Source organism: Gorilla gorilla, chromosome 17, assembly GCF_029281585.2.
Source record: "Gorilla gorilla gorilla isolate KB3781 chromosome 17, NHGRI_mGorGor1-v2.1_pri, whole genome shotgun sequence".
Classification (NCBI taxonomy): domain Eukaryota; kingdom Metazoa; phylum Chordata; class Mammalia; order Primates; family Hominidae; genus Gorilla; species Gorilla gorilla.
The window spans coordinates 102,042,423-102,330,780 of NC_073241.2; the positions used below are offsets into that span (position 1 = coordinate 102,042,423).

At 37.3% G+C, this 288,358-nt stretch overlaps 2 protein-coding genes across 14 annotated transcripts; one reads left to right on the forward strand and one right to left on the reverse strand.

Moving 5' to 3' along the window:
* Window positions 1-54,208: 54,208 nt before the first annotated feature.
* Window positions 54,209-179,632, reverse strand: NETO1 (neuropilin and tolloid like 1). Of its 13 annotated transcripts, none has more exons than XR_008673399.2 (12): window positions 179,498-179,632; window positions 177,418-177,471; window positions 177,036-177,173; window positions 171,049-171,297; window positions 106,514-106,555; window positions 106,268-106,395; window positions 95,832-96,060; window positions 68,204-68,317; window positions 62,227-62,785; window positions 61,177-61,251; window positions 60,430-60,476; window positions 54,209-54,926 (listed from the first exon to the last, which is right to left on the reverse strand). XR_008673399.2 is itself a non-coding variant. In XM_031003802.3 (11 exons), exons 1-10 carry the CDS (start codon window positions 179,523-179,525, stop codon window positions 61,191-61,193), a joined length of 1,602 nt encoding a protein of 533 aa, XP_030859662.1. In that variant the 5' UTR covers window positions 179,526-179,632; the 3' UTR covers window positions 54,443-54,926; window positions 61,177-61,190. The 13 variants fall into 13 exon arrangements, 9 of the variants coding, with proteins under 9 accessions (XP_030859662.1, XP_030859663.1, XP_030859661.1 ...); XR_004067946.3 differs by lacking the exon at window positions 54,209-54,926 and adding an exon at window positions 55,917-60,331; XR_004067947.3 differs by lacking the exons at window positions 54,209-54,926; window positions 179,498-179,632 and adding exons at window positions 55,917-60,331; window positions 178,980-179,291.
* LOC129528180 (collagen, type I, alpha 1a) lies at window positions 179,340-193,663 on the forward strand. The gene is made up of 2 exons (XM_055367988.1): window positions 179,340-180,234; window positions 193,454-193,663. The coding sequence occupies exons 1-2, from the start codon at window positions 179,340-179,342 to the stop codon at window positions 193,501-193,503; spliced, it is 945 nt and encodes a 314-aa protein (XP_055223963.1). The 3' UTR covers window positions 193,504-193,663.
* Window positions 193,664-288,358: the final 94,695 nt, after the last annotated feature.

The window sequence follows — 288,358 nt, forward strand, 5'->3', positions numbered from 1 at the left end:
ATACATAAAAGCCAAATATGCAATTACTATTTATGAAACAAACAACCCCCTAATATATAATAATATTGAGGGTACTATATTGAGGGTCTGTTCTTGCAACATGATAAAGAAATGCCTGAAGCTGGGTAATTTGTAAAGAAAAAAGGTTTATTGGCTTATGGTTGCGAGGGTTGTACAAGTGTGGCACCTGCATCTGTTTGGCTTCTGGTGCAGGCCTCAGGAAGCCTATGATCATGGTGGAAAGAGAAGCAAGAGCAGGTGCATCACACGGCAAGAGAGAGCAAGGGCAGTGGGGAGGTGCCGTGCACTTTTAAACAACTGAATCTCAAAAGAACTCAGAGTGGGAACTCACTCACAAGAGGAGGGCACTAAAACATTCACGAGGGATTAACCTCCTTGACTCAAATACCTCTGACCAGACCCCACCTCTAACACTGGGGATTACATTTCAACATGAGATGTGGAGAGAACAAACGTCCAGACCACATCAGGTACTTATTTTAATGTTGATGGTTCCAAATTATATTCAATTTTCTTCAGCAAAGGAAATGACATAAAATTGTTATGCTAAACAAATTGTGCAAATCTGATTTAAAGTATGAAACAACATGTTTTAAATTGTTAAATTCAATTGTAAACATTGAATGCATCATATATAGATGATATTTTCTTTGGTGCTGATATTTAAGTTATAAGAAATAATTTCAGAGATAGGTGAGAAAAATTCATAGTAGTAATAGTAATATCTTGGCCAAAAATGTATTATCTTCTGTTCATACTTCTCAATTTTTACTTCGGTCATGTATAACTTCATGAAATATTAAAGTGGGGAGATTTGTACAGGCAACATGAGTTATTATTCGACATGCAAACTGCTGTCAACTCAATTCCTTTGTGATGTGATCCCTGTAAACTCTTGTTACTATCTGAAAACCTATTACTTAGCAACAATACAATGCCAGGCTCTGAAGAGGTTTAATACTCCTTCTCTACTATTGGCTGTGAGAAGAATGACTTCATGATTTGTTTGAATTGGTCAATAAATAGGACATTGTGGCCTTATTAATTCTAATAAATTAATAGGAATACTACACCTTAAAGATTAAAAAAATATAGAAAACTGCTACTTATGGTTAACATGAAGTAGAAGTACTTTTCCCCTTTTCCTTCTGCTAAGCACTAACAAAACTCTGAACATTATGTACAAAGAAAACATAAAAAGACTCTGAAATGTAGTCAGAAGAAAACAGACCAGGTAGTAAATATGAGACCCAAGGAAGGAATAAATGATGAGTTCTTGGTCTGCTTTGGCCTTATATATCCCAGACTTGAAACTGAAGAATTCTGTCAGCAACCTGGAAACATCAACGGACACAGTCAAAATAAGTCCCAACAAAAGCCTGCTTTCTCTGGCCAAAGCATCAGAAAAGGTGCAACATAGGAAAACAGAACATTTCAGACAATACGTTCTCTACTTCAGCAAACAGCACAGGAGCAAATGAGGCCCTATCCCCACCACCGCCATCAAAGGGAGTAGGGAGCTCAGATTTCCACCTTTGCTAGACTGTAGCAAGGAAGGTGTCGCCCTGGCTGAGCAGTAACAAGACACCCCCACACTGCAGTGCCAGCGCAGACCATGTAGGGAGCCTGGACTTCATCTCCGTTCAGCAGCAATGAGACACCCCTGCTGGAGAAGGGGCTAGGACAGATTCAAGACATTCACTAGTAGCCAACTGCCTGAACTAGTCAAGCCCCCTCCCTCATTGTCAGAGCAGGTCAACTGGGGAGCAGTACAAGACCCCTACTCCTCCAAGCCAGGGCAGTGTTAGTTGAGGCCAACTGAGGAGCCAAATTCTCACCCCACCAACAGCAAGGAACAGCCCTTATCCCCTCCTTTCCTGTCAACATAGACTGAGTGGGGTACCTGGACCTCCAACCCCACCTGACACTAATAAGGTGCTGCCTCCTCCCCCAGTCTGACAAGTGTGAGAGGTAGCCCGCTGAACCAGAAAACTAAATATAATCCAGGGGGTCATATTATATCCTGGTTTCAGCTGAAAGTCACTTGTCATGCTAAGAAGCAGGAAAAACAAAATTTTTCTCATTTAAGAAAAAGTGAACCAACAGACTGCAAACACCAAGAAGATACAGATACTAGAATTGTCTGATGAGGAGCTTAAAGTAGCCACAATAAAATGCTTCAACGTTACCAGCACACTTGAAACAAATAAAGAAGGTATTTATTTCTCAGGAAAGAAATAAAAGACACAAAAGGGAACCAATTGAAAATTGGAGGACCGAATTTAGAACTGTGAAATCAAACTAGAACACAAAACTCAATGGACAGGCTCAATTATAGATTGGAGAATCAAAAGAATCAGTAAACTTGAAGACAGAAGAATAAATATTACACAGCAGGTAAAAACGAGAGAAGTTGACCAAAAACAATTGCATAGAGCCACAAGGGCCCGTGTGATTATACCCCAAGATGTAAAATATGTATCATCTCCATCCTAAATGGAGAGAAGAAAGAAGGCAGGATTGAAAACATAGTTGGAAAATTAATGGCTAAATAGTTCCCAAATTTGGCAAAAACACATAAACCTACAGATTCAAGAAGCTGTGTAAACTAAAAACTGTATAAAACCAAGGAAATCTATAAGACACCTCATAGTCAAATTTATGAAAGCCTTGGATAGAGAAAAAAAAATGAAAGCAGAGAACAATACCTCACCTTTCGGGAAAATAACAGTTCTAACAACAGGGGATGTCTCATCAAAAATCATGAGGTGAGAAGAGGAAGTGTCACAGAGTTTTGTTTGTTTGTTTTTTGTTTGTTTGTTTGTATTTCTTTTTTTTTCTTTTTTAAGTGCTAAAGGAAAAGGACTATCAATCCTCAATTCTATGTTCAGCAAAAAGATCCCTCAGCAATGAAGGGAGAGTCAAGGCATTCTCAGATGGAGGAAATTTAAGATTATGTTTCTGGCACACCTACTCAAAGAAATGCTAAAGGAATTTCTCTAAACAGAAAGGAAGAGCTAAAGGAAGGAGCTTGGAACATCATAAAGAAGGAAGAACACAATAAGGAAAAATGTGGGCAAATACAATAGTTTTTTTCTTCTCCTTTTGAGTTTTATAAACTATGCTTGATGGTAGAAGAAAAATATAACACTGCTCTGGGTTTCAATGCAGGTAAATGAAAAATTTAAGACATATAAACAGAGAGAGGTAAGGTTACATAAAAGTGGTAAAGTATCTACACTTCACTGAAGCTGGTAAAATGTTGGCACCAGTAAAATGTAATGTGAGGTCTATATAATCTTAAAGTAATCACTAAAAGAGACTACACAAGAGAACTACTAGATGGAAAATCAGGAGATCCACTGATTCCAGGAATCACAGAGATCCACTCAAAACTTTACAGATAAATAAAAATAATCTAAAACAAAACTTTAACCCACAGGGAGGCAAAGGAATGAAGAACAGAATACAAAAAATAAAAATAAAAAAATAGCAGACTTAAGCCCTAACATCAATAACTACATTATAGTTAAAGGGTCTAAAGACACCAATGAAAATTCAGAGATATGAAGAACGGACAAAAAGAAAATAAAACTCAATCCAACTTTAAGCCACTTATAAAAGAAAGTCATTTCAAATATAATGAATAGGTTGAAAATAAAAGGATGGAAAAGATCTAGCATGCAAACATTAATCAAAAGAAAGCAGAAGCAGCTTACTAAAATTAGTTAGAGTGGACTTTGAAGCAAAGAAAAATACCAGGTACAAAGACAGTCAACACATCATGATCCACCAGGAAGCAGTCACAGCAATCCTAAATGTGTAAGTGCCAAACTATAGATCTGCAAAACATGTGAAACAAAAACTGATAGAAATGGAAGGAGAAATAGACAAACTCATCATTATAGCTGGAGACTTCAGTATCCCTTTCTCAAAAAGTAGTTGAACAACTAGACGGAAAATCGGCAAGGATAGAGAGGAATTCAACAACACTACCAACCAACAGATTCTAATCAATAATCATAGAACATTTCAAACAAGAGCCAAGTATGCATTTTTTTAAAGTGCTCGTGGAAGACTTACCAAGAAAGTCCATATTCTAGGTCATGAAACAAACCTCAATAAATTCAAAACAACCGAAATTATGCAGAATATGTTCCTTGATCACAGTGGACTCAAACTAGAAATCAGTAGCAGAAAGATAAGTGAAAATTCTCAAAACACATGGAAACTAAACAATATACTTCTGAATAATCCCTTGAAAGTATCTCAAAGGAAACAAAAGAAAAAAATTGAATCAAGTAAAACTTCATTGAACTAAATAGATTTATAGGAATTTACAGAATGGTTCCTAGAAGATGTTAAAAAGGGCAACAAACCAAGATTTATAACAGGAAATTAAGGCTGGATCAATATTTGTATCATAGAATATCAGTTTCTTACAATTATTAGGTTGGCACAATTGTCCTTGTGGTATTTGCCATTGAAAGTAATGGCAACACTGCAATTACTTTTGCACCAACCTAAAACAATGTGATTATCCAATATTTTAAATTATTTTTTCAGTAATTTGTAATAAAAATTGCCATTGGCTGTTAGGTATGTTGTGGTTTACATTTTTAAAAAATATATATGTTATGGCCGTGTGCAGCGGCTCACGCCTGTAATCCCAGCACTTTGGGTGGGTGAGGCGGGCGGATCACGAGGTCAGGAGATCGAGACCATCTTGGCTAACACAGTGAAACCCCGTCTCTACTAAAAATACAAAAAATTAGCCGGGCGTGGTGGTGGGCGCCTGTAGTGCCAGCTACTCGGGAGGCCGAGGCAGGAGAATGGCGTGAACCCGGGAGGCGGAGCTTGCAGTGAGCCGAGATCGAGCCACTGCACTCCAGCCTGGGAGACAGAGCAAGACTCCGGCTCAAAAAACAAAAAATTATATATATATATATACACACACACATATATATAGATAGATAGATATATAATTTGCATAAAGACTTTAAATGGAAAGTCACCAAAACATGACTGTACTTGAGAAAAGTCCTTCAACAGGTAAGTCTCTGGTTGGCAATGTAGGTAACTAAGCCACAGCCCAACATGTGCTTACCTTTATGTAGCATCAGAAATGGCTTCCTTTTGTGAAAGGATTTATTCTTTAGAGAAACAACAGAGATTTAATTCCATATCTCTGATTACAATAAGGACAATTTAACGTCAAAGAAGAAACAAAGGCTGTTGATGTACTTTCTAAACATCTGGCAAAACATTTTAAAACACTGAGTTAACGTGTTTAGAAGGATTTATAGAAGGTGTCTTTTTGGCATGTAGTATCCGAGGGAACAATTATGAAGTTGTTTCCTTACACAAACAAACTTCTGGCAAATTGATGTGCTGACGTGCTGTGAATTAGCATCCTGACCCACTGTCATTTGTTAGTTAGTGTGATGGGTACCTTAAAATCCAGCTAGAAGTTGTTATATAAGAAAAAGATACAATAACAGGCCATCTGTTATTCCTATTGGTAAATGAACACCATGAGCTTTAGTTAATGCTGTTGACATAAAATGTAAGGGAGGTGTTATAAAACTGCTCACTGACAGGTATAAACACACTTCAAATTACATGTTGGATCAATCAACAAAATGTGTGGCTCTCATCAACCAGCTGCTCCATGTAGACAAGACAAGTGCCATGCCCCAGCAGAAGAGAGGCCAATCAAAGTCCCTGCTTCCCTCACCTATGTCCACAGTGTGCAGGCGAAAGCTCACGTGAATTCAGATAAGAATATGGGGCAAGGGGAGAATGATTTTGAGCTATGTGACAGAAGTCAGTGCAACAGATAGAATAATTCGTATATCATTAGTATATCATTAACACTACAATAATTAGTATATCATGAATATAAAATGAGAGAAAGACTATTATTTAAGCTGTTACCTTAGGCAGTTCATTTATTGGAAAGTAGTTATTGGAAAAACAAACAATGTATTAACACCTTTAGGCAGATATTTTCAATTTGAAATATAAACTGAATATTTTGCCCTTGGGGAAATCACAAAATTAAGTGATTTACTCAAGGTCATGGCAAGTCAGTAGCAGAGCTGATGATAGAAACTGCTTCTATTTCTGATCAGACTATTTATCCCTCTTCCCAAAATGCTACTGTCAAACAGAACTCAGATATTTTTTAAAATTTAATGCACAGGAACATACTTTGTAGAGTTGACACCCAAGTCATGACATTCTGAGACATGGAAGCTGTCCATCTGCCCATGAGGAGCACTAGTGTCCCTGACTATAGAGACCTGCAGAGTCTCTTTGGCCATGGGAAAAATGTATTGTTGTGTTGGAGACAGAATGTGCATGGGGCCTTTGCTTTGCAACAGGCATGACAAGAAAACAAGGAAGTAGGTAGGCACTAAAATCTAAACAAACAACATTTTGGCTTCCTTTTTTTCTGCACATACTGTGAATCTCATGAGATGTAAGTCGTAGACTTGGTATGGTCAGTAATTTGTTAGGCAAGTTATTTCACCACTTAAAGTCTTAGTCTCTTAGTTCTTAAAATGAGAAGACTGATTACATGTGCTTCTGTTTCCATGACTGATTCCCAAATCTGTGAAATCAGGGTATAATTTGCTTTTATAGAGCTATGGATGTGAAATAATAATGTACTGCATAGAAAGTATCTGATAGAATAGAGCAATGGCAGCGAGTAAGAAAAAAACAAACAAACAAAAACACGTGCAGCCTCCACAGAGAACATGAACCGCATTTCATTCATGCAGGTTTTCCAGTGGCACACAGCAAGGACCTCATGATGTCCTCTTAGTGCACTCTGTCCATATCCAGAGTAAAGCTTAGCATGTTGGATGTGATGTTTCTGTTAGTAAGAAAGATTTTGAAAAGGACGAATCTCCATCATGCTACACATAGCTATTTCAAAGTGAGCCATCAGTATTACAGTCTTGAGGAAGGGCAAGCTGGAGTGCACTAGTTGGTGACTGCATTACAGAATTGGTAGGATCTAGACAGGTGTATGTCATATGCACATAGGCATGTGAAGTTCTAACCAGAGAAGCTCAATAGAATGTTGGTTTTTTTAATGGACAGTTCAGTTCTTGCGAATTAGGGTAGTTCAGAATTGCCTCTCTTTAGCTTCAATAAGCTCTTTACAATTTTGTTTCTATATTCTGCCATTAAATCAAATGAAAGTGCTCAGCAGGGTTTAGGGTGCCCTCACCTTAACAACAATAATCTAGCAAAAAATCAAACTACTGAGTATAATTCGGTGCTCTGATTCTCAGGCCTATATTCTAATCCCAGCACAGTTGATTACTATCCCTGAAGCCTCTTACAAGCGTTTTAAAACTTCTGGCCCTCTGTTTTCTCAGTGGCAAAATGCTATAAGAATTTAACTTTATAACATGTGAAAATATATAAGCAATTAAGCATGAAAATACACAGCTGGTATTATTCTCATGGCACTTTCTAATTGTTTCCCACACATCCAGGCTCATCTACACATCCACACATCAGTTCAAAGCAATATTACACATATTTTGAAGGAGAATCCTCTTAAATCATAGCTTTGATTCTCTGATCTCCTGTTCCTACTACTTCTCTGGCACCATACTTCCTCTATTCTAGTTGCCTACACATAAAGTCTAAATCCCCTGCCGTGGCTGTGGAGACCCTTCCCAGTCTGGCCCATGCACAGCATGTTCCAGGTACAGTGGCCTGAATACAGCCCTCACCTTATCACCTTTCTACACATCCCCCTCATCAGATCACCCTTTCCTTCTCTGTTCAGCTGCAGAAGGCCTCCAGCTCCCTAAGTGCTGACTGAAACACATACTCGTGAATCTTTACTGGGCCTCACTGCACTCCCAACACTGAACATTGATGTAGAAGTACCAAGGTAACATTTGGTGCCTCATTTGAAAATAATTTTATCATTAAAGTGACTTTTCACCATTTATTTTAATAAATATATGTATATACTAGGTAGTATATTTATATACCAGCATAGTTTTTCAATACAGTAGCATTGTATCGACTATATTTGGGGGCTGGAAACAACCAGCTTCCAAAATAATATCATAGATTCTTTTGAGATACTCTGACAGCAAACTCAAGATATAGCAAAATTTTAATTCGAGAGAGGACATAACTTAGAGAGCACTTAGTCACATTAAAAGAAAGTTCATCATTTGGTTCTTGCAAACAGTGATTTCCCTGAGTACCTTTAAAATACTATTTGATATATACTGAATATTTCAGGGGCATGGTGTTGCATAAATCAAGGTACAGACTCTTGGTTTAATTATTTTGAAAGAAGGGCTCAGTTGTGAGAGCTGTCATGGCAGAATTAAAGTTCTCAGAAACTAGAGTGGTCATAATAAGTTGATGTTTCAGGAAAAAATTACATATTCCCAAAAGTTTAGTACAGCTTTTCTTTTAAAACCTGATCAGGGAGACAGAGGAATGTCTTATTTTTCTTTGTGGGTAATTCAACTAAGTTAAGATAAACCAATCATTCTCTTAAGTATTGCAGTAGCACTTGTACTTAAAGAACAAAATAAAATAATTAGTAAATATACCTGAGAAACTGGCTCCAGATTTTATTGGTAATAAAGAATACAGATAGACAGATAGATGATAGATTGGTAGATACATAGATATATCACAATGTCTTCAGTGTACAGTACCATTCTAGGGAAAATTTAAAGGCCTAGACAGTCTAGCACACACTATTGTTTATTGTTAGTTGGTGTTTTATGTGGTAAAGGCAGAACTTCCCCATGCCCATTGGAAGTCAATAATTAATTAATCAATTAGCATTTGCAATAACAATAGCATACTGTATTTATAAACTGAGTTATAATACACAATACCAATATAGCTTTCTTAAATATCCACTAGAATCTCTCAAATAGCTTGTGCAATATGCAAGGCAGTTGCACACAAACAAAAGCAGTCTAGGCCACCAGGAAAATAGAAAATATATTAAATATATCAAAAACAAACCAGTGAATGGCTAGCTATACTTAGAATAGCTATGAGAGAGAGTATTACTGAGCAGGAACAAATACCACTTTGGGGAGCGTGCATTTGCTGAAGGACATGTGGTTCTCGAAAATTAATGACTGAAGAGTATGATACGTATGGTAAGCTGCCTGCCCCTCAGCTGTCCAAGACCATGAAGTTAGGTGGGTTATTACTGCTGCAAGACAAGGATGTTAATGCTACCCACATGCTGGAAAGGGTGGGCAATCCATGCTGCAAATTTTCCACACTAAATTGTAAGGTGCTGTATTAGTCCATTTTCACGCAGCTGATAAAGACATATCTGAGACTGGGATGAAAAAGAAGTTTAGTGGACTTACAGTTCCACATGCCTGGGGAGGCCTCACAATCATGGCAGAAGGCAAGGAGGAGCAAGTCTCTAGAAAGTTCTGAAATATCTCACATTTCCCTGTCTTCTTCTGAGCCCTCCAAACTGTTCCAACCCCCACCTGTTACCCAGTTCCAAAGTTGCTTCCACATTTTTGGGTATCTACAGCGGCACCCCATTCCTGGTATCAGTTTACTAGTCAGTTTTCACACTGCTGAAAAAGATATACCCAAGACTGGGAAGAAAGAGGTTTAATGGACTTGCAGTTCCACATGGATGGGGAGGCCTCACAATCATGGCGGAAGGCAAGGAGAAGCAAGTCATGTCTTACATGGATGGCGGCAGGCAAAAAGAGAGGCAAAGAGGGCAGGAAAACTCCCCTTTATAGAAACATCAGATCTAGTGAGACTTATTCACTATCATGAGAACAGCACAGGAAAGACCTGCCCCCATGATTTAATTACTCCCACCTCGTCCCTCCCACAACACATGGGAATTCACGATGAGATTTGAGTGGGGATACAGCCAAACCATATCAGGTGCATTATTTTCTCCAACCTCAGAAACATTTGCTATCAAATATGTTTTGCAATTTCTATTTTATATTGGCTATAGTAATAGAGAACAAGAAAAATGAAAGTGATATGAAATTGGCTCAGAGACAAAAAATTTACAGAAAAATAATTCATCTAATGGTAAATACATTTATTGCTTTTAACTTATTATCATTATTAATTATTTTCTTTTGAAACAGGCTCTGTTGCCTATGGTGGTGTGCAGTGGCAGGATCATGGCTGTAGTCTTGAACTCCTGGGCTTAAGGAATCCTCCAATCTCAGCCTCCCAAGTAGCCAGGACTATAGGCACACACCACCACACCTGGCTATATTTTTTAAAAATTTTTGTAGAGATAGGGTCTCACTGTGTTGCCCAGGCTGGCCTCCACCTCCTGGCCTCAAACAATCCTCCTGTCTTGGCTTCCCAAAGTGCTGATATTACAGGTATGAGCCATGGTACCCAGGCTTAACTTATTATTTGTTAAGACTAAATAATTCTTAAACTATAGATAACACTTAAAAGATAGAAATATGATATACTAGGTAGATATAAATTATGGTTTTATAATTTTACTTCTTAATGTTTATTTTACATTCATTTATAATATTTATAATATTATCCTTATATTTATTCTCCTTTTGTAAGTCATGACATGTAAGTAAAATATAAATCTCACATATTTCAAAAAGGAAAATATTTTATCCCTATAAGGGTCACCATCCAGAGACGACGGGTCTTAACATTTGGTTTATACATTCCTTCTTGACTATTCAGTTTCACACACACACACACACACACGAAAATGCTTACATATATAAGGTAAATTATATACACTTATTTAACAAAAGCATGATCTTTTACTATATGTCATTTTCTGACAATGCAACAAGAATATCTTTTCATGTAACTAAAATACAAACGTGTCATAATTTTTATTGGCAGCACTGTATTTCAATATATGGAAGTAACAATTAGCAAATTAATTAATTGATTTGGAATTAATGCCTTAAAAGAGGAAACCTTTGTTTTTTACCCACTGTCTTCACAATGTCTACTCTCCTTTCCCTATTCACTAAGACACCATAACTTTTTACTTAATTGCCATTTTAGAACTATTGTGCTTTCAGTTAAACTTTTTAAAATTCAGCCTGATTATAATAGACAATTCCAATTGTCACTCAGTTCAAAACCTGCCCCTCCTCTCTGCTCCAAGCTCATGTCTAACGGAGGAAGAAGAGGAACTCTTACTATCCTTATTTTTGTTTCTTTCCCCATCCCCAGCTTCCCATACTGATTCTGGGTATTCTAGGTCCTAGCGGTCACCTAGAGGGGGAGGACAAGGTGGTGGCAGAGACTGGGTAGTGGTTCACCAACCCCCATGCTCTCTCTCTCTTTTTTTTTTTTTTTTGAGACGGAGTCTTGCTCTGTCTCGCAGGCTGGAGTGCAGTGGCTCCATCTCAGCTCACTGCAAGCTCTGCCTCCCGGGTTCAAGCCATTCTCCTGCCTCAGCCTCCCGAGTAGCTGGGACTACAGGCACCTGCCACCATGCCTGGCTAATTTTTTGTATTTTTAGTAGAGATGGGGTTTCATGGCATCTTTCTAGATGGCTTTACTAGCCCTCATAGAGGTCGATCATGTGACTCAGACAGCTAATGGAGTGGGAGTAGAAGTGACACCTACCAAGGAGATGGGACCACGTGATTGAGGGCATCCAATGGGGTGCAAGTAGAAGTGATGTCTGCCTTCCACTAGTCCCTCCAAGCTGGAAGCAAAAAATCCAGAAAAGATCTCTAGATCCTAAAAGATGGAGAACGCACAAGATGGAAAGAACTTGGATCATGAATGACTGTTTTGAGTGGAGTACCTTCCCTTAGACCTGCACAAGACTGAGTGTGTTATGCCAATGAGACTGGAAGTGTCTGTTAGAGGAGTCATCTTATTACCAGCACGCACACACACACACACACACACACACACACACACACACACACACACACACACAAAGGCAAAGTGCTAAAGGCCAACTGCTTGCCTGATCTTCTTCTAACTTTTGAAAAGCAAATATAATTTGTCTTCACTGATGCCCAAATACTTGTTTTCATTTTCCTTCTTTTTTTTAATTTTTGGGGGAGTTATCATCTCTGTGTGGCATTTTTACATTTTTCCCCCAAAACACCACAGCCTACCCAATCACTAGGAACTTTCAAGATAATACCTTCTGTAGGATCTGCTTGATCCATGTTGACCATCTTTGCACAGCAAGCTCTAGTGTGTGGGTCACTTGAAAAGAATGATTTCCTGCAGCTCAGTAAACATCTTACTTGGGGGGCAGAATGTTTAACCTGTATTTTTGTGTTTTTGTATTTTTAATTGATAGATCATAGTTGTACATATTTTGGGAGTACATGTGATATTTTGATACTTCTATACAAAGTGTAATGATCATATCAGGTTAATTGGGATATCATCATCCAAAATATTTATCTTATCTTCGTATTAGTGCATCATAATTCTTCTTTTCTAGATATTTTGAAATATACACTAAATTATTTTGAACTATAATTTCTCTGCTGTACTTTCAAATACTAGAACTTATTCCTTCTATCTAAATTTGTTTCGGGTTTGTTGTTTGTTTTTCCAGAAATTTTCATGTCTATGTATGGTTTACTTGACTTGGAGAAGTAGAGAGAGGGAATCTCCCTCTTTTTTTCCCGGATTATTATGTGACTTTAACATTCACTGCAATACTTCATGGGGTAATAACTCTCTTAAAAAAAACAAAAAAAGCAACTAATGAATTTGGTGGTTCCCTTTCAGTATCTCATCCTCGGCTAGGGGAAGGCAGATGGTGAGAGTAGTGGTCTCAGAGCCAGATTTTATATTAACACTCTGGAAACTCCAGAAAAAAGAACATCTCCACCTGCTAATTGCAAATTAATTTTCCATTATTTCGATATTTAGAATAATTTATTGGATATTCAGTATTCATATCTATATTAGATAAACATCTCTGCAGCTCAATATTTGTTCACACCTTTAGTAGTTTCATTTAGGCAGCTTTACAAAAGTAGAATTGTTTTTTCAATAAGTATAAATTATTGATGCATATTATATCTATATTTTGTCTCCCAAAAGACTTTCCCAATTTACCTGTTTATCATTAGTCTAAAAAGAAGCTGCTTCTGTACACAAAACATCAATAGAAGACATCAAAATTGAAAGAAACAGGTTTTATCTAATAGCTATTAATAAACATTGTCTTAATGTTTTACCTATATTTTGAATAGTAATGAAGTTGAATATTAAATCCATGTTTACTGACTGCTGAATTTTTAATTTAACAAATTGCCTATTCATAATGAAATGAGAATTCTGGATTTTTGCTCCCCAAATTGCTCAGCACCTTCTCCATATAAGTGATGTCACTAAGCTATTGCTCAAGTTAAAATTTAAAATCTTGTGAGTCATTCTTGAACTCTTTTTCCTCACTCTCCACATGAAATTTTTCAACTCATGCTGTCCATTCTATCTCCAAAACATATCTGGAAGTCAAGGTCTTTTAAGTCTTTCATGACCTATTTTGTAGACAGCTGCTATAGCTTTCTATTTGGTCTCTGCTTCCCAGAGACTCCCTATGTATGGTCATCTACTTTGAGAACGTGACCCAGATCAATGCCAACCTGGAGGATGGGCTGCCATTTTATAATTCATCATCCCAGAGGGAACCCTAATTGCAATTCTTTTCAGTGGGTTCCAGGAGCGCTACGATCCTTCCACTCTCCCACACCACAAATATATTCTCCACAGAGAAGTCAAATTGACCTTTCAAAGATAAGAACCTAAGCACATTGATATACAACTTATATCCTATAATGGCTTTCTCTAGCATGTAGAAACATTTTTAAATTTTTTAGAAGTTTTTTTAATTTTGAAACAATCTAACTTATAGAAAAATGGCAAGCAAGTGCAGTATAAAGAATGTTTTTCCCCTAAACCATTTCAGGAAAAGTTTTCAACATGTTGCTCATCATCCCAAACGTTATAGTACATTTTCTATAAACAAAAGACCTCTTCTATGTAATAAGAAAATGATAGGCAACTTGAGAAATAAAGGCTGAAGGACGTGTCATGAGGAAATATATTTCACTTATTTATCTATTTATTCAACATGTATTTAGCAAATACCTATAATGTGGTAAGTACCATACTGATGTTGAGAATACAGCAATGAGCAAAACATTCCCTGGTCTCACAGAGCTTACCTTTATAGATTGTGAAGATCGATAGAAAACAACCAAATACAATGTGCTAAGGGATCTCGATCCACATGAAATTAAAAGGTAAGAAAAAGGGCTGAAGAGCGATGGTCGGGAGACAGAAGAGGATGGAATGCCGCTCATTTAGATAGAGAGATCATGGAATTCTTCTCTGTTAGGGTGACAACTGAGCGGGGGCCTGAAGACAGGAGTCAATTATAAGGGTAATGTGGGAAGGGGCAGGCCAGGTGAAAAATAAAAGAAAAAAAATAGATTGCTTTGCTGTTTGAGTAACATAAGGAGCCCATCCTGGCTGAAGATGGTTGAAGAGGAGTACATGAGAGATGGAGTGACAGTAATCTAGTAAAGATCATGTAGGGGCTATGGTCATGATGACATAATAGAAATAAATGGTACTCAATAGTCAATGTCCTGTTTTGAACCAACCATCCTTTTACAGTTTTATAACATGTTTCATTCTTCTTGATTTCTACGAACAAGTACCTTCTACTGCTGATGTTCAAACTCTTTAAATACCATGTGCTTAGGATGAAAGAGGCCCATTAGCTCATTGCCTCCATCCCTCTGGCAATGAAACGCAGAGGTTAAAATGATCCCTAGCTATTATCTGTAGGTGCAATGGCCTAACTTTTTTTTTTTTTTTGAGATGGAGTTTCACTCTTGTTGCCCAGGCTGGAGTGCAATTGCTTGATCTCAGCTCACTGCAACCTCCACCTCCTGGGTTCAAGCAATTCTCCTGCTTCAGCCTCCCAAGTAGCTGGGATTACAGGCATGCACCACAAAGCTTGGCTAATTTTTTTTTTGTATTTTTAGTAGAGATGGTGGTTCACCATGTTGGTCAGGTTGGTCTTGAACTCATAACCTCAAGTGATCCACCTGCCTCAGCCACCCAAAGTACTGGGATTACAGGTGTGAGCCACTGTGCCCAGCCAGTCTCTCTGTAATTGATCATTTACAACATCCCACTGTGGTATATCTAAGTATTACAATTTCCATCTCCAGGCAGAGATCTTGAGTCGGTATTCGAGTGAAAGGCTCCTGAGGAAGTTGTTTTCAAGCCTAGCTTAAATTTTAGGCTGACTAGGTTTGTGATAAATTATTAGACTGAAAAATCCCAAATCACCAATTGGAATAGATATAAAAACCACACGTCTCATATGCACAAAGGCAGTAACGGCTTATAAGTCAGAGGAGAAGAGTTACAATCCACAGACGCTGTATCATGGGATTTTCTGTTCAACCAGATGAATATGCATGGATTTAGGGCAGAAAAGCCAGAGCTTCCTGTAAACCAAAAATCAAATTCTAAGGCCCACCAAACTGTCTGAATGGACCCCTCTTCAGCCAGGGCTCTTTTAAATAACCTGGAAGACTGCTTCAGGCCATGATGGGAAGTGGGGGTCGGTCATGTCTCGTAATACCCCTCCAGCATTAACATCAACACAGACTTTAAGTCTGATAAGAAACATTTTACAAACTATTTGGTCTGTCTCCACAACCTCTTATCTTAACCCAGACATTTCCTTTCTGCAGATCCCAGGTCTCTAGACAAACTCAACCAGTTGTCAAACAGAAAATGTTTAAATTTACCTGTAGCCTGGAAGCCCCCACTTTGAGTTGTCCCACCTTTCTGGACCAAACCAATGTATTTTTTAAATGTATTTGATTGATGTCTCATGCCTCCCTAAAATGTATAAAACCAAGCTGCACCCCAACCACCTTGGGCACATGTTCTCAGGACCTCCTGAGGGCTGTGTCACAGGCCATGGTCACTTATACTTGGGTCAGTATTCTGTAAAATATTTGAAAAATATTGACTCTTTTCATTGACCTGTGTCTGTTAGGATTTCATTATATGAATCAAGGAGAAGTACTTTAAAATGTCATGTTCTTATCCTATAAATTTCAGAAACCATTTTGAAAAGCATAAAGAATTGCATTAGTCAGATGCACAGAAAAAAGGTTTTTACTTAAAAAAAAAATGATCCGGGTATTTCAGGGAGCATCAATGTTGTTAAAATATGAGCTTTGGCGTTTAGCAGATGTGGGTGTAATCACAGCTGAATAACCCTTGGCAAACGTTGGCAATCATTCTAATCCTCAGAACACTTATCTTTAAAATGGGCAAAAAATATTTCATAGGGTTGTTGTGGGTGTTAAATTGTGCCTGTAACTTGTTGAACAGAATCTCCTGCATATAGTAAGCACCAAATAAATAGTATCTATTTAGAAAAAAATTAAATAATTTCACTACATTGTACATTTAAGTAACAATATGCATTAGGTTCAATTTCAACCCTCTTTAAAATATGGCTGTTTTTAAGATCTATGACTGAATGTCATACCTAATTCTTTAAAGAGATCAATAAAATCTTTCAGTGTATTTTTGAAATTTATGGTTTTATACAATATAGATTTTATATACTAAAAATCCTTCTATAAAATAAAAGTATTTTTAGTAAAACTTTCATAAGTAATTGCTTCTTCCATAAAATATTGGTAATAATCTGTACAATGTTGAAATATATTTCCACATACTGTTTCACCATAAACTATACCTTTTAAGAAATAAGTTATAAAGTAGTAAATGGCTTTCCTATTTCAAGCTATTTTTTGCTATATTTCATTTCAGCAATTGTTATTGGAATGAGAAAGACACATACTGAATGGTTAGGAGAATACTGATACGATAATGGAAATATGTGTTGTTTATATTAAGAACACTTTAAATCCAAAATTGTTTCCTAAAACAATATGCACCCCTCAAATATAAATAAACTTTATAACTCATGCCAAAATAACTTTGAAAAAGGGAAAAAATTAACTTACCTTATCAAAGAAACATGAAAATTTCAAGATGAAATTCAAGTTTTCTTTCTTGCACAAATTAACAAGCTTGAGGAAAGTTTATCAGTTTTTATCTATTAATTTAGTTGCCTGTTCTTTCTGAAATAAACAAAATAAATCAAATACATTTCTCTACTTAGGATAATAAGTAGAATGTTGACACTAATACTAAACTACAAAGTTCAGCCCTTCGAGAGGGATCAATTAATAGGTATTCATACCACAAGACTGTATATACTCTAAAACGTAAATAAGAAACCCTTCTGGTTTTATTCTGCTTGGTGTCTCTGCGGACTGGCGAGTGCTAATTTAGATTAATGGTATCAGCTGTATCCTATACTCACTAACCACCTCTTTGCATTTGTTATCTCTCACAGCTGATTTCTCTTGCAGAGAGAAAGGAGTACTTTAAAGTGAGTCATCATGAAGCCACAGTACAGGTGGTGCTGGTAATAGTGATGAGTTTGCCTATAGAAACACTTTTTTGGGGTATTTATTGAAGAGTAATTGCTGCCATTTGTGTTATGTTGTAGCTGTCACGATAATGTAGTAACATGCTAGTTAATGGTGTAATGTTAATGGAGTAATGTACCACTATCTGGGATAACAAACTTATTTCCTGAATTAACACTCAATAGGGCCAGGTGTGGTGGCTCATGCCTGTCATCCCAGCATTTTGGAAGGCCGGGGGGGAGGGGGGGGCGGGGGTGGATCACTGAGGTCAGGAGTTTGAGACCAGCCTGGCCAACATGGCAAAACACTGTCTCTACTAAAAATATAAAAATTAGCTGGGCGAGTGGCACATGCCTGTAATCCCAGCTACTAGGGAGGCTGAGGCAGGGGAATCACTTGAACCCGGGAGGGGGAGGTTGCAGCGTTGCAAGATCGTGCCGCTGCACTCCAGCCTGGGAAACAGAGTGAGACTCCATCTCAGAAAAAAGAAAAGAAAAGAAAATATAAAGCCTGCATATTTATAAACTAAGACATGTCATCTTTTGCAATATAAAATCATCATCAACAATAAATTTATAATTTTCCAGCATTTCTCTGCGATCTCAGGTGGTCTCAGGTAACTTATATTTATAGCCTCATTAATCTTCAAAGCCACCGTGTTATTTCTGTTCAGGAGATGAAAAATCATGAGATTCAGTGCTATGAAGTGATTGCACAACAAGTGAATGGCCTTCCCTGGCTGGCTGATTTTCCCCCTGTGCAACGCTTTACTGACTCTTCAAAGTCTGCTGAGATTCTGTGGATATTTTATAAGCCATTATATATAAAGAAAAAGCAGCCCTTTGAAGTACAAATGTAATTACTAAGGCCCATGTAGCCAGATGCTTCATACAAATACATACATATTAATATGTATACATAAATTGTTCCTTTACTTAAAATTAATGTTTATGTCTTAGTAACTGATATTTCTCTTAGCAAAACAATAATAAAATTTTAAAAATAAACAAAACAAGCAAAAAAAAACCCTTAATACATAGTTGAGGTAGAAAGCCAGACTTTGTATTGTTACAATGGCTTTTTTTTTTTTTTTTTAAACAAAAAAGAAACAGTCAAGCTGTTCCTCAGGAGACAGAGAAGCGTTTGTTTTGCAGCTTGCAAAGTGCAGTTACATCAGAACAGGAGTGAGAATGAGGGAAAGAGAGAAGATCCAGGGGAGGGTTGGACCCTATTTGTTGCCTGGAAAGTTGATGGGAAAATTGATGAGAAAATTACCATCTCATGGGGCCCAAGAACAAACAAAATTAAACATCCCTGTTCCATGATCCTGAATATGTGTTGGCTGCAATAATATGAGGCCCTTCCTGTGATCTTCTGTTCTTCCTTAGTCTCCTTCACCTATGAATACTTTGTAGAGGGTAGATTGTGGGCATACTGAGGGGAAAGCAAGAGCCTCGATTTTTTCAACTGTAATTTCGTGACGATGGCAAATATTATCACAGGTAAGCAAAGGTGACCGATAAAATAAGACTTTGTTGACAAAACAGACAAAAATATTCCAAGGAAGGCCTTAGATACACTTAGATATTGGACTGTCAATGAGGAGCTGCCAAGCCATATAGGACTCTGAGTTAGTTATACTGGATGGCCCAGAGGGGTCCATAGATGCAGGAGGCTGTCCCGTCTCAGACTCTGTCCAATTCTCTGCTGTGCCATCCTTATCAGTGGACTTTGCTTTTATGAAATGAAAATAATGACTCCCACTTTAGGCTCCATGTCTATAGTCCAAGTAGGAAGAAGAACAGGCAACAATTATGAGCCAGCAAGTCCTATTCTTTTAGGTCAAAAACAATAGCATTCCCAGGATTCCCCCTCCACTGACTTTTCCTCACACATCGGTGATGGGAACTGGTTCAGGTGTCTGTGACAGGCTGGGCAAGTGATTACCTAAGGAGACAGACTGATATTCTGAACAAAATTGAGATTCTGTCCTTAACATGGTGAAATATTAGTACCAGGCTAAAGGCTGGGAGACTCTAAGTGAAACCTAGGATATCATTTCTCTTTTAAAAAACAATTCTTTTTTTTTATTTTTCATTTTTTTATTTTTTTATTATACTTTAAGTTTTAGGGTACATGTGCACAACGTGCAGGTTAGTTACATATGTATACATGTGCCATGTTGGTGTGCTGCACCCATTAACTCGTCATTTAACATTAGGTATATCTCCTAATGCTATCCCTCCCCCCTCCCCCCACCCCACAACAGGCCCCGGTGTATGATGTTCCTCTTCCTGTGTCCACGTGCTCTCATTGTTCAATTCCCATCTATGAGTGAGAACACGCAGTGTTTGGTTTTTTGTTCTTGCGATAGTTTGCTGAGAATGATGGTTTCCAGCTTCATCCATGTCCCTCCAAAGACATGAACTCATCATTTTTTATGGCTGCATAGTATTCCATGGTGTATATGTACCACATTTTCTTAATCCAGTCTATCGTTGTTGGACATTTGGGTTGGTTCCAAGTCTTTGCTATTGTGAATAGTGCCACAATAAACATACGTGTGATGTGTCTTTATAACAGCATGATTTATAATTCTTTGGGTATATACCCAGTAATGGGATGGCTGGGTCAAATGGTATTTCTAGTTCTAGATCCCTGAGGAATTGCCACACTGACTTCTGCAATGGTTGAAAACAATTCTTAATTTTGAAGAGCCCAAAGGTGCAGATAACTCTCCTAAACTTTAACAACCTTCTAAATGCTCATGCTAGTCCTACCATAGAGTTAATGTAAATGGTAGTTTTCTGGATTAGACTCATTAAGGAAATCCCAGTTGGGTCTCAAGCTGCCAGTTAGGAATAACCAGAAGAAGGCTTGCATACAGCCACTGCACTAATTAGAATCTCCACAAGGCAGAGGATGTGTGTCATCTGCTGTGGCAATGGCAACACCTAGGGATTCGTGTCAATCATCACATTAGAACACTAACGTGGCTGTACCTTTCCTCTGGGTTTTCCAAGGCTGCCCACCTCCGGCATGTTTCAAAAAATCATTACATTCCATAACATGGTGACCAAAGAGACCTAGTATTTTCTTTTCAATAAAGAGGCAATGTTTTCCCCTTTTAGATTTTGATAGCCTTGAAGAATATCATCTTGAAACTGAATTCAACTTTGCAGATCCACTGTGATCTGTATTGTTTTTCCTGATAGAGTTGACTTTTTAGACTATTTGGGAAATTATGCAAGCAGCCCCAGTCTAACAATTAGAAGAATGAAACTGTATTCTGTGATCTATTTAAAGACTTTGGGGAAGTAGTTTAACTTGCCTGGCTTTCAATTTTTTATTTATAAAACCAGCAGTTTGGAATAGATGACTCTGAGATTACTTCAGTTAACACACACTCTCCTCCATTCGGTAAGAGCTTGATTATACATTCTTTAATAGTCTTTAAAAAATGCCCACATTGGCTGGGTGAGGTGGTGCATGCCTGTAATCCCAGCATTTTAGGAGGCTGAGGCGGGCAGATCATGAGGTCAGGAGATCAAGACCATCTTGGCCAACATGGTGAAATCCTGTCTCTACTAAAATACAAAAAATTAGCCGGGCATGGTGGCACGTGCCTATAATCCAGGCTACTTGGGAGGCTGAGGCAGGGCAATCACTTGAACCCAGGAGGCAGAGGTTGCGGTGAGTTGAAATCGCACCACTGCACTCCAGCCTGGAGACAGAACAAGACTCTGTCTCAAAAAAAAAAAAAAAATGCCCACATTATGCTATGTAGATCATTTGTTATATTTTCTTTTCATTATAAAGCAAAGATGTGTTCACCTTCACCTCCACTCATTCCCAAAGAAGACTGAGAAGACAGTGACATCTCAGCAATAGCCTAAAATCAAAAGTAATGTGTAAATGTTGGCTTATGTCTGGACTTGACCCTCAGTAAGACCTTGATGGTAATTAATTAGAGTCACTCACTGACAGTTTTCAATTTCAGCAATTAAATCACCCCAAATACCTATAAATGTATATAAGCAATTAAATACTTCTTTCTAATAAGGGACAAAAACTACACTGTATAAAAATGCCTTATAAATGTAATTTTATACAGAAAATATTTGCAACAATAAATGTGGTAATCCTGATGAGGTAGCAAGGGAGTGCCTGGAGCATAGGAGTGGAGAGGAGAAGAGTGGGTAGCAGTGATGGAGTAGAAATAAAAAATTATTGAAAATATATGATAATAAATGATCAATAAGGTACACTATGTTTAGTAAGGTAAATTAATTAAAAGAATAATCACTGCCTTTCTTTCTGAAATAAATTCAAAGTATGCTTTGAATCTATCACTGTTCCATTCATTCCAAGAATAAATTCCCACAAAAAACTAAAAATTAATCATGTTAATAACCCAGATCATTGAAAAAAATTATTTAATAGAAGAATATGACTTAAATAGGTTGATTTTCACATTAAAGTTTTGTTTCTTTGCTACGTCACGTCTCTTGTGATTTTAAAAAATCACATATTTTTATTATTACCTAGCATATCCTAATCACCTTTAAATAAAGGAATACTATTATTACTAGTATTGACATTAGTTAACAATTTAGTAATTTAGAGAAGTATGTTTAATTTAAATTCACTCTGCTATTCTTGCTGACAGCTATTGCTTCAATTTCCAGGTCCCAAAAGAGATAAAAACCTCATCACATCCATCTCATTCTTGGAATACTTATGACAGAAAAATAAATGGACCTGACCACTCTCTCCCTCACAGTAATGCAGTTCATTGGGTTAATTGATTTTAAAGAAAGTCTACTCATACGTGATGCCTATTAATTGTTAATAAAGAGTCATTTTTAAGGAAAAATATAGGAAATCATGACTGGAATACTTAGTAAAATTGTGATATAAGACTGAGGTGGAAGAAGTTTATTCTCCTAATGTATAATAATTTACTTAATCTAGAATATCAGATTAGAAAACACATATGTCACAATGTCAGTAATGGGACAGATGGAAATTACATACACAATGATACAGAAAGGTAGGGCCTGAAAAACGTCAAAGATACTTAGAATAAAGAGGAATTTATTTTGTTGACAGTTGGCGACTGTAGTCCAAACTGACTGAAGCTACAAGAAGCATTGGGAAACTTTTGAAGGTTGCAGAACAAGAGATGGTAGAGAAGAGGTAGGGGTTAGCAAAGATAGTATATATGTAATTTTAAAATGAATTCAACAAAAGAAAGAGAAAATGAGGCTATTTCTGGATTTCAAAGCCAAGGGTAGGACTGATATTTAACTGGTTCAGACTTCTGCTTTCTGAGTTTAGTAAACGGTTTAACTTATATTAGTCCTTTGTCAGATGTATAGATTGTGAAGATTTCCTCCCACTCTGTGGGTTGTCTGTTTACTCTGCTGATTTTTCCTTTTGCCATACAAAAGTTCTTTAGTTTAATTGAGTCCCAGTTATTCATCTTTATTTTTATTGCATTTGCTTTTATGTTCTTGGTCATGAAATTCTTGCCTAAGCCAATGGCTAGAAGGGTTTTTCCAATGTTGTCTTCTAGAATTTTATAGTTTCAGGTCTTGGATTTAAGTTCTTAATTCATCTTGAGTTGATTTTTGTGTAAGATAAGAGATGAGGATTCAGTTTCATTCGCCTACTTGTGGCTAGCCAATTATACCAGCACCATTTGTTGAAAAGGGTGTCCTTTCTCCACGTTATGTTTTTGTTTGCTTTGTCAAAGATCAGTTGGCTGTAAGTATTTCGATTTATTTCTGGGTTCTCTATTCTGTTCCATTGGTCTGTGTGCCTATTTTTATACCAGTACCATGCTGTTTTGGTGACTATGGCTTTATAGTATAGTTCAAAATCAGGTAGTGTGATGCCTCCAGATTTGTTCTCTTTGCTTAGTCTTGTTTTGGCTATGCAGGCTTTTTTTGGGTTACATAAGCATTTTAGAATTGTTTTCATGGCAGATGAGAGGCAGGACTAGATTGCAGCTCTGACTCAGATGGACAGAGCAGCGTGCCGAGGCTTGCATACTGAATTTAGCTCCAGAACAACTGCAGGAATAAATTAGGAATCCTGAGAGAACCCACAGACCTTCTGAAGGAAGTGGACTGCTCCTGTAGGACCCAGCAGACATCCTAAATACTGTGAATGCCCAAACTGCAGAAGTGGGAAAGGGAGATCCTCCACCCTCGAACACACACCCCCACTGGGGAAACTGAAGTTCTAGTATGTGGGAGATGATTCCAACCTTACCTGGAGCTGAGTTAATTTAAAAAGCTGAGAGAAATACAGGGCTAGAGGAAGCACCAGGAAAGGCCCTGGGAGCTTGCTGGGTTACCCCAAGCAGGCCATTCCTGCCTGGCATCACAGGGATTTTTCAAGAGGGCAGCCAGAGGTGTGGGAAAAACGCCACAGGGAGAAGGAAGTCTCTAGCTGAACTTTGTAACAGTTTGAACTGGTCAAAAAGCCTCCTGTCCAGAACCTGGGGGGAGGGCACGAATCTGGCTTGCAGACTGCACAAGTGGCAGAAGAACTAAAGCCCCTTTCTCTTGCAGCTGGGAGGCGGGTAGCCTGGGGCAAGTTCTCAGCTCTGCTTGCCCACTGCCTGGAAACAGACTTGGTGCTATTGGTGGGGACACGATGGGAGTGAGAACAGCTCTTCAGATTGTGTGGGACAAAAAGGCCTGTGACTGCCGGCTTTTCCCTACTTCCCTGACAACCTGCATGACTCAGCAGAGGTTGCCATAATCCTCCTAGGTTCACAGCTCCATTGACCTGGGAAACTCACCTCCATCCCCGACAGCAGCCACAAAAAGACCCGCCCAAGGAGAGTCTGAGATCAGACACGCCTAGCCCTGCCCAATCTGATGGTTCTTTCCTACCCACCCTGGTAGCTGAAGGCAAAGGGCATATACTCTTGGGAAGTCTAGGGCCCCACCCACCACCAGTTCTTCTCCATACTACTACAGCTGATGCTCTCTGGAAAGCACCACCTCCTGGCAGGAGGCCAACCCACACAAAAATAGAACATTAAATCACCAAAGCCAAGAACACTCACAGAGTCCATTTCACATCCCTGCCACCTCCACAGAAACAGGTGCTGGTATCCAAGTCTGAGACCCATAGATGGTTCACATCACAGGACTCTGTGTAGACAACCCCCAGTACCAGTCCAGAGCCTGGTAGACTTCCTGGGTGGCTAGACCCATAAAAGAAATAACAATCATTACAGCTCAGCTCTCAGGAAGCCACATCCATAGGAAAAGGGGGAGAGTACTACATCAAAGAAACACCCTGTGGGACAACAGAATCTGAACAACAGCCTTCAGCCCTAGACCTTCTCTCTGATAGCGCCTACTCAAATGAGAAGGAACAAGAAAACCAACTCTGGTAATATGACGAACAAGGCTCTTTTCTGATAGTTCTTATCATCAGTCATTAGTATATGTGAACTCTCCCTTTATGGCCTTCCCTGGCTCTGTTTGTCAGGCATTTTGATTCTGACAGCTTTCCCAGCCCCACATGCCTTTTCCCTTTGCTGATGATACTAATTCGTATTAAGCTACCACTGTGAGTATAACAACCCTATCTGAGTCAGGCATGAGCCACCGCACCCTGCCTTATTAACTTATTTAATACTCATCACACAGTGAAGAGCCACAGTCTCTGGCATCACACAGAGACTGTCAACCCCTCATTCAATGGAAATTAGAAGGGGACACAGCTCATAATTGACCGATACGGAAATCTGGCTCAAGGGGCTTTGGGTATAAAAGCTTTGCTACTGTCAATTTACTTGCTTATCTTTTGGAAATAATTTGTTTTTTGTTTGTTTGTTTTTCTCTCTAGCTCCTTTTAAAATGTTTATTTTTGAAAATCTGAAATTTTATCAAAACATATCTAGATATGTGTATATTTTTCCTTACCCTGCACAGAACATTCTGTTGCTTCAATCTATTCATTTTGAATTTTCTAGAAATTTCTCCACAATTAGATCATCTAATATTTTTGTTTCTGCATCATTTATTTTTTCTATCTTTACCTCTTAATATAAGTATGTTGGGCAGTTTCCTGTGTCCTTCATGTCTTTTTACTCCATTTTCATATTTTCTCATTTCTTTCTCCTTTTCATCCCACCTCTTTTCCCCCTAAGCCAAATTCTAGTAAATTTCTTCAGATCTATTATTCAGTTAATAAATGTATTCTGCAGAAAATATTTAACACAACCAACACACATATTTTTTAAATGTATTATTATTATTATTTAAAGTTACTTGGCCTTATTGTGATTTCTGTTGAATATTTATACTTTTTTTTATTTCCTTTCAAATTATTCTTTTCTTATGTCCTTTACCTTCTTATTAATTGTGTCTCTTCACCAGTCCTTATGTAATGGATATTTCATTGATTTTAATTTATAGTTGTTTGCGCTTTCTTTTCTAGGTATTTTTGCCCGACTTGCAGCAGCACATCCCATTTACCTTGAGTTATGAAAGTGTTCCCCTGAGAGGTAACGTATTTTCTTCTTCCTTGTAAACAAGGGGTTTCATGCATTTGGGAAAAATTTTTTTCATTAACATCTATTTAGATTTCACACTATAATCATACATTTTGATCTCATACCGTGAATAGCATAATTCTTGGGTTTAGATTTTTCAAAGAAGACTTTTTTTTTTAAAGAGCCCTAAAAGGCAAGTGATCAACCCATCTAACTTGCTGCTTTTTGTGTGTGCTGGTAGGTGAAATATTTCTAACCTAATATCCTAATACCCTAATAATGGTGCCTATCAGTACATTTATAGTCCTAGCTTTATATTGGGGCCTCAGTTCCAGTTTTTCACATTTTACAGATTCAAGACAACATATTTTGCTCCAATTAGAATATTAAAAACACCGATTAGGGCCTAATTTTGGATGGAATACACACCTGAGTTTGAGCTCACACACAATATTTTACCACGTATTTCTTCATTTCCAACATAAGAAGTTTTGTTTCTTGTTTATGAAGACATGCTTTAAACAATTTAAAACAATTTTTGTTTAAATCATTGATTTTTTAAATGTATTTTTAAGCAAGGACATTTAAATTTCTTTATCTTAAATGAGATGGCTGTATGACTTTTCTAATTCATAAACTGCTAATAAATTGCTATTCTTTTTTGAAGGAAGTGGTTTTTTATTGAAGAAATTTTTTGGTAGAATGTTAAAATACAAATTCATAATACACTTGAGTTGTAAAACCGCAGTAAAATAAATGGTTAGGTATCTACTCACTCAAATTAAGAAATATACCATTTCTATTACAGAGACTCCAGTAACACCCCTCTTCCTCCCAAAGATAACTACTGTCATGACTTTGGGCATATCATTCTCTTGCTTTTCTAAAAAATGTTTTATTTATACATAGGATTATTTTCATGAATCAATATGAGGTGTTTAAACATAGCCAATCAATATAGTGTTTCACTTCAATTTTAACTTGAATGCCCCATGTATTGTTGAGATGCTTATACATCTTTATAACGTTTGGAGAGGGAAGAAATTGATTTATATACTTGTGAGTTTTTTTGTCTTTTGAGGTTTTTGATTTTTCATTGATTTCTCATTTATCATTTTGTCTCTGGGGGAAAAAAGTCATATCATTATTAAATTTGAGCTCTTGTTCTAAGAGCCTGCTCCCCACATTCCCCTCCAATCACCTCACATTCTTCTCACTGAATCCTCTCTCCTAGCTTACTCCTGCACCTGCCTCCACGGGATGGCAAACTAGACCGGAGGCTAACCCCTAAGGAGGCCCGCTCCCCATCACCTCACAAGCTAAGCATCCCAGCTGAGAGGCCAGCTGAGAGAAATGATCTGGTTGGTAAATACGGTTCCTCAAAACCGGGTCCTACGCTTTGGCCTTCTCCTTTGTTCTGTGGCCTCTTAAAAGGGGGGACATCCAAATCTTTGCACTCAGTGGTGACCTATGAATTACAAATTTCTATTTCCAGCTCAACTTTCCTCTGGCTCCAGAGACCCTTTGTATCCGTCCACCTATCTACACCTCGTTTTCAATATCTTAAAAACATTCAAGCCAAAACCCAAGGATACCCAAATACATAGAATCTGAACGTGTTCTCCCTACACTCTTGCATTGGTTTGTGTGAGAAGTGAAGGACTTCTCTTCCACTGGTCTCTAGACCATAACTTTTTCGAAGTCAGAGAAGCATTCTTCTTTTGTTCACAATTGTCTCTCTACCATGTGCATGGCAAAGTTTGAACTGAAGCAGTGAATGTTTAGTGAATATATTAATTTACAAGAGGGTCGGTTAAGCAAGACCATCACGATTGAAGTGAGATAGCCTGGCCTCTACGCACCTTCCTGTGTCACGTCCTAGGCAGAACATCTAGAATTCCCTATTCCTTTTTACAACAAGCAGCAGCCATCTTTCCGCTTGGAAGACCCTCAGTAAGCTTCCTTGCCTGGAAAAATCTTATTGTTTTTCTTTGACTCGCAGTTTAAGAGTCATGGAAATAGGACAGGCTTTGTACCCACGTAAACCGCACTTGAATCCTGCCTCTGGCACCTCCAGGCTGTGGGATTATGATGGATTGCAGCTTCTCGCCTGAGCCTGTATTTTCCATTTCTAAATAAAAAGATAGTTGTGCCAGTGAGGTTAGAAAAAGACATTGCATATAAAACAATTAACTCAATGGCAGGCAAGTATGAAAATATCTTCTTGATTTTCTTCGGGAGAATTCTCTGTTTCACAATACTGATGTTGTACTTACAGAATGCGGTATGTGGCCGGGCGCGGTGGCTCACGCCTATAATCCCAGCACTTTGGGAGGCCGAGGTGGGCGGATCACCTGAGATCGGGAGTTCCAGACCAGACTGACCAAAATGGAGAAACCCCGTCTCTACTACAAATACAAAATTAGCCGGGTGTGGTGGCACATGCCTGTAATCCTAGCTACTTGGGAGGGTGAGGCAGGAGAATCGCTTGAACCCGGGAGGCAGAGGTTGCCATGAGCTGAGATGGCGCCACTGCACTGCAGCCTGGGCAAGAAGAGCGAAACTCCATCTCAAAAAAAAAAAAAAGTGGTATAAATGCAAGTACATTTATCCTTCAATATAGCTTGTAATTATACCATAATTATCTATTTAATGTGCTCCTTATGGGATCATGAATGTTAATATTTACGTTCCTTTATCCTAGCGTAAGTGTCTCACCCACTCATAACTATTTAATGTAGGAAGCTATGATTGCAGGATTAACTGGACACACTGTAAATATTTTTGAAATATAAAAATGATCATGCTTTTACATGAGCACAAAGTAATATATTATAAAACTTCATTTTATGTATATAAAATATGTACACATATAACCATATGTACCATAACACTTTAAATATTTACCATAAATATATCTATTTTCTGCTACTGTAAGTCAAATGTCAAACTAATAAACAATTTTGATTTTTTACTAGAAGCCTAAGAATTAGTGCAACAAAGTGTCAAATTGTCATGAAACTAGGTAAAATTTATATTGCAACGTTACCTACATTTGTGAATTTTAAAGTTTATGTTTTAAGTTTAGATTCATTTCAGGAGAAATCTGTCAAATTATTTAAGCTCAGGAGATAGTACAAGCAGTCGCTTTATTCTGAGATGTTTTGAAAGAGCATGGGTGGGAGAAAAGAGAGGTTCTTCTTTAAGAATGGAATTGAAAAGCTGAGATTTCTTGCTGCTGGTAACTATGCTCTCATGTAAGTCTTTCAACACTTTCCTTGTGAAGAAGGACACAGGAAAAGACTCGAGGAATGACAGTGACCTGGTAGATCTCTAGAGTTAAAATGGGAAAAACAAAACCACTCTTTAAATTATATCTAATACTGTAGGTTGGGAAATTATATTACCTGAGGGAAGATACAGAAAGCAACCTGAAGCCTCAAAACCTACAGATAGATACCAAATCTCCGGCTTTAGGTATCAAATCCAGTTGGTGGTAAGTTAGCTAAGTTTTTTACTTCTTAAAATTGCTAAGAGAAAAATGATTTGAGAAAGCCAAAGGTCACTGAACAAAGCAATAAAACTAAATGTTTATTCCAAAAGAGAGAGATTTCAGAGAAAGTGAGAGAGAGAAAGAGCCTTGGCTCCACTGCAAGCCTGAAACTGTCCTTGGAACTTTTTTTTTACATGCTATCATTATATAATTTGCACAAAAGTCCTACAAGGTAGGTATTAATTCAATTTTTTCCCATACTAATGTTAAGATTCAGAAAGGCCAGAAAACCATGAAAGTTATAGAAGTCACAAATATTTTAGTTGCAAATCTCAAATTTAGTGTGTTCAATGGCAAAGACCTTTCTTATTTTCATAATTTTAGGTAATCACTTCGAATAACTAATTCTGGTCCTTGAAATCCGTACTTAAAATGGGTATATTTTTATAAAACGTACCTGCTTCACAGGATCAATTTTATAGAGAGGTGAGGTAGATTTATGTTTTCATCTCAACTATTTGCTCCCTTCTCCTTTATAAGATGATTTTCCACCCCTCCCCACTGATTCTGGGCTTGGCCATGTTACATATGTGGCTAATGGAAGGTCAGCAAATGTGATATAAGCCAAGAGCCAGCCGAAGTTTCAGAAACATCACTAGAATTTCCTCCAACTCTCTTTCCTTCTCAGATGAGAATGGCGTATCTTTAATAAAGCCTCCTCTTTCAGAATAGATTCAGATGAGGAATCTGGAGGGAGAGCCACAGGCGCAGAACTGCAGCCTCTGATATGTAAGGACAGTGAGAAATCAATGCTTGTTTGCACAAGCCATTGAGTTCATGGGTCCTATCTTAGTGTTGCCAAGCTATTAGTCTTGGTGCTTGAAACCACACGGCTAAAGTAAATAATCATTGATGTCATTTTAGAATATTCAAAATGTTGATTGACTCCTTGATATAAAAAAACTAAATATAAATTAAGATTTTTCAAAATCTCTTATCTATATAATACATTCTATATCATACATATCTATATCATTCATTCATCAAATATATATTACTAGTCTGCTATGTGCCTGGGCCTGTTTTAGACACTATACAAAGAGTGGTTATTAAGACATTCAATACATGGTGCCTTCCTTACATGGAGTTTGCACTCTAGAGGGATAATTGTTTTCATACTATTTGTTGGTGCATTGAAGTAGTGGTCATCCTAGGCGGGAGGTGGATTGAAGAGCCAGGGAAGTGAGCATCACTCAATAGGTATACAGTCATTTCGTGGGTTAAGCGGGAGATTGGTTCTAGGACCTCCACGTATAACAAAATCCATTCACATTCAGTCATTCCAGCTGTACTCGCTTACATGAGAAGTTGGCCCTCCATATACAATGTGTCCAACCCCACAAATACTGTATTTCAATCTGCATTTGGTTGAAAAGATTTGGCTTATGAGTGCGCCTGTGTGGTTCAAACTCATGTTATTCAAGGGTCACCCATACTAGTAATGCAGGCACTGTTCATTCGAATAAGATTTGACTGAAGATCCGTGACAGATAAAAAGTTTTTGCCAAAATGAAAGTTAAGCAACAAGGATCATCAGCAGGAAAACTGGATCTTACAGAAGCTATAAAATTAACCAAGACAGAAGGCTCCCAAGAATACAATAACATTTTTTTTCCAGAGGCAATTGATTTATTATTTAGTTTTCTAGATTAAAACTTGGCCTTATCATGTAATACATATGTGAAAGGAAACACCATCGGGTAGATTTCCCCTGAGGAGGTGGTGATAGTTATCATCAATCATTGTGATCATTGCAACAGATTCCAGTTGTGGATGCAGAAAGAAATGGTTTTCTTGTCACCATAAGTGACGTTCTTAATCGGGAATGGGATCCAGATACATTCTTCATAACATTGTTCAGGAAGAGTTCACTAAACATTCACCATATTATAGAACTATTTTTCATCCTATTATTAAAAACATTAAACTCAATGCATTTTATTTTAATTTCACACATCATTATTTACTCATGTGTAGAGAAGCATTATTTACAACTGTTTCATTCACAGAGTTGTATGTAACTGTTTTTATCATATTATCATGAGCCCAATAATATATTTGTGCATACATTGATAATTAATTCCATTCAATAATATATTCCCAGCAGTATTAGGCATAACCATTCTCTTATTTGCCAGAGACATTGATAGACTAAGAATAAGTAACATCCATAATACAGAGAAGGCTGTTAATCTTTATTTAGTGAACACTAATGAATGGGACTGAATTTTATAATGGTAATTGAATAAAATATTTGATAGCAAGTTTCATTTTCAAAGGACTTCCTTTGCATTCATCTTTATAATAGCATTGATGACATTACTATTATTTTATATGTTTAGGTTGTATAGTCTGCACACAGAAGCTATATTTTTGCCACATATATAGTTTTATATGCTGTCACTTAACACCTGGCAAAATTTTATCTTCACAATTTATGATTTTAAAAAATCCAAGGTTTTTCAATGTGTGCTTACCTGAATGTGTTATTTTTTATTTTTTGCACCGAAATACCTATTGCAAAAAATATAATTTCTTATAAATTCAGTGGCCTCAAACTTTTTACACACTCAATAAATAGTAGCCATATTAATAAACAGTAAAGTACATACTTTAGAGTACAGATTTTTCAAAATACAGTTAATAAATAATACAGTCAATATCATCAATGTATTTAAATCCTTAGACTCATTCCTAGATATTGATAAAAATACTGTTGCTATTTCTATTTTTATAATGTAAAAATCCTTTTGCATATGATTGTATAATCCACCTCATTTAAAAACCAATGCATGTAATTATGTCTCCCCGAAGCACTACTTGACCAATAAAAGTAATCTGGTTAGAGCATTCACCTTATTATTTCTACAGGATTCTTTGTATGTGTTAATTATTTCTCTGATGTCTTTTACCATTTTTTAATTCACAATCAACTGGGTGGAATTAAGTTTACTTATTGCTATGTAATAAATATACATTAGTATCTATATCTATATATCTATATATATCTCTATCTATCTATCTATCTATCTATCTATCTATCTATCTATCTATCTATCTATCTATAGTATGTTCTGCCCAAGGACCACTCTCTTTCTTTTAGAAAAGAATTACTGTACCTATATTGATAATATCAGAGTTTGGATCAGGTCACAGGACAAATCTACTACCTTTGTTAGTCTTAGTTTAGTGAGGAAAACAGAATTTTCTCAGCATTACAAGAATAAGAAACTTAATATAGGAATTAGGGCTTTCGCAGATACGGGAGGAGAGGTGTCACCAAAGGTCTGGAAGGTGGCAGCTGAAGGAAAAGGAGAAATGGTCAGTAAGTACTGGGACTAGGGCAAAGCCAGAGCTCTCTGAGAGGCTGAAGCCTCCACTTCTAGTCACTGCAATTAAAAACCAGAAGTTTGGGGCCGGGTGTGGTGGCTGTCACCTGTAATCCCAGTACTTTGGGAGGCCAAGGCAGGAGGATCACCTGAGGTCAGGAGTTAGAGACCAGTGTGGCCAAACGGTGAAACCCTGTCTCCACTAAAAATACACACACACACACACACACACACACACACACACACACACACACACACAAATTAGCTGGGTGTGGTGGCAGGCACCTGTAATCCCAGCTACTCGAGAGGCTGAGGCAAGATAATTGCTTGAACCTGGGAGGTAGAGGTTGTAATGAGCCGAGATCGCGCCTGCACTCCAGCCTGGGTGACAGAGTGAGACTCTGTTTTAAAAAAAATCTAAAAAACAAACAACAACAACAAAACAAACAAACCAAAAAAAAAAAAAAACCCAGAAGTTTGCAGACATGTCTAGGAAGCTGCTGCATCTTGTCACCAAGGCGTTCTGAGAAAGATGACTTCCACTCCAATTATCCTTCCAAATCCTGTGTGAGTTCTTTTCATTGACATGCTCTCACTCATAGCCAGAGAGGGAAGTCAAACTGTGGAGACGAGTTTCCAGTCCTAGTAGAGTGTTGGCAGTGCTTTTTAAAAAAACAGACACTGCAACACAATACTTATAAAGAGAAACCCAATAAATAATGCAGGGCTAACAAGAAAAATCATTTTCATAGAGATGAAGACACGCGTGTATTATAATTTTTTTTGCCCATTTAAATGATTTTACATCCTGTGCTGGTTAATTTTAGGTGTCACCTTGACTGGATGATGGAATACCCAGGTAGCTGATAAAGCATTAGTTCTGGGTGTCTTTGAGGAGTTGTCCAGAAGAGACTGGCATTTGAATCAGTGGACTGAGTAAGGAAGACCCTCCCCCATCCCATGTGGATGTTTGGCATTAATCCTGGAGTGAACAAAAAGGTAGAAGAGAGGTGAATTATCTCTTTCTTCTGGACCTGGGACACCCATCTTCTCATGCCTTTGGACATCAGAACTCCAGGCTCTCTGGCCTCTTTGGACTCTGGAATTTGTATCAGCAGCACCTGAAGTTCGTAGGCCTCCAGACTGAGGTTGAGATTTGCACCATCTGGTCCCCTGGACCTCATGCCTTTGGTCCTGGATGGAGCCACGCCACTGGCTTCCCTGTTTCTCCAGCTTCCAGACGGCCTATTGTGGGATTTCTCAGCCTCCATCATTGTGTGAGTTTCCATAATAAGTCCTCTCTTATCTATCTGTGTATCTCCTATTGATTCTGTTCTGGAGAACTCACACTTATAAAGATCCATTTTACAATTACTCATATAATGTCACTGAGCTTCAATTCCCTTGGGAAAATCATGGGCTATTTTTATCCACTTTGTAATGTGGTTGATCGAATGAGGTAATGTATAACAAACATAAGCACATTTCAGGTACTCTGTACAGGAAGTCATCATTTTGTTGGAAAATGAGTTTGTCATTAGGAAACCCAGTGACTGAATCCCTAGTTGACTCTGTAAACTGAATGAATCAGCAGACTTCTTTGACACTCAGTTTACTTAGTTGTAAAATTGTGTATGTAATAATACCTTTCTCTAAAATTATAATCAGGATATAATTAAACAAACCAATATGTGCCCAAGAATCTTCTTCACAATTAAACTTATGTTACTTTGCAGCAACTAGTCATTTTCTCTATGCATGCTTACTTCTAGACATTATAGATTTGAGATGTCTCTTGCTGAAAACCTGGCCCTCCTAACAGATGCATGACCTGTTTGCATTTGCTGTGACTGAGCTGCTTCAGAGCTCCAGCCTCTGTGCTATGCCGCCTGCCTGACAGTCAGGTATAGTAAGAATGGTCTATAAAAAGCAATGGCAGCGAATTGGATTCTAAAAGGGATTTGTTGTGATTGCATTGTGGTTTTTAATAAGCTTTCAAAATATTTTCTTGGATAGTCTTTAGATGTATTTTTTCAGAACTTGCCAAAAAGACTGAGCCATCAATTTACGATTTGATAAAGTATTGCACTAAGAAATGTAATGACATCTGAAAAAAATATAAATTCAATTTTACTCGACAAACTTTGAGGAGAATATAAATCTCTAACCTCTTTTTCCCTTTAATTCCATCATGAATAGTTGAAAGATTTCCCTGTTTTATTAGAAAAAAATAGAAAGAATGAAATGATATATTAGAAAGGTGTTGCAGCTGTTTGAAACCTGGCTGTGCCTTATATACAGTGGTTTCTTGTTTGTTTGTTTTAATTCCATTTCTTATATATTTTTATGCTCGTCACACCAGCCCTTCTGTCCAATACATCCTTCACTAACTGTCTCAAATTCTAATCATTTCATGTTGATAGTTGCTCTCAGTGTGGATCATTTTTATATACATCTCTCTACTCACTCACTTTGATTCTCTTAGCACATTAGCATTCAATTTGCCCATAATGATTCCCTTTATTATGATATACTTTTTCATTCAACCAAAAACTATTTACAGTGCATTCAGTATATCCCAGGAATAATGCTATATTCTGGAGATACAAAAATGAAAAGGATCTCTATTTTTTATCAATGAGCTAGTACTCTAGTAGGAAAGATATATGCTAAAATAAATGATTTAGTTTGTTATTTTAATTACCCTGGAGTAGATTTCTACTTCCAGATGACAGAATAAGACCATACATTTAGCTTCTCTCCCTACCAAGTCACCGAATCATTAAAGACATATAAAAAGGTTACATTGAAAACAATGCTAGAAATCAGATAATAACCGCCATTTAAGGAATGGTAGAAAGCACAAATTAATGATAGAATTTGTCAGTGATAGCAGTCATGATTTGAAGGAGGAAGAGTTAGAGAGCGTGGTATTCTCCAAAGGCACAGATAGCCAGAAGCTTGAACCAGGTGCATGGACGTGTGATATTCCCATGTGTGCAAGCATGTTTTTCAGAACCACCCTCTCTGTTGTACTTCCGTAGACTCACATAAGTTTTTGTAGTTTTCCAGGGAATCTTGAACATTGCAGAATCTTTCAGGCATCAGACCTGCTGTATTAGTTCATTTTCATACTGCTGTGAGAAAATACCGAAGACTTGGTAATCTATAAAGAAAAAGAGGTTTAATGGACTCACAGTTCCACATGGGTGGAGAGGCCTCACAATCATGGCAGAAGGCGAAGGAGGAGCAAATGCACATCTTACATGGTGGCAGGCAAGAGAAATGTGTGCAGAGGAACTGCCCTTTATCAAACCATCAGATCTCATGAGGCTTATTCACTATCAAAAGAATGGCACACGAAAACTCACCCCCATGATTTCATTACTTCCCATGGGTCCCTCTAGGGACACATGGGTATTATGGGAGCTACAATTCAAGATAAGATTTGGGTGGGGACACAGCCAAACCATATCACTTGCTTTGGCACTTCAGGCTGAGATCTTTGGCAACGTCTCACTACCTTTGCTTCTCCACATTTCCCAAAGCTTATTTAAGTACTTCATTCCTATGCATGGCTTTAAAGCCTTACATATTTATGTCAGCTTTAATTTTTCCTGACTGCAGGATGCACACCTCTATCATTTCTCACTGGACTATTGCAATAGTTTTCCAATTGTTCTTGCTGAATTAACTCTTACTCCTTCATGGATTATTCTCTGCAAGGGAGACAGAGGATAGCAGCTAAAACACAGCCATATCACACCACTGCTCTGTTAAAAACCTCCACTGCCTACTCATTTCAGTCAGTATGAAATCTACTTTTTAAGCCATGCTTGACCATCCCTATCTGATCTCATTATCATATGCTTCTGCCTTTATCTCCTACCACAATCTATTGCTCTGCTCCCATCACATCATCCTCTTCTCAAGCACATGAAGCATGCCCCCTATGGCAGGCAATCTCTCACCTCAGATGTTGACATAACTCAGTGTTCTACTTCTTTATTGTTTTATTATTATTATTTTATTAAATAAAACTTTATTGTTTTATTATTCAAACATCACACCATCAGAAAGGCCACTCATGTCTCTTCCACATAAAAACCCAATTTCATACCTCCAAACTCTCTATTCCTTTCATATGCCTTAATTTTTGTTGTTAAGGCACAACCACAACATGACATTTTTCTTGTTACTGTTATGTTTTTGTTCATTCCTGTTTCCTTTAACTAGATTCCGTGACAGCAATTTTTTTTTCAGGTTTGTGACTCAAACAGCTCTATGCACTTCATATGCATGCAATGAATAGTTATTGAATGAGTTGCTGGTGCTTGTGATGTGTTTGCCGGATAAAATAATAATGCCCAAACTAACTATCAAGAGAAACCAAGAGATCATACAACTTCAGCATTGAACTTCTTGGAATTTCAAGAGCTTCAGTATAGGCTACTCCTTAATAAAACAATGAGTCAAACTCTCTAATCAGACTTATAAGAATCACATATCTTACACGGAACTCACATTTACCAATAATTCAAAGGACACAGGTGATTGTGACATGCAGGTGAAGCATGTGGAAGTATAATATCGCAAACACAACTTTCCAAGTCCTTTATTGTTTTATTATAGTACTGCTCTGACACTGATTTAGCATGGGAGCTCTCTAAGTGGTACATGCCAGGCGTAACTTATACAAGAGGTGGTATTTCAGTTACAAAATATTATTATTTTTACTGAGATAATCACATGTTGATTCTCACATTTTCTCAGCAGATCTTGTATGCAAATCCATGAATTAAAATTTTATTTACCATAAGTAACCCGGACAGACCAGGTAGATCATGTAGATAAAGATTCTCCATTATTTTTCTCCAGTAACTATTACCAGGAATCTCTAGTAGCAAGTATTTAGGAGAGATGAGTGTGCTTCTTCTTTTGTTCCTGGTCTCTCCTCTCTCTCTAGGCTTGCTGGGGTACGAAGGTTGGGTTTCCAGCAGTGGCTAGCACTTGGCTTCTTCCCACCTACTTACATTAATGAGTGGATAATCAATGAGAAGCATTATGACATATGGTTAAGAGTATAGATTCTGTATCCATACTTCCCAGGCTCGAATACAGGCCTTGCCATTTACTAGCTACGTGATCTTAGGATGATTGTTTAATTTCTTTGGGTCTCATTTCCTCATTTGTAAAATAAATCTGATAATAACTACCTAAATACCTGTAAAGTACTTGAAGCTATGTCTCATGCAAACTGAACATTCAATAATGGTTACTTATAGTTAATACTTCAATGCAAGACTGATTGTTTTGCTGGTTATCTTTTGCAATGAGATTCATTCTTCTTGTACCTTCAGAATTTGATAAATGTGATTTACAAGGAAAACTGGAATACTTACATGTCAGTGTTCTGTAATAATACAAATTTGAGAAGTGTCAGTAATATTTTGTATGAAATAAGCTTAATTATAACAAGCTATGGCTTCTTCTAATTAAGCTAGAAAAATGAATCCTTTCCCTTTGTATAATCACATACTGTAGGAAGTCACGATTTAAACAGAACGCAGGCTGAGTCAAAATTACTCAATTCTCTTGTCAGACACATCTGGTTATCTCTCTGTTCTCTTAAAAGTTTGGTGATAGTTCACTTTAAATAGATTAAAATTCTTATCTCCTGGTGATTAGATTTAAAGTGATAGCCTGTGGAAAATTGAGGTTATATATTTTTAACTTTCCAAGCTCTGTGGCTGATTAGTTGGAATTTTTTTCTTTTTTCTTTTTTTATTTAAGTTCTAGGGTACATGTGCACAATGCGCAGGTTTGTTACATATGTGTACATGTGCCATGTTGGTGTCCTGCCCCCATTAACTCGTCATTGACATTAGGTATTTCTCCTAATGCTATCCTTTCCCCCTCCCCCCATCCCACCACAGGCCTGGTGTGTGATGTTCCCCACCCTGTGTCCAAGTATTCTTATTGGTCAATTCCCACCTATGATTGGAGTACATGGAGTGTTTGGTTTTCTGTCCTTGTGATAGTTTGCTCAGAATGATGGTTTCCAGCTTCATCCATGTCCCTACAAAGGACACGAACTATCTTTTTTATGGCTGCATAGTATTCCATGGTGTATATGTGCCACATTTTCTTAATCCAGTCTATCATCGACGGACATTTGGGTTGGTTCCAAGCCTTTGCTATCGTGAGTAGTGCTGCAATAAACATACATATGCATGTGTCTTTATAGCAGCATGATTTATAATCCTTTGGGGATATACCCAGTAATGGGATGGCTGGGTCAAATGGTATTTCTAGTTCTAGATCCTTGAGGAATCACCACACTGACTTCCACAATGGTTGAATGAGTTTACAGTCCCACCACAGTGTAAAAGTGTTCCTGTTTCTCCACATCCTCTCCAGCACCTGTAGTTTCCTGACTTTTTAATGATTGCCATTCTAACTGGTGTGAGATGGTATCTCATTGTGGTTTTGATTTGCATTTCTCTGATGGCCAGTGATGATGAGCATTTTTTCATGTGTCTGTTGGCTGCATAAATGTCTTCTTTTGAGAAGTGTCTTTTCATATGCTTTGCCCACTTTTTGATGAGGTTGCTTGATTTTTTTCTTGTAAATTTGTTTAAGTTCTTTGTAGATTCTGGATATTAGCCCTTTGTCAGATGGGTAGTTTGCAAAAATTTTCTCCCATTCTGTAGGTTGCCTGTTCACTCTGATGGTAGTTTTTTTTTTGTTTGTTTGTTTGTTTGTTTGTTTTGCTGTGCAGAAGCTCTTTAGTTTAATTAGATCCCATTTGTCTATTTTGGCTTTTGTTACCATTGTTTTTGGCATTTTAGACATGAAGTCCTTGCCCATGCCTATGTCCTGAATGGTATTGCCTAGGTTTTCTTCTGGGATTTTTATGGTTTTAGGTCTAACATTTAAGTATTTAATCCATCTTGAATTAATTTTTGTACAAGGTGTAAGGAAGGGATCCAGTTTCAGCTTTCTACATATGGCTAGCCAGTTTCCCCAGCACCATTTATTAAATAGGGAATCCTTTCCCCATTTCTTGTTTTTGTCAGGTTTGTCAAAGATCAGATGGTTGTAGATATGAAGTATTATTTCTGAGGACTCTGTTCTGTTCTATTTGTCTATATCTCTGTTTTGGTACCAGTACCATGCTGTTTTGGTTACTGTAGCCTTGTAGTACAGTTTGAAGTCAGGTAGTTTGATGCCTCCAGTTTTGTTCTTTTGCTTAGGATTGTCTTGGCAATGTAGGCTCTTTTTTGGTTCCATATGAACTTTAAAGTAGTTTTTTCCAATTCTGTGAAGAAAGTCATTGGTAGCTTAATAGGGATGGCATTGAATCTATGAATTACTTTGCGCAGTATGGCCATTTTCACAATATTGATTCTTCCTATCCATGAGCATGGAATGTTCTTCCATTGTTTGTATCCTCTTTTATTTCATTGAGCATTGGTTTGTAGTTCTCCTTGAAAAGGTCCTTCATATCCCTTGTAAGTTGCATTCCTAGGTATTTTATTCTCTTTGAAGCAATTGTAAACTGGAGTTCACTCATGATTTGGCTCTCTGTTTGTCTGTTATTGTGTTATTGGTGTATAAGAATGCTTGTGATTTTTGCACATTGATTTTGTATCCTGAGACTTTGCTGAAGTTGCTTAGCGGCTTAAGTAGATTTTGAGCTGAGATGATGGGGTTTCCTAAATACACAATCATGTCATCTGCAAACAGGGACAATTTGACTTCCTCTTTTCCTGATTGAATGCCCTTTATTTCTTTCTCCCGCCTGATTGCCCTGGCCAGAACTTCCAACGCTACGTTGAATAGGAGTGGTCAGAGAGGGCATCCCTGTCTTGTGCCAGTTTTCAAAGGGAATGCTTCCAGTTTTTGCCCGTTCAGTATGATATTGTCTGTGCATTTGTCATAAATAGGTCTTATTATTTTGAGATATGTCCCATCAATACCTAATTTATTGAGAGTTTTTAGCATGAAGGTTGTTGAATTTTGTCAAAGGCCTTTTCTGCATCTATTGAGATAATTATGTGGTTTTTGTCTTTGGTTCTGTTTATATGATGGATTACATTTATTGATTTGCTTATGTTGAACCAACCTTGCATCCCAGGGATGAAGCCAACTTGATCGTGGTGGATAAGCTTTTGACGTGCTGCTGGATTCGGATTGCCAGTACTTTGTGGAGGATTTTTGCATCGATGTTCATCAGGGATATTGGTCTAAAATTTTCTTTTTTTTGTTGTGTCTCTGCCCGGCTTTGGTATCAGGATGATGCTGGCCTCATAAAATGAGTTCGGGAGGATTCCCTCTTTTTCTATTCATTGGAATAATTTAAGAAGGAATGATACCAGCTCCTCTTTGTACCTATGGTAGAATTCAGCTGTGAATCCATCTGGTCCTGAACTTTTTTTGGTTGGTAGCCTATTAATTATTGCCTCAATTTCAGAGCCTGTTATTGATCTATTCAGGGATTCAACTTCTTCCTGGTTTAGTCTTGGGAGGGTGTATATTTCCAGGAATTTATCCATTTCTTCTAGATTTTCTAGTTTACTTGTGTAGAGGAGTTTATAGTATTCTCTGATGGTAGTTTGTATTTCTGTGGGATTGGTGTGATATCCCGTTTATCATTTTTTATTGTGTCTATTTGATTCTTCTCTCTTTTCTTCTTTATTAGTCTTGCTAGTGGTCTATCAATTTTGTTGATCTTTTCAAAAAACCAGCTCCTGGATTCACTGATATTTTGAAGGGTTTTTTGTGTCTCTATCTCCTTCAGTTCTGCTGTGATCTTACTTATTTCTTGCCTTCTGCTAGCTTTTGAATGTGTTTCTTCTTGCTTCTCTAGTTCTTTTAATTGTGATGTTAGGGTGTCAATTTTAGGTCTTTCCTGCTTTCTCTTATGGGAATTTACTGCTATAAATTTCCCTCTACCCACTGTGTCCCAGAGATTCTGGTATATTGTGTCTTTGTTCTCACTGGTTTCAAAGAACATCTTTATTTCTTCCTTCAGTTTGTTATGTACCCAGTAGTCATTCAGGAGCAGGTTGTTCAGTTTCCATGTAGTTGTGCGGTTTTGAGTGAGTTTCTTAATCCTGAGTTCTAATTTGATTGCACTGTGGTCTGAGAGACAGTTTGTTGTGATTTCTGTTGTTTTACATTTGCTGAGGAGTGCCTTACTTCTAACTATGTGATCAGTTTTGGAATAAGTGTGATGTGGTGCTGAGAAGAATGTATATTCTGTTGATTTGGGGTGGAGAGTTCTGTAGATGTCTATTAGGTCCACTTTGTGCAGAGCTGAGTTCAATTCCTGGATATCCTTGTTAACTTTCTGTCTCGTCGATCTGTCTAATGTTGAGAGTGGGGTATTGAAGTCTCCCATTATTATTGTGTGGGAGTCCAAGTCTCTTTGTAGGTCTCTAAGGACTTGTTTTATGAATCTGGGTGCTCCTCTATTGGGTGCATATAGATTTAGGATAGTTAGCTCTTCTTGTTGAATTGATTCCTTTAACATTATGTAATGTCCTTGTGTCTTTTGATCTTTGTAGGTTTAAAGTCTGTTTTATGAGAGACTAGGATTGCAACTCCTGCTTTTTTTTTTTTGTTTTCCATTTGCTTGGTAGATCTTCCTCCACCACTTTATTTTGAGCCTATGTGTGTCTGGGCACATGAGATAAGTCTCCTTAATGTAGCACACTGATGGGTCTTGACTCTTTATCCAACTTGCCAGTCTGTGTCTTTTAATTGCGGCATTTAGCCCATTTACATTTAAGGTTAATATTGTTATGTGTGAATTTGATCCTGTCATTATGATGTTAGCTGGTTATTTTGCTCGTTAGTTGATGCAGTTTCTTCCTACCATCAACGGTCTTTACAATTTGGCATGTTTTTGCAGTGGCTGGTACCGGTTTTTCCTTTCCATGTTTAGTGCTTCCTTCAGGAGCTCTTGTAAGGCAGGCCTGGTGGTGACAAAATCTCTCAGCATTTGCTTGTCTGTAAAGTATTTTATTTCTCCTTCACTTATGAAGCTTAGTTTGGCTGGATATAAAATTCTGGGTTGAAAATTCTTTTCTTTAAGAATGTTGAATATTGGCCCCCACTCTCTTCTGGCTTGTAGAGTTTCTGCTGAGAGATCTGCTGTTAGTCTGATGGGCTTCCCTTTGTGGGTAACCCAACCTTTCTCTCTGGCTGCCCTTAACATTTTTTCCTTCATTTCAACCTTGGTGAATCTGACAATTATGTGTCTTGGGGTTGCTCTTCTCGAGGAGTATCTTTGTGGTGTTCTCTGTATTTCCTGAATTTGAATGTTGGCCTGCCTTGCTAGGCTGGGGAAGTTCTCCTGGATAATATCCTGCAGAGTGTTTTCCAACTTGGTTCCATTCTCCCCGTCACTTTCAGATACACCAGTCAAACGTAGATTTGTTCTTTTCACATAGTCCCATATTTCTTGGAGGCTTCGTTCATTTCTTTTTACTCTTTTTTCTCTAAACTTCTCTTCTCACTTCATTTCATTCATCTGATCTTCAATCACTGATACCCTTTCTTCCACTTGATTGAATCGGCTACAGAAGCTTGTGCATGTGTCACGTAGTTCTCGTGCCATGGTTTTCAGTTCCATCAGGTCATTTAAGGTCTTCTCTATGCTATGTGTCCTAGTTAGGCATTCTTCTAATCTTTTTTCAAGGTTTTTAGTTTCTTTGCGATGGGTTCGAACATCCTGCTTTTAGCTCGGAGAAGTTTGTTATTATTGATCTTCTGAAGCCTATTTCTGTCAACTTACCAAATTCATTCTCTGTCTAGATTTGTTCCATCGCTGGCGAGGAGCTGCGATCCTTTGGAGAAGAAGAGGTGCTCTGGTTTTTAGAATTTTCCCAGCTTTTCTGTTCTGCTTTGTCCCCGTCTTTGTGGTTTTATCTATCTTTGGTCTTTGATGATGGTGACCTACAGATGGGGTTTTGGCGTGGATGTCCTTTTTGTTGATGTTGATGCTATTCCTTTCTGTTTGTGAGTTTTCCTTCTAACAGTCAGGACCCTCAGCTGCAGGTCTGTTGGAGTTTCCTGGAGGTCCACTCCAGACCCTGTTTGCCTGGGTATCACCAGCGGAGGCTGCAGAACAGCAAATATGGCAGGATAGCAAATGGTGCTACCCAACCCTTCCTCTGGAAGCTTCGTCTCAGAGAGGCACCCGGCTGTATGAGGTGTCAGTTGGCCCCTACTGGGATGTGTCTCCCAGTTAGGCTACTCGGGGGTTGGGGACCCACCTGAGGAGGCAGTCTGTCTGTTCTCAAATCTCAAACTCCATGCTGGGAGAACCACTGCTCTGTTCAAAGCTGTCAGACAGGGAAGTTTAAGTCTGCAGAAGTTTCTGCTGCCTTTTGTTCAGCTATGCTCTGTGCCCAGAGGTGGAGCCTACAGAGACAGGCAGGCCTCATTGAGCTTCAGTGGGCTCCACCCAGTTCGAGCTTCCCCGCGCTTTGTTTACCTAGTCAAGCCTCAGCAATGGCGGACACCCCTCCTTCAGCCTCTCTGCCACCTTGCTGTTCGATCTGAGACTGCTGTGCTAGCAGTGAGCAAGGCTCTGTAGGCGTGGGACCCACCCAGCCACGTGTGGGATATAATCTCCTGGTGTGCCATTTGCTAAGACCATTGGAAAAGCGCAGTATTAGGGTGACAGTGTCCCGATTTTCCAGGTACCGTCAGTCACGGCTTCCCTTGGCTAGGAAAGGGAATTCTCTGACCCCTTGCACTTCCCAGGTGAGGTGATGCCCTGCCCTGCTTCGGCTCACACTCCATGGCCTGCACTCACTGTCCAGCCAGTCCCAATGAGATGAACCCAGTACCTCAGTTGGAAATGTAGAAATCACCAGTCTTCTCAGTTGCTCACACTGGGAGCTGTAGACTGGAGCTGTTCCTATTCAGCCATCTTGGGATTAGTTAGAATTTAAGTTATTTACCCTCTTAGGAGATGCTCTGAAACTTCTAATAGACTGAAAGAATCTCTAGGCTCTCTTTGAAGACGTCAGTAAGACCATACTGGACAATCATTTTGAAAGGAACTTTATTTACACAGAATTAAAGTAAAATTTAGAGGCACACAAGAATGATTATGGTCCACATATGTGAATTAAGAAGTTGCCTAGAGCTGCCTAGGTAAGGAATGTCAATTAGAAAAATGTTCCTCTTTCATTCCAATGTTATTTCAATATAAATTATATGCTCCTATAAAACCCCCATGAGAATTGAGGACTGCCCACTCCATGAAAAGAGAATATCTGCACTCTTGTGTATTATAGCCATATAAAATTTAATATCTCCTGGTATAGAACTAATATTCCAGAAATAACTTAGCCAAATATTCTTTCTAGTGAGAAATTTAAGTAGGCCAAATTGTCGTAAATTAAGCAAAAGTATCTCAAGGAAGAATTTTTAAATGCCTGTAGGAAGAAAAAACTGTCCAATTAAAATTCATGCTAATCCTCCAGTCAGCAAAACAGGAAACATCCTGGATATATCAACAGAGGGGTTTTGACAAATGAATCCTTTACACAGGTTGGAGGGCAAAAAAAAAAAAAAAAAAAAAACAGAAAGGGAATGTGGAGGTAACACAGAGATAATATACTCCAGAAAGCTCTATCAACCCGGGTTGAGGAAACAATAAAAAGAACTTGGGGGGCTGCAGAATCTAGAAGCTTGGAGGAGGTGGCACAGACTTAGCATGCAGAGCTCCGAGATGGGGCACTCCAGGCTGGTGCTGAGGCCTCCAAGGCCCTTGGAAGGTTGGAATGGAAGCATCCAGGAGACGCTGGAGGCTGCCCCTGCCTGGAAATGTCCTTTCTTGGAGCACCATGATAGGAATAGGAAGCAAATAAACAGGCAAGTCCTTTATGTCCTCATCTGCCTTTCAATCTGGCTGCACTACCTCTGCTAGAAGCACCTGACAGTGGTCAGTCAGCTGGTACAGGAAAGAGTTTGTAGATTCTCAGTTCTAGTCATTCAGAGCGAACGGTAGATTGGAAGGTGAAGTGTAATATCTGCCTACCTAACAGGGTCCTTAAAAATATAATACATACAGATGAGCAACTAAAACCATCTGGTCAGAAACATTCTATATATTTGGCAAAAATCTCAATGTAGCTGAGAAAAAAAGCTGGGCTATAGAAAAGGAGTAGAAAGAGACAGTATTTTCTCCTAAGTATATCAACATTTTAAAAAGTGGTTTTATTGTTTTATTTTATTTATTTTTTTAGAGTTTGTGGCTTTTTTTTTTTTTTTTTTGAGATGGTGTCTCTCTTTGTCACCAGGCTGGAGTGCCATGGCACAATCTCAGCTCACTGCAACCTCCGGATCCAGGATTCAAGCGATTCTCCTGCCTCAGCCTCCGGAGTAGCTGGGATTACAGGTGACCACAACCATGCCTGGCTAATTTTTGTATTTTTAGTAGAGATGGGGTTTCACCATGTTGGCCAAGCTAGTCTCAAACTCCTGACCTCAGGTGATCCGCCTGCCTCAGCCTCCTAAATTGCTGGAATTAGAGGTGTAAACCACTCCACCCAGCCAAAAAGTGCTTTTAATATTATCATTTAATACATGTTAATTACTTTCTTAATACATGAAGATTATCCTTACAGAAAGGTGGGCAAACACACTGAATGAAAATGTTCTTATAAGATACACCTAAGCAACGATCTACTTAGAATAACTGCCTTATAAAAAGCCAAAACGTTTAAATTACACTTTCATTCATAAAGTTAGCCCATATGAGGAGCTAAAAATCTATGGTTTCTAAATAATACTGAATTGACATGTACTTCAAGTAATTTATTCTAAATGTTACTCTAAGTTTGTTGTGCTTTAAAGCTTCCCAATTTTTGTATTTTGAGTGTGACGATTTTGTTTAGGAAGCACACCCTGCTAATTAAATTTTTTAAAAAGGAGAAAGACTTCTATATCTTAGGTTTTTTTGTTAAAATGTAATTTACAAATAGTAAAATCCATTTTGGTGTACAGTCTGGTGAGGTTTGACAGATGTGTATAATCATGTAACCACCACTGCCATCAAGATAGTGAATACTGTCAACACTCCTCCCAAATTCATTCATGCTTTTTGAGGTCACCAGCTCCTGACAAATGATCTAGAACTCTTGCCTTATAAAAGGAGCTCAGAAATGTAATCTGCAACTCTACTTTTCAGACATGGTTTTATTTGGTGTTATTTATTTATTAAACCATTTAAATAATTCAGTGAAATTACTGGCGCCTGAAGTTGTTAACATGGCAAAAGTTTTTATTATTAATTCAATTTCTTTAATAGATTAAAACAACTATTTAGATTTTATATTTCTTCTTGTGTAGTTTTGAAAACTTGCATATTTCAAGAAATGTGTTCATTCTACCTAAATTTATTAGCATAAATGTGTTTATTATCTTATTTTAATTACTTATTAGCTCTAAGAAGACACTTATAATAATGTGTATTGTAAGCCATTTAACAATATCTGGAAACAAAAAAGAGGTAAAGCTGAAAATAAGTCTTTAGGATTATTAATGACTTTCCTTTATGTGTTTCTAACAGTTGTTTATATTGTCTTTGTTTTTATCTTCATCAGTCTTACTAGGGATTTATCTATTTTATTAATATTTTAAAATAAACTACTTTGGGTTTGTTGATTTTTCTCCACCATCCCTTGAAATGCAGTAAGATTTTATAATTTCACTTAGCTCATCTTTCGTTTAGCCTGTGACGAAAACTCAGATGACTGACTTTAAGATTTTGTTTGTTACTAATATAACCATTTAAAGCCATCTGTTTCCTTCTAAGGTATAAATTTCCCTCTATTTTTTCTTCAAGTTTCATTCAGTTTTGAACTAATTCGAGTAATTCCTAATATCTCTTTTAATTTCCTATTTAATTCATCCTTTTTTGTTGTTTAGAAATGTAGATGTTAATTTTTCAAGTATTTGGGGATTATTTAGATCTATTTCTGTTATTGATTTCAAATGTAATGCAAAAATGATCAGAAAATACATTGCAAGATTTCAATCTTTTAAAATTTAGGAATCGTTTATGGAACAACCTATACAATACCTTGGTGAACATTTCTTGTGCACTTGAGAAGAGTGAATCTGCTGCGCACACTGCTCTGATTGTGTCAGTTGGGTAAGTCAGTCTGTAGCACCGATCAATATCGAATATTCTTCTTACTGATGTTTTTTGTTTCATTGTTTTGTCAATTATTAAGATTGTTTAAAATCTACCATGATTAAGAATTTATCTATTTCTCCCGTTAGTTCTGTCATTATGCTTCATGGATTTTGAAGTTTATACACTTCATTTATTTTGAAAATCATCCTTATTCTTCCTGCTAATACTCCATAATTTGCAGTCTGCTTTGTATGATGTTCATATAGCCATGAAACTCCTTAAGTTTACCTGCACAATGTTCCCATCTTATCAACCTGAGTCATACATGGTTGTCTCCTGTAGGACACAAATAGTTTGATCATTTTCTAAAAATCTAATCTGTTAATACATACCTTTTAATAAGAGTTTAGTTCATTTAAACTTAATGTGATTGTTTGCTTTTAAGTCCACTGTATTGATTTGTTCTATTTGTACCATTTCTTTCACTGAGTCTGTACTTCTCCTTTCCTTTCTTCATGTGGGTTATCTGAATCGTTTTAAATATTAAATTTGAATTCCTCCACTGGATTTTTAGTTGCACTTCTTTTTATTAAAAAAAAATACCACTCTCATATTTACAGTGTGCATCATTGTCTGACCATAGTCTTCTTAGGGCTAACACTGCACCACTCTGGAAAAATATAAGAACTTGACTAACGATGGAATAAACTTGTCCTGCGCTATGTATTATTGTCATATATTTTACATATCCATATGTATAAGTGATGGAAATGAAGGTAAGGTTCAGATTAGTGCTTCTTAAACTACTAATATTTGTGATGCAAGGCTTATTGCACATGTGTATTTTCTTTATATCTTTTTTCTTTTTTAAAAATTATTATTTTATTTAAAATTTTTAATTTTTATGTCAATAGGTTTTTGGGGAACAGATGGTGTTTGGCTACATAAATAAGTTTCTTGGGTGGTGATTTCTGAGATTTTGGTGCATCCATCTCCCGAGCAGTGTACACTGTACCCAAGGTGCTAAATAATGTAATTAAAATAATTACATTATAAATATGAAGATAATTTCATTAATTTTAATGAAACTTATTCTCCATTTATATATGCAGTCTCAGTAGAAAGAAGCACATATTTAGAATTTTACAAGTTATAAATAGCATGTGCAAAAGAAAAATGCTGATAAAATGATGCTTTTTTTTTTTTTTTTTTTTTTTTTTTTTTTTTTGAGATGGAATCTCACTCTGTCGCCCAGGCTAGAGTGCAGTAGCGCAATCTCGGCTTACTGAAACCTCCGTCTCCTGGGTTCAAGTAATTCTCCCGCCTCAGCCTCCCAAGTAGCTGGGATGGTCTCGATCTCCTGAGTTGCTCTGTATTTTTTAGAGCTGATTTATTTCATTACTTTTTCAATGTTATCTTAATAGGCGCATATATTGGGAGATTTCCTCTTCTTCATGGGGGCAGGCATTGGAAATTTCTGAATCCAACTTTTGCACTTTGCAATTACCTTATTTTCTTCCAATAGTAAAATGAGAGAGACATAATTTAATTTACCCACATATCCAAGGAATTCATTCAGGACAACTGAAACATTTTAGGCCCAATTTATCACAGTTGAAAGTGTCTTACCTGAGAATATTTGAAAGTGGGCATTAAGATATCTTTGCTCTTACCTTGAATACTTACTTGCAAGTGGGTCCAAGCATCTATTAATAAATGGCAGTGGCCGGGAGCAGTGGCTCATGCCTGTAATCCCAGCATTTTGGGAGGCAGAGGCGGGTGGATCACTTGAGGTCAGGAGTTCGAGACCAGCCTGGCCAACATGAAGAAACCCCGCCTCTACTAAAAATAGAAAAAAATTAGCCAGGCGTGGTGGCGGGTGCCTGTAATCCCAGTTACTCGGGGGGCTGAGGCAGGAGAATTGCTTAAACCCCTGGAGATTGAGGTTGCAGTGAGCCGAGACTGCGCCACTGCACTCCGGCCTGGGTGATAGAGCACGACTCCATCTCAAAAATAAATAAATAAACAAAACAATAAATAATAAATAAATAGCAGTGACCATGATATGTATTGATTAGTCATCAACAACTTAGCTGAAAATTCTGCCTGAGGAACTATGGTCTGTGCTCACATAATAAATCCAGAAACAGTATTTTCCCTTTATTTGCCTTTTCCACACATTACTAGAACTTTTATGAGTCTGAAGATGTCATATTCTGTGTCATTTATCAGGCACAGGATACACACTCAAAAGGATGTACATTCATTGAGTATTATGCTAATTATTCTACAGTTAAAACAGCACCAAAGACAATGCTGTAACTTTACTTGGAGTAGATGGCAAGAGTAATCTTTACGCCTCAGGACTCAAAATAGTTAAAAATTAGCCAAACAAAAATGCTTCTGCTGTGGATCAGTGCATACAGTCAGGAATACGATAAAATCATGAACATTTCTTGATACGAAAAAATAATTGACATACCCACGCAAATTAAAGCAAAAAAAAAAACCCACAGGCAATTGTTATTTTAAAGGACTAAAAATAAATGAAAGGGGATACAGGAAGGGAATAAAGGAGGAAAGGAGGATGTGGGGGAAGGAGAGAGATTTTCTTATCTTTAGTTGAACATTATTATCGTAACCTAATTGTGGCAAAGCACGTCACAAAGTAGTCCACTGGAATCCAAAATCTAGTTGAAAATACAGATAAGCAATGATGAACTTTGTTTCCTTAATAAAATCTTTTGAACCAATAAGCTATTTATATATTTAATGGTTTAATTTTTATTCTACTTCAGTTAGACAAGTAATATTTTTCTTATTTGTCCTCCAGTAGCTGGTGATTATGGCTTGTGATTTCCCAAACTCTATGTGTGTATCTACTATGTTTAGCACAAATTCAATATTCTTATTTTGTTATGATGATGTAAGAACAATTTTAATTGTCCCAAGATGTGTTTTGCCTTTAACAGCTGGAATTTTAGAGCTATAAACAGTTATATTATTAAAGAATTTTGATATTAATTAATAATTGGGAACATCCTGAACTTCCTTTCCCCTCCCCACGTTATTTAAATGCTGTTTTCAGTGGTATTTATAAAAAAAGACTCATGGAGGTAATAATACAGAGTAATAGAGATTAAATAAATTCATAATATTTTGGGGTACAGTTTCTTAAAATAATATTCATTGATTTTTTAATAAAAATAAGTAACAAATAAATGATGAATAAAGTATATTTGAAATTGATTAAAGCCAGATTATCAGGCTGATGAGAATATAATGTATATAAATAGATTATCATTCTCATTTTGAGTGAGAATGCAAAAGATGCTAGAAAAGTGCAATTTCCAATTTTCTGTTAAAATTCCCTGGGATTCTGGAGTTTGCCTACCACCCATCATTGTGCATATGGCTAAAAAAGCTGCTTCGGCGGGTTCTCAGAAACTTTTACATTATAATGAGCATGTCTTTATGATTTGAACAACCTACTGACTAAAAAAGTGTATGACCACAATATAAATAAAAATAATAATTATATTATCATGTTAATATGTAATTTGTGAATAGCATTCTAGCTGATGGAACTTCTCAAATTGTAGATATTTTAGGGAAATGTAATTGTATAATTAATTGCTTAGAGTAATAATGCTGATGAGAAAGGAAACTGTTAGTGGTAATGCATCTTTTCTGTGCTTAAATAAACATAAATATTGTGCATCCTTTGTTATTAAATATTATAAATTTCATTTTGAATTATATTTATTACATATATTTAGAAAAATGATTTTTTCCAACCTGATGAACAATAAAACCACATTCACTTTGAGAGCTGAAGATGTTATTGTATGTCTAGAAAATAGTAAAAAAGAAAATAACTAGGAAATAATTGAGATAGTCATACTTTAGGAATTACCTATTTTGTGGCTTATATTTTAATACAAAATGACAAGAGTAACACGCTGAATTTTTTAAATGGGTCTCTTCTCTGTTTTTCTAAGTTAATAGTTAGTGATTTAATATTGCGCTTTTCAGATTCTGTTTTCAAAATATAGATTCATAAGACTGAAAATATGTCTTTGAGGACTTGTAATCCATTAACTTACAGAAAAAGGTGGGAAAGAAATTATTGTAAATGTGAATACCAACTAAAATTACAAAACTTTCTTGGAAATTTCAAAGCTTTTTTATAACTTTATACCTAGGCTTTGGCTAAATAATCTCCAGGAAATACCATATTTTTCCCTACTTATGGCAATTCACGAAAACAAAAATATACATTTATAAAAATATTGAATGAGTGTAGACAGAAAAGGCAACTGAAATTACAACTATGGTCACTATTTCCTTTTTAAAAAACTTTTAAGTTCAGGGTAAATTTGCAGGTTTGTTGTGTCAGGTGTTTGTTTTACAGATTATTTCATCACCCAGGTATTAAGCCTGGCATGCATTCGTCATTTTTCCTGATCCTTTCCCTCCTCCCACCCTCCTCCATCGGAGAGGCCCCAGTGCTGTATGGTTCCCCTCTGTATGTCCATGTGTTCTCATGATATAGAAGAATTGGTCTTCTCTATAATGATAATAGTTTATACATGGATAATAGGCCTTGGTGTCAGGGATGAGCTTCTGTGAGGAATAAAGAAATTTAACGAATGTAATTTTTCCACTCATTTGCGCTCATTTAACAACATGTATTGATTACCAATTACGTATAATGCACCTTGTTATTTTGAAGAATACGTAGCTTGGTCTGTTCTGATGCCTGTCTCTGAGCACATGTTCTAGAAATTAGCAATTCTCAATTACCCGTTACTGATAGCCTGTGTTGGCGCCTCTTCCAGTATGATTATCCTCTCTCTTACAGTGTATGGTAGCACACTAAGAGGTACTAGGCAGTGTCTGACTCTGGTTCCTTCCTGCCTTACTAGCCCCTACATTTTTTTTCCCATTTAGTCGTGTCTTAATAATCTCTCAGAAACTGATATTCACTGATTTGTGTCTTTGAAAGGTGAAGTCTGTTCCTGAACTATCTAGTACTATTGGAATCACTGAGACAGGACAATCATTTTTGTTGGGAATGCCTGAGCTGCAGGTACAGAAAACTGTAACACATGAGGCATTTTTCCTGCTCTGGAGAGCAAACTGCTAGAACACCAGTGTAGGGGCCATGGCCTCCACTGTGGTCCCACTGATGTCATATTGCCTGTGTGTGCACATCAGTTTTTTTTTTTTTTTTTTTTTGAGGCGGAGTCTCACTCTGTGGCCCAGGCTGGAGTGCAATGGTGCGATCTCAGCTCACTGCAACCTCAGCCTCCTGGGTTCAAGCGATTCTTCTGCCTCAGCCTCTCAAGTAGCTGGGATTACAGGCACCCACCACCATGCCCGGCTAATTGTGTGTGTGTGCATTTTTGGTAGCGATGGGGTTTCATCATGTTGGCCAGGCTGGTCTTGAACTCCTGACCTCAGATGATCCACCAGCCTTGGCCTCCCAAAGTGCTGAGACTACAAGTGTGAGCCACCATGTCCAGCCCAGTTCTAATGTTAACAGAAACCTTCTTCACTAGGTGTAGCCTCAATTTTACAAATAAAGAAGGTGAGGGCCAGACACAGTGGCTCATGCCTGTAATTCTGACATTTTGGGAGGCTGAGGTGGGTGGATCACTTGAGGCTAGGAGTTGGGCAACATGGCAAAATGCCATCTCTACTAAAAATACAAAAATTAGCCAGGGGTGATGGTGCAGACTTGTAATCCCAGCTACTCGGGAGGCTGAGGCATGAAAATCGCTTGAGCCTAGGAGGCAGACGTTGCAGTGAGCTGAGATAGCCCCACTGTACTCCAGCCTGGGCGTCAGAGTGAGACTATCTCAAAAAAGAAAAAGAAAAAGAGAAAAAGAAAGAAAGAAAAGAAAAGAAAGGAAAAGAAAAAGAAAGAAAAAGAAAGAAAGAAAAGAAAGAGAAGGAAAGTAAAGGTGAAACTCAGAGGATTCAGATTTTTAAAGAGCACATAAATAGTAAGAAATAAAACTAAATTTGATTTTCACTGCAGTACACCACTTTTATATATTGTAATGTTGCTTATGAAACTGCATTTACCGATACAGCTACTTCCTTGCTTATCTACCAGGATGCTATTACGTGAATTTATGCCAAACAATTATCTGTGACTGAAATACAAGATTTGCTTTCCAGTGTTGCTATTTCTGTGTATACTTCATGATGAGTGCTTTGGGGGTTACTCAGGAGCTCTGGCATTCAATGTTGAATGACAGATGATGAACAACAGCACTTCGACATGACGATGCAACAAAACAGCACTGGAAGAAATATCATCCAGACACAGAGTCATTGGATTTGGAAAGTCATATATTTTACGGTGGACAAGTTCTGAGGGAGGTTACTCTACATTGCTACTCTTTATAGATGATACTTTTGTTCCATGTCGATCATAAAATGAAGTTTACACATGATTTAGGAAAAATGATTTATTTTTATAATGCATTATAGGATATAAAAAATATCTTCCAATGAATGGTCATTTGATCCTCACACGCTGTAAGGTGGAGAGAAGGTGTTATAATACATACTTTTACAGATGAGGAAACACAAAACTACGGGGTTAATATGAATAAGTATCAACTTCTTTCAGCAGTACGTACTATGTTGAATATTAACGTGGTTATATTACACATTGGTGAAGAGTGTTGGTTGATCTTGTGGTTGGTGAGGTTGGCTTCAAAGCTTGATTCATCATTGTTTATTGTGTAATCTTAAAAAAGTTACCAAAACTCTTCAGTTTCCTCATCTGTACAATAAATAACAACAAATATTATTAATTAGTCATAGAATTGCTAAGATGACCAAGGAAATAAATTACATGTAAAACACTCAAAACGGTGTTTGGCATGTGACACTCAGTATGTTCGCTAGTCAACCATCACCTTGAAACAATAAAGTATAGTAGAAGTAAAAAAGCCAGACAAATATTCCTGGACATCTAACAATCTGCCAGTTACTCTTTCTCATGTCTTGTTTCTACACTGTTTTGATTCTACTCTATTTCACTCCCATTCAATTTAGCAAACATACCTGTCAGAGGCTTCTACTGAAAGTAGAACTCTTAAGTTCCATTCTGCTGAGATCTTAAAATATTCTCCCTTGAATAAAGTGTAAATTCCTTTGGATAGTATTCCATGCACTCAGAAATCATGATGTAAACTCAAACCTACTCTGTCAAATATACTTAGTATGTCTCCTGTCTATGTTCCAACCAGCTCAATTAGATGATCTTCTGAGGCTACATCTGCTTTAATTACTCTAGGTGGAAATTTCTCCCTGCACTACTATTTGACCATTGTCTCCATCCTTCAAGACCTGCTTAGAAGGTCAGTTATTCACAAAGCCTCTCTTGATCTTAAGAAGATACCTATATTCTCAGGTTTCTGCTACAAACTTCTTCATTATAAAGCATCATGTCTATTGAATTAACATTTGAATTTATTTTTATCTTCCATGGAAGATGACGAAGGAGGTAACCAGGGCTATGCAATCAGCTTTGCATGATGGCCAACACAGCACATAATGTTGGGCTTAATTTTCCTTATACAGCTCCTGTAAGCTGTCTGCCTTCTACAGGGCTCTGTAATTGTGTTCCTTCCTAGACTGCCTTCTTCATTTTACCCTCAAAGTACTTAGGAAGGAGCTTGGTAGACAGACTGTGCAAGCTCAAAACAGCCTAGCTATATTGATATCACACTTAATGGAAAAGTGAATAAAGAGTACAAATTTGATAATGTGATATAAAAAGAATGTTTTATTTTAAATAATTTATACATTGTTTTCTGGTCATTTTTAAGTTTTGTGTCAGTATCTGTGACTATTAAGAGAGGGCACAAAAACAATTTTTCAAAGAGCAAACCACTATAAAATAGCATGCCTCAGAGGTTGGAAAGATGGCAGAAGTTGGGGACAAAAAAGAACATGTTGGCTGCACAGTACTTACAGATATAAAGGAGTAGTTTAACTACATGATCATACTGTTTCAGGAATAAGGAGATTCTGGAAACCAACCCAAGTAAATACACAAGTCCAAAGCAGGTTGAGTTTATTTTTCCTACCTCTGAGGAACTAGAGGCATTTTAAGAGAGCATTTACCTCTTTAATAATACACAAGAAAGTACAGAATCAGAGGCTACAAGAAAATGATGAGTTGATATGAGTGTCTGACATCAGTCACCCTAATTGTTATTTTTATTACCCTGTTTGATTTATTTTGATGATATAATTCAGTTAAATTTGTAGTACAATTCAAACAAGGTTATTAATAAAATGAATCATGATAATTGTAAATTAACAAAGGGCCTCAGATTTATTTAGGAGGATTATTTATAAAAACATTTCTGGCTATTTTAACAATGTACTTTTATATTTCTACCTTATTACACCTTTAAGATGGGCTTGGGAAATATTAATTAAGTGCATAGAGATTGATAATTAACTCAAGACCTGTTTATTTTGTTGTTGAATCTATTTTACAATTTCTTGGCTGGGTCCTTTATGCTAGAGTGCAACAGATAGAAATGAATCCATGGAGGGAAAAGGGCACAGAGAAAAATGGCACCGAAGCTAGCGCGCCTCAGTGCAATTAGACAAAACCCTAACTCACTTTTCAAACCATATTTATTTAGAATTCAAAGAATTTTAAAAATGTTGTTTATTTAACTTCCCTTCAGAGAGGGAATCTGACATGACTCATTTTCATCAGAGATATACAAACTTCATAAGACGCTATTATTTATTTCACTGACAAAACATCAGTAAATTAATTGCCGTCACTTTAATCAAGGTAATAGGAACCAGGGGGTCATATCTTGTAATTTATTATGATATTCTGAGGTTGAGGAAAACCCATTCATGGAATTTTTTTAAAGCTGTAAAATTTGAGGAAGACCCGAATTAAATTCCTAAGGGAAAAATACAGAAAAAAATGATACAGAAGCTTAAGTGAATATTAAAGTAATGCCAACCGTCTAGTCTAAGTTACTTAACACTGAGGATCATAACTTATGGAGTCATCAGACTCACGGAAATACTTCTAGAGCAAAAGTAAATGTGAAACAGAAAAACCAGCATCACCACAAATGTGATTTGTTCTCCATTAAAAGCCCAAAGACACTGATCTCCAATTATGTGGACAGCCACATTTTAGTTACAAAATCAAATTCAAGTTAATTACGGCAGATCAAACACCACCTATGTCTACTTTGCAAGATAATGCTTAAAATTGGTATGTATATAAAAACATACAAAATAAATCAGATTTCCAAATTAGAACCTTGAAATTAGGCAACTACAATACATTTGGACAGAAGTACGAAGCTTAATATGCGGCTTCATTGGCATTGCATGTGATTATATGCTACCATTATTTTGAAAAGTGAATGAAAACTTGAAAAAATAAAATGAAAAAGAAGAGCTTTATGAAATTAACACAGGCTAACTTAATGCATTATTTGAAATCATCCTGTTAAATCAATAAAGCACTTGGGTTGGTAATATTTGAATTCACTTTATCAAAAAATATAATCATTTATTAAAATAACATGTCTTATAAGTCTTGAGACATCTCATTCCTTATCTATGTGTGTCACCACCTTTAGAATGTGGGCAAAAGGCTGCATTCAGGTGATAAGGTCTGATATAGCTACTAACTCGTTTTTGATATATTGACAAATCTCAATACTGGCTGATAAATAAGCACCGCCAGAGCCCTCCAGAGAACATCTCCCAGCTCTGCCAGAGCCCTGCACTCCCAAGTTTCAGCATCTAGAGTGAATGCCAGGAGAAAAGGCTACCTCCAGACACTGCCCAGCATCGTCATTATCTTCTTTTATGATTAGTCTGTGTCTGTACATTGTTGAGAAATGTTAGAGTTATCACTGAGGAGGCCTGTTCTTCATTTAAAATACAGTTGTTTTCCCATGAAGCTGCTGTGTGTTAAATATATGTGAGCTATTCATTCTTATTATTATACTTCATTTAGTGTTTTTTTCTAAAGTCCCATTGGTAGATTTCTGGTGAAAATACCTTTTAAGCAGGGAATCAGCATTCTGTATATTCAGGAGAAACTGGAGGGGACGGACATCCCGGACAGTTATAGAACAAATTAATAGTAAAGTGTTCACCTAACTTATTTCACTATTTTTATTGCTGTTACAAATAAAAAAATCTTGACAGTTATATCATACTTTTGAGATTATCATTCAAAGGGAAAGGACTCCTCTGAAGATTTCTAAATGGAGAAAGCAATATAAGATATGATTAATCCTTTAAAAAAATCTTTGGTGTATTAATTTTAAATTAAAGGGCAAAAAAGGAACCATGGTAATAAATAAACCAGTCAAGCCAAATAAAAAAGGGTACATTTTATCATAAGCAATGTGTATAAAACTATGTAGCATAACAATGAAAAATAATCTTTGTCATGTTCAAAACCTTTTCTGATTCCCTAGTTTATCAAATTCATTGAAGTGATTCTGTAGCTTGACATTTTTTCAAGATAGAGTGTTTATAATGGCTATGATAACTCTTTGACTTTTCTATTATAAAAATTTATTTTCTATTTACTTATTTTTTAACATATATGACATTGTATTCCTAGTAGGGAAGTATAACAGTAATTCATCTATTTAGTTTGCAAAGCCTGCTTGAATTGCAAAGTCCAAATTTTAGTAGACCAGACTGCTCTGCTAGTGGAAGGACAGAGTTCTTTCAACCTGGAGAATTCAGTAGTTTTGAAAATGTTGGCAAGCATATATACTGATAGTAATTCTTATTTTAAAAATTTATTTTGTAAGATTACACATTGAATATTTTAAAAAATAACCACTCACCAAATCAAACTTTACAGAGTGTGTATATAATTTAATAGCAACAAAATATATTTTAGGATTTTACTTTATGTTAAACACATCATAATCACTAAGCTTTCAGGTGTATTATGTGTACCTGAGAATAAGAATAATTCATAATGGTGGTTTAATTCATAAAAGGGCTTGTGATTTTAAAGCAGTTTTAAAAAGAGTTCCCTATTCTAAAAGAAGAAAATATTCCCCTAAACTTTTAGAAGCCAAATATTTTGGGAAGTAAACCTCAATACTGAAGGACATCCTGTACCCTAAAAGGTGGAAAGAGTTGGTATAAAATGTGTATTTATGTGAGTCAGTTTTTTAATCACTCTAATGGAAGAAAACATTTCTCTTAACTCAAATTAGGAAATTATTATACATTTTATATATATTTATATAAAAAGTCGTAAGTAGCAAGCATATGACATAAAGAAATGGAAGAGTAACAACAGTATTTGACAATGCATGCTTTTCACAATGTGTCTAACAAAAAGGATATTTTCCCAACTCAAATATCCAGTACTGACATGCAGGGTATTTTCTCAAACTGTCAATTTGGTCATATTGCTGAGTGCTTAATCAAAAACATTTCTACTGTAGAGTATGAATGGTAAAATACCTGACTTCAAAAAGGATTTCTGAAACTCAGTACTTTCTTTGATATAAAACAAAAAGGAAATCAGGGGTATACAGGAAAGACCAAAAAATGAATTTTTTTATTGCAATCTAGTAATTTTACTTGTTACTTTTTCCTGTATTTAATCAGAATATAATAATAGGTGTGTATAGTCCATAACCTCTAGCTGGTGATTCCATGGTCCACACTGTGACTTTTCACTGTAGCATGTTCAAAATCATTCAGGAACGCACTATTCTCAAGCTGTCTATATAATGAAAACAATGTACATGTAACACAAGGTTCATCCAAATTCGTGTTTTTTTTTCACATATCACACAATGTACAATTATATAACAAAGACATAAAACAACATAGAAACAAAAGTGAAACTGACAATAAAAATAAAGTTGGGATAGTCTTAATCGGGAACTAATTTCTTCTTCAAGTTTCCAGTTAATCTCAAAATGTATTTAAAAACTAAGGAGCACTTGGTGGCCAGCAACCAAATTACGAAATGAACATATCAGTGTGCAGCGGGGATGTCTTGCCGAAGGAATAACAAATGTCTGTAATTCTTAAGTTTGGATAAAGGCAGTGGAATGAATTTAGAAATATGTCCACTTTTCACAATTCACTATAGAATTTTCTTTTCACAGTCCCCATGTTTGTATAAATAGTTCTTCTCTGAAAATAAAAAACAGTTAAAACATTTTCTCCCAATGAAAAATGCATACAAATACACCAATTTATTAAGGTAATATAGAGCATGGAAATGCATTCACCTAGTTCAAGAATAGTTGAGAGGCTTGAGGAGTTTAGAAGAGATTAGCTGTCAAGCAGATTCAATTGGAGACAAATTAGGCTAATATAGATATAAACGATCAAGAGCAAAAAGTAAAGCCATTGTGATATCTGATGACAAAATCGATGTACACGTAGACAACTGGGATTCATGAAACCTTTTGCATTCAAATTTTATAGTATAAAATTTGACATAACATGCTGCATTTAATTTTGATGAGATGAGCTACATATTCATGCAAAAATAAGAGTCTATAAATTGTGTCAGTACCAAAAATATTTAGTGTATGAATTTTGAGTAGAATTGTTGCCAAATTACATAGAGTAGTTACCAGTTTTAAATATTAACTTCAGCTATACTGAGACTGAATATTCTATTTTCTTAGTTTAAAAACCTTGGTTTTTTTCGAGTATTTCTTTGGAGATAGTTCATTAAAACTTTACCTTAAAACATGTAAAGTTTAGATTATTAATTTGACGTCCTTCTAAATTACATTTTAGTACAATTCTTGATGGTAAGAATACTAAGATTTGTTTTAAAGGTATGTATCCTGAGAATCATCTCTCCTATAAACACTGAACCCATCGTATTTCTAATCATGAAATGTCATGAAACACGTATCTCAAGAAATAATGGATAAATAGCACATTCCCTAAAAAACTACAAGACAGTTGCAACAGAACAGAATACGACAAAGTAGGAAAAGGAACCAAGGGCATCTGCTTACCTTGAATTTTCTTTTTACACCCTAGTTGTGTTGTATTCAGATTCATGTTTGCTTAGAGACCCAATGAGGCAGAACCTGGAACGTTATGGCTATTTCATTCAACAAAGTACTATTTGCACAAAAAAATATATGTACACAAATATTTACTCAAAAGCATTTTTAAAATTCAGAAAACTGTGGAAATAGACTTATGTCAGCATGCAAAACATATCAAATCAACTGAAGTATTTTAGGTTTTGAGAATGTAATGAATGGAGAAAGTATGTCACGATTTATAAAATAAACTAAATGCTAGTAAGCATGCAAAACAAAGTATAAGTTGACAAGATTTCGGAATTTAAAATAATTTTTCCTAAATTTAAATGTTTTTTCTCAAAACTTGTACTCATTTTAAGGCTAATACTACAACACAGATAATACTGCATTTATAGTTGAAGGAAAATAAATCAAATGTTTCTACTATTTCTTACAACATTTAAGTGTAAATGATGAATATACTATACTATCCTATGCAATTCCTAATATAAATATTATGTAATATGTGAAAGAAAAGTATTTTTGTGTTCCTACCAAAAATAAATACATTATATTGAAAAATATGTTATTTTGGGATTAAAATTGTTCATCAAGATGGGTGAGCCATCTTGGTAAGGCAATCGTTTTCAAATATCATTTCATATCTCAAAATATATAAATACTGATGGGAGCAATGGTCACATGGAAGCAAGTTTGCATTATAAATCTGTATTATAAATTAAAAACCATCATTTTATAAAATATATATGTGTATATGTTTAGAAATAAGTAAAGTATCTTTGGTCTCTGTGTGCATGTGTGTTCACACACATACATATCGTGCACATGTATGAGGTTTAGGAAGAATATGGATAGCAGTGAAAAGGAAAAAGAAGAGGGAAACTATTGGAAAACTAGGGTTTAAATCATTAATTAAAGGGAAACTGAAATATGAAGACAAAATAGAAGACAATACTCTGGAAGTATTTCAGTCTTCAGGTTATAGTTGTCATCAAAAAATCTATTGATACTGACCGCTGGACGGCTTTATCGTGTCTGGACAGCCTGTGACTGGTGGTCGGCACCTCTTCGATTTCATCTATGTCACAGGCATCTGCAGCATCTTGCGAGTAGTTGTGTTTCATGACAAGGATATTTCTTCTGTTCATGGGTGGGATGAGGGGTTTTCCTGGCTGTGTGGGCATCTCTGTCAAGATAGAAGCATCTCTTGTGCTGAGGTTACTGCGGCTGCCTTTAGTGCTGGACAGCTGTGATCCACAGTGATGGTCATGAATGCATTTGGAAGATGACCTCCGCAGTTTATGGTAATTTTCAAAGTCATCTGCCACATCTGCAAAGTCAGCTGTAGCTCCTGTCCCTCTGAGAGTGCATAACTCATAATGAGGAGGTTCAAATACCTCCTGGAAAACTGTCTGGTCAAAGTCTGATTTCCTTTGGACATACTTTTTACGAGGCTGTTTGATCTGCACGATGACAGAGATGATAATGAGGATGATCACGATGCAGGAAGTCACGCCAATGACAGTCCCACTGGTGTTGGTCAGCTGGTCCAGCAGGCTGGTTTTCCTCTTCTCTATAGGTTGGAGAGAGTGAAAACAACAAACGGACAAAAGAAGCAATGCAGCAAACATTAATATTATAGTCAAAATGTGTATTAAAAACTTAAAGTAAAGCAGGCTGAGCACAGAATTTTTACAGGCTTATAATAACTTAAGAAAATATTTAAAAATAAATACAAGGTCTCGTTTTTCACAAAATATCCACTGAGCAGCCTTAAAAATAGTCCTCCCTCCCCATTGCCCAGCATCTCAGCTTAAAATACACACACACACACACAAACACACACACACTATCCTCTATCTAGCTAGCTAGCTATCTAATCTATCGTAGGTTAAGAAAATATTTAAAAATAAATACAAAGTCTCTTTTTTCACAAAAAATACACTGACCAGTCTTAAAAATAGCCCCCCTCCCCATTGTCCAGCATCTCATCTTAAAATACACACACACACACACACACACACAATCTATCTATAAAGTAACAACAATATTCTGATACCAAAGGATAATTCAATTTAATCTGAAGACACACACTTTTGGAATGATGGCATGGACTCTTTCCCAAATGAAATAATCACAACTGGTAGAAAATTATTTTAAAAACTCAACCAATTAAAGCCTGGTTTAATGAAACTCAGGAAATTGTCCTAATGATGTACATCAAGTGGAGATATATTTATATAAACCAATCTACTAAATGTCCTTAGGAACAGTGAGAGTCTGTGGCATTTGAGCCATGACTTGCTTGCTCCACTCTTGATTCACCACGATGGGAACCCTACTCAGGGAGGTGTGGACAAGAACGCAGGGCACCCTCTCCCTGCAGCTCCCAGTTAAGTGAGTTATGGAATCTCCTTAGAAGGGGAAAGCTACCAGCATTTCTCAATGCCCAACCAGGTCCATGTTGGACATGCTTCTTTTCTGGCCTGAGTGGCTGAGATGTCTGGGGCTCCCGAGGTTCCTCCTCTCAGCCTTCACTTGGAGGGCAGGAGCTCAACACCAGGTGTCTCCAGTGGAGAATGCCAGGCTTGGATCATGCTTACCCAAGTTTGCTGACACAGGAGAGCTGCCTGGAGTGGCAAGTTGACAACACCACATGTTAGCAACCTCACCCAAGTGCTCTGTGCATAAACAGACCTGCACCACTGTTCCTGCCCCGACCCAGAAGAAGCTGTGCCCAGAAAGAGAGTCAGGCTGCAAGTACAGAAAGCATTATAGCTTTCCCTAAATAAAGTTAGTTTATTTGAAATGGTGTGTGGAGAAACTTAAGCCTAATGATAATTTCAAAAACTATGGAGATTTTGTGGTATGCACAGGCTTTTAGATATTCGAAAGTTTGTCTTATTGCTCTAAAGACACTAACTGCCTCTTAGTGTTTTAAGAGGGCCTGGCTGGTACTTGGATAGGAGACCACCTGGGAATACCGAGTGCTGTATGCACTTAAGAGGCAGTATGCAATTAAGTATGCAATTAAGAGACAGTTAGTGTCTTAAGAGCCATAAGACGAACCTTAGAACATCTAGAAGTTTAACAGAACGAGCTAGGAGAGTAACAGCTAACGAGAGTCCTCCTGGGTTATAACAACTCACAAAGGCTAGAATCAAGGACTACCCTTGCAATTAATTAAATTTAATTGACTAGACTGTAGAAAAATTTATGATCTTGGGCACTGTCAAAAGCAGTAGAGCAATCAGCCGGCAATTGGTGGAGACTAAGAACTGTCTGCAATACCAACAGAGGTGATAGCTAAATAGAGAGAACAGGAAATGAGAGAGGCACAGAGAGCCCTGTTAAAACCGTGTTGCCCAAGGCTGATGGTGTGAAGCCCAAGGCGGTGGCCTCTGTGGTGCAGCATCAGAGGCTTCACTAAAATGGTCCAGCCAAGTCTACATTTAGAAACAAACAAGAAAAACTACAAGTCCTGGGAGGAAGGAGTTAGTATTCAGAGATGCTACTAATCTAACATGTGATTTTCAACAAAACATTACAAGACATGTAAAGAAACAGTAAAGCGAAGTGTATATATAGGAAAAAAAAAGCAGGCAATGAAAAGACCCTTTGGGGAGCCGGATATCGGAGTTGGCAGACAAAGATTTCAAAGCAGCTAAAATCAGTATGTCCAAGGAACTAAAGCAAACTATGACTGAAGAAGCTAAAGAAAATGAGGACAATGCTCATCAAATAGAGAATATTAATGAAGAAATATAAATCATATAAAAATGTAAAGTCCGGAATTGAACAGTACAATTACTAACATGATAACTTCCTGGAGCCTCAACAGTACATTTCAGCTGGAAGAAGAAAGTATCAGCTAACTTTATAAAGACAGAGGCATGCGAATAGCGCAACATGAAAATGAGTTTCAAAACAAGAAGGCAGAACAATAACAAAGCCTCAGAAAAAAAAATGTGGCAAATCAACAAGCACACTAACATACTGTAATGGGAGTGTAAGAAACAAAGGAGAGATGGAAAGTAACAGGAAAGACAACAACAACAACAAAAAACTAGAGGAGCTAAAACTTCGCAAACTTGATTAGAAAACTCACATCCAATTTTAACAAATTCCAAGTAGGATAAACGCAAAGAGATCCACACAAAGGCATATGATATTGAAAACATTAAAAAAATAAATAAATAAAACACCTTGAAAGCAACAGAGGAAAAAAAAACTCATCATAGAAAGGAGCCTCAATCAAATTAACACCTGAGTTATCATCAGTGGAGGCCAGAAGGCAACATGATGACACATGCAGTGCTGCAAGCAAAAGCAACACAAAATAAAACCAAACAACAGCAACAACAAAACCCCAGCAGATACCTGTCAACCAAAAACCCATTATCCAGCAAACCTGCCTTCACAAATGAAAGACATTGTGAGACTGGCAAAAACGAAGATAATTCAATGATAAAAGAGCTTCCTTAAAATAAATATGGAAGAGAGTTCATGTTGAAAACAAGTGAGTTCAGACAGTAACTCAAATCCACATGAAAAAATTGAACAGATACTAAATTAAACAGGGAAGCAAGTAAGGTCTGTAACAGTGAATATGTAAATAATTGCAAAGGACAGTACAGTAGCATCTTTCTTCTGCAGTCTTCACTTAACTTTTTTAAAAAAGCAATGTTCTATGTATATAATCGTAATGTTGGACTATAACTTACATAAATGCAATATATTTGGTGACAATATAGTATAAACAAGGTGGGAGCTAAAATGTTATTGGGTGAGGAAATGACACCAGGGTAATGCAAATCTAGAAAAACAAATGAAGAGAACCAGAAATAGTAAATCAGAAGGATTATATAAAAAGTTACACTAGTATACTTGCTGTCCTTTCTTCTCCCAACCACTTTAAAAGACATACAGTTATATGAAGTAATAATTATTGCAATGTATTGTTGGGTTTGTAACGTTTAAAAATGTAATAGGTACAAATATAATTGGAAAAGGGAAAAGAGAATAGAGCTATATAGGAAGAATGTTTCTATGTCTCACTATAATTAAGTTAGTAAAAATCTAATACATTCTGAGAAGCTAAGCTGTATGTTTTAAGTCCTAAAGCAACTAAGAAAGTAAAACAATGCATTAAAAACTCTAAAATAATTAAAATGTTGGACTAGAATATACTAACTTAATGCAGAAGAAAGCAATAAAGAAGGAAAAGAGAAAAAATGCATGAGACATTTAGAAACAAAAAGTATAATGGAATATATAAGTCCAACTATATCAGTGACAGTACTAAATGTGAATGGATTAAAGAACCCAATGTAAAGGCAAAGATTTTCGGACTGGATAAAAAATAAGATACAAATATAGACTGTCTACAAAAGAAACACTTTATATTCAAACATGCAGATAGACTGAAAGTAAAAACGTGGAAAAGAAGAATGGAAACCAAACCATAAGAAAGATGTAGTGGCTATACTAATTTCAGAAAAAAATATAACTCAAGACAAAAAACTGCACTAAACTCAAGAAGATTGTTTTGTAGTGATAAAAGGTCATGAGGAAGATATAACAATTACACACATATATGAATTTAGCACCCAAGCTTAAAATTACATGAAAGAAAAATTTCACAGAAGTGAAGAGAGAAGTAGACAATTCAACCATGATAGCTGAAAAATTTAACACCCACTTTCAATAATGGATAAAACACAGCAGAAAATCAAAGGCAAACAGAAGACTTGAACAATGCTTTATAGCTTGTTTAAGTTTATAGGCTTATGCCTAGCAGACTTAACAGGCATCTATACAACACTCCACTCAACAACAGCAAATACGTATTCTTTTCAAGTGCACATGGGACAAACTTTAGGCTACACTACATGCTTGCCATAGGCATAAACTCCATAAACTAGAAATGAATGCAATTTTTCCCCTATCACAAGAGAATGAATTAAAGGTTAAAGGAATCATTTTTCTTTCTGAAAAAAATAAATATGGACTTTCATAATGCACATCCATTCACATTTGTTGCATGTCAAATATTTCTTACACACATGGGACCACATTTATATAGGGCAAAATAAAGCCAATGGTGACTACGAATTATTAACAGGTCTGCAATAAGATCACTTAGTAAATTTCTAATCCATTCAGAAGTAATGGATTACGAAAGTAATCAACAACAAAATAGTTGATAGTGTAACTGCCTTTCCTACTGACTGTATGAAACAATGAATACTGTGGTATTACTTCTTTACTTCTATGCACAGAAGGCTTTTAGTAGATAATACTGGACTTCAAGCATGAAAGAGTTATTTGCCTATCTTCTTTTGTCAATTGTTTAATATTGGATCTCAGTAAAATACTTCACATGGCAGTTTCATCTTAACTAAAACATGCAACATCCATAATCCAGCCAATGATCCCTGTTTACATAAACAAGCCTTTGCGTATAGACAAGGGAAGGAGGCAAGGCCTTTGGGAGCTATGTTCATGGGAAAGGAAGAAAAGCATTTTCATAGCAAAACTGAAGTGGAGTGAAGTAGCTGGAAGTAATTGAAAGTACAAATGCTAGTTCAATATATTTTATCTCTAGAGTATGTACACAAAGTCCAGTCAAGACAAACTGGAATGAATGAGACATGTAGCCACAAGCAGACAGTATCACACATGATAGGAAAGTAGTGTGCTCCCCTGAAAGCTCCCGTTTTCATAGCTCTGCAGGCTCTAATAAGGTGATGTCTTTAATGAGAACTCAAGTGCCGAGGATAGTCCACTGTGCACTAATGAATAACGAAACATCTGGACAGAGCATGAGTAAAGGCTAAGAAAAACGCTTACAGATCAATTATAAGACATATGCAGTGGTCATAAAAGGCACTATACACTCTTATTTTAAAGACTGTCTGATTGACACATAAACTTCTACCCCACTCCACAGGGAGGAATTTTTTTTCAGATTTCAGGCACTAATCATTACCTTTACAGTGATTTTCATCCCAAGGATACACACAGTTCTGGAGTCCATTGCAGACCAAAGTATTATTAATACACATGTTACTATGGCAGAAGAATGTGTTGCCTTCACAAGGAGCTAAAAACAAGAAGAACAAGACAAAGGAGGAAAGTTATAACTGACATTCAGTAGTAAATCACTCACATTACAAATCTAAAAATAAAAAGATGAGAATAATTTGCCACAAACTGAGATAAATGATCTGCCGTGCGATTTTCAGAAACGGTGCCGTAGTGGTAATTATTTCTTGTGTTACTAAGAATGCTGGCATTCCTCTAGAGAGGCTCAGCTTATAAAAATGCCATAGGGTATTTTCCATCATTAAAATGAAGTACATTATCCACATTTTTTTAAGTAGGCATATTTATTTAGCAAACCTGAAGCACCCACCATGTGCATAAATTATACTTTATACAGAAAGAATGTATAAATTTAGTTTTACTGTGCAAAAACACCTAACAGAAATTTTTAAATAATTTTGAAAAATATATACTTACCAAGTACTAATGAATAACATACACTAAAGCAAACCCTGTAACATTACTTAAGAATATGAAAAAACAAAATGCCATGGAAATTCAGAATCATGAAAAAATTAATCCTGAACAACATACAAAATATATTATGCTTATTACATTTAATATATATGGTGATAAAATTAGCTTACTACGCATGTATTTCATACATTCTAGTGATTTGATGTACAATGATCATTAGCTCCAGATTACAATGCACATTGAGGGGACTGAGAGGTAAAATATGAACTTCAAGAAGGTATAAAATATGGCTAAATAATGATGAGAAAACATGCAATGTAAAATGTTAGATATGATTTCAATATAAGGAAAAATACATTTCTTTCATTATTGGAGTGACAATATTTTAAGTGATCAGTCTTTATAGTAATATTGCATTGTGGATGGTTGCTTACAGAAAGTGCTTTTAAAACTAACTTTTGTTTTTACCTTTGTATTCACTCCATGTATCAGATAAAATGCAATTTTAGTGTTTCTTTTTTTCAATAAAGGCTCTACAATCCTTTTAAGGGCAGGCATTCTAGCAAAATCTATTGCACATGAAACATATGAATTTCCAATGATTAACAAATGAAGATATATTAATGATCAGTACTATTTAGACACTGCAGTCATGTTACAATGAGTTTATTTTTCACTTTCAAAACTGTATATTACATAAGTTTTAGAGTTAGCTTCTTTACTATATTTGCTACACTAATCACAACTGTCAAAACAATACTTCGCAATTTAATATACTTAAGGCAACTTACTGTATTTTAATGCTCCCAGAGAAATCCTTTAAAAAAAAAAACACTCAAATTCTGAAAACCAAAAGTAAGGCAAAGAAATAGCTAATTCAAGCAACGTGATTCTTCCTGGTTCTTCATCCCTACCTCCTCCCCCAACCCAAACAGTTCCCTCTCTGTTCATTTTGACTTTATGTTCCTGGTTAAAGAGTAAAAAGCATATAATAGTAATTTTGGAAAATGAAAATTAAGAGTAGAAAATATGTAGTAGTCTTTTTGAAAAAAAAAAGTATCACACTTAACACTTTATTTTGCTAATGATTTGTTAAGTACTGTTCTGTATAAACTTTTCATAATGTAAAATTTAACAATCCAGTATATTATTGTAAAGACCTGCTCTTTAGTAAGCAACTAAATTTGAATTTCTGTAGCTAACTATAATGGCTTTTGCAGAATTGATAAGGTCTGTTAATTAGATAGTGAATGTTGTCAAAATTTGTATGCAGCGTATAAAGGAGATTTTGGCAAATTTTATATTAGAATGGTTGTAAAATGCTTTTGTAAAAATGCTTAAAATACTTATTACCTAACAAATTGTAGTATACGTTTTGAAAGTATAATTACCCATCAAGTAGGAAATACCTTTAAAAATTATATATTTACCGACCTTCTATGAGTTGGAAAAATTATTATAATTATTAAATAGGAAGGGGTAGTTTAAAAATTTAAACATATAAATAAAAATAACATTGCATTCTGGTAATCGAGTGAAGTGCATTAGTATGTTGGTAAGAGCACTGAAATTTGAATTCCAAATAATCCAAATGGGATTGTGTCTGTTTCTGCTGCTTGGTAGTTGTGAAACTATCAATGTTCCAGGATCAGTTACTACATATTAGTGGTTTTACCAAGAATGCAATAAGTAATTCAGGAATGTTAATAAATCACATGCTTTTTCGCATTAAATAATTATGCAAATATGCCAGTTAATTAGGAGTTAGCCTCCCTTTTGTTTGTGGTGCTTTTTTTTTCTGTGTGTGTGTGTGTGTGTGTGTGTGTGTGTGTGTGTGTGGAGGAGGGGGGTGGGGTGTTTGTAATATCCTAGGTATTTCTCCATGTATTTTCTTCCTTACTTTTGCTAATAAAGAATTGCTGTAAAAATGAAAAATAAAAACAAGTAAGCAAATCCTGATATAGTTAAGAAGCAATGTAGAGGCTGGGCATGGTGGCTCACGCCTGTAATCCCAGCACTTAGTGACCCTGAGGTGGGCGAATCACCTGAGGCCAGGAGCTCGAGACCAACCTGGCCAACATGGTGAAGCCCCGTCTCTACTAAAAATGTAAAAATTAGCTGAGCATGGTGGCACATGCCTGCAATTCCAGCTACTCGGGAGGCTCAGGCAGGAGAATCACCTGAACCTGGGAGGTGGAGGTTGCAGTGAGCCGAGATTGCGGCACTGTACTCCAGCCTGGGTCTGGGTGACAGAGCAAGACCCTATCTCAAAACAAACAAACAAAAACAAACAAACAAAAAAGTAGCAATGTATAAAATTGTACATACCTTTGGCAAAAATAAATTTTGTTTTATGGACACCCAAAGTATAATATTATATTGAGTTCCGAATTTCCTCGTTGTTGTCTGAATCTCTCTCTCAGAAATGCATATATGCAATGATGCATTAAGGACTCTCATTTCTCTGCTGGTTAAGAACTACAATAGCACCAATAGACCAAATCAAGCCTACATTCTCATTGCTCTTTCGACGACTTGCGTGCACTCGGTGCACCAATGCGTGTAGCCCATTGCTCCTAGCACACTCCTGACCTATCCGGCACCGTGTCCACACACCACTCCCTCCTTCTACCTGCCCCAGATACCCCTTCTCCACTCTGCCATCCAAATCACATCAGAACCCTATAATCTATAAACCTGTCTTAAACAGTCTTACAATATTATTCCAATCTATCAGAAAACTTAGCTGTTCCTTAAGTCCTATTTCACATGTAATTTTTTAAAGTTTTAAGAGTATATTTTATCACCTTTTTTGTATATATTTGAGGCTTGTGACTATGCTTTTTTAAAAATTAATGTTTATGTTTAATCGCTCATAATGGCTTAAGCTTACTAGGCTTGTAGTAAATATTCAATAGATATTTTAACTGATTAATATTACTTAGCAAAAGGTTAACTCTGACTGGGTTGCATACCTTAGTATTCCAGACAGCAGAAGACTCTGACAAATGTGTTTATTGGTTGAGAACTAACCTTCAAGGCCACGGTCTTCCAATCAAGGCCACAGTCTCCAACGCAGCATGTAGTGGCTATGGGCAGCATGTATTCTCAGAAACTAAACTCAGCATCCTGTCTTTGCTTCTTTTACTATTTCTGACAAAGCACATATTCCTCGACCAATTTACATAAAGACTTATTCTACTTACGAGATTCAATATTCATCATTTAAGCTATTGTCTCTTATAAACCAGCTGCTTTATTTCCTAGTGATTTCAAGGAAACTCAAAATTTATTTATAATAAAGTGGCAGCCAAAGAAGTAACAATCCAAATGCCAAGTACCTCACACAGTTTCCAGGGTCACAAGAGGGGACACACAACTTTATACTTGTTTCTATCAGAATAGCAAACAGAGCTTCCCATTGACGTTAAGAACGTAGATGGAACGATTTGCTATTGCTTTTTGTCACTGAACTACTTGAAATTGTATTTAGACATGAGACCCTCCAACTAACTTGATTTCACTTTATTGGGTTTATTGACATCACCATTTTATCATCCAGATCTAATGACCCAAAGAAGATGGAAATTGATTTCTATTAATGAAGCAAAATATTCTAGTCAGCCAAAATAATGTCCTATGTATAAGCCTCTCATTGCTCTTGATTTAAAGCACTCACCTAGAAAGTAGACACTACAACACTTCAAAATGAACCTCTCTTCACTGCTTCCTCCTCCCACATACACCAATACATATGCATTTGTGCAAAGCATTCATTTGTGGCTATGCAATAGACTGTAGATTAAACACAGCTTAGAGAGTACTTCTCCACACACATCAGCCTGGGATTGAAGAGTCCTGCCAACAGGACAGAGAGCCCAGCTGTGATCTGGGCTGTCAGGAGCGATAATCCTTAAGGACAGATTGCTTCCTCATGAGCAAAAGCAGGTTTATAAGAGAGTGTGGTGTGCAGTGATTAAGTCCCTTGCAGCCTGGCCACCTGGTCTCTGACTCCCAGGGTTGCCTCTTTCACACTCTTTGCCCTTGAGCTGATTAACCTGTAAGTTGCTCAGTTACCACATCTGTAAAATGGGGATAAAGATAATACTTACCCAAGCGATTTAATAATGCACAGAATGCCATATAGTGTCAGCAGCATGAATGCAAACATTACAAGACACAACTGTAAACCGTTTTAGGAGAGTGCTGCGCAGAGACTGGAATCAATATGTCTGATTTTCCAACATGAGTTATGTGATCTTGAGCAAATTCACTAACTTTTTCAGTTTCTGTTTATATCTATATAATGGGGATAATTATAACTATTACATAAAATTTAAGAATTAAATGTGATAGATCTTTAAAAACCATAACAGATACTGTCATATGGTGTATGACAAAAGAATGTTACCTGTTCTTGAACTACTACCACAGTTACCAAAACAAAAGCAAATGAAACAAAACAAAACACTTAAAATGTTAAGATGTATGACATTATAAAATGTTAAGATGTATGATATAAAATGTTAAGATGTATGATATAAAATGTTAAGATGTATGATATAAAATGTTAAGATGTATGATATCAACGTGACTTAACTGACATTAAATTTTCTAATTTGTAAAGTGAATAAAATCATTCACAGATCCCTTGTTAAGACTACATGAGAATGCATATTTGAAAGCAGCGTCAAGGACTTCTCTGAAGCTAAGACCTCCTAGTTATCTTTGTACCCTGGAGAATATGCCTTTGCTACAACCACGTCTAATATGAAATACTATGTTTCAATTCTACAAGAAAAGCAGAAAACATAAATTATGCATATTAAATAAAATACAAATACGTATTGGAATGTGTTTGTACTACTTAATAGGAGGGAGGTTTAGCTGTATAAGATATTTAGCTGTGATACTCTTCTTTTAACAGTTTAATGAGACCATCAAGATAACAGGTATTTTCTAACATCCAATTGTTAAGAGAGACATTCAGATCACATCTTGGAAAAGCAAGCCAGGCCATATGTAGAACAGAATAGCTCCCAACCTTGGGCTGCAATCTAAAAGAAATGTTTTTGCAGACATGTAAATGATCCGACAGAATTGAGGCTTGGGTAACAGGGACAGTATCAGCTTATAATTTTAGTAACAAAATTTTCACAGTAATTTAGTAGATACATCCTGATTTTGATGTTATCTATGGGTACCTTAACTCTAATTTAAAAATTCCAATATAAATGATCTTCAGTTAACATTTATTCAAATACTTTATAATAAATTCTTTGGAAACAAAATTTAGTACAATATTTTGCTGAGGAGAGGACCTTTAAGACTAAGAAATATGGTATGTTAGTTTTGGTGATTCTCAGGGCCTTGCACCCACTGAAAGATTCAAATAAGTCATGAGGCAAAATATGCCTGTTTAACTTTGTTTAATCCAAATATTTCCAATCTTACTTGTTTACCACTTAAAATTTTAAAAACTAAAACTTGGCAAAGTGTTCCATTGTGTCCAGAAATCATTATAGTGATGGAATTCTTAATTCTTAAAAGAACATAGAATAGGGTGGGAGATTGTTAACATGTAAAGTTGGGTAAAAAATTAGAATACACTTTTTTTTTTTTGAGGCTGATTTTCGCTCTTGTTGCCCAGGCTGGAGTGCAATGGCGCGATCTCCACTCACCGCGACCTCTGCCTCCTGGGTTCAAGTGATACTCCTGCCTCAGCCTCCAGAGTAGCTGGGATTACAGGCATGCACCACCACGCCTGGCTAAACTGAGAATACACTTTTTAATTTATGAAAACTCACATACCAACGCACTTATGTAAATTATTTCACAAATGCAAAAGCCAAAATGTTGGCAGTGATGATTTCTAGGATTTACTGAAATTATATTTACCTTTTTTGGAGAAATTTTCCATATATACTTTTATGTATAAGTATATGTATATATACATTAAAAACACACAAAAAAGTTTTATAATTAAAGGATAACTCATAAGTTTGCATGAAAAAATACGAAATGTTAATCAAAAAAGTTAATTTTCTCTTTCAGATTTTTTAAATCAGGAAAATAGTTTTTACAGAGCACCTTTACTTTGCTCTATTGCTTCATTACTCTTGAATTCTGTTTTTAAAACCTCATCTATTCCCATTATTACCACAAGGTGGCGAACCTACATCAGACTTCAGTGAAGGAGCGTTTGACTCCCTCACGGGGATGATTAAAATAAACCATGAAAGCATGTGCAGTAACTCCTAAACCTATAAATTACTAATTCTTTAAATAAACAAATTACGTAGCAGGGGATGACAAATCTCTTACATATTTTAGTCATGTAGGAGAAGATAAAATAAAGCCACAACACTCAAAATAAAGGTAGTTTTACATAATGTATTTAATAAAGAATCATAGAACACATTATTTTTTAATGTGAAAGGTCTAGTCATAGATGTACCTCCGATTTTAGTGTTTATCTCATGTGGATTAACACTGTTTCAATTCTGTAACTTAAAGGTTTTTAATTTATAATAGCTACTTTGATGCAGAATCCACTAAGCTTATTCTATTAGAATTATTTCGTTTTTTTTTGAAATCCAGAAATCCGCTAAATAATATTCAAGAAATATTAAAACACATTGAAATAAAAACAGGCAGAGTTGAGACACTGATGTTTCAACTATCCATGATTTATGGTTAATAAAAATATCATTGGTAATTTGTTCAACGTCAAATAAGTCATCATATTACATCACGAAAAATTGGAAAACGAAGTGATCCTTGATCATATTCTCCTAAAGAGTCATTACACCACTGGAACACATGTTCCCTGGACTTGGGGTCTGGCTCTCTTCACCTCCCCTCCCCAGTCCACTCATCTTGTTCTCTTCAGACATTCTTGCTTCTTGCTTTCCTCAAATTATTTTAACTTCTTTAATTTTGAGCTTTGTCTAAAACACCCAGCTCTGTGCTGGCCTGTGTGGGCACAGCCAGAGGCTGTCTCACACACAGAGTCACACAAACTCATACACAACACACACTCACACACAGACACACACATACCATTCACACACACACTCACACATTCAAACACACTCATACACACACCACACAGCCACAGTCACACCTCTAGGTCTCCTACTTCTGCCCTTTATTAATTCTTCATCATTCCCCGATCTTTAATTTGAATGGAAATGCTCACAGACGTGTGGAAAAGCAGCTGGGGGAGGTAACAGCTTGGAGTATGTATTAGTCCGTTGTCAGGCTGCTGTGAAGAAATACCCAAGACTAGCTAATTTATAAAGAAAAGAGGTGTAATTGACTCACAGTTCCACATGACTAGGGAGACCTCAGGAAACTTACAATGTCTTCATGTTGGAAAGCAAAACAGGCACTTCTTACATGGTGGCAGGAGAGAGAAGTGACAATCAGCGAAGGGGGAAACCCCTTATAAAACCTTCAGTTCTCATGAGAACTCACTGTCATGAGAACAGCATGGGAGGAAACTGTCTCCATGATTCAATTATTTCCACCTGGTCCAGCCCTTGACACGTGGGGATTATTAAAATTCAAGGTGAAATTTGGGTGGGGACACAGAGCCAAACCATATCAGAGTACATTTACATCTCCTTGCTTTATTTCTTGGGTTCAACTTTTATCAGCCTTGAATATTTACTAAAACTTACTTTTTTAAATTAAAACTTCTAACCCTTGGGATGGTCTAGAATCTATTACTCTGTTTGGTGAGGGATGGAAGCAAAGCTTAACACTTACATGAATATGTAAATATGACACATATCAACATTCTATAGTTAGGTCATGAATTCACATTGAAGAGCAAAATCTAGCATACTTACTTTTATTCATTACTAATGTTTATCAGTTCAGGTAACTAAGGTGATTTTCCCCCTGCCTTCTCAGGCCGCTATGCTAGTGTCTTACAGACCCCTGTAGCTGAGCCCCCTGAGGCTGTCACAGGTCCCTTATTTCCTCCGTCCTCTCGGCAATTTTCATCAGACACAGAGCCCCCACTAACGAGGGGGCTCATATCCCCAGCTCTGACTACTATGTGAGATCCAGACTTACCCTGAACATTGAAATTCCTACTTAACATCTCCATTTGGAACTGTAATTACCATCGCAAACAGAATATGGCTGATGGGCTTAAGCAAAATGATTATCACCCTCTTCCTCTTATCCACATTTTCCTTTTTAATTCTCACCTCCCACACCTTCCTGACATTAACAAAGGGCACAACCGTCCCCTCAGGTGTTCAGGCGAAAGGCTCAAGACCATCCTTGGGTCCTTTCTTCCCCGGATACCGTTGAGCCAGTGGCCATCTCTTGCGTGGCTCTATCTCAATGCAAAGCTCTTGTTCAGGTCTCCAGTGCTGTGAATGAGCCAGGCCACCATTCACTGACAGCAATCTTACATGGAGTTCAGGGACACAGAAACCATGGGGACCTTGGCCATCCGAAAGTGTAAATCAGGCCACATTTCACTTTGTTGAAGACACCCCAAAACACTTTCCAATAATGTTAATTTCCAAGCTCCTTGTACCCCTTAGTACACAGCAAGTGATTTATATTCTCACAGCCTCTGCTCACCCTAAACATTTATAGAATTCTTCCTAACCTCAGATGTCATCCACCATAACCAACAGGTCACCCTGCCCTCATCCTTCCCACCACATCACCCATGTTGGTTTTCCCACAATACATACTAGGGCTTGGGCTGATCCCTTTGAGTTAACTTATCTGTGCCTTGTTGCTTCCTCTTAAAAAGTCTGGCAACCAGATGTACCACTTTGTAGATGCTTCATAAATACTTGGTGACAGACTATATATCACAATAAAAATTCTTTTTTTTTTAATTGGAGATGAAGTCTCACTCTGTTGTCCAGGCTGGAGTGAAGTGGCATGATCTCAGCTCACTGCAACTTCTGCTGCCCAGGTCCAAGCAATTCTCCTGTCTCAGCCTCCCGAGTAGCTGGGATTACAGGCACCTGTCACTGTGCCTGGCTAATTTTTGTATTTTCCGTAGAGATGGGGTTTCATCATCTTGGCCAGGCTGGTCTTGAACTTCTGGCCTCATGATCCGCCTACCTCGGTCTCCCAAAGTGCTGAGGTTACAGGCGTGAGCCACAGCACCAGGCCAGAATAAAAATTATTTAAGCAACACAATGAATATTAAGTGCCATCTTCTCATTAATGTCTGACAATGATCTTAAATTTTTAAATAACAGCAAAACTTTAAAAAATAAACTTGAAAGAAAATAAAACATTAGAGATATCAATTATGAGTAATCAACTGAAGATGCAAATTTTAAAAAACTTCAAAAATGTCATTAAAAATACATAGCTTGGCTGAGCGCAGTGGATAACATCTGTAATATCAGCACTTCGGGAGGCCGAGGGGGGTGGATCATTTGAGGTCAGGAGTTCAAGACCAGCTTGGTCAACATGGTGAGAACCCATCTCTACTAAAAATACAAAAAGTAGACTGGTGTGGTGGTGCATGTCTGTAATCCCTGTACTCAGGAGGCTGAGGGGGGAGAATCGTTTGAACCCAGGAGGTGGAGGTTGCAGTGAGTCGAGATTGTGCCACTGCCCTTCAGCCTGGGTGACAGAGTGAGACTCAGTCTCAGAAAAAAAAAAAAAAATATATATATATATATATGTGTGTGTGTGTGTGTGTGTGTAGCTTGCTACTATCATTTTTAATTGTGGTACTCTACACAAACAAAAATATAAAAATCATATAAAATATATTTGGCCATCAGAACTTCCCACAAAACAATTTTTTTCCAAAACAAATGGAAAAATTTCCCTTGTCAGCACACTGAAACTTAAAATGGCCCAAAGGCTATGTAATGAGAGGAAATGACATTTTATTTGAAAAATGGTGACCAGACTTGAGGCCAGAAATAGATTTGTGTATCCTTTTTTCATGTCCTTTATCATCTTCATAGTTGTTTTGAAAAATCAATGTTTTCAAAACTCTGTTCCAATATGACTTTTACTTTGAAAATATCCAGTATTATCAAGATGTACATATATTAATCTGTTTTTATACAAGAAATTCTGTTCACAAATTTCAATTTGATCTCGCACATATTTATGAGATTCCTCCCCAATCTTTGTGCAAAAAGTATATATTCTTACTGTTCTGAAAGATATTACATTAAGAAACACATCTTCATTGGAAACTTACATTCCATATATAAAAAATCTTTCCTTTTATGTGGGGTGCATTTATCCGTTATTATCATAATGTATCCATTATTTTATCATCCCTAGAAATTACCACATACTTTTATACTTCCATTATGTCTGCCTTGATTCAGCCCCACAATGATCTCTTCAATGTGTGTAGTTAGACATTACAATTACAATAAGGAGGGTATTAAATATCTTTGGCATCTGCATGCTGATTACTATTAGGCCCTGGACATGTGTGCCAGAGTTGGTTTTCATAATATGTACATGTCAGTAGCAGGTGGCTAGTTTAGACACATTATTCTTTTATAAAGGTGCAATACTTGCTCTCATTGAACATGTCAAGTCCCACAAAGGGGGCCTGCAGTAAATGAAGATTAGAGCCAAGCCTAAACACATCACCATGACCTCAAGCTTAAAAATCTGCTAGTTCAGAGGCTATCAATTAAAAATAATAATTTTCTGTTTCCGTATAACAAACATATGCTGTGTATTTTCAGGGGCAGACATAAACTACAATGGCTGTAAAGCTAGAATCAGACACATTAATATGTATTATTCCCAATGATTCTACTAAAAATTACAGGAAATTTCCTGCCTTTATTCTTGTCCAAGCGATTCCTTGCAGACCCACACACTTTGTTTAAAAAAATTATTCTAAATGGTTCAATGGAAAGTTCTGCAATATTTTCTCAGTAACTCAATGAATAGGCAAAGGAGCACAATTATTTAAGATAACTTGTTTTGGTCAAATTACTTAAGAAAATTAACTTTAAATTTTAAGTATTTCATCAAACTACATGTCTGTACACATAATACTTCTTCAATGGTTTAAGTAACCATATCAGTAATAAAAGTCCATCGATAATTCATTTCAAATATTAGAATACTTTTGACAGTTGTTTTCTTTATGGTGCCATCAAACTCAATCAAAAGCTTTAAAAAAACAGGAAGGAAGGGAGGTGAGAGGAAGGAAGGAAGGAAGGAGAGAAATGAGGGAGGAAAGGAGGGTTGGTTGGCTTCTGGTAGATGATACAATTTTATTTCATTTTCCTTTGCTCAATAGCCTCACTGTATTTGAAAGTGTTACCTACCCAAGTTTCAGTATGTTGTTATCTCACTAACAGATACAATACTAGCCACCTTCTGCTGACCATTTGCTATGTTCCAGACATACATTTAAAACTTTCAGTTGCCCTGTGATGTTTTCTCTGTTTTACAGAAAGGAAATTGAGGATTAAAGTCCAGGCATCACACATAAGAAAGTGGAAGAATTGGCTGACACTGAACATGTGCTCTTACACATTGTAATTCCATTTCAGATCTTTTTCAAAAGCAAAACAATTTTCTGAAATGGCTACTTTGTGATTCTGTTTCTAAAAACGTCTATCTTTTATTTTAAAATTTCAAACACATCTATACTTGCCCAAAGTCATATTTAAATCTTTAGGGCAGATTAACTTTTTTATTTTTTTCTATAGCAATAAAATATTTAAATTAAAAATAAATTCTTTATATAAAAGAACACTTATTCAATAGCAAGGTGTGAAGGCAGACTTGTGTTAAGATATATCTTTATCAGTTGACATTGTATACCTTTGGCCTTAAAGTCAACTTAATTATTGCTTTCAGAATTTCAGTCAAAGACCCCATCAGCTTAATACAAACAAGCAAAAACAACACAGAAATACAAATTCTACTGTGGTCAAATAAATAATGGCTCTCCAAGTTGTCCACATCTTAGTCCCACATCCTGTGAATGTTACTTTAGATGGAAAAAGGGATTTCACAGGTGTGAATAAAGATTTCAAAACGAAGAATTATTCGGGATTATCCAGTTAAGCCCAATGCAATAACAAGTAAAGAGAGATGGAGACTGAAGGCACAGAGGTGATGTAACAGCAAATCATAAAGGCACACAAAGATGCTACTCTGGTGGCTCTGACAAAGTAGAAGGGCTATGAGCCAAGAAATACTGCTCTAGAAACGGGAAAAGGAAGGAAATGTACTCTACACTGGAGCCTCTTATGGGGCAGCAGCCTTGCTGACACCCTGGTCTCAGCCCAGTAAAACCTGTTTTAGGAATCCGCACTCCAGAAGTGTAAGATAATAAAGTTGTGTTATCTGATGCTTCTAAACATATGCTAATTTGCTACAGCAGCAATGGGAAACTAAATGCCAAGTAGCAGATTTCTCAGGCAATCTGACTTTGACTAACCAGCCTTCTGCCAAAGTGGCCGTCGCTGTACAGCGTGGCAAGCAGGGACAGGAGAGAGCAGTTATGAGAAAAATAAAGATGAGACCGCTGATGGAGAGTGGCAGTTTCCAGCCAGGATACCCTGACAACTCGTGTCATAATTAGTCCTGGAATGAATCCAAGGCTACATTTTTTTTCTAATTATTATCTGTCTTTAAGTTACCAAAGTGAATTCAAGGGTGTATGCACTCACATCAAGGGGAGAGAAAGGCCAATACTGTATCTGGTGGGCTTACCATCAGGATCTGTCATGCAGTCAGTCAGTCATCAGTTGAATGTCTCTCGGAAGATAAATGGTGGAGAAATTCTATTACAGAGCAGAGTTATTATTTAGTCTGAATACAACATGTCAGTATACGGCAATGTGGTATCCTCGAAAACTGGCATATTAAAACTCTACTGATGGGTTCTTTTCTGATATTATAGATGAGTCAATTAACCCAACATAGAAAATAATGTACATACTCTTGCTTTCCTAGACTTAATACACCTTTTCAGAACTTCCTATTTGTTGCTTTGTAAAAAAGTGTTTATGAAACCAGTACATATTTATTTTAGAAAAATTAGAAAATACAGGCAAAAAATATCGTCACCCAAATATAACCATTAATATCTTCATCCCACTGTCTTTTACATATATGTATTACATATATAATAGATGGCATGTATTAAATGTTTATCCCATGTAGTTACAAGAGTATAAATGTAATGTACACGTGTTCGCTACTTGCTTCTAACCTCTTGTTTCTTAATACAGTACAATATCAGTATCAATCTACCACATCATCTTAATAAAGAGTATATGTACATTCCCAGAACCTTTTAACCAATCTACTTAAGCATTTTTCCATGCTTATAAATATGGACTCATCAGCAGTATATATTCCTAGAGGTAGTATTTCTGATTCAAAGGTGATATTCTATCTTTGTTCCCTATTTTGGAATTTTGATATATACTGCTAAATTGTCCTTCAGGAAATATTTTGTTTCCTATAAGCAGTGCATATGCTTTTATTTCAAGATTCCATCTCCAACATTATTTCATATTTTTAACATTTTGATAGATGAAAATGTCTCATTAAATTATAAATTTAAGTATTTGTTTACTAATATGTTTACATGTTTGCTTCTTATGCTTACAGGGTATTTATGCTTCTCTTATGAATTAATTATGCACATTTTGGCCCCATTTTCTATTAGAATGCTTATCTTTTTCTTATTTTTGAATATAATCATTATTTTTTTATAAGATACAAATATGTACCTGTTGCCTGCTGTTGTCTTACCAATTATTCTCCAGGTCAACTTTTCCATATTTATTTTGATTATGATGTTTCTGTATTAATAACTATTTGAAATGTACGTATATTTGAATATGGTGATTTTTTTCTTATCAATAGTGTGCTTTATGTATATTTTAGGAAGACCTGCCAATATATAACACACATTCAGCAATTTTCTTAGCATATGTTGTGTATTGTTTATATTTAAATCTGCACCATCTGGTATTTATGCTACTATATGACATACATAAATAAATATTTCCTATATTAGTAAAGTGGTCTTAACCCTTTTAAGATACATCAATCATGGCAATTCACAAGGTGGCGGCATTAAGATTTATAGTAAGACTTCAATTTACACTTTGGCCTAAGTTATGGTTGGTAACACTGCTTTCTCCAGTACATAACATTTTCTTTTCGTGGTGAAATATATAGTGAATAGAATGTCTTTTGATCTTAGTATTTACACCAAACTTGTAAATTGTGTTTGGCCTTGCTTATTCTAGAGGAAAAACTAAACAGTGTTGTGAAATATTAAGAGAGAGGATTTACATTTTTGACTCCCTCTTCTCTTTGATTCTTTAAAATAACTCTAAATTGGAAAATGTGTTAATTTATTTTTCCATAACTAACAAAGTTATTTAAAGTCATCCCATTTAAATCTGAAAGAAGTTAAAAAGGATTAAAGTAAGTTGATTATTTTGAAGATATTTTGGTGTTTAATCTCAGAGTGTTACTGAGTTATAATTTATAAGTTTTTCCCTTAGGACCCATTAAATTTAGTTACCGAGATTATATGACAATTTTACTTAGTTATTACAAAATTAAGAATTTGCATTATCCAAGACAGAATGAAAATTGTGTGAACAAAAGGCAGATGGCAGGCTATATCTTGTTCTAGACAGGAAAAGATAATAAAACTGAACAGTGAAATAGAATCAATCACTGTGTCAGTAGAGCAAATATCCAGCTAACATAAACAAACGCTGCAGAGAAAAACTACACACAAAGAGAATTAGGCTTCTTAGAGTACAACCTTCCGTGGGTAATTTACTAAAATAAATGAGGGAGTATGTAGTGGGAGTGTGGCACAGGATACCAGATATAAATGAACATCTGAAGTGAGTCACACACTTGAGTTGAATCTGAGTTAGTGTGGAAGTGCGGTGCCTTCAGAGAAGCAACCATCATATTCATCTTTGAGCCATCCATGCCTGGAAAGTTTAATGAAGGAATAAAAGCATGAAAGGAGGAATATAAATATGTATCAAAATGAAAAGTTATTAATGATTAGGCTAGTGGAATCTCAACTTTTAGTGTCAATCTGATGCTGGAGTGATTGTTTCCTACAATTACAGTATATCTTGCCCCATCTCCTGAACTACCAAAAATAGGACTAGTACTATATTAATAAATAGCAATATATTAAAAATGTTTTTAAGTAATATGTTAAAATTGATATTTGGATCATCTATTACATTGAAAAAACCCACATCATTGCAAAAGGAATACTACGTATTATTTTCTACTGCTGAGTCACAAATTATCACAAATTTACCCACCAGCTTAAAACAATATCTTTTTATGATCTCACAGTTCTGTATGTCAAAAGTCCAGGCAGGGCTCAATTGGGTTCTTTCCTTTGGGTCTCTGAAGGCTAAAATCAAGAGTCTGTCTGGATTGGGTTGTCATGAAAAATGTGGAGGCCTCTTCTAAGTTTGTTCAGGTTGTTAGAATGTTTCAGTATGCTGGAATAGTAGAACTGAGGCCCCCACTTTCTTGCTGACTGGCAACCTGAGGACATTCTCAGCTTCTAAAGATTGCTCAAAATTCCCCATCACGTCGTTCTCTGTATAATATGGCAGGCTGCTTCTTTACGGCCAGGTGGAGTGTTCACTACAGTTAAAAATCTCTGATTTCTTTCACCTCTAACCATTAGATCTTTATTTAGCTAGGTCAGACCCACTAGGATAGTTTCCTGTTTAATTAACTCAAAGTGAACTGATTGGGGACTGTCATTATAAAGATCCCAAGAGTATAACCCCATGACCCCGTGACATAAAGTTCAAATCTCATCGGTTCAAAGTCCAGAGTCTCCTTGTTTGAATCATCTAAATCTGGTGCAGACCCTGGGGGTACAGTTTCTCTCCGTGTATGGGTTCATGAAACTAGAGACAAGCTGTCTGGCTCCAACATTCCCAACACAGTGGTGGGAGAGGCATAGGATTCTAGTTTAAAAAAGGAAGAATGGAGAATAAACAGGAGTAATGAATTCATAACAGTTCTGAAGTCCATCAGCGTAAACTCAAATTTTTCTTGACTACTCTGTTGCCCTTGGTTCTGTTCTCTGAGACAGCCTTTCTTTCTCATAGAAGGTGGCATATATATATGATATACACATGTGTGTATCATGTACACACACACATCTCTCTCTATATATCTATATATATAGATCTCTATATAGATCTCTCTCTATATATATACACATATATACATATATACATATATATACACATATATATACATATATATATATATATCAGTTTCATCAGATTGATCATGCTGTTAGAATTCTGGCATTCCAGTATTGCTGGTACTCTGTCTCTTCCTGTCCAAGTTCACAGTATTTCTGCTGAGGAAATTAGCCTACACCTATAACATTTAGCTCAGTAATTTACTTAGCTACATAGCCTATATTTAGCCTATATTAGTAACTTACTAATTCTGTTTCCCACATACCTGCAGAACACAATTGTGCTAGGCTTTCTGCTATTACAAAACAGGGATTCCCCCTTCTCCCAGTTTCTAATAACATATTCCTCCTCACTTGCATCTGAGTCATCACCTGTAGTTCTCCAAATCCAGATTTCTACTAACCACCTGTCCAAGGAAGCTTGGGCATTTTTCTCTCAAGTTCTTCAATTTTAGAGAGCTCACCTGATTAGGTCAGGTCCACCCAAGATAATCTCCCTTCTTTTGATTAAATCAAAGTCAATCAAGCTTTAAGAGCCTTTATATACATCTGCAAAATAAGTTTTCACAGAGAAAGAATGTAAGTTAATAACCAAATGATATCCCAGGCTATTCACAGGTTCTGACTGTCTCAAGAGGAGGGGATTACATAAGCGTTCTACACCAAGAGTTGTGATATTGTATGGCTCTGTGTCCCTACCCAAATCCCACTTTGAATTGTAATAATCCCCAGGTGTCAAGCACAGGAACAGGTGGAGGTAAATGAATCATGGGGTCAGTTTCCCCCATACTGTTCTCATGATAGTGAGTGAGTTCTCAGGAGATCTGATGGTTTTATAGGCGTCTCACAATTATTCTACTGGCACGCATTCTCTCTCCTGCTGCCCTGTGAAGAGGTGCCTTTCGCCATGATTGTGAGTTTTCTGAGGCCTCTCCAGCTATGTGTAGCTGTGAGTCAATTTAACCTCTTTTCTTGATAAATTACCCAGTCTTGAGTATTTCTTCGTAGCAGTGTGAGAACAAAGTAATACAAGGTGAGAATGTCTTGGTTCATCTCAGAATCTGCCTTCCACAGAGTATTTCAACTCAGTTTTTGGAACTTAAATGTTACTGTATGTATATTTCTTTATTACAAATAAATCTAATTATTTATTTATAATAATATAGACAAAAGACTTGATAGTCTTTTGTCACGAGTTAACATAAAACTAAATGCATTATCTCATTTTAGCAAATTATTGTAAATAAATTCCATACGACCATAATGTGGACAATTTGTTTTCTCTCTTCTATTTTATATGTCTGTTTTTAACAGAAATATGCTATTCATCAATCAAATATTAAGTGATTCATATTTTATGGTGCAAAAGTTGTAAAGAAGAGCAGAAGAGCAGCTAAATGCAGAACTTCAGAAGTCAAAACTAGTTATAACTCATTCATCCATTCCAGTTACTGCAAATTCATATTCTAAACAAAGGATAAGATTGGCTCACAAAACTTAGCAGGTGATTTATTTGGATGGGCATATTCCACTAAGGTCTCTGTTTATTCATATCGGACAGTTATTCAAATACACAGTCCTATCATAATTGGTTATGAATTATCTATGTGTATTCAAAATTAAAATTATTCTAAGTATAATCATTCCTTTAAAATTAGTAATTCTTTAGAGTCAATAAATTTTCAAAAAAGATGCCAAAGTATAAAGCTGTAATAATATAAGAAATCTTAAATTGAGTCCATAAAGTAAAATACGGCACACTTCTATTAATCAATGTAAGAATTATCCAATGTATGGCATATCTCAAATTGGATGAATTCTTTATCGCAAATATGTTTCTTGGTATTTGTGGCTTCTTCATCTATCAAACTAAATTAATTACTGATTAATTAATTGTTTTTACTGTTTGCCTCAAAATACATTTAAATGTTAAACAAATACTCTTTCTTAAAGAATATATGCTAAAGATAATACTTAAATGTTTTGTCTTCTTTTTTGGATTACTCATGCATGTGCTCTTCTCCACCGGGTAAATTGTAGACTAAACGTTTTGTGTGATTCAAGTGCAAAGTGCCATTTAGCTTATTACTAAGCCTACCATCTAGTCAAGAAGAGAGTTCTCTTTAGGTGATAATATTGATTTTCTTTGTCTTGTCCCTGGGTTTCAAAATTGCTTTATAGGATGAAGTCTGTATATTATTTTTCTGAAGCAAAAAAATGAAGTTTAGCTGGGCAGCCAACAGCCTTGTGATGCCACAAATCAGGGCAGCAATCTTTGACAACACTGAAAGAGGCAGAGGTGAAGAGTTAGCAAAGTCGGTCGAGGCAGCAGTATTATACCTACGGGAGCAAGCTGCAGAGGTGGTACTTCTCAAGCCTAGTAGCAAGTAAATACCTACCCTTTTCAGCGCCCTTATGCTCTCCCCTTTACTGGTATTAGATAAATTTTGTTAGAAATATTGGCATTTAACACAAGCTTTATAAAATGCTTCTAATGTGCACTTGCAAGTTAAACGTCTGCTGAATTTTTTAGTAAGAACTTCATACCTCCTTTATACACTCATTATTTCCTTTTCCTATAATTTATTCAGATACAAATGTAAAAATATGATGGCTAAAAATGCATTCATATAGTCCCCAAAATAGCATGTTTCAGAATAGAAACCTCTCGTTATAGTGTACTTTTGTCTAATACTTGAGAGCCATGTGAACATGGCATGCTCTATGATCACGGTGTGAAAGCACAGTATGTAGGCATAAAATGCAGTGGATAGGACAGAAGAATCAAAATTCAGTCTGTAATCACTCAAAACAATGCCGACATATGAGAATAACCGTTATCTATTTTCATAATCATTATCATCATCATCCTCTTTAGAGCATTCGAGCTCTGTCTCAGAAGTGCCTCAAAAGTAGTAAAGATATTCACAAGAGAAATCATGGATTAGGAGTCAGGTCTTTAATTCTTGCCTCAGTTCTGTTAACAAATCATTAAGCATGGGGTTAAGTATGTGTGGGGAAAGTCAATTAACTTCAATGAACCCTTTTTTTTTTCTGTTTGAATTCAGAAAATGTGAAAAATTGAAATAGATGCTCTCTAAATTCTCTTCTAACCCCTAAAAATATCCTATGGTCCTATCACAAGCAATTTTTAGAGATATTAGGATATTATCAAATATGCTCTGTCTTGTTTCAATTTCTGTTGCTATAAAGGCATACTAGGGTAGTTTATTTTCCAAAAAAAAAAACAAAAAAGAAAAAAAGACGTATTTAGCTCAGAGTTCTACAGGCTGAGAAATTCAAGGGCATGGCCCTGGCTTTGGGCGAGGGATCTCATGCTTTGTTGCAACACAGTGGAGAGTTTCCAAGGGGAAGTGGCTATGTGCAAACAGGAGCTGAAAAACCTGAGGGACGTCCTGGCTCTATCATAACCCATATCGTAGAAACTAATCCATTCCTGAGCAGATAAATTCAGTCTTTTGAGAGTGAGAACTCACTCATTACCAGAACAACATCAAGCCGTTAGGTATTTGTCCCCATCACCTAAATACATCCCACAAGGCTACCCCTCTCAATACCACCACACTGGGGATCAAATTTCAACAGGAGTATTGGTGGAGACAAAGAAACCAAACCATAGCATGCTCTTAGTTCATTTGCGCTGCTCTAAAAATGCCATAAAGGGAGCAGCTTATGACCAACAGAAATTTACTTCTCACTGTTTTGGAGACTGGGAAGTTCATGATTAAGGGACCATCAGATGTGGAGTCTGGTGAGGGTTTGCTTCCTCATGGACAACTATCTTGAACTCTCACATGGCAGAAGAGGTGAAGAGGTGAAGGGTTTCTCTTGGGCCTCCTTCATAAGGGCACTCGTCTCACTTATGAGGGCTCTGCTCCATAATGTAATCATTTCCCAAAGGTCTAAACTCCTAACATCATCACCTTCGGTAGGTGCAGATCTCAACATATATATTTTGAGGTGACATAACCTTTCAGACTAACCCTAACCCTAACTTCTTCCCCAAAATCCTTGACCTTCTCACATACAAAATATATTCATTTTATCCCAATAGCCCTAAAAGTCTTAACTTGTTTCAGTGTCAATTTAAAACTCTAAGTCCAAAATCTCATCTAAAGCAGATATGAGTGAGGCTCCATATACATTCTGAGGCAAATCGTTCTTACGCTGTAAATCTGTGAAGGAAAATGTTATGAACCTTACAAAATAAACGATGGGACAGGCATAGGACAGTCATGCCCAGTCCAACAGGGAGACATAGGAAAGAAGCAGCAGGTCCCCAGCAAGCCCAAAACCTTGAGGCTCAAGAATCATTTTCTTGGCCAGGCACAGTGGCTCATGCCTGTAATCCCAGCACATTGGGAGGCCGAGGCATGTGGATCACCTGGGGTCCGGAGTAAGCAACCAGCCTGACCAACATGGTGAAACCCAGTCTCTACTAAATACAAAAAAATTAGCCTGGTGGAGTGGTGCATGCCTGAAATCTCAGCTACTTGGGAGGCTGAGGCAGGAGAACCGCTTGAACCCGGGAGGGGGGAGGTTGCAGGGAGCTGAGATAGTACCACTGCACTCCAGCCTGGGCAAGAAGAGCGAAACTCCATCTAAAAAAAAAAAAAAAAAAAAGGCCAGGCGCGGTGGCTCACGCCTGTAATCCCAGCACTTTGGGATGCCGAGGGGTTGGATCACGAGGTCAGGAGACCAAGACCGTCCTGGCTAACACGTTGAAACCCCGTCTCCACTAAAAAATACAAAAAAATTAGCGGGGCGTGGTGGCGGGCGCCTGTGGTCCCAGCTACTTCAGAGGCTGAGGCAGGAGAATGGCGTGAACCCGGGAGGCGGAGCTTGCAGTGAGCCGAGATTGCGCCACTGCACTCCAGCCTGGGGGACAGAGCGAGACTCCGTCTCAAATAAACAAATAAATAAGTAAATAAGAATTTTATCTTCGTGTTCTATCCTTTAAACACACTGGGGTAGAGGTCTACCCAACTGCTTTTCTGGGAACAGCCACAGCCTTCATAGGTTGAAGTCACATATCCCTGTCTCTAAAGGTCTTGACCTGGGGTGGCCTCACCCCAAGATTCGGTTTGCCATTGTTAGTGGGGGCTCTCTGCAGTGCGCCCCCTTGCAAATACTCTCTGTCCGGGTTCCAAGCATCCTTTGAAACATAGGTGAAGGCATCCATGCCCCTACAGCTTTGCTGATCAAAACGTGCACCCTCCACTTGGCGCAGTGAGGAAGACTGCTGCCAGAAAGTGCCGGGATAACAGTTTGAGATTCGAGGTAGTGGTGGACAGTGGTTTTTCTCCTTCAACTCATTCTGTCCCCCTAGACACTGGCCCTCTGGAGCTGAGATGAGAGGCAGGCGCACTGATCTCGGACATACCTTCAGTGTCATCCTTCCACTGACTTCAGCAATAGATCCTGATTTCCACCGAGTTGGACAATCCACACTTATCTTATCAGATGCCTGCCTGGCTACACCTTTGGTGTTTTCTTGTAAGCATGTTTTCTCATTCTTTACAATATGAACAGGCAGAGAATTTTCCAAATCTTTAATTTCTGCTTCCATTTTTATTAATAATTGCATCTCTAAATCTCTTCTTTCTTCTTGGATTTTATGACAGGCAGTCAGGAGTCAAACGTTCTTTCAACACTTTGCCTGGACATTTTCTCAGCAAAATATCCAGTTTCATCCCTCACAAGCAATACCTTCCACAAGACACGAGAGCATAAACACAATTCTGCCATATTCTTTGCCAATTTATAACAAGGATGACCTTTCCTCCATTGTCTAAAAACATATTCCTCATTTCCATTTGAAAGCTCATCAAAACGACCTTACTATTTATATTTCTATAAGCATTCTGTTCAGAATAACTTAGGAATTATCTAACAAGATTCTCCTCCTCCCCTACGGAGCCCAGACCAGGATCAGCCTTAATGGTCTGTTCATGGCAACGTAAATGTTTTCGAGCACCTCAGAACTCCTCCAGCCTCTACTCATTACCCAGTTCCAAAGCCATTGCCACCTATTTTGAGGTATTTGTTAGAGCAACCTCCCCACAGATCAGCATAAATTTTCTATGTATGTCCACTTGGGCTGCTAGAACAAAATACCATAGACTAGATGGCTTGTAAACAACATTAAAAATTCCAACCTCTTAGTTTTGAAGGGACATAACATTCAGGCACCAGCGCGCTCTAAGCACTTCACCACTGAACCGGGGATACGATTTCATAAATGTGTAGGCACCAGGAAAAATATCCAGGTACTTTCTTATTACTTGAATAAGACGAAAGCTGATCACTGATTTCATATCTCCAACTTTTACTTCATGGGTGTATGAATGGAGTAAATGTTAGATAATACATATAACTATACATACATCTATAAGGCACATATTGGATGTGTATAATTATATATTAGACATATATAGTTACATATTAAATGTATAATTACATATTAGATTATATATACACTAATATACATTAATGTAATTGTATATATTAGCCATATATAAAAAATATATGAACAGTTTGTATAACTATCACCCTCTACAAGAACCAAAATCATCAGCCACAACAAAAATGTAAGCCAAAATTCTCCCTCAGCCACTAATATTGAATAAAGCAATACCATCGAGGAACTTGAAACTCCCTAAACAAAGTATCTTTGCTTCCTCTTAAGTACCCTTAGAATGATTCCTACCCACCCATTTCCAAGTAGTAGCACTGATCGAAGCCCACTTTCTATTGTTTTGAAGTTTTCATCTCTTACGTGGAATACTTTCACTTCAATGAATAAAGACAGTCTAGACCCGTGTATGTCATCATAGGATGACTTTGATCTTAGGTATAAATAATGGTAGAATTCTGCACAATTTTAGCCAATGCAATAAAAAGTAAAACATTATGACAAATATACACAGGCATCGTCTGAGTCTGTTTGGGTTACTACAGCAAACTACAATAAATTAGGTAGCTTATAAAAAACAGGGTTTTGTTTCCCATGGTTCTGGATGTTAGGAAATCCAAGATCAAGGTGCTGGCAGATTTGGTGTCTGTTTAGGGCCCATCTCCTGGTTCATGGATGAAACTTTCTAGCTGTGTTCTCACCTGGTGGAAAGGGCAAGGCTGCTCTCTGGGCCCTCATTATCATTAGAGGACTAACACCTATGATGAGAGCTGTACTTACGAGCTAATCACCTCTCAAACGCCTCACCTCCTCATCCCCTCACCTTGGCAACTGGATTTTGAACATAGGAATTTTTGACGGGGTGCCACAGAACCATTCAGACCAACATAGGTGGTAACATGACTCAAGGATAAACCTGTTTCCGTGGAAACTTACTGCAAATTTATGAGATGATCACAGAGAATGCTGTTGTAAAACTCATCGTTTGAAGAGAGTGATTATTTGTCCACTGTGAAAGAACATATTGGGATGGGTGCCTCTTTAGGAAGAACACCCTGTGTCTTTTGGATTACTCATTGAAAAGTCAACCCACTTCAATGACTTCCAGAGATAATTTAATCACATGCCTTGAAACTCTATTTTTTATAGTCTCAAATAGACATATTTATAATAATATATGCAACATATACACAGTTCACCATTTCTTATCTATGCAGATTTTTAAAGACTCATAGAACTTAATCTATTTTCTGAGTTGAAAGGGATCTTTGATGTCAGCCAGTCTTTTCACCTAACCAACACAGATGATTCCTCTATACCGTTCATGCCAGATAATAATCCATTTTCAGATCCAATCACCCATCTATCCATATTTCATATCCTTCATAGACATTCTTTCAAATTTTGAATATCACAACTCACAAGATAAACATTTTTCCCCCTAAATTGCACTCAAAAGTTTCCCTATAACTTTCAAACATAAATATTACCTTTGAGACCCATGAGACATAGGTGTGAGGTAGTTATCACATTTTGAACAACAACAATAAATCCTAAAGTAAACATTTCTTCTTATTTGGCATTACATCTTTGTCAGCCTCTTCTAGGTGATTACTCTCCTCACTAATAAGAGTCAGGAAGAACAGACTGTGCCTTTTGCATTTTGATTGGTGCAGCTTCCTATAAGACTAAAATCTGTTTTTGCATTGTTACTCCACTAACTTTAATACAGGCTAATATTGTTTAAGATTATTTTTATCAGTCATAATCAAAGTATTGACTCACATTGAGTTTGAATGAAATAAGACCACAGGACCGTCCTAGGCATCAGGGTTCCTCTATGTTATTGATTTTTGAAATATAATGCTTTTATCATATATCTCTATTATATTTTATGGTATACTTTTGATTAAAAATTACATATTTTTGTTATTTACTAAAATCTGGACTGTATCATTTAATATATTAGCTTGCCCTTCCAAATTTTTATCATTTAAATTAAATACGAGTTCTTGGTATGTTATTCCCGAAGACAGATAAGAATACTGAATAAATATAGAACCCTGAAATTCCCTCACTGAAGGAATGATTCATTGAATTGGGTAGATCACTCAGCAGTGAGCCACCAAGGGTGTTGTCTTGTAGCCTGAGTCTCATATGCTTGTCAATAAAATGAAAAAATTTTCCTCAAGCATTTTGCTGAGATAAAAATGCACTACCTCTAACATTTTAATCAACTACTGAACCAAATACATAACAGCATACTGTTTTAATCCGACATAAAGCTGGGAGAGATGTTTGACACGCTAGATGATGGTATCAAGACTTAGAAAGACTGAGTGACATTCAGTATTTCTGTGTCGTAAAATTCCCCAACTGGGTAATTAAAAGGGAATTTAAAGCCCAAACGATTTATTCATTATACAAAATAACTGTCTAACACACTTAACATTTACGAATTTAAAACAGTATTGGCTCCTCTGCTGCTGACAATAAGAGAAATCACTGAAATTTCAAAAATATTGTATTGTCTGTTCTAAGAATACAAAAATACATAGTTGTGAAATACAAGGTGCTTATTTCTTTTCATTTAAAGTTGTTTTTAACTTTTGTTTCAGATTCAGGCGTACATGTGCAGGTTTACTATGTAGGTAAAATGCGTGTCACGGGAGTTTGGTGTACAAATTATTTCATCACCCATATAATAAGCATAGTACCCAATAGGGGTACTATGGTCCTCACCCTTTTCCCAACCTCCACCCTCAAGTAGGTTCTGGAGTCTGTTGTTCCCTTCTTTCTGTCCATATGGACTCAGTGTTTAGCTCTCACTTATAGGTGAGAACGTGCGGTATTTGATTTTCTGTTACTATATTAGACTTCTAAGGATAATGGCCTCCAGCTCCATCCATGTTGCTGCAAAGTACATGGTATCATTCTTTTTTATGGCTACATAGTATTCCACAATATATATGTACCACATTTTCTTTATGCAGTCTAACATGGAAAGGCATCTCATTTGATTCCATGCCTTTACTATGGGAACAGTTTGGGGACAGTGCTGTGATGAACACACACATGCACGTGTCTTTATGACAGAACGATTTATACTCAGTACTGAGATTGTTGGGTCAAATGGTAGATCTGTTTTGCCAAACTGCTTTCCACAGTGGCTGAACTAATTTACATTCCCACCAGCAGTGCCTAAGTGTTTCCTTTTTTCCCACAATGTCACCAGCATCTGTTATTGTTTGACTTTTAATAACAGCTATTCTGAGGCCAGGCACAGTGGCTCATGCCTCTAATCCCAGCACTTTGGGAGGCCGAGGCAGGCCGATCACCTGAGGTCAGGAGTTTGAGACCAGCCTGACCAACATGGAGAAACCCCATCTCTACTAATAATACAAAATTAGCTGTGCATGGTGGCGCATGCCTGTAATCCCAGCTACTCAGGAGGCCGAGGCAGGAGAATCACTTGAACCCGGGAGGCAAAGGTTGCTGTGAGCTGAGATTGCACCATCGCACTCCAGCCTGGGCAACAAGAGCAAAACTCCATCTCAAAAAATAATAATAATAAATACATAAATAAAATAACAGCATTCTGACTGGTATGAGATGGTATCTCACTGTGGTTTTGACTTGGATTTCTCTAATAATTAGTGATGCTGAACATTTGTATATGCTTGTTGGCCACATGAAGTGTCTGTTCTTCTTTTCAGTGTCTGTTCATGTCACAAGGTACTTATTTCTTAAATTTCTCAGAATCCTTTTTGACTTGCATAAATTTGTAACACATGAAATATTCAGGGTTTCTAACAAATAGTCAGAATATATCTATTAGTATGACTCATTATTTATTAGAACATAACTTTCTAAAGTTTCTGTGATTTGCCCTTGACTCTGGATATCACCCATTGTGCTGTTTTAAATATTTTCTGAAACTTTTCTCATTTACAATCTACCCAAGCAATTCTCTCTCCTTACCTACTTTAATTGGAACTCTGAAGTCAGAAACCTATTTGAAATAAATGGGACTGCAAAAGAAGCTTACTAAAAAGAACCTACCAAATATTTTTATGCAGGTTTTTAAAGATTTAAACCCAAACTTCATCAGAAGCTGCTGCATCAGTTCCACAGGCTTCCTAAGAGCTAAATCGAAGACAGATGAAATTCATCATTTCCCAGTTGAATAGTGTGAACTGTCTTAAGAAAGGCTATGGTGCATATGTCGAAATAAGAAAGCAAAATGTAATATGTAACTCTTCCCTGTCATGGATCAAAATGAAAAAAAGAGGACCTTAGTGGTTTAAACAACATATTAGAGAATAGCCTGCTGTGCTCATTGTGTGAAGAAAACACCATTAACAGCTTATGAAACTGGCATCATATGGCATATATGAAGGAAAAACAGTCAAGTGCAGAGAATCTTACGTTCTTGAAAGGATGTGAAGAGCATCTGAAATCGGCTGTTTCGACTGCCCTCATCTGCCCACATGCGGATCACCCCGAGACCCGTGCGTAGCATGACATCATTAGCCACAGTGCTACAGAACTTAGCTTTCAAATCCTCCACGGAACTGCTTCCATCATACACAGCCACAAAATTCCTCTTGCACTCATTTGAATTCTGCATCTCATAGTCCAAGAATCGTAAGTAAATCTATAAAACAAAAATAAAATAATTTCCACATATCAAAATATGAATGTACATCTCAGTAAGTATCAGAACTCCTTTTCTCTTTTTCAGTCTCACAAGACAATCTTGATTGCAATTAATCTTATTATTTTCCCTTGTGAATAGAAAGAAGATGTACGATAAGAACAAACTGTGTTTAATATTTTTTTCAAATGCTATTATCCTTTCTTTACTTAAATGCGCCATTTTCTAGAGCTGAGTATTTTTACCCAAATTCGCTTTTTGTCTTCTCATAACTTACTGGAAATCAGTTACTAGTTTTGCATACTTACACACTGTTTTACTTTGATTAGCAAAATGTATTTTAAGTATTCCTGATACATTCTTGTTTCAGTTCCATAGTTTCCTTTTACTTCCAAAAATGTACAAAAATATGTGATTTTTATTAATACCAAAGAAAAACAAAAATGATACTGAAAGACAGTCTCTCTGATTTGTTTAATCAAATTATTTAACATAAATACACTGCTTCATTTTTGAGTCGAAGTATAATTTTTTATAAAAGGCTCAAGCTAGTCTCTGTCCATTCATGCCATATATAGACAAGCCGTTTAGCTAAGCTACATAAATAAAAATTATGAGTAAAATGTACTGTGCAACTTGCTTTATATGTTATTTTGTAACACTTCCAACAACTCTATAAAGTGGCCCATTTTATCGTCATATTCAGATGAAGAAGCTCAGACTCAGATGGTATAAACTGAAAATTAGACGTGAGCATCCTCACTTCCTAGTCCATAATTCTTTCACAACATTATGCTGCCTTACGTGTACTGCTTTTCCATCAACAGACATTATTTGACTCTTTACTAATGTGCGTTCAAAATCACAAGGAATTCATTCAACCAAATACAAGTCTATAAAGAAATAATTTGTTCATGCATCCATGGATTCAGTGGCATCCACAGCTTGTCCTGTGATTGTTGCAGACACTGTTCAAGGCGTTGTGGATATCACGGTGAACAAAAGAATGAGGGCCAGTGCTGCAAATGTATGTCAATTAAACCATGACAATAAGATACAATGTCAAAGGGTGGAAATTATATAAAGCCAAAAGACCCATGCACTTTGAGAGGGATACCTTGAATGGTTTCCTAATAAAGACACATCTTTCATACAGATATCTCCTGAATATTTTACATTTTATTTTAATATGAATGCCTATACGCTATTTCCTCTTAAATGCATTTCTCTTAATTTAACATGGATATAAACTAAAGACATGGCATTCAAGCAAACATCCATCTCTTTCATCATTCTGTATGTATTTTTTTCTTATTTCGTAAAATCTGAAACTGATACGACAATTTCTTCCAGATCCAGTATGTCTATCCTAAATATTATGATTTCACTATTTAAATTAGTGAAAATGTATCTCTCGTCCTCCATGTTCTTACTCAACAGGGCACCAGTTCCTGTCAATTTCACCTTAAAACTAGTTGTTTTCCATGTCCATTCACATTTCTATAATATTTCAACACTCTCCTGACCAGCCTGGATGGTTGCAAGGTACAGATTCTCCTTACAGCCCCAAAGTTTACTCTAATAAAAACTAGTTTACTCTAGCCAAAGTTATATTTCTAAGAAACAAATCTAATAATCACAGTCTTTTTTTCATTATACTTTAAGTTTTAGGGTACATGTGCACAATGTGCAGGTTTGTTACATATGTATACATGTGCCATGTTGGTGTGCTGCACCCATTAACTCGTCATTTAACGTTAGGCATAGCTAAAATTTGTAAGTGGTGTATAATTTTTAAAAAGTCTAAAAACATCAACTAGCAAATTTACATCCTTCTTATCTCCCAACATTATAACTATTTTCAAAAAAGCCACCCTTTATGAACATGACATTAGCTTCACATTCTCCATCTTCTGTCTAGGAACCTCTTCCTGATTTGTCAAGACAGTTCAACGGTTGCACGTCCAATGAAAGGTTTTCACTGCTCCCACTCCCCAATCGCAGCAGACTTAATCTCTACAGCCTCCATGTGATTTTGAACATATTTAAAGCCATAGTTATAGGTTATATGTCCCTTCTAATAAACTTGTGTTCTCGAAAAGCTGAATCAGTGGTATATATTTTTGTATTCTAAGCATTAATACATATTTTACACATAGTAAACACTCCAGAAATGTTTGTGAATGATTAACTGGAAGTTTCATTTTCTTTATTGAATTACTTTGTTCAGCATTCATATTTATCATGCACCTATATGACAGACATTTAAGTGTTATAAATAATGATAATTACATAGAATAGTCTTATTTTATTATATACGGCGGAAATTATATGCAATAATTCTCAAAACAAGGTATAGCATAGATCTAAATTATGACATAAAAGGACAAGACGAAATGTTGCAGACTTGTAAGATGCTGAAAATGGAATGTGAAGTTCTAAATGAGGAAATCCAGACACAATTTGATGAGAAAGAACAAAATCAGAGAAATGTGGACAAATGAACCAAACTGAACAACAGTGGAAAGCACTTGAGTTGTAGTATGCTTTGCAAGGTAGGACAATTTTCATACATGAGCAATTTGTAGCACTGAAGTTGGAAGTCATTCTAAAATTTCCAAATACTTTGATGCTGATTTAAATTACCTGCCATTGCTACAGCCTTATGAGAGACATATGCCCCAACGAGGCCTTCATTTTCTGTATGCCCAGGTTATTCCTTTATTTTATCTAAAACTCAGATATTACTCATGCAGTCCATCTGTGATTTCTCCTCCCAACACAATATTTCATTTCTAAAATTATTCAGAGAATTTCAGAAATATCCAGTTTAAGAAGGTATATATGCATCTAAAAATGTTAAATTTCCAAGTTTATACTAACTCGTTTGTTTTTTCAATATTAACATTACTTAAAAAAAAGATCTTTTTTTTCAGATGACCTTTATTACAAAGCTGGAGGTTGCGCCACTGCACTCCAGCCTGGGCGACAGAGCGAGACCCCATCTCCAAAACAAACAAACAAAAAAGGCTGGAGCAAAGAAGAAAAAAAAAAATAACTTGCTCCAGGATCATAAGTGAATTAATGTGGAAACCTTAAAAAGGATTCAAATTTCCCACTCTGGATTTAAATTTCTTTTCATCAGGTCACAACAGTGTTTTCAGTTTGTTTACTTTTGTTTACTTTTTTGACTAAAAGTAAACAAACTGAAAACACTGTAAAAATCAAAGCTAAAATCTAGGTATTATACAAACGTGTTAAGTGGAACAAAAATTCAAATATGTACTTATACTCTAAAAATTCTATGCAATAAATTCAACAAGTTTATCAGCTCTCAAAAAAGATGCAATTATAATTGGAAGTAAACATTGTCACAAGCAGAAGAACACAGATTAGGGTAAGTAAAGAGTGCGTTCCACTCCTTTGACGTGTAATACAAAATGACGCGTCTCTCCCAATAGTCTTACAAAGTTATAAAAACCAAGTACTAAGCCCACGGGAGGAAAAATATTTAAACAATTGTTTGGCTAATACGAAAAAAAGCTATTAGACCATCTGATGTTTTCAAGTTGAAATGTTTCAGTGGCTCAAGGTGTTTCAACAAATATTTAAAATTTCTAACACTGCATGTAGAAGCACACCTTAAAATACTAATTTATTGTTAGGAAAAGAAAATTTGAGTGTTATATTGACGATAGCTTAAGACACTGCTAATGCATTATTTCCTATCTCTCGACAACAATAGATACTTGTTATAATCATTTCAGATGAAGAGAACTGAAGTTTATAAAAATTAAGTAACTTTCTCAGAGTGACACAGTAATGTCACTTAAGTAACTTAAGTAACGGACTGGTACCGAAGTCACATGTGCCTAACACCCGGATACTCATCACACTATGCAGCCTTATGTAATGTTTTTAAATGCTCACAGAGTTATAGCCCAGAAAGAAAGTTATATTCTTAAAGAAAACAATCTAAAACAAAATGAGTAATCAAATAAATAAGCAAAGCAAAACTATCCACTTCTTCTAATGAGCTAGAAAAGATGTTGACTATCAAGTTATAAATAAAATTTATAGAAAATAAACGTGTCCCTCAAAAATAAATGGCTGTTTTAAATTCTTTAAAAATAGAAATATTTTATGTAAGAATATTGCTATAGTTAGAAAGTCAATTTGCATATTGGCCCTATATTTTTTTCATTTGACAGTTCTATATTTTCCACATGAGGTGACTGTCTTGCATTTGTACATGAAGTGCAATCACTGCTACCTAAGTATCTTCTACATTTAAAGGACCTTCTTATTAAATAGAACACTAATTAGAGAGTAAGTGAATCACTGCCGTCACTAGATCCCAGGTAATCACGTCTGAAGCATTCAGTAGTGTTTACCTATGATCTAGTGACGGCAATGATTTTTTATCATATAGAAAAAGAGAATATACTTTACTGGGTCCAGAGCTGTCAGTACAAAAGCCAAATTCCATTATCCAGAAAAAGTGATCACACTTTCCCATACTAACTCTAGTTTATGTCATGTAAAATCTCTCTATATATTATGATTTGAATGACTATCTCATTAGCTTAAATCTTGTACCACAATAATACTAATAGAAAGAATTATTTAATGTAGCAAACTACAGAAAGCTCTTTAGTCACTTACTGAAAAAAAAAGAGAAAATGATAAACAGAGTAATATATAACACTAGTAAAATAGATTATCATCTCTTCTCAGTGAATCATTTTGATGCATTCTTTTTAATCAATCACAAAGAGTTGGAGCTGACAAGATAATTTATTGAGCAGGACATGGAAAACTTCACAACATATAAATAATTTCTAGTAATATCTATTTTTCAAATCACATGGAAAGCAGAACCCCTTTTTATATGCAAAGCAAATAAATCTAGCTAACAATTTACTAAGTAATATATTCACAAACAAAATTTAATACCACCTGCTCAACCAGGTCCCTCCCCTCATATCAAAATGATATACAGAAAATAGACATTACTTGAGGCAATTATTTACCACTTGCCAGAACAGTTTTCTCCTTAATAAGTAAAAATTAAATCTGTCACAGTCTGAGAAACGCTGTACATGGTTTCAATAGTACTAGACACCTTTATAAATAAAATCAAATTCTACCAAGTATGTAGCCCAGGATTTCTGAATTTTCTATTTTATTATTGACCAGACATGTCAGGTTTATAAACTTATGTAGAATATTCCATTTGGACGGTATCAATATTCCCCTTATTTTTGGAGAAGGAACCAGAACATCTTAATGCTTTATAAAATATTAACACACAAGCACACACACACACACACACGCATGTGCACAGCACAACAATTCCTGATATAACAATAAAAAATAATTTTCTGGCATATATAAACAAGTACCAAAATATTTAAAGTCCACCTGAGTAGCTATTGAAAATATGAGAGTACAAAAATGCCATTTTAAAACTTGAACTGTACAATTTTATTCGTATTTACCTACCTATTTAAAATTTTTACTTTGTTTATCAAATTTTATTCTTACTTTTTGGAGATAAAAGCAGGCTCAATCTTCAGAACCCTTGATGCTTATCTTTGTAATCAATTACAGTTACTACACTTGGTTTATTGCATTAATATTCTATTGCTCGGTAACAAATCACCACAATTTTAGCAGCTTTAAATAACACCCATGTACTATCTACTAGTAATAGGTCCGCAGGTAAGAAGTACTGGGTTCTTTGGTGAGGGCAGATGAGGGTGAAAATCCAGTTTCTCACAGTTCTGGGACCAAGGTCTGTATTTTCTTGAGGAATGCTTACTGGGGTCACCCTCACTCCTAGAACACATTTCTTAATCCCCTGATTCTCTTACTTCCCCCTTCATTCACATCTAAAGAATCTGCTCCACTTTTAAAGGGCTCGTGTGCTTAGATTACGCTCACCTGTATAATCCACCTTTTGATTAACCCAAAGTCACCTGACTGGTAACCTTAATCACATAGGCAAATTTATCATATTCACAATCCCAGCAATTGGGGCTGGAAATTTGTGTTCATTAGATAAGTAACTTTAATACTTTTATCACCACTTTACTGTAAGAGACTATATTTGTCAAGTGTTTATATTTTTTATTTTAATTTGACTGAAAATATTTTTGAATTAGTTAACAACAAATTGAGTCAACTTTAAATATGAAATGAGTAAACTGTGTAAGCTAGAGTTTTATTATCCAAAAACATTAAACATTAAATTACCTTCATTTATGTATTTTATACATATTTTGACTCTGTCCCGTATCCCGTCCTAGCAAGTGATGAGAATGTGAAGTGATAGATTTGTTAATTAGCTTGATTTAATCATTCCATGATGGAAACATCACACCATACCCCATAAATATAAACAAGTATTATTTGTCAATTAAAAATAAATTTTAAAAATATTTTAAAATTAATTTTTAAAAACCTTGATCATTTCCTCAAAGAATGTGGTTTTGTGAGAGTGAACTAGGCCACGAATTGGGAGTTGTTAACCTTGCTCCAGCTCTGTTGCTAACTAGCCAAATATTTGGGCAAGTCACAACGTAGATTCATTAAATTTGGTTTTCAGATGACTTTCATGTTATCTGTGCCAAAATATTACTTGACTTTTAACTATTATACAAAATCTCTGCCAGACTCTGCTTGGATTCCTCCGGTGAAATCTCATTCAATCTCTGTTATTAAAATAAAAGGCTTCTCTGTGTTACATTAACAGCTATTTCTCTAGTTTCAAACTTTCAAATAAACCGCAGTACTTAAAAGTCTTACTCCTGAAGATTAAGTCTTAATCCTGTTTCATGTGACAGTCCTTCAAATGTTTGAAGATTGCTACCATGTCCTTTTTTATTTTAAGAAATAATCTGTTTATTTATTCCATGAGTTTTACTTGAGTCACAGACATTGTGCTTGGCACTGGGTATCTGGAGATAAATATGGTCCAGCCTTCATGAAATTAATAGTTACCATGATTTGGTCTCCCATCATTTCATTCTGGTGGCTGTTTTCCAGACCAGATTCTGAATTAGAACCCAGAGTATTTGCTCAGAGAGGCATATGTCTACACTCCTTTGTTAACTCCTATTGAATTGCATTATCCTGACTCTGTTTATTCATCTTTTAAATGATCTAGTCAGTAACAAGGTTCTTTCTGCCTCTGGTTTTCCGAATTCTATGAAATCTAGATTAATCACATTCTAATTAAAGGGGACCATCTAGATTAATATTCTGTAGTAAAGGAGACATCAGATATTATATTTTCTATTTGTCAAAAGCTGGAAAAGCAGTAAATAATGTATATACATTTTAATAGAGCCAAGTAAGCTATTCAGCACTTTCTTTGTGCAATATGGTTCAGTCACCAGTTGTCATTCAAATATTCACCACGAGCCATTTCAAGTTTAACTTGTGCTTTGATAGTCTATTCTCATAAGCTGCTAGGAACTCTATAAAAATAGAAAGTCCACATAGGCAGTAATCTCCAGTCCGTGCTTTTCTCCACAGTATTCAAAGCCACTTCCCATCCTCTAACCTTTAATTTAACAGAGAAAGCCTGTTACAATAGAGCCATCTTTGTCCAGCTCTGCAGGCAGCTTCCCCTTTGGGTCACAGAATGCCAAATTCTGTAACAGACAGGTACATCGGTTATTGTTGCTCTGGGATTGTACAAAAGACAGTCTATTTACCAGCTGGAAGAAAAGGGTGTGCATTTACACTGTCATGAAAACTTTCTCCTTAAGACTGCAGTGACACAGGTACTGGTTATGACGTAAGGTGGGGCACATATAATCCTGTTTTTTTAAAAGTCTTTAAAAATCTTTCTTTCATAGAGTCTAAGAAAAATAAATAGCCCTTGCATGTGAATCCACATCTTATGAAAACAGCATAATAAACTGCAACCTAGCTCTCTTGTAATATAGGTAGTGGGTTTTTATGGTTTCATGTGAGCAACGGCTTTTGACTTAAAAAAATAGAAGAAAAATAACTGTCTTTCTTCATAATGCAATTAACTTTAAGATTTGTTCAGAGGCAAAGAGAAATGCAAGCATCAAAGCTGGAAGCTGGAGAATGATCTCTGAATCTCTGTAACTGAAAGTTGGGGGAAAGGTGCCACATTTCCACTTTATATGCAAGCCCTAGAGACACATTCAAGAAAAAAGTCAAGTGAAGAAAGACCAGTGCCCTCAAAAAAGGTTCTTCACTGGGCGTGGTGATTCATGCCTATAATCCTAGCACTTTGGGAGGCCGAGGTGGGCAGATCACCTGAGATCAAGAGTTGGAGACCAGCCTGGCCAACATGGCGAAACCCCGTCTCTAATAAAAATACAAAAAAAGTTAGCCAAGTGTGGTGGCACACATCTGTAATTCCCGAAGCAAGAAAATCGCTTGAGGTAGGAGGTGGAGGTTGCAGTGAGCGGAGATCGCACCACTGCACTCCAGCCTGGGAGACAGAATGAGACTCCGTTTCAAAAACAAAAAAATAAAAAACAACAAAAACGGTGCGGGGGGGCTCTTCTTTTCCCCTCAGTCTAAATATCCAGTCACCAAATTCTATCTCATCTCTCTCTAATATTTCCCTCATGTTGGACCACCATGGCCTAATTTCCAACACTGGAATTACCACCACAGCTTCCCACTTGACCTTCTGCTTGCAGTGTTGACTCCTCTGTCCCTTCTTTGCAGGAAAAAACAATTTTCCAAATATGCAAATCTGATCATATCACTTTTCTGCTTTGTTTTTCCGTATGTCGCTGAAGCACTCCGGGTGAAGGCTGAGTTCTTTAGAGAGGCCTGAGGAACACTTTAGCTTAAGCAATCACCACCACCTCTCAACCCACGCTTTCATTTGGTCACGTGCAATTACATTATTCCTGAAAAAGCATGCTCTCTTCTCTCCTGTGATTCCATGACCTCATAGATGCTATTCCCTCTGTCTGGAGAGCCTTGTCAACTTGTCTACTTGACAAAATACTTCTCATTAAGAGTCACCAAGATCCTGGCAGCTGTACGATTCTACCATTGACTTACCCTACCTGGTGTAAGGGGTCTTTTCTCTCTCTCTGTTATACCTTACAAATACCCCAATGATCTAACCTTACTGCTTAGGTTATTCTGTTACATATTGGTTTAAGAACTAAACGGAAGCACCTGAGAACAGGGCCTGGCCTGCTTTTTCATGTAGCTGGCAGAGTGCTTGCGACTTTATAGAGTCACAAAATCAGTTAATTAAATAACACACAGTTTCAGCCTCAATAAATAAATGACTACAAATCTAGTAAGTCAATATTTTTTCTTATAACTTTGTAACTGAGGAATAAAAACAAAAACAGGAATATGAACAAATAACACCTTAGCCCTATGGCACCTGCTGGCACAAAATGACTCATCCTCTGTATTTTGGAAAATATTTCCCTAAACAGAATCAACATAGTTGTGCTATGGAAGTGTTTCCAAAATGGGGTCCTGAGTCAAAATCTAGCCCACAATAAATCTAGTTTAATACATGTAATACTTTTAATTTTTATAATGTATTGCCAACTCTCAAAAATCAGGGTGATCAACATAAAATCTAGATTTTTGGCAAGTTATGAGAAATAACGGAGGGTTTGATAATGCTGGACCCACATTTTCTCATAATAGCATCACAAGGAGCTTCATGGGCAGCTAACTCATGCCTGTCTCCTTCAAATGGGCACAGAATCTCCCAGGCCCTGTTACCATTGCTGCCAGCCCTTACCACACTTGTATTTTACATGCCAGATATTCATGATTTTGTAGGCCCCAGAAAAATGTCTACAGATAGAATTTTAGTTTGCAAAATAAACCAACTGCAGATATTGACAATAAGAGCGTTAAGTGTAGTTATGCTAAGAGCCACGGCTCTTGCATACCATTTCAATCCATGTTTCAGAGAGGTCAACTTACCTTAAAGTCTCTGGTCTAAATTATCAAATGATTTCTTCAACTCACTCTCTAGATTGCTATTTATGACATCAAATTTAGATTGGACAAGAGAAGACAAGTTGCATCTCAAAAACCAAAATGAAATCATAACCTATGATGGCTGCACTCTGAAATGTATTAGACACGTCCAGTTGCTTCAAAGCAATGCTTGTTATAGACACTTCTCACGTCAGCTGTCAAGTGTGGGTTTCATCTTAAGACTGACCTTGGACCGTGGAGGTGCTCGGATGTACCACTTGCAATCAACAGCCTCGCTAGCAGTAGCTTTGCCTTCCTTCATAATTTGTATAGACTCCACAATTCCTTCGGAACCGCCCATCTCAAACTCACACGCTAAATAACAAAATGCCAAACAAACACACAAAAACGGAGCTTGAATAATAAACCAAAAGTGTATTTCATAGCAGAAAACAAAGTCTTCTGAACAGTATTAAATATCTATTTTACCAACCTGGTAATGGTTTCAAAGCTCCAAGGTCCTTAAAGTCAGGATCTTAAAAATTGAGAAAAAGACAATTAGTCCCATTCTACATTTATTACTTACAGTGAATTTAAGTTATATATCATTAAATTTTCCAGAAATCTGCCTTAAAAAACACATTAGGGAAAAGTAAATGATTAAATAAAAAGTGCATAATGATGTTGGGACTGAAATGTTAATTTAGTATTACTACAAGGTTTTTCTCAATACAAAAAACACTATTTAAATTTTGTTTCTAATGCCTTTCCTGCCTCTAATTATCAAATAAAAATCTTACTCATTACCTATAACTCCATAGGTAGAATAATTAAATTAGTCATATTATCTATCCTCTATAACAGGAGAACAGACGTTTTTGTAAAAAGTATCAATAGGTAATTCAAGGTTTGAGGCAATTTCCCTTTGTTCTAGATAGTATCCTCTTTTCTGATTCAAAATATTCTGTACAGTGTAGTAACACAGTTTTTAACTAGAATATCTGAAGCACAAATTAAGATGTAAAATCTAGAACTCCTCTCCTTTGGCTGACTGAACAATCCTGTTTTCATCAAATCTTTCTCTGCAACATTTCATCATACTATGCTAACTTTCAAAGCATTCCTCAGTATTCTAGTTTGTCAACTCAACACCCACTCTCCCTGTCTTCCTCGCAGTCAAGCCCAGGCTCAGCCACCTGTCCTCTGCTAATTTATGTATTTCAGGGGAAGCCTGCTGTGTCATGAGTCTAAGATGTTTTCTAATGGTGAAAAGGCAAACTGGGGGTCTCGTTCTTGTTCCTGGAATTGATTTTGAGGTAGGTATGCAGCCAATGAAATATAAAGATGAGCCTTTTAGAGAGCTTCTGAGAAAGTCTTCCTCGTAATAGAGACAAGGTGTATACCATTTTTCTGGCTCTCATTGCAGTCATGCTTGTATCGGACGTCATGGAATCATGCATTAGCCAACTTTCAATGTTGAAGGTGTTAATATAATAAAAGGCTAACTGTGATGAAGAGCATAATGACTATGAGTCATTAATGATGTCACTGAGACATTGTATTATCTTATTTGATGCACATATATTCCTATTTTTAAAAAATTTTGAATTTTTAATTATTACAAGTACATAGTCATTGTATATATTTATGGAGTAACTTATTCTGGAGTTGCATTTCTCCAAGATTTATACTCTTTTTTTTCCATTTGACAAGTAAAAATTGTTTATGTTCATGGTGTACAATGTGATGTTTTGATACGTGACATTTTGATATATGTGTACATTGTCGAATGGCTAAATCAAGATAATTCACATGTCTTACCACATGTATCTATCATTTTCTTGCATAGTGAGAACACTTAAAATCTACATTCTGGCAATTTTCAAGTATATTATAGGATATATTGTTATTAACTACAGCTACCATGGTGATCTCTTGAACTTATTATTCTTCCTGCCTACCTGAAATTGGGCTTTTTTGCTTTTTGAGTAATACACGTCCTTGTAGCCCTTGCCACTTTGAGTTGAGGTTTCTTTGACTTATGAGTGGGTGAAGGCATCAATGACTACATGTTAAAGGAACTGGGCATACAATTTAAAAGATGATTGGGAAATGCATTTGTTCCTACTACCATGGCATCAGCTGTAAGTTACAATCTTTTAGAGTTAGAAATATTTTATGAGACATTGCTCAACAACAATTCAGGAGTGCAATATAAAAAGTAGCATTCTTTCTGGAAGAGATTAGTTTAGGATATTACAACTACGTGTGCTAATATGTATGTGGGTATCTAAGTGCGTTTCTTTGTATGTCTGTGTGCCTGGATATGCAAAACCTGTAACTACAGGCTGATTGTTAGTTTAGTTATCTTCATTAAAGGTTTTGTTGTTGTTGTTGCTTGTTTCTTGCTTTGTCAAACAGTTATGTGAACTGATCTGTTGAAACTGAGAGGCTTGGATTGCTACAATCTGATCATATGAACTATTTAGACTTATTTTACTACAGACACTATTAGAAAGTGTTAATAAATTTTGAAACAAGTTATAGATTCCTTGGCAAAGCTGTTTTTAAAATAGATTTTTTTTGTTTGTTTTTTTGAGACAGAGTCTGGCTCTGTCGCCCAGGCTGGAGCGCAGTGATCTCGGCTCACTGCAAGCTTCACCTCCCAGGTTCACACCATTCTCCTGCCTCAGCCTCCCAAGTAGCTGGGACTACAGGCGCCCACCACCGTGCCCAGCTAATTTTTTGTATTTTTAGTAGAGACAGAGTTTCACCATGGTCTCGATCTCCTGACCTCATGATCCGCCCTCCTTGGCCTCCCAAAGTGCTGGGTTACAGGCGTGAGCCACCGCGCCCGGCCGAAAATAGATTTTAAAAAATCTTTTTAGAAAAAAAGGAAAAGAAAACTGTAAGCAATCTCCATTTAAAAAATAGGGACATCATAGATCATTTAGAACAAGATACTTCCTAGTAGAAATTTGTTTCTTCATCTAAATCAATAGATATATAGTTATTATTTCAATAAATACGTATTTAACACCTACTGTGTAATAAAAGCTATGTTTTGCATAGCACTGCTAAAATTGGTTGTTCTCATCAAGCAGTTCCATTGATATTGACAAGATTCCCTATTCTTCCTTATTTTTCCATCAACCTTGATGACCTGTTATCTGGACTTTTTGTTATTCATTGTATCCTTCTTACTATTAAGAATAATGCTTAATTATATTCATAATTAATACTCATTATCTCCTTCTTGATTAGAATGTTTCAGCCTTATGTGCCTGTTTCTACAATTTTTGTGGAATATAGTTGATACTCTATTTTCTAGTTTGAAGGCTAACATTTATCATTTTTATAACTCATGCCAGGCAATGTAGAGAGAAATGCCAGTTCTGGGAACTGAAAATTTATTTTTGTCTTTGTATTAATAGTGATAGCACTGATAGTTTAAAAAACAAAACTTTATGAAAAAAATGTTTTTGCAATTCCATTTGTATTAATATCACAATAATGGATGGGCCATATGACCTGCAAAAACAAACGAATAAACAATATTCTTTTTTAAAAACAGCCTAAATTGAACTAAGATTATAAAGATTGATTGGCCAAGGTTGTTTGTGGGTGAGGACATGAATTATTAGGCAGACACACGATAACGCTGGACTTGGTAACTAGTCTTCCACTCTGGATCTGTCCCTCAGCCTGTTCTCTACTTAGCAACCTAAATAAACTATTACACATGTAAATCGAATCATGGAACTCTCCTGGTTTTCCACTGCCCTTAGCGTAAGACCATCAATCTTTATAATGCATCTTAACGCCCTGTGAGTTCTTGACCTTGGTCCCTGGCTCCATGCTGCTGGTTCCACTCTCTTCCCTCTGATCACATTCATCTATTTCTCATACACCCCAGGCTGTTCCTATCCTCTGTACCAGGAACTTGTCCTTTTGTCTCTCTGCAATACCTTTCTCCTGGCTTTGGAGAGCTGGATCTTTCTCATTCTTTGGTTTTTGGTTCAAATATTACATTCTCAGAAACACCTTCCTTGACAATCCTCTCTAAAATAGCAACGTCCCTAATTTTACCTCCCTCATGTTATTACAATTTACAATTATTTAACTATTTGTCTGTATATTTTTTTACTAACTGTCTACTTCCACTGCTCCATAATCAAGAACTTCTCTAAGGATGGGTTCCCCAACCAGCTGTGGGCCACACAGCAGGAGATGAGCAGAGGCAGGATAGCAAAGGAAGCATCAACTGTATTTACAGCAGCTTCCCATGGCTCACATCACCACCTGAGCTCCTCCTCCTGTCAAGTCAGCAGCAGCATTAGATTCTCATAGGAGCTTCAACCCTATTGCGAACTGTGCATGCGAGGGATCTAGGGTGCACGCTCCTTATGAGAGTCTAATGCCTGATGATCTGGGGTAGTGATGCTAGCACTGGGGAGCAGCTGGAAATACAGGTGAACATTAGCAAAGAAGTTTGACTGCACAGAGACCATAATAAAGCAATCACTTCCAGATGCATATCAAAACCCTATCAGTGAGTGGCAAGTGTCACAAGCGGCATCTGGTGACAGGCTTTGTAGTGGCAAGTAAGTTAATGTACTTCAGTTGTACAGCTGCATGTGGTGGCGGGCTTTAAGTCAAAATCCGCCACTTATTTTAGTCCGCATGTGGCACACCCATTATTTTATTTACATCCATCAATGCGTCTTTCCCACACTGCACACTTGTCTCAGTCCCAGTTTTGGTAAGCCCACAAGCTAAGCCTAGCCAAAATGAGTAAAAATCAAATGTCATCGGAGAGCTTCTTTGAAAAGGGTTGAAGACCCAATGATGAGACAGCAGAAGACCCTAAGATTGCCAACAAAAAGAAAGCTGCATTTAAAGAGAATACCAAGAGTCCTACTTAAATTACAGGTTCATTGCAACAGATGGTTCACATTCTCCAAGACCACCCTGTACAATGTGTGGTGACCAGTTATCCAAGGAAGCCATGAAACCAACAAAACTGCTTTGCCACATAGTGACCAAGCACCCTTCATTAAAAGACACAACTTCAGAGTTATTTAAAAGAAAACAAAAACATAATGAACAGAAGCAATTGTTGAAAACCATCACTTCATCAAATGTGTCTGCACTGAGAGCATCATTCTTAGTGGCTAACTTCATTGCTAAAGCTAAGAAGCCCTTTATTATTGGTGAAGAGTTGATCCTGCCTGCTGCTAAGGATATCTGTCATGAACTTTTAGGAGAGGCTGCAGTTCAAAAGACAGCTACTTTCAGCTAGCACCATAACTAGATGAACTGATGAAATGGCAGAAGATACTGATGCACAATTGTTAGGATTAATGAGTCACCATGGTACGCAATCTGGGATGATGAGTCTACCAGTACTGACAACGAGTCAACAATATCTGTTTCTGTATGGTGTATTTTTCAAGATGATGTGCATGAGGATATGTTATGTGCACTTTTATTGCCAACCAACATCACAGCTAGAGAACTGTTCAAGTCTTTGAATGATTACATATCAGGAAAACTGAATTAGTCATTTTGTGTCTGTATATGCATGAATGGAGTGGCTGCCATGACTGGACGGCTTTCTTGTTTCCCTACCTTGGTCAAAGGTAGGGAATGTGAGTCTATGCACTGTGTCAGCCATACAGAAATGCTGTGCTGGCTAGCCAAAAAATGTCATGTGTACTTAGCATTTTTCAGGATGTGATTAAAACTATCAACCACATTAAAGTACATGCCCTTAACTCACATCTGCTTGCGCAGCTCTGAGGAGTTGGATGCTGAACACACACGTCTTCTCTTACACACAGAAGTGAGATGGCTTTCCCAATGTAGATCACTGGCCAGAGTTTTTTAGTTAAGAGAGCCACTCCAGAGATTTCTTGTAGACAAATAGTCTCCCTGGCAACACATTTCAGTAGCACAGATTCAGTTGCAAAACTTGCTTACTTGTGTGACATATTCAACCTGCTCAACAAACTCAATCTGTCACTTCAGAGGAGAACAAAAACTGTGTTCAAGTCAGCAAATAAAGTGACTGCATTCAAAGCCAAACTGGAATTATGGGAGTGAACAATGGAATTTCTGACATCTTTCAAACATTAGCAGAGATTTTGAGAGAGATGGAGCCAGGGCCTTCTTTCTCACAGCTGGTGCATGAGCACCCATCTCAGCTTTCAGAAGAGCTTGAGTGTTACTTCCTAACCAAAGAAGGCCCGGGAACTGGGAAGGAATGGATCCGTGACCCATTTGTGAATAAGCCAGGTGAATGGACTTTGGCCATGCTAGAAGAGGATCAAATGCCTGATACTGCAAATGATGGTGACTTTAAACGTGTGTTTGAGACAACTTCAAATCTCCATACGTGCTGGATTAAAGTCAAGGCAGAATATCCTGAGATTGCCACAGAATGCACTGAAAAGCCTGCTTCCACTTCCTACATCCTATCTTTGTGAAGCAGGGTTTTCTGCAGTGACAGGAACCGAAATGAGATCACAGAGTAGACTGGACATAAGCAACACACTTCTGATGCCACTATCTCCCATAACCCCTAGATGAGACCGTCTAGTTGCAGAAAACAGGCTCAGGGCTCCCAATGATTCTACATTATGGTGAGTTGTATAATTATCTCATTATATATTACTATGTAATAATGATAGAAATAAAGTGCACAATAAATGTAATGCACTCGAATCATCTGGAAACCATCCCCCACCCCAGCACATGGAAAAATTGTCTTCCACAAAACTGGTCCCTGGTGCTAAAAATGTGCTATAAGGGACTTTGTGTCTCTTGACCCTCTCTATTCAGGACCTAGAACAGTGCTTGGGCATAATAGGTGATCATACTCAGCACTGAATTTAACATGTCTCTTCCTACAAATAATACAGTTACTTTACCCCAACTTGATTTTATTGTATGTTGATATAATTGCAAGGCTTATACTTAACACTTGTCCAACGCACAGGTTCTCACAGTAAATGTATCACATTAGACACTCTATTAGAGAGCAGCCTCATGTTTACCAAACCTGTCTCCCTTTTTCTTTCTAGTCTCACATCTAGACTATGTTTCCCAGCCTCCCTTGCAATTGTACGTGGCCATGGAAGTGAACTCTGGCAAACAAATGCAGACAAAAGTTAATTTGACTCGCAGGCTGGGTGCTTACAATCTTCTTTAAAAAATTCCTACAGACTCTGTCTTTCTTCCATGGTCTACCTCAAAAGCCATGCATTGGAAATGCGAAACTCCATCAGCTTCATTTTATAAATGAGTATGTGGAGCACAGACAGCATTTTCCTTGACTCTGATTAGACTCTTCCTCAGTAAATAATATACTCCAATTATGTGAAATTACTAAAGTTTTTTAAATGTTATTGCAACTATTATTCTATGAGCCCAGGAGCGTTCCTTTATCCAAAGGTCACTATTTTCATAATAATACTAAAAATCTATTTGTCGTTTTGCATTCTCATTTTCTCAAAAATATATGGAAGAGTTTTCCAGATATTACATGACATGGCGTTAACACTACTATGACTAATAAAGTATGTGAATGTATTTTCAAATATTCTAAGTTTAGGGTGTAAATAACATACATTTTCAGAGATTAGCTTAGTTTGTTCTCCGTGATTTTACTGGACACTTACTGGCTATTTTCAGTTCTTAATACAATCCCAGTAACCCGATTTTTGTTCAATACAATGTTATTCTTAAACTTCAAAATGTTTACTGAAGTTACACAGAAGCACAGCAAGAATTAAGTATGTTTGCTGCTTTATTTTGTCAATCTATTTACTTATCTAATTTGAAATCTTTTGTATTTAACTTTTATCTAGATATATAACAATTATACGGCTTAGTAATATTTCCTCTTAAATAAAAGAAAATATAGTTATACCATATTTTTCTTATGGTGAAGGATGGACATCTGTCTTAGAAAGGGGAGATTAAAAGACTCACTGTCTCCACCACAGTCACACCATCTATTTCTAAATTATGAAAAAAGATGAACCTGACATTTCAAACAGGTTTCTTATGGAAGAATCTATTCCAAATAAAATCAAACAAACCTGTAAATAGAAATGAAAATATGAGAAAATGTACCTTTTCCTCCACTTTATAGATGTTAATAATTTAATAGGACTTAGAAAAATAGGCATTTTTGAATGATTTTATTCTGAAAGTTTGAAGAGTTGAGAAAATAAGAATTCTAAAAAAAAAAAAAAAGTATATTTTAAATGTAGACATCATTAGCTCTCTAAAAGCCAAATGTCACTTTTCAAACTCAAAATAGTGAACTCATTGAAATGTCTCACAGTTATTGTGAGACATTGGTCGAGAAGCTCACAGGAGGCTAATGAAACCATTTACACCTGCCATTGCTGAATGCCTACTGGATGAAAAGTCGGTAAAAGAAACCAGGACACTGCCACTTTCCCATCACACAGTAACTTGCTGATTAAAGTTTCAGCTTAGACAAGAAGATAGAATTAATGCCTTGTCTGGAGAATTTTACTTTTGTCTAAAAAATGAATGGATGTACAAACTTGGCTGGGCTTCCTTAGTTTGCTTGAATTCGCTGAATGTCAGCATGAGCCAATGATGAAGGATCATCTTTTATGTGAATGCTTGACAACAAATGGAAGTAATGTTGAAATATTCAAATTTTTGGTTAACTTTCCAATCCTACGGTTTATACTGGGACACCTGGGTTGACATTTGCACTGATGGTGCAAAAACAATGGTGGAGAGAATTGCTGGTGTCTTAGCAATGAATCAGGACTGTGGCACCAAACCTTAGCAGCTAGTGTTCACTGCATAATTCACTGCCATGCAATTGCACAGCAGGAAAACAAAAAAGAATTTTACTTAAAATCATCATGATGAAGCATTAAAAACAATTATTTAGATTCTGAAGTCTAGAGTAACAGTTTTAATATTCTGTAAGAGGAAATGTTAAGTACAGATAAGGCACTTTTGCTGCAGACTGAATTGTTTCCTGTTTTTCTTAAGAACAAGCACTTTGCAGTTGTTCGAATTGTGTGAGTTACTCATTTTTTTCATGGAGCATCATTTCTGCTTGAAAAGCATATTACAGTTGTTTAGATTTGGATATTTGGCAGACATTTTCTTGAAAATGAACAAAATGAATCTGTTGATTTTTAACAAGAACAACCGACAATATTTGTTGCCAGTGATAAAATTCAAGTTTCAAGGGAAGGAGATGTATTTGCTAGAGTGCACTTGACAGCTTCCCAAGGCTGAGAGAATTTTTAAATGAGATTGTTGTTGATGTGAACAAATGTGATTTTTGATTTGTGTCAACATTTAGCAGTTCTGCATAATAGTAATCCAATAACTGCCAAATAAATAATGCATGAAGTTAAACAAGCATGCATGTGGAACAGAGCCCTTTGAAGAGGAAAATACACTAATGGATGTTAATGTAACAGAATACAAAGAAATTCATCAATACAGTTTGATATTCCCTGTTGCAACTAACCTTTAAGAAGCTATCACTTGTTGAGCTTTGGTGTAGTACAAAAGAATAATCACCACTCCCTGAAAAGGCTCTTAAAATACTCTCCCGGCCAGGAGCGGTGGCTCATGCCTTTAATCCCGCACTCTGGGAGGCCGAGGCAGGCAGATCACCTGAGGCTGGGAGTTCAAGACCAGCCTGACGAACATGGAGAAACCTCATCTTTACTAAAAATACAAAATTAGTCAGGTGTGGTGGCACATGCCTGTAATCCCAGCTACTCGGGAGGCTGCAGCAGGATAATTGCTTGAACCCGGGAGGTTGAGGTTGCAGTCAGCCGAGATCACACCATTGCACTCCAGCCTGGGCAACAAGAGCGGAACTCCGTACCAAAAAAAAAACAAAGATACTCTTTCCTGCTGTTCCAACTACATATATATCTCTGTTAGACCGGGTTCTCTTCACCTACTTCCACCATAACAACACATCATAACAGATTTACTGCATAAGCAGGGGTGATAATCCAGCATAATAAACCTGACACTCGATTTGCAAAAATGTAAATAACGCCATTCTTCTAATTAATATTTTAATATTCATTAATATCTTCATATTAATTTATATTTTAATATAGTCTGCTATTTACTTTAACACATTATTAGTTTATTGGTATAATTTGAATATTACTTAATAAATAGCTATTTAAAATATACTCAGTTTAAATGGCTATGATAATAAATATTGAATGATACAGCCAATAAGCCAAGCATTTTGAGTTCTTCAATAGTTCTTAGGAGAGGAAAGGAGTTTTGAGACTAAAAAGCTGCAGAACGTCTGCCCCGACCAACCTTATCTTTGTATCATGGGTACCTTCTTCTAAAAGAACTCTAAATTACAATTTAATAGCTCAGGCTTGCACGATATATTTATTTCATAATCCAATGAAATTTCACACTGCTAGCCACATTGCAGATGAACTTTCTGGAAACTACTGTTAACTGATTAGATTATAACTGAATCATATCAGAGGCCTCCTCATTTTATAAATGAAAGAAACAGGGAATTGACAACTTTAGAAAAATGCAACTTGTTTTGATCTAAGACCTAAACAGCTTCAGTGCTGTCTCTAGAACATTGAACCAATCATTCCATATTTCTGAGTCTTATTTTCCTTAACTGAAATAAGAATGTTGTTGGTTTAGGTTTTTACAACTCATGTATGCCATTATATCACAGAATACAGTGGTATTCCCAGAACAGGTCATGAGCACACGTCACTTCCTGACCAGGTGACACGACTATGTTTACAAACCTTCTGATTATAAAAATCAGCTTTAATACTGTGATATTTTCAACGCACAGCTCGACTACCTAACAGGATAGTCTTAGAAAACAATAGTTTTCCCCAAATTTCCACAATCTCAGACATCCTGAATTATGTCATTCATCCTTAATATTCTCCTTCTTACTGACAAGTAGACACTGAAAGTGGCATCAAATAAAATCTTTACTAATTTCCTAAGTTACCTAACAATCTCTATTATTTGCATTGGCTTTGAATAACTGGCCAGAATTTTTAAATTGTCTTGACTGTTACATTTTTATCAAATAAATGATAAGTAAAATGTGGAAAAACTAAAGCCATGTTACAGTGTTGTTCATAAACCTCAAAAATTTAATGAGCTAACATGCAGCACCAATATTTAACTGCAAACCATTTATTAATTGGCCATAGAAAAATGAATCCAGTATTTTGATAGAAATTAGTATTTATGCTACAAAAGAGAATGCAGACTTTAGAATCAATTTGTATTTTTAAGCACTCCACTATAATCTTCAAGAATTTTCCTATAATACAAACTAAAATACAAATCAATCAAATTTTTATGGGACAGAGTTCTCAAATATTCTACACAAATGAAAAGAATACAAGTTTGAAATATATCTACGTGACTAAAAGGGTGTTTTTTGGTTTCTCATTTTAATTCTTATTTTCATTTAGTTAGATCCACGAAAATAGCTAATACCATTGCAATAATTAATATGTACCAGATACTATTTTAATTACTTTAAATATAGTAAGTCCTTTATTCCTTAACATTGTATGAAGTAGATAACAGTGCTATGCTTGTTTTATAGCTGAGGAAAACAGGCAGCACAGAGAGATTAAGTAACTAGCCTAAGAATACAGTTGTAAATGGTAGGACTTGAAATCAGAATTAGGCAGTCGACCTCCAGATTTCCATATTGTCACATTCTATTTGAATTCATTACAGACTTGTAAATGCTAAGAATGTCATCTGGTCTACTGGGCCTGTCTGGACTCTCCATGTGGCTGTTCTTCCTTCTCTCTTGAATTGGGAGTGACGTAACCTAAAGCAATTTTATATATAAAACAGATAAAATACAATTTTTTTTTGGCATGGGAAAAATATGTTTGAGTATGATGTTGGAGCTATGGTTAAAAACACAAATATGTTCAAAATGTTTCAAAAATGAATTTCAGAGATCAAGATCCACGTAAGTAAATCTTTTTCATTTGTCCTACAGAGGAATAAATTAGAGCTGTGTGTTGAAAGCTAATGATGAGGTGTGCTAAATGCTGCCCCAGGAAACAAGTATTTGTGTATGCTTCGTGGGGGGTGGGGTGGTAGACGACATTACTTACGACGTCCTTTTCACCCTGAAGCCCAGTAATTCTGTGATTAGTTCTTCCAAGCATATGATTACATTTGGGTTCAAGCAAGTTGATCAAATTTACAAACCCTACTGTTGACCTTCAATGACCAATCACTTTATTTTAGGTTTACTGATGGATTGGGTATGGGAAGTGAAGGAGAAAACAATCAGGGACAATGTTTAGTTTTCTCATTTCCATCAACAAAGACTCCATGAGCTAGGAAGTTATTCAACTTCCCACTCTCAACCTATAAACTCATCCAGATCCACTGTCATTACTGCCTATCTACCAACACTTTCTCTCTCTAAATCTAATTCTCCACCTACAGTATGGATTTTCTAATCACTCCTATGCATAGTAGTTGGCACATCAATTATCTTCCTCCAATTCTGAAAAATTTATCTCTCTAAATCTAATTCTCTACCTATCTTCTGGATTTTCTCATCACTCCTACTCATAGTAGTGAGCACATCAATTATCTTCCTAAAATTTTTAAACTACCTTCTATTATCTACATCCTTTCAGACAATAAATCTGCTCAAGTCCCTTCTTAGCTAATAACACAATGCAAACTCCTCCTTCACCTTGCTTCCCACTGTCCACTCACTCTTCCTTGTTCTCATTCAATTCCCAGATGACTGACTTCCATTTCTTAGACCTGAGATCCATAATCAATCTTCACATCCACATCTCCTACTCACTTTTGAAAGTCCCATCATGTTTGTGTACACATCTTTACTGAAACAATGTTTAATTTGAAACTAACCACACCCTTCAATGGGGACATTCTTATTTCCATCCTTCCATACTTGTCTGCAACAGGTGTTGGACCCCTTGTTTTTTACTCAAGGTTGAAAACCAGAGTGTTTGTAGTTTTTGAAATCATTTCAACAAACTTTAAGTGCCATTTTAAATATCAATGGCAAAAAAATCTTAACAGCAGAGTAAAGAATAGCTTGCATAATCATATTGTTTTAATACTCTGATTTAATTCACTCGTCTAGAAGCAGCATTGCTCTAGTATAAAATTCATATCACCATGTTTTAAACTTCTTTTAAAGGTATACTCTTTTCTCTAAGTATGGAGTTGACAATTATAGCTTCTCTTTTTGAGTCTGTCTACCTAATGGTTTTCATGTGGGCACAGAGTATATATAACCTGACTTTCTTTTCTAGTTTAAAATAAATTTTATTCATATATAAATTTAAGAAACCAAAACTTAAAAGATTTACAGGAAGAAAATTTTCAAGCCCTTTAAAATATTATTGATATGTGCTGGGCTTGTAAAGCTTTTTTGTTCCCTTATTTTATTTATTTAGCTGTAATTTGAAGTTTCCTCATGGTGCTTGTATTCACATTTTTAAGCAAATTGAGAAAACGTAACTCTTATAACACGAGTACACAGAAGTTGGATTTTGTTTGTGTTCACATTAAGTAGGCTTTTACAATGTTTACTTCTGATAGATAGTAACAAGGCAATACTACTGTTCTACAGAGAAAATATGCATTTACTAAACATAATCATAGAAAGATGTGGGGGATAGAGTGAAGAAGAAATCATCAGGCGATCAAAAATGGGCAGAAACAGAACAATGAAGACAAACACACACACACACACACACATACACACACACCTATATTGTCCAAATACTGGAGTTTGCACATTTGAATTAGCTGTCATAGAATACGTTTTGCTGTTCTTGTTGTTGTTGTATGTTGCTGTTGCTGTTGCTGTTGTTTCTGTCCAAGGGCAACCAGGGACGCTCTTGATTGGTTATTAGCAATATCCCTGCCCCTTAGTTCTCTCAGAATGCCGTTATTTGCTCATCCTAAGTCACACAAAGAATACATGAGCCCATCTCCTGAGCCATCTTTTTCACTAGAACTGGTTTAATAGGGCATTTCTTGTTGGCAGAAATGTGGTGCCAGTGCTATAAGTGAATAAAACACCTCCATTATTATCCTCTTTTCTCAATTATGCCACACTCACTGTTTTCCCACTATCAATTCCAGCTTATTGATAAGCACAGAAACCACTGGCGATTAATCAGGAGGAGGGAGAAACGGCAGGCTACAGAAGGTTCTGGAGCTGATGCCAAGGCAGGTGATATTAGACTGGGGCTGAGCTTTTATGCCCAGAAAAGTGAGAAGAAGACATAACTTCTAAGAACTACATGAGTGTCTAGGAATAACGAAGTGCAGTCTTTGGGACCCAGGCTTACAAGCGTGACATAGGTTGCAGAGGAGGAAAATGCTGTCTCTGCTACACATAGGTTGGAAGCAGTGGTGGCACTGCAGATTTGTGTGTGTGTGTGTGTGTGTGTGTGTGTGTGTGTGTGTGGAGTGTGTGTGTGGTGAGGAGATGGCATTAATCTCACGTTGTCCTCTTCCATCCCAATTATGCCACTGTAAACTAAATAAATGGTGTCAATGAAAATCAAGAAGCAAAATATTTTACAAGAAAAGTTATGCTTTCTCAAAATTATTTAAAGATGTACGTTTAAGCTTCATGACGAAGCCTTGTGTGTTACAGCCACATAAATACGTTAAGGACACAATAAAGCTGTACAAGCCATGCTAACGGAGCTTCAAGACAAGACCTTTTGTGCTCCCAGTGAATTTGATGAACATTAGACCCTTCTAAATAGAGCTGGAGCAGCCTCTTACTGGAAACTTTAGCAGTGTTCTCTGTTGGTGCCCCTGGCAAGGACACTGGAGTTTTTATGCCAGGCAGCAGTGGGACACATGGCAAGTGGAGGATCCATCATGGGACCAAGAGAGCAAATGCAGAATGCCAAGTGGTGCCTTGCCAGGAGCCTGGCACGGGTGCATGCATGAGGCACCTCTTGGTCAATCCTGGAGAAGCTGTTTGAACTGCATGAATTTCTGTCAGTCTGGAAAAGAGGTAAAGTTATCATATTCTGTAAAAGTAAATGTGTCCTTTTAAGTTATGATTCTCATTCCTTTACCAAGGGCAGAATCTGTAAGTTCTAGCCATCACTCTGCTCATCACATCTAGAAAACTCAGCCACCCACTTTTTATAAAAGCCACATGTAAGGCATATACTGACGTAGATAGGTAGAAATTAAAAAGGCAAAAAAATATATGCCAGACAAGCAATAAATAAATGATAAAAAGCTTTTGTAATGATATTATGTTAAAACAGACTCAAAACCCAAATGAAAATAATCAAAAGTATGTCAAATACTTAATTTCTTAAAAAGCCACTGATGAGGAAAATTTAATATGCTGAACCTGTATGTAACTAACACTTATTGACAGAATTCTACCTTCTAAGGCATCAATTGCCTCGCTTCTAAAAGACTGGGGTAAAAAATATCAACCAGGCTTGGTACAAAGCAGTAGTATTTGCACGTATCAACTAGTTAATAGAGGGGATATGGATTTGCTAAAGTATAAAATGTTATGTAAAAATAAATTATCCCATGCATGTACAATTCAGATTTTGAACCTCTTTGATACATGAATAAAAATTATCTTAATTCAAAGAATATCTCAAATATGATTACTGCTCTATAAAATTTATTTACAAATCAAATACTGTTGTTGTAGCCTCATTGGCTATTCTGCACACTGCACTTATTTTTATTAGATAGCATTTAATGTTGAGACGAAAGAGAAGTTAACTGTATGTCTTCAAATGCCTGAGATCAGTAGGAAAATATCCTCAGAAAATTTCCTAACATAGTTTTTTCTGCATACTGCAAATATCAAAGTGATGATAGATACTTGCTACATGCCAAGATAGCCACTTTTCCCTTAATATATAGTATCATATGCTATATATGCTATATATATAAGGTGCGCAAGTCCCTTTTATGTCTATTTAGCTTGAAAATAATATCTTCAGAGTAAATAATGGTAAAACCAAGCTAATCTAAATATGTATGAAACTTTTTCTAAAAAAATCAAACATTGTGTCTAATGTCACTATTTGCAATTTAAGAGGTCATCTCCTGGAAGTGTACAACTATCTGAGAGCTTAAAGGATTTATTTGCATTCTACAATATCAAGTAATCCTGGTCCATTTTAAATACAGACTAAGTACACGATTACCAAAATATTCAAATCTTCCCATCTCTATTTCTTGTATTTGTCTCCTTTGTACTTATTTTCCCAATTATTACAGTAATTTAGGTTTGAACGGGCATCTGAAACCAGTAATTTTAATGGGGACTCTACTCGAAAATGGAAGTAATCATGTCAGGTGGCTAGTTTGGGACCACATTCTGCCTCTGAAAGAATTATTTCTAGAAAGCATAGTCTCCATCTTGGGGAATGTGAAGAATGATTATTCCTGGACCTCCAGACCTAACTGCCAGGGTGCATTTGGCATGCAAACCTATCATCTCTTAAGGACTGTAAGAATGGAGACCACTTACAGCCTATATCAAATACAACTGGAAATAGTGCTAAAATGGAAGTCTTAGAATTTTTAACAGTGTTATACCACTTCTTTCCACTGGCATTTAGAAAATCTGTAATTTTGAAAAGGCACTGCATTATAAAAGCACTTTGAAATGGTTCACTTGCTCCTACAATTCTGCTTAAGACACAGCTGTTCTATGAGACACCTGCTAAATCTGTCGTTCCTCGCTCGTTTTTCTGTCATTCAAGAACAAGAGCATGGAAGGTGATTTCATTAAGAGGTGAGAAAAATAATCCGAGGCTTTCCCAGAGTAATGGTCTGCAGCAACATAAATCAATATCATATTTTTTAGGTTCGGTGATGTTAGAAGGAAAGAATGGGTTTCTCTTATTTAGTTAGAGAGGAAGATTTATGGGATGCCTTCTGCTTTACTGCTTTTAGACTTTTCATTTTGTTCTATCATTAACCTAAGCTGGAAACTGCAAAAACAAAATAAATTTGACTACTTCCTCACACTTTCGCTTCACGAGAAAGATACCAAGAGCTTGCAATTATTCTTTGTAAAATCTCTACTACCTCCTTCCCTTTCCATATCCGCCATGGTGTTCTTTGTCACGGCCTTCCTCACCCTCAGGCTTCACAGTGCTCACCGTCTCCATGCCTTTTCCCCTCCATCCTACAGTCTTTGGCACTCACTTTTCTGACGTCCAGATCTGAGTATCTCACTCTGTGCCCACTCACCCTAACAGCACCACCTGTTCTGTAACGTGAAACCCATGACTTATCTCTGCACTCTCATTCTACCAATGATTCTCTTTATTGTCTTTACGGTTCCATTTTACACAGACAGCCTCCCTTCAACTCAGAAACTCTCCAGCTTCCATATTCCAAAAGAAACTCCCATCAGCTATGCTGCTAGCTGGAATAATCTAACTGTTCTCTTCCTTTCCTGAGAGGCTTTCTTCTGGATGTTTTGGAATACAAACTACCTTTCATTGATCTCAATAATTTCAATGAGTGACATTGCTACAAATTAAATGATTAAAAATTTTTACAGACTATTTCAAGAAGTAGGGCCAGGTGGGGTGACTCATGCTTGTCATCCCACCTCTCTGGGAGGCCAGAAAAGGAGGATCTTTTGAGGCCAGGAGTTTGAGACCAGCCTAAGCAACACAGTGAGACCCACATCTCTACAAAATAAAGTAAAATGAGCCGGGTGTGGTGGCATGTGCCCGTAGTCCCAGCTACTTGGGAAGCTAAGGCAGGAGGATGGTTTGAGGCCAACTGTTCGAGGCTGCAGAAAGCTGTGATCATACCACCTTAATCCAGCCTGGGTGACAGAGTGAGACCCTGTCTGAAAGAAAGAAAAAAAAAAGTAACTCATTAATGAATCTATGGATTTGGGGTTCTGAAACCTTCTTTTGGTTCTTGGAGACCTTTCTCTTGGCTCTCTGTCTCGTTTACACCCATGCTTTCAGTACCAGGGAGAGGACTCCTAGTTCAACAGTGTGTGGGAATGAAGCAAGCAGCTCTGAGCACACAAATATCATTAAGAGATCTGGTGTTCCCACAGTGACTGCAGCCTTAAAACCGCAATTGTAAGTGTGATGCTAACATCTTCATTGAGGAACAACTGTGGGTAAAACTTCCCTACATTCACTGTATGGTGTTTAAGTGGTGAAATCACTGCATTATATGAAATAAGTACAATTATTCTCATTGAAGGCAGGAGAAAACGGAAGTTCACGAAAGATTATAAAGTGACTCAAAGGCACTATTTAGTCAGTGGAGAGTCAGTACTTGAACATTGTCTGATTGCACAATTGTTCACAGCTGTGAACCTGGACTTACTAAAGCTCCAAAATAGGCAGCAGCTTCACTGCTAGTTAGTCTTGACATTTGTGCTTGAACATTTATTTACCACTTCAGGACCAACAGGTCCAAAATTTACACAGTTATCTTTCTTCCACTTTTTCCCTGTGATTTTCGCCAACGTCATCACTGAATTTTAAGTGATCCAGGCTTTAGACTCTAGTGACTTTTTGGTTTCTTCCTCACTCTTAACAGTTCCTTGCATCTACCTCAAAATGACCAAGGTCACGTCAATTCCTTTCTTTGGAAGTTTTGACCTTTATTACTTTTTTTATTCTCAATTCCCGGTATATTTTCTTTTTTAGTAATGCTTAGAGCCAATCATTTGTTCCACCTAGTCCTCCTAATTTCAGTCTTAACATTTTTCAATGCGGTCTCTCTAGAATGTACCTCTGATGCTGCCAACTTCTTCCGAAATATTCAGTTTCTCCTATAAATAACTCATAAAACTTGAAGTTCTAGATACATTTCCTAACATTAATTCAAGATCCATCTCCTAAGTTTTCTCTTGGAGTCAACAACCCTGTCAGAACAAACTACCTCTCATCACCATAACATATTCCCTATGACACATAAAATGTGTATAACTACCAATTCAATTTTTGAGGATTTACTTTAAAGTAATACAATAAAAGATATTGATTATACAGTACTTTTATAATAATCGTTTTTAGGACCTCAGATGTCTAACCAAGGCTGGGAATCTGATGAGAGAGCCACCCTCCATGAAGCTGAAACAGGGAGATCCACCACCACTTACGTGAGCTGAATGTGAGACTGTCCAGCTCCTTCTCTACTGAAGGGGCTATGGAAAATGGTAAGAGGGACGATGCCTTGCTGTTGAGCAGAGTGAGAAATGACAATGTGCATGAGAATTTTCAATCAACACTTGTCATTACAGGAGAGCTGCAGCTCAAATACGTAAGACCCGGATTATCCAAATATCTTAAACCATACATTTAAGTGACAAGGGTTACACAGATTATGCATGGGCTGCAATAAATACAACTACTTTCTACAGGAATATAACTTCATTCTAGGCCCGAAACAATTCCCCCAAATAATTTTCCAAAGAAAATGAGTTGTTTACAGCAAAAAGTTAATCACAGGAGCATAAGACCTAAGGGAAGAACAGTGAAAACGAAGGAAGAAATGAATCTTGAAAGATTCCAAATAATAGAACTACCATGAACAGACCATAAAAGAACAATGCTTATCATGTTTTAAGACATTACAAACCAGACTGAAAATATCTGCAGGGAACAGGAAACTACCAAAAAATACCCCAGTGTTTTTGAAAAATAACTAAATAAATATAGAAATGAAAATCACAGTAATTGCAATAAAAAACTCAATAGACAGATTTAATAACAGACTATAAAGGACGCACTCAAAGATACCCGAAGAAATTTCCAGTGCATTGCACAGACAGATGAAGAGTGAGAAAATAAAGGAGAAGTTAAAAGGCAAGACACAAATCTTACCAGGTTTCTAGAAAGGGAGGAGAAAATGAAGGGCATGAAATATTTAAAGAGACAATTATTTAGAGTTTTCAAAACTGTTGAAAAAGAAAAAAATCTGTACACTATGCAGAGAAAAAGAATAACACACTCATGAAAGGAGTGGTAATTAGGTTGATACCTGATTTCAGTGGCATCCGGGAGACTGGAATGATGTATTCAGCAAGCTGAAAAAAAAAATGCTCACCCAGACTTCAACATCCAAGAATGAAGCTGAAGTGAAAACTAGAATTATCTGCCAAAAATCTATTTTCACTAAGGGAATGTCTGAAGTCTCCAGTTCAAGCAGAAGGTAAGTGATATTAGGTCCCCAATTTTAGATGCAAAAAGGAATAAAGAATAAGAAATGTGTGGGTAAACAGATGGGCACTCACTGAATCCAATCATAAGAGTAAGGCAAAAATAACAGATAAATCATAGATAACATCTTAAGATTCTGTGTTTTCCAAGGGAATAATGACAGCAGATTTTGAGAAGAGAATGTATATGTTGTAGTTTCTTGAGTAACCACTAATAGGACTGGGGAAAAAGTAATTTAATTCCAAAAATAAATAAAGGCAGACAAATTGCATGAGGAAATTATAAGAAGAAGAAGAAAAGTAGAAACTAAAAAAGAAAAAAAAGAAATAAAACAAAGGAGGAACAAATAGAAAGCATAAAATGTAGGATTGATCTAAACCCAGATACATGCACTAAACACAATATTAAATAACAAAGACCAGAAAACTGGACTAGAACACAAATCTAATAATGTGTTGCTCCTAAGAAACATCTCTAATTTAGGGAAACATAACTGTTTAAAGTGTCAGGAAAAGAATTATGCAAATTCAAATCCAAAGAGATCTGATATGGCAATTATAGGAATAAAGAAAAACTTCAGGGAAAAAAGCATTACTACAAATAATTGAGTTATTTTTAAACTCCAAAAGATTCAACTCTCTGAGAGATACAAGAATTTTAAATGTATATACACCTAATAACATAGGTACAATGTTATCATTGCATCAATGAATATTTCCAGAATTCAAAGAGAAATAAAAATCTACCACCACAGGGACAGAGCTTATCAAAGAAAAAAAAACTTTAAAATTATTATTATTTAGTAAAACAGTTATTATAAAAACACTACAAAAACAACTTGTTTGGTGTTGCTAAAGCAGAACTTACAGGGATATTTACAGTTTTAAATCCCTGTGCTAAAAGGCAAAAATGCTCAACTATTTTGGGCAGCATCTATCTTGGTGATCTATTTTTAATTACTCATGTTGGTATAACCCAGTATTCACGTGTTTAAAGAATGGAACTCAATCTCTGCTTCACACCACACAGTAAAAATCAAAATCTGAAAAGTAAGCAAATATAGTATTTAGAAGACAACAAAAAAGAATCGCTTTATGATTTCTATAAGGGAAGATTCATTAAGTCACAATATGAAAAATAAAAGTAATAAACAAATTAAAATTAGGAATTTTCAACCTCCACATGACACCAGAGTGAGAATAAAAAGGTAAGCCACACACTGCAAGACCTTATCAACACTTACAGCCTTCAAATCACCAATATCTAGAATATATACAGACCTACTATAAATCAGCATACAAAAGAAAGACAACACAACATAAGACAGGCAAAAGTCCTGGTCAGGTATTTCATACAAGAGGAAATTTGAGCCTCTAAAACATTTAATACAAGTCATTTAATCTTATTAATAATAAACAAAATGCAATTAAAATAACAACATGTGATCTCATTAAGCAGCCAACAAAACAGAAAAGGATGTAAGACTGACGACATCGAGTTTCATGTGTATGTGGAACAATGAAAACTCCTGTCCGCTGCTGACACTAGTGGACATTACTGCAACCATATGCAGGGCGAATTTTGGCATAGATTTTGGACTGAGTAGGGTTTGAAAGACTCCTGAGAAAACTATTAGTTGTGGCTGGGAGAACAGGTAAGAAAATCCTACTGGATATAACACAGCTGTGTTATTTAGTGGCAGAAAGTCTGGCAATACTCCTGGGTAGAAGACAGGAAACATCCACAATAGACTTGTGCATTTTACCAATGAGAGTACTCAACAGAATGCTGAAAACGTCAAATGTCTTCTCTTAGGTGCAGACAGGTACAGATAGAGGTAAGGTACATATAGAGATCAACATAAGAAGAATTTTTAATCAGAATTAGGATCGATCTCTCTCTCTCTCTCTCTCTCCCCCCTCCCTCTCTCTCCCTCTGTCCCCTTCTCTCCCCCTCTCCTCCACCCCTCCCCCTGCAATTCTCTATCTCTCCAGCCTGGAACTGGGGACAAAGATGAATTTCAGAGTGCTGAGAGTGAGCTAGTGTGGCCTTAAGAGGAAGATCAAATCAAACAATTCAAAGGTAAAGCTGTAAAATACTTTGTTACAGCTACACAAAGGTGTAAAAAAGAAGCACTCATGCAACTTCTCAACTAGGTTTGAAAAATCTTAGATATCCCAAAGCACGCTGGAAAACGCCTGAGGAACTGGACTACTTGTGTTGTTTGGTAAAACCACAAAATTTCAAAGTCTGTTACACCAGCGTTTATCTAAAGGGACAGAGACCATTCAAAATGAAAAGAAGTCCCTAGCATTCCACCTCCTACAGTCAGGTAGAAGGCTGGGAAAGCTCCTGACCTGCAACATGGGCCATTTGGGAGCGGGGAAAGGGAGGAAGGGTAAATCAGACAGCAGAGCCAAGTATTCAGGGCATAGCACCAATGGCAATGGAGAACCTCTCCAGGCAGCAGCAAGGAGAATTTCCTGCTGCCAGCGTCAAAGGAAAAGGCAACCGTGCCTGGATGGATTTTAGAATCATCACCGTGGGTCCCCACCCCACTGTGGGCCTATTTTAACTCTTCCTGGTAGGAGTGACTACTATGATCATCTCACCATCTTCTCATTGTGGGCTGGCTGGGGGTGGGGAGCTTGCCTTTTTAGTTCTCAAGTCTGCATTCAGAAAACCACAGTTGAAGAGCTGCACCAATTGGCTGCTGCCAAGGAGTCCATCTACACTTGGACCCAGTAAGGATGATGGCTACAAGACTCTAAGCTGATGTCGTGATGAGAAGACACTTGTGAGAGTCTTCGAAGGGGGTGAGTGCATGCAGCTTGTGGGAGGCATATGGGTTATTACAGCCAGGGGGCACCCTCCGGTAGGTCTATATTCAAAGATGCTCTCCAGCAATTCCTCCTCTCCCTTTATAGGGATGACAGTTTCCCATCAAGAGGTAGTGTTTATTTCCCTTCTCTTGGAACCTGAGTTTGCCCTGTGACTTCTTTCACCAATAGAATGGAGCAACACGCTGAGCCTCTGACACTAGACATGGCGGTTCCTGCTGCTACCTTCTGAAACATTCACTGTTGATATGCTCCCTCTTGTAGCCCAGCAAACATACCGTGAAGAAATTTCATCAATCACATGCAGAAGCCACATGGAAACGAATCAAGTCTCACAGTCCACAGCCTCAGCTTAATTCCCAGCTATGGCCAAGAACACCAGCCCATCATGGGAGTGAGAGCATCGGCCCCGCAGCCATTCCAGTGCTCAGGCTGTCACCAAACGGAGAAGAACCAACTAGTCAACCAACAAAGATGTGATAAATAATGCATTGTCACTGTGTAAGCCACTAAATGTTAGAGATTTTTTTTTAACCAACAAAGTAAAGATTCGGTACAAATACCAAAAGATTGCTGATATTCAAAAACCTACATATGGAGACAGAAACCGCCCTATAGGAAGGAGCCTGTAACATAGCACCAAGTATTAATACCGAATGCCTAATCACCTCTTAGCGTGAGCTAGGCCTAGTGACTCATTTCTAACAAATAGTGCTTCACTTCCAGTGAAAGTGAAAAAGGTGATTAGATGTCACTTCCAAGATTTGATTGGAAAAATTGTGACTTGTCTTGTTCTTTCTCTGTCCGTCTCTGTCTCTCACACCTGTCTTTTTCCTTCCCACCCCAACATGCTCATGCTCTAAAAGACATCAGTTCATATACTGTAAACTGCCCAGTGAAGACACCCATATAGAATGGAAATATTGTTTCTGACCAACGGCCAGTGAGCACTGAAGCCTGCTATAGCCCTGTGAATGAGCTGGAAAGTGGATCCTCATGCAGGTGAGCCTTGAGATGATTGCAACTCGGGCTTATAAAAATCTTGCACATGAAATCATCCATCTTTTTTCTCTTTTGGTGTTAAATAAGATCAGCTTTCGTTACCTTTGCACTGCTTGACTTTCAGTAGTTACTATTAATCAAAAATGCATACAATCAGTAAAAACAAAACTACTAAGATACTTACACATAGAGTGATAATTGTAAATTTGCAAGTATACTAAATAAAATGAATGTGACCATGCTGTCTATTCACTGTTAGAAGAATCCTAAAGTAATAACATTTGCAAGTGGAAATGTTCCAAATTCTTTTGTGTGCTTTACTCTTGCAATTTCAAGATATTAAGAAAAATATTGACAGTATCGCATAAAACAGGTTCTGCCTATGGCAACAGGCTTTCCTATATTTAAGAAACGCTACAAAGGCACAATGAGCAGCTGAGGACATTTCACTGTGGAGTATTCTAACCTTGGGTCACACTAGCACAGTGGAAAAGGTGTAGAAGCCTGTCATATGCTTCTTCCTCGAAATTTACATATGTGATTTCATTTTTAGAAAAAAATGTTCACTTTACCATTTTCACGACTATTCTTTGGAAAATAAGATTTTATGCAAGCTTATTTTTCCAGATTTTAAAGTCAAGCATGAGACATTTTCATCCCAGAAAATCCACTGCTTATTGAGATGTTATGATTGGCTTCATAATAAAAGTACTTGAAATATAATCTTTCTTGGGGAAAAATACATATCATAAAATATCATGCTCATTATAACTTTATATAAACATTTTTTCGTTTATCTATTAAATTATAGAAACAAGCAACATGTTCTTTTAAAACTCTCAAAATAGTCACTGCAATTATATGTATAATATTCCAATTTTAACAGCAAAAAAATTAAAAATTAGCTAAATATATCAAAATGGAAATATAGTTAGGCGTATATGTGTATTCTACACCTAAAACACACACGTTTAAAATGAATTATGTTTTTCCACAAATTTCAAATGAAAATGTTTTTGCATAAGAAACTCTATAGAGCTGTCCTTTATTTTTTAAATCTAACATTAATTTATAAAGCCATGAGTGAATCTAAGTCCATGTCTTCCTCCCTTTTATCCTTCCTCCCTTCCCACCTTCTGTCTGTCTTACTGTCTTACTGTTTATCTCTTTCTCTCTCCCTCTCTCAAACTTCCTTCCACCTTAGTTTAGGTGGAAGCCCACAGCCTCTGACTGTTTTGTGGCATCATGTTCAGGATAAGGGAGTGCTGCCACCTATGTAATTATTCAGGAAAACTGTACCACATTTCACTGGAATGGTGTATATATATTGATAACAAACCTTTACATATATCTGCCTTTCCTTGTGTTACAAAAAAGGACGGGCTTCTAAAGAGCTCTATAATTGCTGAAATTCTGAGAACTGATTAGTATTTTATAATTAGATAATTCTATGATTTCAAAAATATTTGACATTGATACTGGATTTAGTTCAAAATGAGATAGCTTCATAACATTCCTAAGCTTTGCCCTAGTCATCAAGCATTTAATTAATTCTAATAATGCCAACACTAAAATATGTAAAGAAATCAGGATTTAAAAAACTTTGATTTGAAATATTTAATAGCATAAAAACTTTTAATATAATGCAATTTCATCTTTGAGTTTGCATGTTTAAAATTCTTCTCCTGAAATTTGTTATTGGAAACTTTCTAAAATTTCCACCTAGTAAGAGAAAAATACCAAAAAAATAATTTTAAACACAAAAAGAAACACTACATGTAGAGAAAGTTCTAAGTAAAACTTACCAAAAGTGAAAAAGTATATACTTTTTAAATGCATAAAATAATGTTAATTTATATTTGGAATGGAAAAGAACCTCTAATTTCAGGGTATTACATTCAGACATTATATTAAGACCTGATTTCTGTTAGCTCATTTTATTAAATAATTTGCAATTTGTTGCAAAATTTATTTTGTTGGTGAGAGATGCATGCAATGAAAAATCAAACATGCAGATGGCACTCATCTGGCACCAGAAAGATAAAATGGTTTCTATTTTGCTTTTGTACCAAAAAGAAATGAAGAATATGTTTTGTATGAAAGCTACGCAACTAGAAATTTCAAATTCATAAGGTACTCTAAACAATTTTAAAATGGTCTTTTGACACATGGAGAGTCCTTTAATGTTCATTTAATTTATATATAGACAATGACAGGAGGATGAATAATTTTTACTTTGCTTGTTTTAGGAAAGACCAACAATAAATGTATGCAGATAAAATTTATAAGCGCATGTTTCTCAAGTTTCAAATGATTACAATGTACACAGATGTAGAGCAATTAAACGAAGAGATTCACATGTTGGAAACCATTCAGACTGGAAAGCAAAATCAATGATGGAATATACAAGTGTGCATTCTCCTTTGTTATTTTTACATAACTATACTATAAAACTAACTCTTCCCTTCTCCACTCCACCCCATTCAATCTCCTGCTATTGGAGCTGTTTGTTCAACAGCCATCAGACTACTTTACTATAGCTTTGAAAACTTACAGGATGGTAAAAGGTATCACCTTGACTGGGCCACTTGGCTGGGGGGAGGTCTCTGGACCTGTACCCAAACATTACTCTGGATGCATCTGGATGAGATTAACATTTGAATTAGTGGGTTCAGTGAAGCAAGTGGCCCTCTCTAATGAGGATGAGCGGCATCCATTCAACTGAAGACTTGGATAGAACAAAATGACTAACAGAGAACTCCTCCTCCCTCCTTGCTTGAGCAAGGATATCGGTCTTGACATGCCTTCGGACTCAAACTGAAAAACTGGCTCTTCTTGGGTCTTGAGTCGGGTGATTCTCAGAGCGGAACTACACTTTTGGGCCTCCAGCTTGTCAATTGCAACTCTTGGGTCTTCTCAATTTCTGTAATTGTGTGAACCAATTCCTCATAATAAATCTCTAGGTAGACAGATAGATAGACTTATAGGTGATAGACAGATAGACAGACAAATAGGCAGATAGAAAATCTCCTAATTAGAACCTTGAATACACAAAAGGCACAAAGGCCTTCATGATCTACTCCTGCGTGTCTCTTCTGCCCATCTCTTGCCTGGGAAACAGCTCTTTCAGCTTCCTAATCTTGGAACAGCCTCCCCTGGCTAACAAATTACATCCTGTCCTCTCCTTAGCCCTGTTTTCTGTCTCCTGAAGCAGTTTTTTCTTCTAAGCATTCTCTTCTTCATATTAACTAAAAAAAAAAAAAAAAAAAATGGGGCCGGGCACAGTGGCTCATGCCTGTAATCTCAGCACACTGGGAGGACGAGGTGGGCGGATCACCTGAGGTCGGGAGTTCGAGACCAGCCTGACCAACACGGAGAAACCCCATCTCTACTAAAACAAACAAACAAAAAAGAAACAAGAAAAAAAAATACCCGGGCATGGTGGCACATGCCTATAATCCAACTACTCAAGAGGTTGAGGCAGGAGAATCGCTTGAACCCAGGAGGTGGAGGTTGCGGTGAGCCGAGATTGTGCCATTGCAGTCCATCCTGGGCAATAAGGGTGAAACTCAAAAAAAAAAAAAGGAATCCTCTCCAGAAGAATCATGTACTATTTAGCAAGTACACCATGCCCTCTGTCAGAAATGTAACACTGATGATCTCATTAATCTCAAAACAATACTCATTGCATAGGGTGGCTATCATCTCAATTTTTAGAGTTGAAGAACGTGAGACGTTGAGGTGACTGATAAAACTGGTAAAGGTCACACAGCAAGCAGGTGGCAAAGTTAGAGTATGAATACAGGTAATCTTATCCTAAGGGCCATAATCTGACCTATTAAAATGTCTTTCTAAAATTTAACATAAAAGAATCATAATGGGTAAAGCTTGGGGCCTTCATGGGATGTCTTCCTCACCACTCAACAGGGTTACATACTTGGCTTTTTGTTAATTTTCAAAAACCGCCCTATGCAGGTGGGAGTGGGGCCACTGAGGAGCAGAGAAGCTGACATGTTACTCCCTCTCTGAGGTGTGATGCTCGAGGGGCATTTTTCCTAGACAGCTCTGTTGCCACAGTTGCCTGGGACTCGAGATAACCATGGAGGCTTCTTTGAAGAGTGAGGAACGAAGGTCTTGGATCAGCCCTGACTTTTCCTTACAGCTGTAGTGGAATTTGTGTGTGACCCACGGATACAGAAAGGATGGCAGAAATTATCTGAGAGCTTAACTAGGGCTCAAGTCTCAGAGGCTGGAGGGGCTGGGAAAGGATGGGCTCAGAGGGACAGCTGCCCACAAGGTGGGCAGGTGGACTGGGTGAGAAGCCTGACTCCATATGGGCTCCCAAAGTCAGGAAGCTGCCTGGGAGAGCGGGCACTGGGCGGCACCATGCCACAGGTCAGACAAGAACAGATAACAAGGAGGACAGCTCAGGAGCACGGCCACTGTCCCGTCCCCCCGCAGGACGTGGGGAGGCAGAGCAGGGAGCGGGAGCCATTTGCAGGGGCAGTTTCAAAGAATCTAACTCACCAAAGCTTAAATCTGATTTTGAAAAACGAGAGAATTCGCTAGATAAGTTTAACTTTCCTACCGCCAAGCAAAACCGTGAGCTCAGACATAAAAGAGAATGACATTTTTCTATTCTGGGGTTTTGCACATCTTGTAATTGTAAAACATACATCAATTGTGCTGTTGTTTTCAAAACAAGTGGATTGTCATAGGAATAAAAGCTGAAGACTTCACTTGCGGTAGACACTGTTCTGTAATCTTGTTTATAAATTGTTAAGTTTGTACATATAATCATATTTCCCCCACAAGAACAGCAGAAGCAATAGCAATAAATTCTCTAAAATAATAAAAGAGAGAGTATGGGGAGAGGCATATACATGTGTGTGTATATTTATATTGTACTCATATCTATTGAGCACAAAGAACAGTGTGAATATTTTACCTATCAAATTGTTACAATGTCTCAAATGAGTGGGAGTACAAGGAGTTTGGGAGATTTAATATTTTCCTTCAAGCATCTCTGTATGTTTTGACTTCTTAAGAGCTTACATTACTTTTACAAGATACAGATACCCAAAAAGCCCCCGTATCTCACAGTCTTCTGACTTCTTTCATGTCCTTCCCATCCGTTTATTACTTAATAAATATTTATTGGCTGTTTTCCGTATTCCAGACATTATGCTAGATACTGAGGATGCAATATTTAAAAAAAAAATTGCTAACCTCATGGCATTAATAGTCTGGTAGTGAGAGACAATATAACGTGTCATGCAGTGATAAGCAATGAGTGCTTTGGGAAAATTAGCTAGGATTAAGGAGTCACTGGGTGGTAGGTAGGTAGTAGGTAGGTGAGGTGTGAAAGAGGTAACTCTTACATGAGCGGAGCAGGGGAAGGCAGAGAGGGCAGAAAAGGCCTCTGAGATCACGTGAGGGACCTAAGGGAAGAGGGAGAACCAGCCTGAGAACAAGGGGAAGAGTTTGCCAGGTAGAGGGAAGAGGATGTTTCAAGACCTCAAGGCCTGTTCAACAAAGGGACATCAGTGAACCCTGAGTGGCCGCGGCCGTGTGAGAAGACGGGAGTTAAAAGGACGGAGGTGTGGGGCAGGGCAGGTGGTGCAGAGCCAGGGTCAGAAAATTCCCCTGACTCCCTGATTCTCCATCACCTAATGAGCTAAACATGTTCTTTATGTTTTTCAATAGATTTTTAAAAATAGTCAAAGAAGGATATTTGGTGACATGAGAAAAGAGTATAAAATTCACATGCTTGTGTCCATCGAGCTTCACTGGAACATAACCATGGGCACTCATTTCTGCCTTCTTGCCACAAAGATGGAGCCCAGTAGCTGCCACAGAGACATGTAGCCACAAAGGCTCGAATATCTACTCTCTGCCCCTAAACAGAGGAGAAGCTTGCAGCTCCTGATACACAATGTCCTAGACAAACAGGACAAAATGAAAAACCACTGGAGGGGCTTGTAAAGAAGTGACTTGGCCTGACTTGCGTTTTCAAACATCACTCTGGCTGCTATGTAGAAAATAGTGTTGGGAACAAGAGCTTGACTTCTTGTACAACTGCATGTCTGTGTTGTCGCATTTTGTTCTAAAGTAATAATCTTTACTCATCCACAACTTCTAATAGATTGGTTACACACTTTGAGAATAAGCAGGGTTTTTGTTTGTTTGTTTTGATCTCAGTAAACAGAGCTCCCAGAATTCCTAAATTTAGTGGGTACTTATCGAATAATTACTAAAGAACTACTACATTCAAATCTTTTGCTGGAATTTGGCTGCAGGTAAACTTCATTTCTAGTCTCCTTTCCATGGCATTCTATTATTGTGTGTCTCTTGTTGTAATACATTTGTGAGCCTCTATCTTAGAATTATGATCCCAAATTGAATGTATAATTATCTGGCTCTGTATACATAGTACAGTAGAATTAAAAGTCCCTTTTGAACAACAGAAAGTGCTCTGGGAAATACTCATTAACTGTTGAGACTATCATCACATGAGAATAGTTCCCAAACATTTATTTCATTTCTTGAGACTAGAAGAGCAAGTTGAATTGCCATAAAAGAGATTTGGTGCCGGGCGTGGTGGCTCACGCCTGTAATTCCAACACTTTGGGAGGCCGAGGCGGGCAGATCACCTAAGGTCAGGAGTTCAAAAACAGCCTGGCCAACATGGCGAAACCTCGTCTCTACTTAAAATCCAAAAAAAAAAAAAAAAAAAAAATAGCCAGTCATGGTGGTGCATGCCTGTAGTCCCAGCTACTCGGGAGGCTAAGGCACCAGAATCACTTGAACCTGGGAGGTGGAGGCTGCAGTGAGCCAAGATCACTGCACTGCACTCCAGCCTGCACGACAGAGTGAGACTCGGTCTCAAACAAACAAAAAATAATAAAAATTTAAAAATAAAGAGATTTGGGATTAAATATAAAAGTTCCTCTTGATTTTAGAGTAACAGAACAAGAAAAGTTATTAACTATTCTCGTAGAAGGTAAAATAAAACAAGAAATCTACAGCCATGGACTCATAAATCAACCACAATAGACAAGAAAGACAAATCCTAAACAGAGGATATAAAATAAACTGTCACAATTTAGGATATGATGTTATAACATAGGACTAGCGAGAGTTAGTCCTGAGGAAGACAAGGAAGCGACTTCATAAAGAAAAACAATCTGCGAAAACTCAAAGACTGGAATGTACATCTCAGAGCCCTAACCTGGGGCTTTCCACATCACCTGAAGTATTACTGATTTCTACTTCATCAAATAATAGCTGATGCTGGTTTTCTATTTCTTCTGAAGTGATTTTGATAATTGTTTTCCTAAACATTGGCCTATTTTAACTTTTCAAATATATTGGCAAAAAGTGTTGATAACCCTTCACCTTTTCTAATCTAACTGTACTCATATATTGTAATTTCATTAATATTATTTATTTTTACCTTAATTTTTGGATCAATTTTAATTAATTCTTTTCAAAATACCATATTTTCCATTTATTATTATTTCTTAGTTTCTTTGTTTTATTTCATTAATTTCTGCTTTTATCTTTATATTCTTTATAACTCTACTTCTAAAAACATTTATTCTACTATTATTTTCCTCACTTTTGGAGATAATGCCTAAATCTTCAATACTTTCCTTATTTATTGAGAATTATGTTTAGGTTCTAACAGCTACTTTGAGTGCAGGCCAAAAGATGTGTTACACAAATCTTTGTTAATACTTGAATTAGCACAAAATCTACTTTGTCATGTTTATCTTGCTTTCTCCTGGTAACCATGTGATCTTTAAAAGTGAAATTTTGAGTTTTCAATCACTTAGAATTTTTAAAAATCTTTTCATTGATTCTGTTTAATAAAATAATATGTGATTTAAAACACTAGATTTTTTTAGTAAGTGTTGAGATTTTCTTTGTGACATATATGGTGAAATTTTGCATATAATTTGTGTATTCTTAAAAATCATATATACTTCCTTTATTGAGTGCAGAGTTGTAAACACATTTATTAGATCACATATATTCATCATCTTTTTGAAGTCTTTCATATAACTTACCTGTATTGGTGTAAAACAATAAGTACATTTAGAGAAATGACAAGTGTTCCACAATTATTGTGGTTTGCTAGTTTCCTGTTTTAAATACGTTTTTAATTAATATATTTTAAGGGTGCATTTTTGATATCTCACAACTTGTTATTTTATTTGAACATTTTCTTATCACCATTACGCAGTTACTCCCTTCATTATTATTGATTTTTATCCTAAATTATAATTGGTCTGATATTAGCTTTTTAGTAGCTTTCTTTTACCTAACACTTATCTTTTCATATTTAAAAGTTTCAACCCTCCTACATGTGTGTCTGTATGTTTTAATTTCAAATGTTTCTTATTAGCACTATCTTGCTGTGATTTTTTCCTCAGTGTAATTCTTTTCTCGTGTTTTTTTAAATTGGTAGATTTATTCTGTTTATATTTGTTAGTTATTTTGACCCTCATATTTTGTGTTTTTCTTACACCACTTTTTTTTCACAATTCCTTTTTTCTCTTTCTTGCTTTCTATTTGATTGATAATGATTTCTGTATTTCCTTTTAATTCTCTGATGGTTTGGAAACTATGGACTGTATTTCTGTTTCCGTGAGACAGGTTCACTGTGTGCTGGTGACACTTTCAAAAACAACAAGTTACACAAAAAAGTTGATTAGGAACACACAGGCATGAAGGGACAACAGAAGCCTAGGGTGAGTGTTCCCCCACAACTCACGAAACTGTCTGACAGGAATAGAATCTTATTTGCAATGGGCCCTATTGTGCCACAGCTGACGAGCCCTGGGGAAGCCTCCGATCCTAGGCTTTTACATCGTGGGTGAAGCATGACACACTGAGCTGAAGCACTGAAGATCAACCCATTTCTAGGGGGGCTGGAACAGTGCCCGCGCTGTTCTGGCTCGTCTCCCTTATCTCAGGATGCTGCACTCCCACCGCCTCCTACAGTTATTCTTGAAAACTACAGTGAGAAATCAGGGCAAACTGGGTCTGCCCAAGGATCCCCAGAGAACCGCCCAGCCATATTCAATGCTTTCTTTTTTTTTTTTTTCAAATCTGTAAGTTACCTGGTTTAATACCAACCTTCTAATATTTTTAAAGGCTCAGTAGGGGGTTTGCCAAATTGTATGTTTATTCCCTTTTTTAATTCTGTATGTTTAATATATCCATAGTAAAACAATTACTTAAAAACAACTGAGGACTTTATGCAACGTGAGTGACGATGAATCTGAGAAGCAAAACACACATGCTGCCCCTTCCGTAGTCTCTTTACAGTCCAGGCCTCCATGTACTCAGCAACTGCAGAATGACCCTCCAGCCCCAAACAACCATATGGCCATACGTGGAGCCCCTCCATAGGGTTGTAGCCTGGGTTGCAGGGACCTGCAGTACAGTATCTGGAACTCACAGCAAGGGGCCAGGCCCAAAGCAGGAGAAAATTTGAGAAACAAGATTGCAAGAAACTGTCCAGGGCAACATGGCAAAACCTCCTCTCTACTAAAAATACAAAAAATGAGCTGGGCATGGTGATGTCTGCCTGTAGTCCCAGCTACTTGGGAGGCTGAGTGGGGAGAATCAGCTGAGACTCACAGGTCGAGACTGCAGTGAGCTGGGATCATGCCACTGCACTTCAGCCTGGGCAACCAAAGTGAGACCTTGTCTCAAAAAAAAAAAAAAAAAAGAAAAAAGAAAGGGGAAAAAAAGATTACAGGAAATTGTCCTTGCTGTTTGGGCATGTTGAAAGGGACAGTTGCTCTGACTTACGACTCCTATAGCAATACTTCTGTGACTTACGACTCCTACAGCAATACTTCTGTGACTTACGACTCCTATAGCAATACTTCTGTGACTTACGACTCCTATAGCAATACTTCTGTGACTTACGACTCCTATAGCAATACTTCTGTGACTTACGACTCCCACAGCAATACTTCTGTGACTTACGACTCCCACAGCAATACTTCTGTGACTTACGACTCCTACAGCAATACTTCTGTGAGAATTTTGCACTTTGGAAAAGAACTCCAAAGGGAAGCTGGGCTTGGAGGTCTTTTCTGCGTCAAAACTTGTGAGCTATGTTGAAGTTGTTTTGGTCAGATGTTATCTTTTGCTACTTGCAGAAACAGAACAAGCCATATTTGGAGGAAATTTTCCAAAATTAGTCCACGTAAGAGCAATAATAAAAATGCAGCCAGGCTTGGTGGCGCACGCCTGTAGTCCCAACACTTTGTGAGGCCAAGGCCAGCGGATCACCTGAGCTCAGGAGTTCGAGACCAGCCAGGCCAATATGGCGAAACCCCGTCTCTACTAAATACAAAAATTAGCCAGGTGTGGTGGCACATGCCTGTAATCTTAGCTACCTGGGAGGCTGACGGGGGATAATCGCTTGAACCCAGGAGGCGACGGTTTCAGTGAGCCAAGATCGCACCATTGCACTCCATCCTGGGCAATAGAACAAGACTGCATCTCAAGAAAAAAAAAAAATGCAAATCAAGAGCTCCCAAAACAGAAGCAACATCGTCATACATGAGAGCTAGCAGAAGCAACATACAATAAGTCTTGGAGTTTGCAATTATCAAACACAGAACACTTTCTGTAGATATACATGCACTGTTTTAAAAGGAAACATTTGCAAAAATGTAATACAGTAAGAAACTACAAAAACAAAGATATTCAAAGTGAAATTTTCAATAAAAATTTTCAAACTATAATTGAAAATTGGCAATATTTAAAGAAATAGTAGCTACATTTTTTGACAAGTGATTAAAAATTTGAAGTCACTGATCTAGAAGGTATAATATATTCTACAAAAGAAATAAACAAAAGGAAATCCATACCTAGACATATGGCAATAGAATTGCTAAACACAGAAGATGAAGATAAAATCTTGAAGCCACAGAAAGAAAAGCCATGTCAATTAAAGGAAATGACACGATGACTGCAGATATTTCAACAGCGAAAACGAAAGCCAACAGACAGTCAAATAATGTCTACTAAGATCTGGGAGAAAACACCTGTCAACCTAGAATTGTCAGTTGGCAAAATTATTTCTTACAGTTGAAGGGGAAATGGGAAGATATTTAGAGAATAAGCAAACACTGGAGAATTTAGTCTCCAAGAAAACTGTTCTAAAAAAAAATCTTAAAAAAGAAAATTACCCCTTAACAGTCTCAAATGCAAGAAAGACCATTCATTTGAGTGACCAAATGAAATGGGAAAAAGGAACACTCCAATTACCTTATTACAGCACAACTTATATTAGAAATTATAAACAAAAACAATTTCACTTAGAAATTGAAAAACACAATCATTATAAAGAAAGAATGGATTGAAGAAGACATTTTAAAAGACTTAGGATTAAATGGTAGTGCAAGGCATTAGATAAGATCTAAATAAGCGAATAATCATACCATCTACCTTGTTCATGAAACTTAAGTCTCAAAATACTAAAAATGCAAACTTTCCTCAAGCTGATCTATAGACCAACCAAAATCTCAATCTTGATTTTCCTTAAAGAAACTTAAAAAGTTAATTATTAACTGTTTTCAGGATAAACAGACAAAAATATCTAATATACTCCAATCAGTTATTCAATCTTATTATGATATTATGTATCATTATTATCATTACTGCTATAATAGCAGTTTTACAATCTTAACAACTTTACCTGGACACACCTGGCATTTTCTGAACACTATGAAATTTAAATGTATATTTAAATGTATATCACCTTAAGTTCTACAGTAGCTGTTAAAATAGTTCTATGCTTGGTTTACCCCAAATATATGTTTAATTTTTAGAATAGAAGTTAATTATTTGCTCCTTTGCCAAAAGACAAACTGAAAGAATATGGAATAATAAAAACAGAATAAAAACTCTAAGTAACAAAATAATATTTTTGGGGCACCTCTTAAATGGAGGGAGTACAGTGTTCACACTGGTGCTCTAAGCTGGGTGTGCGAGACAGAGCTGCTCTTGCTTTCCTGTTCTGTCATATCAGTGCATCTCTAAAGGCAACACACCATATACAAGTATGAAGTTCTGGCTTCAGACAAAACTGCATTACCCTAGGATTGACTCAGCAGGTTGGCACACTTCTGAATATATTCGCAGTGTATCCACAGAGGAAAATAATAAACTTCACACACAAAAAGAGACACAGACTCTTGGTTGTCCAAATGAAGGTTCGAGATAAAGGGATTTGGGGTGGATCATAGTGTGTGTCTGTGAGATTGCCTCAATTCAGGCCCACATCTACCTATGTGGCTGAAATATGAAGGAAGTACTATAAAACCTATGGCTTTATCATCGTAGAGGATCATGCATACAAGCCGTCCACAGCATAGAGGAAGCGGCGGCACAGGGAAGGAAGCAGCCCTCCCAAGAGACAGGAACAGCAGTGCTATCTTGGTGCCGGCTTGCAAGAGTGGGCATGGTGCTAACAAAATTGGCAAAGGCTGTTGAGGCTGCAGCCACACACTCAGCACCCTGGACAGCGTCCAAACCCCAGAAGCGGGTTGGCAGGGAGGCCACAACTTCAGAGACATCAGTAGCGCCACATGTGTTTTCAGAAAAATTTTGTGAGATCACCTTTGCTGGGCGGTGAAAGGGACCAGGGCATCTAAACAAGGAGTCCAAAAAAACAAACACAAAAGACAAAAATAACAATGATCATAAGGTCTGAGGGTTGGCTTACAACTCCTCAATGAACAGATGTATTACAGAAGACTGCCAGAATTTTTTAGGAGCAGCTTTTGGTGTGGAGGTAGGATGTGGTGGGGAGGGGATGGATTTCTCCAGGTTACAGGCAAAGCATATGAAAATCTGTCTTAATCCTGATTCCTAGTTGAACTGAGTCTTGCATAAAGCAACAAAAAGATGAATTTTAACCACCTCCACTTTGACTGCATTTTCCCTCAAATTCACCATCTCCTCTTTCTTAATCCTTCCATCACAAGATTCCTTTCACAGAAAAGGTTTCCGAAAGATTATGCTACACTTATGGGTTCCAGTTGTTCGGTTTTTATCCCCTATTTTCTTCTCTGAACATTGAGTTTTCATTTACCACTGCAGGAAAAACTGTACTTGATAGGGTTGTCAATTATGCCTTCTGACTGCAAAATCTTCTTGATGAGGTATACTATTACCTCATCAAGGTAACAGAATATGTCTCTTCCTCTTGGTTTTCAAGACCCCCTACCCCACTACCTGATATTTCACTATGCTCTGCTGGCCAGCCATTTCAGTATTTATTTCTGGCTCCTCAAACAACAGCCCATCTATTCACTTGCCAGCAAACCTACTCAGATGTTCTGTCTTCGTCCTTCTCGATATTTCTTAGCTGAGCAATACCATCCACATCCATGATTTCTACCACCACCTCCATACCAGTGACTAACACATCTGATTCCACAGACCACATCTTCTTACAATGTAAAATCCTATTTAACAACTGAAGCCGCAACAATGAATGAAAATGATCTATTTCTTCATAGAATTATAGTCTGGTGTGTCAGATAAAAGACACTGGGTTAACTCCACTTCCATAACTCAAAGGTACCTCAAATGAAAGATGTAGCAATATAATTCACTGTCTCTTCCTTCAGACAATCAGACAACATATGTTATAAATTTTAACATCTCTGTAATTCTGAAGCTGTATCTCCCTGTGCATATTCAATGCTACCACTAGTACTTTAATTCACCTGGACATCTTTTACAGCTTCCCAACTCATCAACAATTCCACCATCTCCCAATATACTTTCTATCTTGTGATCCAATGGTGATTCTATGTCTCAAATGTGATAATTTTCATATGTAAAATATTTTGGCAGTTTCATTGTTTCAAGACTAAACTCAATTAGATTAGCATAAAAAACACTCACATACATCTTGTATAACTTTTCCAAACATATTCCTCATTACGTTTCTGTGCAAAGCTTTTATTTCACGCAAACTAAATCACTTGCAATTTTTCTGGTGGAAAAGCAATGCCAGTATTTGTCTTTGGGTATTGTAGTCATATAGTTTAGAACTTCCCTTTCATGCCTTCTTCCTAGATAACTCTTCTAAGTGCTTCAATATAAGTGTTGGTGTTGTCTCTTGAAAGTGTTATTCTATATTGTAGCATAGTTTGAGTTAAAGGCCCTTACTTCCTTAAAGTGATGTACTTATCTTTATTCTGACAAAATCACATGGTACTCCCTATCTCCCTAAGTAGGATATAAATAGTGTCTGATTTTCAATTATTTGTTAACTCTAGTGCTTAGCACATTAGTAAATGAATAATTGATAGATGAATTGGATGATATATTCAGAATTCTTGCTAATTCTCCAATTTCCTAATTCTTAAAATTTGAGGCCATATAAAATATTTTGTAATTCTTAAAAAGTAGAATAAAAATCACCCTAAAATTTATTTAAAAATTCCACAACAGCACTCTAAAAAATTTAATATGACTCAAAATATTTTGGGGAAAACATTATTGTTTGTCACAGTTAATAAGTCTCAGGTCTGAAATTAGAGAAATGTGCATTACACTCATAAAGATCAAGTTTTTTTCTTTCTCCCCCTCAGTGATATAAACCCTTCAGATTTTATTTACCTACATTTATCTCTCAGGAAAAACCACTTCTAAATAATACTTCAAAAGAATTAAAAAATATCCAAGTAGTCCTCTTTAGATTTTATTAACCCATACATTGCAATAAGCAGATCTTACGACTCTGTCTCCTGAGCTTCTAGGTAACATCTGGTAGTTGATGTGTCTAAGTCCTGTTACACAACATTTTCTGGCTTCTTAGTGTCATCCAAGGGATTGATGTTTGACTAGACTAACCCAATTTATTCTGCCTGCTGCTCTCATTTGTATAGGCTGCTATTAATGGATAGGCTGAAGTATGGTTGATTACAATTCACTTTTTAGTACCAAACTTTATAGTGTTGAGGTTTATATGCATATTTTCACATGTATAGTAGAGCAGTGTAATAAACATACAGATTTATACACAAATTAATCATAATCATGTTTTCTGAACAGACAGATACACCTTATAAAAAACTGTCTCATAATTTATATAGTCTAGAATTCAGGCTTCTATTTCCAAAATGGATGACATTTTTAGAAGGCTATGTAAATGTCTCCTCTAATGCTCTTCATATTCTCAACACTCAGTTGAAAAATGGGTCATCAATTCAAGAGATGAACTGTAGTCTCCATAGTCTCCATACAGCTCTAACCTATTACTTTTGTGAATTCAACTTAAAGACTCCATATATATGTTATTTAAATTCTCTGTAATCATCGGTAGAACTGGAGGAAACTTTGACGCATCTGTATATTGATACATCCATACAAAACAGCTTTCCCAAAATATGAATCTACCGTTTTTCACTGCCAAGCTGTTTGAGTCATAGATATTTCTGACATTTAAGCACTTCACCTGGTTAAATCCTCCTACTTTAGATCTGTACTTGAATGCTAATATTTCCAGAAGACTTTCTCTGACCTCTAGACCGTTAAGTTCTTTTGCTGTATTCTCTGATATCATCCTATTTTCTCCACTATGACCCCAAATGCTTTATTCTACTTTAACGTCACATTTCCCACTAAACTACAAGCTCTATCTTCTTCATTCTAATCTGCCCTATTTTGAACCATGCTTGCACCATAATAATTCTGAAGTAAAATTGGTTTAGTAAATGAATTCTGACTCCATTACCGTCTCTCACTAACTCCCTGATGCTCAATGCTTTTCTGACTCTCACGACCTCCCCGAACCCAACCACAGGCCTGCCACATTGCTCATACTCTCCTATCATCCCAGGTTCTCAGTAGTGGGGTGAGAACCAGAAGAGGATATGACTCAGGGATGGCATGGAATTTTTGCCGTGCATATATCTGCTGACTTTCAAAAACTGAAAAATTAATGCCTTCTTTGGGGGCCTACTAAACTAGTCTTCATTTTAAAACAACTGTGTACAACTGAAGACTCTAAACGTCCCTGCACGAAATAGCTGTTGTAGCATCCCCATACAAAACATTATTATATATCTCATTAACTAGCTCAATTTCTTTCTTGAAAATATGTATTTTCACACTTATGACTTCCACCTCTTTAACATTCCTATGATAACTTAGCAAGTCCAAAGTGAATACAACATTTTAACACCCAACCTACAAGAGACAGATATATTTTCATTTAGATACTTGTTTTATTATTTAAAGAAAGGCTTAGTTATGTTACTTGTGTTATTGTCTTGGCAGACTTTAAAATCAATACTCTGGTATTTAGAGCTTCGAACAATATTTTTGTTTAAAAAACATTTTAATATTTTAATAAAATACAACATATATGCATATTAGTGTACTGTAAAATATGTATTAATTGCAAAATAAGTTTTAACTATCCTTAAAATGATAATATTGACTATCCCTACAATAATAATAATATTATTAACAGACAAAATTTCATAAATGACAAAACTGTAGTTTAACCAGTTACTTTTTAGAAAGAAAGGAAAAGAGACATTAAATAGGAAAAGGTTTAGAAACCAGAAGATAGATTTAATGAAGGGAGTATAAGAAAATCTCACTGAAATTTAAAAAGAACACAGAAAAACATATCTGGGGCCAAACACCAATTTCATTTTTAAGTTATGTGACACTTAACAAAGTTAATCAACTATTCTGAATATTAATTACTATATATAATATAAAAGCAATGAAAATCATGTAGTAATCTATTTCACAACACTATTACTCAGATCAAAGTCATGTTGGAGCTACAGGAAATTTATGTTTATAATTAGTTAATTCATTTATGTATTTTTAGTTCTTCAGTCATCTTCAACTTTCTCTCGGAATGGGCGAATAATAATACACTCTCTTCAGCTTTTACTGTTTGATTGTTTGAGCAAAATGTGTTAAATATATGTTAATTCCCAGTCCGTGGCGATAAGAAACTAAAGCAAAACTTCTCAGCTGAAGAATTCACAATATTTTGGGGAGAGTGGAGACTATTATAATAAAAAGATTGTAATACAAGAATAAATTATATAAAAAGATTATATAATTATAATCTTTTAATATAATATATAAAATAACTTATATAAAATAATATATTACATAAAATAATATAATTTAACACTATATTACATAAAATATAATATTATATTAAAAGATTATAATACAAGTCCCTCACATAGGAGAATGGTGAGGAAAGGAATCCTGGGGAAGACTGAACCTTCATCTGAGTTTCAAGGTAGGAGTTCGAATTTACTAAGTCCGAATATGTGGCAAACTTTCTCCAGAAAGATTGAGCAAACAGCATTTTCAAGGGCACAAATCATGGTGCACCTGGAGATCAGCATGTGTGCTTCAAGATGGTGTTAGATCAACGTTCTGGGCACCACAGCATCCAGAGATGAGATGATGGAGAAGGAGAGATCACGAAACTCTCTGTAGATCCTGCTAAGGAGTTTGCCTTTTATTCTGGAGGCAAAGAGGTAATTAAAGAAGTTTAATTAGACCAGTATATGATCAGGCATGAATTGTAGGAAGTCCACTTTAACAGCTGTTTGGGTAATACAGGAGGAGCAAATCCAAACTAGGAATACAAGTTAAAACTCCTGTTTATTCTATTCTAGTAACTCAGGTATGAAATTAGGAAAGCCTGAATTAGTGCTGAGGTAGAAAGCTAAGACAGAGATTCAAGGAATAATGAGAAAGCCTTTCTGAAGGATGTAGAGGTGAAATGAGAAGGAAGAATGATGGGTATTTCTACGGTTTATTGTTTGGTGGGCCCGAAGTTGGCAGAACCATTACTCCAAATATAAATGCAGAACAAAAGCATTACCTTCTTGCAAAAATATTGATATTCTTAAATTTGAGGAAGAAATGGGACATTCACGTAAAAACTGCAGTAACTGGAGAAATAAATGGGTGAGAAGAAAATTATATTTCATGTATATTCTTCCACGGGTCGACACTATAACTAATGTTTGGAAAACACATCTGACTTATGGTTACTTCCTTAGAAATCCCACAGGGTCGTGAGAGGAAAACAAATAAATACGTAAAGAGATAATTACAACACAATGTGAGAGGGCAACAAGAAACATGCATATCTCTTGCAGTGAGAACACTGAGACGGGGCAGCTTCTTGGCCTTGACGTAGGAAGAGGGAAGGGGTAAAAGGAACGGAATGACTCAAGGAGTAGTATTCAGGGAAAATTCATAAGAGACAGAATTTCTCAAGTAGGCCATCTTCCAGTACTTGGATTTGAGCACAGCCCATGCTGTAGACACACCGCCTTCTTTTAGAGCCCAGACGTGCCCTGCTGCTTCTCACCTCTGAGCAAAAATTTTGCACAGGCTGTTTCCACTGCCCAGGGTGCTCCCCCTTTCTCTGCCAGCCCGTGATCCACCATTCTTCTGCATGGTTGACTTCCATCAACCTATCAACCTCAACTTGAAGTCTCTTTTTCAGGGAAGTCTTATACTTATTTCATAAGTTAGTTCAGGTACACTTGTCATACTCTCCTTATACATTTTCTTCTTCTCCTTTACCCCACTTATTGTAACTTTAATTAATGATTTAAATATGTGACTTAATATTTCTAACTGAGGTTCTCAAGACTGAGGTCCACATTGGTCTGTATATTCACCGTGTTCCCAGTACCTAGTACAGAAGAAGCTTACATAGAACAAGTACATAATATTTATCTGATTAATAAATGTATAAATAAATTAACGAGTTAAGAAAGACATCACAGGCAGGATAAACATAAACCAAAGCACAGAATATTTATATTGCAAATCGTTTTGCATGAATGGAGGACTTGTTTCAGAGGGAGGATATTGAAGGAAGGCTGGTTGCACAGACAGGGATGAGAATGTTAAAGCCCTTGATTGTCATGGTAAGAAACGGTATACTAAGCTACTGAGCGATTTTAATCCGGGGATGGATACAATCAGATTTTTGTTTCGTATATCTCGGATCTAACTCTGCTATATCAATAGAAAAGATGTTTGAAAGAAAGGAGATAGCTTTTAAATTTGACCAGGTGAGATACTGGGTACAAAAACAAATGTAATGCCTGTAGGAATGGAGAAAAGGAAAAGCACATGAGAAGTTTTAGAATGCAGATCCCCCAGGAATCCGTGATTGACTGAAGATAGGAGGAAAAGGATAAGTCAAATATGTCTCGTGTGATGTGGACTTGAATTTCTGTGTAAATCTTGTGCTAATCTTCAATAAATCAAGATGTATTATTGTTCAACAGAATAATAATATTCTATTGTTCACAAGAGAATATTGTGCTATTGTTCAATAAACAGGAAAAAACTTGTGCTTGGGGTATTTTTCAGAATGTGGCATTCATTTGGGGATCTGGGGCAAATGAGTTCAAGTTTGGACATCATAAATATGTGCAGGGTACATCTAGGGAATTCCTGGTACATAGCTCTGAATTCTGAATTGAATTTCCATAGAAAATGCAGTAAGATAAATAAGCGAATGCCAAGTGGTCTGGATATAAGAAAAAATAATCATTGCATTGGTCAGTAAAATAAAAACTGAGTCAAAGTATTATTCTTCCTTACGGTGACAATATCTGAGACTAAACCTAATTAATCATTTTGATTTTCATAGGAAGAACTGCACAGAAGTTAACAGCAACGGTTTACAGTCAGACCGCACAAGACTGAAATTTTTAGGTTGCAATTTTTAAAGTGGCTGATTTTTGGTCAAAGTTTCTTAGCTTTCCCAAGCTTCTATTTCCTTAATTATAATAGAGGAATATAGTTATATATGTAACTGATTTACTGAACTTATCTCTATGGTATTCAAAGAATAATAATATTACTTTATTTCCAATTATATGCTCTGGCTAATGTAGAATTTCCTTTTCCTTGTCCTTGAATGAGAGCTTGGGGGGATCCTATAGATTTTCAGTTCTTAAAAAACAAACACCACCACCAACAAAAACTTTTTAGGACTCACTTTCTGATAGTAAAGCTGCGTAAGAGCCAACAGCCACACAAAACATTCTCCCTCCCCATCACCATCCCCTATGACAGGTATCTCTACAATAGCCACACAAAACATTCTCCGTCCCCATCACCATCCCCTATGACAGGTATCTCTATGAGAGACCTACAGAAAGAAAAAGGAAACAAGCCTGTCCTCCTTCTTCCTGGTTCCCTCACCCCTCTCATCTTCTGCAACTCCCTAGCTAAGAAAGAGGTTAAAGACAAAGGAGAAAAAGTTTGTACCTTTAGCTGGTGATATTTGTGGTTAACTCTAGGCTTCAGATGAATACATTGTGAGTGGCAGGTATTTACATCACAGTTCTCACTCAGAGGACATAGTTATGTGAGCACTTTGGACTCCTTCCTGACCAATTCTCTTTGACTGACATCTTGAGATGAGTCTTGTGACATCTCTAGGTTTCATCTCCCTGATATGCCACCTGGATGGGCAGGTTCTTTCAAGATGGTTTCAGCAGTGACCACTTGGCTTGTAGATAACTTATACATTATTGTTAAACCAAGAAGTGGTAGTACAGGCTTGACTTAGTGCTTCCTGCACACTTCTACTGTCATCCCAGGCTCCTCCGCTCAGACTCCAGCCTGTGAAATTTTTCTAGTGAGAAGTGGGCACCATTCCCTTTGCTTGTATGCTTCTAAACCCTAAGGCATGAACTCTCTCTCGTTGCACTGTTCCAGTGCATCTTGGTGCTACTGGTTCTCTTAGAGAATCCCTAGCCAGGATAAAAATGCTTCTACTCTAAGACTTTGTAAATTTCAGTTTTCCATTTAATAAAGCCTATTGGAAAGTTAAAAGTTAAATATGAAGCACAAACTCATTCACTTAAATTTTATTCAACAATTATCTTTAGAATTTTAGGAAGTTTTTTTATTTACCTATTTCTCTCAACCGTAAAGTTTTCATTAAAATTTTGGAGCAACAGGGAAAATTAAATTCTGCTATACTCATGATAATTATTCATCCTTCAGGATTGTTTTAGAAGCTAAAAGAGATAAAGCATAAATGATCTAAAAAGATTTTGCCCGTTGTTATTATTATTTTCCTACTGTACCACTAAGCATTCACAACCACTTGACCTTTAACAAATGTAAACTGTTGCTTAATGTCAAAAGAAAGTTAATAAAGTAAATGATCAATTTTTTTTTATCCCAAGGCTGTTGTTAAGAACTGGGTATCAAGGAGAAACTCTACTGAGTATGAAATGAAGAATCTGAATCCCAGTATGAGTAAAAAGAAACAAGCAGAATTTAAAGTCATAAAGAGTGGGTTTGGATATTAGCTCTCCAGTTATTAGTTGTATCAATGTGCATAAGCCACTTAACTACTCCAAAATTTGAATGATTCATCTATACAACAGGAATACAGGAAAAACGATATAATTTTGTTTTGAAAAATCAAGGGATAAATGTTCCTAAAAGCAGTTTTAATGGAACAGTGAACAATTTTACACTTTTAAAACACTGAAGCTGCAACACTCTTGGATGACAGAAAGTTCTGTGCATCTCTTTGAGAACTGGAGGTCCAAGTGGCTAAAGGACTCCTAAGGTCACACGGACAAGTTCCTGATCCAGGGCCTATCAGAACGTGGGCTTTAAAGGTGAGATAACTTTCTCTTATTTCAATAAAACTCCTCATTTGCCTCTAAAATGCCTATTTCTTTTAACTCTTGTCACATGAAAGGTGCAGACACCCTCCCTAAGGTATAGATAGAGTGTAAATAGAGTAATATCTACATGAAAGGAACAGAATAATGGGAAGAGGCAAACTTTTCCTGTGATCCAAATTTTCAAGCATGTTTAAGACATAAGTTTTTTGTCTTAAATTTAACCACAGCCCTTTGTATTTACCATAATTATATTTTCTGTTTGTCTGCTACTCCTGGAGAAGAGGGACAGACTTTTTATCCATTGTTTCCAGTGCCTAATATACAGTAGGTATTCAATGAACATCCAGTTAATAAATGCATGAACTATAGGAGCTAAAGAACGCTGCGATGCTGTTGGTCAGTTGTTTCTGCCTCTCTGTAGCTTGTTTTATAGTCTAGAAGTATATCCTCCACATTTAATTCCTTTGAAAACAGTATGGTTTTCAGTCTTTGTGAATCCTCATTTAAAATGCAGACTGCCCTAGCTGGAGTGAATAAAAGTCCTCATTATGTAAAATTCCTCATCAGTAAGGATTGGTTGACAGGGACATTCTCCAGTGAGGACACTAGCTCAGAATAATATCTGCATGATTGAGACACCAGATAAGATTCTGAGGTGAGAACTGAGGATAAGGAAAGGCTGGCAGACAAGTGAGGAAGTGCAGAAATGGAAGCTACCCACGGGCTCACCACAGTTCCTCCTCTCCATTTGCTACATGCGGGCAGTTAGGTGACCTAGCCCAGAAGCCATCATCCACGTGATCAGAGCACTAATTAACGGCAAACAAACACTGCAACAAACAAAGCACTGAGTGCCAGTCAAGTATCTCACATTTCAAGGATCATCCTTCCAACGATATGAGCAATAGGAGGGCAATTACTGAGGATGATTTATAAAGATCTTAAAAAGCCTGTTAGTAGCCTAGAGAAATTTTCCACAAATCATGCATTATGTAACCCAACAGGAAATTTGAATTTGCTCCAACAGGAAATTCAGAGATTTTTTTTTTAAAAAGAAAGAACTTCTTGGAAATTATATTCTTAGACTTAACCAACCATTCAGATAAAAGATTGTGGCTGACTGAAGTTTAAAGTAAGGTGAAGTAGGGTAAATTTCCTAGTGAGACCAGTCAATGTTTGTTTTAGGGATTCAGGTAGAGTGACTGACATTAGAAATGATCACAACAGTACAGTAAAGAAAATCTTAGTACACACTAAGCAGAACAGGTGAACGTCAACTATCAGATAGTTAAATGTAAGGCTGTTAACTACCATTTGCAGAGTCCCACTAACCCATGTAGTCTTGAGCACTCTTCTACGTAATTTTCAAAAGGGGGAGTTCTTTCCTTGCCCCTATTAGCAGCACAAGCCTCAAGAACAACAGCTGTTTATTTAACTGCCAAGTTTCTGTTTTGGTGACAACTCTTCTTCTAGCTGCTGTTTTGGTCTTCAGGGGAATGGAGAGGAGGAAGCTGAAGCCAGGCTGATGGCCAGACTGTGTTTAAAAAATGTATTTAGGAAATGTGTTTTTTGGTATTTGAAGTAATTACCTAACCCAGGTTCTTGAGAAGCTTGAACAAAATTTGCATTGTGGATCAATGACTTTGCTATTATATTTGTGTTTTCTGAGATGGCAGGATGAAATGGTTTCTGAGACCAGTCTATAAACAGGTCCACAGTGAGAGATGAAGCTGCACGGGATCCTTTCGAACAGGTTACACTTACAGAATCTTATTTAATCCTTGAGAAATTGGATCAAGCAGTATAACGAGCAATTGGCAGATGAGAAATCAAGCTCAGAAAGGCCATTTTGGCCGGGTGCGGTGGCTCACGTCTGCAACCCCAACACTTTGGGATGCTGAGGCGGGTGGATCACCTGAGGTCAGGAGTTTGAGACCAGTCTGGCCAACATGGTAAAACCCCCATCTCTACTGAAAATGAAATAATCAGCCGGGCATGGTAGTGTGCGCCTGTAGTCCCAGCTACTCAGGAGGCTGAGGCAAGAGAATTGCTTGAGCCCTGAAGGCGGAGGTTGCAGTGAGCTGAGATTGTGCCACTGCTCTCCAGCCTGGGAGACAGAGTGAGACTCTACCTCAAAAAAAAAAAAAAAAGTCACTTTATTCTCACTGATGGAGCATGCCCGAAATGGCCCAATCACAGGTCCATCTTGCTTTCCAAATCTGCTTTCCTTTATCTGCTGTGTTTGTTTTACTGTGTCACATGCTCTGCCACCTGCCAGCAACAACTACACCAAGGGCTTGTGCCACCTTGAAATTCATGGCCAAGGAAATGTGACTAAGAAAAAAGACATTTAGCTCTTTCTGAAATTTTATGAAAAGGTAAAGCTGAATGATGCTATTTTTCCAGTTAGTAAAACAAATAAATAAAATGTATACAGAAGTTTCCTGAGAGGGAGGGAAGATATCTGCACTGTATTTGCAACTTTTCTGTAAGTTTAATATTATTTCAAAATTAATTGTTTTAAGGTATGCAAAAATGCAGAGTAGTGCCTGTGGGGGGAAATGTTCAAAATAAAGAAGGCTGAAGTCAATTATTACCTCAGTATTTGAAACTGTTGTTCATTTTTTTCCACTAGTTGACAACACATCGATTGAGGGAATTATTTTCCTGTTGTAAATATTATATATTCTATGTATACATATATATGACAACAAAGAATATTATTGTTACGAGTTTCGAATAAACTCATGGGATATAATTTATAAGCACTGTTATTGCTAATATTATTATTTTTGATGGCTAATATGGCGATGGTGATGATGATGATGATGATGCCACCAATGATGAAGTCAATAATATCATAATTAAGGTTTTGTAAATCCAGGGGAAATTTTTGCTTAAATCATGACATGACATAGGGACTATTATTAATGTTGTATCGAAGATGTTAAGAGCATAAAGCAAAGATAAATTCTAGAATCACTGAGAACAACTGAAATCACCCCAATAGAATCACAAAGATTGAACAAATTGGTGTCTTTGAGAAGTTAAGCCTGAAGCCAATAGGCATTTACTTGTTGACAATGGGATAGCTCAACGTGTAAAAATCTCAGCTTTGCTAGAGAGATGAATCTGGGTTCTTCATTTAAACATTTTAAGTCTTTTAATCCCAAATAAGGATGGCAATAATACCTCATAGGTATAGCACACCTCATAGGTATAGCATACCTCAGAGGTATGCTATAAACTAAAATGAAACAATGCGTATAAAGTGCTTTGAACAGTACTTGGCATATAATAAGAGCTCAATAATTCATTATTTTTATTAAGATGAATTTCTTATAATGGCATTTTTAGAAAGCAGAAATCACTGTCTCATTATACCATTATTTCACTTGAATTAATTTTGAGTACCTAATTTATCACATATTATTCTGCTGGAAAATTTTATGGGGAAATTTGGGAGGGGGTGTTTTAATCTAATAAAGAAAACCAAACATGTTTGATAAGAAAGAAGTTATTTTTGTAAACATGTAGGAATATGTATCAAAAATACTTTCCAAAATATTTTACCCGTTCTTATGCCAATCATTTAAATTGTAGTCAATGGTCATTAATATTGTTAACTTTACTGTGCTATGGCTTGCAATTGCAATTAGTGTAAATCCTAGCAGAGAGAATCAAACAACAGATAAAGGAGTAAAGCAAATATTGTCTAAATGACAAGGAAATAATGAATAGAAAAAAAGTTACTCTTTTCTCTACCACCCTCCTTTTTAAAAGCTGAACCAAATATATTTCCTCAAATCTTGCAGGATATCTGAAATCATCCTAATAGAGATACTATGATATTTTCAAAAGTAGATAGAAATAAATGAGGCCATTCCTAAAAGGAAGCATGACAAAGTTATACAAGAAAAAAAATGAACTACTAAACCAGATATTAGTATATGATCTGGTCATTTCATATGCAGTGTAACTCATGTGTACCCTTGTGCCTTTCAGAAATAGACCAAGAAAGCTCCTTTTTTGGTAACCAGCCTCAGGAAAGTAGCTACCGCCATAATTCAGAAAAAAATGTCCCTCTGTAGGAGAAGGCTGCAAGCATGGGACAAAAGAAAAACTCTTCCCTTACCTTAAAATATAAAGTGTATTTTTAGGGTCAGTCTACCTATCCCCTCAAAAAACTGATGCCAATTGGTAACCTGCTAAGATTGTTTGTAAGATAAGAGGCTAGGACTGAATAAAATGTAAAATTCCAAAATACACAACATTGTGTTCTAATTTGCTTAGGTAAGAGTATTAGCTCAAACTCATATAATGTTCTATTTTAATATGTGGATGTCTTAGTAGTTGCAGTTTTGTACTTAGTTCTCCAACAAGCTCCTCTCTCCACCTTTTCTGGTCACTATTCTCTGTTTCAGTTCTAAATATCTGACATGCTCACAAAGGTATCTCATTGTTACGTCTCTTGAAACATCTTTAAAAGTAAACATAACATTCTTTTATTTTTCCAGCAAAATATATGACATTAACCAACCACCAAATTACTAAGAACAGCAGCCACAGTCATTTCTACTTCTCTTTCTCAACACACAGACTTAATCTCACTAAATTTTATTGATATCAAGTTTCTTCTTTCACTACATTGTCACAGACACTACTGTAAGATTGCTTCTAACAATTTCTTATTGCATCATTTTTAATTGTATTTTAATCGCCTTATTTTTCTGTTCCTTTGTTCTCTCTCTACTCAATCATCCACATTCTGATACATCGCACTGCTACAATAGAGGTCTCAAACATCACTATTCAATTTAAAACATTAATATACTTCCCACATTTTCTAAAATTATCTGTGAATCACTGGCATGATTTCCAGAGTTGTTCGCAATCTGAATCAGACTTCAGTCTTATCTAACCTCCTCTCCTTTCAAAGTTACACACCTACTTTTCAAATGGTCTTGACTACCAGATACGCATGAACAGATTTTTTCGTATCTGGCGTCTCACTCATTCTACATGCTTTATTTCATTTTATTCATTTATTCATTCGTTGACTCATTTAGATAGTCATTCAGGTAAATTTCATTAAGCATCAGTTGTGGCTAAACACTGATGAGGCACTGGAAATTTAAAGATGTAAACCGAGGTTGTTGGGTTTTGTTTGTTTTTTTGTTTTCAGGAAGCTTGGTGTCCATATAGAGAAAGAATGTTTGATTGCAGTGCACTTCACAAGGGTGTGATGGAGCTGTGGCTACGTGAGCACGTCACACACCTCATCCATCCTGAGGACACAGCGAGGGCTCGCGCAGGTCTTACGTGACATCAAGTGTTGCCCACTTCTCCTCCAGGTGCACCCCACATTACACACATGCCATGGCGCTCACCAAACTGGGTATAAACACACTGTAAGCTCAAGAGCAGATGCTGCATCTCAACCATTCTAACATCTCAACATTTCGTGTACAGTAATAATTTAATGACCAAGTATGGGTTAATAACTTGTTGTTGAATGAATCTGTGAAATGATGAAGCAGAGGTTTCAATGTGATCTCATGTGACCACCTGTGAAGTAATATAAGTAGCCTGACTGTATCATTAGGTAGAAAAATCCGTAATGCTATCTGTCAAGTGCTGATCCCATGAGAAATCTGGAGCTCTGAGAGATTAAGTCGATTGCTGCTTCTCAAAGTCATAGCCAGAAAGTGGCTGAGCCAGAATTCCACCTCAGACAACCTAGCACTGTAGTCCATGTTTAACTATGTTTCATGCAACTATTGTATATATAACATATACAGTATAGAAAAATAAATGATATAAGACAGTAATATTTAATATTATATGAAACTAAAAATCTAAGTTTATACAAATATGAAAAACTGAAGACGTACACAAATAGACCACAACAATGATTTGGCAACTGGTCAGTATGTCTCAAAACAACCGAGCATCATGTAACATATTTTAATGGCAAAACTCAAACAAAATTATTTTTAGTGGAATATGTATAGTGAAGTATGGCCTCAAATGATTAGTAATATTTTTCCCTTCTGGGGAAGTATAGGTTACAGTGAAAATAACTTCAAACCATTGAGAAACTTTTCTAGAACATGGTTTAAAAGAATATTTCATCCAAACCATACACTAAATGTGAGATACTGCAAACAACAGAGCAAATCACATGTTTATAACCATATTGTCTTAAATTAAGAGTTGGCCCGTATGGCGTATTACTTTGCAGTCTAGAAGAGAATATATACATTGTTGTTAGAAGAGAAAGCTATTTCCAATTCAAGCTAGAGACTGAAAAGTCTAGCACAATGAACATAAATGTCAGTGCCAGCAAGTTTAACAGGAAACTAAATACCCTGTCTATTCATATAATCACTACATATCTCCTACGCTGAAGGCTCATAAACAGTTCAGATAGAAACTGTATCTGGATTTTTTTTCCATAAAATGTGAGAGCAAACCAAAAAAATAAAGATTGGGGCTGATTGGGTCAAAAGATACAATGTTGATTCAGAGCCAAGAGGAGCAAGGAGGAGACCACGGAAGAGGCACAGCCTAGGAGTTGTCAATAAAAGAGATGCGGCCGGGCGGGGTGGCTCACGCCTGTAATCCCAGCACCTTGGGAGGGCAAGGTGGGTGGATCACAAGGTCAGGAGTTCAAGACCAGCCTGGCCAATATGGTGAAACCCCGTCTCTACTAAAAAAATAAAAAAATTAGCTGGGCATGGTGGCGTGCTCTTGTAGTCCCAGCTACTGGGGAGGCTGAGGCAGGAGAATCGCTTGAACCTGGGAGGCGGAGGTTGCAGTGAACCAAGATCCTGCCACTGCACTCCAGCCTGGGCAATGGAGTGAGACTTCATCTCAAAAAAAAAAAAAAAAAAAAGATGCATAGCCCCTGCTTATGTAAGTGAAAGAAAGAATAAAATGGACAAAATTGAAATAATGTCAAAGGTAAAACACTTATAAACAGAAAATAAGCATATTTGTATTTTTTTATACTTTTTTTATTTAAAATTGAGACGCAAATATTACTTGAGGATAATTATTAGGAGAAAGTCGTGTGCACATGCAAAAAAGCTAGAAATAATTTTCCCACCAGTTAACCCATTATTTACAACAGCAGATCTCTGAAAGGCCAGTTCATTTTATGCCCATGGAAATTCTCTCTGTTTTAGATCTAACTTATCATTGCCATGGCAACCCTCATCTGTGCCTTCCTATTTCATCAGGACAGCCACTGACCATTCCACAAATTCTACTTTGTTTGCGCGCCAAATTTGCCAAAGGAAGTATGCATTCCTTTCAGACTGCATGGGCAAGCAAAACGGAGGTCGGAGAATGTTTTAAGGTTGCACTGGTTTTTGTTATCACACCTGTAAAACTGCATTTCTCTCTGAATTACTTACAGAAAACTCTTGGGGCTTTGAAGTGCAAATTTCTGAAGAAAAGTTCCCAGGGAATAGAACAGTCTTCTGATTTGCGGTATGATGAATAGAAAACAGAAGAGAAGTGACATATTTATGACTAATATATCCTCCTGCTTGAAAAAGTCAACTATAGTTCTTTCGTGGGCACATGCCCTGCTGATTGTGAACAGTCATACTTTAGTGTAATCACTCTGTGATTCTTGGGGTAGTATAGTGGAAGTGAGGTGTCTGAAGGTAGCTGGAAAGGGAAAATGCCATGAGGACACATTGAAGCTGAATTTCAAGCAAGTCAGCAGAGCTGTGGAATGGTGGGAAGCGAGCCAGCTGAGCAAGTGAGAACAGACAGCATAGCTCTTTTGAAGCAAAGGCATCAGGCAAATATGCCATGAAGAGGCAGAGCCTTAAAGAGTGCCAGGTTCTACAAATAGCTATTATTGCCACAAACAAAAACGCCACTGTCCCATGCACATCTTTGGGAAGGATTGCAAGTTATTCTGTTGGGGTTTTAGCCATATTTATGCATAAAAATGGCATTCATATAAAATCAGATGATATAAAAAGATATACACATACAGTTATCTAGATATAGATTTTTAAGCTAAGTGTAGGAAAGTCCAGAACGGAGAACTGTGTGTCCTGCATTTGGTGCATTTGGAACGAAGGTATTTTCAAAGTTTGGACTGGTAGACCCAAATTATTATGTTCTCCATCCATCCCACCAGTAAAACCTTACATTGTTTATTTACATTCTGTATCACTCCTCAAAGTGATATGAAGGCTGAAATGTATCTCACTGAGGTAAAATCGCAGTTTTAGTAGAGCTGTGTTCTTTACTACAGGCCCTAGGGGAGAATGTTTCCATTGCCTTTTTCAGGATCAAGAGACTTCCCACATTCCAGGGCTAATGGGCCTTTCCATATTCAAAGCCAACGGAGATAATTTGAGTCTTTTTCACATTGTGCCTTCTGGCACTGACACTTCTACTTCCCTGTTCCATACTGAAGGCTGCCTATATTACACTAAGCCCTCCCAGAAAAGCCAGGATAATGTCCCTATCATCAAGTCAACTTGATGGCAACATTAATTTCCTTTTGCCATGTAACATAACATATTCACAGGCTCCAGACTTAAAATGCAGACACCATTATGTGTCATTTTTCTTCCTACCAATCCTAAATCTGGCCACCAAGATTCATATCAACCCCACAGATGAAATAAATTCACCCATCGCATGTTGCCCAAAAGTCTCAACAGCATCAACTCAAAGTCCAAATTTCATCAGCTCAAAAGTCCCACATCACACCATCTACATCATTAAAATCAGGTATGAGTGAGGCTCTGGGCATGATCCACTCTGAGACACAATTTCTCTCCATCGTTGAACCATAAAATTCAAGAAATATGTTACCGGCTCCAAAAACACAATGGTAGGGCAGGCAAGCAATAACATCTATGGATATTCCTGCTCAAAATAAGAAAAAGTAGAATAATTTAAAAAAGAAAGAAAGAAATTCACCAGTTCCAAGCAGTTTTGAAATACAGTTGACAAATTCCAGTTGGTTTCAAGGGCTGAGACTGTACTCAGTCATTTGAGCTCTACCTTCTGGACTTAACTCCCCACCCTCTGGACTTGAGGTTTCTGCCTCCTGAGTCAGCCTACTGACACAGTAGCACACCTGCAGCTGAATAGTTACATCAGCATGTTTCTTGCTTGTAGGCATTTGAAAGTTCTGACGCCCTTTTTCCATTTCAATCTTTATATCTGCCTCCTTTAGTTCAAGATGGCAACCTTTATGCTGATGTAACATTCTCAAGAACCATGTGTGTCTCCTGTGTATGTCCTCAGATTCACTCCATTAGCCAAAGATTTTCTTCATAGAATTTTTTTTTCTAGATAATCTCATCCTATTTTTGGATTCTGCTGAGATGACTGACTGAAGAGCTTTATGAGTCACACTCCTAATCATTTCAAAGAGCCTTTTGTGAGACTGAATTCTCTGATCTTTTGATCTTTCTAGGGGATCAGCAAAAAGTTGTCCAGCTCAGTTTATTCTCTAAGGCATGCTTTTCCAATCTCATCCAAGGGGCTTACATTTTAATTGACAATAAATTCCTTAAAGTTAAATATCCAAGTTAATTGCATAATGTTCTGCTTTTTTATTTATCCATATAACTCCAGGATATAATTCTACTAAGCTTTCTGATTCAACATAACAGATATACCCTTTCCGTCGGTTTCCAAACACATATTCCATTTTCTGTTGAGCTGTCGTCATCAGCACCTATAAACTTCATACTTCCACAAATAGTCTGTTGATGAAGATTTAGGTATTCTTTAAGACATGCATGTTTTCTCTACCATGCTTCTCACTTCCTTCTGTGTCCCTGTGCCAGAGTCAGTAAGATTCATATTTCTACTAACAGTAAGTTTAAGGCAATATAGACGTTTTTCTAACATGCTTCTCAAAATTCTTCCAGCTTTTGCCAACTGCCTAATTCCAAAACTATTTCCAAATTTTAAGGTTTTTATTTATTTATTTTACTGTAGCACTTCACTCTTAGGAAATAAAATCAAGTATTTGTTTCTTATTTGTTGCTTTAACCATTACCACAACTTAGAACCTTAATAAACAACAGGAATTTATCTCCGGTTCTGATGTCAGAAATCTGAATGGGTCTCACTGGCCTAAAAATCAAGGCATTTGCAGGGCTGTGTTCCTTTTCCTGGAGGCTGCAGGGGACACGTCATGCCTGGTCTTTCCCGTTCTAGAAGCTGTCCACATTCTTTGGCTTGCTGCCACTTCATCCACCTTCAAAGCCCACAATAGCAGCTGGAGTCTTTCTTACATCCCATCACCCGATCCTGACCCTGCTGCCTCCTTCGTTACACACTGAGAAAGCCTTGTAATTACACTGGGTCCTCCCAGATAATCCAAGATAATCTCCCTTTATTAAAGTCAGCTTATTAGCATTATTAATACAACTTTCCACCTTCACATCTCTTTGCCATAGAACTTGACATATTCATAGATTGCAGAAATTAGGACATAGACATCTTGTGGGGAGGGTATATTATCTGGCTACTATACATGACTTCTAGTTTTTAACAGACTATGAACTCATTGTATGAAAGCTAGGGTCTTGCAGATACTATATTTCTACAGTGTTAGCATAGCGGATCAATAAACAGTTGTTAAATAAGTGTAGGTGGCTAATATCACCTAGTAGAAATCAAGGTCTTCTGTGCATTCACTTTAAGAATATTAACATGAGTTATACTCAAGTAGTTGTAATGGCATGCAAATTATAAAATATAATAGGAAAAATGTTTTGGTCTAGACAAAGAACACTATGGGTTGTTTATAATTCCTTGATTTAGTTTTCAAATAATTAAATAAAAATAAGCCTCAAATTGTCTGCAAATTGTTATGAAAGGAAATGTTTAGGAGAATAAATAGACTTGTCAATATTTTCTTAGGAAAAATATACAGGGATTTAGTAATTTGCAAAGTATGTTTCTTGAATACAATAATGAGTTAAATGTTAGTCAGAGATTTCAGGAGATTTTACCAAGAAGCCCAGTAACTAAAGACATTGAGATGCATGAAAGTTCAAAATGGAGATTGAGTGTAAGAATTATTTATTTGTTTTGTTTTTGTCATGTTTCTTGAGTTTTTCTCTTGTCAAGTGATACAATTTAGGGAAAATTAGTGAGGGGTGTGGGCGCTGGTCGTTTGATGATGGGATTCGACAATAGAGGTAATCTTAGGACTGACCCAAGCAAGGCCTCTACCATTCCATAAAACAACATTTTGTAGATTAGCCAACAGTCCCACTTCTGGATGGAGCCCTGCTCTGGGGAATCTCAATGTGCATGGAACGAGCTCATTTCTGTGCTGCAACTGAGTGTCTTTCCTGTGTACTGCTGGGATCAGCAGCCCTGAATAGAGGGATGGAGTGGGAGGCGAGCGAAAGGAACCGGCATCACAGGAAAAACCCAAAGAAACCTGGGTGTTAGGGAGCAGGAAAATTCATGGGAGATCGGCCGGGCATGGTGGCTCACGCCTGTAATCCCACCACTTTGGGAAGCCCAGGCTGGCGGATCACCTGAGGTCGGGAGTTCGAGACCAGCCTGATCAACGTGGAGAAACCCTGTCTCTACCAAAAATACAAAATTAGCCTGGCGTGGTGGCGCATGCTTGTAATCCCAGCTACTAGGGAGGCTGAGGCAGGAGAATTATGTGAACCCGGGAGAAGGAGGTTGTGGTGAGCTGAGACTGCACCACTGCACTCCAGCCTGGGCAACAAGAGCGAAACTCCCTCAAAAAAAAAAAAAAGAAACAAACAAACAAAACAAAATTCGTGGGAGATCTAGGAGAAATAAACTAAAGTTTTCCCCTTGAGTATTTAACATGTGAGCCACAAGTTTCAACTAATGAGAGCACGGTACACACAGAAGACTATGTCAGTAATAATAGGTATTTGAGAAGAACAGGAAATGAATCATGCACTTTAGGCTCAGATGGGTTGAGAAGGCACAATTTTACAATTGAGGTAGAAGGAGAGACGAAAAACCATCCTTTCTTTGGACATTGCGAGGGGAAAAACATTTCAAACAACATGGAGAAGATGAATCTTAAAATCATGTATCAATTAATGGTGAAACGCGGGTGATATATATAGTATTATCCCTTAATTAAATTTCTTAATATAACTGTACTAAAGTTACTTGCAATATGTGATGTAATTAAAGTTATAATCTCAACACTTCGTAGAAGGTGTATCAGCACCGTGCTTATATAACTGATACACAAATAGTAATTTAATATTTACGGAGTACATGAACCCAGGCCACACATTTTCTCTAGCACTCTGCTCTCTTGATTTTTAAGTAGAAAGGTTGAAGGAAATAAATTCCAAGGTCTTTCCTAATCTAAGGAAAACATATATCAATAATGGAAATATATCTAGGACCCCATGTGTTCCAATCTCAGACGTACTCTATTTAAAACATAGTCCCGTGATTAGCCGATAAATAAATATAAACACACTTAAGTACTCTTCTTTTCTCCACCTCTCCAGGAAACAAGATGAGGAAGACACCTTTCTTCCTTTTCATGTTTGTTTGTTTGTTTCTTTCTTTCTTTTTGAGATGGAGTCTCGCTCTGTGGCCCAGGCTGGAGTGCAATGGCATGATCTCGGCTCACTGCAACCTCCGCCTCCCGGGTTCAAGTGATTCTCCTGCCTCAGCCTCCCGAGTAGCTGGGACTACAGGCACATGCCACCACGACCGGCTAATTTTTTTGTATTTTTAGTAGAGACAGGGTTTCACCATGTTAGCCATGATGGTCTCCATCTCCTGACCTCGTGATCCGCCGGCTTCAACTTCCCAAAGTGCCGGGATTACAGGCGTGAGCCACCGTGCCCGGCCGGAAGACACTCTTTCTTTATGGGAAACTTCTTAAAAATCTTCCTTTTCCTTTGCCACTGCTTTCAATATTCTCTGCACAGATGGGAGCTAATCCTGGAAATTTTCTCTCCCACTCTCAGCTTTTCTCCTGAACACCCACCTAGACCAAACAAGATTTCTGTCTCTCTTCATTCCTCATCCCTCCTCCGGAGCCCACTATTATACAGATAAGATCAGCCAAGTCATGGACTGGCCGGAAAAGTGAGAGATGGAAGAAATCACCTTCACGTGAATATCTTAATTATTCAAAAATATCAATACATTGATAATTTTCTTTTTCTTTTTTTTTTTTTTTTTTTGAGACAGGGTCTTTCTCTATTGCCCAGGCTGGAGTGCAGTGGCATGATCTCAGCTCACTGCAACCTCTACCTCCCGGATTCAAGCAATTCTCTCGCCTCAGTCTCCCGAGTAGCTGGGATTACAGGCGCCTGCCACCACGCCCGACTAATTTTTTTGTATTTTTAGTAGAGACAGAGTTTCACCATGTTAGCCAGGTTGGTCTCAAACTCCTGACCTAAGGTGATCCACCCGCCTCAGCCTCCCAAAGTGCTGGGATTACAAGCATGAGTCACCCCACCTTGTCACACATTGGTAATTTTCTCAGTGCTGTGATTCTCTGTGATTTTCAAGTTTTTAAATTCATTTCTTGAAAAATATGCCTCAAGAATAAATGTGATTATGCTCCTTACCTTTTCCATTTAAGAGCCTCTGCTAGGGCTGAAATGAGAATATTTTGAGTCAGTAGTATAAATAGAACATTCAGGTTGGTGCAAAAGTAACTGCAGTTTTGCCATTAAAGGTAAAGGTGATGGCAAATCCGCAAGTACTTTTGCACCAAGTCATAGTTAAAAAGACAACACATAGTGACCTAAATTTTTTCAATCTTTTATTTTTATGTGGAAAAAAAAATCAAAGTCCTTCTTTTAGCTGGATGTGGTGGCTCACACCTGTGATCCTAGCATCTGGGGGGCTGAGGTGGGCGGATCACTTGAGGCCAGGAGTTCAAGACTGGTCTGGCCAACATGGTGAAATCCCATCTCTACCAAAAATATAAAAATCAGCCATGCGTGGAGGTGCATGCCTGGAAACCCAGCTACTCGGGAGACTGAGGCACGAGAATCACTGAAACCTGGAGGCAGAGGTTGCAGTGAGCCAAGATCGCACCACTGCACGCCAGCCTGAGCAACAGAGTGAGATGTCAAAAAAAAAAAAAAAAAGAAAAAACTCTTCTTTTAATCTCAGCCTTTAAAACTTTCTATTTTTTCATATTTTTGTGCAAAATTTAAATGAAACTTTAGTTGTTGAATAAATAATATGAAGATTTTTTTCTTTCTTACCAGAGCACCTACCAGAACTCTGATTATCTAGCTAAGAAAATTTAGAAACTTTCGAAATGGTTAATATACATATATTCACGTTTCTGATCCAAAGAGGAAAAACATTGCACCGAATATTTGAAATAACATTAAATCCATGACAATACTTTACTTTAATAATATATTTCATTTAATATGCATAGAAATCCGTTTAAAACACTCCATTTAAATCACTGCAGAGCAGTGTATTTCTCCCTTTGCCTTTGAAGTCCATCAAGCATGCAGCTTGAGAGGTGGCTAGGAGTTGGGCAGAAAGTCCCTAAAACACTTTGAGCTCCCCAGATGAAAGGTGCTATTTAAGTAGAAAGTATCATAATAATTTCAATATACTTAATAACTCCACTCACTTCAATGTCAATGCCTAACTCAGTCCTCACCTATTTGGTACTTTGAGGTCTATTCCTTAATTTCAATTTCTCCAGTGGGATGTGTGTAACTTTGTTCCTTAAAACTAGTACAGGAAAACTATCATTGAAAAAGGAAAAGTCCATAAACATCCCATTCTATGTCTGTAAATGACAGAAAATCTCCCCACGAGGAAGTAAATTATAAGACCAACAAAAGATAGCTGTCATTAAAGAGACTGGAAGGGCCACCTTCTCAAGGAGCAGAGCATCTGAATGGCCTGGGTCATGCCAGTGGAATGAGGAGTACAGTAGATACTTTCTTCCTTATATTTTCAAGTGCAAACAAAATTTAGGCAAGGCAGTTGGCTGCAGGGAAGTGTTATATTCTGCTCAAAAGGCATTCTTAGTTTGAGTAAAAAAGTCTGTGAAATATGGAAAGTGGTATTCCCTCTTCTAAAAATTCATTAAATATTATCAAGTATAGTCTTTTCTTTTTTGTTGTTTTTTGATGTTAAATAATTTATACAAGTAATACCAAAATATCTTATTCTTTTCAAAAATTAAAGCATTATCAATAAAGTTGAGTCAATTTTTACTCCATCTTAGCCTCTAAAATCCTCCTCATTCCCCTCTTCCTACTATCCCTTATCTGAGGTAACGGTTATTGTTTTAAATTGCTTTTATCACAACATATTTTCTAGTCATTTGATTTTATATACCAAACTTGATTTAAAACTTGTTTAAAGACTCTTTTTAAATCAGAAAACAATATAATTCTATTACAATAAACACTTTTGATATGTCTTCTATTTTTTATTAAATTGTTTGAGTTATCAAATATTCCGTGGTGTAACTTTTAACATTCTTGGTGATTCTGCACTTATTTCTTTTTCTGAACTGGGATAGCATAGTGCAGAGGAGAGGCTCAGTACACAGAAAGAAGAGAACTCTTCAGGGCATCATCCACGGGGTGCTCACAAGGCTCTGCGCCCCCTGGCCCTTCTACAAGCCTCACTCTTATCCTTTGCAGACCCAGGATTTGAACCAGCCGATTTCTCCTTGATTACTGCTCAATCTCACAATCATTCTTATGCATGCTAGACTATAATCCTAGGTGATTCACCGCTGCACTATGGACCTGGGTAATGACACAGTCTGTAAAAATAACCGTCAGCAAACCAAAAAGTGAGGATTCATCAAAATGTGCCAGGAGAAAAAGAAGGGCCTCCTTTAAGCCCATTTCTATTCTCTCTCGCTCTGCCTCCGTATCCTCCACATCCGTGCGGGACCTCCAGTTGGGCTGTTCCCACGCACAAATGGGAATTCAGAAGCACAGCTACTATGAACAGCAAGAGCTTGGGACTGAAAGGCTATTATTTTAAGTTCAGTAGGAAAGAAAGTCATAGACTCAGATACAAGGAAATAGAAAAAAAATTTTGGCGATAAAAGCCTACACAAATTAGTTTGCCAGTCAGGCAAGATGGAACCAGGAGACTGGACACTGGGACCCATGGCTGTGTGGGGGCTAAACCACCATTGGAAGAAACAATCTGTGTTAGGAAGATGAATTATCAAACCTTTGGTTCAATATTTATGAAATATGCATGCTATACATCTCAGCTTCAATACCTGGATTCCATACTACTCTGAAGTGTTTTGATTATAATCTGTCCACCCAGGTATGTTTGCTTGCAGGAAGAAATGGACTTTGTAATACTCAGAATTCTTAATGAAAATGTATATGTGTATTTAGTATGTATACATATGTATAAATATTGTGTATATATGTATATTCATTCCTGTTAGCTTGGCAAATGTGATTCATTTCTAAGAGATGGGTACACTCTCAATGTGCTTACATAAAGTTTCTGAGACTGTGAGATTACATCTAGATTCCAGATTGTGATAAATTCATTAAAATTATAGGGACCACCAGGCCTTTCTGCTGCTATTACTGCCTTGACATTTTCTATGACTGACATTAGAAATAACTACAACTCCTACTCGGAAGTCTGGGCTCATCTAAAGTAACTAAATTTCATAGACTAAAAAAAGTGACGTAGTATAGGTAGGAATTTTGTGCACCCACCTAAAAATTTCAGGAATTGTTTTTAAGTCTGAGACACTTGTTTTCCCAATAACCTGTACCAAGCATGCTTTGTTTTTAAAAAGCAGACGATAAAACTAATAAAAACAACAGCTGTTGATAGTTGAGATCTTACAGGCACTCAAGAAATTCATAAATATGCATTTGTTAATTGTCTCAAACTATTCTGTGAGTTGCTCAATATTATTTTTATTTCATAATTAAAAATATTGAGAGATAGAATATAAAGGACTATGTTCAAAATTTACGTGATGCAAAGAAAAGAAAAGCCAGAACTGGAAGTCACATCTGGTTTCAAATTCAGTGCTCCTCGCAGCTGTCCTGGAGACCATCATCATCTCTCTAAGACGAATTGGTAGGCGGAATTTTATCTCCAGTGTGAGTCCACTGCAGAGCCCTGGCAATTCTCGCAACGCTTTATAACATAAATCGTTAAGCTGACTTGAGAAATTCTTCCTCCTTCAATTTCCCCAGGTCACCAGTTGAATGACACTACTAAATAAAAATTAAGCCAAAATGACAACTGTAGCCTGCCTGGCTTCAGATTCCCTAAATGCTATCTAAATTATTACTAATCCCTTCCCACTTCCTATTTCAATAAGTAATTGGCTTCCTTAATACTGCCTCTTTCTAGAAGAGGTGTAGATGGTTATGTCACTCAGGCAATGGCCTTGGGCCACACAATGTCAACTTTTGCTGTCATGTAAGTTTTCCAAGTCTCCTTTTTATGGTCCTAGCTTTCCCTCATATGCCAAATGTAGGTTTCCCCAGAAGTTTTGCTCTAGTTGATCTCAGTAAAAACAGAAGCCTCAGCCCATCCTTAACCTGTCCTACTTCATGGAAAAATCTCCAAGAGTTCCGTTCTGATTCAGTTGTTCGCAGCAGTGAAATCTCATTCTATAAACGCAGTATGGTGGCTCTAAAGAAACAAAAAGCAAAGAACAAAACCCAGGGAACAAAAAGGCTTTTTAAAACCTAGAAGAACAGATTGAGTGCCACCATTTATGTCATCTCAAATAGAGCCAGAAACATGGATAGCATTGCTTATGTTGATAAAGCATGACAGTTGACACTACATTCTTTGTGAAACCACAATTTTAAATCCAAGACATTATTTTCATGATCACCAAACCCAGAATGAAAATATAACTTATGAAACCTAGACCATGCCGTATGTCACTGTCTCTAGGTACAGGTTATATTCAAAATTATCAGTTAAGAAAAAAATACCTACCTTTCCATTTACAACTCTAGCACTAATAATCTGAACAAACAAATTACGCTAACATTTGTACCTTTTGGAAATACTTCAAATTAGTTTGATTGTAGCACATGAAATACGCATGATTTCTGTGAGTAATCCATTATCAGCAAAGCATAATTAAAACCACAATCCTTTAGTGATATTATTAAAAACATTCCTAATGCTTAAAGCTAATATATATGCTACAGTAAATGCTTGATTTAACATACCCCATAATGGCATAATGAAAGTCATCATTAAACTTTTATTAATAATTTTTAAAATTTTAGTTTTTTAACTGAGTATCAAAGCTGTATTTAGATGTTACTTCTTTAACATGGAATACAAGCTTCAACCAACTTTACATATATTTCAAATTATGCTATTGCCTAACTTAAATAAAACAATACATACAAACTGAAAACAAACTATATAAAAAATGGGCTTTACGTAATTTGAATCATTTTTCCATTTAAATTAATGCATGTAGTGTTCTTGCAGTGAAAAAATGTGATAACCTATTTTTATTGTAATGAATGATAACTCTTAATCAAGTGGGCCAGGCAACAACACAGGATCTTTTTAATTCTAGCGAGTTAAAAGGAAAATTGATACAGATTGCATAATTTGATAATTGTACACAATTTCTGCAAGACCTTGTAAATGAGTATTTGGCTGTTACAGGTCTCAGTTTTCCTTTCATCAAAACTCTTAAGAATTTGCTTTCCTGAAAAGAGAGCAGACTACTTGGTAAAGTAGGATCTATTTGATTGAAACACGGTAATTTTCAGAACAAATAAACTTTTGATTCAAGTTCCCCAAAGATCATTTTGGTGGATATATGTTATAATACTACAATTGTCTTTTCAAGTTTATTGAGCTCCTATGTATGGTTTCCTTATCACAGACTGTCTCTCCAATTACACATTCTATCATAACAAAAGTCCACTTGATGATGTGGCTGATGCCCATTTAGAGCCTTGAGTCACTACTCTTTACCTCTAGTATAGGCTGTTTTAAGGAAAACATCTTTTCCTTTCACAATTTGCGTAGGGAAAAGAAAAAGCACTGTAGATTTGGTTTTAAATAGAACTGGAACATTCTCTGAGAAAGTATAATGTTGTCTTACAAAAGATTTTGTACTATGAAGATAGAAAAATGAGGAAGAAAAAGAAAGTTTTTTTTTAAGTACTTACTTACCAGGTGTGAAATTGTATCGAGCTGAAAATCCCATAGATTCCAGCTCTCCATCAGCAAAAAATTTAATCCATAGAAATCTTCCACTGGATTTTATGACAGGTGGATTCTGTTGTCCACAGAAACGTCCAATTATTGGAGAAAAGCCAAAAGGTCCATCTCGAACTTCAATATGATCAAATTTGCACTCCCAAGACGGTTCAATAGAGTACTTCTCATCAAAGTAAAGTTCAATGCACTGTCTTGGAGCGGCTGTAAAGAAGAAAGATTGTGTCTAGGAGGCCATTTCTTACATCTTCAGGTTGATATTTTCTGATTCTATTTCAGATGTTATTTGTACATCTTCTCTCAAACTTTATGGATGATATGCATGGAAATATAAAGAAAGCATATGATACTATTCTACGGGATACAATTTTCATAAAAATGTCTAAGGAGTGAAACTTAAAACCGATGATGTTGCACAAAATATTATTCTGATACAAGATGACCATTTTGATGTTTTGCGCAGGACTAACAAAGCACAGTATTTTTATGAAAGGCTGTTAACTTGGAGTTAGAAGGTCAAGGAATATTTCTCTGTCTCTTTTCTCATATTTCCAGGAATACTCAGGTTTAAGGTCACAAATCACTTGAGAATTGTTTGGCATAGAGTTATATTAAATATAATCTTTCAAATAATCCAAGCCATGTATCTAGATCAGATCCAAATGCATATGTAAGGACATTAAGAGGAATTTTTCTACAACACAAACCTGATCACATCCCTCTCAGGTTTAAACCTCAGCAGCTGGACCATGATCAATGCATTCAACACACATTATCCGTTAAGAATATCCTGCGTCCAGGACCCTATCCCCTCACAGAGAGCCTGAGCTCAGACCACTTCAGACATGTCTTGTCTTCTAAGAAAGTAAGCTCCTTCACACTTCCATGGATTTTCTTACATTTTTGAATATCTACATACCCAACGTTATCTCCTCTTTATGCAGGAAAGACTTGCTTTAAAGAAGCCTCCTCTCTAAATCTGATCTTGAAAGACAAGAACCATATCTCACTCACCTTCTTTCTCAGCGCTTAGCATAGTACTTGTCATCGAAAATTTCCAAAAAAAAAAAAGTCTTTGAGTAAATTATAAATGAGTGTATACTCATAAATGTTTTTGCAGCTCTCTAAAGAATCAGGGAAAGCTTTATAGGGCTGGCAACTCTATACAGCACCACATGAATGCTTTTGCTAATGGTCTTTCATTCTTCCCCTGGTATGTCCAAAACAGTCCAAAATTCTGGCATCTCAGACTTACATTCAGCTAGGATATTCCAGAATGGCCATAAAATTTGCTGAAATGTCAACATATATGTATCCCGGTTAGTAAACAGCTGTTGCCTGAAGCCCTCTGAGTGCTTCCCTGCTACTTGGCCCTTTTCAGGGACTAAGCCCCTGTAGACACTTGAAAGTTAAGACTTAGCACAGTCGGGCCTGCTCCCTCTACGGTCAGCAACTATGCAGAATGGTGGCTGTCCACACCCCATTGCTTCTTAAATATACACTGAACATCATCCATGATGACCTAAAATGTAAACTCTGGTATGCGTGGTTTTCAAAAATGTATGTAAGATTGAGACACATAGTATAACTTGGAAATTGGAGACCTACAGAATAAAATGTAACTCTGATGCTCCCCAGGTATACAATTAAAGATCAACAGTTTAAAGGCAATTCATTTTTAAAATGAATTATTTTATGAATAATCTTTAATTTCTAAAAAAGTTTCAGACTCATACATTGAAAAGAGACATTTATAACTCATGCAAGAAAAATATTTTATCTATCACTAAATTGTATGAAAAAGGTGAACAAATGAGTAACCACAATAATGACAGATTTGAGGGAGTTTCAATGACGTGGTTTTTTTTTTTCTTTTCTTTTTTTTGGAAATTTGAAAGTACCCAAAGAAATGACTAACCATGTTTTATGCTTAAAGTGTCAGCCTTAAAACAAAAAGGCAAATCTGAAGGAGTCAGACCCATTTACGTATCAGTACTAAGTATAGCACTTGCATACATTATCATCCTATAGTATGTATGTACCAGTTTATTTCACAATAAATCAGTATAACAAGTTTTATGATGAAACAAATTATTTTGGATTGTAAGTTAATTTAAATAACGTAAGGCTAGGGAAAGATAGAGCAATGAAGACAGTCCTTAGCTAATTTACTTAGAACTCTATCTGTCATCTTTTAACACGCACTCACCAATTTCCCCCACTAAGAAATAATGGCCATCTAACATGAATTCACTTCTCCATACCTTCACTCTTATTATTTCATAAGTTCTGTGGCTGAGTCAACCTCTCGATGTTCCCCAGGAAACATTCCGCCATTATGGCTTTTGGTAGGCAACATTATAAGTGGACGATTTATTTTCTTTTGGTCCAGCATGTTGAAGTTAATGACACACAACCAGAAATGAAACCTACATAGCTGAATTTTAGAAGGTAGTGAAATAACTTTTTAAAACTAAGTTTGCCACATACTTATTGTGGTAGATTAAAAATGAGTGATTATGGCACATAGAAACTATTTGAAGCTATCTAACTCTCTCAACTTCAATTTGCTTCACCTTCAAGAATTTTCTTCACAGCTGCCCTTCCTTTTAACATTTCTGTAAGTTATATTTGATCTAACACTGAGGTTAGTTCACGAGCGGTCTCAACCACTTTGAGAATCTTCAGACGCACTGAGAACCATGAGCACTTTCACCTGGATACTGCACATATATACAGACTATTTCCTCCATTTTGAGGGAATGTTTAGGCCACCTGACATTCAAAAAGGGATCCTCTTTTTCGTGACTGGGACCTCACTTGTATTCTTCATCACAATGGGTCATACCTCTAGAAATCTGACCACTTATGTATCCCTCTTTCTCTTCTATTTCAAATTTACCTTTCTCTACAGAATATTCATTTTAGAATTAAATATGTGCAATCTGCCCCTTTAAAAGAGAAAAAACCACCCGTCTCCACTATGCCAATGGGAGTGCTCATCGTTGTTACTAACAAACTCTTAATTGCTTCATGTAACAGGTGCATTTCTGTTTTTCACTTATTTTTCTTTGCTGTAACAACTGGCACTTTGACTACTCCCTGCTTCTCAAGACCCCATCCACTCTGGCTGCTGTGGCATCGTGCACACCTGACCCTCCTGCCTAACTCTCTGGCTTCTCCTACTCATTCCATTACTTTTTTCCCCGTACTCTGTCCCTCTCTTACGTGTTATTTTCCAGAAAATTTATTCTACATCTTATTTTCTCTCATTTTAGATGAAGACACCGGGTTGCCACGGGCACTCCAATGGAATGTTACTACAATATAATGGTGCCTGGGGCTCTATCTAAGGTCAATTAAATCAGAATTCCTGCGGAAAGGCCCAGGCAGCTGCATTTTTAAAAGCAGTTGAAAAATAGTGCTCCAAATATTCTCTTGGATAATTTTATTCACACTAACAATCTCAACAACAATCTCTATATTTATGACATACGTATATACATTTTCAGCACACATCTATCTCTCCACTGAGCTAGAGCTACATGTATCCAATGTTTTCGTGGAGCATCTCCATAAACACAAACTAAACACATTATTTTTCCTTTAAACCAATTTTTTCCGTCTATATTTCTTTTCTGGGATGGCAATTCTGTCTATCTAACAAGTTATCGAGCAACAAATATTAGAACAGTCCCAGGATACCCTATTCTCTGATCCCCTGATCCAGCCACTGACGATCCTTTTTTTTTCTTTTTTTTTTTTTTTTTGAGACGGAGTCTCGCTCTGTCACCCAGGCTGGAGCGCAGTGGTGCGATCTTGGCTCACTGCAAGCTCCGCCTCCCAGGTTCACGCCATTCTCCTGCCTCAGCCTCCTGAGTAGCTGGGACTACAGGTGCCCGCCACCACGCCTGGCTAATTTTTTGTATTTTTAGTAGAAACGGGGTTTCAACATATTGGCCAGGATGGTCTCGATCTCCTAACCTCATGATCCGCCCGCGTCGGCCTCCTAAAGTGCTGGGATTACAGGCGTGAGCCACCGCGTCTGGCGATCCAGTTTCTTAAATACCTCTCAGTTCTTTCATGTACTCCATCACTGATGCCGCTTCTTTAGTATACGTATTTATGATGATTTACTTGGACTTTTGCAATTGTTTCTTAGTTTATGTTCTTTTCCTTCAGTTACTTCATCATCAAAATCTCGCATTATTCCTCAAGTTAAATTACTTCAATGGCACCTCATTGTCTCCAACATAATGTTCAAGATTTTATCGAGCGGGCACAGAAGGAATACCAGGTACCTCTTTGTCTGAGACTGCTTCCCTCTTCAGCCTCCCGCTGTATTTTCCTCAGATTCTGCAGAAGCCCTAGGATACGCCACGAAGGTCCCCAACCATATCATAGCTCTGAACTTCCGCATACGCTGCTGTATGTAGAGAATAATGCCTTCCCTGGACATTCTTCAGAAATGAAGGTGAGCATCTCTTCTTCCCCGTATTCTTCTCTTTGGCTTCTCCGTTGCAACTACTGTGTGCTAATCCCAGGGCCCCTTTAGATTGTTTATGGAAAGGGACATAGTCCCCAGAGAATATTGTTAAGTCCTATGAGGCGAGTAGCGAGTACCTTTTCTATCAGTCGTAAAAGGAATTTGCACTGCCAGACCTTAGGTTTTCAGTGTTATCCTTTTAATAGCATAGCTAATTGTTTTGCCTTCTTACAGTGTGGTTTATCTTTGCTGAAAATTCAACTTCAAGTACTAAGGGTGGGGGAAGATCTTTGGCCCAATAATTACCAAAAAAAAAAATCATTTCTAAATAGAGAGTCTTAAAATTGGGTAAACAGAAAGCCTGCTTCTTTGAAAAATCTATCAAATAAATGTGTCCCCATTTATAAGTAGTAGAAAGTGCATATATCTTTAAGACAGTCTTGCCTGTGTGCGTGTGTGGGGGGAAGGTGGGTGCTTCCGGGTTTTAGGCTATTAGGTACTAACAGTTGGAATACTGAAAACTTCCAACACCAGATGAAATGCTTCTACATTTGAAAAGCTGTACTTAAGAGAGAGGTGTTGGCCGGGAGCCATGGTTCACGCCTATAATCCCAGCACTCTGGGAGGCCAAAGTCGGTGGATCACTTGAGGTCATGAGTTTGAGACCAGCTGGCCAACATCGTGAAGTGCCGTCTCTACCAAAAATACAAAAATTAGCCAGGCACGGTGGCGTATGCCTGTGATCCCAGCTACTCGGGAGGCTGAGGCAGGAGAATCGCTGGAACTCAGGGGACTCTCGCTTTGTCTCAAAAAAAAAAAAAGTGTTTACAAGGTTAGTGTAAATGGGAAACGTTCAAAGAGAAGTCTCTTTCCAACACCATTTATCTTTCATGTTGGAAAAAAGTCATGAAATAAAGGGCCATAATTTACAGTCCTGACCTTGACTTCAAAATGAGATGTCACTTGTTAACACAAATAAGGTAACTATCTTTCAGATTGGTGTTTAGAAAATGTGATTATAGATTCATCTTTGACATTAATATGATTTTTGTAATTTATAATACTAAAGAAATGTAACATGCAAGTTATTCTACTAATTGTTGAGCTAAAAAAATGCTAGTTTCTCAAAGTTACACCTTAGTTAATATTTTGCCAACTATGCATCCATTCTACCGCATGAGAACTCTAAATCAATTAAGCCAACTGCAAAATAAACTCCTAAGTCGTTCATTTGTTTTTATGGCACAGAATTTGCTTGTTCATAACCCATTACTAGTTAATCTCAATAATCAGCCTGATTCCAGATTTTACAGTTATTGATTCACTCAAGAGATATTTTTGCGCATGATCTCCAGATCAATTTTGTAATGCCTGTACGCATATTCTTCATCCAAAGCACAGAGATGGCCAGGTTTTGGCTTAGTGCTTTCTTAACTCTGGCACTGTCTCCCCTTACCTTCTATGATGTAGATGCATTCCCGGTCAGGGGGATACTTGCTGGGATAGTTGGGAGAGGTAAAGATACCTCCCTCTGCATGTTTTGTCCAAGTTCCACACTGCACTGACTTCTGTGTTTCTGAGGTGGTTTGCTTTTCTGTTAAAAAAAAAAAAAAGTTTTAAAAAGAGCCATCGTCCAATTTTCTATTGTACTAAAAATAGAGAGGACATTCTTATAATATCCATTAGTAAATTAATTTTTAAATGTTGTCTTAGCCAAACCGATCAATTATACATATTATAACAGGTTCAGATATTCTGGAATATTAACAGTAGGAGGAAAATAGGAAAATACAAAATAATTCGAGGTCTTCCACTAGCATTTTTCTAAGTAAACACACCTGTTCCTTTCTTGGTTGCCCCAGACAAATGGAGGATGATTAAACTTGCTACAACTGAAACAGAAAAGAAAAATCAGAGATAAAATACACTGAAATGATCAAATCCCATAAAAACATAACATAATTTCAAGATAAAATAATATCAAAGCAGATTAATTTTTTCATTGTTAACTGTTAGAAGTCGATTCAGAACTTGCAAAAACCAATTTGAAATGTACAAATCAGGAAACCTTGGGACTCCCTTAAGGAACTAAAGCAAGTTAAGAATGGATGAGACCCAAACTCCTAAGGCAAATACATCATTCACTCCAAAGGCAACATGACAATTTACTCATGTCACACACAGTACAGTGGGACTACAGGAGTCACACTGTATCTAAACTACCCTTAGGGAATGGCTCTGCCAGCATCTCTGAAGGAAGAGAGAGTCCAGAAGGTAAAAAGGAGGAAAAGGAGAGGCAAACGATGAGAACAGCTCCATGACTGTTCCTTACACACTGCAGTGTGGCTGTATTTTAGAAAATAAATACTTAGACAAATCCTACAGACTGTGGGGGAGGAGAATAAGCAAGAAACAGATTGATGTGGATTTTGGGCATTAAGCAGCATTATTGGAATGTTGCCTACAAAAATGTTCTGAACCTCCAAGTAACCCCGTCCCTCAGCACTTTCTAAACTGTGAAATTAATCTCTTCTAACCTTAACTTGATTTAATACCAAATCAATATATAGAAATTGATTATTAATTTGAGAAACGTGATTTCCGAAAGCATTATATTGAGTCAGGTTTCCAGTGTCAAAGAGACTGTGATCTGTAACTTAACAGTAAATCTGCAATGCCATTATAATCTAAACTTGTTTTACTTCCATATTCTTGATCTAATCAACATTTTTACAAGATAAAACGCTAGCAAAATAGTAAGTAAGCTAGTCTTCATAATTTGATTTTTCTTCTATTTTATTTTTCTTATTCATTTTGTCATCCAACGACATAAAAGGTCCATGTTTTCACATTTTCACTTAAAATGAATTCGGGGGAGAGCACAATTCACAAATATTTCCTGAATTAAAGCTCACCACAGGCTTATACATTTATACTTAAACATTATTCTAAGAAACGTATCTAGGTCTTGATATTAATATTTAAAATATTGTCAATTGTGTGTTACTTTATGCTCTAGCCAGTTCATTTGCATTTTAAATTAAGGCACTGGCTGCTGTCGTTACTGTGTGTTTCCAGAGGAAAAAAAAAATCAATTTAATTTGTCATGATTCTGCTCACACCCAGAACACACAGGTATACACATCCTTCAGCATCAGGATGTGTATTTGTTTACTCCGCTCTTCCTGTTTTGATGAAATCACATTATAGACCACGTACTGTGTTTAACTCATCAGCAAAGCCCTCTCAACTGCGTGGCCCGCGATCAACACTCTCATCTTTGCTTAGTAATGATAAATTTCCACCACACATTTTCTTATACTGCCTTTTACTCGATGACTCGTGATACTATTTTCCTCTCATTCCTTCCCACCTCTACACTGCCCGCGTTACCACACACCCATAAAGCGACATCAGCGGTCTCCAGGGCGGAAAGGGGTGGAAGCTGACCCTCGCCCTTCCCTCCAGCGCTGGCTTCAGGTGTGCCTTCTGCTACCTCCTTTACTGAGAACAGGGGCCCGCCGAGCTCCGGGAGCCCCTAGAAGAGGAAGACTCCTCTCGCCCCACTAGGTATCATCCGCGCTCTCCCGCTTTCCACCTGCGCCCTCGCTTGGGCCAATCTCTGCCGCACGTGTCCATCCCTGAACTGCACGCTATTCTCCACCCCCGGGGGGTTCCTGCGCACTGAAAGACCGTTCTCCGGCAGGTTTTGGGATCGGGCGACGGCTGACCGCGCGCCGCCCCCACGCCCGGTTCCACGATGCTGCAATACAGAAAGTTTACGTCGGCCCCGACCCGCGCGGGACTGCAGGGTCCGCCGGAGCGCGGCGCAGAGGCTTTTCCTGCGCGTTCGGCCCCGGGAAAGGGGCGGGAGGGCTGGCTCCGGGAGCGCACGGGCGCGGCGGGGAGGGTACTCACTGTGAAGCACGCTGCGCCCATGGATCATGTCTGTGCGTTACACCAGAGGCTCCGGGCTCCACTAATTCCATTTAGAGACGGGAAGACTTCCAGTGGCGGGGGGAGGACAGGGTCGAGAGGTGTTAAAGACGCAAAGCAAGAACGAAATAAAGGGGGGCCGAGAGGGAGACCGAGAGGAAGGGGGAGCTCCGAGCCCACGCTGCAGCCAGATCCGGATGAGTCCGTCCTCCGCCCCGGGCGGGCTCTCGCTCTCGCTGGCCCTCAGCGCCGCGCAGCCAGCAGCATCCCCACCGTGACGCTCGCATCACACCCGGGCGCCGGCCGCCACCATCCGCGCCGCCGCCGTCAGGACCCTCCTCCCGGGCATCGTCGCCGCCGCGGGGTCGGGAGGACGCGGCGCGCGGGAGGCGGCGGTCGCAGGGCGAGCCCGGGGACGCCCCGAGCCGGGGCCGGGGCCGGGGAGAGGGCGCAGCGAGGTGGGGGCCAGTCCAGACCGACGGCAGCGACGGAGCGGGCGGCGGCGGCGGCGCCGGCGGCGGCGGGGTGGCTCAGTCCCCAGTCTCAGACGCGCCGCGCAGCAGGTCGGAGCAGCCTCCCCGGGAGGATGTCCAGCGGCAGCGCTCCTCGCTCCAGCCCTTGGGGATCTTCCGCTGAGGCATTGAAGGCAGGAAGAAGGGGTCCGTCATCGGCTCGCCGGGCTGCGCGCCACCTCTGCTATCTTGCGGAAAGAGGAGCGGGTGGGTGGGCGTCTGGGAGGCGGGCTGGAGGGCGGTGCAGGGGAGCGGGGCGGCCGGGGAGGGGGGGGGCGGGGGGCGGGGAAGGGAGGGAGGAGGAAGGAGCCGGAAGAGGGGAGAGTTACCAAATGGGCTCCTTAGTCATGGCTTGGGGCTCCGCGACCCTCCTGGAAGCCCGGAGCCTGGGTGGGATAGCGAGGCTGCGCGCGGCCGGCGCCCCGGGGCTGGTGCGCGGCAGAATGGGGCCGTGGCGGCGGCAGCAAGGACATCCCAGCCGCGCGGATCTGGGGGAGGGGCGGGGAGGGGATGAGGACCCGGCTGGGATCCGCGGCTCGGCCCGCCAGGGCGCAGAGAGAGGATGCAGCCGCAAATCCCGAGCCGGATCCTCGTGCCGGACGGAAGGCGTGGAAGCGGGAGGGGCCTTCGTGTGAAAATCCCTTGTGGGGTTTGGCGTTTCACTTTTTAAAGGTTAGACCTTGCGGGCTCTCTGCCTCCCATCCCTTGTTTTCCATCCGCGTAAAGGAACTGGGCGCCCCCTCTCCCTCCCTCCCTGGGGCGCAGGTTTCGCCGCGGACTCCGCGCTCAGCTTGGGAGACACGGCAGGGGCGCGCCCCAGGGAAAGGCGGCGGTAAAAGTTTCGCGGTTGAGCACTGGGCCTGATGCCCAGTCCCCCCACCAAATTACTCCTGCAAAGACGCGGGCTTCTTGCAATTGAGTCCCCCACCTCGAGGTATTTAAAACCACCCCAAGGCACACACGGACCCCCGTTCCCCCGCGCCACTTCCTCCTACAGGCTCGCGAGGCGCGTTAAAGTCTGGGAGACACGAGTTGCGGGGAAACAGCACCGGAAGAGCCCGGGCTTGTAAAATGCGAATCAATGAATACGAAATAAGGGCAACCGCGAGGCAGCGCCGGGAAGGGCTGGAGCGCGCGAGGGTGCAGGGAGTCCCTCCCTGGGCGCCGCAACGGCACCTCCTCCCTTTCCCGGCTCCGTCCCGCCCTCCCTCGGCCTCTGCGGACGCGACCCACGCAGACCACAGCCGAGCCCGCCGGACCCCGGGACTACGGAGGCCATCCCGTCCGGCCACCCACACCCGCGCCGCGGCTGGGGCTTGGGTTGGGGACTGTGGCGGCGAAGAAGCCGGGGTAGGAAGAGCTAATGGCAATGGCGGGGTCGCCGGGGGGCGGGGGGTCAGCAGCAGACGCTGAGCTGTGAAGACTAGGGTGGCCCCGAAAGGCCGAGGAAAGGAGAAAGGGCCATGAGAAGAGTCTGGCGAGCGCTCGAGGCCGGGGGGCTGCCTCCCGGCTCTGGCCGGCCTCCGCTTCCCGGCACCTGCTGCTGGGGCGCCCACGTGCGCGCGGGGCTGCGCGGGGCGTTGGGTGCTCGTCGCAGTCCTGCCCACGCCCAGCGCAGCGGCTGTGAGTGGGTGGAGGTCTCCTGCCAGTAAGTTGGGATGAGGGACGATGAGGTGACCCCCAAGTCTGGAAGGGATTCAGAGTCTCACACGCGCCCCCAAGCCTCCCACCACCACACCAAAGTGCTGGTTCCTCGATTTCCAGGGTGGGGTAAAGTGACCGAGCAAAGGGGATGGTGTGTTTGTGTGTGCGCGCGCATATACGCGCGCGCGTGTTGTGCATCCGCGTAATGAAAGGTGGGTCATGGGTCAACCCGGGAGTAGAGCGGGATGGAGACCTAAAGAGAGAAAGCTGAGAGAAGGGGGAAGACATGGACAGGGTAAGAGAGAGAGAAAGGAGAGAGAGAAGAAAGGGAAAAGAGGAGCGGGGAGAGAAAAGAGAGGCAGGAGAGAGAATGAGGGGACAGAAGAGAGTAGGGAGACGAGAAGGCGGGGGACAGAAGAAATGGGGGAGAGGGAAGAGGACAGAGAGGCTGCGCGCCTCTGAATACGCCAAGTCCAGCAGAGCTGGAGGCCTGTGAGAGGAGCTGCAAGCTTGAGCAAAGGGAGAGAGGTGAGCGGATGAAGGGAGATTGGTGAGTATCCGCCCACGCACCTACTTGTAAAAAGATCAAGGGGAAACACGCAGAAGGTCCCGCGGGAGTCCTGTGACCCACGTGAGGTGCTCGTGCCAGCGCGGGGTGGGAGGTGGTGGGCAATGTTGGTCGTGGAGTTGAGGAAGAAATTCTCCAGCCTTAAGGAAGCAAAAGAGTTCAAAGATCAGTGAGGCTGCTTAACAGAGGGATATGCAGATGACAGAATGCCTGGAAAACGCTTTTGGGGATCCGGGTCATCTATAGAGGAGAGGGTGGGGATCTTGCAAAAGGACCAGTCGCAAGAGTTGACAGTTGAATGTTGGAATCTTTCTTATGGTTGGATGGCACTTTCTTTACATCCAAAATATGCGTTATTCGTGAAAATGGCACAGTTCTACAAAGAAAGTGGCAACATTTAAAATTATTTGTAGAAAGTTACTGCATTTCTCAATCACAGTTTGAAGGCAGAGAAAACTTGGTTTTACGATAAATGCTCTCATTCACCTGCCCTCTTCTGTCCTCTTTGCCCAGAACAGTTTCCCAGGACACTGGGATTTTGTAACCTGCCAAGGAAGTGGCTACGTTGCTAAACAGGTAGTCCTTTTATGGGAGACAGGAAATTAGGAAGGAACTCATAGGGAAGCTGAAAGGGTCCTAACCTTTTGTCCACGCCTGTATTTGAAATCAAATATCTTGCATAAACAGTGGTCTCCATTTTTTTTCTTTCTTTCTTTTTTTTTTTTTTTTAAATGAATTAAAGGCTGGAGCGCAGTGACTGGATCACAGCTTGCTGCAGCCCCAACTTCCTGGGCTCAACCGAGCTTCCCACCTCAGCCTCTGGAATAACTGGGACTACAGGCACAGGCCATCATGCCTGGCTAATTCTTTTATTTTTTATATTTTTTAGAGAGGGGGTCTAGCCATGTTACCCATGCTGTTCTCAGACTCCTGGCCAAAAGGGATCCTGTGGCCTCCCGCTGATCTTTAATGCCCAGTGCTTTCTTGGGCAATGCGTGGGACTGAGGCATTAAATTTTGCTGAAACCTCAGTGCTGAGGGAGTGAGTGTGCACGTTCTGGACCTAGGACAGGACAAAGGCCTGGCTAGCTCAGGTGCTCTGATAATCAACCAAGAGACTGGGCCAACACAGATGCTGACGCCCTCGCTGCACTCTCCTACTCTTTCCAGGCTGCAGGTGTAGCATTGTTATTGACAATTCCATTCATTTTCCTTCATACACACCCATACACGCTTTTCACCATCCACTACATCCTGTTTACGTGGCAAGCTGCCTTCTCATTTTTGAGTTCCAGAATCCACACTTGCTGAGTAATGCTACCTCCCTAATAGGGACCCACAAGATTTTTCTTTCTGAGAAAAACCAACATATGGGAAAAGTTCAGTTTCTCCCAGAAAAGGTTGGGCAAACATATGGTCAAATTACAAGATGATGTCGTTATTTTGAAAGGAAGAGCATATAAACTGATAGCTTTTGTGAGTTGAGTGTGCCATCCTGGAAGATGGTGCTTTGTCGCAGTTCCCCAAGGTTAGCATTGAAATAGTGACTACTATAGAAGATGGTGCAGAATTAAAGCGACTTGAACCCAATGAAGGTGTCATTAGTAAGTTGGTTTTATTTCTCAGCTTGCAGCTTCCTAACAATGAAAGATCAGAAGGACTTCCAAAATCCTAAAAAGAATTGGCGTAGGGTACAAGCCCTTCTAATTCAAATGCACATAGTATTTGTCTACATACATGTACTTATCTATAGGAAAAAATAAAGCTACAGTTTTACCAGGGCTCCTTTGTTAATTAATCTCCAGTACTGGCATCATCTTAAAAGTTGTCTATCAGTAAAAGAGGTGATGCTACAAAAAATAACTCAAATGTAATAGTGCTAATGACACATCCATATTACAATAATATTTTCTGATTTTTACATAATTTATTTACATGGTTGTGAAGTGTAAAGGTTTTTGCATTTAACAATATATGTCATAATACTAGTTTCTCAAAAACAAGTAATTTGCTGGTAAATATAGGAATGCTTTTTGAAAATTCTCTGAAATACTCTAACATGAAGCTGGTTTTAAGCAATATTGAAGAAGCTCTCTTCAAAAAATCTGTAGGAGTATCCTAACGCAGTAGAAAGTCTCCACGAAATAGAAGACATGTCAAAATCTCTGAAATCTTACATTTAAACCAAACAGGATATTTTATGATCACCACTAGGGAAAAATAAAATATGGTTTTGTTAGAAGTACAAATATAGTGTATTCTTAGACAGCACAAGAATGTTTGCCTCTTGTGGGAAAGAACTTTCATAGCACTTCCTTAGCCAGTTATTTAATATCACTTTCAGATACATGATCCTTCAATCCATATCAAAACTTCAGAAAAAAAAAATTCATTTTGATTGATATTTACTTCGCAGTGGCTTATAAAAATAATACCAATTATTTTTATAATCACTTGAGTAATTATAAGCTCATCCTCTATAAATCAACATGCACTTCAGGAACATTTACGAAGATATACCCCAAGATTAAAAGTGTAAAGGCTCTGTACAGAAGCCACCTTTATAGTATAAGTATTGTACCACAAAGTCCACGCACTGCTATTTCAGGGAAAAAACAAGTTTCCACTCCTAGAAGACGGCATATTTGGAAAATATAAGCTAAACTAAAGGGTAAATCTACATATTCCATGTCAAAATAACCATTAATAAATACAAACAAAATGTTACTTCAGTGTGCTAAATCAGATATGTGAAAGTTTCTCATAGGTTAGACATACTTTGTGTGTGCGTGTGTGCGTGTGTGTGTGTGCGTGTGTGTGTGTGTTGAAGTCTAGCCCTGTTGCTCAGGCTGGAATGAGGTGGTGCGATCTTGGCTCACTACAACCTCTGCTCCCTGGGTTCAAGCCTGCCACAACCTCCAGAGTAGCTGGGATTACAGGTGTGTGCCACCACGCCCGCACAATTTTTTAAAATATTTTTAGCAGAAACGGTTTTGCCATGTTGGCCATGCTGGTCCGAAACTCCTACCATCAGGTGATCAGCCCGCCTTGGCCTCCCAAAGTGCTGGGATTACAGGTGTGAGCCACAGCGCCCAGCCTTTTTTCATAATTATATAAGTTAATAGCATCACATAAACTTAATAACTCTGGCTATTTAGCACATACTTTAATCTTATTATGATATATTATTATGTGGATTTGGAAACTAACAAAAGCCATGATTTGCTTGGTGAAAGTAACCCTGGATGTTAAGGTAGGACTTAACATCCAGGACTTATCTGACTTAAATACATTTTGAGGAGAGTACCAAGCTTTTGTGCATGAAGGGAAATGTTAAATGAAAATCTTCCTTTTTTAAATACTAACTACCTGATTTATTCTTTCTTTGAGTGTCCATTCTCTGTTATAATTAATATGTGTAAGGAAATGTCCTACCATGTTTCCATTTACATTTGCAAGACAAGATATGAAACATAAAATAACTTTGTTTTCAGTTTTAGGTTAGATAAATTTACAAATAATATATTTTCAGAAAGTAGCAATGTATATAGCAGCAGAATTTTTGCCAAATAGTTATAGTTACAATAATTTTCAAAAATTAAGGCAAAATATATTTTACTTTTTAGTAAATTATTATTTAAATATTCTCTATTATAGTTTTATAATTGATAGATGCAGTTAATTTTTGGTATATATATTTTTTTCTTTTCTTTTCTTTTCTTTTCTTTTCTTTTTTTTTGAGACTGAGTCTTGCTCTGTCACCCAGACTGGAGTGCAGTGGCGCGATCTTGGCTCACTGCAACCTCCACCTCCCGGGTTCCAGTGATTCTCCTGCCGCAGCCTCCCAAGTAGCTGGCACGTACCACCACGCCTGGCTACTTTTTGTGTTTTTATTAGAGACGGGGTTTCACCATATTGGCCAGGCTGGTCTTGAACTCCTGTTCTCAGGTGATCCACCTGCCTCGGCCTCCCAAAGTGCTGGGATTACAGGCATGAGCCACAAGCAATCGATAATTCACCACAATTTCCAACACCCTCAACAACTCCCTGACACTATGTAGGAAATAGCCAGCCAGGTACAGTGGCTCATGTCTGTAATCCCAGCACTTTGGGAGGCCAAGGTGGGTGGATCACTTGAGGTCAGGAGTTCGAGACCAGCCTGGCTAACATGGTAAAACCCTGTCGCTACTAAAAATACAAAAATTAGCTGGGTGTGGTGGTGCATACCTGTAGTCCCAGCTACTTGGAAGGCTGTGGCAGGCGAATTGCTTAAACCTGGGAGGTAGAGGTTGTAGTGAGCCGAGATCATGCCACTGCACTCCAGTGTAGGCAACAGAGCAAGACTCCGCCTCAGAAAAAAAAAGGGGGGGGGGGAATATCCACACTACTTTCCATTTCATTTGCACTAATATGAAGTTTTGCATCTCTATCAAAACTCTTAAGACACCAGTTTTTACTAATTAGCACACAGGATATAGTTGTGATTTGTTAGGTCTTATTTGCCCTGCCTATGTATGTATTTCAGTTGGCAATCCTTGATCTTATCGTATCTTATCATTTTTTAAATGAAGAAAATGAGGCCAAAAGAAGTGCAGTGATTTCTATAATGCCACTTTTTTTTGGTAACTCCATAACTGATAGAATCCAAGACCTTCTACCATACTGGCGGGGGGGCGGGGGGGGGTGGTTGGAAGCTACATAGATTGTTTCACCTGAGTTCAAGGGAAAGCCCTCATTCTTTCTGCATGTTGCCAGTCACTCACTTCTAGCCAGAGTGTGAGTGCCTCGAGGCCACTGCCAAATGTAATAAGCTTTATGACAGTTGATCCCAAAAAGAAAAGAAAAAAATATATTAAAAAAGGGCAATTATCGGGGAAAAATAAAGCAAATTCATTGTAGGGAACTGCACAGGGATCAGAAATCCCATGGCATGAAGATGGTAAAAATGAGAGAGAGCAGAGATTATCAAGTTATTGAAAGTCTTACTGGAATCACACACATTTATAGACACACATGCAGTATAAGGAGAGAACAGATGAGTAGAAAGGGAATATAATATCCTAGCTGAATAGTAATAACTTGACCTCCTAGAAAAGCGACAGTTCCTTAATACGATTTTTACAATGTTAAAACATGATGTGTAGAAGTTGAGAGCATTGAAGTCAAGAACATTTTGTTTGAATACCAGGTCTATCAGTTACTAGGTATATAATAATTACTTAAACTTTCTTAGCCTATGCGCTCTCCTCTATAAGACAGTCCTAATAACACATAGGACTATTTAAGAGTTTAAATGGGAGGGCATCAAAAGCACTGAGCACAGTGGTAGCATATATAAATAAATATTTATGTTTTGTTAACATGATCAGTACTGCCCATTATTGTGAACAGCAGCATATGGAAGCTGTTCTATGCAAGCCTAGAGATGGCTAATATCCATATCTATAAGTGTACCTAGAACTATGCAGGTACCTATACCTACTTCAATATCTATGTCTACACCTATATTTGTATTTATGTCTCTATCTGCATCATCAAGCATATGTCTTTTATAGTTTAATACAACAATGCTGATAGAAACCTAAGTCAAGAAAGGTTCATATGCGTCAAAGCCAAGCTCAATAACCAATACGAAAAATATGAAAATCTCTGTAGGAAACAGAAGAATCGTGTCCTTGGTGAAGGAAACTGGAGAAGGCTAAGGGCTATAAGTGGGGACGTTCTGAGAGATAGTTCTGTAATAATGCCATCTCAGAGTGATAAGGGTAAAGTAATAATGAAAAAGGAAAAGGAATATTTCAACTTAATGATATTTCGTAATATAATTATACAATATCATAAAACCTCAAAACAACAGGCATAGAGGACTAAATAGAATGTTTTGTACAAAAAATACATGACTAGAATCACGATAATAACATTTAATAAAATTGAAGACAGAGAAAAATTCTTAAAGATTATGGAAAGAAAAGAAGATGGTAATAACAACAAACAGATTATTTCAGAAAAGAGCAAGAATTAGACTGACAGCCATCTTTGGAAAAATGACATTGGGCACGAAAGAGTCAATGGAACTGTACTGTCAGGATGTTAAAGAAAAACTTTTTGAACCTAATATTTATTTATATGCCTGTAAACTATTGCTTAAATTTTAAAAGAAAGATATTTTAACATACTCAATTTTAAAAAAAATACTTAGATGATGTGTTATAGCAAGAAGAATGATGACTTCAGGAGGATATTGCAATATGGAAGTAAAGATGAGTAAAGTCTTATGAAAATTCATTGTCTAAATAATTGATATATATTGTGAGGGGTAAGATGGGAAGAAAAGGGAGAGATGTAAATTTCTTGTCTTGCTTGGATAAAAGTAGATATCCAATATCACTAGATATTGGAAAAGAGTGTTAGCATAGCTGTATGTAAGTAAGTTAGGTGACTGCTATAAGAATAAAACAGAATATCACATGTTCATGTTGGCTAAGGAAAACTTAACCTGCCCAATGGAATATGCCAGTAAAAATAATAATAATAATAATAATAATAATAATAAATGAAGCACGAAAGCAAAATAAAATTTTAAAAAATAAAAGTATGCTGGCAGAAAACATGAAAAAATGATAGAAATAATCATAAACCTATATGGGTTAAATGTTTCAGTGAGAAGAGAAAATATTTCTGATTAGCTATCAATTAAAATAAAATTCATGAACATGTGTGTAAAGTATATATTTAACACAACTTATAGACATATTGAGAATATATGACTGGGAAAAGACATCCACGTCAAATAAGTATACTGGGGTGACAATTATATACTAGGCAAATAGCATCAAAGCAAGACAATTATAAGAAAAAAATTTCCTTATATACTGTCAGGAAAAAAGTCAAGTTAATGTAATTGTCCCAAATACATAGGCAGCTAAAGTTTAGCCTCGAATTGTTTTTTAGAGTGAAAAATAACATTATGTTAAATAATAATTGTAGTTGGAAATTTTTGACGCAGTCCTCTCAGAAACTGATTAAAACAGGTTTTAAAATTAGCAAATATTAAGAACATACGAGTAAAAGTCAGTTTAGTTTAGATAAGTAGGAATTTAAATTCAACAAAAATAAACACATCTTAAACTCCTATAATATTTATTTAAAATAAATATATTTTTGCCAAAAAAAGTGTAAGTTCAAAGAGTTAACATACAGATTATATCCTATGAGATATAATAATATTAGAAACTGATATCCAAAGTAAAGCTTAATGTCACAGGTCTGAAAATTAAACAGTGCTTACAACAATAATACAGTTATTTAATACGGGGTTCTTAGATCAAATATGAAATTATGAAAGTTTACTATGTATAGTTTAATGACAAGTATATAATAACAAATATCTATATCTTTCATCAACAGATGTCTGAATCTGTGGCCTGTTATAAAGTAAGGTTTAGACGAAAACTTTCAGTTTTTAGTACAACAGCACTAAATACTTGGTATAGAACACATAGTAAACTCAAGAAAAAGGAAAAATACGTAAAGAAATTACTAGAAATCAATTAAGCAGACCAATAGAATAAGAATATTTATTGAAAGAAAATTCTAGTTATTTGAAAAAAAAATTAGCCAGATAAACTTGTAGCAAGATGATCAGGAGCAATAAAAAAATAGAAGTCCTACCAACAACGTAAAGAATGAAATGCAGAGAAAATAGAGAGAAAAACAGTGTAGAGAATATGAGCAACTGCATGTAAACAAATGTGAAAACCAGGATGAAATGGATGAAGTTATTTTTTTAAAAAAACTATAAAGTGCAAACATTCCTGAAGAAAAAAAATAATTTATTGATATATCCATAACCATAAATAAATGGAATTGCTGATTCTGCTCACTACCTCTCACTCCACCAAAATAAATACCTAAACGAGTGACTGCAGGCTGATTGAATGGACAAATACACAAATGAATGAGTCCCTGGACAAAAATATATTACATCTAAAGTTCATGACACGTTGTACTTCTAAGGATGTGATAATCCCCTTTGCCTACAAGGTGTTCCAGAAAATTTTGTAAAAAGACGAAAAACTGTAACACTAATTTCAAGAAGCTGGTGTAGCCTTGGCATCAAAATGAGATGCACCGAACTCTGGTGTTGTGTCCAGCATTATCCTCCTGGGCATATGTCAAGGTCCATTGACCTGATCTCCAATGGCCTGCAACTGCAGACATTTCTAAGGGCTTCTTCTAGCTGCTGGAGCCCACTTTACTCAGCCTCACAGCAGGGAGAAGTGCCAATAACCTTCAAACAATGACTGCTGGGGTTTTGTCTCCCTCACCCATCACATAGTGTAGGCTTCCGGAGTTCCCAGTAGGGTGACCGACTAGTTGTGCACAGTACTGATGTGCTTGATAACAAACAGTTCCATGGCTGTCTTCCTGTCCTGGTCTCAGTTCCCAATAGTCTCTGCTAGTATATTCTGGAAGAACCTCCGAAATAACTATACTTAATTCTTATCCCAGGGTTTTTGTCATTGTTTTTCTTGGGAAAGGCAATTGGTACCCAAAGTGTTCCCAGGATGGAGATTGCCTGGCTGGATTCTGGATGTGGACCACTCCCTGCCTGTATACAGCCGGCATTCCATTGACGGGATTATTGGAACAGCAGTGCCCCTGGCATGTTATCCCATCACAATTGCTAAGGCTTTTGCCTGTGGAAAACTGGGATAGAAAATAGAACAGTGTGCCCTGGTTTATGTCTTATCTCTAGTGTTTCTATATTAAAGTCAGACTCTGATAGGGAAGAAGTAGGACGTTAAGACCTGGGGTGGAGACTCCAGGGTGGCTGTGCTTGAGAATGTTGAACGCTCAGATTCCCCTAAGTCCTTTGCATCAGCACAAGTGTCTCATCTACACCTGCTAGAGAATAGCAGCCTCCCCTCCTCTCAAACCCGGTAATTCCCCATCCTAAGGCAAAAGCCATACAGGATAATCTATACTTGCTGTCCTCAAGATCTGACCTCACCTCCCTTGATTGATTCTAAACCAATTATGAGGTTCAAGTCTCAGCATGTCCTCACTGGGGAAATTCTGTTTCTGTCTGGGGAAAAAATAAAGATTATTAGCAGAACCTGAGAATAGATCTTGTGGGTGCTATATGCCTTCAAAACCAGCATCTCCAGCAGATTCACTGACAGCCATTATTTTCTTGAAGTTTCAAGGAAACCTCCGAGTAGTTTAATAGTAGTTTATTATTAGTGCTTATGTACTTCAGGTGTCCTTGCTTAATTCAATCCTGAGTCACAAGCAAGTTCCCCAACATCAAAAATATCTTACTGATGCCTATATTTTGTCCCCATCACCCCTGTATCCCAGCCTGGTAACTGCCTTTATATCTAGGTTTTGCTATTAATAGTAATTCTGTTACTATCAAGTTGAGTTCAGAAGTAGGAAAATAGAACTAGTCATACTTTCTCACACCGAACACATAGTTTATTATATTCACACACAATTTTCTCCTTTTGCCCCACAAAACAATGTTATGTTCAAAGTTCAATGAGGCATTCCTCATAAAATTTAGATAGCTGGCATGACAATTCCTCATGAAACCTTATATACAATTTGAAAAATTGTCTGAACTTTAAAAATGGGAAAATATTTGTCACATTACAGCTATAGAAGTTTATAGCACATGTTAGAGAAGATTCTCAAGAATTCTGGGTGATGGTCAAATTAATGCCCAATACATTATTTGTGGGAATCTGTGGTCATAACACTCACCTTAGTGAGTAGATATTTATCTTTTGTTGTTATTTCGGTTTCTCCTGAATTATTTTTCAAGTGACAAAGTCATCCAGGGAAGAACAAAGCTCATATATAAAATATTTTTTTTAGTTTTATCTTTTCAATAATATTCTGTATTGAATAAACAGAGTAAATTTGCAAGGAAATGAGAGAGTGTTGGTGATATGGTTTGGTTCTGTGTCCCCACTCAAATCTCAGCTCAAATTGTCAACCCCATGCACATGTCGAGGGAAGATCCTGGTGGGAGGTGATTGGCTCATGGAATCCATTTCCCCGATTATGTTCCCGATGCTGTTCTCATAATAGGGAGGGAGTTCTCACAAGATCTGATGGTTTAAGTGTGGCAGTTTCCCCTGAGGTCTCCTTCCTGCTGGTATGTAAGGCGTGCTTTGCTTCCCCTTCACCTTCCACCATGATTGTACATTTCCTGAGGCCTCCCCAGCCATGCAGAACTGTGAGTCAATTAAACCTCTTTTCTTGATAAATTAACCAGTCTCTGGTATTCTTTATAGCAGTGTGAAAATGGACTTATACAGTTGGGTCAATTCATGTAGGGTCAGTGTGCTGTACAAAAATACACTTTTTTTTAATTATACTTTAAGTTTTAGGGTACATGTGCACATTGTGCAGGTTAGTTACATATGTATACATGTGCCATGCTGGTGCGCTGCACCCACTAACTCGTCATCGAGCATTAGGTATATCTCCCGATGCTATCCTTCCCCCCTCCCCCCACCCCACATCGGTCCCCAGAGTGTGATATTCCCCTTCCTGTGTCCATGTGATCTCATTGTTCAATTCCCACCTATGAGTGAGAATATGCAGTGTTTGGTTTTTTGTTCTTGCGATAGTTTACTGAGAATGATGATTTCCAATTTCTTATACAGCCACAGAATATGTTTTGCACAACCAAGGCCAATTTAAATAGGAATACTCATAGTACAGATTACTTTTTTAAAATATTGTTTTCTGATAATTTAGGTCTGTAAAATAGGGAAAAGAATTAAATGAAAATATAGGTGCAAAGATAGATAATTGATAGATAGATGATAGATGTGGATAAATAAAGAGCTAGTAAATAATCTTATGTTGGAATTTAATACCTTATTTGTCTAGCATTTACTAAGTACCGTCCTATCCATGTTTTTGAAATAAAGGTTTTATCTTTATGTAGGAAACTTATGTATTACTTAAAAAAAAGAAAAGAAACGTGTTCTTACTCTTTCACCTAGGCTGGAGTACAGTGGTGTGATCATAGCTCACTGCCTCTGCCTTCCTAATAGCTGAGATTACAAGTGTGCACCACTATGCCCAGCTTACATTAATTAAAGATAAAATGCATTGCTCTTGTTACCCTTTGCAATAAGTATTTTTTATTATGTATTCTTAATGTATACCTTTAACTCATATTCTTTTATTTTAGGCATACAACTCAGGATTCATAACTACATATATATGGATAGAAGTGCATGAACAGAAAATCTGCCCTTCTGGAATACCAAATGCAAAATTAAAGTCACTACAAGCAGAATTTGGAGAAAAAAAATAAAAGATGCAATATAGTTTTAAAAATCATTGTTAAAATATAATGAGTCTGTACTTTGCTTAAACAATAAAAAAGTATTGATTTATACTGAATTCTGTTTTATTTTGGATAAGCTAATAATCTTGAAAATGTCTTCTGTGTCATTTTGGTTTTATTCTAGTGAAACTCCCATTTATGTAGTGCAAATTATATACAAAACTGTGTTCCCTAAGGGGATCCCTTTAATAGAAACACCCAAACTCATTCAACTCTTGTCCTTTGTAGTAGTTATTTAATAAGTCTATGCTATACGTTCTAGGGATATCTGAAATTATGAAATTTGTCAATTCTTCTTACAATTGTGATCCTCAATATAACTCAGCATAAGTCTGACTGTGCTTCTGAAGTCAGTTAGTTTATTTATTGTTATCCATGCTTAGGTGGAGAGAGAATTTCCAGGTGCTTGATTACTCTGTGAGATAAGAATTTGCTAGCAACTCTATCAGGTCATCTTTTTAAATAAGTCTTAAGAGTACATCAGAGAAAAATAGGTAGCATGAAATCAGATTTGGCTGTTCTTTGTTGTAGGAAACTCCATTTGATAAAGAAAGCTAAGACATAAAACATCGACACACAAAGAAGCTTACTAAATTTATCAGTGGAATAAAACATGAAATCAATAAAAGTCAAACTCATCAAATTATTTTTCTCATTTAGATTCGTCTTGACATAAAACAAATGGATCATGATACATCCCAAGAGAGACTTAGGGTAGGGAGCACTTAAGGTAAACTCACTTTTAGAAGAGAGTTTATGGGGATGCCAGTTTTCAAGGATCATGATATCTTATTACATGTTTCTGTAACTTTCAAAAATTTATAAATTCCATAACTGGTAGATATACCTACCCCAGTTTAAACATATAGGTACAATTAGTTAAAGATAATGAAGTAAAACAGGAAGATGTTTTAACTGATCAGAATAGCTTAATAATCTATCCTAAGTGGGTGAATACAACTCTTGATAAATGGTCCTAAAAGGTGCTGGTCTATGCCCTTTAAAAAAACCTTTCTTTTCATTAAATTATAGAAAAACTAATATGTTGATTTTATTCTAAATTGCAGAATTGTCTAACAGATTTCTGATTAAATGTGCAAAGGATGGATATATTTTCAATAACTTTTATTTTTTAAAATACTGCATCTACTCTCAACTTTCAAGTAATATTTGGACTAAATATATAATTCTACACTATAATTGTGTAGAAATTTGATTTTTTTATTGTAGTCCAGATCTCAGTTATTACTAACATTTCGTGCTGATTCCTAAAGCTTAGAAACTGTTTCTTTTCCCTGTGGTGACTTTAAGGCGTTTCTCAATTTTATTCAGAATGCAATTCCTCAACATCTTTCAGTCGGAAACTCCTGACTTTTGGGAAGATGTATCCTCAGATTGGTTTATGTTGTGAATCTTGTTTTTGCCTATGTGCACTTTTAAAATGGTCTACAGTTAGCATATTAATTGCGATGATAGAAAGTGAAATGTATCTGTTCATGTATGTCTTTAGCAGTTGCAGACAGCATTCCAACCCCAAAAAAGTGCCAGAAGTTTCTTTATTTTATTTTATTTTATTATTATACTTTAAGTTTTAGGGTACATGTGCACAATGTGCAGGTTACTTACATATGTATACATGTGCTAGTGTCAGAAGTTTCTATTTCTCCCCATCGTCTGTTTTGAATCAGTGAGGAAAAGTATTGGCATAAGCTTCTCAGCACAGAGGTGAGCTCCTCCTCACGTTTCCTTGGCAATCACTGAGTCACATGCTTCTGCCTAAATTAGTCCCTGGTCAGGGAAGAAGAATCAAGACGAGTGGCTGAAAAATCAGATCCATTTCCTCTCTGTCCAGGGGTTTTTCGCTCTTGGTTTAGGACAGGAGCTGATGTAGGTGAGGGTCCGGTAATTACCGTGTGTGTTGCACATTTCCTACTTAATGAATGTTAGTTTCTACTTAGTTACCCTATTCTTTCCCTGCCATTGCATCCTGGGTATGTTGAGAGTGGATAATTTGTCTTGTTTCCCCTAAGGAAAGCAAAGTATAACGAATAATTTGGAATTTGATGGAGCAAACTATACACAGCCATGAGATCCCGAACTTGAAGCTGAAGCAGTAAAGGGGTGAAAACATGGGGATTTTGTGTGGGATGAGTGCATTTACTGTAAACATGTATTTTAATGTATGTATAGGATGAATGGTATGAGTGGATGCTGTATATCTCTATTATTCTGTTTTCACACTGCTGATAAAGACATACCGAAGACTGGGCAATTTACAAAAGAAACAGGTTTAATGGACTTACAGTTCCACATGGCTGGGGAAGCCTCACAATTATAGTGGAAGGCAAGGAGGAGCAAGTCATGTCTTGCATGGATGGCAGCAGGCAAAAAGAAGAGAGCTTGTACAGGGAAACTCCCATCAGATCTCATGAGACTCATTCACTATCATGAGAACAGCATGGGAAAGACCTGCCCCCATGATTCAATTACCTCCCACAGGGTCCCTCCCACAATACATGGGAATTCAAGATGAGATACAGGTGGTGACACACCCAAACCATATCAATATCTAAAGGGAAGTCGAAATAGGCAATGATAGTTACTATGTAGTCATTAATTGCTCACTTTGTAGGTGCTAATTCAACCCCAATTTTTGAAGGTATTTATTTCTTTGCTTAGAATTTCAGCACAAACAATATTAAAATTCATGATGATAATGCTTTAACTGCTGCCAATGTTTGTGCTGGACATGATTGTAATTTTTCTAGGAAAAGTCTACCTTGATCTTAGAGAAACTAGAAAGAGATTTACTTTCTCTTTCATAACTGTTATTATATGAGTCTTATGCTATTTCAACTGTGTTCCAACAATAATGTTATGGTTCTCTTGCAATCCTGAGTCTGAAGATCCAACCCACATATGGAGGAAAGAGGGAAAAGCCAAGAGAAGAACATCCATGACGACCCAGAGCCCAGGAATGGGGGACCTGGAGGCTGCCGGATCCCTGAACTTCCTGTTACTAAAAAAAGATAAAATTTCTCTATTGTTTAAGTCATGATTAGCTCGATCTTCTTTTACATTTAACTAAAAGTTTCAAAACTGTAATCCTCCAAATAAAAGTTATTTTCTCTGCATTCTATTGGCTCTGTGTTTTGGCTTCCACCATTACTCTGAACAATATTCAAAATCTGCCTTTTGGCTTAGAAGTTTCTTTTGTCAGTGTATATATATGTCCACTAGAATGAGGCTATATTAAATTTATGTATCAACAGAATTAATCACTTAAAACATGAAAACATTATTTTTAGACAACATGTATTTAAAATGATATTTTTATTGATATCTAGTCAATAAACAAGTAGTACACAAAGACTTATAAATATGGAGATAGTAGCATTTGAAGGCCATTATTTTATTGTTGCCAAAATAAGAGAAATTAGGAGAAACAAAGTGCAGTCAATTTATAATGTCTATTCCAAATGAGAATCTATAATCTTTATATAGAACTAATCTGTTTATTTAAATGGACTATGGAAATTAGTTTTGTCAAAGGAGAGGAGGATAAAAATAACTTCTAAATAGCACACATGGAAAATGTGTGGCCATATATATGCAGAAATTATTTCTCTAGTTTAAAATATTGAAGAAGAAAATGAGTGCAAAAAAAGCATTTGTATAAATACAAAAATATTTTGCTAATATTACCACCATAAGGGAACACCTATAGGCCTCATTTAAAATCTGTTAAGTAGACCAACAAAAGATATTTTCAATTACTTAAATGAAACAAGTACCTGGTTTGCTTTAATTTATACTTTGAATGCTCAAGTCAGTAAAAATAAAGCAATAGACACTTGTATCAGAAACAGCAATGCAGGGTTGGTTTAATCTTTGAACAAATCAGTGCAATTTCTCACATTAACAAAAAAAGGGAAAATTATTATTTTAATAGAAGCATAAAAATTACTAAGAAAATTTCAAAGGCTATCCCCAGTAAAAGCAAACTGGGAGCAAATTGGGAGTAAACTGTGTCTTCCTTAATGCAATAAATATATTAATGATAAAACTGTAGTGGTTAGCATTCCTGATGAAAAACTATTGAAATATTTCTTTCTACTAGTTCAATATTGTGCTGGAAGTCTAATTAAAGGCAAGCAGAATAAAATGTAAGATTTAGACAAAGGTAAATAAAACTACCAATATTTGATGACAATATAATTGTGTGTATAGAAATTCCAAAAGAATTTACCAATAAAGTATGACAATTAAGAAGAGTCAGTAGGCTGGGGGTGGTGACTCATGCCTGTCATCCCAGCGCTTTGGGAGGCCGAGTCAGGTGGATCAAGAGGTCAGGAGTTCAAGACCAGCCTGGGAAACATAGTGAAACCCCATCTCTACTAAAAATACAAAAAAAAATTAGCCAGGCCTGGTGATGGGCACCTGTAGTCCCAGCTAATTGTGGGGGCTCAGGCAGGAGAATCACTTGCACCTGGGAGGCAGAGGTTGCAGTAAGCCCATTGTACTCCAGCCTGGGCAACACAGTGAGACTCAGTCTTTAAAAAAAAAAAAGTAAAACAAGGTCACTGGCTATAAAAATCAACATTAGAATTATATATGTGTGTGTGTGTCTGCAAGTAACATAATGCTTGCACATACACACACGTACACACACATAATAAAGATACAATTTTAATAGCATCACAAATGTAAAATATCTAGGAATTAACCTGACAAAAAATATGCAAGGCTTTTACACAGAAAATGATAGAATATTATTGAGAGAATATGAAGAAGATTTTTTAAGTGAAAATATTTAACATTTTCATGGACTAGAAGACAATTTGTGAAGACATTAATTGGAGCCGATAACTTTATATATAGATCCAATGTAATCCTTATGAAAATCTCAACTATTTTGAGACAATGGCAAACTGATTTTAAAATTTAAATAGAAGTGTTACAAGCCAGGAATGTTCAAGTTTCTCCTGAAGAACAAGAAAGTGGGAGAGTATAAGTATCAAGATTATTATAAATCTGTATGATTGATACAGTGTGTTTTTAGTTCATGAAGAGATAAATGTACCAATGAAACAAATAATAAGGTCTAGGAATAGATCCATGAACACGAGGTATAGTTGATTTGTAACAAACATAACAACAAAAATGGAGAAAATTAAGAGTCTTTCAAAAAATGGTGCTAATTATACAGGCTGAAAATAAAAAGAAAGTTGATCTCTCCCCAATACATATGAATAAAAAAATTTAAAAAAATAAAATTGTTAAGAGGGTAGGTCTCAATACAAAAAATGTACCTTAAAAATTAAAAAAGAAAATATTGGAATGAGTAAACAGTTTCAGGTCTATTCTTCAAATGGTATAATACACAGCAATAAAATGGAACGTCAATTGTGAGTAAAAACATGGACAAATCTCATTAGCAATGTTGAGCCAAGGAAGCCAGACACCAAAGAATGTTCACTTTAGGATTCCAGTTGTGTAAAATTCAGAAAGAATAAAAATTTCCCATAGAGTCGCAAGGCCAGAGAATGGTTTCCAAATAGCAGGATGAAGGCAATCAAAGAAATATAATGGAGGTTTTTGGGGTGCTGGCAATATTTTTTTTATATCAAGGGTTAAATAAATACTGTTCTGCTTTGTGATAATTTATTGATCTGGATATTTATTTTCATTCTGTTGTCTGTATTATGTGTAATGCTTTAATAAAAATATATTCAAATCACAAAAGGTGGGAAAAAGTGTGAAGTATTACTACAGATAAAGCAGAACTAAAGTAATTTGACAAAAGTATAGTAAAAGTGATCAGCAAAACTGATTTTTTAAATTTAAAATAGCCAGAAATTCAGTCAAAACTGATCATTCTGACAAACCAGAAGATACATAATAAAATATGCAAATTATGAGATAAAATGGGTAAAAACAAAAGCTAGAGATAAAAAAAGAAAAATAAAAGCATCCTTAGGACTGGAAATCTGAAATCTAGACTGCATAGTAAAATATAAATGACCATATATGGTCCGAAAACACATTACAAAGCTGAATAGGCCAATAAAGTGAGAAAAAAATAGAAAAGTTTGTTAAAAATTATCCTCTTTCAATCTGTCTCTTCCTTTCCAAAATAATTTATTAGGTTCAGCTACTTTTATGGGGAGATTTATATAATATTCAAGAAATAGTTGACTTTTAGTTTGAAATTTTCTTCATGTGAAGAAAAAAATTTTAAAAATCACAAACTTCCACAAAAAGAAGCAGACTCTTCAAAAAATGCACTTTATCTTTTGGAATGGATTCAGATTTAAAGAAACATTGCCAAGACAATATAAAGAGTTCCTGCATTGTCCTCACCCAATTTTTCTTAATTTAACATTATATATTACCATGATACATTTCCAAATTAAGAAGGCAGTATTGGTACATTAATATTAAGCAATCTCTATACTTCATTTGATCTTAATACTTCTTCAAGAATGTCATTTTTCTCTTCTGCAATCCAGTTCGTGATACCAGGTTGCATTTAATTATCATGTCTCTATTCTCTGTGCTAGTTTCTCAGACTGTTATTCAGGACCTTGACAGTTTTGGTGGGCACTTGTCAGAGATTTCATAGAATGCACCTGAATTTAGGTTTGTCTGATGTTTTCTGCCATGATCTCACTGAAGTTATGGCTCTGGGGAAATTCCAGAGGTGAGGTGCCATTTTTACCACATCATATTGTGGGATGCATGATATACAACATGTCTTATGTGTAATGTTTAATTTGTTATGGTAACATTTAATTTTATTAAACTGCTTAAGGTTTTCAGTTTTCTTCACTATAAAGTTATTATTTTCCCTCTTTCCATACTCTGTTCTTTGTGAGCCTCTAAGTTCTGCCCACCTTCAAAGAGTGCAGGTGGGAATATTTAGCTCCTGCTGGAAGCCGAATAGCTACTTATACTATTTGGAATTTTTGTGTAAGGAAGATTTGTCTCTTTATCTACGTTTAACTGTTTTTTCAATTTTTTATTTTGTGTTTTGCATATATTTAATTTATACTTCAAGTTATAACTTAATACTGTGTTATTCATTGTGTTTCTTATGTCACTTCACCTTTCACTACTGGGACCTCCCTCAAGTTGAATTCTTTGTCTTTTTGACATGCACTTAACTTTCCTTTCCTAGTTTCGAATACTTCTACTCTTTCTGGAAGAAGATGCTTCAAGCTCCATCGTGGATTCTCCCTGACCTAGTCCTATAATCAGTTGTTTGTTTAAAGAGAGCTGGTTCGGCCGGGCGCGGTGGTTCACGCCTGTAATCCCAGCACTTTGGGAGGCCGAGGCGGGCGGATCACGAGGTCAGGAGATCGAGACCATCCTGGCTAACACGGTGAAACCCCATCTCTACTAAAAAAAAAATACAAAAAATTAGCCGGGCGTGGTGGCGGGCGCTTGTAGTCCCAGCTACTCGGGAGGCTGAGGCAGGAGAATGGCATGAACCCGGGAGGTGGAGCTTGCAGTGAGCCAAGATCGCGCACCGCACTCCAGCCTGGGTGGCAGAGCGAGACTCCGTCTCCAAAAAGAAGGAAAAAAAAAAAAAAGAGAGCTGGTTCGTTTCATTGCAGAAGGATATTAGAACCCCAAATATGAAAGTAAATGTGCTCTTTGCTATTGGGATGCCGATTCTTCTAGGTCTTGTCACTGGACAAGAGTCGAAAATCCGTGTGTCTATGGTATCCCTTGTATACACAGCCCTACAACCTCCGCATCTAATCATCTGTATGTAAATTGAGCTAAACAAGGGTCCATACTGATGTCTCCAACTCTAATCCAGTGTCACAGGGTTCATATTAGCCTTCTGCTCTTTATCTCTAATCCTTCCCCATCCCCACGGTACTGAGCAACTCAGTTCCTTTTCCCTCCATCCCCTGCAGGAAGGTTATATTATGATTATAATATAGTTAGAGTCATTTGACACAGTCTGTATTCCACAGTCTGACATCCTGGACGTGATGGCTAATTTTAGGTATCAACTTGACTAGGCCATGGGCTTCCTAGATATTTGGCAAACAGTATTCTGGGAGTGTGATACAGTTTGGATATTTATTCCCACCCAAATCTCATGCTGAACTGTAATCCCCAATGCTGGAGATGGGGCCTGGTGAGAGATGTTTGGGTTATGAGGGCAGAGCCTTTGTGGCTCTGTCGTGCTGTCTTCACAATAGTACATGAGTTCTCATGAGCTCTGGCTGTTTTAAGTGTGTGGCACCTCCCCTGCATATACTCGTTCTCTCTCTCCTGGTTTTGCCATGTGAAGTGCCTGCTCCCACTTCACCTTCCACCATGGTTGAAACCTCCTGAGGCTTTACCTGAAGCCAAGCAGATGCTAGCATCATGCTTACTGTCCAGACTGCAGAACTGTGAGCCAATTACACCTCTTTTCTTTATAAATTGTCCAATCTCAGGTATTTCTTTATAGCAATGCAAGATGACCTAATACTTTGTGTCTTTGAGAGTGTTTCTGGAAGAGATTAATATTTGAATCAGTAGATATTTGAAACAACAGATTACCCTCCCTAATGTGAGGTGGTTTCATCTGATCAGTTGAAGACCTAAATAGGACAAAAGACCGTTTCTCCCCTGAGAAAGAGAAAATTCTTCCTGCTGACTTCCTTCAGACTGGGACACCTTGTTACAGTTCAACGTGAGATTTGGATGGGGACACAGAGTCAAATCATATCAAGGAGTGATACTAGAATTTATTTCTTCAACAAATATTTACTGAATATCTTCCGTGCACAAGGTACAGTTTTAGATGCAGTGTCTGCTGTGGTTGAAAAGACAGAAGGATCATTCTACAAAGGGATGTAACAAAAAATAATCACATAAATGAGCAAGATAACTTCAGTTGGTATTAGTGCTATACAGGAAATGAAATAAGGGGCAGAGTTGAAAACCGACATATGTTTTATAGTCTGTTACTGTAGTTTTCTAGCATACGAAATAGATAGTAGGTTAATATACAATTATCATTGCAAATAGTCCTTTGGGTTCAATAATACTCAATGCAGCGTTTAGCTATATTCATAAAGCCCTAAGGTGAATCTCCATTTTGCTCCTATTTTATGCAGATACTTAGATCAATGGGCTTTATCTGAATTAGATTTCACTTATTAGGGCTAAGAGGGCAAAAGAGTGAAGTAAGTTGCTACTACAGTTGTCCTCTGTGGATTTTGCCACTCAATATCCTTTCATCTTTTTCCTGGTAACAGCACCCTGATGTTTTTCTGAGGAATCATGTTCCCCATTGTTATTCGATAAGCATTGTAGAAATTTGGTTTCACTCCTGATTCCATGGTTACATGGATTTGTGGTCATGCAACAAATGCATTAAATTTGATGGTTAAAGTAACTGATCAGAGCATGCCACCAAATCAGGCAAATGAGATATAATGACACTATTTACACTATTTCTATCATTTCTATCAAATATTCAGATCAAGGCCATCGGTCCAGGTATCTGCATAAAATAGCAGCCAAACTGATGTTTATCTTAAGGTTTTACTATACGTCTAAATGGTCTGTTGAGCGTTATTGGACCTATTGAACTATTTCATTATGAAAAGATATTATATCACTAGATTATAAAGCTATATCATATGAGATATTAATAATATAGGTTGGCTTGAAAAGAAGCAGGCAGCTTTTGAGGCTGCAAGCTGTCACAGAGGAAGGAACAAGCCTGGGATGGCAAGGAGTGGCAGAGTAAAACCAGTGTAGTGAAAATCAGAACGCAAGAAAATCATTCCAAATAGTTTCAGCATCTGAATTAAATTGTGCCTAAAGTCTACTCCTGGGTTTTTAGTTTTAAAATAGGTTCGATTTCAGTTTTTAATAGGTCCAATTTTTAAAAAGTTAGTTTGCACAGATTTATCCTTACTTGCACAGGAAAGAAATCCTAACTGATTTAACACTATTTAAAGCATTTTTGTCTAATAAAATCTAGTCGCAGTCATGCTGTGCAGATGTTGCAGTATAGAGTCTAAACTCTAGTTTCTGTCCTACCAGGAGGTGGACTTGAAAATGAAAAATACAGATAACCCATTGGTTGTTGGGTTATGTGGTATCTTTTTTTCACCAGTTTTTCTGGGTTTGAAATGTTTGAACTGAATTTTTTTTAATTGTGGAAAGGAATATGAAGCTCCAAATCTACTTTCTTAACAAACTTTGAAGTGTACAGTACAGTATTTTTGCAATAAACACAACGTTGTACAGCAAATCTCTAGAAGATTTTTTACCTCTCATAACTGAAACTCTATGCCCACTGACCAGCAACTCCCATTTTCCCCTCCTTCCACAGCCTCTGGTAGCCACCATTCTATTTTCTACTTCTATGAGTTTGATTACTTAAGATAACTCAAGTAAGTGGAATCATGCAGAATTTGTCTTACATGACAGGCTTCTTTCCATTAGCATAATGTCCTCAAGTTTCACTCATGTTGTTGCATATGACAAGATTTCCTTATTTTATAAGGCCTAATGGTATTCCATTGCATGTATACTTCATCCTTTTTTAGCCTTTTATATGTCCATGGACATTTAGGTTGTTTCCACTTTTTGGCTATTGTGAATAATGTTGGAATGAACATGGGAGTGCAAATATCTCTTTAAGATCCTGTGTTCAATTATTTAGAACAAATATCCAGCCTTGGGATTGCCACATCCCACTGTAGTTCTATTTTTAATTTCCTGAGGAGACTCCATACTGGTTGGCTTAGATACCATTTTACATCCCCACCAACAGTGTACCGGGGTTCCAATTTCGTCACATCCTCACCAACAATGTTATTTTCTGCCTTTTTAAAAAAAGTTATTTTATATAATGGCCAGCCTAACAGGCGTGAAGTAATGTTTTATTCTATTTTGTATTTGAATTTCTCTGGTGATTAATGATATCGAACATCTTTTCATATACCTGTTGGTCATTTGTATGTCTTCTTTTAAGAAATGTGTATTTAAATTCTTAGTCCATTTTTAATTGGGTTATTTGTAGGGTATTTTTTTCCTGTTGCATTGTACAAATTTAATATCTAAACCATATATTTTAGATATTAGCCCCTTATCAGATATGTGGTTTGCAAATATTTTCTCCCAATCCACGGGTTGCCTTTTCACTCTGTCGATTGTTTCCTTTGTTGCACAGAAGCTTCTCAGTTTGTGCGGTCACGCTTTTCTATTTTTCTTTTATTTCCTGTGCTTTTGATTTATACGGGAATAACTACATATAGCATTTATGAAAGCAGTATCTTTCTTTTGAATAGCATATATTTATTTGTTTGTATTGAAATCATTTAGTAATTATTAGAAACCATGAACTCTTCTAAGCAACTCACGTATCTTAACATATAAAAATGATAACCCTGTGAGGTATGTGTATTTTATTCAAATTTTCCAGGTGAAAACACTTGGGCATAGTGAGATTGAGTGATATACCAAGAAGCAGATTCAAACAAAAGCAGTTTTGCTGCAGAATTAATATATTTAAAGATTAGATCACATTGCCTTTCCACAATATTATCGCTTGTTTAATTAAATAAATAAACGACTGTATTAATGTATGCATGAATTAATGGTTAAATGAGTGAAAAGAGTAGTGAGATTATAATAAAATAAGACTTAGAAGTGACATTTATCTCTTCAAATATTCAATTAATAGAATTTCCATTTAGAAATATTTTGGGAATAAGAACCAATTTTGGAAAATTGAATTAACAAAAATATCCTTTAGGTAAGTCAGAAGGAAATTCCATTATATGCTTATTTCAAGAGATAAAGTATCTCTAAGTCTTGGTGATTGATGAATAATTGTCTTTTTAAAAATAGGAACACTCAATTTTGAGGCATGAGATGATAGTCTGTTATATTTTTGTTATTATAATATCTGCCTAGAGGCAAACCCACAGCAAATATAAGTATTCTCATATCCATACTTATAAAGACATATTTCCTGGGGATGTATAAAAAGATGGCTTCATGGCCACTTTGAACATGAGAGGAAAAATTTAAGGATAAAAATATGCTGAGAATGGCAGTATGGAAAGGTTGAAAGATTCTGATTGTTGATGAAACAGGTGGGCTGTTGAAATTAACTCTAGAATTTTTAGTAAGTGAATAAAATATGCTACTGTTGCTTAAGTCAAATGTTATTTTTCCATAAAATGCATAATTGTTCTCCAATGCACACTAAAATATTAAATTTGATTGTACAGTTTAAAAGGTTGTGTTTAGATTCATCTGTATTGAAATTCAACTTTTGGTAATAAAAAAAAATTTCAGACACATAGGTGCCTTAAGGAACTAACCCATGAAACCCATAAAAAAGTGAGTTATGCATTAGAGAAATAAAACATCAAATACATTCATTGCAGCTGGTAATACCAGAAGTCACATCGGCCTTCTTCCCTTCCCTTTTTAAAAAACATCCATTTCAGGAATTTTCAATGGTAAAAATATTGTTATAAATAGAGTCACTTCTGAAGGATGCATGTTGCAAAGACTTGCTGGAAGAGGGACCAGGTGTCTGGAGAAGCGAAACAGGTGGAGGAGAAGGAGGTGGAACCCGCCAGTCAGGACTAAAACAGGCTGAGGCCTTCACATATGTGTGTTCAGGAGAAACACGGGTAGGATGGGAGCAAGCTGCAAAACTCCTTCCTCTCTCTTTCATATTCACTCTCAAGAAATATGCTCATGTTTATGACATAATGCCTTCCTATTTTCACATTTAAAATTACTGGGTTTGTTCATTTCAGATATGTTGAAGTGTAAAAATGAAAAAAAGCAGATAAGCTAATTTTGATCTCTTATTTTCTTTCCCTGTCACTATTGCCTAAGGACAATTTCTCATATCTGGTGAGAAGATGAATGATAGAACTGAATATTTATTTAATTTCACAGACTACAGAAGTCATGCATGGACTGCAACAATGTAGCAGCTCAAAACTGCATTTATCCATTCCATGTTCTATGTTCAGTTATTAATGTGTTATATCAAAATCTAATTATATTAAAATTTGGACCGAACAAACTTTGGACCACTGATGAGACTAGTCCATTGTGAGAACTTGGAATGAATAAAATGTAAGAAAGAAAATGGCATTCTGTTTCCAAATTTTTTTTTGGCTAGAAAATAAAGTAAAAACAAATATCTATTCCAGTTATTGGAAACTTCATATAACTTTATATAACATTTGATAATTGTTAACTTGAAAGACTGTGATTCTGCAGTTGATCTGGGACTCCATTAAGAGAGAGTTTCCATGTCCCTACAAAGGACAACGTCGCACACACGGGCCTGTTGTGGGGTGGGGAGAGGGGGGAGGGATAGCATTAGGAGATATACCTAATGCAAATGATGAGTTAGTGGGTGCAGCACACCAACATGGCACATGTATACATATGTAACAAACCTGCACGTTGTGCACATGTACCCTAAAACTTAAAGTATAATTTTTAAAAAAAGAGAGAGGTTCCTTGAACTCATCTTTAAAAATATATTTAATTTTATCCATAAAATACATGATCATAGATAACAATAGGCCAGGTGCTGCGGTGGCTTACACCTGTAATCCCAGCACTATGGGAGGCCCAGGCAGAAGGATCACTTGAGCCCAGGAGTTTGAGACAAACCTGGGAAACATGGTGAAACCCCAGTCTCTACAAAAAATAAAAATAAATAAAATAAAAAATTGCCTGGTGTTGTGGCATGTGCCTGTAGTTCCAACTACTTGGGAGACTGAAGTGGGAGATCACCTGAGCCCAGGAGGTCAGGACCACAGTGAGCCATGACTGTGTGTCTCACTCCACTGTAGCCTAGTGGACAGAGCAAGACTGTGTCTCAAAAATAAAACGAAATAAATAAAATAAAAATTAAATTAATTTTAAAAGCCTTTTAAAATATCCCCGTCTTCTTTTCCCCTGTGTTTCTTTCCCTTTGAGTCAATAGATTTGTCATCCTTCAGATTTTCTTTTGGTAGTTATGTATCTTTAAAGCTAAACAGATTACTATATATTGATATCTCAAGTTTTGACACTACCTATTTGCTTCTTGCTATGAGGGACAAGAATTTAGCTACTGTTCACCACACACCACCTCCCCTGCTTCATCCTTCAGTGAGATACAGAGTATATTCAATTAAACAAGCAATGAATATTTAGTATTTAAAACAATATGATTGTGTAAATAGTGTTCACTGAAAAGTCAAATACTACATCATGATTACATTTCTTTCACTTAAAAATTTTTGCTTTTCACTAGGGTTTCTGACTGGTATGGTTTGGCTGTGTCCCCACCCAAATCTCATCTCGAATTTTAGCTCCCATAATTCTCATAGGTCCTGGTTGGCACCCGGTGGGAGGTAATTGAATCATGGGAGAGGGACTTTCCCCAGCTGTTCTGGTGTTAGTGAGTAAGTCTCATGAGAGCTGATGATTTTATAAAGGGGAGTTCCCCTGCACACATTATTTTGCCCATTCACCCATTTGTTTTTTAAAAGGACCCTCTGTTTCCTGTTTCTTGTGTGTACTGCACATTTGGCGTTTGCTGCTCTCCCAGCTTCCTTCTCCTCCCTAGCTCTATCCATGCTGTTTTTTTTTTTCCAAGAAATTTTTTATCTCACTTTGACATAATGTAATTTCTATGGAACTGCCCCAAACTTCATAACATGAAGGGGAATGTGGATAGTTAAAATTATTTATTCTAGCTAATTCACCTTGTCTCTCTCTCTTTTTTTTTTTTTTTTTTTTTGACTAAGTTACTAGCTTTGGCCAGGAAAAGAAAAAGTCAGACTTTAGACTACTGTTTTTAGACAACTGTTTTGATTTATATATATTTATATATGAAAAAATATATATATATAATTTGTGGGAAAGAAGCTCTTGCCTTTCATGAACACGAGGCTAAGAAGATGTTGTGTTGTGTCTGTTGCATTCACTTGCAGTCGAAAGATTAAAAGAGACAGAATTGAGTCAAGAAGTGAATGAGAAGAGAGTGAGCCAAAAGATGGAAAGAATCAATTGTAGGTGGAATTGCTTCAAATTCAAACCAAACTTGCCCCTAAACATCAACACTATACAAATAGGCCAGGCACATTGGCTCACATCTATAATCTCAGCACTTTGGGAGGCTGAGGCAGGCAGATCATTTGATGTCAGGAGTTTGAGACCAGCCTGACCAGCATAATGAAATCCCATCTCTACTAAAAATACAAAAATTAGCTGGGTGTGGTGGCAGACACCTGTAATGTCAGTTACTTGGGAGGCTGAGGCAGGAGAGTCACTTGAACCTGGGAGGTAGAGGTTGCAGTGAGTTGAGATTAAGCCACTTCACTCCAGCCTGGGCAACAGAGCGAAACTCCGTCTCAAAAAACAAAAACAAAAACAAACACTACACAAATCAATAAAGAATTTTCATGCCATTTTGATGATATTGATGATTATAAAGAACTGTATATGCTAGTTTATATTTGGTTTTCAGTAATTTAGAGTTAAAAGTGACCTAATTGATACATGTGATTTAATATTTTTTGGTTTAATTGGCTGTTTATCTGGAACAAATATCATGTAATTTCCTGGGAAAAGCTTGCAGGGCGAGAAATTTTCTGAGTTCTTCCATGTCTGGAAAATCCTTTAGTGGATATTCATTTCATTGATAGTCTGGTGAGGTATAAAATTTTAAATTAAAAATAATTTTCTCACAACATTTTGAAAGAATTTAGAGTTAAGGTACTTTAGAGTTAAGGTTAAAATATTATTAGACTTTATTCTGTGTAATTGCATTTTTTAAATTTCTAGAAGTGTTCAAAATGCTCTCAATATTCCAGATTACATGAAATTTGATGAGAATGCTCTTTGTTACATTTTAGTTTTTCTTCATCTAGCTAAAGTATCTCAGTGTGTACTTCCAGTTGAAAACTTCCTCATATATTTGTTTGCCCATAGTTTGTTTTATATTTCTAACAATAAGATGAGAAAAAGATAGTAGGACATCTGGGTACATTTATAAGATGTGTCTATTGTCAGATTTGTTCTAGAATTATTGGAAGCAAGATAAATGTAAATATTCTGAGAAATAACCAAATTTCAGAATGTGGATTGCTTTTGTAGAAGACAGTTTAATTTCCCCAGGGATGAAACCTTAAATTTCATGTCTGGGCAGTGGGAAGGAGATAGACATGAGGCATGCAAACCTCTGTGCATGAAGATGGAGAATGACAGCATACAGTCATATGTGTAGACTTAATTAATTCTCCTCTTTTCAGTTCTGATGAAGTTCCACCCCTCTTTGTACCTTGCATCTGTGGCACTAACTAAAGTTGAAGGGTCAGATATTGGAAGAAGGGATGGAAAAGCTAAAATGCTAGGGCGGACACTGTGTAAGAATGGAAGAGCTGCAGATGGTTATGATCCACCAGAAGGCCTGCAGGATAACTATATTATATGGAATGAACTGCTGCAAGAGCACCAGCATCTCTGAATGTTTGGTTGTGGCTGTCTTCTTCACACCAAGGCAGATGGTAAGAAATGTCATTACAGAATTAGGCAAACTGATAGTAGTGGTAACAAGAGGACCCTACAACAATAGAGACCAGGTGATTAGAAGGTCACAATGACCATAATGGTTTAGGAGGGCAGTAGCCAAAAAATCTGATCCACTGAAAGTTGTGGAGATAATAGAGCACAGCAACCGTGAAAACAGCATGGGTAGAAAGCCAGCAGGGTGCTGCTGAGCTTGTACTGTCAGGAAAAATCGAGGAGATATGACCAAAATTCTGAAGGCAGTTGCCCAAAAGTGTTAACATCCTTTTCTTGATTTCTGGATCTGAGTCAGTTTTATGAACTGGAACTCACTGACTGCAGGGGAAGCCATGTCCCCAGAGGGAAGGACCCACACCATCACAATCAGTGTGCTTGGTAAGGAGTCCACAGGCCTTGCCCAGGGGCCATAGCCATTTCCTTGGGTGAATGTCTACTCAGCATGTTAGTTTGCGAAGGCTGCTGTAACAAACAACCACCAACTGGAATGTTTAAACTACAGAAATGTAAGTAACCCCAATCCATGGGTGAGAAAAAAAAATAAGCCACAGAAATGTATTGTCTCACAGTTCTGGTGGACAGAAGTCCCCAAATCAAGGTGTCTGGATCAGTTCCTCCTGAGAACTGCAAAGGAGAATCTGTTGTAGGGCTCTTTTCTGCTTCTGGTGGCCACTGCAATCTTTAGTGCTCCCTCATTTGTATCATGGAAGCATCATCCTCTTCTCTGCCTTCATCTTCACATTGGGTTATCTTGGTGTGTGTAACTGTGTCCAAGTTTCCACTTTTTATAAATACACAGTCATATTGGCTTAAGGGCCCACCTGACACCAGCATGAGCTCATCTAAACTTTTTACATCTGCAATGACCCTGTTTCTAAATAAGGTCAAAATTTATGGCGCTGGGGTTAAGACTTTAACATATTAATTCTGTGGAGGACCAAAATTCAACCCCTAATACTGGAAAAAAAACTGATAACAAATATTGTGAGGCGTGCTGGATACAGGGCCCTTGTCAACATTGCAATCTGAAGACCCCAAGCTTAATCATGGCCCCAGTTAGAATGGAGGCACATGGGAGCCAGATAATAAGTGGGTTTTATTGAGGTTGGTCCAAGCAGAAGTCTGAGAAACTCCCCTCCACTGTCAGCCGAGAGAGCAAATAAAATAATATTGCACTGTGGTCATAGGGATGCTGAGTCAGCACTGATTTTCAGGATCTAAATCCTGGGAAAACTAACTATGGCCGTGAGTCTGTCGTCTTTTATTGTGCGGCTAATAAGTGAAGAATGATTTTTACACTTTTAAAGAATTGTAAAAACCAACAAACAAAGAATATATTGCAGAGACTACACGTGGTTCCCAGAGCCTAAAATATGTACTTTTTTATTTATCTTTACAGGAAAATGACTCTGCCACCCTGATTTAAATGATTCAAGACCCCAACACATTTCTGTTTAATTGACCATCTGGTCAATGTAGACAAATGGTGGATCCTGGAGGGTGACAGTGCACTGCTGTGGACCCTGCTAAATATTAACCCCAATGGCTAGAGCGGATAAACACGGCACAGTTACACACCATTCTACCATTGACAGGTCAAATATATTAGTTCCTGTTCCATCAGAAAAGAGGATGATGTCAGCAGACAATATCCAGCTATTACCTCATTCAGGATTTTGCCTCAGCAGCAGTGAGTTGCCTCTCCTGGTGTAGCCCACATCCAATAAATAATCTAAAGCCAGGTTATAAAGGCTTGGCCGTTTCAAGCCTGCACAGGACAACTCTGTCTAGCTGGCTACGCTCCAGCTGGCCCCAAGGCTTGTTGAACTCACATCACACTTCGCCTTTTGTCTCTGAGCAATCTGCTTTACCATCTTCTCTCTGGCACTGCTGGCTGTTGATCCCTAATAAATATCTCCCACATCACACTGGATCTCAGCTTCTGCTTCCAAAAAAGTCATCTTATAATGGTCACCAGTTGGACTGCACTAATTCATAAACATCTGCTCTGATTTTATAATATAGCAGTTAGTATTACTTTAATAGAAAAAATTAAAGTATGTTTAATTCAATTGAAGAAATAATATAAAGAAATCAAAAACAGGCAAATAGATAAATATTTAAATTAAGTCAAGATAGTGGATCAAAACTATACTGCATTGCAGCAGTAGGGATGACAGAAGTTAGCACCAACTTTAAGGATCTAAATTGGGGTAAGCTGGCTACAGCCGTGGGTCCCTGGCTTGTTATTGGATGACTGATGAGCAAAGAATGGTTTTCATATTCAAAAGTCAAAGTAAAGACTTGTATTAAGTCACAGGAGTGAACACTATTATACTGTAGGAGTTTGCGCTTCTTGTCCTCCCTTTGACCTAGGTCCAGCCATGAGCTTTCTTCCTTTTCCTGTCAAATTCCCCAATTAACCTGATTGTCCATGGTGAGATCAAACACAACCTTGAAGCCTTCATATCTACATTATATAATCCTATTCTTCCCATTATCTTTAGTTTGAACAACAAATAGTAATGCTCCCGCTCTAAAGAAAAATCAAGATTTTTACGAACATAAAAAGTTTTCAAATATATAAATACTAGTTCATGGTTATAAATGTGAAATGTCTTGGCCATTCCATTTCCATGTTTTCTCATACATGTTATTTGCACAGAGAGTAGTGTGCTTTCACCTGGGGACAATGTTCCCGCCTCAGAATTGCCAACGTACATGAAAACGATTACCCTGACATCCAAGAGAAGGGCGATGACAGACCTTGATCACATAATTTTCCAAATAGCATAAGCTGTTTATTTCTTTTTAAACATTGAGAGAGTGTCTTGTTACATTGTTATTGAATTGCTAGTAGAGTCTTTTTTTGTCTCTTTGAACTGAAGGAAAGATAATTCATAAACGATGTGACTTACATGGAAGATATTTTGTTTTCATTTGGTTTTAACTTTTCCTTTTTCAGGTAGGTGCCACAGGAATGAGCTAGTAATAGGTTTGAAAAGGATGCAGAAACCAAGCTGCCCTGTGATCTGAGCCATAACCACGTGGCTGCAGGCATGCAGGCATTCGGCCGCAGCAGGCTGGAGTCATGAGAATGCATCCAGGACATACAGATTCAACGAGTGTGCGAGTTTTTTTATCTTGTTGTGTCAGCCAGATGAGGAATTAGTTTGGAAGAAGAACATTTTATCCTACTGATATCCATTACGTTTTAAATGTTCTCTTTATTTTGACCAAAGTACAACCTCTTTGATGAGGATAAGCTACACAAGCAGATCTCCTCTGTATTATAGAATTCTAATTAAATGCAGTTAATTGAAAAATTAACCAAGTTTTTATTTGGCAGATTGTATGACTAGAGCATTTTAATTAAGTGGAATTTCCAGGGGATATTGATGATAGCATTTTGTTTTAAATTGAGAACAAAGTCTTTTTACCCCAAGAGAATGAAAGCAGCATATAGAGACCATATTTCTTTTTCATTAAAGAACAATCACGTTGAATCTGTTTATAGGGCTTTGCAGTACAACAGATGACTGCTGTATGTTAGTCGTTAGCCTCTAAAGCAGTGAGAAGATTTCTGGCAGGCATAGGTAGAAGATGGTTTGTGAAGAGTTGGCTGATTCACAGTTATTCAACAAAGTCTGTAATTGCAGCAAATATATTCATCTTATTCTGAACCTGCACCTGCAAAATGGGAATGAAAAAGTTCAACATAAAAATTCTTAGCAATTGGTTTTTAGACCAAGATGTTTCTTTACCTTTGTTTGCTATTTTTGTACATGCCTCTCAAATTGAAGAATTAGTTAAAATAACCTGATATATGCTACGATCATTATTTTGAAAAGCATAAAACATTCTTTGTAGATGCATTTTCATTCATTCTCACCGCATCTTATTTTTTTCGTCTTCATGTCTTTGCTAGTGAGAGGTCAAGCACTTTTCTCTGTCTTCTCTGCATTTTCAATGAGGAAAGTGAAGACTGGAAAAGTGAAGTGACTTAATCACGACAAACGTAGAATTAAATGATGAAGGTAGAGTGGAGGACATTTCAACTCTACCCAGAGATTTGAGCTGTGGGAGAGGAGGGAAAGAAAGGACCACCATTCAAATAACTTCTGTCAAATGTTCACTGTTTTAAAGACGCAATAGGTCTCAGTTGACGTAAGAGACTACAAATTGTACGCTAATATTCAAGCATTGATTTGGATAAATAAACGGGTGGCCTTCTAGTAACATAAATAAAAATGAAATTACATAATTGTAATAAGATAAAATCAGCTAAGCTAAAATTATTTTATTTCTTTTTCTTTCCTTTAGTTTGCTTTAATAAGAACCCCTATGAACACGAAGAATTATTATTCATATTTAGTGCCAAAACATGAAGCATTATTATGGAGACCAGCCTGACCAACATGATGAAACCCCATCTCTGCTAAAAATACAAAGATATTAGCCAGGCGTGGTGGCATATGCCTGTAGTCCCAGCTACCTGGGAGGCTGAGGCAGGAGAATGGCTTGAACCCAGGCGACTGAGGTTGCAGTGAGCTGAGATCATGCCACTGTGCTTTAGTCTGGGCGACAGAGCAAGACTCCATCTAAAAAAAAAAAAAAAAAAAATTCTACTTATACGAGAGTTTATTCATTAAAAGTTATACGTTGTCAGAAATATTATAGTTATCCTTTAGCATATTATAGCTAAAGAGGTGATTGCGAGCTTCATGCTGTATCTATGGAAACGGTATAGGCTTATAAAAATAATAATAAATCTTATCAGAATATGCATCAAATCTATTTTATGTTATTTATCTTTAAACATGCTAGCCACTTTTCAACTCTCTGAGCTTTTGTCAAAATGCTACTTTATAAATATTGATAATTAATTTCAGTAATCTCCTTAGGTTTACAGTAATATACTATGTGGTACATGGGACATTGACATTAATTATTAAGATTATAATGCAAATTTTGACTGAAACTAAGAATTAGTGAAATTCATGTATTTTAAATATTTAAAAATGTATCAAGCATATCTTATAGCTACTTCCCTTAAGAGGAGGACTTTCAGTAGCCTACAGGGCAATCTTCTGATTAAATTACTTGAGTTTACATTGTTTTGAATGAATTGAACATTTAAATGGATATCAATGAAAACTTGCAGAATATTTACATACCATGGACTATATTTTCCACAAGTAAATAACATGAAACACCAAGTATTTTTCCTATTTGTATAAATTTAATGGATACAATTACAGTTTTGTTACAGGGATATATTGTGTAGTGGTGAAGTCAGGGCTTTTAGCATAACCATTACCATCACCATAATAATACATTGTATCTATTACATCATTTATCATCCCTTACCTTCCTCCACTCTCCCACCTTCTGATTCTCCAGTGTTGGTTATTCCACATTCTAGTCCAATTGTACACATTATTTAGCTCCCACTTAGAAGTGAGATGATGTGACGTTTGACTTTCTGTTTCTGAGTTGTTTCAATTAAGATAATTGCCTCCAGTTCCACCCATGTTGCTTTTACAAAAGACATGATTTCATTCGTCTTTATAGCTGAATACTATTCCGGGGTATGCATGTAATACATTTTCTTTATCCAATCCTCCATTTATGAACACTTAGGTTGATTCCATATCTTTGCTATTGTGAATTGTGCTGAGATAAGTATATGAGTATTTAACAGCTTTTATGACATTGAATCTGAAAAAGAGGAATTGATATTTTTCTTAACATAGAAAACATTCATTTGGTTCTGATGTGAACTTATGAAACTGTAAATTCTGTAAATTTTTCCCAATGTGGAAGATGCTTTTAGTAAGATGGAATATTCCTAATTCCAGAGAAGCAAACTTGTAATCAATGATGTTTTAAGTCCTGGTCAGAGTGGAATTTAGCATCATTTTACTGTTAATGTTAAAATGAGGTTAGATTTCGATGTTAAGTGATTTTCATTCTAGACTCAAGTGCACAACTTTTCCATTTCAGACTTTTATGTTTAAGTGTACAATGTGCTCTTGGACATACTGATCACAATTCAATTTACTCAGTGCATTCTGCATACATTACTCAAAATAAACAGCACATTGTTTTACCTAGTCTTTTGCTACAAACCAAATACTATGCTAATAAAATTGAGAAGTAGTACAATAAATAATTGCTTCCGAAATTCATAGTAAAATGCTGTGTTAATTAAAACAATTATACATACTAATGGATTGCTGTTCACTACCTATACACTTGCTAAGAGTTCTCCTGGTCATAAAAAAGTCACTGTTTTAAATCCATCTACCTAATAAGCCCCAAGTATAAATAACACTAGTCAAGGAGGATTAGGAAAGAAGTGTAGGCAATTATTAAAGGAGCAAAAGAAGCTACCAAAATTTACTGCAAGCTAAGAAATGTATATCGGTGGGAGCTGTAGTGGGTCGAATAGCGTCCCCTGCAAAATTCCAGTCCACTGGGAACCACAGAATGTGACCTCATTTAAAGCAAGGGTCTTTGCAGAGGTAATTAAAGGTTTGAGATGAGATCATCCTGTAGTAGAGTGGACCCTCAATCCAGTGACGAATGTTCTTAGAGAAGACAGTAAAGGAGAGGACAGAGACAGAGGAAGGTCATAGGAAGATGAGGCAGAGACAGGAGGGCAGAACCAAGCTAAGGAACACCAGGTACGCCAGCAGCCACAGAAGCTAGGAGCAGAGCATGGAATAGACTTTTCCTCAGCGCTTCCAGAAGGAATCAGCTCTGCCAATACCTTGATTTTGCTCTTTTGGCCTCTTGAACTGTGAAAGAATAAATTTCTGTTGTTTTAACCCAAATCATTTGTAGTAATTTGCTATGGCACCTTCAAGAAACTAATAGAGGGGCATATTAACTAGTATTTATATTTAGCGTCTACTTTCAGTTGATTTCAAAAAGAAAAAGAATACACAAGCTGATATGAATGTATTAATTAGGAATCTTTCCCACCTCTACACTAATTCACAACTTTCTGTGATTTTTGAAAGTCCATGTCTAAAAGATTTTTGAAGGTCTAGATCTAAAAGAACTCTCCATTTCTGATCAATTTTAAATTCTAAAGTGCAAAATATACTCAAAAACAAAAAGAAATGCAGTTATATTTTAACAGATTATTTTAGATGAAGATTTAATTTCTTATATACTTATTTTTACATCTGGATATCTTATAGATGATATTTTAAAGCCAAGCTTAATTGTCTACTATTGTTTTATGGTTACCATGTAAAGTCTTTCAGAAATATTCCTGTGTCAGTGTATGTTTTTAACAATTGAATATTTCTATGAGTTTAGGAAGTTAGATGATTCCAATTGTGAACAATCAATTTCTTCTTAGATTCCTAGGTAAACATGACTATAAGTGTGATATAGACTGTGCTTTAACTGTTTGAATGTTCCTTGCATGTTTGTGAAAAATTAGCATTCACATATTTAGAAAACAACTTACAATTTTTAAAAACTGCTTTGAATAAACTGCAAATTAGCAAGATTTATGCTCCTGATAAATAAGTTGTTTTTTAAGAAGGAAAAGAGTGTGTCACCTTGGAGTGATAATGTTTCTTTGAAAAGCTCTTTGTTCCTTTCTCCTCCTTATCATTGTTTCTTATTTTCCACCCATTCTCTTTATCTCCATTGCACTTGACCTAGCCACATTATCCTTCATCCTTAAGGGACCACACTTCCTCTCGGCTCTTCTCTGGCTGGCTGTTCTTGTGGCGTTTTCTTTGCCTGTTCCTTCTCCACCATATGAGCTTTACAAAGAAGAGGCTGTACTTCCTCAAGCTCTCTTCTCTGTCAGGAGTCCCAGGATGGGGCACACACTCTCTGTGTGCTTTCTCATTGCAATGCTCCCCACCCTTCCCTGTCTCACTCCTCACTTTCTTTTTTCCTTTTGCTGCCCTGGGGTATCACCTTCCAAATAAAAAGTATTAGTGCATAATCTTTAACTCTTCTCTGTTTCTAGAGTACCCAAATTAAGACTCATGGCCTTACATACTATCTATTACTCTTCTCATTTAAATTATAGCTCACACCTCTCCTCCGATTTCCACATTGCCTATTTGACAGCTCCAAACCTGCTCTCCCCTTCCGCCTGTCTTTGCCATCAGAGCAGATGGAAATTCCCTGTTTCAGCTGGTCAAATGAACACTTGGCTGTAACCCTCAATTTATGTCCCTCATACTCCTCATCCAATCAATCAACACACATTGTGAACCTTTCTTCAATTCCACTCGGAGAAGAACTCCTTCCGCCTTTAACAATGTCTGGGTCCCACCTTCGTTCCTTGCCTTTGTGGATCCAGTTGCCTTCTGAAAGGTTTTTCTGATGCCATCTGAAGTCCGAATGGTGTGATCTCCACATTGTAACCGGCAATGCTTAGACATGTCAAATCCTTTCACCCTGGCCAGACTACCCCACTGGCTTTCCTTTTTAACTAATATTCTGGTCTCTAACTTTGCTCTCAAAAGGGATCCTGTTGAGCAAAGCACTGTAACTTCTCTGACTTACCTACTCCTATTTCCCCACTTCTTGCTTATCCATTCACTTCATCAGACAGGCCCAAGTACCTTTTGTAAGTACAACAGGTCTGTTGTATTTACTTTTCAGTCTGGCTGGGAGTTATTCCCCCAGGAAGTCTTTGCTTTCTCCAAATCTCTAGTCAAATGTTATTAGTAAGGCTTGACCTAACCACCCAATACATAAAAGCAGCTCCCTCTACCCCTTCTTATCGCTCTCATCCTGCTTTACTTTTTGACAGGAGTCCTTTCCACTATTTTGCATGCTGTATATTTATTCGTTCATGTCTTCCTTATTTTTCTCTCCACTGGAATAACAACTCCAGGGCATGCATTAATGTAGTGATATATCCTTTTCACTAAGGTAATGTCTTACACATGGTAGTCTCTCTAAGAATATATGTTATAGGAATGAACAAATGTTCAATCCAACTTAATTCACAAAGTATTTATTGATCACTTTCTGAACACAGACATGTGGCGATAGATACTAGAGATGCCGTGCGGCAATGAAGAGCCTGAAATCTGTGCTGCTCTCGAACTCAAGATCTGCACAGCAGCACCTACAGTGAATCTTCCACAGGCTCTTGCCTCTCAAGCTTATCTTCACTGAGCTCCATGTACCCATCGTCATTCTCTGCTCAGCTACATTGTACGGATTGAGCACCCCAATCCAAAAATATGAAATCTGAAATGTTCCAAAATCTAAAGCTTTTTGAGTGCTAACATAATGCAATGATTGGAAAATTCCACACCTGATCTCATGTGACAGGTCACAGTCAAAAAGCAGGTGCAAACCACACAGTGTATTCAGCATCCCCAAGGGAAAAAAGACCCTCCCAGTTCTTTTCCACTATGATGCATCTTTTCCTTACATGACCAAGTTCCCCCAGGCAAGTGCACCCACAAAGGGTAATAAAATGGCACATGTGCAGGCAGGATGGTTGATGGCAGGTTCCCCATGATGCCCTATGAAGCCAAGACCTATCACAATACTCACTGTGGTTTTTTGCCTATTTTCTGCTCTGCAGTGTAATGATATTGTGGAAAATGTCAAAGAGGCCTGAAGATATCCCTATGGGGAACAGTGATATAACAAGGGAGAAGCATTTATGTTGATCTATATAGTACGGAGAGTCAAACTGTTGAAGAAACTGGACAACAGGGTGTGTGAAACCACTTACAGAAGAGTATGGTGTTGGAACGGCCACCGTATAGGACCTGAAGAAACAGAAGGATGAGCTGTTGAAGTTCTATGTTCAAACTGATGAACAGAAGTGAAAGAAAAACAGAAAGAAACTACATAAAAGTTAAAATGAAGATCTTGATAATTTATTGAAAAAGTTGATCCATTAGAATGGAAGTGAACACAGGCCACTTAGTGCTTTGCTGATCATGAAACAAGCAAAGATCTATCACGATGAATTGAAAATGAAAGGAAACTGAATATTCAACAGGATGGTTGCTGAAATTTAAGAAATCACATAGCATTAAATGTTTAACGACTTGTGGTGATAAAGCATCTGCTCATCACAAAGCAGAGGAGAAAATCATTAACAGCTGTGCCAAGGTCATCACTGATAAAAATCTGACACCAGAACAAGTCTATAATGCAGATCAAACACCCTTGTTTTGGCATTAGTGCCCCAAACACTGGCTACTGCTGATGAGACAACCCTACAGGCATTAAGGATGTCAAAAACAGAATAACTGTGTGGGAATGTGCTAAAGCAGCAGGCACCCATAAGTGTATAAATTTGCTATGATAGGCAAAAGTTTGCCCCCTTGCTGTCTGTAAGAAGTGAATTTCTCACCAGTCCATTACTGTGTTATGCTAACAAAAAGGCATGGATGACCAGGGAAATATTTTAGGATTGGTTTTACTAACATTTTATACCAGTGGCTCATGCTTACTGCAGGGAAGCAGGACTGGAAGACTGCCAGATTTCCAGATTTTGTTATTCCTTGACAACTGTTCTGCTCATCCTTCAGCGGAATAGCTCATCAAAAATAATGTTTATGCCAGGTGCTGTTCTGCAAATGTGGCATCATTATTCAGCCATGTGACCAGTGTATCCTTAGATCCATAAATATTAGAACACTTTCTTGAACAGCATGCTAGCAGCAGTAAGCAGAGGTCTGAGTGTGGAAGGTTCCCAATGGAGTTTAGCATGAAGGATGCTATATATGCTGTTGTCAATGCTTGGAACACAGTGACTAAAGACAGAGTTGTGGACGCCTGGCACAACCTCTGGCCTGCAACTGTGTTCAGTGCTGATGGTGAACAAGGTGGTGACTCTGAAGAATTCTGTATGTCCAGTGAGGAAAAAAAATGCTTTATCTTCTTACATACTCAAAAAACATACCTATATGTTCATCTATAAGCTGAAAGAAGCAGTTATTGAGGAAGTTGTTAATATCAATAATGAGGCTCCAGTTGTTAATTCTTTAGCAAATAGTTCTGAATCAAGGATATTATGATAACAGTGATGATGACGATGGCATTAACGCTGCAGAAAAAGTGCCGGTAGACGACATGGTGATATGTGATAGGTATATTGAAGGACTAAAGCAGAATGTATTTGGAACAGAACAAGGAATCATGTCTGATTATAAAATCGAAGAGAGACTTCTAAGACAAAATACACTGTCAATGAAGCAGATGACTGCAGGAAACATTTCAAAAAGCCATCCAGCAGAACGTTTCCTCATCCCTAGAGGATCCACTTCCCAGTCCCTCAACTGCTTCCCATGTTTCTTCTCCCCTAAATCAATCAATAATTAATTAATTAATAATAAACACCACGCACAGCAGCCTTTTAATTATAAAGCATCGTAGGTGGAGACTGGAAGCCTGCATTGTTTGTTGTTGCTCTTGTCTAGCACCTGACACAGGTGTTGTGGTGATGCTACTATGCTGCTGAGTTACCCTGAACTCATTATTCTTGCTGTTTTAATGGTATGACCTTTTTTTTTTTTTTTTTTCTTTGAGATGCGGTCTCGCTGTGTCACCCAGGCTGGAGTGCAATGGCATGATCTCAGCTCACTGCAACCTCCACTTCCCGGGTTCAAGCAATTCTCCTTCCTCAGCCTCCTGAGGAGCTGGGATTACAGGTGCCCACCACCACGCCCGGCTAATTTTTGTATTTTTAATAGAGATGGGGTTTCACCACATTGGCCAGGCTGGTCTCAAACTCCTCAGGTGATCTGCCCACCTTGGCCTCCCAAAGTGCTGGGATTACAGGCGTGAGCCACCACACCAGGCAGGTATGACATATTTTTTACTGTTAACTACTTATGTGTAAATAAGTATGAGAAGATGATTGCTTATTGGTAGTATCTAAATTCAGAGTCAGGAATAATGGCAATGCCAAACAATCACAGACATCTACACGGGTGGCTGAGATAGTGATATGGTCCTTTCTGGTGGCTCAGTGTACACAAACTTTGTTTCACACACAAAATTGCTAAATATATTACACAAAATTACCTTCATACTATGTACACGAAGTATATCTAAAATGTAAATGAATTTAATGTTTGGATTTGTATTCTACCCCCAAGGTATCTCATTATTTAGGTGAAAATATTCCAAAAAAAAAAAAACCATTGAAATCAGAAACACTTCTGACTCCAAGCAATTCAAATAAGGAATATTTGACCTGTATTATAAAAAATTTTTAATAGGCCTGGTTTTTATTATACAGTGAGAACAGAGATATGTTTTTCTTTTCTCCTCTGCTTTGAACTGGCCCTGACAGATCCCAAGCTGTGCTCAACTTCGTCTTTGCCAGCCCATCCCAAAGTTCTTTCTGTTTTTGTTGGTGACCTCACTATGCTATCACCATTCTTTGGCACGGCAGTTTAAATACTCGTAGTAATGTCCTAGTTCCTCAAACTTTCAGCTCATATGTGATGTCTCCCAGTCCTGATCTTAAGAAAGTATCAGGCAGCTATCCTTTACATTTGGAAATACAGTCAGTAAAAGTTAACGTGTCCCTTAAGAGTTCTGGCTGCAGATTCATTGAACCTTCAACTCTCTGTCTATTTCCTGCCAGTTAGTGAGTTTAAAGCATGATGGCTATAATCAATTCAGGATCTACATAATGAATTTAATCCTTTAACATCTGGTAAATAGAGCATATTATCTGTGACAAATATTGCTAATCTTTGTTTGGTGGGTGCAAGTGGTACATATACCATTCTGTGGTAGCAATATTTGATCTAAAAACAGAAACTACCATAAATTATTTTCATTATGTGAGTCAAACGATCTTTGTGATACTCTCTGTAGCTGTGAAGTATTGAAAGTGATTATCCTCATTCTAGAATCTGAGGTATGGAATAGCCTGTTTTCAGTAGAATGTTTTCCCCTTTATTACCTTGTCATGGATTGCTGTATTATGGATTCAAAATATTATAAAATACATTAAATAGAAAATACTATCTGCTAAACAAATGAAAGTATAAAAATGGCTCCTCATAACTAGTGAACACATCTACATTTCTATCATCAAAATGGCACAATTTAGCAGGACTAGAATATAAACCCTTATTTTTAACAAATTTTTTGGATAAAACATGACAAATTGATTTTAGTTGTAATTAATGTTATATCTACTACAAATTATAAAAATCAAGGAAAGTGTAGCAACATGAATAACTGCAATTTCCACAACAGTGGTATAGAAATATATGATTGAAGTATTGAGATTTTTAATAAACATTTTATATTGGAATAATTTTAGACTTGCTGAAAAGTTGTAAAGATAGTACAGAGTTCCGATCCAGTCCTCATTCAGTCTACTCAAATGACAACGCCCTACAATACCATGACACTTCATCATGACTAAGATGTCAACATTGGCACACTACTATTACGTCAGTCTACACTTTATTTACATTTCACTGATTTATTGCTCCCATTGAGGCCTTTTATTTTTTTCTTCCAGGATTAAATATTGGATACATTGCATTTACAGCATGATGAATTTGGGTAAATAGATTCTCATAGGGAAGTTTAAAATGTGTCTTCATATAATTGGTTACAAGCAAGACCACATTATACAGCAGTTTAAATAAAAGACCTTAGGTTAAAGAATAGGATTCTGCAGAAAAATTGTAATAATATAAAAAATTTCTTTCTTCAATAGGCTTTATTTTTATCTCCCCTATTATGTGTTTGACATTTCCCTTTGAAAATTTTTTTCCTTTTAGTTATATTCAGATATAAAATCTTAGAAGTGACTTTAAAAAAAATCTGTGAAATGCAGGGGAATAATTCAGTTGTTTAACCTTCACAAGAATAACTGTTCTAAAAATCAAGTGATTTTACTACATAACACTTCTTATTGTAGAAAATAATAGTCACATTTGTCACATTCAAAGAGTCAACTAAAAATCCACATATTTGTGTTACAAATTTCAAAATTTTTGCATTTGAAGCAAAACCTTTAGACTTTTGAAAATTATAATGGAAACTCTAACTACTTTTAAAAACCTGGTGTGAAGACTGTAGTTCAACAAATGCAGCTTTAAATTATTATTATATACAAGGAGAAATTTTGTCTTCATCATTCTTACTGCATCTACATTTAAAACTGAGAGATTTCTTATGTTTGTGTTACCTGGGAAGGATCAATTGCTCATTGAAATAGCAGTGCAAAGTTTATCAACTTTATAGGATGGAAAGGCTAACTATTAAATGCTGAGACAGAAGCATAACATCTATTTCTAAGTGCAAAACCATTCTCAGAGCCTTCTCAGGACCAGTGAGCAAGCATTTCGGCATTTGTAGGCATGTGTTTGTTTTTCACGCTTCAAGTCGATATCTACATGTTAATTTCTTAGAATAGAATAAATACCATTTTAGAATGTGACAGTTTCAAACTGTAATAAATAGAAAGGACAGTTGTGTAGATAGATACCTTAAAAATATATATTTAGTGACTTCTTCACTCTGCATACAGCAGCTTATTTAAGGGTAAGTTATGCTAATCTTAAAGGTCTTATACTTATTTTCTTTCAGTAACACACAGTACATTTCAATGAAACAGTTGCTGCTATGTTTTTTGTTCTTTTCAAAAAAGGAGAAGTTGAAAGAGTTAGCATTATTTCCGCTGTTCTACACCCCCACCTCATTTTCCTGATCTGTCCAGATTTGTCTGACATAGGCATTATTTGAAAGGAAGACTTACCTACGTTGTCTTTATACTTCAAAAGATGCTCCGGAAGGATGAATTCAGGCAACTTCCTGTTTTCACCTTTTCCTGACCCTGGAGGGCTCTATTAGTTCAAGTGTGTATGTTTCTTTTAAACAAGCTATTTGTAGTCTGCAGCATGAGCCATTTGCATTAATCCCACCATCATATGGATTCAAGGAGCACTGATGTATTTTTAAAGAGTGCATTCCTATTTTCATGGAATCCTAGAATATACTCTGTAATAAATCTGGGTTCACAGTAAAGTTCTTCAGCCACAGTTCCTCCTGTGTGGTCACAGGTCTTTTTTTGACACAACTATCATTTCAGACCTCATGACACTAAGTAAAGATGAGATAAACTACAATGATTCAACTGACTTGAGAATAGTGAGGGATGAAGGCCAAAAAAAGAATACGAATCTGTCCACAACCTTGTATCAAAATAGAAATCAAAACAAAACAATTCAGAATATCAACCTACTTGGATAAGGAGGAAGTTATTATGGCCATATTTTGGTGTATAGCTAAACTTTCTTAAATGACGTCTTTTACTACATGCAATCCAGAATTGAAAGATTCCATTTCAAAAAGAACATTTACAGTTCTTAAGTTTCTGATTCTCACCACTTTGGGTACTACCACCCGATAGCAGTCAGTGACACTAGCTAGCATACAGTCTAGCGTGTGGATTACACCACCTAGACTTCACTCCCAGTCAGTGCTGCTTATCCTCAGTTCTTAATCTCAGGCCTTTGAGAGCTACTTTACAATTATTTTTAGATAACTATAGCAGAACTACTTAATTTGACAGCTTATTTGATAGTTACATTTCAATATAACTCATCTAATTTTTTAAATGACTTAAAGTTTTATGGTACATACTAGGTGAACAAATATGGGGTGCATGAGATATTTTGATACAGGCACACAATGCATAATAATCACATCAGGGTGATTGTTATGGGGTATCCCTAATATGGGAGTATCCATCTCCTCAAGCATTTATCCTTTCTTTGTGATACAAACAATCCAATTATACTATACTAGTTATATCAAAATGTACAATAAGTTATTGTTGACTGTAGTCACCCGGTTGTGCTAGCAAATAGTAAATCTTATCCATTCTAACTGTATTTTTGTACCCTTTAACTATCTCACTTCACCTTCCCACCCATTACCTTCCCCAGCTTCTGGTAACCATCATTTTCCTCCCTATCTCAATGAATCTAATTGTTTTAATTTTTAGCTCCCATCAGTAAGTGAAGACATGTGAAGTTTGTCCTTCTGCACCTGGGTTTTTTCAGTTAGCCAAATGGCCTCCAGTTCCATCTATATTGTTTCAAATGACAGATTTCATTCCTTTTTATTGCTGAATAGTCCTCTATTGTGTATATGTACCAAGTTTTCCTTATCCATTCATCTGCTGATGGACACATAGGTTACTTTCAGATCTTGGCTACTGTGAGTAGTGCTGCAATAACCATGAGAGTGAAGATACCTCTTCAGTATATGGATTTCGTTTCTTTTGGGTATATACCTAGCAGTGGGATCCTGGATCATATGTTAGTTCTGATTTTAGTTTTGAGGAAACTCCAAACTGTTTTCCATAGTGATTGTATTAATTTACATTCCTGCCCACAGTGTATAAGGGTTTCCTGTTCTCCGTATCCTTGCCAGCATTTGTTATTGCCTGTCTTTTGGATAAAAGCCATTTTAACTGGAGTGAAATGATATTTCATTGTAGTTTTGATTTGCATTTCTGGGATGATCAATGATGTTGAGGAGCTTTTCATATACTGGTTTGCCATTTGTATGTCTTCTTTTGAAAAATGTCTATTCAAATATTTTGCCTATTTTTTAATCAGATTATTAGATTTTTTTTCCTTTTGAGTTGTTTGGTCTCCTTATGTATTCTGGTTATTAATCCCTTGTCAGATAGATAGTTTGCAAATATTTTCTCCCATTCTGTAGGTCGTATCTCCATTTTGTGGATTGTTTCCCTGGCTGTGCAGAAAATTTTTAACTTGATGTAATCCCATTGGTCCATTTTTGCTTTGGTTGCTTGTGCTTATAGAATATTATTCAAGATGTCTGTGCTCACTCCAATGTTCTGGAGAGTTTCTCCCAATGTTTTCTTTCAGTAGTTTCATAGTTTGAGGCCATAGATTTAAGACTTTAACCCATTTTGATTTGATTTTCGTATACAGTGAAAAATAGGGGTCTGATTTCATTCTTCTGCATATGGATAGGATGTCCAGTTTTCCCAGTACCATTTATTGAAGACACTGTAATTTCTCCCATGTATGTTATTGGCACCTGTGTAGAAAATGAGTCAACTGTAGATGTATAGATTTACTTCTGGGTTTTCTATTTTGTTCTGTTGGTCTATGTATCTGTATTTATGTGAGTACCCTGTGCTTTTGTTTACTGTAGCTCTGTCATATAATTTGAAGTTAGGTAATGTGGTTACTCCAGTTTTATTATTTTGGTTCAGGATAGCTTTTGCTCTTCTGGGTCTTTTGTGGTTTCATACAAATTTTAGAAATTTTTTCTTCTATTACTGTGAAGAATGTGATTGGTATTTTGATAGTGATTGTATTAAATCTGTAGATTTCTTTAGATAGTATCAGCATTTTAACTATATTGATCCTTCCAATCCATGAACATGAAATATCTTTCCATTTCTTTGTTTTTTCCTCAATTTATTGCATCAGTATTTTTATAGATTTCATTGTCAGGATCTTTCACTTCATTGGTTAAGTTTATTCTTAGGCATTTTATTTTATTTGTATCCCTTTTAAATGGGATTACTTTCTTGATTTCTTTTTCATATTGTTCACTGTTGACATAAAGAAATACTACTAATTTTTGTATGTTAATTTTGTATCCTACAACTTTACTAAATTTGTTTATCAGTTATAATAGTTTTTTGGATGGAGTCTTTAGGTTGTTCTACATATAAGATCCTATGATGTGAAAATGAGGATAATTTGACTTCTTCCCTTCCTATTTAGATGACCTTTATTTCTCTTTCTTTTTTGATTGCTCTAGGTAGGACTTTCAGTATTGTGTTGGATAACAGTGGTGAAAGTAGGCATGCTTGTCTTGTTCCAGATTTTAGTGGAAAGGCTATCAGTTTTTCTCCATTCACTGGTACTAGCTGTTGGCCTGTTATATACGGCTTTTATTGTGTTGAGTTGTGATCCTTCTATCTCATTTTTTGACAGTTCTTATCATGAAGGGATGTTGAATTTTATCAAATGCTTTCTCAGCATCAAGTAATATGACCATATGTCTTATTCTTATTTTGTCTTTCGTTCTGTTTATATGATGTATCACATTGATTGATTTGTATATATTGAACAATTTTTGCATCCTTGGGATAAATCCCACTTTGTCATGATGAATGACCTTTTTAATGTGTTGTTGATTTCAGTTTGCTAGTATTTTGTTGAATATTTTTTCATCAATGTTCATCAGAAATATTAGCCTGTAGTTCTGTCTTTTTGATGTGTCTTTGTCGGGTTTGGTATCTGAGTAATACTGGCCTCATAGAATAAGACTGGAAGTATTCCCTTCCCCTGTATTTTATTTATTTATTTATTTTGGAATACTTTGAGTAGGATTGATATTAACTCTTCTTTAAATGTTTGGAAAAATTTAGCAGTGATGCTATTGGAGACTTTGTTCATTTCTTAAAATCCTTTTTTTTCCCTAAATTTTTGCTTGCCTGTGTTGATTCTGAGGAGCAGTCTTTGAGCTCTGAGATTTATTTCCTCTGCTTGTTTTTTTCTGTTATTAATGTTTCCAATTTCATTATAAAATTCCTGGAGCAAACTTTTCATTTCCAGAAGTTCTGCTTGGTTTCTTTTCTTTTCTTTTCTTTTTTTCTTTCTTTCTTTCTTTCTTTCTTTCTTTCTTTCTTTCTTTCTTTCTTTTTTTTTTTTTTTTTGAAGTCTCTCTTTGTCGCCAGGCTGGAGTGCAGTGGCATGATCTTGGCTCACTGCAACCTCTGCCTCCCAGGTTCAAGCGATTGTCCTGCCTCAGCCTCCAGAGTAGCTGGGACTACAGGCACAAGCCACCACGCTCAACTAATTTTTGTATTTTTAGTAGAGATGGGGTTTCACCATGTTGGCCAGGATGGTTTCGATCTCCTGTTTTTTTCTTAAAATGGCTATGCTGTATTTCCACTTGAGATCATTTTACTGATTTCCTTGGATTGGGTTTCAACCTTCTCCGATATCTCCTTGAACTTACTTGCCATCCAGATTCTGAATTCTGTGTTTGTTGTTTCAGCCATTTCAATCAGGTTTAGAACCATTGCTGGGGAGCTGGTGTGATCATTTATAGTTAAAAAGAAACTCTGCCTTTTAGAGTTGCGAGAATTCTTGCACTGGTTCTTTCTCATCTTTGTGGGCTGATATTCCTTTAATCCTTGAAGTTACCATCCTTTCAATGAGGCTTTTTACTTTCGTATTCTTTGATGCCATTGAGAGTTTGACTGTAGTATAAGTTGGGTTCAGTCAATTGATTTTGCTTCTGGATGCTCTCTGGGGGACAAGGCTCAGCTCAGCACTCCTGGTCTGCATGCTGTAACCCTGGGGGCCTAGGGCCAGGCTCATGAATTTGTTCTCTGGCTCCTCAAGGTCAAACACGTGCTGTACTGGAGGGGTCAAGACGTTTAGATTTTGGATTTCTTCCTGGTTCAATCTTCATGGGTTTTATGTGTCTGGGAATTTGTCCATTTTTTTTCTAGGTTCTCCAATTTATTGGCATATAGTTGCTCATAGCAGCCTCTAATGATCCTTTAAATTTTTGTGGCATCTGTTGTAATGTTTTCTTTATCAACTCTGATTTTATTTATTTTTTCTTCTATTTTTTCTTAGTTTGGCTAAATGTTTGTCAATTTTCTTTATCCTTTTAAGAAAGCAATTTCTCATTTTGCTGATCTTTTTTGTTGTTAAGTTTTAATTGTATTTATTTCTGCTCTGATAATTATTTTTTCTCTACTGTTTTTGAATTTGATTTGCTCTTGCTTTTCTAGTTCTTTAAGATACATCAAGATGTTTATTTGAAGGTTTTTTACTTTTATGATGTAGGCATTTATTGCTATAAACTTTACTTAGTACTTCTTTCACTCTACCCCATAGGTTTTATTATATTGGGTTTCCATTTTCATTTGTTTGAAGAAATTTTGAAATTTCCTTCTTAATTTCTTCATTGGCCCACTGGTCATTTAGGAACATATTGTTTACTTTCCATGTGTTTGTGTAGTTTCCAAAATTCCTCGTTCTAGATATCTTTATTCAATTGTGGTCAGAAAATATACTTTACATAATTTCAATATATAAAAAGAACTTTAAGACTTGTTTTGTGACCTAACATTTGGTTATCCTTGAGAATGATCCACATACTAAGGAGCAGAATGTGTATCCTGCAGCCATTGGATGTCACATTCTGTAAATATCTATTAGGTCCATATTTTCTATAGTGCACATTACGTCCAATGTTTCTTTGTTGATTTTCTGCATGGAAGATCTGTCCAGTGGTGAAAGTGGAGTGTCTAAGTCTCCAGTATATATTATATATATAGAGAGAGAGATAGACTTGTCTCTCACCTTATTAGTTAAGGTGATTTTCTCTGGTATAGGCATGCTTCATTCTGTTTTACTCCTTTTTCTTTTGTCTTTTCTGCCTCTATTTTCAAATACCCTGTCTTAAAGATCACTAATTCTTTCTTTTGCTTGATCAAGTCTGTTATTAAAAGATTCTGACACATTCTTCAGTGTGCCAATTGCATTTTTCAGCTCCAGAATACTTTCTGCTTGATTCTATTATGTTATTTTAGTTTCTTTGTTAAATTTATCTGGTAAGGCTTTAAATTTCTTTCTGTTGTCTAAAATTTTACTATTTTGAATTATCTTTCTGAAAAGTGGCATATCTCTGTCCAAAATTGGTCACTAGTGCCTTATTTAGTTTGTATGATGAGGTCATGTTTTCCTGGTTGGTCTTGATGCTCGTGAATGTCCAACAGTGTCTAGGCATTGAAGTATAGGTATTTATTGTAATTTTCACTGTCTGAGCTGTTTTGTACTTGTCCTTCTTGGGATGGCTTTCCAGGTAGTCACAGGGTCATGGGTGTTGTGATCTGTCTTTGGTTACTGCAGCCATATCTGCATTAGTGGCTCCCTAAGCCCAGCAACATTGTGGTTTTCACAGACTTGTAGAGGAGCTGCCTTTTTGGTATTGAGTAATGTCTGGAAGAATTCCCTGGATTACCAGGCAGAGACCCTTTTTCTCTTCTCTTACTCTTCCCTAAACAAATGAAGTATCTCTGTGCTGAGCTACCTGGAGTTGGAGGAGGGGTGACAGAAGCATCTCTGTGGCCACCAGCACTGGGACTGCCCTGAGTTAGACTTTAAAACAGTACAACACTGATTGTCACCCAAGGCTCATGATGACCATTGCCTGGCTACCACCTGTGTTCACTCAAGGCTCAAGAACTTTACAATCAGCTGGTGGTGAATCCAGCTATGTTTGTGTTCTACCCTTCAGTGTGGTGACTTTTTCCTAGCCTCAGGCAGGTCCAGAGATGCTGCCTGGGACCCAGGGCCTGGAGTGGGGGAGACTTAGGAATCTACTTCATGCTCTATTCTACTGTGGCTGAGCTGACACCTAAGCTGCAAGACAGAGTCCTTCTTTCCTCTCCTTTCCTCATGCAGAGAGTTCACCCCTGTGGCCACCACCACCCTAGGCCCGTGGCAAGTACTTCCAGGATACTGCCAATGTTCATTCAACTCCCAAGGGCCCTTCAGTCAGCTTTTGGTGAATGCTACCAGTCTTCAGTCTCTCCCTTCAGTGAAGTGAGCTCTGTTCTGACTCAGAGCAGGTCCAGAAATGCCATCCAGGAGCCAAGGACTGGAATCAGGGACGCTGGGAGCCTGTTTGGTGTTCTATCCCACTGTGGCTGAGCTGGTACCCAAGTTGCAAGATGAGATCCCCTTCCTTTATTCTTCCCTCTCCTTTCCTCAAGCATGAGACTCTCCTTGTAGCCACCACATCTGGGAATGTGCTGGGCCACACCTGAAGCCAGCACACTTCTGAGTCTCACCCAAATCCTGTGACCAATATTGTCTGGTTCCCACTGCTGATTATTCAGATCCCAAGGACTCTTTAGTCAGCAGGCGATCAATCCTACCAAGACTGGGTCCTTTCCTTCAAGGCTGCAGGTTCTCTTCTGGCACAGGGTGTATATAGAAATGTTGCCTGGGAGCTAGAAGCTGGAACGGGGGGCCTTGGAATGCTGCCTGCTGTCCAGTTCTACTATGGCTGAGCTGATATCCAAGTTGCAAAAGAACTTTTCTTTATTCTCTCTTCTCCTCTCCTCAAGCAGAGGATAAGATTCTTTTCCGGAGTTGCATGCTGCACTGACTGGGGTTGGGGGAGAAGTAATGCAAGCACTCACTTGGTCACCTCAGCTGGTGTCTCACTAGGTTGCATGCACCCCAAGTTCACTGGATCCCACCCCAGAACAGCCTCAGGACTTGCCCAGGAATTGCAGTCCTTGTGGCTTAGAATGCCTTGCAAGTTTATTTAGGACCCCAGAATGCTTTAGCCCATTGTGGTAAAGCTTGCTGAAACTCAGGTTTCGACTGATCAGATGGATGATTCCCCTTTGGCTAGGACTAGTTTAAATACTCTGTCTGTGAAAGCCAGCTGAGTTCTGCTGTGTATTGCTTTCCTTTGTAATGGTACAGCACTGATTTCCAATGCAAAGTCCCATAATGACTGTGCTCTCCCTCCCATTAGTGTACACATTCTCTCTCCATACCACATGGCCACTGCCAGGCGATGAGAAAGGGGTTGTGTAGATGATTCAAGACTGTCTTTCCTATCTCCTTCATGCCAATTTCTTTAATATGATGTTAAAACCATATGACCACCTACTTGATTTTTGGTTCTTATAAAGGTGTTTTTTTGCGTGTGGATACTGATTCAATTTGGTTATCCCATGAGTGAGACTATAACTGGAAGCTTCTATGTAGCCATCTTGCACTGACTTTTTCAGTATAATCTTTTCATTACATGTATCACTCACTGTATGATGTTTACAAATTCCAATCTCTTCAATTACTCTTTCTTTCAGCACCCTTTTTGTGGTTTTATTTTGGCCATGGTTTTCAGAAAGAGAGAAGATGAACATTGGGTAAATATTCTAATTGGTCCCTGCCACCTTATACAAATAATGCTGGTAATATAGAAGCATTAAAAATACAGAAAATAAAAATATAGAAGCATTAAAAAGAATCCAGTGTGCACACACACACACACACACACCCCTGCACACACACAGATATACCACATTTTATATTATACATGATATAATTATATTTATTTGTAATATGTAAAATTAAACCTAGGTGTACACCTTTTTTGAAATTAGTGCATACATTCTGTACCTTTGATGAAGCAGTCTGCAAAGTACTATTGTTAGTGCTACTTAAAATCTATATAATAGTGACTCTGGCGGAGGAGCAAAAAGCAATTGAAAATGAGGCAATTTCAAAATAAGCCAACTCTCTTGAGGTTTGGTGTTATTTCACTTAAATGAAAGAATTAGGGGTTATCAGATGGCCATTTGTTTGTAGACCACTACTTCCAGTTATAGTTATGTATTCTGTAGATTTATATTCAACAATATAATAATATAAGTTGCTAAGAATATTTTAGAAATAAAACATGATATGTATTATTCTGAACAATGAATTAAATATGGCAGAGAATTTGGCTGTGTATCTAACCCTTGGACTCTCATGGATCGTTTTGTTATTTTAATTTGCTAATACGAGATTTAATATATTGAGTAACTGGTTTTCTTTAAACATTCAGTATGTCATTATTGGTAGCTGTTTTGTAAATTGGATTAGAGTTGGCTACATTTTATCTGTTATACATAGATGTTTATCTATCTGCCTCAACTATTCAATGTGATTTGCCAACTGCATTATTATTACGTTTCTAGGCTTAGGCACAATAACTTATATATAACAGATTGTTTAATAACTTTTAAAATTAATTTTAGGTCTTTAACAAATGCAAGTTAACACGACTGAGCATATAATAAATGTTTTGTGGTACATTCATATATGTAACATTTCCTAAGTATAACAAATTAGTATCCTGAGACTTTGTTGAAGTTGCTTATCAGCTTAAGGAGTTTTTGGGCTAAGATGATGGGGTTTTCTAAATATAGAATCACATCATCTGCAAACAGAGACAATTTGACTTCCTCTCATCCTGTTTGAATACCCTTTATTTCTTTCTCTTGCCTGACTGCCCAGGCCAGAACTTCTAATACTATGTTGAATAGGAGTGGTGAGAGAGGGCATCCTTGTCTTGTGCCAGTTTTCAAAGCAATGGTTCCAGCTTTTGCCCATTCAGTATGATATTGGCTGTGGATTGCTCCTAAATAGCTCTTATTATTTTGAGATATGTTCCATCAATACATAGTTTATTGAGAGCTTTTAACAGGAAGGGAAGTTAAATTTTATTAAAGGCCTTTTCTGCATCTATTGAGATGATCATGTGGCTTTTGTCATTGGTTCTGTTTATGTGATGGATCACATTTATTGATTTGCGTATGTTGAACCAGTCTTGCATCCCAGGGATGAAGCCGACTTGATCTTGGTGGATAAGCTTTTTGATGTGCTGCTGGATTTGGTTTGTCAGTATTTTATTGAGGATTTTCACATTGATGTTCATCAAGGATATTGGGCTGAATTTGTTGTTGCTGTTGTTGTTGTGTCTTTCCCAGGTTTTGGTATCAGAATGATGCTTGCCTCATAAAATGAATTACGGAGGAGTCCCTCCTTTTCCATTGTTTGGAATAGTTTCAGAAGTAATGGCACCAGGTCCTGTTTGTATCTCAGGTAGAATTCGGCTGTGAATCTGTCTGGTCCTGGGTTTTTTTTGTTTATTTGGTTGGTTGGTTGGTAGGCTATTGATTACTGCCCTAAGTTCAGAACTTGTTATTGGTCTATTCAGGCATTTGACTTCTTCCTTGTTTAGTCTTGGCAGGGTGTATATGTCCAGGAATTTATCCAGCATTCCTATACAGCAACAATAGAAAAGAAGAGAGCCAAATCATGAATAAACTCTCATTTACAATTGCTATATAGAGAAAAAAATACTTAATAGAGTCAACAAAGGATGTGAAGGACCTCTCTAAGGAGAACTACAAATCATTGCTCAAGGAAATAAGAGAGGAGACAAATGGAAAACTTTCCACCCTTATAGGTAGAAAGAATCAATATTGTGAAAAAATTTTGTGAAAGTAATTTATAGATTCAATGCCATTCCTATCAAACTACCATTGACATTCTTCACAGAATTAGAAAAAAAAAAACTACTGTAAATTTCATATAGAATCAAAAAAGGAGCCCATATAACCAAGACAATCATAAGCAAAAAGAACAAAGCTGAAGGCATCACGTTACCGGAGTTCAAACTATGCTAAAAGGCTACAGTAACCAAAACAGCAAGGTACTGATACCGAAACAGACATATAGACCAATGGAATGGAACACAGACCTCAGAAATAACACCACACATCCACAACCATCTGATCTTTGACAAACTAATAAAAACAAGCAATGGGGAAAGGATTCCCCATTTAATAAATGGTCCTGGGAAAACTGGCTAGCCGTATGCAGAAAACTGAAACTGGACCCCATCCTTATACCAAAATTAACTCAAGATGGATTAGAGAGTTACATGTGAAACCCAAAACCGTAAGAACCCTTGAATAAAAACTAGGCAATGCCATTCAAGACATAGACAGAGGCAAAGACTTCATGATGAAAATGCCAAAAGCAGTTGCAACAAAAGCCAAAATTGACAAATGGAATGTAATTAAACTAAAGAGCTTCTGCACAGCAAAAGAAACTATCATCAGAGCGAACCAGCAAACTACAGAATGGGAGAAAATTTTTGCAATCTACCCATCTGACAAAGGTCTAATATCCACAATCTACAAGGAACTTAAACAAATTCACAAGAATAAAACAAAGCCAGGCATGATGGCTCACGCCTGTAATCCCAGCACTTTGGGAGGCTGAGGTGACAGATCACAAGGTCAGGAGTTCTAGAGCAGCCTGGCCAACATGGTGAAACCCCGTCTCTACTAAAAATACAAAAACTAGCTGGGTGTGGTGGGACACACCTGTACTCCCAGCTACTCGGGAGGCTGAGGCAGCAGAATTGCTTGAACCGGAGAGATGAAGGTTGCAGTGTGCTGAGATCGCACCACTGCACCCGAGCCTGGGCAACAGAGCAAGACTTCATCTAAAAAAAAAAAAGCCTCATCAAAAAATGGGCCAAGGATATGAACAGACACTTTTCAGAAGAAGACATTTATGCAGCCAAGAAACATATGAAAAAAAGCTCAGCTGATTTCATTGACTGGATCCCAGGCCTATTTTACTTCAGAGTCTACTTTCTTAAACCCTGCACATATTTCTTCCTTAAAACATACACTATCTATATATGATTAGACACTTCTTTCCTATTACATTTTCTATTTCTTATTTGGCCTTTCATTTTCATTTTCAAAGAGCATTACAAATACTTTTGCTACAATTCTACATGACGGCCTACTAGTTTTCTACTATCAATACTCTAATAATCACGGATTATTAGAGAAATGCAAATCAAAACCACAATGAGATACTATCTCACACCAGTCAGAATGGCAATTATTAAAAAGTCAAGAAACAGTAGATACTGGTGAGGGTGTGGAGAAATAGGAATGCTTTTACACTGTTGGTGGGAATGTAAGTTAGTTCAACCATTGTGGATGACAGTGTGGCGATTCCTCAAGGGTCTAGAACTAGAAATACCATTTGACCCAGCAATCCTATTATTGAGTATATACCCAAAGAATAGAAATCATTCTAGTATAAAGACACATGCACATGTATGTTTATTGCAGCACTATTTACAATAGCAAAGACATGGAACCAACCCAAATACCCATCAGTGACAGATTGGATAAAGAAAATGTGGTACATATACGCCATGGAATACTGTGCAGCCATAAAAATGAATGAGATCATGTCCTTTGCAGGAACATGGATGAAGATGAAAGCCATCCTCCTCAGCAAACTAACATGGGAACAGAAAACCAAACACCACATGTTCTCACTCGTAAGTGGGAGTTGAAAAGTGAGGACACATGGATACAGGGGATACATGCTCAGGCCAGTGGGTTAGGGCAGAGACGAGGGGAGGGAGAGCATTAGGACAAATAGCTAACGCATGTGGGGCTAAAAACCTAGATGGTGGGTTGATAGGTGCAGCAAATCACCATGGAACATGTATATCTATGTAACAAACCTACACATTCTGCACCTGTATCCAGGAACTTAAAGTGAAAAAAAAATTGTATCTTTAAGCACCTGTAGTTTGCTTATTTCTCTAATACGTGGCAGACAAGGAAAAATACACTACTTTATCAGGCTCTTCCACACAATGATAATGATGGTGATAATTATAATAGTAACTAATATTTCTTGAGTGTTTACCTTGTGTTATGTATCATGCTAAACACTTTCTGCATCCTGTCGCTCACATTGCCATTTTAAAAAGAGAAAACTGAGTCTTAGAAAATAAGTAGTTGACCTTGCAAGATCACAAAGGTAATAGCGGCCTTTCATTGACTGGATCCCAGGTCTATTTTACTTCAGAGTCTACTTTCTTAAACGCTGCACATATTTCTTCCTTAAAACATACACTATCTATATATGATGAGACACTTCTTTCCTATTACATTTTCTATTTCTTATTTGGCCTTTCATTTTCATTTTCAAAGAGCATTACAAATACTTTTGTTACAATTCTACATGACGGCCTACTAGTTTTCTACTATCAAAGTATTTGTTTAACTGGCATTTTACATCCTAGAAGTAAATGATAAAATATTAAAATAAAGAGCCAAGGACAGAGCCGATCTGGATGATGCTCTTGCACATCAAATAGCAATCTTAGGGAATGCATATTTTTCTTGAAATATCCACTATCTGCTATTACTCAGCCATATATTGATGATATTTCAAGATGAAGGCACAGAAATATAAAGGCTCAGAGATCTGCTGCAGAGAAGACTCAGAAAAAATGGAAAGAATTTGAATTTAGCAGCTTTTTGCAGAAGAGTTGAGAGGGTACTGGGAAGTGAGATTTGTAGGAACTGATATAGGGTCTGAGGCAGACATACAGAAATAATCCGTAGGAGCAAGAGAAATACCCCAAGGCTGCGGCAAACTCTGCATCATGCAGGAAAGGGATGCTTTCTGATTTTTTATAAGAAAAATGGAGTGTCCTCTTTGATAAGGAAATAGAGAAATTGTGAGATCTCATAGACTATCATCAAAGAAAAAAACCCAGGAAGAAAAGTGTATATTATAAGGCAAAACTCCAGTAATAAAAAATAAGGTATGCGAATTAGTCCATTTTCACACTACTATAAGGAAATACCTGAGACTAGGTAATTTACAAAGAAAAGAGGTTTAATTAACTCACTTTTCTGCAGGGTTAACAGGACTCACAACTGGATGGCCTCAGGGAACTTAAATCATGGGGAAAGGTGAAGGGGAAGCAAGCACTTCTTACCATGGCAGCAGCAGCAGAAGAGAGAGAGTGAGCAAAAGTGGAAGCGCCACACACTTTCAAACAACCAGTTCTCATGAGAACTTACTCACTATCACGAGAATAGCATGGAGGAAGTCTGCCCCCATTATTCAATCGCCTCCCACGAGGTCCCTTCCCTAACATGTGGGGATTACAATTCAAGATAAGATTTGGGTGGGGACACAGAGCCAAACTATGTCATTCCACCACTGGCCTCTCCCAAATATCACATCCTTCTCACATTTCAAATCACAATGACGCCTTCCAAACAGTCCCCCAAAGTCTTAACTCAATCCAGGGTTAACCCAAAAGTCCAAGTCCAAAGTCTCATCTGAGACAAGGGAAGTTCCTTCCACCTATGAGCCTGTACAATCAAAAGCAAGTTAGTTACTTCCAAGATAAAATGGGGGTACAGGGTTTGGGTAAATATTCCCATTCCACATGTGAGAAATTGACCAAAATAAAGGGGCCATAGGCCCCAAGCAAGTCTCAAATCCACCAGGGTACACAGTAAATCTTAAAATTTGAAAATACTTTCCTTTGACTCCATGTCTCACATCCAGGCCATGGTGATGCATGGGATAGGCTCCTATGGCCTTGAGTATCTCCAGCCCTGTGACTCTGCCCCATGGCTACTTTCATGTGCTGGCACTGAGTGTCTGTGGCTTTTCCAGGCTCACAGTTCAAGCTGTTGGTAGATCTATCATTCTGGTGTCTAGAGGATGGTGGTCCTCTTCTCATAGCTTCACTAGGCAAAGCCCCAGTGAGGACTCTGTGTGGGGACTTGAACCCCACATTTACCCTCTGCACTGCCCTAGCAGAAGTTCTCCATGAGGGCTCCACCACTGTAGCCGACTTTTGCCTGCAAATCCAGGTTTCAGAGGATGCAAATACATCCTCTGAAATCTAGGTGGAGGTTCAAAAACTCTTGCTTCTGCATACCTGGAGGCCCAACACCATGTGGAAGCCACCAAGACTTGGGGCTTGCACCCTTTGAAGCCACAGCCTGAGCTGTACCTTGACACTTTTTAGCCACGGCTGGAGCTAGAATGGCTGGGATTCAGGGTGCAATGTCCTGAGGCTGCACAGAGCAGCAGGGCCTTAGGCCCTGCCCACAAGACCATTTTTCCCTCTTAGACCTCTGGGCCTGTGATGGGAGGGGCTGCTGTGATAATCTCTGACATTCCCTGAAGATATTTTCACTGTTGTCTTTGGGATTAACATTCAGCTTTTCTTTACTTATGCCAATTTCTGCAGCAGGCTTGAATTGCTCTCCAGAAAATGGGTTTTCTTTTCTACCACATGGTCAGGCTTCAAATTTTCCAAGCTTTTATGCTCTGCTTCCCTTTTAAACATAACTTCCAATTTCAGACCATCTCTTTGTTAATGCATATAACTTTATGCACTTAGGAGCAGCCAGGCCAAATCTTGAACACTTTGCTGCTGAGAAATTTCTTTCACCAGATGTCATATATCATCAAAGTTCCACAGATCTCTAAGACAGGGGGAAAATGCTGCCAGTCTCTGCATAGCAAGAGTGACCTTTACTCCAATTCCCAATAAGTTTCTCATCTCTATCTGAGATCATCTCAGTCTGGACTCCATTGTCCATATCACTATCAGCACTTTGGTACAAGTCTCTAGGAAGTTCCCAACTTTCTCACATCTTCCTGTCTTCTTTTGAATCCTTCAAACTGTTCCAACTTGTACCCATTACCCAGTTCCAAAGTCACTTCCACATTTTCTGGTATCTTTGTAGCAGTGCCCAACTCCTGCCACAAATTTTCTGTATTAGTCCATGTTCATACTGCTATAAAGAACTACCTGAGACTGGATAATTTATGAAGAAAAGAGATTTTATTGGCTCATAGTTACACAGGCTTAACAGGAAGCATAACTGGGAGGCCTCAGGAAACTTACAATCATGTTGGAAGGCAAAGAGGAAGCAAGCACTTCTTATCATGGCAGCAGCGGAGACAGAGAGAGAGAGAGGAAGTGCCACACACTTTCAGACCACCAGATCTTTTGAGAACTCACTCGCTATTATGAGAAGAGCAAGGGGGAAGCCCACCTCCATTATTCAATCACCTCCCACCAGGCCCCTTTCCTGATATGAGTGGATTACAATTGGAGATGAGATTTGGGTGGGGACACAGATTCAAACCATATTAGTATGCAGTGGTAACTGGGGACAACAAGGCTGAGGCAGTGTCCCTGACTGAAAGAATGGTTAAGACAACAGGCAACATGCTACCATCTTAGAGCCAATAGCCGTTTGAGAGAAATGAAAGGCAGAACTCTACCAAAGGACAACACAGGTGCCAAGTAATCAGGTTGACTTCAGGAAAACTGGAAAGACAACAATTTTATCTGACTTGTGAATTAGGAGATAGGTTGTTCTAAGTCCCACTAAATGATTGCCCTTGGATTTCATCTCTGGGAGTAGGGAAAACAAGACAATTATGAACCACAGGCTGGAATTTTCCATTGTTATACACAGGCATTTAATTTGTGTAATGTAAACTTTGACCAGGGCGTTTACTTGTCTTCTGGTTTAGCATCAGTCTCTAAAAAGTAAATAAAATTACCGGGCATGTTGTCTCATGCCTGTAATCCCACCACTTTGGGAGGCCTAGGCAGGTGGATTGCCTGAGGTCAGGAGTTCAAGACCAGCCTGACCAACATGGTGAAACCCCATCTCTACTAAAAATACAAAAATTAGCCAGACATGATGGTGGGCCCCTGTAATCCAAACTACTCAGGAGGCTGAGGCAGAAGAACCATTTGAACCAGGGAGGCAGAGACTGCAGTGAGCCAAGATCACACCACTGCACTCTATCTAGCCTGAGCAACAGAATGAGACTCTGTCTCAAAAAAAAAAAAAAAAAAAAAAGTAAATAAAATTAATTTTCAATACGTTTTACAGGCAATATTTTATGGTTCCTCTTCATTTTAATTGGTTTTAATTGTCTCAAGAGTTTTACTAGAACTTGAAGTAGCAGTGAACTATGTTTAACCTCTTTTGTTGTAATTTTTAACAAATATTTGTTCATTTTTGCTTTTCTATAATCCTTTCTTTGGGGGGAGGGTCTTTACTTAATTTAGATACTAATAAGATTCATAACGCCTTAGTATTATCTGGCTGTACTTTTAACCCTCATGTACTTCCATTTTATGTTGGTCCTGCCCTTTGCATTTTGAACAACATTTTCCTGCAAGAAAAAGCAAACAAAATAGGATTTGAGTAGTTTGCTTTCTACCTATCACTGCTAACACTGAGGTATTGCATGAAAGCATATGGTAACTTCTTTAAAAGAGAACTGAAGTCTCAGTAGATTAAGAACATTGAAGTTTATTACTTGCCCATGTCAAGTATAATTGACATTCAAGGAGTGGGCTTGTTTCTTCCCCAGACACTCATACAGGTCATCTTGCTAATGGCAACTTTGCCATCCTCAACAGATGGCTTCCCAGGCCACCTTGATGTTGACATCCTTCCAACAGAAAGGGAAAGACAGAGTGTGGGGAATCACCTGGGAAGTATTTACGGATGAGTCCTGGAGTGTACAAAACACATCTAGAAACACCTAGGGGTTCCTAAGATCTCAAATGCAGAAATCACATTGTAACCTGTTTAACAGAAGGTATGAAAAATTGTGTAGTTAAACCAGTATATTGTGACAATTTTAGAGAAGTAACTCAGGGGAACGGCGAAAATTCCACTCTGTTTCCGGGCCATTTTGATGGGGCACTTAGGAAATATGCTAATGCAGACCCAGATCCCCTGGAAGGGTGAACTCTCCTGGGTATGCATTTTGTTACTCAATCTGCCACTGATGTTAGGAAGGAAGCTACAGAAGGAGAAATGCTACACAAGGCTGAGTTGGCTCAAACTCTGCCCATGATCCAGCTCTTAAACATGACCTTTGATGTTTACAACAATAGGGACAGCACAGAGAAGGCAGAGAAAACCAAAAGAAATAGGCAGAAATTGCAGTCGTCAGTCTCCCCCTGCCTCAGGGTTAACTATTGAGAAAGTGGCAAGAGATCAGTGTCTGGGATGCCCGGATGAGAACCCCTGACCCGGGGTCCCCTGGGTTAGAATCAGTGTGCCTACTGTAAGCCAGAGGGCCATTGGAAAAGGGATTGCCCCAGGCTCCAAAGGGAGCCTGAGCCACTCAAACCCATAACGGCCAAGAGAACAGAGGACTGATGGGCCCTGAGATCCTCCATGGCTCCCACAGCACACCTTATCACCTCCACAGAGGAGCCTCAGGTAACTTTTGATGTGGCAGGTAAGAATGCTGAGTTTTGCTGGGAGCAGTGGCTCATGCCTGAAATCCTGGCACTTTCGCCCAGGCAGGTAGATCATGAGGTCAGGTGATCGAGACCATCCTGCCTAACACGGTGAAACCCGTCTCTACTAAAAATCCAAAAAATTAGCCCGGCGTGGTGGCAGGTGCCTGTAGTCCCAGCTACTTGGGAGGCTGAGGCAGGAGAATCACTTGAACCTGGGAGGTGGAGGTTGCAGTGAGCCAAGATTGTATCACTGCACTCCAGCTAGGGCAACAGAGCGAGACTCTGTCTCAAAAAAACAAAAACAAAACCAAACAAACAAAAAAAAGAATACTGAGTGTGTACTGGATACAGAGCCACCCTTTCAGTTCTGACCCATTTCTCAGGGCCAATGCCTCCTCACCCTTGTACCATAATGGCGATTGATGGCCAGCCCAAAATTAGGAGGTTCACTCACCCCCATTGGCTGCACCATTGGGAACCATAAGTTTTCCCATGGTTCTTGCTTATTCCTGAGTGCCCTATTCCTTTACTGGGAAGGGACCCACTTTCTTAGTTACAGGCCACAGTTCAATTTGGAGAGCCTCACCATAAGGGACACTACTTCTAGCTCTAAATGATTGACTTGATACCGATAGAGACGACCTCTCTTCCACTGCATATTACTTCTCAAGTAGATCCTTTTGTTTGGGACATAGAAGTTCCTGGCACAGCTGCTAATTTACCCCCAGTCCAGGTCACTTTGAAACCCAGTGTTGGTTACCCATAGAAAAAACAACATCCTTTGAGACCTGAAGCACAACAGGGCATACAGCCCCAGATAGAGAACTTACGAAAATATGGACTATTACAACCTTGTCAGTCCCCATGTAATACCCCCCATCCTGCATGTAAGGAAACCAAATGGAGAATACAGATTTGTTCAAGATCTGAGGGCAGTTAATGAGGCAGTAGCCCCAGGCTACCCAATAGTTCCTAAACCTTGCACAATACTGACCCAAGTCCCTGAAGATGCTAACTGGGTCATGGTATTAGACTTGATGAATGCTTATTTTGCATATCTTTACACCTGGATGCCCAGAATATCTTTTCTTTTGAATGGACTGATCCAGATACTCATGCTACATCTCACTTTACCTGGAATGTCCTTCCCCAAGGTTTTAGGGAATGCATCTCTTTGGGAATGCATTGACAAAATAATTAAGGGAACTACTGTTAACAAATGGATCCCTCCTACAATATGTGGATGGCCTATTGATTTCTGGCCCTAAGACACTGATAAGAATACAATTCAGATTCTTCATTTTTTGGGAAAAGGAGGGCATTGGGTATCCACCCACAAGGCCTACATTTCTGTTCAAAAGGTTAAATAATTGGGACACATGTTCACTCTGGGACAAGAATCCTGGCCCAGGAATGAAGAGACCATCTTGACACTCCAGATCCCCTAAGACTAAGAAACAGTTAAGAATCTCTTGGGAGTGGCAGAATTCCGTTGAATTTGGATTCCTAGGTTTGGAATACTAGCAGAACCACTCTATTAAGCTCTAAGAGGGAATGATCACAAGCCTTTGAATTGGGATAAAATCTGCCAATAGGTATTGCTAACCCTAAAAGGAAAACTGAGAATGACCTCTGCTTTGGGACTCCCAAACTTAGAAAAACCTTTCACCTTCTACGTGGCTAAAAACAAGGGACAGCTACAGGTATTTTAACAAAAAGGCTCAGAAATATTCCTAAACCAATGGCTTATTTCTCTAAACAGATCAGGTCGCAGCCAGATGGCCAGCATGCTTGCAAGCTTTGGCTGCCACTGCTCTATAGGTAGAAGAATCCAGTAAGTTTACCTTGGGACAACAATTAGATGTTATGACCTCCCCACCAAGTATGGGGTGTTGGGTTCTGGAGGCAAAAGAACATCAGTGGCTAATATGGGGCCAGTTACTTAAATATCACACCTTTCTTCTTGGCATCCCAGACATTAACCTTAAAGTATGTCAAGTTTTAAACCTTACTACCTTGTTGCTGGACCCCACAACCCAAGAAACATCCTCAATTCATCCAGTCCTGTGGGGGAACTATGGAACGGAACTACTCTTGCAGGAATGACATTAAAGATGAACCCCAGCCTATTCCTAACGTTAAGTGGTTTACAGACAAAAAACACAAGGCTAACAAGGTATTATTGATGCCAAAGCTTTACCTCTCCAGACTTCTGCTCAAAAAGTGGAATTAATGGTTCTAATTAGGGTCCTCCAACTGTGAAAAGACTTAAGAGTCAATATATTTACTGATTCTAAATATGGGTTCTTATTACTCCATGCTCATGCTGCCATATAGTCAGAAAGAGGACTATTAACAGCCAAGGGGTCCCCCACAAATCATCACCTGAGATCGTCACATTTTTAGATATTGTCCAAATCCCAAAAGAAACAGCAGTTAGTCATGGCAGGGAAACCCAAAAGAGAGGCATCTCTATTATTAGAGTAACTGCCCTGGCAGATAGAGTAGCCAAGGCCACCACTAATGGAAAATTGGTACTACTGATGGCTGCAATCACACCTGATACTCCATCCATGTCAGCGGATGGACATACTATACACCTGAGAAAATTAAATGGGCTGAACAGAAAGGCTTACAAAAGGATTCCTCCAGATGGTAGCTAGAAAGAGAGAAACTTTTTATCTGAGGCTGAGCAATGAAAAATAACTAAGCATTTCCATGACTTCTCACATCTGGGACAGTTCTCTATTCAAATTTGTTTCCCAAACATTCTTTGGAAAGGGGTGATTCCAGACTACAAAAAGGGTCAGCATGGCCTGTGAACTCTGTGACATGAAGACCCAAGGAGCCACCACCGTGTTATACTCAGCGGCATATTTAGATCTCCGCTGGCTGCTAGATGTTCCTACTGTAACTTTGATATTTCTATGTTCAGACCCAGTGTCTTCTCTCAGAGCCTCTAGCACTAACCCCTTTCCAGAGGAAAACAGTAGATTCATGCTTATGTTTCCTATCCAGTTTACTATTTCATATGCATCTCATTTAACATTCTTTAAAGCTAAAATCATTTTATTTTCCCAATGAGAAATCAAATAGCAGTTTATGAAAACCAGAAATGTAATAATAACTCAGAACTAATTACTCATTAGCCAATTATCCTTTAGATTAGAAATTACAGTTCAGGTTAGTAAAAACGAGGCTATAAACAGTACTTAAACTGCAGAATTGGGAAAATCTCTGGAGGATAACACTGAGAGTGGGGCCATAGTTTTCCCATTTTTGGCTCCTTGGTTTTGGCCAATAATCTCATATTCTTATTTTTTACAAAAAAGCTTCTCTAGTGCTGTTAAAAATCACGATCAAAATATATTTCAATATATTTTATACACATTATATTTTCCAATCTACAGAGTTAGTCTGTTTGCCTGCCTGTGACTGAATAGGTTATAATACTAAAACGGGTAGTTTATTTAGTTTTTTTTTTTTTTGAGAACAGGAATAGAGAAGCTTCAGATTATAGGGTTTATTGTTAATGAAGATTCTTTTGTCCTAGGAAATAAATATATTTTAACAAATTTATAAACAAATGTGGCAAGAAATAACAAATAAAATACATCAATTAAATATAAGCACAAACGATCTCTATCATAGCTATGTAAATAGACACATTTTATAAAATGTTATATAATATACAGGCTAGTTTGGTAAAATTATATATATGTAAATATATCATGGATTTAAGTTTCCTGGCAACCAGGGCAAAAAAGAGAGATACTTTTAGTTATGAGAAGGAGAATCATAATAAGTTATTTAGGGAAGATAATTTTCCTCCTGACTTTAACTCTGAAGAGGAGGGATCATATGGTGCTTTTCTTTAGTCACGCAATAATAAAATGGGAAAAATTCTTGACGTACTTCATCTGTAAAGTCAGAAATTGACTTCACTTGTCTATTTTACCCATTAACCTCCCAAAGAAAGCTATCAGTAAAATGCATTGAACCTGTTCAAATATTCTAAACTGTTACCAGTTTTGGGGTGTAATCACTTATACTGTGCTGAAATGTGTCACTTAACCACACTGTATCATGAATTACAACCTTGTGTCATTTAAGAGGTTATTCATATGACAAATTAACACATTTGTCACAGATCCCAAAATTTAAAGTCTGAATTGGAATTTGGTTTTAAAATGCTTTTTTGATAGAATATTTGATTCCAAAAAGCAGAAATTGAATCAAACTCAATTTAGATAATATTTTAAAATATATAAAAATTAGTTTTAAACTAGTGTGGCAAGTTTTATCCTGTGACAACTACATTCAAACAGAAGAGATTATGAGACTAAACCAAATAGTAATCAAACTAAACTATGACTTCTAGAATCTTTTTTAAAATAAAGTTTCATGTTAGTGCCTAAATTTTGAATGCTGAAGTCTGTGTTGATCAATAAGTTTTAGAAAAATAAAAACGGACTGGAATGAATGAAGATAGTTATGCTAAGGATAAAATAATCTAATAATATAATTTTACTCACCTTGTCACCAAAGGCCATATGTCCCCAGACATAATCCTGAGAAAATTGACTGTCCACAATTTATACTGTACAAGGAGCTGTAATAATGTCCTGGACTGTGAGATTCAAGTGGATATTTTTCTTTTGGTTTCCCATCCCAAAATACTCCAGTCATCATCCCCAGTAGTAAGTTATTCTTCATTCTGTGGCTTATTCTCAAAATGTGGGTTTTCTTTACATTCTTATGCTGCCCCTCTCCATTGCCTCAGAACCATATCCTATCAGTAGATTTTTCCATTCTGAAAGATGCCTACATTACAAGTCTTATCCAGTGGGTATTAATGTGGAAATAATGAAGATGTCACATTTTTAGAAATGTTTCACAGCCTCTGACCTTCATGTTTCTTTAAAAGTGTTAAGAAGTTATATTTTAATGCAGTGACCTTAACTGATAAGAATTATTCCCTCTAAGGCTACCAAAATACGATTTTTTTTAGCATTTCATTTTCTACAACTTGAAAAAATTATATTTCTACCAAAAGTTGCATTTCAACAACAACAACAAAACAACTCAATACCTACTCCAATTATACAAATTCACTTTTGGTTAAAAAACATAACTGCTGGAATTATCATCTTGGGTAATTTATATGCATAATAATGGGCAATGTCAATATAGTACATCCCATACCATTCTTTACTTATCTTTACTCTCAGAAAATTATGACTTAACATTTGTATCATCAAACACGTCACAATTTTGGTCTCATATTGAGAAAGCATAAAGTATCATCAGACCCTGTTGGCCATACACCAGTGAAATTAGAAGGGCTTAATGACATTGAGAGTGAAAGACCAAAACTATAGGTGTGAAATGTGGAAGACTTTCACTGGAAAATTAATTATTAATGTAAAAAAATCATGAAATCCTATGCCAACTGGTATTATGGAAAAATACAATGGGTTGAATAAGAATTATAGTCATAAGAAGACATCACAGCACCCTACTCTGAAGAATTCACTGAAAGAAAGGGACAGAAAGCAATGGGACTCACATTCAATTTAGACACGCACATAAAATTTCAACAAAAATGAAAAGAAATGCTTTTGAAATCTAGAGGAATGGTTAATCTATGATTATCCCCAAGAATATGATCTGAAAGTTTAATAAAATGATAAGATGGTAAAATAGCAATTCATGACACTCCTAGGCACATACATGCTCACAAAATCAATACAGTGTTCTCTCAAAGGTTGTACAAATCTTTATATAGATTTTAGAGCAAAAGGACTATATAGATAGGAAATAAGCAGAAAGTCATTTGTTTATCTTCCTTAAAACCGTTCAGAGATGTCAATCAAACTTTGAATGACACTTGTCATACTCACTACTCACGTTACTTAGGTACTTTTCCCATCACTTTATCAATCCAGAGTTTGTTTAGAGTCACAAGAATAAGGATTCTTTGTCCAAGAAAAGCTGCATAACTAAATAATCATGATTTTGGTGAGGCATTTAGGTGGATATAAAATCCACGTTCCTTTGATTTTTTTGTATTAATGAATAATCTACTACAACAGGATTAATTCATGCCATTTACAATTTAATCAGGCACTAGCATCTGTTGCGCATCCTACTAACAATAGCTAATAATAAATTAAGTGGTTAGGAATACAAAAGTAAAAAAAATCAAATTGTACAATATCACTTATGTAGTGTTCATGCCAACAATATTTTACCTGTTTTCTAAAAATGAAGAAGAAAGCAAAGAAGAGAAATCCAGAATCCAGAATGTGGGAGAGTCTGCAGGACAACTGAGTTGGACTTTAAAAACATAACATTTTCATAAAAGACAAACAAATATATAAGGTATTTCTCTACATTTGATTAAAATAAAGAGACATGAAAATCAAATAGCCTGTGTGAGTCATAAGAAAAAAATATTGTAGGTGGTATTTTTGACACAATTGGAGACAATTAAATATGGTTCTTTGGGATGGAAAGATTAAGCAGCAATTCTCCCAGTACCAGTGGGTGTACCCAGGAATAAAGAAGGAAAGTGAACTGTCTCCTTGGAAACATTTCATTATTGGACCCTCTCACAACAAGCTAATAGTTTTTGCTAGCAAGAGAGTTCTTATCATGAAACACTTTAAGAAGGATACACCTGGATGTCTGGGATTATTTACAATAAACAAATTTGTATTCTGAGGGTGGATGGGGCATGGTTCTTTAGAAAGTATCTCACATAAGCTCACAGAACTTATGTAACTGAGTATAAAATGTTTTCATGACTAAATAGCTTTCTTCTATGTAGGTGATATGAAACGCATAACTTGCTTAGAGACTGCTCTTGTACAACTAGGCCAGAGGAGAGCTCAGCGGATGGTCTCAGATCCCTCCCTCCTTTGCTCTCTCTCTTGATTACTTGCCTTTGAAACTACTAGTAAATCAAGACGCATGTAAAATTGTGTTTCCTGTTAATCTGATTTGATTAATGATTCTTTGTGTTAAATAATACACTTGAAGTCATTGTTAAATCAATATTACGTTTCTGTTGTAATAATATCTTACATAATGTCCTTCATTATTCTTTTAATATTTTCTATAACTGTAGCTGGCTAATCTTTCTCACTCCAAATCAGGTTGATCTTTTTTCTTTTCTTGATTCTTAACTTCCCCAAGGGATGTATCTATTTTAATAATCTTTTTAAATAATTAGCTTTTAGATTAATTTTTCATTTCAAAAATATTGTATAAGAAGACATATAGGCTATATGCAATACACAGAAGACAAATCATTTGTGTATATTATATATGTAATTCTGGATGTCTAATGGGTTTTTGTTCTCTTTTTTTTTTCCAATTTCTTATTGCTCTCTCAATTGTTTTACTTTTTATAATTTCTTACTGTTTTCTAGCTAGGTTGTTATTTCAATTATGTTCTTTTCTTTAGCACTTATCAACAAACAGGTTTCTAGTTTCCAATAATCAAGGTATTCAGGAAATTTTTAGTTATTTCTAGTTTTATTGAATTATGGTTTAAAATCTATGCTTTTTAAAACCCATTAAGATATTAGTTACAAAACTATGCATGATCAATTTTCCCTAAGGAGGTATATACCCACAGTCACACAAGGTGTATACACACACTTAAACAAAATAGTATATAGTATACTATATCATTTTGTAAATAATTTTTTTAGAAAAATTATTTCCACAATATCGCTCATGGAGCCTCTACTTGAATCCTTATATATATTCTTGAAATTTTGTTTTTTTGTTTGTTTGTTTATGTAGGTGTCACATGTCACCTTTGTCTACTCTATGTCACTATGGGCATTTTGTGAGGTTTGTACTCTTTGATGGTAGGATTTCCTTGTCTGTTCCTTGAGGTTTATAGTAGATGGTATCTGCCCTGAGGCTTGTAATGGAGGAGCTGGTAGTCAGGAGACTTCCAGGTCACTGTCCAGGCAAAAAACCTGAGCCTCTGCCTCCTGGGCTCCAGCTCGACCCCAGTCTCAGGTGGAGAGAAAACTCTTCACACTTGCTGGCTGTCTTCTCTTTGGCTTAGGGTCAGGGAGTTCAGACATACTCTAAGGGAAAATGAGTGTTTTACTTCGCTTGGTGGATACACAGATATTTTCAGTCCAGCTATTCTGTGATCATTCTGGTGTTCTCTAATGCCTGTATTTGCCCATGCTTCTGATACAGAGTGGTGAAAGTGCTGAGCAGGGATAGAAGGAAATTATTAGCCCTGGACTTGTTTTTCTTTCCTCCATTCCAGGAGAATGCAAATGTAGCAGTGACTCTTCTACTGTGCAGAGGAGGGCCTCTCCCTAGCGGGTGGAAGAGCAATGACATGGGCTTTTAAACCTCGATCCCTGAGTGACTTCACGGAGAAGAGCTGCATCATGACCCTGACCTGGGTGGAGTTGACACAATAAAAAAGTAAACATCAGTCCTTTGCAATACACTCCGTTTTGTGGTCCTTTTGTTAAATACATCTTAGTAACCAAAATGGTACACAAAAATGCCTCTTTCCTCACACTCTCTCACACTTTTAACAACAGTTGTCAAATAGTTTGATGTTTGCTAACTGCTCTGTAAAATTGTATCTTATTGTCATTTTCATTTCTTTCTTCTTATGAATGAGATTAGTAACATTTTATGTTGATTGAAATCATTTCTGATTTCAGAGAACTCTGGCATTTCCTTTAGCTATTTTTCTATTGGTTTATATAACTCTTGTTATTATTTATCTTCAGGAATATCAAATTACAGTGTCATATTTGTCATAAGTGATTTTCCCCATTTTTTTCATGTTTTATATATTTGTGATGATTTTTTGGCCATGAAGAAAATGGTGATATTTTAGGTAATGACCTTTATTGATCTTTCAAAACTGATTCTTGATTTCTGTTTATGCTTACAAAGATCTTCTATACTCCAGTGTTTTTTCAAAATTGGTATTTTCCTTTAGTATCTCATGATTTATTTTGGTTGATTTGCATAGTTGATGCCTCTGGAATTTAGTTTGGTAAAGGTTTGTGAATTTGTGATTCATTCTTATTTTCTTCCAAATGGGTGCCAAATTGTCACAACATTTGTTGAATAATCCATCTTGTCACTATAGATTAAATGATGATTTTACAGTGTTAATATTACAATAAAATATTCAAATAAATATGACCCTGTAGAACAAACACAAGAACCCAACATTATTTGCACAAATAGTATAGAACTGTAGTTTAGGTCTGCTGCCCTGCATAATTTTTTAAATTATTAATTCAAACTTTATTGGGAGTAGATATTAGAATGGTGTTGAGGGAGATCAATAGAGAGCAACGAAAGTTTGCATTAGATCTCTGGACATAGTAAAAGGTTTCTATAGAAGATGTTTTGTGTTCTCACTTGTCTTCTCACTTTTACAAAATATTTATAAAATATCTATCAAATTCTTTGAACTTTTATTTTATTAACAGAGATCTGATTATTATTTCTTGAGTATTAATTCACAGTGTGAATTCACTGTGAATTGTTATCCACGTGTATTACGTCTAATGCTAGTTTTAATTCAAAACATATTTTGGTAAATTATGAATGACAGAGTGTTTACTTGTTGATTTGTATTGATTTATCCTGTATGCTCCATAGATGAATGGCTCATACATGGTAATATGCTTCCAGAACCTTCATAAGTTTTTGGAAATTACATGAACTATTGTTGTATAAATTGACTTTATTCAACATCATCAATGGAGTGTGATCGCTACTTGCTTAGGAATGAAAAATGTAATATCATATCCAAATTATTCTTTTTCAGACAAATAAGGATCCTCAAGCTGCATGAAACTGAGAATAAATATTGTTAATCAAGCTTGCTACACTGGAGGCATCTGCCAATTAAAGCACTGTTTAAATTTAATCGAAGGATCTATCAAAGAGAAGGGTGTATAAAAGTTTCTGTAAAGGAAATACAACCCACGAAAGAAAGTGTGCATGATGAAGCTGCAGTGGGCAATGGTTCACAGTGTGTAATGGGCTGAGGTTATCCTATGGAAACCCAGGCTGTGTTTTCGAAGCGAGGGGATGGTTTAGGGGAATATCATGTCTATATGGTAATCAAATACAGGATTTTGTCCAAGCAGAATGATTTGGAAGGGCTTCCTGATCGACTTTTAGATAATTAATACATACTCTTGCTCATAAAACTGATGGTTTCAGGCTCAAGAAGCTCGTGTCCCTGACCTCACCTTGCCCGCCAAACTGGCCCCCAAAGTCTGTGACAGGATCATTGGTAAGATACAAACCTGTGAACAATGGTCTCAGAGACATCTCTCCTCCTCCCCTGCCCCATTCTAATAGTTTTGAGGATAAGATATTGACATTCTTGGGAAAAAATAAATAAAAGAAACCTGGAAGAAGATTACTTCAGTGACAAATTCTACATTACCCATGTGAAGACGAAAGAAAATTAATCTCTTTCTGTCCCTTTCTTAACAAAAATCAGAAATTTCATGCCTTTATTTCCTTCCATTTTTTCTCCTTTAAAATAGTTTAAATGTTTCTCAGCCTGAAGAGCCATAAATATAAACCTTGATTTTTTTTTCTTCTTTCTTGAACAACTTCACTGTGTGATAGGTTTTTGGCTACTTTTCCAAGAAACATCCTGTGAGTGTGTTTCTGAATAAGGCAGTGATTTATACTTACCCCAGTGTCGCCATAGGGCCAACTCTCACATCCTCCTCCTTCCGGAGCCGCTAGTTCTTAGGCACGGCCTTACTGCTCTTGTATTCCTCCTTTCTTTCTTTCTTTCTTTTTTTTTTTGATGTTCTTTGACTGTCCTGTCGGAGAGGTTGTAAAGCAAATTGATGTCATACTCTAGTCTCTGCAGTTTCTCCTAGTCGTTTCTTTTTATAAGATCTGTGCACTGATGACTTTCTTTTTTATTATTCCAAATAGAGATTTACTGTAGAAAATACAATAACTGCCTTCCCCTGTATTTTGGTGTCATGTACTCTTATTTTCTATTTTCAAATGTTGAATATCAAGAGAAGAGGGTGATGCAGAATCAAAAGAGTATGCCTTAGGTGGTGGTTTTGCAATGCTTGGAATAAAAAGAAAATGAGCTACAGTGCTTAATTCTAATTAAGAAGGGATCCTTAACTTTCCCTCATATAAGAATAATAGGTTTCTGATAATGTAGAATTTTTTGAATCATTGGTGTTTAAAATAGAGAAAATGTAAGTAGCATTATGCCTGTTTTGAATAAAATCATATAATGAAAAAATGTGAATTGGTTAACTGCAAGATGTTAGCAAAAATAGCAAGGAGCCTAATTCATTTATTCATTCAATAAATATGTATTGAGCAGCTACCATATTCACACACTCTTCTAAGTGCTAGCAACACAACAGTGAAGAAACACACAGGGTTCTTGCCTTGTAAAGGACAGGCATCTAGTAATAAACATTTAAAAGATCAGATATTGGGAGTACCATGAAGAAAAATGCAGACGAAAAAGGGGTATAAAGGAAAGTCAGGTTAAATACGAAATAGAGTTGAGGGCAAAGGCTTTCTGATGCAGCATGCTTTGTTCAGACTCCTAAAGGATATCAGGCTGATTTGGGAAGAGCTTTCTTCATGACCAGAGAGATGTCCCAATTTCTGAATGTCTTGTCTCTGAATAAATCACCTGCTGTTTCTGAAAATGGGATGTTTTCTCTTAAAATAAACATAACAAATAGCTGTTGGGCTCCCATGCTAACTCACAAATCCTAAATAGTTACTAATTTAGCTGAGTTTGTGCTTGTTCCAATAAGCAGTTTGGAGAATTAGTGAATAAGAAATACTCACAACACATTCAACACCTGTCCCCAAACATGTACTATATTACACTGTCTGGGCAGAGGGAGCTCCACTCAAGTGAATTCAAAAACCGATTGACACTAAAATCCAAACAAAATTATGTTCCTGATCTGATGAAGAGAACAAGAAAAGAAACTGTCCGTTCTATCTCCCCCATGCTGATGGGCACACTTTTAATCCTGGGGTCCCTTATATGACATTCCAGGCTGTTTTCAGGGAATGTGCCTGGCAGGTGGGGAAAGTCCATAGTCAATCTTTGGAAACATCACCCTTGCAGAATAGGTGGGTTGGTGGCAATCTGTGAAAAGCAGCTGCCATGGGTAGCTTGCTTTCTCAAACCCGGCATGTACCCACACGTCTAACTCTGTTCATGGAGTGTCTGCTGCTCTCGGATTTCAAATAGGTGCCACTCTCATCATCCTAATCCATGGCTCTTCTAGTTTCGGTGATCTAGCAACAATGGGAGCATTTTCACAGGTGTTTTGCTACCATCCTCTTGACAAAAATGTTGTCTAGGTAAGTACGGTCTCCAATATACAGATGGCAAAATTAAAACACAGATCAGTAAGTAAGCAGATGCTTTGTACACAGTGTATTAATTAGGGTTCTCTAGAGGGACAGAACTAATAAGATAGATGCATACATACAGGGGAGTTTATTAAGGAGTATTGACTTGCTCGATCACAAGGTGAGGTCCCGTAATAGGCCATCTGTAAGCTGAGGGGCAAGGAAGCCAGTCTGAGTACCAAAGCTGAAGAACTTGGAGTTCAATGTTCGAGGGCAGGAAGCACTCAGCACGAGAGAAAGATGTAGATGGGAAGACTAAACCGGTCTAGTGTTACCACGTTCTTCTGTCTGCTTTTATTCTGGCTGTGCTGGCAGCTGATTAGATTGTGCCCACCCAGATTAAGGGTGGGTCTGCCTCTTCCAGTTCACTGACTCAAATGTTAATCTCCTTTGGCAACACCTTCACAGATACATCCAGGAAGGATACTTTGCCTCCTTCAATCCAATCAAGTTGACACTCAGTATTTACCATCACAGACAGTAAGTATCAGAGCTGAGATTAAAATCCAGGGCCAGATCACTCCAAAGAGCACAGATGAATCTCTCTATCAGTGACTCCCAAATTTAAGTATGCATCAGAGTGACTTGGAGGTCATGTTGAACACACAGACTGCTGAGTCCCACCCCAGTGATTCTGATCCCATAGCTTAGGGCTGGGGCCCAAGAATTTGCTGTTCTAAGCAAATTCAAGTGATACTGGTGCTTCTGGTCCAGGAGCCTCATTTTCAGAACATCGATGCGTCCCACACTGACCCAGAGAATTTAGTTTGCTTTTAGAAATTTTGAAAGTTGGACTTTGAAATTATCACTTTTATTTTTTAATTTTTAAGTTTTTATTAACCTAGGGTTACTTTGCTATTGTGAGTTAATAATAAAAAAGACAGTGGCTCTGGGAACCATTTTTATTCTTTGAGGATTCTGCCATGAGGTGGAGTTGAAGCGACTAAATATTCCACTGTTGGAAAGCAGCAATTACTTCTTCTAGAATTACAGCATCAAGGGAGTTAAGCAGTTATGTCGCACCAAATACTAGGGGCAACAGCAGCTTGTAGAGTGTACTGAACTCTCAGGAGCAGCTTCACATAATCAACATTATCAAGTCACTCTTGGGTAGCTCTTTCTACATAACCCGTTTTGATCTGGTGAATCCGGAATACTGATCTGGCAGCCTGCCAGGGCATAGACATTACAAAGCACTTAAGGATCTTAGAAGATACATCGCCAAATACTCTTTATAAGTGACTTACGACTGTTGAAGTTAAGTGAAAATGAAAAGGAGAACAAGTCTCTTGGGTCTTTTTCTCTAAAACACCATTTGCTGAAATGTCCCATCAGCAGATATGAATTGTTCCTGAGAAGCTGGAAGGATTCAACAAGGCGTACCCTGCAAAGATGTAGGCATCAAAGACATTTATAATTTAACCATTAAGAGTCAGCCAGGTGTGATGGCTCATGCCTCTAATCCCAGCACTTTGGGAGGCCGAGGCAGGTGGATCATGAGGTCAGGAGTTTGAGACCAGCCTGATCAACAGAGTGAAACCTCGTCTCTACTAAAAATACAAAAATTAGCTGGGCATGGTGTTGGATGCCTGTAATCCCAGCTAATCAGGAGGCTGAGGCTGAAGAATCGCTTGAACCTGGGAGCGAGAGGTTGCAGTGAGGGGAGATTGCGCTACTGCACTCCAGCCTGGGCAACAGAGTGAGACTCCATCTCAAAAAAAAAAAAAAAAAAAATAGAGTCAATTCCTCATACTCTGTAGCTTAAGTAACTCATATTAGTAACTCATGAGCAACGGATTTCTCCTAATACCCTCTGGGTGGTTAGTTGCAACCTTTTCTTGGACAGCACTAAATCTGAGGGTATCTTCAGTGTGACGGGAAGGAGGCAGGAAGTAAACACTCTAAGTTTTGGAGAGAAATTGGGCTTTTCATGAAGTGCTAGAGCATCAGCCCTGGCCATGGCCATGGTTCCTAAGATGCGGAAAAGTGCTTATTTTCCCAACTGTCTCAAATGCTGGTTTTCAAATATTTTGCTAATTTCTTTGGTAACCTAAATATTTTCCCTCACATTTAAATTTGCATCTTATGTTTCTTATCACAAGTTAAAATAGTTGTAAAGGGCAAATTTTGCAATGTTACATATTGACATTATGAACCACAAGTATTTTATCTTATTGACATATATGCCATAGATAATAAATGCCAATGTCATTCAATACCATTTTATTTCCAATACCAGAGTCCTTGTAAAATTTACAGAAAAAAAACTCTTCAGCAGTCAGAAGGTTTACATTGTTGCATTTTCCTTTTTGAATTCCTAATTGCATTTTATCTTCCCCACAATATCACATCATAATATGATATGCTTTTATTTTTGAAAATATTTTACTATCTATAATGTTTCTTTGCAAATAGATGTATATATGTATGTTACGCATATATATATGATTTAAAATATTCTTGTGATCTTACATTGCTGTGAAATTTTTCTGCCCAATGGTATTACCGTATCATCATTATTATTCTATAAGGATAACCAAAATATCATTATTATTATTATTGGTATAAAGATAAAATGCTTAGTAAATACTTATGCATAAAGAGCAAAATTTCATTGGAAATGCACCTTTTAATAAGATGGGAGGGATATACATGTACCTTAAGCAAAGGATTTTTTTCGGTTGGAAAATAAAAGTCTAGCACTCCAGCGAGGTTTACTCCTTGGGACAATGGCCATAACAAGTCTCAGGAGATAGATTACCTGGCTTCACCAAGTACTAGCTTTGTAATTTTGGACAAGTTAATTGATATCTCTGTGTTTAAGCTTCTTTATCTACAATATAGAAATAGCAATAGTGCCTATCTTATGAATCATGAAAAGTACTTAAAAGAATGCCTGGTATATATCATAGGTGTGACACAAGTTTTAGCTACTATGATTAATGCTATTATGAAACTTTTACCAAAACCTCACCTGCCTCTGGCCCTGTCTTGTCCGCTTTGCTTGGGTAATTACTACTCTTCACTATTATTTCTTAAAGTTAATTTTTATTTGGGAAGCATTCTCTTACTTATATCCTCTGAAGCCTTTATTCTCCATTCCACGGCATTGATCAGTGCTTTGTAATGCCATGATTAAGAAATACTTTCTTCCATAGAAACTGTGTCTTGGGAACATTTGCAGCCCCTCTACCTACAGGAAGGAAACCCTCCATATAAATTATTTACATGTATTTAAATGATACATCCACAAGAACAGTTGACATTAAATTAGTATTAAGAAAGCAGCATGTTCTCTTTTGCTGTTACGTCTAGTTAAAGAATCATCATATAACTCTTAATGTATTATGTGGCATTCTTAAAAAGAATGATGGATTCAGTGGCTTTGGACACATAGGTTTCTACAAGGTGATGATACTTCAGGAAGAGAAAAAGACACCCACTCTTTTGCATTTTTCTGGGAGCTGACCTCATTTCTCACGAGTCATGGGTCAGCCTTCCGCTCTATTTTCTACTTCTATCTAGAAGTCAACTTAAGGATTGTGGCCAGTGGCAGGTAACCTGGACTGAAAGAACTCTCACATTCCAACTGAGTAAGAAATGGCTTAGAAAAATATCAGAAGAACATTTCCAATGTCAGCCATCATTCTATAGTGATATCACCATCAGGGCAGATCCAAGAGGACTTTGCTATGGGGTTAGGGCAGAGAGAGCTGAGCAATGAATTTTTTTTTTTTTTTTTTGAGACGGAGTCTTGCTCTGTTGCCCAGGCTGGAGTGCAGTGGCGCTATCTTGGCTCACTGCAACCACCGCCTCCCAGGTCCATGCCATTCTCCTGCCTCAGCCTCCTGAGTAGCTGGGACTACACGTGACCACCACCACGCCTGGCTAATGTTTTGTATTTTTAGTAGAGACAGGGTTTCACCATGTTAGCCAGGACGGTCTCAATCTCCTGACCTCGTGATCCACCTGCCTCGGCCTCCCAAAGTGCTGGGATTACAGGCGTGAGCCACCGTGCCTGGCCTGAGCAATGATTTTAAGTTGGGTTCCATGATGTAGCAGCCAAAATTAGCCCTGATAAAAGCTCCTTTATAGCCAACTGAAATCTACATCTCAGAGAAACTATACATACAACTTCCCAATAGGTTAAGCTGAATCCTCTTTTTCATTATTAATATCTTTTAAATTTCTGACTATTATGAGTTCTAAAACACTACTGATATTTTGATTAGAAAAAGTGATGGCTTACTCAGAATACTTCAACAAGAATTTCAAGATAGTTTGATATAAGTTTTAGTTGGACAAATAAAAAGTCTTAGCATATATTCAAGACTATATAGCATATTTAATCAAGAGTCCTTGTTGAATATTATTGTGTAAACTTAAGAAATTCCACACCTCTTCAATTTCAGCTTACAATATTTCAACTTCAAAGAATAATCATGTTAACTTCTCAGAAGTAGGATGATGTGGCTAGTTTTCTGTTATAATTGATCATGAATTATTTTGAATTGTAAACTTCCATATGGATATACATTTTGTATTAAAAAGTGACATAGTTGAAGTTGCCAATTTGCTTGGAGTTCCCCCTAAATTATATTCAACATAAATAAATAAACCCATCAATATATAAGTGTAAGAAATGTAAAATGGACTCCACAAATCACTAAAATTAAACTTCTATGAGCTAATGACACTCACTTAAGTGGTTTCAGAACTTGCTAAGACTGAAAAATACTGCTGAAGTCTTCTCAAATCTATGGGAAAAAGAAATAGATTTTTGTTTTGGATAATCAAATGTGTCAAAGCAATGGAAAATTCTCACTAATTTTATAATTGAAGCAAAGCACACAAAAATGAATTTCCTGTTTTCTTTCATGACAGTTTGGCCCAGTGTCCCCTTGTATACTGTGGGTACCTACTCAGAAGTTTATAGGAGCATCGGCTCTCTGTACGTTACCTAATCTCAAATTACATTTGGTGTATATGAAGAATGTTATTTTATTCTCTGTGTATGCAATCTCTCTCTCACACACACACACTTACACACACACCAATTTTTATTGAGAATGTGAAATCCCTAGACAAAGGATTGAGGCAATAGTTTTCTAGAAATATTCAGGATAAAAGAAGGAAGGTAAAATATTTTTGGTTAAAAGTCCCTAAAATTATACAGGGTGTTACCATTCATTCTGTGAGAACCTATAATACAAAAATTAAGCAAAGAAAAAAATTTCTACTCTTCTTCTGGCATTGTAGAAATTAACTATTTGTTTGGTTTATCCACTAAGCAGTAGCCGGAGCAGACCTACACAGTACAACTTTTCACCTATTGGGCCAAGCCAAGAACTTGCTCGTTTTCACTCTCATGGTTGTATCATTCAATATCAGGCCAAAAAACTGATAAGGAAAAACGACATTTTATTTATATGATGAGAAGTCAGGAATAATGGGCGGTAAAGTGATACAACTACAAGCTGAAGTTACTGAATATCTATTAAAATTCGTTTATGAGCGTAAGCCCAGGAAATAAGAAATCTGGTAATACTCTAACATTAACAGCATTTTAATCTTTATTTTCTACACTACTCAGTGTTGTTGATGGTTAATACGTTTAATACTTGAAATTATAACTTCAAAGAACATTAAAAACCTATAGCCCTCTAAAAACCATTGTTTATGTGTGGTAAATAAGATACAGAACGACCTATCAAGAGTCAGAGGTCCCAGCACGAGGAGGTTGGACATAAGGAAGCCCAGGCTCGCGCAGAGAGGAGGGACCTTCACACCCTGCATTCCCTGCCGGGAGCCTAGGACAGAAGACAGCTGTGACGGGAGGAAGGAGAGGCACCCGGGAAGAAGTGTCCCATGCTCTTTCACTATTGTCTTTGGTAAATGTTAGAAATTCATTACAAGCAGGCTGGGCACGGGGGCTCATGCCTGTAATCCCGGCACTTTGGGAGTCCGAGACAAGTCGATCACCTGAGGTCGGAAACTCGAGACCAGCCTGACCAATATGGTGAAACCCCATCTCTGTTGAAAATACAAAAATTAGCTGAGCATGGTGGCACAGGCCTGTAATCCCAGCTACTTGGGAGGCTGGGGCAGGAGAAACGCTTGGACCTAGGAGATGGAGGTTGCAGTGAGCCAAGATCGCGCCATGGCGCTCCAGCCTGGGCTACAAGAGCGAAACTCCATGTCAAAAAATAAATAAATAAATAGAAATTCATTATAGACATAATATCCATGACTTGTAGATTGAAATCTTTTCAGAATAACAATAAATTATCTTTGACAAAGTGTAAGGAAACACCTACCCAATCAAGTATTTCTTTTAAGTCCTTAAAAAGCTTATATTATTTAAAATGTAAAGATATAATATAGAAATAATTACTTTAAATTTTATTAAAAGTATCTTTAACATTAGTCATTTTATTAATTGGAAACAATAAATAATAAAGACTCTACATCCTGCAGAAAACTTCTCAATGTCATTAAAATATAAGTCACATGTAATTTCCTACATAGGGTAGGGTATATGGAATAGAATAAGAAATGATGTTCAGTTTATTGATTATAAATTACTTAGCAATCACTGAATCTGAAACATTATCTTTTTTGTAGTAATTTTAGTTTAGATTTTTTTAAGTGCTAATTCAGCACAATAATACAAAATTTCATTTTAATGTTAATGAGTCACACATTTTGAAGGCTTTAATTTCAGGAGTATTATCACAAGAGCAAGTTCAACGTGAACTAGCTTGTGCCTCACGCTTCTGGTGTATTTTTCATTTTTCCAGTTTCTTTTTTTCTGTAGCTTCTATAGGCTTTTCTATGTTTACATGAACTTCATAGCTATTTTCATTTTATTTGCTATCCTTTTTATTTCCTAAGATATGAACACACTCAAAACATTTTAAAGGCATCACTAAATATTTTTTATTTAAAGAATAATTCCTTTCCAGGGACATGGATGAAGCTGGAAACCATCATTCTGGGCAAACTAACACAAGAACAGAAAACCAAACACTGCATGTTCTCACTCATAAGTGGGAGCTGAACAATGAGAACACATGGACACAGGGAGGGGAACCTCACACACTGTGGGGCCTGTTGGGGGGTGGGGGGGGCATGGGGGAGGGATAACATTAGGAGAAATACCTAATGTAGATGACGGGTTGGTGGGTGCAGCAAACCACCACGGCACGTGTATACCTATGTGATAAACCTGCACGTTCTGTACATGTATCCCAAAATTTAAAGTATATTAAAAAAAAAAAGAATTGAGTGTAAAGACATAAACTTTGTGTGTTAAAAAAAAAAGTTTAAATAAGGTAAGTACTGAAATTTGTAGAAGAGAGAATTCTAAAGGATACATTGATGTGTATATAAAATTAAAGAGAAGGATAAGGAAAATAAGTGTAGTAAGTATACACTAATGTCCAAAAAAACTGAATGTATTAGATATTGGCATGGGTTGCATATATGTACATACACTTAAAGCTGATTACTGGAAGTTTTTATGCAAGTAAAAAATGTGATTTGTAACTTCTCAAGGCTCTGAGAATTAAAGTAGAAATTCAAATCATTTCTGGAAACCTAAACAAATCATGATATCTCTACCAACAGTCAAAATTTGAAAGATAGAATTAGTGGGAAAGCTTATTGTTTCACACAATAGGTTCTCAATAATGGCATGCAGAAATAAGTAGAATTAGTTTTATATAGTTGCATTTAGCAGAATAAAGATGACTATAGTTATCTTACAGAGAGATTATTGCCCCAAAGAAGATACATGTTTATAATCTTTCAGTACTCTTTTCTTAACAAATTACAGAATTATAACTTGAGTAGATATTCAGTTCCCACCAAAAAAAAGGAAATTCAGTGACTATTTTGAAAATAAAACGTCTAGGACTGGCACTTGTCTTAAACATTAAAACTGAAACCAAAAACTGTAATACTGGATTAAACAAAAGCCAAATATACTACTTAAAATGAATATACTGTAAACTGCACATGAAGATAATTAATAAACAGGGAGATAAGGCCAAAACGATAAAAAATAGGGCAAATGTTATGACAATATCAAAAATTTCCTTAAGTAATGAAAAAATTAAAATCTATCAGGAAGAGGTAGTCACCTGAAATATAGCTTTAGTATATTAAAAATAAAAACAGAATTATATGTGGATTATTGATCAATCTATAGTAACAGCTTGAAATTTTGTCATAGCCTCAGGATTTGATTAATTAAGCAGAGAAAAATATTAAAAAGGGTACAGAAGATGACAGCATCCAAAATAATTTTACCTAATTGATCTACTTTAATATGCAATAACATACACTCATGGAACATACAACAGTTTTTTTTAGTAACCACAAAATATTTATAATGGTGCATGTACTGAGATACCAAGGCAACTTTAAATATTTTAAGATAAACAATAAAATTTAACATAAACAGATAAAATAAACTAGAACTCTTTTAATTGCCGGAAAGAGCATCTCGAATATTGATTCATAATAGCTACTACAAAGCAAAAAGATAAGTTGTAGAATGAATAATATGGAGAACAGGGCCTTCTAAACCTAGTTAGCTCATTTCCTCCTGTCTGAACATGGGTCCCCCTGAAAGTGGAACTTGAGACAAGAAAGTAATATTAGGGAGCAGAGTAGAGGTTTAGAAGAGGGGAAAAGGCAGGAAACCTAGCACGAGAGTAAATTACCTAACTACTTACCACGTAGAAAAATAGAGCTTGATTCTGAAAAAGTCTTCTGAACATCCACATACAATTTATGTCAGAAGTTTCAGTTATTAGGAAAAAATTAAAAGTATCAATTGCCTTCTGTCCTTCATAAGTCACTTGCTCGTGACTCCAGATGCTAGCAGAGTTCAGCAGGCATCTGGGGCCGCAGTATCATAGACTCTGAGCAGAGATGAATCCGTGGTAGGTCTTAAGACTGTCGTCTTCATTTGTTGAGGAGTCGTCTACATCATTTAAGGCAACTTTTCTCTGGATGTTTTTAAGATTCCTTCTTTGTTTTACATTTTAACGTTCTATAACGTACTTTTGTGGGGTTTTTTTCTGTATTTACTCTGTTGGAGGTTACAGAGCTTTGCAAATATTTTCATTAAGAGTTTTAATACTTTTGAGGTGTATGTCATCTATTACATCTTCATATATTCCTTCTATCCCATTTTTGCTTTCCCTTCTTTTTCTCAGACTGTAATCACAGTTATGTTAGACCTTTCCATATATTTATCTCTTCCATTTGTTTCTGTATGTTTCCTGCTTTTATCTCCATACCTTGATGTGTAAATTTTCCTCTGATCTAGCTTTAGTGTACTACTGCTCTCTTTAGGTGTGTCTAAACTAATGTTAAAGTGATGTACTGACATATTTCTGCTTTTATTTTTCACTTGTAGAATTCCACTTGATTATTTTGTACTGTGTTTTATTCTTTCAAAATATTCTATATTACTCACAGTTACTTTAAAGTTCTTGTTGGTTAACTGCAATATTGTGATGTCCTGTGGCTCTATTTTTCCTCTTATTTTTAATCTTTTGAATTCGGTCAATGCCTATCGTTTAAATGCATACCCTTTTCTGATTAAATGACAAGCTGTGTCTGAAAAATTATAAAGACAATTGAAGAATCTGGATGATGTTGTTTTCTGCCAGACAGGACTTATACTTCCAGCAGTCAGTTAGGATAAGGGCAGGTAATTTTGCTCCAAGTAAAGATTGAGCTACTTGAACCTGGCCTCAGTTTTTATGAGAACGGGCTTATCCGGGTTTGTTTCTGTTCCTACTGTGGTGATTATTTTATCTGAACTAAAAGCCTGATTTGTTTACTGAAGCAGATTTTCTTGCAGAATCCTGAATTCAATTCCATTTCTACTTCTACCTCTATAATCTCTAACAAAATAAAAACAGAAAACTACAAAAGCACTTCATAGTACAACTGTGAAAATGTAAGACAAAGAAGGAATCTTAACGACAACCAGAGAAATGTTGAATTAATGATGTAGATGACTCCTCAACAAATGAAGATGACAGTCTGAAGACCTACCATGGATGCATCTCTTTGACACTGCAGAAAGCTCTACTCACAATTCCAGCTGCTTGTTAGGATGGGCAAATGCCCCAAAGACCAACATGTTGCCAAGGTCAGGACGCCCCTCTGTGGACTTCCTTCCCTCCATAACGATGGGTCCTATTGTCATGGTCACTTTGTTGGTGTGCTGATGCCTATAAATAGATTTTTGAAATTGCTTTTATAGCTCTTCTAGCTGTTGTTAGTGGGACAGTTGATCTTCTAGAATTAAAGACAAAATTTAAAAATATTTGTTTTATAAAAAACAATCAAAATAGGTCAATTAACCACTATTCTTATTCCTTTTCAGTAAACTCACATTTGTGTTAGAATGTGTAAGTAATAAAATGGAAGAATAATAATCCAGGATAAAAAGGTATTCAATCCTCATTTGACTGACAAATACATTTCAGAAGTGTTGAGTAGAATTTTGATCAATGTGCTTTGGGAATTTATCGGTGCTCAACTACTGAGTACTGAGGCATGAAAAAGAATGCCAAGTACTTTAAATATTGTTTTCAATTAGCATGAGAAAAATAGGAATTGATAATCATGTCCAGAACAACATATCCCGATCACATAATATATGTTAGTCTGGCAACATTTTGGAGACCATTATGCAAATTAGCTATCATGTAGTGAAATATGAGAAAATAAAAATAACTTGTTTTTAGGAAATCAAATAAATTAGAGCAATGACATTCTTTATTGAAACTGTGCACACATAAAAATAAGTAAGAATTTGGAAGATATGAATTCACTAAGCACATTTCTGATGGGTGATTGCTTTAATAATAAATTATTTTTTCTTAGTAAAAGGCAGGTCTCTTTTACATGTACAATTGCTTGGTACATGTGAATGATTGCTTAAATGGTGCCAATTACTTGACCCAGTGAATATGAAAAAGAGGAAGCTTAAATTATTGGCCTTATAATAATTTTTATATAATAGGAAATTACGTATAAATTAACAAATGAGTCCAAAAGCTAAAACCGTAAGATTCCCCCCCCGCCAATCCCACCCCTTGTCCATCCACATTACTCTTCTAAGAGATTGGCATACTTCTCTAGATGCAATCTTGTTCTCAAAGTGGACCGATCCACATTTGTACCCTCCTGCCCTCTGTCCTATGGTCAAAGACTCACGTGTCCCTTGGAATGTGTGGTAAAAGAGTTAGGACTAAAAGCCTACTCCAAAATATTGTCTGAGTTTTACTAATTTGATTCTGAGTAAATGAAAAAATATGTCAGAGTTTTCCATTTAAGAAACTTATCAGCTGAAATGCAAATAAAATGTATGTGACATACAATTTAAAAGAACAAAACATTTATAAGGCACATGATAGTATGGGGTGGGTTTAGAGAAATTATATTATTCAGTACTTGATACCTTTTAGCTGACAATGTGGTTATAGAGACAAATTATAACTAACTTAAAGCTTTTGTGAATTCTTTTACAATGTGGTATTTCATTTCTCAATCACCCTATAGTCAAAGTTCAAATTTGTAGATTATAGTTAAATAAGTCCTTATTTGAAGTCAGAGTAGTACTTCTTTTGAGTTAAAGGGGTTTTTAGTTCAGTTGTGAAGTTGAACATCACCTACAATGTAAGTTAAGAGATGGAGTGAGCAAAATAAAAGCCTAGAAATTGCATGCATACTAAAAGATATCTTGAAAACAAATCACATATCAGTCCATGTGCTCATATTATTTAAAAATATTTTTTTCTAGCAGGTCAATTGCTCATAGACTTGTAAAACAACAAATTGATATATAAAAGAAGACGTTTATAGGCATTATTTTTTTTTAAGGACAGATTTCTAAGCTGGACCCTAACTATGCCTCCTATTGATTGTTTTGTACATAACTCATTTTTGGAGAAATCACTTTAATTATGTTTTTATTTTTCTGGATAAATTTTATTTCTTGTCCTCAGGGCCTCCACCAATTTCCAGTTGAGCATGTACATAACAACAACCATGGCTGTACCACATATGTAAAATAGGTGCATAGAGAAAGGTACCCACAAACGTGAATAATTTTAGCAACTTTGGTTAACATTATAGCAACAAACTCCAAAAATAAGCTTTTGTTGCAGAAATCCTGAAGTTTTATATAGATAACTTAAAATTGAATGTGTCAAGGGGTCTCCAAGGCTACCCCCATACTGGATGATTCATTAGGAGGTCTCGGAACTCACACACTCAACTCTTGGTTATAAGTGATTACCATGAAAGAACACAACGCAAAGTCAGCAAAGGGCAAAAATGCATGGAATGAAGTCGGAGGAAACCAATTGCAGGTATCCAAGAATCCTTTTGCAGTGGAGTCACGCAAGATGCACTTAATCCCTCAGGGCCGTGCTGAGGGACAGCACATGAGAAATGTCTTCAGGTGATGCTCATTAGGATTCAGTCCCCAGGTTTTATAGGGCTGGTTGCTTAGCCATCCTGTGTGTACTACATGCCATAATTCTAGACTCTCAGAAGAAAAGCAGTTCGAGGAGAAGCCATATTGCTTGCATAAACAGTTTAGGGACAGTGAGTCACCCTTATCAAGGAATCATGGGAATTGTCCTGAAATCCGAGTTCCCAGACATCACCCAAGGGTCGAACTTGTTGGCAGGATTTTTTAAGTGAGAGCAGCCTCAGGCCTGCTCTGTCAACGTTCTTCTGCACGATCCCTTTGATTCTGTGGTCTTATTTCCCTTGTGATTTAAGTTCAATTCACATGGGATACTCATGTTCAGCTGTTACAGATACATCAACCATAATAATGATAGAGAAACAATAGTGTAGTATTATGTTATAGATTATTTTAAAAAATTCTTAATATAAAACCCAGGAAACAAGTTCTTTTTGAAAGGTAATTAGCAAAATACGGCAAGGAAATTTTCCTTCACACATCACTGATCACCGAGGTCTCAAAAGCAAGTCTTTTACTCAAAAGTAATTCAGCTGCATTGATAATAGTCTTCAGGTTTAAAAAATAATTTCTTCTTTGTATACATTTGCAAGAACTATTGAAAATATTCTATTCAAATGTGACAGATCTATTCAAGTGCTTTTGTGAAAAAATTTAGTAATACCTGTGATACATTAGAGACAATGGCTAAATTTATATCGGCAAGAATATTTTGAGCCCTCATAGAATAAATAAAAAAGAATTGCTGCATAAATGAATTTTGGAAGTACTGATTTGTTACTTAACTATGTGACATATCATTATGGATTATTAGAAGTTCAAGATCTCAAATTATTCATGTAATATTAGCTGCATGATCTTCTTATAAATGTCTACTCAGATGAGTTTATTTTTTGCCTTGACCTTTGAATTCAGGATATGTTTGATGATAATTATTCTCTACATGACACTGAAGTTGAGGTGGTAGTTAAAAAATGAATATTAACTGCACTAGCATATTCAGTTTTAGTACTAGCAAACTATTATTTTTGCCCTAACCAAGATTCTAAATATTTTTGAGAGTCAAACAATAGCAACAAGCATTAAGCTCGTCAGTAACATATGCATTTCAAGTAGAATAATTACTGATATCTGCTGTGACATTCAAACCACAAAATTTTACTGATTAAACACAATAGCGATGTATTTCTGACTCACACAAAACTCTACATGGGTTTGGCAACTTTCAAAGGGATTTAGGTTATTTTAATTTGGGGGTTTTACCACCTCGTCATGTCATCCTGAGTCCTCTACAGGCACTGTTAGAACACTGGATTTTTAACCCCTCAGCTCCAAAATGACAGCATCACCATGTACAAACCATTGCCCAAATGGGTTGCATGACTGAAATCCAACTCCAAGGAAGTCTGGAGAAATGTAAGGGAGTGATTGGAATATTCAGTTACTGTGGTCTTTCCTATACTTATTCCTAATCTCTTTTTTCTTCTTTACACAGATCTTTTCAGATCGCTTACCTTTTGTGGTTTTTATTTAACAGACACGAAAACAAGTAAACAGACAATTACACAGTCTATCTAGGTAACTGTCATGATAGAAGTTTTGATAGAATGCAGAAAAATAGAGACAACTGGTTTGCCAATAGACAGGGAAGTTTACCTAGAGAAAATGTCATTTGAAATAAACTCAATTCTAATCTTATAGCTTGAACAGCTATGCCACTCTACTGCTGTGTGCGCTAACTGCCCACTTAGACGCTTTTTATTCAAAACAACATTTAATATTGAGTATCAATTTATAAAGTATTCCTTTTCTCTTCAACTTTATTAAGGATACAAAATCCACATACAAAAATAAATATTGTTAAAATGTTTGTACTACACAAAGCCATTGGCAGATTCAATGCAATTTCTATATAATATTATGAGACATCTTTGAAAAACTAAAACTATTTTTTAAATTTAGTTTTTGAGCTACTCTGTTATGTAGTTACTCTTATGCATAAATAGTTCTCTGCTTGTCCAAAAATAATATTAACTATTTAAAAATAATCAAGAATGACCAACAGAAATATTTAAAAGATTCAAGTGGAAATGCAATTCTAATACATTCATACATAGTGATCTGATCTAGCTTTTATATTAATAATATGTAACAATATTGTTTGGATATCAGTTCAATTGCTACAACTGAATGGCCTGAAACAATAGTGCTGTAAAAAAAGGAACTGTTGTATCTATGCAAAAGAAATGAAAAAATATATATGTCTATAGGAAGACATGTACTCAAACGTTCACGGCTACTTTATTCATAATAGTCAAAAATAAATGTCCATCAACACTTGTAAAGACATATAAACCATACAATTGAGTACTCAGCAATAAAAAGGAACCAACTACTGATACACAAAACAGCATGGATGAAACTGAAAATTATTGTGAAGAATAAAAGAAACCACAAAATCGCATACATACAAGGTACATGTATGTACATCATGCTCTATGATTCCATTTGTATGAAATGCAGACTAGCGCATAACAACAAAGGGCAAAACTGTGGTTGCCTATAGATGAAGGCAGAGTGTGGGGTAGAGGTCTAAGGAACATGAGGAATCTTTTGGGGATGATGGAACTATTCTGCACCTTGACTGCCATGGTGTTTTGATGGATGAACACGTTTGTCAAACTCACCCAGTTGAATACTATAAATTTACTTGGTAAATTGTTCCTTCTATTTTGGGTGGATATTTTTGCCAAAGCATGTAGCACACTGCCTTTGCATTGTTTTGGCCATTGAATGTAGCACATGCCTCTCTTTCCGGTGAGCTACCAGGTTGCAAGAATAGGGGCTAATGGCTTTTTGAACCTAATGTTATCTAGTGTCTTACAATATAATATTTGAATAATAGATACGTGTTATACTAGATGTTCAGGGATAGATAAGGCAAAACCCCTTTCACTGAATAACTCAGAGATTTGTGGCAGAAAGAGAAAAGGACATATACAACACACTGTAAGTTAAGTGCTGCTACTGTGGTCAGTGTGTGAATTGTGAAAGAGAGCAGACAGCAATAATTCTTCAAGGTTGAGTTAAAATTCCACTTCATTTGGAAAGCTTCAATGAGTGTTATAGGGAATTTTTTTTCTCTATTTTCAGTGTGTATAGCAGTTAAAGATTATAGCATGTATCTGCTTCTAATTAAATACTGTAAGTCAGGTCTTCATGTGTGTCTCCATGAATATGAGCTCATAGCGAGCTACAAGCTTCTTTATAATTCTTTGTGTCTCTAGAAAAGCACAGTGCATTTAGGTGATGTCCAGTAACTGTGTCTTACTGATGTCTACGTACTCTTGATGACAATAATGAGAATCCATTTTACTAAAAGACTCCTATGCATTTGAAAGGCTAGTCTGCCAAAATGCATTATAAATAGCATGGTATATAAAAATGTATATGAGGCTTAATGTCAGAATAATTACACTATGATTAACCCTCATGTCTAGATTTAAGACAACTGTGAAAATCTCCTAGAGGAGACTGGCATTTGAATAAGCTTTTGTGGTATAATTATACTTAAGTAAATATTTTATATAAGATTGAAGCAGAGGAACTGTATTCAGTCATGAGTCTGTGGATTAAAATACCAACATCCCTGCACTAATTTTGAAATGCAAATAAAAATTATCACTTTATAAGTAAAATTTACTGTGAATTATAAACTATATCGATTACATTCTGAATTATTTGGGCAAATTTTGACATCCTGAGAACAAAATACTTTATTGCAGCTCCTGATAAATTCAGTAATGGTGGTGATCCTTGTAGTCACATCTATGAGAAAAATTTCTGCAAGTTGCAAAGAGAGCATCTGAGATTCCAGAAATATAGCTGCAGTGAGTGTGTTGATTCTTGTATTAGTCCATTTTCATAATGCTATAAAGAAATACCTGAGACTGGGTAATTTATAAAGAAAAGAGGTTTAATAGACTCACAATTTCACATGGCTGGGGAGGTCTTACAATCATGATAGAAGGACAAGGAGGAGCAAAGTCATGTCTTACATGGCAGCAGGGAAGGGTGCATGTGCAGGGCAACTGCCCTTTATAAAACCATCAGATCTCATGAGACTTATTCACTATCACAAGAACAGCATGGGAAAAACTTGCCCCATTATTCAATTCCCTCTCACTGTGTCCCACCCATGACATGCAGATTATCAGAGCTACAATTCAAGGTGAGATTTGGGTGGGAACACCACCAAACCACATCATTTCACCCCTGCCCTCTCCCAAATCTATGTTCTCACATTTCAAAGCCAATCATGTCTTCCCAACAGTCCCTTAAAGTCTTAATTCATTTTAGCATCAACTCAAAAATTCATAGTCCAAAGTCTCATCTGAGACAAGGCGAGTCCTTTCCACCTATGAGCCTATAAAATCAAAAGCAAGTTAGTTAATTTTTAGATACAATAGTCGTACAGGCATTGGATAAAAACAGCCATTCCAAATGGGAGAAACTTGCCAAAATGAGGGGGCTACAGGCCCCAGGCAAGTCCGAAATCCAGCGGGACAGTCAAATCTTAAAGCTCCAAAATGATCTCCTTTGAGTCCATGTCTCACATGCAGGTCGTGCTAATGAAAGGGGAGGGCTTCCATGGCCTTGGGCAGCTCTACCTCTGTGGCTTTACAGGGTACAGCCCCACTCCTGAGAGCTTACATGGACTGGTGTTGAGTGTCTGTAGCTGTTCCAGGCACACGGGGCAAGCTGTCAGTGGATCTACCCTTCTGTAGTTTAGAGGACAGTGGCCCTCTTCTCACAGCTCCACTAGAGAATGCTTCAGTGGGGACTCTGTGGGAGCTCCCACTGCACATTTCCCTTCCATACTACCCTAGGTTCTCGATGAGAGCTTCGTCCTTGCAGCAAACTTCTGCCTGGCCCTCCAGGCATTTCCATACATCCTCTGAAATCTAGGCAGAAGTTCCCAAACCTCAATTCTTGACTTAAACGTACCCACAGGCTCAACGCCACATGGCAGCTGCCAAGGCTTGGGGCTTTCACCCTCTGAAGCCATGGTCTAAGCTGTACCTTGGCACCTCTTAGCAAATGCTGGAGAGGCTGGGATGCAGGGCACGAAGTCCCTAGGCTGCACACAGCAGGGGAGCCCTGGGCCTAGCTCACAAATCCATTTTTTATTCGTAGGCTTCCAGGCCTGTAATGAGAGGGGCTGCCGTGAAGGTCTCTGACATGCCCTGGAGACATTTTTCCTGCTGTCTTGGGGATTAACATTTGGCTCCTTGTTACTTATGCAAATTTCTCCAGCTGGCTTGAATTTCTCCTCAGGAAATGGGTTTTTCTTTTCTATCAATTCAACAGGCTGCACATTTTCTGAACTTTTATGTTCTGTTTGTCTTTTAAACACAAGTTCCAACTCCAAACCATATCTTTGTGAATACATAAAACTGAATGCTTTCAACAGCACCCAAATAAACTCTTGAATGCTTTGCTGCTTAGAAATTTCTTCCACCAGATACTCTAAATAGTCTTTCTCAAGTTCAAATTTCCACAAGTCTTTAGGGCAGGGGCAAAATGCCACCAGTCTCTTTGCTAAAGCATAACAAGAGTCATCTTTGCTTCAGTTCCCAACCAGTTACTTATCTCCATTTGCAACCACCTCAACCTGGACTTTATTGTCTATATCACTATCAGCATTTTGGTCAAAGCCATTCAGCAAGTCTCTCGGAAGTTCCAAACTTTCCCACATTTTCCTGTCTTCTTCTGAGCCCTCCAAACTGTTCCAGCCTCTGCCTGTTACCCAGTTCCAATGTTGCTTCCACATTTTGGCATATCTTTATAGCAGCACCCCACTCCTGGTACCAATTTAGTGTATTAGTTCATTTACATACTGCTATCAAGAAATACCTGAGACTGGGTAATTTATAAAGAAAAAGAGGTTTAATGGACTCACAGCTCCACATGGCTGGGGAGGCCTCACAATCGTGGCAGAAGGTGAAGGAGGAGCAAAGGTACATCTTACATGGTGGTAGGTAAGAGTGTGTGTGCAGGGGAACTTCCCTTTATAAAACCATCATATCTCATGAGACATATTCATTGTCATGAGAACAGCATGGGAAAAACCCACTGCATGATACAAATACTTCCCACTGGGTCCCACCCATGACACGTGGGGATTATGGGAGCTAAAATTCAAGATGAGATTTGGGTGGGGACACAGCCAAACCATATCCATTTTTATGCTACTGTCCCTCAGCTTCAAATACATCTTGATATACTTTGCTTTAGGATGCAAGAACCGGCCTCTTCAAACCACATTTCTTCTTTTACCAATACATAGAATCCCTTCTTTGAGCTTCTGCATAATATCATAAGTAGATATTTCAGTAAACATCTGTGTTCCTACTTAAAAGGCATATCTTTCAAACTTGTAAATTCTAAAAATAAGCCAAACATTTACCTGTTATCCTTCCAAACTTTTACAGATTTGTTGCTTTGTGCATTGCACCTGATGACTTTTTGATGTCATATTTTTAACCTTTGCAGACCTCAAAAGCTGAATAACGTGTATGTGTATATGACATTCTTCCCTAAATTGTAAGACAATTGGTGGTTTCAGTGTCCTAATTGGACCCTGCTTCATATAGCTAGGTAGGGATCTTGTACATGAATGTAGAGTGTGCTATTTGAGCTCTACTACCTACATTTAGTGGTTGCCAGACGAGTGGTTCAGTGACAAAGGCTGCAACATTAGGTGAGTGAGACATGGGTTCCAATCCTTTTTCTTCCTGTCACATGATCCTGGGTAAGTTATTTAACTTCTTGCACTTCTTGCATCCTTAACTCTCTAAATGTGTAATAAATGTGTTTAATGATAATTAGATTGAAGATTTAATACAACTAGCAATTGTGGATGAAAACTCTGAGCACATAATTATTGGCAATCATCCCTTCTGCAGTTAGAAATTACTACTTCCTGTTTATCTATACATTGTCTTTTGTGATTTCTACAATCCATTATTAGGCCTCTGTGATAATAAGTTGTAGGTTCATGTTTGAACTCAGGTAGAAACCCAAGCTTCCACCTGAATATCAGGAGAAGATTCCCTTCTGGGTTGCATAAGCCTTAGAAATGTCCTATGATCCTACTGTACTGTGGCCATTGGTTTATTTCTTTTAAAATGAGATGGTGAGGTCCCTGTGGCCAGAGAAGATGTGTCATTGGCATATCTGTCAGTTTGCAATAGACTTTATCACTCCTACCTTAAATTAGCTGATATCCCTAGGCCTTAAATTAAAAGCCGGCACTTGACTGTAATGCGCCAGTTTAATTCAGGCCACATTCACCATATGAAATGTTAGAGTTGGATAATTTGAACTGCTAGGTTTTTGCTCAGCCTCTTTTCTGCCTCAGCCTCTGCCATGTCTTTACTAGGCTAATAAGAAGCGAGAGGCATAAGGAAGCCCTTGAGCCAAGGACATCTTTCCAACTTGTCCAGTGGGTTTAGAGAAATAAGAGGTAATGTTAAAATTGGATTTTATATTAGTCCCACTTTAATAGTCTATTGCTTTGAGTAAGTGAATACTCATTTACAGAAAAAAATATTTTCTTATCTTTGGATCTGGAAATCAAGTTTTGATTGGTCTAAAAGCCTCATTCGTTTTCCAAAAAATCTTTAGTTCTATAGTGAGCATATAGTTGCCTTTCAAGAAACTTTGGAGGAAAGACAGGCTAGAAGGGGTAGAAGACAGAAATTTAATATTTTCATTTAATGAAATAAATTAAAAGGCAGATGAAGGAAAGAAGGAAGGGAGGCAGGCAGGGAGTCTGGTATTTTTCTCCTGAAGATTGTTGTGTTTTGTTTTGTGTGTCTGTTTGTTTAGTAGCATGCCTGGGCTAAAGCAATGAAGTATACATTTTCTGTATAAGTAGCAATGAAGTATACATTTTCTGTATAAGTAGCCATAAGTTTTTTTTATTTGTATGTACTTTTATTTTTACTTTTATGTAGGAATTTCTAGGGGTTAGCTAATGATCGGAAATAATTTGTGCTGAAATTAGTCCAGCCAGTAAGACTTCCATCCTCTGCCGACAGAACCTTTTGTTAGTAAGGGAAACATTAAAAACTTAGGCTCCTTTTGAGTCTGCCTCCTGTATTACTTTCCTTACTTATTTTTTTAAAATAAATGTGTTATTTTAGGGTATCTTTAGGTTTAAAGAAATGCTGCCAAGATAGTAAATGGAGTTCCTATATAATTCATACCTAGTTTCTTGTATTCTTGACATCTGACATTAATAGGGTACATTGCTCATAATCAATAAGCTTAATATTGATGCATTATTAATAATGAAATTATTCACTTTGTTAAAATTTCCTCAGTTTTTACCCATTTCGGGATCTTGTACAAGACATCCCCTTTAACCATGAAGTCTCCTTTGGCTCCTCTATACCATGAGAGTTTCTCAGATTTTTCTTGTTTGGGATGACCTTGACCATTGTGAAGAGTACTGCTCAGCTATTTTATAGAACATCCTTCATGTAAGGTTTGCGTGGTGTTTTCCTTGTGGTTAAACATGGGGTTGTCAGTTCCAGAAGGAAGGCCATGGAATCAAGCACATTCTCCTCACCTCACACCACAGGTACCTCCTAATGACAAGCCTTATCGCTGTTGATATTAAACTTTACCTCCTGGCTGAGGAAGTGCCTGACAGATCTATCCAGTGTGTGGCTACTCTTCTTCCTCCTTTCCACATTGCCCACTTTGGGAGAAAGTCCTAACATGCAACTGACACTTAGGCAGTAGAGATTTGGGTCCCGCCACCTTGAGGGCAGAATGTCTACGTAAGCTATTAGGAATTCTCCGGCATGAGTGATGTATCTCTTCTCTCCCATTTATGTACTTAATTACAATTTATTCATCAGCATAGACCTACGGATATGTATTTTACATTTGGGGCTGCAACCCAAGAGTATTTTTTGTTGTGTTGCTCAAGTCGTCCTAGTTCTGCCTGTTAAAACCCCTTTCTGTGGGATCCTTTATTCGTGGACATAACCCCATTATTGTATTTTTTCTTGAGCAACTCCTTTTTTTCTGGTACTATAAGATGCTACAGGCTCATATTCTATGTTCTCTTCCCCAGCCCTAAAACAAGCCATTTCTGCAAGGATTCTTATTTCTCTTTTTAGAATGGTATTACAAACTAACGTCTGAGCACTGAGTACTCAGTGGCCCAGTTACCCTTCACTGGGCCCTTCCAGGTGTCATCTGCTTATGCATTACACTTCAAAACCTTGAGGCCATAAGCATGTGAATATCTTTGTCCCCCTTTGGTCTCGGCTGTTTATGTGTTCAGCTTCAGCCAAGACTTGCTTGCTCCAAGTGAGAAGGTGACCTCGGGCTAACAGAGCCTAGAATTTGGCCCTTCCTCTCTTGCCTGCCTCCAAGAAGTCACTGCCATGGACAGAGCTGCTGGGCATGGCCATCACCCTTTGTTGCCAAATGAGCCAGCCCCTGATAACTATTGCAGAGAATCAGCTCTATTCACTGTTTGCCACGCCCTAGCAGAAACTTGGCACTGCCAAGCTGGGAGCAGGTGTGGAAGCACCCGGAGGCCAGAGTACCCTAAGCTCCCACTGCTCTTTCTAGATGCTCAGCATCTATGATGGAATTATGAGATGTGGCCTTTGGGAGTCGATTATGTTATGAGGGTGGAGACTTAATGGATTGGAGTAGTAGCCTTAGAAAAGAGTCCCAAGGGAGAACTTTCGCCCCTTCCACCACGAAAGGACTCAGTAAGAAGACTCTGTCTATATACAGAATGTGGGGCCTCACTAGACAATTTTTTTTTTGAGAAGGATTCCTCCTCTGTCTCCAGGCTGAAGTGCAGTGGCATGAACTTGGCTCACTGCAACCTCTGCCTCTCAGGTTCAAGCGATTCTCTTGCCTCAGCCTCTCAAGTAGCTGGGACTACAGGCATGTGTCACCATGGCCAGCTGATTTTTGTATCTTTAGTAGAGATGGGGTTTCACCATGTTGGCCAGGATGGTCCTCGATCACTTGACCTCATGAACCACCCACCTCGGCCTCCCAAAGTGCTGGGATTTTTGGTGTGAGCCACCACGCCTGGCCGACACTGAATCTTCTGGAATTTTTATCTAGGACTTCTTAGGCCCCAGTGCTGTGAGAATTAAATATTTGTTGTTTATAAACCATTCAGTCTATGACATCTTGTTATAGCAGCCCAAATGGACTATGACACTGCCACTTGGGCATTTAGATCCAGCAGATGCAATGGAGATCGTGGTATTTTGTGGTAATGAGGAAGTGGTGTGGCATCTCTGGAAAGCCCAAACAGCTAAGCTAAAATGCAGACGCTATGATTCTGGAGCTAGATATACAATGCCATCTTTAGCAGAGTACATTCCAAACCTTGCTTCTGGCAGACTATGAGGCCCTGAGAGAGAATAAGAGACTAAACTCCTGACCCCAGGGAGCCAAGCGACAGTGTAAATGGAGCTGCTCATCATCAGATGGCTACTGCTACACCCCTCAATATGACTTGATGGTCAGGCAGGCTACAGGAATCCCTCATGCAAGGGACATTGCACATTCAAAATCAGGCTTAAGCAGGCTGAAGGACAAAATGACATCACACAAAAAGGTAGTCCAAACCTTCATGCTATCTGCCCTTGTAGCACTGATATTTTTCACTCAGCTCACCCCTCTGGCCCTATGGTGATGAGAAGGTTCTCTTCAATTGCCTGATAGAAAACACCTCGAGCCTCAATTAAGAATGGGATATAAGTAGCCATAGATAGATAGATAATTGCAGGTCAAAATGCACTGTATAGCATCAACTTTGCATTCAGAGGTGAGCCTGACAGATCTTGGTGAGGACATCCTTCCCCTAGGCAAAGATGTTAGCAATACATATTGTCATCAGCTTCATATTTTGGGAGAAGGGACATGTGATAAGGAAAAAAAATCCACTCCTGGGCAGTGAGGAATGATTTGGCTGGGAATTCAGGAGCGTTCAAGGAGCAAGCTTGAAAGATTGGAGATATAAAGTTATGGAAAACTGATGCGTGCATTCAGCAGCAGAGACTCAAGTTGATCCTTGATATGGCACCAATCCTGGAGGAGACCAGCTAGCCATGTGATAATAGTCTTTTTTTGCCAGAAACTTTCCACCTTACAGCAGGAAGTGTGTGTCCTCATGGAGAAGGAGTCATGTCCTGGGATTGCCTTCCTTCCCTGCAGTGGCAGAGCCAGCCACTGCACTATGCAGTGCTGTGTGCATACTCACAGATGGAAAATTGTCACAGAAACTCATCCAGCATCATTTAGACAAAGAAATCTGCTTTATGGAGAAGGTGGGGCTTTATGAGCAATGTCTTACTAGATATAGAATATACTTTGACCCAACAGCCATTAGAAGATAACAGAAAAAGCCCATTTGGGTAATTTGGGCTTCCTGTCCTCTCAACTTCAGGCTCTGGTTGAACAGGGGTCCTGGCTCCCTAAGAAGACATGCTGGTCCCAGGGACATAGCAAGTGATCCACAAAATTCAAAGTTATGGCCAGATCCGGTCATGCTGGGTTCCTCATGCTAGTGGGCCATTAGGCAGAGAAAGAGTTAATATACTGCTGGGCAATTGACTGAAATTTTGAAGAGAAGAGAGGTTTGCTCCTTCATGATGGCAGCAGGGAGAAGTATCTGGAACTCAGCAGGTCCTTTGGGTACCTGCTGTGGGCTTCCAGTTCCAGAAATAACTGTAGATGTGCAGTTGCTGCAGTGGTGGCCAACAACACAATAAACAGGTGCAGAAACCCTGAGGCACAGTTTCACTGTGCAAATAGCATCCATCAGCAAAGTGCTGGCTGAGGGTGAGAGTTATGCAGAGTTAGTGAAGGAAGAATGAGAGGCTGACTCTAAGATATGATCCTGAGATTAATTGGAGCAGTGGGAAGCATAACTTAATCCAATAACACTCTCTGGTGAGGCTTTTTTTTGCATCCAGCTACAAGGGTTTAGAAGACTCAGTGACAGTTAACCCTTAACTGGGTCTGAGTGTGTCAAGGGATGGTCGGGAGCAGTTGTGGTCTATGCTCTATCCAGGCTTTCAGCCCTGCAATGTGAGGGCACTGCTCTAATAGCAGGAAGCCTCAGTTAATACTGAATCATGCAAAGTGAGCACTGTCTGTTGGCTAAATAATCTTTCAAAGATATTACATATATATTATGTATATATATTGAGACCGAGCCTCGCTCTGTCACCCAGGCTGGAGTGCAGTGGTGTGATACCAGCTCACTGCAACCTCCCCCCTCCCAGGTTCAAGTGATTCTCCTACCTCAGCTTCCCAAGTAGCTGGGGCTATAGTCATGCGCCACCACACCCAGATAATTTTTGAGTTTTTAGTAGAGACTGGGTCCCACCATGTTGGCCAGGCTGGTCCCGAGCTCCTGGGCTCAAGTGATCTACTCGCCTCAGCCTTTGAAAGTGCTGGGATTACAGGTGTGAGCCACCATGCCCAGCTGATATTATATCTTTTTAAGGCATATTTTTGATAAATTTCCCATGAGATTCTATAATTATATTAAATAATTTAAAAATGAGTCAAAGGGTTAAAAGTGGCAGTTATCCTGCTGTTGTGTGTTTGTCTGAGTTTGGAATTGTCCCTATTTCTATGTGGTGTGCTTCCTTTTAGACTGTAAGATTCTGGACAGCCCAGAGTAATTCTGTTTTAAAATTAATACTCTTTAAATAAGCACTTGGTAGGTTATTTTCCATAATGAATTTCTGAAAATCAAAACATGGCTGCTTCTGGCTTGAGATTCCCATTGTTTGTAAGCCTGGATCTTTATACTGGCTCATCCTAGAGTGAACATTAGAAAATCAAATACCTTTCTGTGTCCATAAACATCAATCAAACAACAAACGTGGTTTATCAGTATCATCTACTGTGTGTTTGGCTAACCGTGCATACAGAGTGGTTATAAATTACTGGAGAGAGAAGATAAGTTGAGCATCATGAAGTCTTGTGGGTGACAAGGCAATGGAGAGAAGGTGTCTGTGGGCTGGGAGCTCAGTTAAACATCCCCTCCGTTCGGGAGTGGGACAGCCCAGAGGCAGTAAGAAACAGGACAGAGATTGTGCAGGGGAGCACCATACATGGCGGGGCAGCATGAGCACTGCTTTCCCGATTACGATGTATAAGATGCTCATTCACTCCACTGATGTGTATTACATAAGTCCTGTGAAGAAAAGAATGCACGGGTTGGAAACAATTTTACAGACAACTTCAACCAGTTTGGTACCTGTTTGCACGTTCTGAAGAGTATGCAATTCCTCTTGTACATCTTAAGATGCTTCAGCTTCAGAATCATGAAAGCTGAGCCTTTTATTTGATTCCACTGTATTGATGAATTTGACATGAAAATTCTATGAAATAGTATACTTTCAAGTAATCATTTCTAGTGATTTTATGTATATGTGTGTGTGTGTGTAAAAATTTAAAAATTAGCCAAGCACGGTGGGCTTGAGGTGGGAGAATCTCTTGAGCCCAGGAGATTGAGGCTGCAGTGAGCTATGATTGTGCCATTGCCCTCCAGCCCAGGCACTAGAGTGAGACTGTCTCTCTCTTTAAAAAAAGAAATAGTTTGTAAGTATATAACTTTGAACACATTCAGGTTTATCCTGGAGAAGCTATAGACATGTAAAATTAGGATACAAATTACTAGGTTTCATATAATATATAGTTAATATAATTACCTTTTCTAGTTACTTGTCTATTTTAAAGCAGATTTAAATGCAAATTTGTTTTCCAAATGAAATGCTATACATTTGGAAAATTTCTACCAGAAAAAAATCATGTCTCCTTGATTTAAATGACCTTTCTTATGCTATTTAACATAAGCTTACTAATCATTTATGAGAATACAAGAATATGCATGGAATAGAATGCTCTATCAATAATAGATTATTTTGAAAATAATATCGTTGACCCTGAAATTATTTTTTGAATTATGTAATTTTAATGTTGGAAGGAGTTTTTGAGGTTTTCAATATAGTCATTTAAACGGTATTGTATATTTTCTAGAAATACATGCTTATAAATTCTGTAGACTTAAAAATAATTATTTTGATAGACTCTATACAGAGTGCCTCATTAGAAAAATGAAGATGTTATTTTTGCAGGCAATATATGCCATATTTGAGTGTGTTACTCCAACCCATATCTGTAGAGTAACCCACACAGCTACCTGCTGTGAGCGAGGCCTGGAGCTAGAGAAGGCTCTGCAGCAAGTTCAGGCTGCAGAACAAGCTTCTGTACCATGCCAGCAGCACCAGCAATACTCCAGGTGTCTGATGCAAACAGAGAGGCTGTATGGAGCCTCTGACAAGCACCAATAGAGTCACTGCATGAACCTTGAGGATACTGGAACAAATGTGTGCTCTTTTCTGCAAATAACAATTTTCTTTTTGGGATACAACTTTTGGCTTGCTACTGGGTCTTGTGGAAACTGGACACTTAACCAGGGTGACTGTATGACCTGAGCTTCCATCATTGAGTGGCTGTTGTTTGACCCACCTAGGCATACGTTTGGGTGCCTAGGGTAGCAAGCTATCATCGAATGCAGTGAGGTAAATGACTGACCTCAAGCAGGCCCTGAAGGTACAAATAAGTTGCAAGAACAGGTAGTTCAGACTCTTTCAACACAAACCACCGTTTCATGGTCTCTTCACTCTCAATCCAAGTCTGTGGCTGTCTAGTTTATGGTAAATAGCTGGGAAACCACACACTCAAGCCTGTTTTATAGATGGTTTTCCATGATCTACTGGCACTACTCTAACAGGAGTAGCTGCAGCACTGTAGAAGTACTTGGGGATGAACATGAAGGCCAGAGAGGAAGGAAAATTTTCCCAGCAGGAAGAACATTGAGTACATTTGATGGTCCAATATTTCTGGAGTGAAAGGTGGACAGAAGCACTAATTTACACTAACTTATAAGGCTATTGCTAATGGTTTGGCTAGGGGTGGTCAGGAACTTGGAAGAAACAAGATTGAGCCATGGCCCAAGCTCTGTGTTGGCCTCTTTCAGCCATGGCTGGAGCAGCTGGGACAGAGGGCACCAAATCCCTAGGCTGCACACAGCACAGGGACCCTGGTCCCGGCCGTGAAACCATTTTCTCCTAGGCCTCCTGGCCTGTGATGGGAGGAGCTGCCATGAAGATCTCTGACATGCCCTAGAGACATTTTCCCAGTTGATTTGGGGATTAACATTTGGCTCCTCGTTACTTATGTAAATTTCTGCAGCTGGCCTGAATTCATTCTCAGAAAATAGGTTTTTATTTTTTATTGCATTGTCAGGCTGCAAATTTTCCAAACTTTTATGCTCTGCTTCCCTTATAAAATTGAATGCCTTTAACAGCACCCAAGTCACCCCTTGAATGCTTTGCTGCTTAGAAATTTCTTCTCCTAGATACCCTAAATCATCTCTCTTAAGTTCAAAGTTTCACAAATCTCTAGGACAGGGACAAAATGCAGCCAGTCTCTTTGCTAAAACGTAACAAGAGTCACCTCTACTCTAGTTCCCAACAAGTTCTTCATCTCTATCTGAGACCAACTCAGCCTGAACTTTATTGTCCATATTGCTATCAGTATTTTGGGCAAAGCCATTCAGCAAGTCTCTAGGAAGTTCTAAATTTTCCCACATTTTCCTGTTTCTTCTGAGCCCTCCAAACTCTTCCAGCCTCTGCCTGTTACCCAGTTTCAAAGTCGCTTCCACATTTTTGGGTATCTTTTCAGCAGTGCCCCACTCTACCGGTACCAATTTACTGTATTAGTCCATTTTCACACTGCTGATAAAGACATACCTTAGACTGGGAAGAAAAAGAGATTTAATTGAACTTACAGTTCTACATGGCTGGGGAGGTCTCAGAATCATGGCAGGAAGTGAAAAGTACTTCTTACATGGTGGTGGCAAGAGGAAAAATGAGGAACAAGCCAAAGCGGACACCCCTGATAAACCCATCAGATCTTGTGAGACTTATTCACTAGCATGAGAATAGCACCAGAAAGACTGGCCCCCGTGATTAAATGACCTCCCCCTGGGTCCCTTCCACAACACGTGAGAATTCTGGTAGATACAATTCAAGTTCAGATTTGGGTGGGGACACAGACAAACCATATCACTCCCCAGTATAGGATTTTTCCTGGGTAGAGTAGCCTGACACCTGATGACAGGTGGATGGCATGAGGCCTCTGTCATCCCAAAATGATGATGATTTCCTCCCTAGAATAGAGCCATGTTGTAGCCATGGAATTGCTTTCCCGTCTGGCGCCACCGTCTGTGAAGTCACGGAAAGCTGGGTTTGCCCTCGTGGTGTTCTTGAGATCGTGTGAAGTGTCGAATTCATCTCCCAGCGAGAGAAACACATCTTAAGAGCTAGGCTGCTTCAGGTTGAGTCTCAGTGAAGACCTGAATAATGTAAGAAAAAGAAAACAATGTGTGAAGATCCAGGGGAAAAACTTCTCAGTCAGAGGGAGGACCAAGTGCAAAAATGCTGAGGTTAGAAAAAAATTAGCATGTTTAAAAAATGAAAAGGAAGTCGATAGGTCTGGAGTGGACTGACCAAAGAGACGTGGTTTAGAAGTGAGTTGGGAATGAAAAGCAGGGGCAAGGTCATAAGGGAATTTTTAGACGGTGTTTCCTGTTGTTGTTGTTGCTTTGTTTTGTTTAGTTCAACTGTACAACTCCTTGGTGTGGTCATATCCACTAATGAGCTAAAAACTTAAATCACTGAACCTAATATCAAGCAAATGGCTAACTGGCCTCCAGAGAGATCTCATTCTGGGTTGTCAGCAAGTAACTCCACACATAGAGTTCTTCTCCTCTGTATTCACAATACGACACTCTGCCCTTGTGTTTCCTAAAGGCAACAAAATTTAAAATTACAGAATGATCCCTAAGCTACAGACATGTGCCCATCAGAGAAAAAAGGAGACTAAACATTTCTTAAATCTCTACTCTTAAACTTACAAATAGAAGGGATATATGGGGTTTCTACTATTTCACATATTTTTATGTTTCTTTCAAGACAATAAAGTGCCTGGTAAATTATTTAAAAGGATATATCTATATTATGCATGGAAACTGTTTCCATAGCTCAAACAGCAGTAAGTGCTTGAATTTGCAGCAGTACTCAATGTCTCCCAAATAACTGTATTTCGAATAATAGTGGGAGCAGTTTGACGCCAACCAAGAGGATAATCTCCTTTATCATTTCATGCACTTTTTTTTTTTTTTGCCAGATACCATATCATGTTTATAAGGAGCATGTCTATGGGAGTTACTATTTGGTAAGTCCTGAGTGTTTAACCTATACCTCCATGACTCCTCACGATAAACCATGTGGACATTATTATCATGATCTTCTTTTCACAGATAGGAAACTGAAGCACAAAGAGACCAGGTAACCAGCCCAAGGTCACACAAGTTATAAATGGAAGGAGCATGGCCCACATCTAAGCAGTCTGGCTTTAGAATTCTTGATTTTTCTGGATCCGTCAGAGAGAATGCAGATAGACTTTTGAATGTTTTCAAGTATAGCTTCGATGCTGAGAAAAATAAGCATTGGTAGTGACAGATGGCTTTAAAATTTTAATGCTTTGGTGATTTTTATTGAAAACATAACTCAGCTTGACACAGATGTGAGAAGGAGCATAGTGGAGAGAAAGTGGACGGAGCATCTGATTCAGGAGACTTCACTGCAAGTCCTGGAACAGCCGCTGGCTGGTGATCGCCAGAAAATTATTGTATTTCATTCTCATCTCTCAGAAGGAAAATATATACTTCTCACTAAATACCCAATGACCATTTTTATAGATTTTTTTGTTTTTGTTGTTTTAATATTTGCTTTTTGTGTTTCTCTTAGGTTGACATTTAAGTTTCAGTATAACAACAAAAGAAATGTAATGTTAACTGACACATTTATGCAGTTTAAACTTGAAGAATGCTATAAATGTTAAACATTAATTCATCGATTAATTACAATCAATTTAAAGATTGAGGCACACCCAGATATTCTTGTGAGGACAAACTAAAGCAGGAGTGGTTTGCAATAGAAAGGACCAGACTGGTGCCAGTCAGGGCTACACAGTATTTAAGGGTGCCCTGGCCCCTAAGCTTCCCTTCCGTGCTCACCTCCACCCCTCCAGGACTTTTATGCCTGGGGGCTGCCCACACACAACTGCTCCAACACTACAGCCAGCTCTTCCAATAGCACAGACATTGCTTTCCTAAGCTCCACTCTGCCCTTGAAAATCCCTACTCAACAGGGCCCCGGCAGTGAGCCCAAGAGAGAGACTACCATCCAGCAATTCTGTTCAGTGGCAGGTAGGACAGAATAGTGAGCTGGATTGTATGAATCTCAGACAAACCCTCTGGGGAAGTGATTTGAAAAAGCCAGTGTCAGAGTACCCTCCAAAATGTACCGCATGCATAGACATCAGTGCATATAGATACACATTCTGGAAATAAACTTTAGCATAGGCTACTGGACAAAACTAATAACGCACCACTAAACAAGAAGTCCACAGACCCAAATGTCGTCCAGTTTGGACCTTTGCTTGTGTGATCTCGGGCAAGTCATATCAGTCCTTTGAATACCATTTATCCCTATGAATTTATTTTGAGGTTAAAAAACTCCTCAAAATTATTGATTGATTATTTTAAAACAAGACAGTGCTATAATTTATTCGTTAAAAACAAATAAAATTCTCTCTCTCTTTTAATATAAAACAATTACTTGCACCAATGACATTAATAGCTAAAAATTTAACATACAAATATAATTTTGCAAAGTCAAAGAGAGATTAATCAAGTAATTCTTGGGGAAAAAACCCATCAAATCAAATATGTTAGCTAGAATAATATTGATTTAGAATAAATAAGTCACTTAAAATGGATATTAAACAATGCTAGTCAGATAATTAATAATTATGCTTCTTAAAACACTCATATAATAGTTAGCTATTCTTATAACACCCTAAACATTAAACGTCCTCACATACTCTACCCCCCAGCTATTTTTTTGCATTAACGATAATATATTGATATACTGAATTTACTAGTGGATACATGTGCAACACAAATTTATTTTGAAGCTCCCATGGCATTTTAGATGTAAGTAGCCTTGAATATTAGAACATAAAAATGGTACTAGAAGGTATACGATGAGAAGTACCTTCGTCTTAAAAGAAAGAAAAGTGCACAAGGATGTAGGTGCTCTTTCCGGTTGGATTAGATCTCTCCGAAGTAGGTCAGTCTAGCCCTGTATATCCACAAAACCTTAGAAGGTGAATACAGAAAAAAAGAGCTAAATCCTGTGGCATGCATTAATCTCGGCTGAAGCTGAGGAGAGATACTTCAAGATGTCCCCAATAGTTTCTTTCCTAAAACAGTAACACATATTTAATACAATAGTAGGGACAGAAATTTGAACTCTTTCATTGACAAAGATTTACCATGAGCACATTTTTAAAAAGTTTTTTTACTTTAAAAATACCTTAATGATTCATCACCAAGCAGTATAGTGTTTACCAAGTTGTCGATCCCCCAAACACCCATAGCTGGGTGACTACCTGAGTTACATATTAGAGACATAAATTCCTAGGCCCCATTCTCACAACTTCTGATCCAAGGGGGTCTGGTGTAGTTCTAGGAATCTGCATTTTAGCAATATTTCTAGTATCTTTCATGAAATGAAACTTGAGAATTACTGACTTCATTATTATGGTTAGATACGAGTTTAAATACAGCTGTGCTGTACAAGCTGCAAAACCTTTGGATAAACATTTGACTGTTTTAGATCTCCGTGTAGCCATTTGAAAAATAAGCCAAAATCTTTTATTCATAGGCCTGTAGTGATGTACACGTGGGCAATCCTGTAAAATCTTTATCTTTTTGCCGGCTACCTACTGTGTACTCAGCAAGTGTTGCCATTATTATTAATCCTATTTAGTCTTTTCCATTAAAGTTAGTATTAAAGAAAATCAGTGTATTCTTTGGGAAAACAACTAAAATATAATGAAACAGTTTCTAGTGCAAAACTCTTTGAAAATCCCTAAAGAAAATTTGACATTGTTTTTGATGAAATTTTGTAAAGTTCCATTAAAGACAGACAAAATATATGCACAACCGGGTGCCAAGATACATAAAACTTCTGTTTATTTATTTTAAAAATTCAATAAAAAGGTTACCGATTTTTCTTTAAATATTCCTACAATTATGTATGCTTTTTGAAAACAATTTTCCGTGTGTATTTTATTGGCTTCTGATGCAATAATTATTTCAACTACAATTACGCATCACAAAAGCCAAATAAATTTTCATCCACACTATGCAGAGTGCCAGATTTACACCTACA

Coding starts and splice junctions, on each gene's coding strand:
- LOC129528180 (XM_055367988.1), top strand. CDS start 179,340: ATGCTGCAATACAGAAAGTTTACGTCGGCCCCGACCCGCGCGGGACTG. Junction 180,235..193,453: donor TCTTGCGGAAAGAGGAGCGG/GTGGGTGGGCGT, acceptor CTTTTATTTTAG/GCATACAACTCAGGATTCAT.
- NETO1 (XM_031003802.3), bottom strand. CDS start 179,525: ATGATCCATGGGCGCAGCGTGCTTCACA. Junction 177,472..179,497: donor TGGGCGCAGCGTGCTTCACA/GTGAGTACCCTC, acceptor TTTCTGTTTCAG/TTGTAGCAAGTTTAATCATC. Junction 62,786..68,203: donor GGATGAAAATCACTGTAAAG/GTAATGATTAGT, acceptor TCCAACCTATAG/AGAAGAGGAAAACCAGCCTG.